At 31.7% G+C, this 279,502-nt stretch overlaps 37 protein-coding genes and 1 non-coding gene across 65 annotated transcripts in view; 20 read left to right on the top strand and 18 right to left on the bottom strand.

Annotated features, from left to right (window-relative positions):
- LOC114188648 (BTB/POZ domain-containing protein At5g47800-like) overlaps window positions 1-350 on the top strand; it is a 7,092-nt gene extending 6,742 nt beyond the window's left edge. For all 5 annotated transcript variants that reach the window (XM_028077218.1, XM_028077221.1, XM_028077217.1 and 2 more), the window contains exon 8: window positions 1-350. This exon is cut by the window's left edge and continues 408 nt beyond it. In XM_028077218.1, the coding sequence (XP_027933019.1) occupies window positions 1-120 (120 nt within the window). In that variant the 3' untranslated portion in view covers window positions 121-350.
- Window positions 351-11,504: 11,154 nt separating this feature from the next.
- LOC114189201 (calcineurin B-like protein 2) lies at window positions 11,505-16,961 on the top strand. The gene is made up of 9 exons (XM_028077915.1): window positions 11,505-11,610; window positions 13,797-13,954; window positions 14,668-14,750; window positions 14,887-14,946; window positions 15,128-15,236; window positions 15,388-15,440; window positions 15,692-15,772; window positions 16,018-16,130; window positions 16,486-16,961. The coding sequence occupies exons 2-9, from the start codon at window positions 13,828-13,830 to the stop codon at window positions 16,541-16,543; spliced, it is 684 nt and encodes a 227-aa protein (XP_027933716.1). The 5' UTR covers window positions 11,505-11,610; window positions 13,797-13,827; the 3' UTR covers window positions 16,544-16,961.
- Window positions 16,962-19,711: 2,750 nt separating this feature from the next.
- Window positions 19,712-23,279, top strand: LOC114189204 (DNA-directed RNA polymerases IV and V subunit 4-like). The gene is made up of 11 exons (XM_028077916.1): window positions 19,712-19,827; window positions 20,035-20,099; window positions 20,967-21,044; window positions 21,156-21,215; window positions 21,391-21,474; window positions 21,681-21,792; window positions 21,876-21,953; window positions 22,130-22,163; window positions 22,244-22,312; window positions 22,826-22,925; window positions 23,008-23,279. Exons 2-10 carry the CDS (start codon window positions 20,054-20,056, stop codon window positions 22,898-22,900), a joined length of 636 nt encoding a protein of 211 aa, XP_027933717.1. The 5' UTR covers window positions 19,712-19,827; window positions 20,035-20,053; the 3' UTR covers window positions 22,901-22,925; window positions 23,008-23,279.
- Window positions 23,280-25,099: 1,820 nt separating this feature from the next.
- Window positions 25,100-27,295, top strand: LOC114188818 (uncharacterized protein At4g26485-like). 2 transcript variants are annotated; one of them, XM_028077463.1, is made up of 4 exons: window positions 25,100-25,427; window positions 25,559-25,757; window positions 25,877-26,886; window positions 27,012-27,295. In XM_028077463.1, exons 1-3 carry the CDS (start codon window positions 25,202-25,204, stop codon window positions 26,172-26,174), a joined length of 723 nt encoding a protein of 240 aa, XP_027933264.1. In that variant the 5' UTR covers window positions 25,100-25,201; the 3' UTR covers window positions 26,175-26,886; window positions 27,012-27,295. The 2 variants fall into 2 exon arrangements, with proteins under 2 accessions (XP_027933264.1, XP_027933262.1); XM_028077461.1 differs by having other exon boundaries at window positions 27,005-27,295.
- A 292-nt stretch (window positions 27,296-27,587) lies between these two features.
- On the bottom strand, window positions 27,588-30,360 carry LOC114188817 (glucan endo-1,3-beta-glucosidase 5-like). The gene is made up of 2 exons (XM_028077460.1): window positions 29,802-30,360; window positions 27,588-28,936 (listed from the first exon to the last, which is right to left on the bottom strand). The coding sequence occupies exons 1-2, from the start codon at window positions 30,143-30,145 to the stop codon at window positions 27,823-27,825; spliced, it is 1,458 nt and encodes a 485-aa protein (XP_027933261.1). The 5' UTR covers window positions 30,146-30,360; the 3' UTR covers window positions 27,588-27,822.
- Window positions 30,361-41,954: 11,594 nt separating this feature from the next.
- Window positions 41,955-42,798, bottom strand: LOC114188914 (heavy metal-associated isoprenylated plant protein 47). Its single transcript, XM_028077583.1, has 3 exons — window positions 42,703-42,798; window positions 42,386-42,464; window positions 41,955-42,230 (listed from the first exon to the last, which is right to left on the bottom strand). The coding sequence occupies exons 1-3, from the start codon at window positions 42,706-42,708 to the stop codon at window positions 42,082-42,084; spliced, it is 234 nt and encodes a 77-aa protein (XP_027933384.1). The 5' UTR covers window positions 42,709-42,798; the 3' UTR covers window positions 41,955-42,081.
- Window positions 42,799-46,991: 4,193 nt separating this feature from the next.
- On the top strand, window positions 46,992-47,065 carry TRNAN-GUU. The gene has a single exon. It is a non-coding gene; the product is annotated as a tRNA-Asn (tRNA).
- Window positions 47,066-48,369: 1,304 nt separating this feature from the next.
- Window positions 48,370-53,155, top strand: LOC114187691 (probable galactinol--sucrose galactosyltransferase 2). Its single transcript, XM_028076002.1, has 14 exons — window positions 48,370-48,805; window positions 48,965-49,209; window positions 49,372-49,462; window positions 49,571-49,619; window positions 49,695-49,786; window positions 49,933-50,040; window positions 50,114-50,242; window positions 50,519-50,929; window positions 51,378-51,519; window positions 51,606-51,673; window positions 52,000-52,134; window positions 52,218-52,432; window positions 52,572-52,660; window positions 52,741-53,155. Exons 1-14 carry the CDS (start codon window positions 48,513-48,515, stop codon window positions 53,017-53,019), a joined length of 2,346 nt encoding a protein of 781 aa, XP_027931803.1. The 5' UTR covers window positions 48,370-48,512; the 3' UTR covers window positions 53,020-53,155.
- A 1,252-nt stretch (window positions 53,156-54,407) lies between these two features.
- LOC114186635 (ras-related protein RABB1c) lies at window positions 54,408-57,806 on the top strand. Its single transcript, XM_028074598.1, has 6 exons — window positions 54,408-54,714; window positions 55,225-55,364; window positions 56,164-56,246; window positions 56,692-56,896; window positions 57,200-57,268; window positions 57,494-57,806. Exons 1-6 carry the CDS (start codon window positions 54,669-54,671, stop codon window positions 57,584-57,586), a joined length of 636 nt encoding a protein of 211 aa, XP_027930399.1. The 5' UTR covers window positions 54,408-54,668; the 3' UTR covers window positions 57,587-57,806.
- Window positions 57,807-62,231: 4,425 nt separating this feature from the next.
- Window positions 62,232-73,769, top strand: LOC114188274 (enhancer of mRNA-decapping protein 4-like). Of its 3 annotated transcripts, none has more exons than XM_028076868.1 (13): window positions 62,232-62,486; window positions 62,585-63,646; window positions 64,411-64,460; window positions 64,754-64,910; window positions 65,012-65,230; window positions 65,433-65,561; window positions 66,149-67,723; window positions 68,382-68,741; window positions 69,371-69,490; window positions 71,220-71,390; window positions 72,114-72,260; window positions 72,348-72,464; window positions 73,278-73,769. In XM_028076868.1, exons 2-13 carry the CDS (start codon window positions 62,735-62,737, stop codon window positions 73,584-73,586), a joined length of 4,266 nt encoding a protein of 1,421 aa, XP_027932669.1. In that variant the 5' UTR covers window positions 62,232-62,486; window positions 62,585-62,734; the 3' UTR covers window positions 73,587-73,769. The 3 variants fall into 3 exon arrangements, with proteins under 3 accessions (XP_027932669.1, XP_027932670.1, XP_027932668.1); XM_028076869.1 differs by having other exon boundaries at window positions 62,566-63,646; window positions 72,114-72,257; XM_028076867.1 differs by having other exon boundaries at window positions 62,566-63,646.
- A 1,572-nt stretch (window positions 73,770-75,341) lies between these two features.
- LOC114186696 lies at window positions 75,342-76,821 on the top strand. Its single transcript, XM_028074670.1, has 2 exons — window positions 75,342-75,873; window positions 76,112-76,821. Exon 2 carries the CDS (start codon window positions 76,123-76,125, stop codon window positions 76,603-76,605), a length of 483 nt encoding a protein of 160 aa, XP_027930471.1. The 5' UTR covers window positions 75,342-75,873; window positions 76,112-76,122; the 3' UTR covers window positions 76,606-76,821.
- A 4,927-nt stretch (window positions 76,822-81,748) lies between these two features.
- LOC114187965 (probable galacturonosyltransferase 4) lies at window positions 81,749-86,165 on the top strand. 2 transcript variants are annotated; one of them, XM_028076417.1, is made up of 9 exons: window positions 81,749-82,228; window positions 82,325-82,359; window positions 82,461-82,505; window positions 82,602-82,683; window positions 82,808-83,064; window positions 83,744-84,000; window positions 84,178-84,535; window positions 84,816-85,391; window positions 85,655-86,165. In XM_028076417.1, the coding sequence occupies exons 1-9, from the start codon at window positions 82,126-82,128 to the stop codon at window positions 85,928-85,930; spliced, it is 1,989 nt and encodes a 662-aa protein (XP_027932218.1). In that variant the 5' UTR covers window positions 81,749-82,125; the 3' UTR covers window positions 85,931-86,165. The 2 variants fall into 2 exon arrangements, with proteins under 2 accessions (XP_027932218.1, XP_027932219.1); XM_028076418.1 differs by having other exon boundaries at window positions 81,752-82,228; window positions 83,747-84,000.
- A 2,248-nt stretch (window positions 86,166-88,413) lies between these two features.
- Window positions 88,414-92,536, bottom strand: LOC114186822 (glycine-rich protein 1-like). 4 transcript variants are annotated; one of them, XM_028074857.1, is made up of 4 exons: window positions 91,551-92,536; window positions 90,234-90,301; window positions 89,182-89,748; window positions 88,414-89,083 (listed from the first exon to the last, which is right to left on the bottom strand). In XM_028074857.1, exons 2-4 carry the CDS (start codon window positions 90,237-90,239, stop codon window positions 88,859-88,861), a joined length of 798 nt encoding a protein of 265 aa, XP_027930658.1. In that variant the 5' UTR covers window positions 90,240-90,301; window positions 91,551-92,536; the 3' UTR covers window positions 88,414-88,858. The 4 variants fall into 4 exon arrangements, with proteins under 4 accessions (XP_027930658.1, XP_027930657.1, XP_027930660.1 ...); XM_028074856.1 differs by having other exon boundaries at window positions 91,611-92,536; XM_028074859.1 differs by having other exon boundaries at window positions 92,140-92,536.
- Window positions 92,537-97,776: 5,240 nt separating this feature from the next.
- On the top strand, window positions 97,777-99,796 carry LOC114188574 (sugar transport protein 1-like). The gene is made up of 3 exons (XM_028077146.1): window positions 97,777-98,229; window positions 98,614-99,258; window positions 99,347-99,796. Exons 1-3 carry the CDS (start codon window positions 97,777-97,779, stop codon window positions 99,794-99,796), a joined length of 1,548 nt encoding a protein of 515 aa, XP_027932947.1.
- Window positions 99,797-101,604: 1,808 nt separating this feature from the next.
- Window positions 101,605-103,383, top strand: LOC114188573 (sugar transport protein 1-like). The gene is made up of 3 exons (XM_028077145.1): window positions 101,605-101,790; window positions 102,207-102,849; window positions 102,938-103,383. Exons 1-3 carry the CDS (start codon window positions 101,605-101,607, stop codon window positions 103,381-103,383), a joined length of 1,275 nt encoding a protein of 424 aa, XP_027932946.1.
- Window positions 103,384-106,213: 2,830 nt separating this feature from the next.
- On the top strand, window positions 106,214-108,514 carry LOC114187655. Of its 3 annotated transcripts, none has more exons than XM_028075962.1 (3): window positions 106,214-106,318; window positions 107,022-107,054; window positions 107,172-108,514. In XM_028075962.1, the coding sequence occupies exon 3, from the start codon at window positions 107,192-107,194 to the stop codon at window positions 108,248-108,250; it is 1,059 nt and encodes a 352-aa protein (XP_027931763.1). In that variant the 5' UTR covers window positions 106,214-106,318; window positions 107,022-107,054; window positions 107,172-107,191; the 3' UTR covers window positions 108,251-108,514. The 3 variants fall into 3 exon arrangements, with proteins under 3 accessions (XP_027931763.1, XP_027931761.1, XP_027931762.1); XM_028075960.1 differs by having other exon boundaries at window positions 106,932-107,054; XM_028075961.1 differs by having other exon boundaries at window positions 106,932-107,054; window positions 107,136-108,514.
- Window positions 108,515-109,690: 1,176 nt separating this feature from the next.
- On the bottom strand, window positions 109,691-113,981 carry LOC114188691 (uncharacterized WD repeat-containing protein C2A9.03-like). Its single transcript, XM_028077288.1, has 10 exons — window positions 113,746-113,981; window positions 112,919-113,098; window positions 112,542-112,709; window positions 112,366-112,452; window positions 111,979-112,113; window positions 111,780-111,890; window positions 111,372-111,463; window positions 111,148-111,253; window positions 110,485-110,571; window positions 109,691-110,357 (listed from the first exon to the last, which is right to left on the bottom strand). The coding sequence occupies exons 2-10, from the start codon at window positions 113,060-113,062 to the stop codon at window positions 109,947-109,949; spliced, it is 1,341 nt and encodes a 446-aa protein (XP_027933089.1). The 5' UTR covers window positions 113,063-113,098; window positions 113,746-113,981; the 3' UTR covers window positions 109,691-109,946.
- Window positions 113,982-115,072: 1,091 nt separating this feature from the next.
- On the top strand, window positions 115,073-119,799 carry LOC114186846 (uncharacterized protein At3g52155, chloroplastic). 2 transcript variants are annotated; one of them, XR_003605159.1, is made up of 6 exons: window positions 115,073-115,414; window positions 116,054-116,153; window positions 116,258-116,437; window positions 117,013-117,130; window positions 119,334-119,533; window positions 119,633-119,799. XR_003605159.1 is itself a non-coding variant. In XM_028074890.1 (5 exons), exons 1-5 carry the CDS (start codon window positions 115,177-115,179, stop codon window positions 119,394-119,396), a joined length of 699 nt encoding a protein of 232 aa, XP_027930691.1. In that variant the 5' UTR covers window positions 115,073-115,176; the 3' UTR covers window positions 119,397-119,799. The 2 variants fall into 2 exon arrangements, 1 of the variants encoding a protein (XP_027930691.1); XM_028074890.1 differs by having other exon boundaries at window positions 119,334-119,799.
- Window positions 119,800-123,453: 3,654 nt separating this feature from the next.
- Window positions 123,454-130,248, top strand: LOC114186960. Of its 3 annotated transcripts, none has more exons than XM_028075046.1 (14): window positions 123,454-123,740; window positions 124,320-124,505; window positions 124,857-124,938; window positions 125,075-125,178; window positions 125,304-125,430; window positions 125,595-125,689; window positions 125,912-126,035; window positions 127,446-127,526; window positions 128,091-128,189; window positions 128,291-128,470; window positions 128,806-128,949; window positions 129,032-129,103; window positions 129,312-129,449; window positions 129,869-130,248. In XM_028075046.1, the coding sequence occupies exons 2-14, from the start codon at window positions 124,465-124,467 to the stop codon at window positions 130,073-130,075; spliced, it is 1,494 nt and encodes a 497-aa protein (XP_027930847.1). In that variant the 5' UTR covers window positions 123,454-123,740; window positions 124,320-124,464; the 3' UTR covers window positions 130,076-130,248. The 3 variants fall into 3 exon arrangements, with proteins under 3 accessions (XP_027930847.1, XP_027930849.1, XP_027930848.1); XM_028075048.1 differs by having other exon boundaries at window positions 124,857-124,942; XM_028075047.1 differs by lacking the exon at window positions 123,454-123,740 and adding an exon at window positions 124,139-124,230.
- Window positions 130,249-133,156: 2,908 nt separating this feature from the next.
- On the bottom strand, window positions 133,157-137,308 carry LOC114188710 (myb family transcription factor PHL7). 3 transcript variants are annotated; one of them, XM_028077329.1, is made up of 8 exons: window positions 137,147-137,293; window positions 136,005-136,084; window positions 135,321-135,551; window positions 134,966-135,042; window positions 134,836-134,878; window positions 134,623-134,683; window positions 134,233-134,302; window positions 133,157-133,865 (listed from the first exon to the last, which is right to left on the bottom strand). In XM_028077329.1, the coding sequence occupies exons 3-8, from the start codon at window positions 135,538-135,540 to the stop codon at window positions 133,347-133,349; spliced, it is 990 nt and encodes a 329-aa protein (XP_027933130.1). In that variant the 5' UTR covers window positions 135,541-135,551; window positions 136,005-136,084; window positions 137,147-137,293; the 3' UTR covers window positions 133,157-133,346. The 3 variants fall into 3 exon arrangements, with proteins under 3 accessions (XP_027933130.1, XP_027933129.1, XP_027933131.1); XM_028077328.1 differs by lacking the exon at window positions 136,005-136,084 and having other exon boundaries at window positions 137,147-137,308; XM_028077330.1 differs by lacking the exon at window positions 136,005-136,084 and having other exon boundaries at window positions 134,623-134,680; window positions 137,147-137,308.
- A 5,626-nt stretch (window positions 137,309-142,934) lies between these two features.
- On the bottom strand, window positions 142,935-148,542 carry LOC114188711 (protein PHR1-LIKE 2-like). 2 transcript variants are annotated; one of them, XM_028077331.1, is made up of 6 exons: window positions 147,971-148,542; window positions 144,527-144,603; window positions 144,393-144,447; window positions 143,886-143,964; window positions 143,715-143,784; window positions 142,935-143,617 (listed from the first exon to the last, which is right to left on the bottom strand). In XM_028077331.1, the coding sequence occupies exons 1-6, from the start codon at window positions 148,167-148,169 to the stop codon at window positions 143,147-143,149; spliced, it is 951 nt and encodes a 316-aa protein (XP_027933132.1). In that variant the 5' UTR covers window positions 148,170-148,542; the 3' UTR covers window positions 142,935-143,146. The 2 variants fall into 2 exon arrangements, with proteins under 2 accessions (XP_027933132.1, XP_027933133.1); XM_028077332.1 differs by having other exon boundaries at window positions 143,886-143,955.
- Window positions 148,543-155,910: 7,368 nt separating this feature from the next.
- On the bottom strand, window positions 155,911-159,781 carry LOC114186535 (probable E3 ubiquitin-protein ligase WAVH2). Its single transcript, XM_028074470.1, has 3 exons — window positions 159,309-159,781; window positions 158,884-158,997; window positions 155,911-157,468 (listed from the first exon to the last, which is right to left on the bottom strand). Exons 1-3 carry the CDS (start codon window positions 159,465-159,467, stop codon window positions 156,053-156,055), a joined length of 1,689 nt encoding a protein of 562 aa, XP_027930271.1. The 5' UTR covers window positions 159,468-159,781; the 3' UTR covers window positions 155,911-156,052.
- A 5,093-nt stretch (window positions 159,782-164,874) lies between these two features.
- On the bottom strand, window positions 164,875-167,569 carry LOC114188878 (pentatricopeptide repeat-containing protein At4g02750-like). 2 transcript variants are annotated; one of them, XM_028077536.1, is made up of 2 exons: window positions 165,514-167,569; window positions 164,875-165,142 (listed from the first exon to the last, which is right to left on the bottom strand). In XM_028077536.1, the coding sequence occupies exon 1, from the start codon at window positions 167,542-167,544 to the stop codon at window positions 165,529-165,531; it is 2,016 nt and encodes a 671-aa protein (XP_027933337.1). In that variant the 5' UTR covers window positions 167,545-167,569; the 3' UTR covers window positions 164,875-165,142; window positions 165,514-165,528. The 2 variants fall into 2 exon arrangements, with proteins under 2 accessions (XP_027933337.1, XP_027933338.1); XM_028077537.1 differs by having other exon boundaries at window positions 165,831-167,569.
- A 6,086-nt stretch (window positions 167,570-173,655) lies between these two features.
- LOC114188572 (sugar transport protein 1-like) lies at window positions 173,656-175,655 on the bottom strand. The gene is made up of 3 exons (XM_028077144.1): window positions 175,203-175,655; window positions 174,194-174,814; window positions 173,656-174,105 (listed from the first exon to the last, which is right to left on the bottom strand). Exons 1-3 carry the CDS (start codon window positions 175,653-175,655, stop codon window positions 173,656-173,658), a joined length of 1,524 nt encoding a protein of 507 aa, XP_027932945.1.
- A 1,628-nt stretch (window positions 175,656-177,283) lies between these two features.
- Window positions 177,284-179,943, top strand: LOC114188571 (fibroin heavy chain-like). The gene is made up of 3 exons (XM_028077143.1): window positions 177,284-177,289; window positions 178,032-178,934; window positions 179,035-179,943. The coding sequence occupies exons 1-3, from the start codon at window positions 177,284-177,286 to the stop codon at window positions 179,644-179,646; spliced, it is 1,521 nt and encodes a 506-aa protein (XP_027932944.1). The 3' UTR covers window positions 179,647-179,943.
- A 4,428-nt stretch (window positions 179,944-184,371) lies between these two features.
- LOC114187089 (aspartyl protease family protein At5g10770-like) lies at window positions 184,372-186,556 on the bottom strand. Its single transcript, XM_028075218.1, has 3 exons — window positions 186,436-186,556; window positions 186,117-186,313; window positions 184,372-185,906 (listed from the first exon to the last, which is right to left on the bottom strand). Exons 2-3 carry the CDS (start codon window positions 186,220-186,222, stop codon window positions 184,600-184,602), a joined length of 1,413 nt encoding a protein of 470 aa, XP_027931019.1. The 5' UTR covers window positions 186,223-186,313; window positions 186,436-186,556; the 3' UTR covers window positions 184,372-184,599.
- Window positions 186,557-189,171: 2,615 nt separating this feature from the next.
- Window positions 189,172-191,931, bottom strand: LOC114188849 (pre-mRNA-splicing factor CWC25 homolog). The gene is made up of 4 exons (XM_028077507.1): window positions 191,615-191,931; window positions 191,384-191,519; window positions 191,140-191,307; window positions 189,172-190,230 (listed from the first exon to the last, which is right to left on the bottom strand). Exons 1-4 carry the CDS (start codon window positions 191,800-191,802, stop codon window positions 189,295-189,297), a joined length of 1,428 nt encoding a protein of 475 aa, XP_027933308.1. The 5' UTR covers window positions 191,803-191,931; the 3' UTR covers window positions 189,172-189,294.
- A 2,902-nt stretch (window positions 191,932-194,833) lies between these two features.
- Window positions 194,834-198,679, bottom strand: LOC114187504 (protein ENDOSPERM DEFECTIVE 1-like). Its single transcript, XM_028075766.1, is given in 7 exon segments — window positions 194,834-195,295; window positions 195,402-195,509; window positions 195,966-196,055; window positions 196,178-196,294; window positions 196,613-196,732; window positions 197,536-197,920; window positions 197,923-198,679. Coding segments are annotated over 7 exon segments (1,470 nt in total). The 5' UTR covers window positions 198,486-198,679; the 3' UTR covers window positions 194,834-195,208.
- Window positions 198,680-199,651: 972 nt separating this feature from the next.
- Window positions 199,652-208,139, bottom strand: LOC114188688 (sodium/hydrogen exchanger 6-like). The gene is made up of 22 exons (XM_028077284.1): window positions 207,792-208,139; window positions 207,660-207,711; window positions 207,515-207,574; window positions 207,379-207,403; window positions 207,102-207,187; window positions 205,978-206,089; window positions 204,697-204,759; window positions 204,519-204,538; window positions 204,338-204,432; window positions 204,173-204,201; window positions 204,044-204,075; window positions 203,896-203,943; window positions 203,737-203,797; window positions 203,154-203,251; window positions 202,986-203,061; window positions 202,854-202,873; window positions 202,579-202,676; window positions 202,330-202,439; window positions 201,903-202,004; window positions 200,965-201,062; window positions 200,800-200,879; window positions 199,652-200,215 (listed from the first exon to the last, which is right to left on the bottom strand). The coding sequence occupies exons 1-22, from the start codon at window positions 207,973-207,975 to the stop codon at window positions 200,163-200,165; spliced, it is 1,602 nt and encodes a 533-aa protein (XP_027933085.1). The 5' UTR covers window positions 207,976-208,139; the 3' UTR covers window positions 199,652-200,162.
- A 3,100-nt stretch (window positions 208,140-211,239) lies between these two features.
- Window positions 211,240-214,414, top strand: LOC114186873 (pentatricopeptide repeat-containing protein At5g66500, mitochondrial-like). Of its 6 annotated transcripts, XM_028074929.1 has the most exons (4): window positions 211,240-213,087; window positions 213,475-213,556; window positions 213,886-214,036; window positions 214,157-214,384. In XM_028074929.1, the coding sequence occupies exon 1, from the start codon at window positions 211,294-211,296 to the stop codon at window positions 212,923-212,925; it is 1,632 nt and encodes a 543-aa protein (XP_027930730.1). In that variant the 5' UTR covers window positions 211,240-211,293; the 3' UTR covers window positions 212,926-213,087; window positions 213,475-213,556; window positions 213,886-214,036; window positions 214,157-214,384. The 6 variants fall into 6 exon arrangements, with proteins under 6 accessions (XP_027930730.1, XP_027930725.1, XP_027930729.1 ...); XM_028074924.1 differs by having other exon boundaries at window positions 213,475-214,036; window positions 214,157-214,414; XM_028074928.1 differs by lacking the exons at window positions 213,886-214,036; window positions 214,157-214,384 and adding an exon at window positions 213,705-213,848 and having other exon boundaries at window positions 213,475-213,534.
- Window positions 214,415-216,578: 2,164 nt separating this feature from the next.
- On the top strand, window positions 216,579-228,807 carry LOC114188281 (vacuolar protein sorting-associated protein 53 A). The gene is made up of 24 exons (XM_028076884.1): window positions 216,579-216,865; window positions 216,945-217,039; window positions 217,127-217,183; window positions 217,275-217,425; window positions 217,540-217,610; window positions 218,940-219,064; window positions 219,284-219,444; window positions 219,540-219,681; window positions 220,076-220,139; window positions 220,352-220,537; window positions 220,650-220,691; window positions 221,178-221,282; window positions 221,364-221,423; window positions 221,645-221,722; window positions 222,828-222,935; window positions 223,043-223,108; window positions 223,196-223,273; window positions 223,340-223,473; window positions 223,561-223,654; window positions 223,971-224,048; window positions 224,994-225,056; window positions 225,793-225,861; window positions 226,037-226,132; window positions 228,248-228,807. Exons 1-24 carry the CDS (start codon window positions 216,817-216,819, stop codon window positions 228,536-228,538), a joined length of 2,463 nt encoding a protein of 820 aa, XP_027932685.1. The 5' UTR covers window positions 216,579-216,816; the 3' UTR covers window positions 228,539-228,807.
- A 3,213-nt stretch (window positions 228,808-232,020) lies between these two features.
- On the top strand, window positions 232,021-236,090 carry LOC114186832 (transmembrane protein 64). The gene is made up of 5 exons (XM_028074876.1): window positions 232,021-232,238; window positions 233,463-233,732; window positions 234,478-234,714; window positions 234,818-235,035; window positions 235,534-236,090. The coding sequence occupies exons 2-5, from the start codon at window positions 233,478-233,480 to the stop codon at window positions 235,760-235,762; spliced, it is 939 nt and encodes a 312-aa protein (XP_027930677.1). The 5' UTR covers window positions 232,021-232,238; window positions 233,463-233,477; the 3' UTR covers window positions 235,763-236,090.
- Window positions 236,091-236,509: 419 nt separating this feature from the next.
- Window positions 236,510-241,530, bottom strand: LOC114188785 (MLO-like protein 13). Of its 2 annotated transcripts, XM_028077424.1 has the most exons (14): window positions 241,144-241,526; window positions 240,968-241,025; window positions 240,624-240,844; window positions 240,377-240,493; window positions 240,215-240,263; window positions 240,046-240,119; window positions 239,034-239,108; window positions 238,843-238,931; window positions 238,690-238,739; window positions 238,561-238,601; window positions 237,681-237,887; window positions 237,524-237,591; window positions 237,366-237,426; window positions 236,510-237,224 (listed from the first exon to the last, which is right to left on the bottom strand). In XM_028077424.1, exons 1-14 carry the CDS (start codon window positions 241,261-241,263, stop codon window positions 237,045-237,047), a joined length of 1,410 nt encoding a protein of 469 aa, XP_027933225.1. In that variant the 5' UTR covers window positions 241,264-241,526; the 3' UTR covers window positions 236,510-237,044. The 2 variants fall into 2 exon arrangements, with proteins under 2 accessions (XP_027933225.1, XP_027933227.1); XM_028077426.1 differs by lacking the exons at window positions 236,510-237,224; window positions 237,366-237,426 and having other exon boundaries at window positions 237,520-237,591; window positions 241,144-241,530.
- Window positions 241,531-241,915: 385 nt separating this feature from the next.
- Window positions 241,916-245,510, bottom strand: LOC114188068 (endoglucanase 25-like). Its single transcript, XM_028076570.1, has 6 exons — window positions 245,009-245,510; window positions 244,589-244,902; window positions 243,754-244,212; window positions 243,059-243,194; window positions 242,787-242,959; window positions 241,916-242,675 (listed from the first exon to the last, which is right to left on the bottom strand). Exons 1-6 carry the CDS (start codon window positions 245,379-245,381, stop codon window positions 242,274-242,276), a joined length of 1,857 nt encoding a protein of 618 aa, XP_027932371.1. The 5' UTR covers window positions 245,382-245,510; the 3' UTR covers window positions 241,916-242,273.
- A 2,799-nt stretch (window positions 245,511-248,309) lies between these two features.
- Window positions 248,310-254,650, bottom strand: LOC114188066 (ferric reduction oxidase 7, chloroplastic-like). Its single transcript, XM_028076568.1, has 9 exons — window positions 254,061-254,650; window positions 253,885-253,978; window positions 253,487-253,687; window positions 251,931-252,165; window positions 250,326-250,653; window positions 249,984-250,236; window positions 249,547-249,802; window positions 249,004-249,436; window positions 248,310-248,804 (listed from the first exon to the last, which is right to left on the bottom strand). The coding sequence occupies exons 1-9, from the start codon at window positions 254,293-254,295 to the stop codon at window positions 248,635-248,637; spliced, it is 2,205 nt and encodes a 734-aa protein (XP_027932369.1). The 5' UTR covers window positions 254,296-254,650; the 3' UTR covers window positions 248,310-248,634.
- A 2,772-nt stretch (window positions 254,651-257,422) lies between these two features.
- Window positions 257,423-261,204, bottom strand: LOC114188067 (ferric reduction oxidase 7, chloroplastic-like). The gene is made up of 6 exons (XM_028076569.1): window positions 260,624-261,204; window positions 260,446-260,539; window positions 260,022-260,222; window positions 258,496-258,730; window positions 257,937-258,081; window positions 257,423-257,737 (listed from the first exon to the last, which is right to left on the bottom strand). The coding sequence occupies exons 1-6, from the start codon at window positions 260,856-260,858 to the stop codon at window positions 257,568-257,570; spliced, it is 1,080 nt and encodes a 359-aa protein (XP_027932370.1). The 5' UTR covers window positions 260,859-261,204; the 3' UTR covers window positions 257,423-257,567.
- Window positions 261,205-266,158: 4,954 nt separating this feature from the next.
- Window positions 266,159-268,530, bottom strand: LOC114186915. 2 transcript variants are annotated; one of them, XM_028074994.1, is made up of 5 exons: window positions 268,057-268,530; window positions 267,816-267,982; window positions 266,793-267,465; window positions 266,591-266,682; window positions 266,159-266,498 (listed from the first exon to the last, which is right to left on the bottom strand). In XM_028074994.1, the coding sequence occupies exons 1-5, from the start codon at window positions 268,399-268,401 to the stop codon at window positions 266,348-266,350; spliced, it is 1,428 nt and encodes a 475-aa protein (XP_027930795.1). In that variant the 5' UTR covers window positions 268,402-268,530; the 3' UTR covers window positions 266,159-266,347. The 2 variants fall into 2 exon arrangements, with proteins under 2 accessions (XP_027930795.1, XP_027930796.1); XM_028074995.1 differs by having other exon boundaries at window positions 267,816-267,976.
- A 754-nt stretch (window positions 268,531-269,284) lies between these two features.
- LOC114189103 (probable leucine-rich repeat receptor-like protein kinase At5g49770) lies at window positions 269,285-276,418 on the top strand. Its single transcript, XM_028077811.1, has 19 exons — window positions 269,285-269,475; window positions 269,705-269,822; window positions 269,915-269,986; window positions 270,275-270,349; window positions 270,453-270,524; window positions 270,735-270,896; window positions 271,004-271,078; window positions 271,391-271,462; window positions 271,549-271,620; window positions 271,724-271,792; window positions 271,894-271,968; window positions 272,095-272,166; window positions 272,295-272,432; window positions 272,559-273,049; window positions 273,132-273,299; window positions 273,390-273,526; window positions 274,870-275,089; window positions 275,255-275,490; window positions 275,708-276,418. The coding sequence occupies exons 1-19, from the start codon at window positions 269,394-269,396 to the stop codon at window positions 276,167-276,169; spliced, it is 2,868 nt and encodes a 955-aa protein (XP_027933612.1). The 5' UTR covers window positions 269,285-269,393; the 3' UTR covers window positions 276,170-276,418.
- Window positions 276,419-279,502: the final 3,084 nt, after the last annotated feature.

The following is a 279,502-nucleotide window of genomic DNA, read 5'->3' as shown; positions in this document are numbered from 1 at the left end:
AAGTTAAGGGTAGCCAAAGAAGAGAGAATGTCAAGCAGCAAGTTGGACTTAGATTCTAAGAATAACATTCAAAGGGCAAGAAGCAAGAAATCAGAACATGGCCGTCAAAAGGGAAGATAGAGATAATAGTAATTGCAATCTTTGAAATTGAAACATTCAGAGCAATCCTCATTTCCCTACATATGAACTTAGTAGCCTCTATTCTTATCATTTCTTTTTTTACAAGTGTCATAAATGTAAGCAAGGTATTGTCCTTTCTACTTTCTGTCACTGTTAAAGAGTTGTATTTATCAAAGAGGTCATTGCAACAAATGCAGTTGACTTCTCTCAGATTAATACTGTTTTCATTACATTTCAATTGCCTTATATGAAAAGGAATAAAACCACTCATAGTGTTTGTGGCACAGGAAAATGAACAACTTTAGCCTTAAAAGTGGTGTTATTAGTGGCCATAGTTATGCTTATACCAAAAAATAAAAACTGGGGTATGCTTGAATTCCATTTTAAAAAACTGTTTTTAGTTGTTAAAACTAGAAAATATAGAAACTTGTTTGATGGGTAAAATCAATTGTCTCGCTTAGTTTATCATTTTCTTTCTTCATATTTACTATGTAACATAGCATCCTTTCTATTGATAAGTTTGTGCAGCTTCTGTTTTCCAACTAATTAGATAAAATATGGCAGAATCTACAGTGTGGTATTTTGCATCCATTTTCTGTAGTAGTTTTGGATGGATGGGTTCGGAATAATATAAGTGTGAATCAAAGTCTAGACAAAGTTAAATATTATATAAGATGAAAGGTTCATGATCATATTATCTTTAAATTTTGAATTAAAAATGGTATCAAATATCTTGTAACGTAAATTCATGATAAGAAATATTCTTATTTAATAGCAATTACATACATTATCCGGTTGTTAGCTGTAAAATAATTAAATTTAAACATACTTACAACGGTTTATAAACTCATATATATATATATATATATATATATATATATATATATATATATATATATATATATATATATATATGATGGGGAAAACAACAACAAACAATATACCAGAGAATGCAGCGGATATAATTTCCCCTAACTTGCAAGAATCTATGAGGAGCAATAATCAAAGAGCAGCAATAATAAATCACCAAAAGCACAAATAAAGGCACCAAGATTTTTAACGTGGAAAACCCCTCAAATCAAGGGTAAAAACCACGAGTCGTCCAGACCAAAGAAATAGCTTCACTATGATCAACAAGAGTACAAAAGAGTCTCAATCAATAGCACAAATTAGTGCCAACACCCAACCAAATAACAAAGCAACAAAGCTTTCAAATAGAGAAGAACAAGAGAGGAAAACCTCTACAAATCACTGCTGCAGTGCGAAATTAATATCTCCCAACTCAGACCTCGTATCAAAGATCCGACCGGTCAGAATGAAGAGCAATGAGTTCCGAACCTGCTGTAAAAATTTCAGCCCGATCCAACGGTGAACGAATCCGCAGCGCCGAATTTACTGCGACAGCTCTATGAAAAACGTGAACAGAATTTTCCCTCTACCTCTCCCTCTATGTGTTAGGGCTTTCAGTGTATTCTGCCTCTATTGTTCTGCCTCTCTCTTTATTTTATAGCCTCCTCTCCACTAGGTTTAAGTGAGACATGGGCTTCTCAAATTTTGGGCCTTTTCTCCACATAGGAAGGGAGCCCAATACCCAACAAATCTCCCCCTCACAACTATGTGGAGATAACCGCCAAACCGGCGATCTCACAACAAACTTCAAACTTCCCTCTTGGCAATGCTTTAGTCATCATATCAGCACCATTATCATCTGTATGAACCTTTTCCAACTCCAACAACTTAGCATCCAAAGCATCACGTATCCAATGATACCTCACATCAATATGTTTGGATCTAGAATGAAAAGTTGGATTCTTACCAAGATGGATAGCACTTTGGCTATCAACAAACAATGAATAGTTATCTTGCCTAAAACCAAGCTCCTGCAAGAATTTCTTCAACCATAACACCTCCTTGCATGCTTCAGTAATAGCAATGAACTCTGCTTCTGTAGTAGACAACGCTACACACCTTTGTAGTCTTGATTGCCAAGCCACAGCTCCTCCTGCAAACTTTATCAAATAGCCAGAAGTGGACTTTCTGGAATCAATATCCCCAGCCATATCTGAGTCTGAGTAACCCATCAAAGTAGGTTGATCACCTCCAAAACAAAGCTTCATATCAACTGTACCATGAAGATACCTCAAAATCCATTTCACAGCATTCCAATGCTCTCTACCTGGGTTTGACAAAAATCGACTAACTGTACCAACAGCATGTGCAATATCTGGTCTTGTACACACCATCGCATACATCAAACTGCCCACCGCAGATGCATAAGGAACTCTACTCATATTGGTCTTCTCAACTTCATTTGAAGGACTCTGTTTAACACTCAGTTTAAAATGAGTAGCAAGAGGAGTACTCACAGCTTTAGCATTTTCCATCTGGAATCTCTGCAACACCTTCCTAATGTATTGCTCTTGTGATAGATAAATCTTCTTTTCTCTCCTATCACGTGAGATATGTATGCCAAGAATCCTTTTAGCAGCTCCCAAGTCTTTCATGGCAAAAGACTCGCCAAGTGTCTTCTTTAACCTGTCAATTTTGGAAATATCTTTTCCAACAATAAGCATGTCATCAACATATAATAACAGGATAATAAAGTCATCATTAGAAAAACTTTTAACAAAGACACAATGATCAGAAGTAGTCTTCTTGTAACCTTGCTCACACATAAAAGACTCAAACTTCTTATACCACTGCCTTGGGGCCTGCTTCAAACCGTATAGACTCTTCCTTAGTCTACACACATAATCTTCCTTGCCTTTAATAAGAAAACCATCAGGTTGCTTCATGTATATCTCTTCCTCCAAATTACCATGAAGGAAAGTTGTCTTCACATCCATCTGCTCAACCTCCAAATCAAGAGTAGCAGCTAAACTTAGCACAGTTCTGATGGATGACATTTTCACCACAGGTGAGAAAATCTCATTGAAATCAACACCCTTTTTCTGTCTGAAACCTTTCACCACTAATCTGGCCTTGTACCTTGGAAGCGTAGAATTTGAATCTTGTTTCACCCTGAAAATCCACCTAGTTTCCAATGCCCTTTTGCCCTTAGGCAATTTCACCAAGTCGTAAGTGTGATTATCATGCAAAGATTTCATCTCATCTTGCATTGCATCCAGCCACTGTTTCTTCTCTTCACTATCCAAAGCCTCTTCAAAACACTCAGGTTCTCCACCGTCAGTCAAGGTTATGTACTCATCACAGGAATACCTTGTAGAAGGTTGTTTTTGTCTATTAGACCTTCTGAGTTGGACTTGAGGTGATTCAGGTATATCACCAAGATCGTCATCATCATCATGTTCCTCTTGAGCATCATCAATTGGAACCTCTACTCCACTTCCAAACTGTTGATCATCAACATCACCATGTTGCTCATTGTCTTGAGCTTCCGTTTCAACATTCTCCAAATTGTGAGCGGGCAACCTCATCGGATTACCATCAGTGAGATTACTATCTTTCTCGGGTGTGGTCTTCTCCACCTTATCAATGTCTTCAATGGTCTGGTCTTCCATGAATTGTACATCACGGCTTCTAACAAGCTTCTTCTCAACAGGATCATAAAACCTGTAGCCAAATTCATCCTCACCATAGCCAATAAAGATACATTGCCTTGTCTTTTTATCTAACTTGGATCTTTCATCCTTAGGAACATGAACAAATGCCTTGCAACCAAAGACACGCAAATGATCATAGCTAACATTCTTACCAAACCAAATTTTGTCTGGCACCTCAGTATTCAAAGCAACTGCGGGACTGAGATTAATAACATGCACAGCTGCAAGCAATGCCTCTCCCCAAAAGTGCTTAGGCAACTTTGCTTCTGAAAGCATACATGTAACCCTTTCAGCCAAGGTCCTGTTCATCCTCTCCGCTAGACCATTCAACTGAGGAGTTTTAGGAGGAGTCTTCTCGTGTCTAATATCATGCTGCCTGCAATAAACATCAAAAGGTCCACGGTACTCACCACCATTATCACTACGGATGCATTTCAGCTTCTTGCCTGATTGCCTCTCAACCATAGCATGAAATTCCTTGAATTTTTCAAGTACTTGACCTTTCCGCTGAAGAGCATAGACCCATAGCTTCCTGGAACAATCATCAATAAAAGTAACAAAGTAAAGTGCACCACTAAATGACTTTACCTTTAATGGGCCACAAACATCAGAATGCACCAATTCAAGCAATTCTGACTTCCTTGAGGGTGGATGCTTCTTAAAAGATACTCTGGTTTGTTTACCAGCCATGCAATGAGAACATTTCTTCAATTCTGCATTTCTCAATCCCATAAGCACATCCTTTTTAGCTAAGCAGTTAAGCCCTTTCTCACTTATATGACCAAGCCTCCGGTGCCACAAAGATGCCTCCATATACATAGCATTCACACTGTCTTTAGCAACCAAAGCTTTAGTCCAGTACAATTTAGATTGTTTCTCCCCTCTAGCCATAACCAAGTTACCTTTAGTGAGCTTCCATTTACTAGAACCAAAGTGATTGTCATAACCACAATCATCAAGCAACTGCACAGAGATTAAATTAAAACGGACATCCGGAGCATGTTTAACTCCTTTAAGCAACAACTGCACTCCCATGTTGGTTTGCAGGCAAACATCACCAACACCAATCACTTTAGACTCACCATCATTACCCATCTTCAACACTCCAAAATCACCAGAAGTGTAAGATGTGAAGAACTCCTTCCTAGGTGTAACATGCAGTGTAGCACCACTATCAATAATCCACATGCTCTCATCAAATACAAGATTAACGGACTCAAAGTCACGAAGAAGAACAAGATCACCATCTGTAGCAGTAGTGACACGATCATCATCATCATGATCATTCTCTCTCTGTGTGCCCTTCTTGTCTTTGTTCTCCTTTTTCCACTTAAAACAGTATTTCTGAATGTGCCCAGTTTTATGACAAAAATGGCACTTTAAATTCTTGTATCTTGACTTGGACTTGCTCCTACTCTTCTCTCTACCACCTTTATGTTCCTTTTTCTGACTTCTCCCCCTAGCTTCTGTAACAAGCATCTCAGACTGAGATGAAGAACCATGTGCCTTCCTTCTCATCTCTTCATTAAGAGCACCGCTCTTTGCCATCTGAAAAGAAACAACACCATTCGAGACAGAGTTTGTAATTGAAATCCGAAATACCTCCCAAGACTCTGGTAGAGTATTAAGCAACCATAATCCCATAACTTCGTCATCAAACTTTATGCCCATTCCTGACAATTGATCTAGGAGCCCTTGAAACTCATTTAAGTGATCAGAAATAGAAGAATTCTCCCTGTACCTCAAATTCATCAAGCAATTTAACAAATACAATTTATTATTGCCCGACTTAGAAGCATACAAAGACTCAATCTTCTCCCACAAAGCTCTGGCATGTGTCTCATTAGCAATATGATTATAAACATTATCTTCAACATATTGCCGAATAAAACCACATACCTGTTGGTGCTCAAAGTCCCATTCTTCTTTAGACATAGAATCTGGCTTCTGTGTAGCAAAGACCGGAAGATGCAATTTCTTGACAAATAATAAATCTTTCATCTTGCCCTTCCACAAATGATAATTTGTACCATTCAAAGCAACAATCTTTGCATTTGCCTCCATCATTCAAGCAAGTAAATATAGCCCAACCAAGAGCTCTGATACCACTCTGATGGGGAAAACAACAACAAACAATATACCAGAGAATGCAGCGGATATAATTTCCCCTAACTTGCAAGAATCTATGAGGAGCAATAATCAAAGAGCAGCAATAATAAATCACCAAAAGCACAAATAAAGGCACCAAGATTTTTAACGTGGAAAACCCCTCAAATCAAGGGTAAAAACCACGAGTCGTCCAGACCAAAGAAATAGCTTCACTATGATCAACAAGAGTACAAAAGAGTCTCAATCAATAGCACAAATTAGTGCCAACACCCAACCAAATAACAAAGCAACAAAGCTTTCAAATAGAGAAGAACAAGAGAGGAAAACCTCTACAAATCACTGCTGCAGTGCGAAATTAATATCTCCCAACTCAGACCTCGTATCAAAGATCCGACCAGTCAGAATGAAGAGCAATGAGTTCCGAACCTGCTGTAAAAATTTCAGCCCGATCCAACGGTGAACGAATCCGCAGCGCCGAATTTACTGCGACAGCTCTATGAAAAACGTGAACAGAATTTTCCCTCTACCTCTCCCTCTATGTGTTAGGGCTTTCAGTGTATTCTGCCTCTATTGTTCTGCCTCTCTCTTTATTTTATAGCCTCCTCTCCACTAGGTTTAAGTGAGACATGGGCTTCTCAAATTTTGGGCCTTTTCTCCACATAGGAAGGGAGCCCAATACCCAACAATATATATATATATATTCAATGTGTTTTTCAAAACATGATAAGAATTAAATATAACAAAAAAAAAAATAGTTTAAGTGATTTATGTTTGTTTATGTAAAAGTCTTATATTTGTTGGATCATTTATTAACATTTTGATACACAATCACTAAGTATTAAAATAAAAACAATATTTAACACCAAAAAAAGAATATTGTAATTGAATTAAAAATATAAAATCAATAATATGAATTTTAACATTTCATCATTTGTAATAAAATTCTCTAACCACATATCTCATAAATTACCCAATCATAAATATATATCTATCAATCAAAATTCATAACTTCCGTACAACATCAGATATATGAATAAATTACAACTAAATGTGGACTAGAAGTATTAAACATGTCCATTAAAGATGAACACTTCATTTGTAATAAAATTCTCTAACCACATATATCTCATAATACCCAATCATAAATATATATCTATCAATCAAAATTCATAACTCCGTTACAACATCAAATAATAAATTACAACTAAATGTGGACTAGAAGTATTAAACACGTCCATTGAAGATGAACACTTCATTTGAATTTTGAACTTATTCACAAAATAGTTTACTAGATCACAATAGCTCCTGTACATACATACCATTTCATAGGCTTCTTACCTTTAATATCTTCATATAGCTTCACTTATTAGGTCTTTTTAAGAGAAAAAAAAAACTAAGAAAAATGTATACCCATGATCATGAATAAACTCATAAAAAAACAAAAAACATCACAAATATTTAGATAATAAAATTGTATAGTACTCCTTTAGATGTGATAAGAGTTACTTTTGATTTTAGAAGACAATGTGTTTGTTTTTATGTTGTTTAAGAAAGTCTCAAGAAACTTTTTCACTAGGCATTAAGATAACAAGTTATTTAGATGTGAAGGCTCACTTCAAGAGACTCAACTAAAAATAAGAGAGAATGAATTCAATTAAGAGAATGTAAAGAATACAAGATAAACAAAGACAATGAATTACAGAAACATAAAATGGACAAAACATAAATGACTTGAAATAAAGGATCAATCAAAGAAGAAAAAGAAAGAGGATGGAAGAGATGGGGAAGGTGACATGTTACTTAGGGGACCAAGATGAGTGATGATTGCCGCCATTTGAACCAAAGCTCAAGATAAGACTAAGGAATATCTCACTCTCAAAGAGAGACACTCACACCAAAAAAAATAACTATAATAATTTTACTTCTTCTTTAACAACCATTTACTAATGGGGAGAGTGATCTTAAACAAGCAAGAAGAGGAACCTCCTAGCAATAATACAAAGAAGAGGAACCTCCTGGCAATAATACAAAGATGAGGAACTTCCTAACAAAATCCAAAAGTATCTTCTAGAAATATAATGATTAGGAGAGGTTGGTACAAAGGAGAATATTCTTGGATCATCACAAAAATCTTGAAAAATTGCATTCTCTCACTTCCATGTGTGCATTGGTAACTAGAATAGGTTCTAAATTATACAGTGAATTGGTATCTAAATTGGTTATTATAGTAAATGGTCTCTCAATGATCACTAACATTAGCTATTAAGGTTTTAGCTAAAAAAAAAAAAATTGTCCATTAGTGACTAATTTAGATACTAATTATTTTGGTACCTAAAATCTTGGTAGATAATGTTAGTAACCAATTTAGAGACTAAATCACTATAGTGACCAATTTAGTTTAATAATTTTTAATTTATAAATTAATATATAAATTGATCACTATGATGACTAATTATTTTATGTCATGGTCACTAAATATTTTTTTTAGTGGAATTTGGTTAGTTGTTTACCGTTAAAAATTAATGTCCACACAAACTGTGTAAAATAGACAGATCATTGTATTATTATTTTTTTATAATATTTTACTTTTAAGATTTTTATACAAATAAAACGACTTAATCACTAGTTAGTTAGTCATGAAAAAAGTCAAACTGAATTATTGTAAATAGCTAACATTTTCAAAATTGAGTCCCGCAATTAATGTTATTGATTTGTATTGACTTTTTAATTACAAATTTTTGATAGATAGTATGAACTTATTTCATTGTCTTTTTTATGAAAAGCAACTTGCAAGAATAACATTTAATTATAGTTATGTTGTCGATCGCTATTTTGCCCAATTCACAAATCAAGTTTCACATAAAATACTTATAGTCTTCTCAACAACATTATCAAAAGATTTTGGCCAAAATTAAATTACAATTATGTTAGTATATCACTAACTATATTATATTAAAATATATTTAATTAATATTGTTAAATCCTAAATCGACAAGTGCTATATTAATGAAATTATAAATCAGTATTTTTACCTATTTAATAATGATCTATTTTTATTAATTGTTTACAAGGAATATAGAAGTTCTTATTTGATCAATATGAACATAAAATGACGACAGATACACCAACTCAATTCCTAACTGTAACCAACCTATCAGAACTTTTCAAATAATCTAAATATTACTAATTTCATTATAATATTTTTATGTTAGTATAAACTAAATATTTAATATATTATTAAAAGTATATTATACTTATTCAACAATGGTTATATTAATTAAATGTGAATAATTTTCTTACAAATTTAATGATGGATCTGATTTTTAAATTGCTTTCTCGATTTAATAATACTATATAGACGTTTTTTTATCAATCAGAAACACACTTAGTCAAAAGCAGAAAATTAAAATCACTTCAAATTGTAACCAACTAATCATAACTTTTTTAAATAATTAGTTTTTTTTTTTTTTTTTTGTGTGTGAACATTTGTTTTTCTTTGATGTTTATCATCTTAAACAGTTAAGAGAAAGAAAGATAACTGTTTCACAGTACATAAGTAGTTACATTAAATTAATATTTCATACATTTATATAAAATTATAATATCATTCCAATTGGACTAGATTCTAAAATATTAAGCTCTTTAAAACCATTTTCAGGGCAAAGTATATTTTTTACATTTTCATTTGTCATATATTTATTTATTATTTTTTGTATAATTTAATGTTTATTATTGAGAAATTTAAAAAATGTAAAGAAGACAATATTTTTTTAAGACATTAGTTGTTTTTATTCTCATTTAATATTTTCTGCATAGCAAACTAATAAAAAAATATGAATATAAAAGAAAGTAAGACACAAGTCGCTAATATATTTTTAATTAATCTCTTTTCTAAGAAAATAGTTCGCTGAAAATACGATTTTATTATTATTTAATAATAATTTGAAACACATTTAACAATGATAAAAATCATACTTTTTATAGTCAATAAGCTCAGAATTCTTTTTGAATAATCTAGAACAAAATTGTGTCACTCTAGCAAGTTGATGAAGCGCAACATTTAGTTGTCGACCAAAAAACCTTATCTCAAAGAAATAACTAATTTATTTATTTATAATAAAAATCATATTTGTAACGTGATTTTTGGTTGATTATATTTTTCACACTAATAATGTACAATTTTTCTTTTCAAATAAGATCATGTAGATATTATTATCGACTATGACGTGTCAATAAAACTGACATCTTCTAAAATTCATTAATCATTTATTATTTTATGAAAATTTATTAAAAATAAAATAAAATAAAAAAATATAAAACATGGAAAATTACATCAAATCATAATAAAAGTTATACTTTACAAATGATAATCAAATTATATCCATTATGAAAAATTTAAATAAATATAAAAAATCACTTATATTTTTATATGAATAAAAATTAAATTAACTAACTATTTATTAATATAATAATTTCCTTCGCGAAAAGCTTAAAAAAAATTCAAGCACTAATAATATCTTACTATTGATACATTAGTACTTATATTGTTATGTATGAATATCAGTTAAATTAGTTAATTTATCAATACAATAATTTTCTTCACAAAAAACATAAGAAACTTCGAATGTATATACATACAAAAATTCAAGCACCAACATTATCTTACTATTGAAACTCCAATAAATTTACTTGTTGATCCAAATAATCATGAAACTAAAAAAAAATATTTTACGACCAAAATCTATTAAAGTTCTTCTCCAAACATATTTTAAACCATAAATGGTCTCATAAATTCAACATAACATCTAAAAACCTAAAAAATTACTTATAAATTTTAAAAATTTTTTTTTCGATAAATTTGACAAAGTTTCCATAAATATAATTAAATAAATAATTTTTCTATTTTTTAATAAAATGAAACAATAAAGTATTTTTTTATCTAAATAGGTAGTTTGTGAAAATTTGTCAATTTCTTTTGTCAAACTATCATTTTCTTTATGTTTTCCCTAACATCCCCTAAGAATATCATTATATAACAATCTCTAGTTGGACTATCTTTATTCACATTAATTAAATCAATTAATAAGTAAAACTTACCATATCAAAACTAAAAAATTCGTACTTTTTGATTTAACGTAAATTTACCTTAAAATTATGAACTTAAAATTCATCTTATAGAAATTAATACATCTAAAATATAGAACATCATTACTGTTACCAGAAACATTTAGTATTTGTAATCATCATTACTATTATCAAATGATTACTTGGTTCAACTACCAGAAAACGAAAAAAGAAAAAAGAAAAAAAAAAAAAACTGAAACCACCGGTCAAACGGTCAAAGAGCCACATGTCACTCATTATGAAGCAGCTAAGCCATAGAGCAGTGAAGTTTCTGTCTTCCAACTTCTTTTATTTTCCCTTCTCTCAAAAACGGTATCCTAAATAGAATAAGATGGTTTATTTCCCATTTTTAATAACCCCCATATTTTCTTTCCATAAATTTTTTTTTTTCAATTTTGGAAGCTAGTTTACAAAACAATTTTGATTCTTTTATCAGGACACAAGAAAAGAAAGAAGATATTTTTTTTCAAAATTATTTTTTATGGTTCCATGGCTTTCACTATTTCTATCAGTCACCTTTTTGCTAAGGATATTGATTAATAAAAACCCATTTTCGCAATTAATAAATAACATTTCTTTGAAAAGTGAATATAAATACACACAAACAAAAAATTGTTTCTCCCGTTGAGTTTCATAGTAAAGCACACAGACAAAAAACATGTCCACTTCTTCTCTTTTCTCTGGTTTCTGAAAGGTAAACCCCACAACTCCATTTCACTCAGTTCTGCGGTGCCTCGTCTTTATCATTTGAAAGTTTTGTTTTTATTTCTTTCATTTAATTTAATCCAGAGATTTTGAAAGCTTTAACTTTGTGTGTTGTTTATTCAGCAATCAAAGAAAATGAATCTGTTTAATTTTACACTATTCGCGTCACTTATTGTTTTTAAACGCCATTTTGAAATCTCAATGGGATTCAATTCAGTGCCTCGTGTAGTGTCACGATGTTCTTGTCTTTCTTGCCTTGCTTGATGCATGTAAAAGAAAACGTGAATTTTGTGCCGTGTTGTTGAACCTGTGATTTTCCATTTATCTGGTTTTCAGAGTCACTTTTAGTTTTTTGGTCAATAACTGTGCTCACCTCTAAGTTAGTTTTTGTCCCAGTTTATCGAGAGAATGAGTTCATGTGTATGTTTATTCAAGATCATGTTTCTGCTTTCCATGGTTGTGGTTGTAGAATATTTGTTTAAAGGGGAATCGGGTGAATCTGTTTGATGGGGTCTGCAATCATTTTAAGTAAAGAAAGCAAGTATTGTTAAATATTTGTCTTTAAAGGGTGGAATATGGGACTGTTTGGTAGGTCTGGTACAAAGATATTTTCTTGGCTTGTTGAATTCTCAAGAAAGAGAATGACTAGGTGCTTTGACTAATAAATTTCTGGATGGCGAAGCCAGAAATTTGTTCTAGCTATTTACTGCATGGAAATATTACGCATGGGTGTGCACATGCTTCAATTTATCGATATACGGTATAACATATTTTCTTTCTTTTTTGTTGCTTGGATTGACTGTATGAGAAATTGCATATTAAATTCAATAATTCATGTGATAATGAAGGTAGGTGGAAGGCTTTCTTTAATAGTTGCTGAAACGGAATGTAAATCAGATAATTTATGATTGTATTGGTTTTGGCTGATATTTCAGGATTTAAGCAAACATTTACTTGTAGTTTGTCTTTAAAATATAATTGTTTTCTCTTCTTGGACTAGAAGGAAACACTTGAAGTTGTCTATCTTATATACCTTCTCTTTGTCCGGGCCTTTTGTCTTGTGTGTGAGTGAGTGGTGATGGAGTAAAGGGGAATTTTCGGAGGGAATTTTATGTGAGTGTTTAGTCTTTGATTAAAACATTTCTCTTGTTTTTGCCGATTTCATTACAGAGTTTAGTTCTATTGCTTGTCGTTTTTTATGGTTAGTGTTATGTCGAATTTAGTATAACACCATGTTTATGCTTAGCTTATCTGCAATGTTGTTTGAATATACTATTGGTAATTGTTTTCTGTGACATTTTGTACTCATAAACATAGTGAATTTTCGGTATGTTAGTGTTTAAGATGAAAATATAAAACCTTGGCCAGGAGAAGTGTATCATTTCCTCTGCTTCTGTCTCATCTGCATCAAGAAGCACTTCATGTTTGTTTTTCAACGATTATGTGTATATCAATGCCTTTCACCCATTTGGTATAATATTTTTATGAAACCTAGTATTGCAGATAGATTCCATCCTTTTCATTCCTGAAATTGTATCTAAAATATGTTTATTAAAATATAACAAATATTTTTGTTATGATGTGACTAATATGAAGTGCTACTTGAAGTTTTGTGTTGCGCCTTTTTCATTTAATAGCGAGTATTCACCTAGATTATTAAAGATTGGGATCAAGTTTATGGTAGTAAATGCAACCATAATTTGGAATTTGTATAAATACTATTAAAATAGTTAATGGTGTCCACCTTATTAATTCAATGCCATTTAAACATGCGTACTTTGAGTGTCCTCATTTTTCTGTGTATGTTGACAAATCTCTTAGGACTGTTAAATCAACTTCCAGATTTATGTTCAATTTGGTTGTCCGTTGTTTTATATTTTACTTCCCGTTTTAATTAATCAATTATTTCCCCCTATTTCTTTTTACCCCTCTTCCCATGAGCATATGGAGAATCAACCTGGATTGAGAAAATGTAGGTGATGATATGAAAATTTCACCATAAGTTTTTGTACTGTTATTCGCTTTATTTCTATAATCTTTCTGTGTCCTTGGGTTATTTTAGTTAAAAAAATTGTTTTCTTTATTAAGTACCATAGTTGGAGTTTTTCTTTCATGATACAAGCACAACTTACTGATGTTATTTTATTTTTTATTTTTTTTTGTGGGGATTTCCAGCTATGGAATGTTTTGACATCTGGAAAAGATCATGGTGCAGTGCTTTGATGGATTAAAGCAGTTATATACTGCTGTGATAAACTTTTGTGATGCTGAATATTCCCAGCAGCAGCCAAGAGGTTTACTAAATCCAGAAGTACTTGCAAGACAAACAGTGTGTATGTTATTATCACCGTAATTTTTTTCCATTTTATGATATTTTGGAACTTTAGTTCACAACGAAACAAACCAGCAATTCATCTTGCTTCAATTTCGTATATAGTATTTCCAGATTTGCAGAAATTGGATAGTTGGATTTGCTCCAATCTATTCCTATTCTATAATTAGAACCTTCAAATTGGAGAGTGAAAGACTCACTCACTCGATTAAGCTTTTTAGCACTCTCTTCTCTCTCCATGGAAGTGCATTTCACACACTATTTTCAAAAGTAGCAAAAAATTATTTCCTCTCTCCTTGGGAGGTGCCATGCACGAACTAAAATACTAGCTACAATTATTTCCTGCATCTATTTGGTCTCTTATCTCTCTTATTTTCCTTGAATCTTGTTGTGCATTTTTCTTTCTTGGCTTTTATGATCTTTTAGATGCCATTGACAAAAAATATTTGATTTGTTACATAGTTTTGGCCGTTAACACTAAATGGTGATCTTATACTATTGAGCATCAAATCAGTTCTTAGAAGTTTCTAGTATACAGTAAGATTTTAGGATGTATAATTTAAACCGAATAAAAGTGGTTATAAAGACAGTGTCCTTTTCAATGCCTTTGAAGACTCTGATGTTGGATTGAAATGGATCTGTATAATAACCTTTAGCACTCTACTAATCCTTTTATTAAGACTTAGAACTTAACTTGTTTTATTTTCAATGCAGTTAGTGTAAGTGAGATTGAAGCACTGTATGAACTATTCAAGAAGATCAGCAGTGCAGTACTTGATGATGGACTAATTACTAAGGTCGGTAATCTTGTGTCATTCTCAGTGCTTTCATAATGTTTTTGTAAGTATATTTATTTTTTCAACCTCTTGTTGGAACAATGAAATTATTTCTATCATATCCCTAAAATAACAAGTGCTCTGTTTTACATGGCAGGATGAATTTCAGTTGGCCTTATTCAAGACAACCAAGAAAGAGAGCTTATTTGCGGATAGGGTACATAAAAATTTAATTTCTTGTGGTGATCTTTAAATTTTTTTAACCTTTCGTATTCAAGGAAATGAATATAGATTATGCAAAACTAAAGAAGTAGTTAAATGCCATATACATTTGATATGATCCCTTTTTAGAAATGTATTTGCCCCATTCATGATTTTTTATTGTTTAAATTTTGTAGGTGTTTGACTTGTTTGACACAAAGCATCATGGGATACTTGATTTCAAAGAGTTTGCACTTGCTCTTTCTGTCTTTCATCCCAATGCATCAATTAATGATAAGATTGAGTGTAAGCAACTAATATTTATCAAGAGTCTAGATATCTTCTAGCCAACAACAATTATTAATGATTAGAAAGGAAAGAGTATTTTTAGAATTATAGTTATCTGTTATTGATATTCATATGCTTATTGGGGATTCCTATCTTTCCCTTTTTTCAGTTTTATTCCAATTGTATGATCTCAAACAGCAAGGATTTATTCAGAGACAGGAGGTAATTTAATTTATTCTTAAATAGAGTTTTGGTCACTCACCATGTAGGACTACTATTTTTTTTTTTTTTTGCATAAGCTCAAACTTGAAAGGTCTACCTAGAACTTAATTACAGAGGAAATTAAAATTATGTTTCAGAATCAAAGATCAAAGTTTTGTAATTTGTTTCATTGTTCCTTGGAGTTTATTTGTTCCAACATGTTTTTGGAATCACCATGTGCATGTATTAGATATGCTCATTTTTTTGTGTAGTTAAAACAAATGGTGGTGGTTACTCTAGCCGAAGCTGGCATGAATCTTGCAGATGAAGTGATTGAAAGCATTATTGACAAGGTATTTCTTTATCTGATAACATCAATATATATTTCTAATCTTATGTTCATACGTCTAGCTATATTGAAGCAGTAATAAGTTCTTTTTCTGTTATTTCTTTCGTTTCAATTTATGCTTGGCCCTTTTGTTACTGTGCAAGAAATTTATTATCTTTTACCCTCTTCTTTATAAAACATGCCAATTCATTCTTTTGCTGTTACAATCTTCTCCATTCAGCTGTCACTAACATTTCTAAAACTAATCAGACATTTGAGGAAGCTGATACAAAACATGATGGGAAGATTGACAAGGAAGAATGGCGAAACCTTGTCTTGCAGCACCCTTCCCTTCTTAAAAATATGACTCTTCAGTATCTTAAGTGAGTTTCTTCTTGTTACTAACAGAATCAAATCTTGCTACTTTATATTTGCACGCTTGCATGTTAATTTGTTAAAATAAACCATGATATTTGTGACCCAACTAATGTGTTTGCACGTATATACCTGCATCTTTCTATTTGTTAAGAAGAAGAAAACTCAATCTCTTTGGTTTGAAATGATTCAGAAATGAAGACTCTGGACTATATAATATGTAAACAAACAAGCCTGACTGATCTTTGATTTGTCTTGGTTGTCCATATTATGCATACAATGTTTGATAGTTTGGCTGAACCTTGATTCAGATTTTGTTATAAAGCTTAAGCATCTGACATCTCTGAAATTGTTTATTGGCAGAGATATTACAACTACATTTCCCAGTTTTGTATTTCACTCACAAGTTGACGATGTTTGAGGCAGCTACATTATCTGTGTCAGTTTGAAAATGCTCTTGCTTCCCTTGAGAAGGATGGAATTCTGTGAGAGATATGGTTGAAATGGAAATGCGTTGTTTTTTTTGTTTGTTTTGATTGAATTGAACTTTGGCTTCCTTTTTGGGTAGATAAGGGTTGCATATGGAATAAATGAAGTATCATTGATTTGTTGATTAGGAATGAATGCAGAAGAGGATAGAGGGTATACAATTTTTACAGGGATAGGAGCAGGTACTTTTGGATAGAAATATATTTGCCATTATGGCTTGTAGATGGTTCTGGTGAAGTGGGAAGACATCACCTAGATTAGGTACACAGTTAAGAATTTTTGCTTTAAAATACTGCAGGTTTTAGCTCCTGTGTCTTAAATGGTTAAAACCAACATTTCACTTTCTATTATCTTTTGGGTTTTTAAATAGGTATAGTAAAGAAAAATATTAGCAATATATTATTATTAAAATAATAATGATGATATAACTATAATACTGATAGGAAAAACAACAGTAATAAGAAGAAAAAGAATAAAATTATAACAATACTAATAAAAATAATAATATAATAAACAAAATAATAATAATAATAGTAATAGGAAAATAATAAGAATAACAATATAGCAACAGCAATAATATAATAATCAGGATAAAAAAATTAATAATATTAAAAATAAAAATAAGAGTTAGATAGGTTAGTTTCTTATAACTACGATTCTTAAAACTACTCACAAAGAGTCACCTCTCAACAACTATGTCCTCATCATTTGATAGGTTAGTTTCCTATAACTATGGGATAAGATTCTTTTCTCACACCGCACTCCATGTGTATGAATTTTCATCGATTTTCATTACTTAAATACTTTTTTTTAGAGTTAAATAATTAATAGAGTTAGGATAATCTTGCCAAGAATTTCTATTTAATATGCATTTTAAAATCACATTTTTCTTATAAAAAATAACTACATTTAATCACATATATAATGTCAATAACTTTTAATAGATTATGACACACGTTCTAACTCCATTAAACCTCACTCATCTCATGACTCTTGCTCTAATTTTACTCGACTTTACATGCATGTTCTCATTTTAAAATCTCAAACCCATTGATTTTTTTTTTTTGCAAAAGTCCTTTCTCTCAACAAGGACACAAGCTCTTTCAATGGTCAGTATCGGTTTGCCATCTCTAGAGGTATACTTGTTCAAAGACTAGTTTCTTCTGAACACTCTGGATTTTTATAAATTTATTTTTGCTCAACAAGGGAACTTACTTGTCCAACGATTAGGTAATAGGAACAAAAATCAAATAAACTCACCAAGGACACCCGACTTGTCCAATGACGTAACCACCTTGAGTTCTTTGATTTTTCATAAAATGTTTTCACTCAGTGAGGGTTTTACTTGTCTAGTGATCCAAATTCTTGAACCTTTTTCACAAAGTTCGCTTAATGAGTATTGACTCTCTTAGTGAGTAGATCCACTTGAACTCTCTAGATTTAGCTTTTAAATTTTTTTTCTCAAAAACTCAACAAGTATATAATTTAAAAAATCTGTGAGATATATTAGTTTGACCCATTGGATTCGATTGATATTTTTATCGATCATAATATGTTCATTTTAGTTCTAAACTGTATCAATGAGTCAATGTAATCAAACTAATACATTTATTTTCAATTTGTTAATCGTGTACAATCATTCTACTCACAATATCATACAATATTAAACAATAACCATCACATTATATAAAACATCAAACCAATAATTCAAGTATAAAATTTTTAATGTTCATTGACTTCAAAACTTTCATCTTTCAACAAAATAGAAAATAAATAGGCTTCAATAAACTTGATTCTCAAAAGATATCAAGTTTGTACACATAAAATTAATATTAATTATCTAAACATATTTTAGCAATCATAATCAAACAAGACTATTTTAAACCCATTTAAAACACATCAAAAGTCCTCGAACACATGCATGTAAAAAGTTTAAAAATTTACTCAATAGAAAAGATATAAATAAATTTACTCAAAATAAAATTTTGATCGGTTAAAATTAAATTGTAGTACTTTATGGTTAGACTTCTATAAAGCACTTTATTTAAATAGATGAATATACCCATTAAAGTCTTATTAAAATTTAGATATTTTTTAAAAGATATTTTTTATAGAATTAAATTCAATCAATTATTAACTATTGGATCCTTACAAATCATGTAGTAGATGAAATGTTATGTAATACATATCTCTTGCTTATTTTTTATATATTTAGAATGTCAAGTATCATCTAAAACAAAAGAATTCTCGACCAAAAAAGCATATTTAGAGTAAAAACATTCTCCAATAACTATGCTAAATATTTATATAAATAACAAATAACAATGTCTTTTCTCTTTCGGGTCAAAATTCAAATCTTTTTATAAAATAGCACATTCTGAACTTTGTTTTACCCAAATAACATATTATGTCAAATAATTATCCAAATAATAGTGTAACGCTTTAATAAGACAAAAATAATAATAAAACTATATATTAATTCTTCCCAATCAATAAAAAAAACTTTATAAAATAAATATATTACAAAAATCATTCTTATGCTTCAATATAAAACTAGTTTTACATTTATAATATTTTTTAAAATATTATACCATTTATACATAAAAGTATTTTTTAAACTTTTTTGTAACAGTTTAATTTAACCTAATTTTACTCTAATTAAGAATGTCAATGCTAATTAAATTTATTTAATATTTTTTTATTTCATATGATAAGGAATGGAAAATTCTAAATTAGTCTGAATAATAATCATTTTAATGAACATAGTTGGAGATAAACATATCTAAAACTAGTAATAAAATGATTTTAATATATACAATTAGTTATCAGTTTTGTTTTTATTAAGACATTTATTTTATTATTTAATATATTATTTTTTAGTATTTTACTTTTTAAGTTTTTTAATTATTTTTTTCAATTTAATTAACTATTTAGGATAAAAATATTATAATTAATAAAATAATAAAAATTATTTATTTCATAATTAATTTTTATAAATTTAAATATATTTTTCATTTAATAATTATTATTATAAATTATTTAATAATTTAAATACACATATGCCACCTGGTACTGTAAAAGCCTACATATCTTTCTATAATACATTGTGTTGTTTGAGGTTCTCATTGATCACTCTCAAAATAAATTCCCATTTACTTATTCTTCTTTCATCCTCTGTTCCCATTTCTCCTTCCCAGCATCTTTGTTCATTCTGTGGTAAGTGAAGCATAGCACACTGTTCCTCACTGACCCATGTTTACCTTCTCACTCAAATTGTTTCACATGCTACTGAAATCTTTTCTTTTTCAAAATCTGAATTCAATAACATTCTCACCTACACTTTGAACCCTCCAACAGCACTTGCTTTTGCGATCATTAGTTTGTTTGTTTTACCTGCATTGTTCTCTGTTTGAAATTTTGTAGGGTGAAGCCAGTTTTTGCGATGTCGGAGAAAGGAGGAAAGGGCGGTTCTCTATTAAGCAAAGGGGGTATGTGTTGGATTGGACATTCTATTGCTTTCTATTTTACCCTCAATTTTTTATTTGTTTTTTCTCTTTTTGTCTTCTGGGGTGTTGGGTTTTGTCTCTGTGGTTTGAATTTTCTGACTGTTGTATTGGGTCAACATGCACAAATATAGGGTCGGGTTTTGAGTCTGTTGACACCTAGGACCGCCGTTGATGCTGCTGATGCTGCTTGTTGGGAAATTATGATGTTTACTCGGTTGTCAGATGTCATAAGATGGAACTGATTTTCTGATTGAAATGCATTTGTGCCCACAATTTTTTTTTTAATTTAAAATTTAGGGGGAGGGGTGGAGTTCAAAGAGCTTACAATCATACTTACATTTACCTTATTTGGGAGATATGAGTGGGGTTCTGATATGTCAATTCTTAGATGCAAAATCTGGGTTTGATCCCACCCGTGTTGTTGATGTCTTTGATAGTTATCCTTTGATTTTGCATATGCTGTTTTGTGCCCTTATATATTAGGTTCATATATGGTTTGGAAAAAATAAGTTGTGTCTATTTTTTGTTTAATTACAGAAATGGTGTTCTGTTTCCACATTGGTTCTGTATTGAAAAAGTTGTTTAGGAATCAATGAAAACAGACAAATGAAAATAAGAAGTTGATTTCATTATTTGGCATACAAACTTTTGACAATAGCGGTCAAAATGAAAGTAAGGTGGTATTTTTATAATTAAGAAACGTAAGATACAGGATTAACACAGAAAACGTGTTTTTAAACCAAATGACCATAAATACAGGATTAGCACATGATGGGTGGTAATATTTTAAACCAGTTTGTGATTTAAGCATTTAACTGATCAATTCTTTTTCTGCTTTGTGCCTGGTAGGACTAGGATCCATGAAAGGGAAAGATGACAGTGCGACAAAATCAGTGAAAGGGAGGAGGGTTCAGTTTTCAAAAGATGGTTAACTTCATTATTATACATCATAGTACTGCTTTTCAGTGAAGTATGGAAATACTAAAGCTTCTTTGTACAATGACCTTACTGAAATTATTGGTTGATTTTCTATTATAGGTCCATATGAATCTGGAATAAGTAGTAGTTCACCCATTTCACTAAAATCTAGTGGAAAAGGTGAGAGTGTAATTCCTGAAGTTCTTATTGTATTCATCAGTTTGGTAACATAGCATTTGACCACATCTTCAACATAATCTTTAAATTGATTGCTGGTTATTCTTTTGCACTCTTAATCATGTTCCTTTTTAGTGAACTGCTGTTTTTCATTATTTTCATGTTGATTTTATTAAAGGAGGAAAGGGAGATAAGGTTGCAAATGGTGGAAAGAGCTCTCAGTCAAAAGACTCACAATCATCAGAACACAGAGTGGATCAAAGTTGGTGCTTGTCTTTATTATGTCTTTTCTGTGTTCTTTCTGTTAATTATTGTAAATCAGTATACAATTAATTTGTACTTGTATTACAGTCACCGTGTGATTTAACCATTTAGGTTAAGCGGCCATATGACCTTATTCTGTATTGCATGAGATCATACTTTTCCTCTTATTAATATCAACCGTATTATTTCTTGGTTGACATGCAGAACTTCCAGAAAATATCAAGTGTCTTATGGACTGTGAGGCTGCGGATGTTTTACAAGGAATTCAGGACCAGATGGTCATGTTATCTAGAGATTCAAGCATCAAAATGCCCACGTGAGGGAGACACAAAGTGATCATGATCATTAGAGTAGAAAATCTATTTGATTGATCTGAATCTCTTTTTTGTCCTGTTTTAGGTCATTTGACAAGGGACTGCAGTATGCCAGAAGCACTAGCAAGTACACAAATGCACAGTCTGTTAGACTTGTTCTTGAGTATCCTTAATTTTTCACTCTGGCGTTTGTCTATGCATCTATTGTTGTATGACTGCTGACTGTGTTTTCTTACTTTATAGACATGGACATATTTAACTATTTGTTGTTATGCTTTGTGTCAATCTGCTCTTTTTTCTCCACAAATGTTGATGTTCATCCCTTGACTCAAATATCAGACCTCTTGCAAACAATGGTCTCAATGACTGTGAGGTATGATATAGAACATCTTATTACAATTTCTCTTGTTCTTATGTGTTATGTAGCTTTCTTGACTTCATTACCCACTGCAGATATGTGTGATTGGTAATGTATGCCCAGAAACTGCTGATGAAGTTTTTGCTCTTCTCCCAACATTGAAGGTATGGTGGAACATTTCCTGTTCCTTTTATTAAAATCATTAATGGAAGCAGGCTAAGGTTTTTTTTCTTGGTCATGCAATAAGGTTTTTTCACTATTCATGGGTAAGTGTTTATTAAGAAAGAAGAGGTCTTCCTTGGATAAGAAACTGTTGTCGTAAAATTAGACCAACAATCTTCGAATAGGGTAGGTGTCATTTTGATATAGGGTACATTGATGATAGTTTAACTAAATACACGTAGTAAGTCATGCATGGAGTTTGGCTGTTTTCTTAGCCCATTGTTGTTAGAATGTCACTGACTGACTAATTCTGTGATTATTAATCCAAAGCTACATTGGTGACCAAGCCAAAATTGCTAGTAATACATTCTTTTTTATTAAATTTCAACCAATTATGAGTGTTCAACAGAGTGAATTAGAGAGTGTGTTGTCAGTACTTCTTATGTCGAATATTATGTCAACTATGTATGAATGAAAATGCCATCTCATGGTATGTATGCATGTATGTGTTTCAGGGTAAGAAAAACGTTGACAAGGAAGTTCTAAAAGATTCATTGATTGAGCTTGCGAAGCTTAGACAGTCAATGTAGAGCCTAATAATGAAAGAACTTATGGGTGAGTACTCTTTGTTTTATGCACTGATGCAGAAGCTTTCTTTGTATCTGGTATACTTCTCATATGCATTATGTTTTGACAGGTTTTGGTGTGTAGGAGATATGTGGCAGCACATGGAACAGTTTTCAAACTTTATTACACCTTGTGTAAAACTTCAATGAATCCATGTTTATATTGGTTTTCAGTTTCTAGCCATATTTCCTACTTGGCTGTACAGATGTCTACTGTAGGAACTGGTGTATGACAATTTGATGATTTTGCATGAACAAGACCATGGATGGATCTTGTATATGCCTATGGTTTGACAGAAAGAAGATATAGATTGATTAAGAAAGTTTCTAAGGAACAGAGACACTAACATGGGAGTCATGTGTCCGAAACTACTAAAACAATTAGCTGCATGAATTAATTTGTAGAAGTTATTTTCTATTAGTTTCTCTAAAATTGGGTTTCTACTATATGGGGATTTTTTTATATAATTTTTATGAGTCATAAACAGAAAAATAAGGTGGAAAGGAAATTAATGATAATAACTAATTCTGAAACTATTTCAACCAAATTAATACACATTAACTAGATTCGGGGCAGAGATAGTGAGAATTTCAACTTTGTTGGTTCGAACCTATAATGGTATAACCAGATAGTAGGTTTCTCTCTTTATGAAAATAATGATTTATTTTTATGTTATAGGTCTTTTCGTGAAAAGTTTAATTTAATTTGTCTTTTATTATCATTGTTTTGGCAAGAGTAAATATTTAAAATTGAACCACAAACCTTTCAAAAATATTTAATTAAGATTGATTGAGGTTAAGTTGACATTAAAGAGTTATTTTTAATATTTGAAATACACAAATTTTAAAATATATGCTATTTCAATTTTGTAATGATAAAAATTAAAAGAAACTAATAATTCATTGATTGTAAACATGTAATATATATATATATATATATATATATATATATAAATGTTTAAATAAAATTGTATATTATACTTCAATTTGAAATTTAACAATGGATATCAACATTTATTTTTAATAATAAATTTATATGTAAAATTAAAAATAAAACAACCAATATTTAGTTTACTTTTTATTTTGTTAAGAAAAAAGTTATAATTATTATTTATTTTTGGATAGGTTTTGACTTGTTTGATGATTAACTTTTTGTCTCGATCAAACTGAATAAGGGAACTATTTTTTGAGACTAGTTCCATTTTAAAAATCATGGAAACTGTATTTTTCTGTTAAACAATACTTGTCGTAGATCTTTAAGCTAATTTTTTCAAAAATAAGAGTGAGTAATCAATGTAGAATTACTTATATTACAAAAGTACAGAAGTAGTCAAAAGTTGTCGATACTTTTTCATATGTAATATGTGGTCTTTCAAGTAGATAATTTAAGCCATTTATAAAAAAATTAATTGTTGATAACTTGAATTCTTAATTTAATTATATAAACTAATAATTAATATATGTATATATATTTATATTTATATTTAAAATAGTTTTTATTATTTTTGGTAACATAAATTTTATAAAGCAATAGTTATCTATATAAGCAACTATTTATCACGTCTTCTTAAATAACTCTACTTGAGATATAGAAGGAACCTTCTTAATCAACTCCATTCTAGTTTATTTTGTAACCTTAAAATTCTATTTATAATGACGTTCATTAATTTTTATAAAACTATGATTTTCTAGTTGTTAAAATCTTTTAAATTTATGTTTTTTTTAAAATTTATATACGGTATCCTTAGATAGAATAATATTTTTAAAATTAGAAACGAAGAAAATAGACCATTTTAACCTGAACTAAAACTAAATCAAAAATAAAAACATATTTTATATTTAAAATACCATATCATGCTTGTTTAAGTTGTGAAATTTTTATCTAATTCAAACTTGAAAAGTAAGGGTTACTACACTCAATCACTACGGAATTTACTACAGTAATGAATCTTAAACCTGGAACTAAATATTAATGGCAAGATAGGTTCAATAAACAATAACAAATTAAGATAGATTTCAAATTACAATCAATTAATTTAAGTCTGACTTATGCAAAATTTATACTTATATGTTTATCTCTAATCAATATGCTAGAATTCTTTTGGAGAAATAGTTGCTGTCGGATGCATACACATAGAGACAAGGAAAAAATAAAAGGAGTGCAAGAAATTTGAGGCATAAAAAAAAAGGTGAATCATTGGTGAATGGGGTGCCAGTGAAAGTCCAGTACACGAAGGACCACTGCAATAACATTCTTGAAAGTAGATGGATACAAGAAATAATGATGATGGTAATCTTTGTACTGATGATTGTGATCAAGACTCAAAGATAAAGGATGAAGAATCAGCAAAGGCAGAGAAATGGAAAAAGCATTACTCATCAAAGCATAAGATTCTCCTTGTTGGGGAGGGTGACTTTTCTTTTTCTCTTTGTTTGGCCAGGGCTTTTGGTTCTGCTCACAACCTCGTTGCCACTTCCCTCGATTCCCACGGTCAACCCCATCAAACAAACTTTTCACTTTTCCTCTCTTTTCACCCATGGAAATGGAAAGATTCAATCTTTGACCCTTTTCCATCACACCCTTTTCATAGTCTTTTGTTTTTCTTGTTTTTGTTTTTGCAGGTGACATTGGGAAGAAGTACTGTAATGGAGTCAGCAATGTGCTGGAACTTGAAGAAAGAGGCTGCCGTGTTTTTCACGGGGTTGATGCCAAGGAAATGAATAGCCATTTTTTTCTCAAGACTCAGAAGTTCGATCGCATTGTGTATAACTTCCCTCATGTTGGCTTTATATACCCAGAGAATAGCCACTGCCAGATCCAGTTATGTTTCCTTTCTCCACAACTTTTTTGTATCTCTTACTAATGGAGACATGCAAGCATCTTGGTTTGCTTTAAGTAGAATATGTTCTTCATTTATTGAGAATGCATGGTTTCTGCAGGTTGAACAAAAAGTTGCTGAAGGGTTTTTTGGCAAATGCCAAGGCTCTATTAAAGAAGGACGGTGGGGAGATTCATGTTACACAGAAAGAGGGTGATCCATACAACAAATGGGATCTGGTGAAGAAGGCAGAAAATAAAGGGCTGGTTTTGCTGCAAGTTGAGCCATTCTTGAAGGATGAGTATGATGGTTATGACAACAAGAGAGCTGATGGAAAATCATCTGATGCATCTTTCCCGGTTGGGGAAGCTAGTACTTACAAGTTCAAGCTCCAAACATCTAACACTAATAATAACTGAAAGATTTCAAATGTATTTTGTTAGAAGATTAACTTCCATTTACATAAACTAGTACATGATGCCAATCTTGGATTTGCATCTTCTGTAAATATATGGATCAAGCCAGAGTGTTGGAGAAAAAGAACATTTGGGTTATGTGCTAAATCAACTCCAAGTAAAATTGTTGAAATTGACCCTGTATGTCTACTTTTCATTTCAAAAACTATTGATGGTTATTTCAAAATCTTCAGCGTAAGCAAAAAGAATAGAATTTTTAAATTCCATCTTATGTTTAACAAGTGAGTTGCATATACACTGAATAAGCCATGCAAAAACAAAGTTTCAATCAGTAGTGAAGGTTTTTGAGCTAACAAGTTGGTTTAAATACGGTGATAGTCAAACTTGGCGAGCATATAAAAGTTGAGGAACAGTGTGTGTAACAGACAAACAGTGCCCACATTCAAGTTAGAGATAAGCATCGATAGTTAAATATCAAGAGACAAGTTGTAGAATCTGCCGCGTTTTGCTCATAGTACCGTCCAAAGTGAACTTGCTATAAATTAGGTTTGCATATAGAATGGAATGTATCAGCTAGAAAAGATGGTGAGAAAAGCAGCTTTGATAATTGCTCTTTCATGGCTCTTACTGGTGACATTCATAGTCGTTTCTGCCACTGATGACAACACAAAGGGTCTTCCCCCAACTTCTAAGCATATCATTTATTATCCTCAAGGTAAAATCAACAAAAACTTAAGCTTTAGCACTCTTTTCTCATTACCAATTTAGTATAGAACCACCTAAGATTCAAGCAAACTAAAAGTAAGCAACTGCTGTTACACTTTTCTGTGAAGGTTGTAGGTGTTGCTGGTTCATATGGAAGCCAATGATCAGATGTGGGAACGTATGTTGTGGAGATGGATGTTGCTCTTAAACTTGGCCATCACAAGGTTGAAGCAGACCTTCTATATATGCTTCTCTTTACCACTCAGATGCATAAATAATGTAATGCAATAAATAATTATCCACGAATGCAAAAAAATTGAATATGTACTCTGCTAGATGTTTATAGTGTTTACTGGTTTGTTAGTTAATGTAATCAAAGTTTCCCTCTTCTATATGATTACTCACGAGAAAATTCAACTAATAAATCATTACAGATATCTTCATCATCCACCCATGTAATTTTCAAAAGGGTACTAATGGTCTTGCTATCCCTTCCTATGCGTTGTAGAATGATTTCGTGGGATAACTTGTTGACACTACTAGTATGCTACTTCTTTTAAACTGAAATAAAATGATGGATATGACTCCAAAATTAGAAAGCATGTAAAGGGAAAAGATAAAAGCTTATCCATCCCTAGATTGATGAATTGATGGTAGATAGATACCAAATCTAAAAAAGATTTGAATTCAGTGTTTCTGCCAGAAAAGTTATATTATGATCCATTAATAGGAATCAGCAGAAGATATATAAAATAAATATGTATAATATTCAATACAAAGTGATAGCGTTTATACCGTCTCTGATATGATACAATGACTTAATCATATGCTGGGCTACAAACCATGAATCTTTTGAATATTTCTTAGGTTAAATAGTATATCAGCTATTCTAGTTCTAACAGTCTCAGAAGAGGGGACCATCAAAAACCCACTAATGAAACCTAAGTCACATTGGAAGCATAAAAGTCCCTTGTAAAATCAGAACTAACAACAGAATCCACCATTGATATGTTGTTTGAGAGGAAGATGAATCCGTGCCTTTATCTGTAACTCCTACAAGAAAACGACAATCACCAATTGAAGGATCTAGGAAAGTAACGATACCAAGCCCATCAAAATCGCAGCTACGTGAATCTTGCATTTGCAGCTGATAGTAACTGTTAAAAGCATATGATACATTTCCCTTCTCACCAATTTCATTACATGAACCACCATAGTTAAGGGTAGTGCAGTCTGCAACACTACAGGCTAGTCTCATATGGTTTACTACATTTGTCAAATCACTGGAGGGATTCGCCACACACCATCTAGATGGAAGATACTCAACATTCCTTGCATTTTTCAATTCCTTGTTTCCAAGTAAAAGGTTTAGTGAATACTTTGCCTGTCCATCAAAAGAAAATATCCCCCAGTGTCTTTCAAAGTTTCCAGGAAGTGTGCTCTTAGCTCCTTCATCAAACAGACTGAAAAGATAAACATCCATAGGTGGAGCATTTGGTCTCAAGGGGGTCCCTTTGTTACTTGCAATGTGATTGATAAGGCCTTGATTGAAAACCTTTGCAGCAGTGGTATTTGCACCAATGGCTCCATCAGAGGGCCAACCGATTTCTCCAATAACTATAGGGATCTGACCATATCCAAGTTTAATGAGGGCTGCAACTAAAGTGTCATGGTTTCCATCAAATGCATTAGTGTAAACATTGGAACCATCTTGGACAGCATGAGTAGTTCCCTCAAAAAATGCATACTCTTGTGGGAAATCTTTATTGTCATAAAGACTAAGAAAAGGGTAGATATTAACAACAAATGGGGAACCATTTGAGTTGAGAAACTGAACAAGTTGAGTCATAATTTGGGTCAGTTCAGGCCGGAATGCCCCTTGGGAAGGAAGTGCTGAGGACTGATAAGCATCTGCATTGCAAGGGACAACCAGTTTTACATAACCACCAAGATTTGCCTTGAGTAAAGACTGTTGTATATTGAGTATTGCGGGCATGACTAAGTTCTGATATTGACCATTATAACTTGAAAGGAAAGGCTCATTTCCAACAGCAACGTACCTGTAATACAAGCTACAAATGTTGAAAAGCTACTACAAATTTATTGGCATATGGAAACAGTGGCAAAAAGAAGTGCAGTAATAAACATACACTCGGTTTTTCTTTCATCCTCTTTTCCCTCCTCTCCCGGTTTTCTCTCTGTCTATCTTCCTTTCTTATTGTATCACTAATCAGATTTGTTACTTTCTCTTTCAACTTTATTTCTTTATCCCTGTCTTCCTTCCACCTCATACATCCCAAAATGGGGGGTGTACAGTCCAAACAACAATGACAACAACAAAGTTTTATCCTACTATGTGAGGTTGACTGTTTGAATTACACAATTTATTCTACACAGTTAAAAAATAAAGCTTCAAAATTATTATTTAGCATAAGATCTCTCTGTACTACCTCCAATATTGCCTTTTTGTCACCCTCAATGGCAATAAAAAAAAAATCTTTTAACAAGAGTTTAATTTTGATGTAATTAAATTGTGAACCAATTGAGAACCACATAGAAATGACTTTCAATATATTATTAAAAAAAACCAACAATTTTGATAACACTATAAGTTTCGTACTCTATCAATATATTCTAATTAATTCTTGTTTGAATAAGACTTGCTAAAAACAATTCAATAGTGGCCAATGACCATGTATTATAAATTAAGGACTAGTCTACTAGACACTTGATATAGCCACTATCTCTTTGCAAGAAATAATAGTCAACAGAAAACATTCCTTATTAGCATTTGTTTTATCAAAATAAAATATTGGGTTATTCCCGTTTAAACAATCACCACTTGGAAGTAAATCTCAGACATTCTCAAGGCAACTAACAAACAAAAAGTTCAGATTTTGAAACAGAAAAGGATTAGATTTGCACCTGATATCAGCACCCCCTCTACCCACATAAGCAGAAACATTCTGTCTAACCCACAAATCAGCAGCAGCAGGGGAAGAACTCAAGAGGGGAAGCATCTCATTGGGGATCCCAACCATCACCTGAATGCCACTCCCCATAAGAGCCCTCAACACATCAGAGTCTGCCTCAAAAAGCTTCACTTTTGAGATCTTGTTGTTCCTCAGCAGATCAACCACAGTGGTTGGCTTCAGCCTGTGGGAAGAAATGGTGCCCCAGTTGACCCCTATGGCTGATTCCACCATTGGAACCAAAGTCCCACACAGAAGCCACAGGAAAAGGACACCACCGAGTCTTGGCTCCAACATGCCACTCAAAATGCTGATCCCAAACAGAGTGAAACACACACTTTACCTTTGGGAAGAGAAAAAGGTTGGTGTGAGTGATTGGAGTTGGAGGATGAAGAACAAGGAAGAAAAACAAGAGCAATCAATGAGTTAAGGTTGCATCACTGTTGTTGATGATGTTGGTCATTTGAGTAAAGCTCAAGATAGAGTGTAGTTAGTAATGTGCTGCTAATGCTAACAGTTCCAGTGTTATTATTAGGAGCGTTGGACGGAGTTACCATAATGCCCTCACTTTCTCTTTGTTTTTTCTTTTCATGTCGGCCGCAGATTTTGGCCCTCTAACATTTGTAGGCGGAAAGATAATTATAAAAAAATAAAATAGAGAAAAATTTATCGAGGACTAAAAGTAAAATATAAAAATTATTAAAAGCAATATGTTTGAATCTTATTTGACTACTAAAGTAACGCAAATGCAAGTAAACAACATAAATTAAAATATTAAAATTAAAGAATTTTTATTATCATGGAACAAATTACTATTGCTTACTAGAATAGTGTTAAAGGTTAGATTTGATTATTCTTGTTAGGGAAAGAAAAATCCAAAATAAGACACAATTTGTTATTTACCCGGAACATGTTTTCCCGTAAAAGTTTGTGTGTTTTGTAAGCAAAAAGCGGGGGTGTAAGTGTAATTTTATAGTAAAAAAGAGCCCCAAAGTTTTAATTAATGTTATGGTAATGGTACATGACATTGGCATCACATGAAGATGGTGCCCAGGTTCATTGCTTATTCCTCTAATTAATTCACTATAATGTCTCGTTTCTTGGTCTCAATCATATTTCTATTTTTCCTCAAAAAGAGAGTAGAAAATAGAAAATTTTATCTCATCAAACATCAACATAATGAAAAAAATTAAATAAGATAACTTTTCATTATATGTAACAGCTGAATATCAAGGATAGTATATATGTAACGTTTTTTTTATGTATTGTTTAATTGCATATCTCAGGAAAGTATTATTGAATTATAAACATTTTAAAGGTTTAATTAATAATTTAATTTTTTCTTTACGTATCCAATTTTTAGTCTTTATGTTAAGATTTGTAAAAATGGGTTGGAATCCGTGAGCTAATCCAAGTTACCACGGTTCGGATTGGGTTGAAATATTTTTATAAACGGGTTGATTTTTTATCCGGCTCATCTAAAACTCGACTCACCTGGGTTAAACCCGTGGTGAGCCGGGTTGGTGAGCCAACTCACAGATAAAAGGGTCACACAAGTGTTTTTTATTTTTTTATTTTGTTAAGTTGGGCTTTACATTTGGATCATGTTAGGTTGTTTTTTATCCAACACACAAATAATTTTTATTTTTTTTATTTTGGTTTGTATTTGGATTGTATTAAAGTTTATTTAGATTTTAATTAGAATTACAATTTAGTTTTGACTGAAAAAAAAAAGAATTGTATTTTTTTTTAATTAAGTGAACCCGTGAGCCAACTCGTTTAACCCACCAACCTATGGTGGACCGGGCCGGATTCAAATTGTTGTGGCTCGTTAAAAAGTGAGCCGAGTTGGATTGGCTCACTAATCATCAACTCCGTAGTGGGTCTAGCCGGGTCGGACTGGATTATCCGTTTTGACAGCTCTGTTTATATTTGTTGTTGAATTAATTGAATTACAATATTTATTAAATAGAATTAAAATGGTTCTTTACATTAAATTGATATTAATGTTATTTTTAAAGTGACCACATGTCCTTTAACAAATCATCAATTAAACTTATTTTAATTATTGATTTAATAAATACTCCTAATATTATTTTATTTTTTACACAATGAGATTTGTTTCAACAAGAGATCATAATTATCATTTTTTTCTTTTATCTTTTTGGTTTTAGGGAGAGTAAATTGATGAATTTGGATAGATTTCAAGGTAAAATTTATGTTACTTCTTTTAAGGGATTTGAAAGTGATAATAGAGTAAATTTAAGAGTGAAATATATAAAAGTTTATGAGAGATTTGCTGATATGATAATTTTTTTTAATAGATTAAAATATAAAATTTATATTTTACCCTGATAGTAAAAATAAGTATATTATTATTTAATAATAATAATCATTATTAATTATTATTATTTATTATTATTAATGATTATTATTATTATTAATTATAAGTATTAAATGTGAATGCATTATTTGATGAGATTATAATTAAATTATTATTTGTATTAAAACATAATTAAACTACTAAATTAACTAAACATAGGTCCTTAATTAGAATAATACACAATACTATATATTTATTACTTTGTCCATACAAAACTCTTGCATCATAGGAGTCATGGTCACAAAGTTATGTTGGGTTCTTAATAGGAATGACAGTTCAGGGTGGGTCAAGTTGGCCCACACGTCCACAGAAAAAAATGTGTGGCAATTTAGAATGTTGAATTCGCTAGTTTGCACAAGTTCGTTCCACACAAGTCCGCAGCTCGTGTAGGCTAAAGGCGGGGTGGGCGGGTTGACCCGCTAATAAAATTAAATATTCTTTTTTTTATAATTCTCACACCATTCATCACGATATTTCTGTAAGTTCTTTTTATTATTATTATTATTATTATGTATAATCATTATACATAAGATAATAATTTTAGTTCTCTTGGAATATTTTTCTTTGCATTTTTAGGTTAACAAATTTGTATCTTGTAAGGTGACATGTTACTATTGTGCTTTAGCTGTAATCTTCGTTGTTATTGTTTATTGTCTTTGATTAGTTAAACTAATTGGAATTATTTTGATAGGAAATAAATATAATATATTATGGGAAAATAAAAAAGTTTTGTTCTGCTCATCACAAAAAGATTTTATTTTTCTATCACAAATGCGAGCCAACCCGCGGGACAGGGCAGGTCAACCCGACTCGCACTTTGTGGGCCAAATCGTGGGATGGGCAAAACAGGCCGGATTGGCCTGTTATAGGTGGCATCAATTGTCCCATGGTAGGGGTCAAGTGGACCGGGTCACAATCGAATCTTGACGTTTAGGCTATTATATTCTTAAATAAAAAGGTTACGCCCTAACTAATAGTTATAGCTTTTGACCTAGTAGGAAGCGCTCGATTCTAACAATTAGTTGGTCAAATCAAACAAAAAGGTTCATGTCTATTTTATTTACAACACACAGTACAAATAGTAATTGATGTGATTTGTACATAAATAAAACATTATGATACTTGAATTTCTATTTGAATTTTCTATTTGCTTTAGTTGAATATCTTCTTTTATTCGATTTTTTGAATTGTTTATTTTACAATAGTCGATGATAGTCACAATAGAAATTTCAACGAACTTAGTCAATGAGCTATAATGAGTTATAAAGATCTATCTATAGATAAAAAATACACAAATAAGAAATATCATTTTATGTAATTTTATGTACAGTAGTGGAAATATCATTTTAGACAAGGCCATGTATCGAAAATTTTTCTGATAGTGAGTCAGGTAAGCAAGTCCGGTTAAGAAGAACGACAATATGAAAAAAAGGGTAATTGGTAGTTAGCTCGAGAGGGAAGTACTAATGTGAAGGGACTCACACTTGAGGAGGAAATTGTTGAAAATCCAAGTGTGAGTCTAAGTTCCACATTGAGTAAAAATGAGAAAGTTGAACACTAAATAAGCATGAAGACCTATAAACTCATCGTCCAAGGTTCTTGATTAAAAGTGATGTCTATCTCTTATGTGTAGGTTGAACTCATATCTCGCTGGTGTTAAATCTTTCTGATAATCATCTTTCAACCTCTACTCAATATTTTTTTAATTAATTAGATATGGTGGATAGTTTATATCCACAGTAAACATTTGATAGTGTAAATCAAAATTTAATCTTCCATCAAAATTTTCTACATTTAACATCTAATCACATCTTTAATACTCATATATAGAATCAGACAAACAAAAGTTAACAGAATATGCAAAAAGGGGAGGTTCTTTTACACATCGTTATGTGTATCCCCTTATTGCATTCACATTAATCAATCTCTTGCATAGTCCACAAGCTATAGTCATAGATAGCTCTCATTTTCACTTCTCCCAACAAAATTTTTATGGAAAAATGTTGTGTAAAAATGGTACATTACATCCATAGTTAGAGGTTTGAGGAATAATGAAGAGATGCCCTTCCTACATGTGGGGATCAAAAGGATGTTTCAGTGTACGTTTTATTATATATTCCACACCCCTTTGCAAGCTTTTTCATGAATTGTAAAAGTATAGTGTCGTTTTCTAAGACCAGGGGTAAAATATTGACACTGATATTCTCAACCAACAAAAAGAAAAGGCTGAAAAAGGATACACAAAAGAGAAAAAAGTGTTCCTATTTGGTAGCATTTCAGAGTTCTTTAATAAAAGTCAGCACAGCAAAGCAAGGTGATGGGAAATTCTTCCTTCAGATGATTCCTCATTCAGAAACATCTTATCCCCTCCGAATTTGAATTCTCTGTTGAGTTTTTTATGGTATTGTTTCTCTACTCTATCTTCATAATACACTGATTATTACTAATTTTGACATTTTAAAATATATTAAAAAGATATTTAAAATACTAACACAGAATACTTTTAATGCTCAACATAAAACAACACCGAGAATCGACTCTTATCCTCCCTCTTATCTTTATAACTTTCTTCCCACTTTCAGGGAATCCAAGCATCAATGGAGAAGGTTGGTATAGATTCTGCAAAATATACAAAACTTATTTAACACTTCATTTTGAGAAGTTTTGTTTTGTCTGCCACCAAAAAAGAGTTGAGACAAAGAGAAAGAGAAAGATAAAGCCATAGTGGCACATGCTTATCACTTCCTGGTTGCTTTTTCATCAACACTGCAATTTTTCATTCATTCAATGATCATGCACATATAATTATGGCCCCAGAATCCAATCACTGGCCACTTTGGTCAATGTATTTTCTTTCGACAATTGAAAGATGGTTGCATATAATTACAACAACCAAATCCTTAGTTTTCTCAGAGGAATCATTGGCTAGTTAGCCATCACTATAAAATTATAAAATTGTAATTTCAATTTTGCTATATTGTCCTATGGATATTCGTTATAAAATGGATTTTAAGCCTAATTTAATTTACAAAATTAATTTATAAAGTAAATTTTATACCTTACTTATATATTATAAAGGGTTAAATATGTTTTTGATCCTTCAAGTTTGAGCGAAATTTGGGTTTAGTCCCTCATCAAAACTTTTGACCAATTTAGTCATTCATTTTCCAAAATGCGTGAATTTAGTCCTTTTAACCAAATTTTGTTAAGTTTATCTGACATTTCAAGCGCATTTCATGATAGTATTTAAATTATTTATACTGTTTGACACATTTTTGCTTTAATGTTAACTTAAATACTATCATGAAATGCGCTTGAAACGTCAGATAAACTTAACAAAATTTGGTTAAAAGGACTAAATTCATGCATTTTGAAAGATGGAGGACTAAATTGGTCAAAAGTTTTGATGAGGGATTAATTCCAAATTTCGCTGAAACTTAAGGGACCAAAAACATATTTAACCCTATTATAAAATTGTCTTATCTCTAATTGATGTTAAACTTTTAACAACACTTGACAACGGATCAAAGATGTTAAATTACTGAAAACAAGTCAAATAGTATATTTATACACTCTCAATTGTGCATATGTTATGTTTATCACATAATAGAGGTCAATAAGTTTAAATATATAAGATTAAAAAAATAAAATAAAAATTCTCAAAATATTTAATAATAATTTTAACAAAATTAAAATTAAAGAGTTCATGTGTACATTTATTGTACCGTCACTTTGATAATCAAATTACACACAACCAACAAAAGTTGACGAGCTTGCATATACACTATCAAAGTTTGGCTTATGAGTTTTCAATGAAAAAGAGAAAGTGGGAGGTGAAAATAGTTCTTCCATTACTTTTGGATCCCAATAGCCTAAGCTCGTATTATTATAAATTAATGGGTTAAATATATGTTAACTATTAGTAAAATTTGGAATTAATCCTTTTTAGAAATATTGGATTAATCTAGTCTTTCATCTTTAGAAATGTGTGAATTTAATCATTTTAATTAAATTTTATTAAGTTTATTTGATGTTTCATGATTGTATTTGAGTTGTTTATACTGATTGACATATTTTTGTTAAGTCAAATACTATCATGAAACACATTTGAAACGTTAAATAACTTAACAAAATTTGGTTAAAAGGACTAAATCCACGTATTTCTAAAAATGAAAAACTGAATTGATTCAAAATTTTTAAGATGGACTAATTTTAAATTTCACTAATAATTAAGGATAAAAAACATATTTAACCTTAAATTAATTTACAAGGAATTGAAGCATAAGACCAGAAAGAGTAGTTTTAGTACATGAGTTTGATGGTTTTTCAGTGCCATGGAGATAAGATAAGCTTGAAGCTGCATAGACTGAAATTTGGAGTTTCAAACACAAAAGGAAAACTGAAAGGAGCAGTTGATGAAAAAGAAGATAACCAAATTAGTAAAAGAAGAATCTTTATATCACTGATTCGTAGTTGAGCAAATCACTTTTATTTTTTAACGTTTATACATTATTTGAAAATTTTCTCATTTTCTCTTTCTATGATGTCGTATTATCTTAAATATATTGCTTTGTAACTTTTTGCTGTTAATAAGCATCATTTACCATTTGAGATATTTAGATATTTTTCTTTTGCATTTGGGTGATCCAGTCCAAACTTTTGAAAAGTGTATCCATAGATGAATAAAAAAAGATGAGATCCTTTATATCTCTTTTTAAGATGATAAAAATCACGATGTTGTATTGAACTCATCCATGCTTTATCAGAAGATGAGGAAATGACACCACATAGTTAAACAAAACACTAATAAAAGAAAGTGGAATCTTCTCTTTTCTTCAAGATATTAATTGAATATATATAATTTTTTTAATAAAAAAATAAATTTTATTAAATATATATAACATAATATAATTATGAAAAAGAGATGTTATTTGGGTTGGATAATTCGAAGATCTAATTTAATTAATAAAATACTGGGTGGAGTTTTTTTTATAATTAAATCAAATTTGAATCAAGTTAATTGATTCAACCATGGGTTGGACGACGGTTGGTGTATGTTAAACCAACTTCTATGTTCATCTGAATAAAAATATTAAATAATAATAATAATAATAATAATGTAAACATTATTAAATTTTCTTTAAAAACGTTCTTTTAGAAAATATTATAAATAAATTTAAAATAATTTCTTATTTACTATAAATTTCATCTCTATAAAATTATAAATTATATATATATTTTCTTTTTAATCTTTTGATTAATAGTGTATCATTTTCATGATCAAATCACATTTTAAAGAAATAGGCTTAACAGTTCCAAACAAAATTTTAGTCTTCTTTATTTATAAAATTAAGCTACTTAATTTTACTTTTATGTCTTAAAATTTTAGAATTATTTATAATATATATATATATATATATATATATAATTATTAGTCTTCTTTATTTAAATAAAATATGTGACATTTTCTTATGTAAATCTTCTCTTTTAATTATTTTGTTATTGAATAATTAAAAGTGAAAAACCTGTAAAATTTTGTCAGCAAAACATGTAAAAAAATAAATATAATTTAAAAAAATTGAATCTTATTTGAAAAATAATCAAAATAAGTAAATTTAATTAAAACTAGGATAAGAATACATTATGAATTAAATAAAAAAAATAAGAATATATTAATACATGCTATTAATTTAAATATTCAAATCATTGAACAATATAATTAAAATTATCTTAATTAATACAATTATTATTTTTCTGGTTAAAAAATTGCATTAAGATGTCACCATATGATTGACATTTACTTATATGGTAAACTTTATAAACAAACACGTTTTATATATATTAAATTACAAAGTAAACATTTATGCTATAAAATCAAAATAAATCTTTAAAGATTTCTTAATTTAAACAGAATATAAATTTTAATTGAAACATTTATGATTATTAATAACAAATGTACATTATAAGTATTAAAATCATGAAGAACATGATCATTCATTAATTAACAAAACCAGGTGCACTTGAATTAAAGTAATGAATAAATTCATTTGCATTCTTTCTAAAATCTACTTATATAATTATATATCTGATTATGAAGAAAGCACATTGTGTTCTTGGTGAGTGTTTGAATATGGCAGGAAACAATATTGAAGATGTGCAAGAGTTGGGTAACAATATTGAACCATTTTCAGGGGTGTTTGATACTGAAGATATTAGAGAGAAGATTGAGTCTGATCCATTTATTCAACAAGCTGTTGATTCATTTTTGAAACATTCAGAGGCTAAGGAAAGAGAAGAAGAACATGACAAAGAATGTGCCTTTGCCAATTCCTTGTTGAAAACTCCAGAGTTCAATAATGGAGAAGAACACGACCAGGATAAACAAAAACAGGTGTAGTTTCAACTTCATGTCAACGTTGTTTATATGTCTAGGAATAATGTTCTTTGTTTTTTAAATAAATAGTTGGATTACCAAAGATACTTAATTAAGCTAGCCCTCTAATTTATTTGTTTTATTTTCACTTGTAAATTGTTGTTGATATAATGTTTAGTATTAAAATCAACATTATATAATGTTGATATAATGTTTAATATTATCATTTATACATTTGTTCTAATTTTTTAAATGATATTTTTAATTTTAAAATATGTTATTCAATTGTAATTAATTATAATTTTTTTAATAGACATGATTGATCAATTTAATCATAATTTTAACTGGCTTATTAAAAATGTCTTATGAGTGTTAAATATCATAGTTATTAGATATCATGTATAGCATCAATTATTAGTTTCTAATGTAACATGTTCTAGAACTATTCAAGTTCACTAATTAGTCTTTTAGATGTGAATTTATGGTAATAAATCATAATACTTTAAGTGCTATAGATATGCAATAACTCTATTTATTTTTATCTATAACTATAATTATTTATATAAAGAAAATACTATATATATATATATATATATATATATATATATATAAAGATTCAGTAAAACTAAAAATAATTAGTACTATATTTAAACATAAATAAATTATATAAAAATCTCAGCAATCATATGACAAATCAGTATCATTTATCTCTTTCTTTAACTCTAATATTTCTTCCGATTAAAAATTTAGCACTATCCATATGTTCTAACTATTTCTTCCCTTTATAAATCTACAATCTAATACTACACAATTTGTGAATATGCCCTATGAATAATAGCAATCAATCAACTTTTATAAATAGTTTGAAACAAGTTAAGAAAAAAATCACATATTTTTCTTTTTCCATTTTTTTTTATAATGGATCATTAATTGGTATGAAATTTCTACGGACCTTCCTGGATAACTACTGAACATTTTTAACATGAAGTTTATAGAAATAGATGACATTTACAAAAGTTTAATAGTGATCCAATATTAAGTAATAAAATGGTATACTGAATTGTGAATACTAAGATAAATTTCGATATTATTGTAAACATTTATATTTAAATTTAATCACTTTACAAGATTTATTGTTCTATAGTTTATCTGAACTCGTAAGTCAGGTGATAGACCTTGACCAATAAATTTAGAGATTAAAATAATATGTTTAAATTAAATGTAATTATAATATTTAATTATCTGATATCCCTTTGGCCCTTCTTATATGATTATCTGAGATCAGAGAAGTCAAGTCAAAGAAAAAAATCATTAGAAAGATGTGAACAGAAGACAAATAAAACCTAATCTTTGTATCCAAATCTTTTACGTTTATTCACGAATTCTGTTTCTTGTTTTGACTTCTTCTACTCGGGTTTGGAATTATTGGTCTCTTTCGATGGAATGGAAGATCTATCACTTTAATTTTATCATTTTCATTTAATATTAAGACTCACACTTAACTTTTCAGTAATATTTTTTCTTAAATATATCTCTATTTATCACTCTTACACACTATACTACACTCTTCTTGTATTATATAAGATCAATTGAAGAAAATCTTAAAACAATAAATTTAAGTCTTTGTATTATATTTTCTTCATTTTTATTTAACATGAAATTTACATTTATTTTATATTTTTTAATAGATGGTGTTATATCAAGAAAGTGTGATAATAAAGCTGACATATGGCTTTTTTAGATCATTAAATTAAAATTAATTTTTTTTTTAAGAAAGTAAATAGGACAATTTGTATAAATTAATAATCTAACTTTATTAAGTGACCGAACAGTCTCATATACCCGAAACAAGAATACTATAGGAATTATTTGAAATAGATTTTGATTCATGGAATATTATTATATTGTAAATATTTTATTTTTTATGTAGCTTGTTGTTGGTTTGAAACATAATAGTAGTTTTGGAAGTGTTTGAAATTTTTTCACGAAATGTTTGGATTTAATTGGTGGGTATTGAGCGAGTTCAGTTCATTATACATTTATTTCTCGAACGATGTGTATTATATTTTTCGAGATTTCTCTTTTAAATGTTTGAAGAGAATTAGTTGCTTAGATAGATATTTTATTATGTTATTTGAAATTGATATTTGGTATTTGAATGATCAATTTGAGCTAAAATATTTAGAACATATAAATTAGGTAGTTGTAATTGTACACTAGTGTTTGTTTTGTATAATTCCTTCAGGTTGAGATTTGTGCATAAGTGTTTGTTAGGTTGAGATTTGGTAGTAAAAGTGAATAGACTACTTTATATAACATCTTTTGTTTACCGTGTGAATTAAAATTTATTTAAAATATGTTAATCTTTTATTGGTAGGAAGAATGAAATGATATTATATGAGAATGGTTGTATAAGATGCAAACATTTATAAATATTTGTATGATATATTTACTTGGTTTATATATTATATCGTTAAATATGTTTTTATTCCTTATCGTTAAATATGTTTTTATTCCTTAACTCTTAGTAAAAATTAGAATTAATTATTTTTCAAAATTTTGATGCAATTTAGTCTCTCAACTTTAGAACTGTGTGGATTTAGTCTTTTTAATCAATTCTGGTTAAATTTATTTCACGTTTCAAATGTGTTTCATGATAACATTTGAGTTATTTATATCATCTAAAACATTTTCGCTTAAATGTTAGCTAAGAAACTATCATGAAACACGTTCAAAACGTTAAATAAACTTAACAAAATCAGCTTAAAAGGACTAAATTCACATAGTTCTAAAGTTGGGAGACTAACTTTGATCAAATAATGACTAATTTCAATTTTTACTAAGAGTTAAAAGACCAAAAACATATTTAAACATTTAAACGTATATTATATGTATTAAGTACAAACATTATTTATGTTTAATAAATGTATTTTTGATTTCACTAAAATCATGTAAGTCAAATACATTTAAAACATATGTGTGGATGAATTTATGATCCTTAGATTTATCTTGACTTATAGAACTAAATTTGCCTACTTTAGTTCATTTGACAATGGAGTTCACATGTTGATGTCTAACTAGAAAATTTACTTAAATAATAATTAAAATAATTGTATTAATGATTACTCGTAATTATCTTAATATATTAGATTTAATATTCTTTTTACTTATTATAATCTTTACCCATTTTAAAGATAAAATAGGTTAAACAGAGAGTTAAAAATTGTTGAACACCAAAATAACATGCATTCTTGGATTCGCTCAACCTATTTGTAACATTATTAATATTATTATTGAACTCCGAAAATGCTCTGTTTCTCTCTGCCTTAACAATGGAAGGTCATGCAACACGATGCTAATGCCTAATTCCTCTTAACACAAAAGCTGAACCAAAAACATTCAAGAACCAGATCAAAATGAAAAGAAACACAATAAACAAACATGGTTTTTCACTCTCTCGATCATGTTTTCATCCTTCTAATTTGCTTTGACCTCTGCCAAGCTTATGATATCGGTTTGTCCAACCTTTTTCCTCAGCAAATTCGTCAACTTGACAGCATCTACACCGTCTCCAATCACCACCAACTTCTCTTTCGATTCTCCCTCTAACCCCACAAAGTTCACACCTGCATTCACCCAATTCAAACTGAAACTATTCACAAAAGTTTTCATTTTTCCACCCAAAGCTTCCAACATCAAACCAAACCAACGCCGCATATTGTCATATGAATTATACGACAAACAACATTGTTGAAAACGAAAAAGAGAGAGGAGGACCAACCGTTTGCTGCAGCTCCAACCTTGAGTGCCTTGGTGCGGCACTTTTCGCAACTCATGTGCACCTTCATCACAATCTTTTGCTGTCAAATGAACAAGTGCTGTTAGTTGGTTTAGTCGGAGAGAACATAGAAAAAGGTTCACCGTTGAAAGCAAAAAGAAGAAAGTATAGCATGTGATTGTATTGTTGGTAATAGTCCAATTATAAGTCAAAAATCTCACATTCAATAAAATAGACGAAATTAAACACGGTATAAGAATAAAGACACATAATACTAATGTCTTAAGATTTTTGTGTAAAAGCGATGAATGTATATATACCTTCATTTTGTTAAGGTTTTGGCTTGTGGGTATGTTCTTTGTATCTTAGAAGATGGAAGGAGATGCAGTTGTGTTGAGATTATATATGTGTAGGGTTGCTTGCAAGCGAAGCTAAGTCAAAGTCAAGTAATGTTAGATGAGAATGAAGGGAGTGTACTAATAGTATAACTATTTGGTTTCCTTCAATATTTAATTATTGAATGCATGAACAAGTCTAAACCGTGTATATCCACTAGCAAGGTAGAACCTTCAAGGAGTTTGTTGTTGTTGTTTGGAAATTTCTTCTCAACTTACCCTTCCTTATAATACCAATTATTTAATTTAAGAAAGAGGAGTTAAGACAAAAGTATTGGAACTTATGTTTTTTTTTTCATATATTTTTTATTTTTATTGGACTTTATTCTTTTTAGAATTAATTACTAGGTATTATATTTAAAACTTTTTTATGACTTAGTTTTTAAAAGATGTTATAGAGAGTCGAAAGAGAAATGTATATTTAAATTATTTTTGATTCATATTCTCCTGAATCACATAAAGTAAAATAATAAAAAAATCTTTACTGGAATGGTTAAGAGTAAAGAAAGTTTTAATATATCCAATAATTTTAGATTAATTAAAAATTGAGGTTAAAAGTAATTTAAATATTCGTTTTTCATTTAACTAGTGTAAACACAGGCGCTATCGCGCCTGTGTGTATGCATTTTTTGAATTATATTAATAATTGATGATATTGTAATGTTATTAATTTAATAAACAAAATAACAAAATAAAAGTATATTTATAAAAAATAAAATAAAATGTACGGAGAAAATAAGAGAAAAATAACTGTTGATGAATAGTAAGAGAAAAAAAGAAAAAGGAGATAAGTAAATAATTTTATAAAAACTTGTAAAAGTAACCGTTAAATTTTAAAAATTTAATAAATAATTAAATTATAAAGGGTAAAGTTGGAATTATGAAATGTGGACACAAAAGAGGGAATCCCCTTTATATATAGTTATAGATAAAGGGTAAAGTTGGAATTATGAAATGTGGACACAAAAGAGGGAATCCCCTTTATATATAGTTATAGATTTACCAGTGTGTCTTTTAAAAAATAAAATTATGAAAGAATTCAACGAAGAAAATTTCCTTCAATAAAAGGATTTATTCCACTATACCCGATATTTTTATATAGATTAGCAATTAAGACTAAAAAAACAATTTAATCACATGTTCACCTTTAAAATCTGTAATATTTATAGACTCTAAAGAGAACGAAAACATTTCTTCTTCGATCTCTACAATATTTTTTAAAGATCTTAAAAGAATTTCAAACTATTAAAAAACGATATGTCGAATGTGTATCTCAACACATTGAGTTTCGAATATTTGTGGTCTTATTTTTCATCTCTCTTGTTTTTAATATAGCATTGCTAATGTTCTTGTATTTCTCTTTTTATCCTGCATAAGATCGGTTGAAAACATATTGAAGTGAACATTTTCTTATAAAACAAAATAAATTAAAATTTGGATAATAATGGAGAAATGTTTCAAAACCTTTTTGTTTTTAATTTCTTTGAAGTGAAATTGGTGTTTCCGAAATGTTAAAAAAACATAGGAGGAAGTGTGATCGGTTTGACAAAGAAGACGACGTGTCCAGAACGTACTAGATAATCATTCTTTCTTCTGTGTGAAACAAATAAATTAATAATTAGGTGCGGAAAAAAAATGCATACACAAACCTTTTAGGTACACACAAATTCCTTTATATCTCTACTCCTATCACTAACATTACTTTAACATTACCAACTTTTTTTCTTATGTAATACACTTCTTTTATAATTTAGATTCTTTACTATTTTTTTTATCTTTTATTAAATATTAAAAATATATTATACTAATATTTTAAATATTTTTTTATATATTTTAAAAGATTAAAATTAGTGATAATCGATGTATTATAAAATTATAATAAAAAATTCAAATTTCATCAAAAATAAAGTACAGAATATGTAAATATAATGTCACAATCATGTTAATGCTATTCCATTAATTATCTTGACCCAAATACTCTTTTATTATTATTGCATATAATTGAATAAATAGAGTAAATCAACGAAACCTGAAATTTATGATGACTTACAAAATAATTCATTAACAATTAAAATACTTTAACTCAGTAAATCAACCAAATCACAGACTCATCTAATATATATATTTTGGACGGTTAAAAAACTTAATATGCCAAATTCAGCCTTTAATATTTCTAATATTTACTAAAAAATAATAGAGTCAAAGGTACAACTTACATAAAGTTTAATTCAATTTTGTACTATAGTTCGAGAGACATTTTTAACTGTGTTATTGGGGTAGAATATTTATTTACTTTCTTTAATAATTAATTTCTATATAAAAAAAATTGATTACTTTTAGTTAACTATTTTTTTTCGGTAATCATTTTTAAATATTTAATTTAAATCAAAACTCCATCTAAGAAATTCAAGTTGAATTTCATTTTCATACCCAAATATGATATTGGTTTAGACACTTTTTATGTATTTCAATTAAGATGTAATAGAAATGTGAAAATGATTTGGTAGAAGCAAGATTGTTATTTCTATGTATGTATTAATATTATTATTATTAAATTTATATATTATAAAATATAACAATAATGTGATAAGAGTTTAAAAAGATATAATGTTTAACTTGAAATTTATATTCATATTTAAATTTTCAAAATATCTCTTTTAAAGATGAATCCTTTAGATACTTAAGATATTTTGAGGGATAATTTATTAAGGAGAGAAAATACCGATACGAGACCAATTTATATAGGAAATTGACATCAATATCTTTCATAAGATGTTCAAGATTGGAAAATGATATTATGACTCTCCTTTTTTTTACTCTCATCCTTCACTCCTTAACATGGTTTAGTGTGAATTATTGATTAGTGTAGTGTACCAATGTCTTTTCCTTTGAAAATATCAATAATCCACACTAGATCACGTCAATGAGTAAATGATGACAGTCAAAACATTGGAGTTAGAATATCATATTTTCCTTGAAGATTTTCATATCTATACTACATAATACCAGACTTGCACTCACACTTAAATTAAAAGAAATATATTGATATTATAAAAAATTGTTGAATTAATAATTATCGAGTAAAAACACTATTAAAATTTAAAAAATAGTAAATGAATAATAATCTATCTATAAAACTAATAGATAAGTTCTTTTTAATTGATAGGAAAATAAAGATTGACTAAGGACTTGAAGTTATTTTGAGTCGCCACAACAATTTCTCTGAAACTTCAAGTGAACAGGAAGAACACAAATGAAATGATAAAGACGTATAGATATATAGACATTAGTGTTTTTGTTTCTGTTTATGTTTTTGTTTATATTTTTATTATTTTGCTATTTCCAAATATGCCCAAATTCCCAATAGTAGGGAAATTGTTTCCATGGATCTATGTATTGGTTTATAGTAAAGTTATGGTTCTTTAGTCTTCAGAGTCTATGATTCCAATTTTTCATGCACGCTTTTTCTAATCTTTGAAATGACCTCAATTTTTAACTTTTTATTTTATTTTCAGAACACGCTTTCATAGGAGTCATCAATTCAGCGTTATCTTCTCCTTGTTTAATTTTCATCTTTTCATATTCTCATAACTTAATATGTTTCAACAAAAGTTCGAGAAGGATAACTAATTTTTGCAAATAATTTGAAATATTTTATAAAAATAATATTGTTTAGATAGAAACTAAAAATAAATAAATTAGAAGTGCAATTTGATTTCTTACTGTCAAATATATTAAATTTTATCTAAAAGATGTCACTTTCTTTCTTATTCTCTTCTGAACTATAATCTTATTGGGGTCTTTATTAATTAAAATTGAAACATTATTGGCTTAGTTGAGATTCCACTAACATAATTTCAACATCTTTTATAAATATTAAAACAAATGTTTTTTTATATACCAGCGTCAATTATATTTAACTTTTCATTGATATTATCAGAGTTATTTTATTCCTTATCTTAGGTTAAAATAAATTTTAATCCATGTTAGTTAACATTTTCTTTATCAACATTTTTTTATAACTTTTTACATGATGTCAAACAAGTTTTGTTCAACTTATATCTTATGTTAATTAAGGTTCTTTTTTTTTAGACAACATTAATTAAATTTATTTCCTAAATAACATATTTTGATGTTATTTTTTTATCACTATTAACTAAGATTTTCATATTCAATAATTACAAAATGTATGTTTTAGGAATATATATTATCAAGCTGGAATAGCTCAGTTGGTTAGAGCGTGTGGCTGTTAACCACAAGGTCGGAGGTTCGAACCCTCCTTCTAGCGTTTTATTTTTTGTGTTCATTTTCTAATTTTTTTATTCATTTTCTCATTCTTTGTGTTACGAATATTAAATTGATATTTCAAATACTACTTGTTTTTCTTTCTACTGCATTAAGATACCATTAACATAATTTTATATATAAATTATATGACAATTTTCAAAGGAATAATATTTAAGTTTTAGCCTATCAGAATCAAAGGTTATTTTTTTCCTAAATCTACTATTATTTTGTAAAGGTTAATTTTTATTCTGACATAAATTCTTCAATTTAGATTAATCATATTAAACATTTTTTTATTTTTTTTCCTCAATTTGATATTATTTTAAAAAGGTTAATTTATATTCTTACATAAATTCTTCAATGTAGATTAACCATATCTTCCAACATTTGTTTTTATAGAAACTACTTTTGCAAGCCACATATTTCATAAAACACAATTTTAAAATTTTAATAATATTTTAGGTTTTATCTTCTTAAACTGTTTTTTATTAATGATATTTTCTCCACTTTATTATGCATATCACTACACATTATACAGTAACCTCTCTTAACATTACAATTTTATTTTTCTTACATTTTTTAAAACAATAAAAGTATCATATGTATCATATTAAATAATTAAATATTAATAACAAAATAAATTTAATATACATATTTACGTAAAAATACAATCTTATATAATAGTTTATATTATATAAAATTATTTGAACCTAAATATCATAAAATATTTGAAAATAAGTTTATGAATAAAAAATAATTTAAAAATTTTATAAGGGATGATAACCATTCGAAAAAGGCATGGCTAATATGAAGAGCTTTATGAATGTGTGTCTCTGACGAAGAACAATTTGTCATAACAAAACATTATTAATGGATATCCATTTGTTGATGTTTGTGATTGATTGTTTCAGATATTTCATATATTGTGATGGAATGGAATAATTAATGAAAACATTTATTTGTAAAAAAAAAAAATCACCAAAGTAAATTAATCAAGCTATTTATGATTGAAAACATAGCAGATAATAATCTATCACAAACTTTTGCAAATTAATCAAGCTATTTGTGATCATCATCCACTGATTTTTTATTTTTTTTTTAGTTAGAGATTATAAACAAGATAAAATAATAATAATTAATAAAATAAAATAAAATTTTAAAAAAGTATTTTTAAAAATATAAATTAGATTCAAAGTAAATTTTAAATTAAAATTAAAATATATATACATCTATTTTAAAATATATAAGGAGGAAAAATTAAAATATAAAAGGAAAAAAAAAATGAACATGTGGTGGTGAGGAGGAACAGTAGCCTGATCTCAAAGTGTCTCCTATGGTGGAGGAACCGTAAACAGTTATCACGTTTCTTTAACTGTCAACGACACCACTCTTTTCCAAACCAGAATGTTTCTTTAACTGTCAACGACACCACTCTGTTCCAAACCAGAATGTTCTCTTCACTTACGAAAACTCCACAACTCATTTCTTCACCATTTTACACGTTCCTTGCACCACACCAGAGGCTCCTCTCAAAAGGGTGCTGCAGACAATGGAGACATTCCATGTTTGTGAACGCAAAAACCCTTCTCAAAGATGGCATTCTCAGTGTAGATGGCAAGGATGCACTAAGGGGTGTGCCTGAAAATGTGGTGGTCACACCATTCACTGCTTCATCTGCTTTCATTGGAGCCTCTTGCGCTCATGCAAGTTCACGCCTTGTGTTCAAGCTTGGAGTTATCCAGTAGTATTCCTTTTTCTCTTTTGATGTTTCTGACAAAATCGATGTTTATCTTAAAACTGTTCAGCTACATTGTATGAAGAATCCAATAATCTACATTATACGAAAATGCTTATAATGCGAAGAAAAAAGTAATCTCATAATTTGTTTTGAGTGATGCAGGAATGTCAGATTATTGTGCCTGTTCAGATTTAAAATTTGGTGGATGATACCTCGTGTGGGGAACTCCGGAAGGGACATTCCTGTTGAAACTCAGATGTTGCTTTTGGAAGCAAGAGAAAGAATGGATTCACAATCATCCAAGGAACAGAATTCATACATCATTTTCCTGCCAGTTCTAGATGGTGAATTTAGAAGCAGCTTGCAAGGAAATTCATCCAATGAACTTGAACTTTGCGTTGAAAGTGGTAAAGATTTCAATATATTTATATATCATCCATTTTTCCCCTTAGAAACTCTTCAATGGAAGTCATCATATTACTGAGAGTCATAATACTCTTTTTTATTATTATTAATATTGTTATTTATATTCTTTGTTTATCAAATAGAGTGCTCTATGAATTTTGTAGGAGACCCAGCAGTAGTTACATCCCAATCCCTAAATGCTGTTTTCATAAATTATGGAGACCATCCATTTGATCTAGTGAAGGAATCTATCAAGTATGTCTGCAATTGAAACATATATGAGACAACAAATTTACACCTACAAGTATCTTTGTAGCTGTGAATTTATATTTTCTGTGTGTGTGTTTCCAACACTATATGCAGGTTCTTATCAGAACACAGTGGTACCTTTTCACAGAGGGAAACCAAACAGGTTGGTCAGTTGGGACTTTAAATCTTGTAAAGCAATGAAGACAGTAAATTAAATCAAACCACTTTTTGGGTGCAGATGCCAGGCATGTTAGATTGCTTTGGTTGGTGCACTTGGGATGCTTTTTATCACAGTGTTAATCCTCAGGGAATCAGGGATGGACTCAAAAGGTTACTTCAGCTACTTTTCATCTGTTTGTTCTAACTTAAATCTAAGATAGTTGATAAACTAAATTTCTCTTACAGGCTCACACGATGAAGTTTCCTTATCTTGTTTTATTACTTCTTTGAGTTCTTTCTGTAAATCTGTATCACAGTTTATCTGAAGGAGGCACACCAGCAAAATTCTTGATAATAGATGATGGATGGCAAGACACTGTGAATGAGTTTCAAAAAGATGGGGAGCCATTTATTGAAGGATCACAGTGAGTTTCTGTTCATTATCTTTTTTCCTTGAGGAAATAGAACACTTACTAACTGATTTCTTTGAAACTGTAGATTTGGTGGCAGATTGATCAGCATCAAAGAAAATAATAAATTCCGAGCAATAGGAAATGTTGCTGAAAATGGGGCACCGATTAGTCTAAAGGATTTTGTTTCAGAAATCAAGAGCACTTTTGGTCTCAAGTCAGGTTCCTGTGCTTAGATTTTTTTCTTTTAACATTCATGAGCCTCTTTGTATACAAAGCTAAAGTGTTTTGGAGCGTTTTACAGTCCAAAAACTCTAAATACACTTCTATCAAAGTGACTTAATCTATATAATAAAACTTAATACATCCAATTACTTGCAAAATGTGAACCTAAGAAAGGTTATTACTCGGTGATATTTGGCAAAAAACCACATCAAACTAAATCAATTTTATCCTTAAAATTGACCTTCCTTTTCCTTTTGTTAAATTTCAGATATGTCTATGTATGGCATGCCCTACTGGGTTACTGGGGAGGGTTAGATCCAAATGCATCAGGAACTAAGAAGTATGATCCAAAACTTAGATACCCAGTGCAGTCACCAGGGAATTTAGCAAATGCAAGGGATTTATCTATTGATGCCATGGAGAAGTATGGTATCGGTGTCATTGATCCAGCTAAAATTTCAGAGTTTTATGATGATCTACACAGTTATCTTGTCTCTCAAAACATTGATGGAGTTAAGGTTGATGTTCAGAACATACTGGAAACAATTTCAAGTGATCTGGGAGGACGTGTTTTTCTCACTAGACATTTTCAACAGGAGCTTGAAAAGTCCATATCAACCAATTTTCAGGACAATAGCATAATCTGCTGCATGGGTCATAGCACAGACTCTTTTTACCAGTACTTACATTAAACACTGCTGTCTTCTACCAATTTATATAAACTATTTGGCATTCAGAATCTGTTTTGCATACTAAGAAATGAATTATGCATATTTGTATGCTAATGAGTTGGTAGTATTTATATTTGCACAATCTATTTATCCTTAAAAGTTGCATCTCCCTACTGCTTCTGTTGTAATTTTATCAGGAACTATCTATAGCACTTGTGTGGATCATTCTTGTGTGCATGCATTTTTTCATGTTAAGTGTTCTTCGAGTAATTGCTTAAATATTGATCATTGAAACGGATTAAAAAAGAGAAAAAGGTAGCACAGGTTCAAAAAAATTGACCTTTAGTACTTAGGGTGGGAATCCTCTAGCACACTTTTTCAGTATTATCTCAATTTCTTATACATTAATGCATTACTCCCCTAGATAATAATGTTTCTCCGTCTTGAGTTTGACAGCTCAAAACAAAGTGCAATTACGCGAGCATCTGATGACTATTATCCAAAAAACCCCACAACTCAGTCTCTACATATAGCTGCTGTAGCTTTCAACAGCATATTCCTTGGTGAAATTGTTGTACCGGACTGGGACATGTTCTATGTATGCTATGACATCCTCAATTATTTTATACAGTTTTTTAAACTTGTATCCAAAATCTGATTAAATTCTTTAACTGCATTGTCCAGAGTCTCCACGATGCAGCTGAGTTCCATGCAGCTGCTAGAGCAGTTGGAGGATGTGGAGTATATGTAAGGTAAAAAAGATGTAACATCGAAGCATAGAATCTCTCAAATGACATATAGTAGCCAAAATATAATGACACGAAATTTTGTTTCACTTTAAGTGCAAGAAATATAGAATGTGAGGATCACATAATTGTTCATCTTGCTATATTCATGGCTTGTAATACTGACTACTGATCAAATGGCTTGGATAACATGTTAAAAAAATGAGCTTGCAGCAGTTGAATCATTAATCATTTTGGTCTAGTTCACTGCAGAAGTATACTTGTTTGTTTATCTCTACTATCCATTTGCTGTAGTGTTTTAGCAGCAACTAACATGACACTGTGGCAAACAGTGACAAACCTGGTCAACATGATTTCAATGTATTGAAAAAGCTTGTACTTCCTGATGGATCAGTTCTCAGAGCCAGATACCCTGGGAGACCATCGCGTGATTGCTTATTTGTTGATCCAGTTATGGATAAAAAGAGGTATGTACTAAATTTATGCTGCAATAGAGTTTGAAACATTTAAGTTCTTTCTTATTGTCAAATTTTATGGTTTCCAATCACAGCCTTCTCAAGATTTGGAACTTGAACAAATGTGGGGGAATCATAGGCATCTTTAATTGCCAAGGAGCAGGTTCTTGGCCTGGTCTTGAAAGTGAGGCTGAGGAAGACATTATTTTTGAGCTATCTGGCAAGGTTTCTCCCTCAGACATTGAGTATTTTGAAGAGGTTTCAGGAGGTCCATGGACTCAAGATTGTGCAGTTTTTCGCTTCAATACAGGTTTGGATCATACTGTTTCCACAGTCCCAGATGCCAGCATGATATGGTTTTCCTATTGAAATTTTGTAGAGAGATCACCGACAACTATGTTTCATGTTAACCACTTAGGAATAGTTAATGAATCGGTTTGCAATTTCAGGATATCTGACACGACTATCAAAGGAAGAATCATTTGATGTCACATTAAAAGTATTGCAGTGTGAAGTATTCACAGTATCTCCTATAAAGGTAGATCATGCTCATCATTCATTCTGTTTGAAATCTACCAAAACTGATGAACTGAATCTTTTTATGTGATATATACACAGGTTTATAATCAAACAATCCAGTTTGCACCAATAGGACTAACAAACATGTATAACTCTGGTGGAGCTGTTGAAGCAGTTGAATTCAGTGATTCTTCTGCATCAAAAATACACTTAAGGGGTAGAGGAGGAGGTGAATTTGGAGCTTACTCCAACTTAAGACCAAAGTCTTGCTGTGTAAATTCTGAAGATTTGGAGTTCAAATTTAGAGAGGAAGATAAACTTTTTGCAGTAACAATTCCAGCTAAAACCACTTCATGGAACATCACCATCTACTACTGAAGCCTTTTTCTTCAGAGGGATACGAATTGCAACAATTGAACGAACATCTGAGAGTGTTATTTGTGTAACTTTTAGTATTATTCGTGTAAAGAACACTTTTTTCCCTAAATCATAAACCCTTCTGACGAAGTAAATAATTTGAGTTTCTCTAAAGTTGATATAAATCAATGTACTTCATTCGTTTTGGAGAAGATAAATAGAAAAAATGTTTCTTTAAAAGTTAAATGTAGAAATTGATTTTAGATTTTGAAGAAAGTTTAGTTTTTTTTTTCTCTCTTGTTTTCCTTTTATAGGTATTTAGTAGTTTTTGTAACAAATTTTGTTAAAAATGTTTTTATGAAGTCATTAACTTCTTGCGTGTTTAGAAAAAGTTCTCTAAAAAACTTCTAACATAGAAATTTGTAAATAAAGAACAAAATAATTTTTAGAAGTTAAAATTAACTTAAGTAAAAATAAAATTTTATAAGCATCATATGAGAAACTTTATGGAAATTAATTGATCTAGAAGTTAATTTTTATAAACTTTTAGATTTCAATGAGGTTACTGTGAAAGGATAAATAAGTTGTATCTTATCTACATAATTATTTCTGCTTGATGAAAACGATTATTTATAAGTTAAAATGATAACAAAATATAACCCATTTTCATTAATATTATAGATATATAATTATTATTTTTTCATTTATCTTCATTGTTCTGAAATTTGATATGATCTTTTTTATCATTAATATTTTTGTTTTCATTTTAAATGAATTTAATATTTGTCAAATAATAACTTTTTTATTTTACATTATTCCTTTGACTTATCTAAAATGTGAAATTTGCTGAATTAGATTCACCTATATAAAGAATATGCCACTTAACTACTTAACTGACGCTTAAAAAACCACAAAAAAAAAATGAAATTTGTGTGAAAAAATAGACATACAAACAATAAAAAGAATATGATTTTGAATTATTTAATATTTTTGTAATCGAACATTGTTTCCGAAATTTGTTCGCATGAATAAATTTAGTGATACACGTTTAAAGTAGGTAAAAAAAGTTTTTAATTATGTTTCAAACTTTAAAATAATCAGTATCTCAAGTAGGAAATTGATTCAAAATTAACAGATAATTTGTCAAAAGGAAATAAAAAATCGAAACTGTAATATTTAACCTTTATATTATAATTATAATAATATACAAGATTAAACATTAACAACATCCATAATGAAATATATTTATTCAGTAAACAATAAAAAAACAGTTATCGCATCTTTTTCTTACCTAGTTCTTTATTTCTTACTTCACGTTAACATATGGGCCTAAAAAGCCCAACAAGCCCAACAGCTTGGGCCCTAAATACGTATCGCACGCGTATAGTTCTGGTATAATCTTAAGAGAGAAGAAAGAAAGTGAGAAGAGAGAAGGAAGGTATAGCATAGAAGAAGCAATCGTATTATCTTGCACTGCATTGGATCGCATCGCTGGAACATAACACAACACAACTCTTATTTATTTAATTTGACTCTCTCTCTTATTTTCTCTCTCCGTGATTACTTCTTAATCATCATCATCATCTTCTTCTCTTCTATTCTCTTCTTTTCCTTCCTCTGTTTCCTTTCACAACAATTCTCCTTCCAGATTCCAGCCTTAACTGTTCGCAATGTCTTACGCATACCTCTTCAAATATATCATCATCGGGGACACTGGTAATCTCAATTTTCCTCTCTGATCTCGCTTCTGCGCTTAATTTCGGATCGGATTTACCTTTTTGGGGTTTTGTGACACTGTTTTGATGGATGAATTGATGCGTAATATGATAGTGGATTTCATGAAGGGATTCTGATTATTCTGGTTCTAATATTTTTATATCGTGTGGTCGCAGTTATTTTATCGCAAAATATCGTTATTATTGTATTCAATTTAGTTAACTGTTGAAAAAATTATTAAACTGTTTTTATTATGTGTGGTTGTGTTATACCTGCTTCACATGCTTTAACTACAGTGGGGCTCTGCGATGGAGCTAAGATTTTAATTTGGAAAGAGGTTTTCGTGATTTAATGTAGGTTGCGTTGTTACTTGCTCCTTTTTAACTGAAACTATGAAATATTCAATGTTCGTGTGTTCCTTTGTTTTATCTATGTATGTTGTTTACCATATATGTGTTTTAGTAGTAGTTGTTTGTGTGAAGAGAAATGACTGGGCTGTGGTTTCTGTAGGAGTTGGAAAGTCCTGTCTCTTACTTCAATTCACGGACAAGCGCTTTCAACCTGTCCATGACTTGACCATCGGTGTTGAATTTGGTGCCAGGATGATCACAATTGATAACAAGCCAATCAAGTTGCAAATATGGGATACGGTTTGTTATACACCACTTCCACATAGCTTGGCCATTTATCCAATCAGTTTAAATTTTAGAATTTGTGAAACATTTTTTGTTTTATGATCCATGTAGCCAAATTGACTTAGTAAAATGACAATTATTCTTTCATGTGTGGGAGTTGGTTGTTCACACTCCACGGTCTCTTTTCTATGGGTGCAGTTCACCCTTAGTTTGTGTGTCCACCAAAAAGAGTTATACGTGTTCGAAGATGATAATATCATACACATCCACGCCCCTGTTTGTTCCAAAGAACATTTTGCTGAGCATAGTATGGAATGGTGTGTATTTGCATACTGACCCATTGCTATTGCTGAACTTGAAAAACCTACTAAATTTAGGGGGAAAGACTTTTTTCATGAACTTATCTAATTAAGAAAAAAGTTGCTATATTCATGAGGATGAGCCTTGGCCTAACATGAAAGTTGACTTTGGTTATCAGTTGCTCATGGGTTCAAACTTGGGAACAACCTCTTTGCATATGCAAGTGGTTAAGGCCTGTGTACAATGACCCTCTCTCATATCTTTGCATAGTGAGAAGTCTTCCATGTTACTTTATGCACAAGATAATAATATTTTTTTTTGTCTAGGAGATTGAATGCTTTTTGTCTAGTGGTGACAAATTAGAATCATCTTGCCAGCTTAAAATTTGGATTTCATTTTGTTTATATTCAGCTGAGATTCATTATTCAGATTTTGCTGGTGGAAAATATTTTGCATTAGTTTTTGAGTTATATAATATGTGCTTAAGACACTGAGTTTCCTTGTAATATTACAGGCTGGTCAAGAATCATTCAGATCTATTACTAGGTCTTATTATAGAGGGGCTGCTGGTGCACTGCTTGTTTATGATATAACCAGGTATCCTCTAATTTGCACTTTTTCAATATATGTCTGAAATCCAAAATGAAATAATTGTTTCATTTGTAAAGAAATTACTTTCTTTTAGGAATCTTTAGATTTTATAAAGAAACTGTATATTATGCATCCCGTCACCTCTGATGGTTTGTAAATCATTTTAATCAAAATGATTTCTTTTCATTTCTATAAATCAAACATAAGTGAATTTTAAACATAGATATACAGAGATATGGACAAATGTCCATATATTGATGGAAAACAGCATTTTATGGGTAGTTATCTGCTTAGGAGATACATGTTTTGAGCTTATTCATTTTGATTGGGTAACAAAATATGCGTGACAATTTGGTACATCCGTGCTTTGTGGTTGTATGTAAGGATTATGCGGTTTCTTTTTATCTTAAATAGGGAAAATAAATGATGTTGATTCTGTATTTACCAATAGGAGAGAGACATTTAATCACTTGGCTAGCTGGTTGGAAGATGCAAGGCAGCATGCAAATGCAAATATGACAATTATGCTGATTGGCAACAAGTGTGATCTTGCTCATAGACGGGCAGTAAGCACAGAGGAAGGCGAGCAATTTGCAAAGGAGCATGGGTTGATATTCATGGAGGCCTCAGCAAAAACTGCTCAGAATGTTGAAGAGGTAAAAAATCATATCATACAACATTTTTGCATTTTCTTCATCTTTCCTCCCAGCCCCACTCCCAATAGAAAAGTGTGATTTTCAACATATCTAAGCTTATATGTTAACTGCATGTTTTGTAACACGTTCACTAATAATGGATCCACTTCCATCCAGCTGAAGAAATTACGGAGAGTTTGCTTCTGTGTCTTTTTTTTTTCAAATTTAACATGAAAAGGGGACGTGTATCCAAAACAAACTAGAAATATCTTGAAAAATAATCATCTAAATAGAAGTTTTAATATATAGCCCATTCTTCTGCAGGCATTCATAAAAACAGCTGCAACCATATACAAGAAGATTCAAGATGGAGTTTTTGATGTATCAAATGAGGTTAGTTTCTTTCTCTCCAGCTTTATCTCATTCTTTACCTTAGCTGTTTATCACTTTCATATACTACTAATGGAATATGAAGAACCAGTACGGTATTTAATTACTGTCTATCTTGTGTTTTTACAATCTGCGAATGCATTTATGGGAAACTATTATAAAACGAAAAAACATTCTTGGATTCATAGAACAAATACTTACGACACTGAATTTTTTATGTGGTTTCAGTCTTATGGAATTAAAGTAGGATATGGTGGAATTCCTGGACCTTCTGGAGGTAGGGACGGCCCTTCTGCTGCTGCTGGAGGCTGCTGCAGTTGAATGGAAGATATCAGAATCAATTTGCATCAATATAGTCCTTTATGTATTCTCTTCTTTTCTATATTTTGGGTTTGGATATGAAAGATTAAATGTTCTGTCCATTGATAAAATCAGATAATTGTATAATGTTTTCTTTTAATCTTGTCTTTGTTTCTTTGACTTGAACTGATTATTTGTCTATAGTTGTGTGCATAGTTAATTGATATGTTGTTTCATTCTTCTTTGGATCTGTTTTGATAAAGGGCCTATATATATATATTAATTACCACGGCTAAGACTCAAAATCTTGTATATATTGCTTCAAATGTTGGGTGTCACGTGACATTGAAGTTGAAACGGAGTGTTACCCCTTGGAGGGTTGGATATAAGTTTTATAGGAATTTCCCATTTTCATTTGAGTATACTAATGTATGAAATTTAAAATTCCAAATCCTAACATTATTTAATATTTAACGTATTTTTTATCAAGTAAATAAAAAATTATTCAAATATAAATTTTATAAAACTTTTGGTGTAATAGTTGTATAAAAATTCAAAAATAGTATTTGTCAAAATTAAATTAATGTCATGTACGATGACCAAGTGTGTCTAATTGTATTGAATATTTTGTTTTTTCCCTTTTGGCCATAAAGAACTTAACCTAGTGACTGAGAAAAGTGAAGAGTCACTAGGGGCCAATATCAAGCTGCTAAATCTGCAACCTAAATTTCAATAAACACTTTTCCTATCTCTCGACTCGAATATAAAAAAATGTATATATAATTTTACACCTTAAGGATATTACTTATTTTTAATTTTCAATAAAGTGTGTTTTTTAAGCATCTCTTGGTTTATTGAAGATGGTGTTTAAGTTTTGACAACAATTTTTTAAAAATATTCATATTAAATAGTGTTTATTTGACAATGACTCTTATATTTAAGTTCATGAAATGTGAAAATTTTCAATATTTGAATCCAAAAGGCAATAGCAAATGTAATATTTTGTATGTGCAATCCATCCTTCCATAAAGTTTAGCAATCTGTTTTTCAGTAATCCTCTTGTATTGTTATTTAATCTTTCCTTCGATTTCATCTTTCTCCATTCCATCCTCTAATATCAACAAAACACAATACTAGTCTTATACAATACACGAGATTCAGTCATGGCTTCAAATCAAATGTACAAAATGTTTCAGTGGCGGAGTGAAATTCAGATTTTCTACTTTGTGTTGTCTCTTGTTGAACGCTAAAAATATACTATTTTAATATTTTAAATATTTTTTTAATATTTTGAAAATACAATACAAGAATAACACACAAAAATTAGCATAGAATTCAAATTCGGTGAATTGATGATTAAATATACAAGAGTTCATTATTTTTGAAAAGTGTGTTTTCCTCTTTGAAAAAGTATAAAATATTTAACTTTGATCCATTTGGAATCTTGATGTAGAAAAAAACTTTTTTTCTTCTCCTACATATCTCTACCTCTACAAGCATAGTCTAATTTAAATGCCTCAATTTCTGTGAATATTTTTCATGAAAATATCACTTCAACTTGTAAAGATTTAAAATGAAATTTACTAAAAAATTCAATTTCATTTTGATGGGATTATTTTAAGGTGAGTAATTAGATTCAATGATTAAATTAATTATTTACTTTAAAATAAAAAAAATCAATAAAAATGAAGTACCTATTTATTTAGTACGAATTATGAATAAGTACTTTTTTATTTTCATATCTTTTTACTCTAATTTTTTAATGTATCGTAAAAATAACAAACTAACCATCTTAATTTTTTGAGTTTGCAGATAGAAAAAATATAAATAAAAATTGAGTCAATTGTAAAATTGAGCAACATTCAACTTTTTAAAGTTGAATTAGAAAATAGTATTGTATTATTGTTTCCATTCTGGTATCCCGATACTTGTTTGTTATTTAAATTAATAAATCATTATTATTATATAATTTAAAAGACTTATCTGTCAAGTTATTCACACACATATCACACCCACACCCACACCCACTCACACTCACCCACAAAAACAGTTGATTATGGTTAAATATTTGACTCTACTTAGTTACATATTTGGTATAAGACAATAGATTATGATTAAACACATTACTCTACTTAGCCACATACATACATATAAGACAATAGATTATGATTAAAAAGTTTTAAAAGCTTAAATTTGATTATCATATTAAAAATACATACATCGAATTATTTATAAGTTTGCACAACTCACAGAAATTGTTTCAATTTTTATTATATTCATAGTTGTTGTTTTCTTATACCTCATTTGTTTTGATTGTGAGTAGTAAGAAGAGTAAAAACATACTCATTACATAATAAAAATATAGATCAAATAAAAAATTTATACTTGTTAAATATTAAAGAGGAAAATAAAAATAATCAAACCGGCACCAACATCACTTAAATACATTTACCCATCCTCTTTCAAATCTATCTTAAAAAAAAAAAAAAACACCCTTAGAATTATTTTCTATATCTCAAATAATTAGATAACCACCAAACTAATAATGCAATCACATTTTCTTTAGAAAAATAATCAAAAGTTCGAATAATTAGTTGGAAACAATGTAGTGTTTTGGTTTTCTTTTTTCTTTTTTTTCACCCAAAGAAATGATGGATGCATGAAAACCTGTGAGGAACAAGTGTGGGTCATGGTTGATAATGCCCTAGCCGTCAATCCTTGTGCATGTAACTTTATGACAAAGACAACCTATGATAATGCTACAAGGGACTTCTGAAACTGCCATAACAATGTTTAATTTTAATGTTTCGCAATTTTTATTTTTTTGTTTTGTTTTGAGCACCATTTTCTCTCTACAACTTTTCAATGTAAGTAAAATAATATCAAACTTTTTATGTAAGTTATATACTTATGTCTTATTATTATATTTCTCATAAATTTCTGAAAAAACCTTTTTTGGAAGACCGATATGTTCATTTATCTCTTTTGTTCATAGTCTTGTTTTTTTTTTTTTCTATAACCAACGTGTTTTCACTTAAGATATATAGTCTAATTTGAGTTTGGAAGTCTTGAACTTGTAAAGTTAACGTAGAATTTGAATTTGTTACTCAGTTTTTTTTTTATGTTGTTTTTCTACTGTGTCTTCATAATATATTAATTATCATTAATTTTGACGTTTTAAAATATATTAAAAATATCAACACAGTGTGTTTTTAATGCTCAACAAATGACAACACAAAAAAAAATCAATAAAGAATCTAGACTGTGAACGTGATACTCTCAAGTCATTAATAGATAAAATAATAAATACCATAATAATTAGATAAAAACTTCGAAAATAATTTATATTTATAGTACCTAAATTGACTCTACTTTTAACAAATTTAGAATTGTGTTATGTTTTAAGATTTCATTTTATTTGATTAATCACCTTAATTCTTTATTAGTATTGTTTATTAAATGGTTGAAGTCATTTCATCCTATAATTATGAGTAATTTGAGTACAAAACTCATAAATAAGTCTTCTGAACCTAATATGTGGTAATCAATTTCTTAAAACAACGAATTTTGATCATATGTTCACCATTTTTAATTTGTTTATGAATTTTTATTATAACTTAATGCATATAGTTAATGATCCTTCAAATTCTTGCTGCATTGTTAGATTAATGAGATGTAAAATTTTTGTAATTCTAAAGAATTTGTTTAATTTCTTTTAAATTAGAAGAATAGTATCAATAGGAGTCTACGCACTAAAAATTAAGGCAACAAACAAGTCATAATTTTTCTATTTAGTCTTTTGTCTTTTGGGACATGGAGTTTGCTAAAAGTTAAGGTACACTACTTAATTTATATGGTTGAAACTGTACTATAATATATGATAATGAGACTCTTATCAGCAACTTATTAAATTAATATATGTAATGTACAAGAAGGGAAGAATATGTATTCCTTAACACCAAATTATATTTATCCAAAATTAAGAATTATTTTGGTATTAATAATGCACTATTTCATACAACTTTAATTTAAAAATAAAATTTTAGGTAAAAAATAACTGTAGAATATATATATATATATATATATATATATATATGTAAAATTTTAGTCCGTGTACAACTCTTTTTTATTTAAAAATATAACAGTCAAACCGTCACGATTTAATTATGTTCTCAACTTACTTGATTTCCGTTATGAAATAATTGATACCATATATAATAAATAAGTAAATAAAATAAAATGATGGATAATATTATTAATGAATTTAAAATTAGAGTTTATTTATACTCATTTTCAATTTAACAAGTTTTGTAGTGTTTAAGAAACCATTTTATATATATAATTTCTTAGAATAGTACTGAAATATAAATAAAAATTCTAATTGGGCATCAAGGTAAAAAAATTGTTTACTCCATTAATTGTATACTACCAAATCTTAAAGCTATATTAAAAAAAGTTTCATTATTTGAAAAATTATTAAAATGACGGGTTGATGTAATTTGTAACTCTAATTTTGAAGAACCTATAGATATGATAAAAATAAAAAAAATCAATAATGATAAACTGCATTTATTTTCAATGATTTTATGCGCAATAAACAATTCATATACTAAATTCTAGATAGCAAAAAAAAAAAAAAAAATTATTAGATTTTGGTTCCTATCATCACCATTTTTACCATCTTTGTAGTGCTCTGTGATGCTTGCCATTGCCATTGTTCCCAAATCCCCTTCCTTTGGCTGCTATTTTTTAAATTGGATGATGCAAAAACGCAAATTGTTGATTAAACCTTCTTCTCTTCACACCAATTTCCTCTAGCACTCGTCCAATTCTGGTCACACCAGAGAAGAGGAGACCAAGACAAGAAGAACACAAGAAAACCAGAAAAGAAAGAAAAATATATAGCAAAACAGAGAAACAGGTCTGTGTTGAAAACCACCATTTTCTGTTTCTCTCTCCTTTTTTTTTTTTAATTTATTTATTTTTCTGGGAATACTAAGCTGGTACGAGGAAACACAGAGAACAAAGTCCGAAGTAGCAGTGTGTGAGGAAGAAAGAGGAGGCACATAAATCAATCTCAGATCTCACAATCAGCTCCTCCCAGATCCCATCTGATTGTTTGTTCATTCAAAAGTTTGGGATTTTTGCCTTGATTTTTGGTCAAAGTTTATGGCTTCATCTGGGAATCTAAATCAACAGCAGCAGCAGCAACCTCAACAACAACAACCTCAAACAACCCATTTTGATTTCAATAAGCTTTTCAAGACACCACCAGCAGCAGCAGCATCAGCATCAGCAGCAGCACCACCAACTATCCCTAATCCTTCAAATTTGAACTCTTCTCCTTCATTCCCTTCTCCTTCTCCTTCCACACCCCCTCCTTCTTCCTACCCTACCCCTTCTTCCTCCTACCCTCCGCCGACTGGCACATACCCTTATCATCACCCTCACTTTCTCCCCTATCCAGCCCTTCACCACCAACAACAGCACCAAGAACACCCTCTTATCCTTCACCACCTCCCTCAAATGCATGCCCCTCAAAGACCCACTATTTTCCCACCCCCTTCTCCTTCTCCCTCCTCACCACACCTTCCTTCATCCCCCAATCCCACCACCGGTGCTCGCCTCATGGCCTTGCTGGGCACCCAAAACCCTCCCTCCAATCAGGAACCATCGGTTGTATACTCATCTCCTTCTGCCACATCTTCATCACCCATGGTTTCTGAGTTTTCAGTGCCACCAAACCCTTCAGGGTTGCCATCCACACAGCACTCAGGCTCTCCTGTGAATCTGGCTAGTCCTCAGTCCACTCCTACCAGGATGCTCAGCAGCAAGCTGCCCAAGGGGCGCCACTTGATTGGAGAGCATGCTGTGTATGACATTGATGTTAGGATGCCTGGGGAGGTGCAGCCTCAGCTTGAAGTCACTCCAATCACCAAGTATGCTTCTGATCCTGGCCTTGTTCTTGGACGCCAAATCGCAGTGAATAAGTCTTACATATGCTATGGACTCAAACTTGGGGCCATCCGGGTGCTTAATATCAATACTGCATTGAGATACTTGCTTCGAGGTCATACTCAGGTGAGTTTTGTTGCGGTTGCTTTCGGCCGGACTGCCAATTTGATGCTAATTTTTGTGCTTCTTTAATGATTAGTATGTTGTACTTCTGGTGTTTGTTTATTCAAATGTGGCTTCTTGGTGCGAGGACTTGATGGATTGGCTCTGTGATTCGGTTGCTTGGCCTTTTCCTGTTTGACATTAACACTGATTAAGCTTGATGTGTGTTAGTGCTTTCAGTTGGGTAATATAAACTTAGGTTTTATATGATGACGTTATATTCTTTTTGCACTGAGCACTGATTGCGTATAAACTGCCTTTGTTGTCTGTTGCCGCCTGAAAATTAATGAACGAGATTATGTTTTCACTTCACATTTGTTAGGAATGTGTACCTAAGAAAGGCAAAAGACTGTATGTTTATAATGCCAAGTTTAAATAGCTGATTGTGAGAATGGCGATATGCTGTTTAAAAACATGAACGTGAGCCTTCTTCATGTCTGAGAAAGATTGCTTTGGAGTTTTGTTTTTGACTGTGTTTTTAATTGGCTTGGATTATATACCTACAAATCCTTTTCTTCGGCCACCGTTATGATGTGCATACTCTTTGTAAACTGCTCGATTGGGTTGATAATGCTCTATACTTGCAACTTTCTACATGCGAAACATGCACTACCTCTTAAAACTTATAGTGAATTCACTGTTGTTACATGCATTTGAGATGTTTTTTTCTTTTATCAATTTTTAATCTGTACCCGTCTCCAATTTATGCATATCTCCTTTTTATGTAGCGAGTGACAGACATGGCATTCTTCGCTGAGGATCTTCACCTGTTGGCCAGGTAAATATACCTTTCTGTTTCTTGTGTTATAGTTGAGATTTGATTTACTTACCTGGTTTCCTCCATTATTGTACCATGTTTTAGTTTTTATTCGGTTCGTATCTGATTTATCTCTCATCCTTCAATTGATGAATCTTGTAATTGATTTTTTTTATTACCGCATCATCATAAAAGAAGCTTCTGGGAGCTTTCTCTTCAAGCATTTCTGAATATTGAAGTCTGATTTTCTGGTTTCATTATTTCAGTTTGAAGTTTATTGATTATTTTACCCTTGAATATACTTCTGTTCACAGTGCTAGCACTGATGGGAGAATATTTGTATGGAAAATCAATGAGGGCCCTGATGAGGATGACAAGCCTCAAATTACTGGAAAAGTTATCCTAGCACTTCAAATATTAGGAGAGAGTGAGTCTGTTCATCCAAGAGTATGCTGGCATCCCCACAAACAAGTAACAGTGACTTTTATAACTTTGGTCTTTAAGTTTATCATCTTCCAATTGGTGTTAACTCCTTTAATAAATTATCTTATCATTTGGAATTTGACATACAGGAGATTTTAATGGTTGCTATTGGAAACCGTATCCTCAAAATCGATAGTATGAAAGCTGGAAAAGGTGAAACTTTTTCTGCAGAGGAGCCTCTCAAATGTTCCATTGATAAGTTGATTGATGGGGTGCATCTTGTTGGTAAACATGATGGCAACGTAACTGAGTTGTCAATGTGCCAATGGATGAAGAGTCGATTAGCTTCAGCTTCAGCTGATGGCACGGTCTGCATTTGTCTCTCTCCTTGCCTTATTTTGTTGCTTTGTTTAGTTTTTCATCTCATTTTAAAGTTGTTTTATCAGTGAAAAGGTTGGAGTCCCAAATGAACAGTTGTCATTATTCTACGTCTTCAAGTTTGGAATTTGAAGGAATATTTACAATCATTGTTCTATTTTGAAATTCTAAATAACTTGCTTTTGTCAACAGGTGAAGATATGGGAAGAACGTAAGACAACACCACTTGCTGTTTTAAGACCACATGACGGTAAACCTGTAAATTCTGTAACATTCTTGACTGCTCCTCATCGTCCCGAGCACATTGTTCTTATCACAGCGGTATGTTCTAGTCTTAACCTTGATTGGAAATATATCTCTTGTACTTTGCAAAAATCCTTTGTAATTGAATTTACATTAAACTTTTCTGAACAAGAATAAGTATAACATGTTATTTTGATACATCAATAACTGTGTTAGGAAAAAAGAGAATATTTATTGGTATCTCTTGTCAAGTTGTTAAGCATTATATATTAATGTTCATAATAAGTTTGCCCTATAACTAAAAGTTAATAAATAAATTTTAATTGTCCAATCAATTGTAACTGAATCAGTTTGAATAGAAAACGAATAAAGTTATTTGATTGCAAATGCAATCATTTATAGTCTTCAAAATAACAATGAACTGTATAAGGAAAGCACTCTTAAAATTATGTTCAAATAGTTTGTCTAGAAAAACAAGATAATGCAATGCTCTCTGTGCTAAAGACTTCAAAAAATATTTATTTAATTGGATCCTTACCTGATCAGCTTTGTCAGCTTGTAGTGGCGTTAGTTTCCCCTCACATCTTTCAAAACTAATTTCCTTCTTTTTGTGTGTGTGTGTGTGTGTGTGTGTATACATTTAATTTTTTTTTCCTTTTCCACAGGGGCCACTAAATCAGGAAGTGAAGATATGGGTCTCTGATAATGAGGAAGGCTGGCTATTGCCTAGTGATTCTGAGTCATGGCATTGTATTCAGACTTTAGACATTAGAAGTTCGTCTGAATCCAACCCTGAGGATGCATTCTTTAATCAAGTTGTAGCATTGCCCCGTGCTGGTTTATTTCTGCTTGCAAATGCCAAGAAAAATACAATATATGCTGTGCACATAGAGTACGGATCCAATCCAACTGATACCCGCATGGATTACATTGCTGAGTTCACAGTCACAATGCCTATATTAAGTCTTACAGGAACCAGTGATAATTTACCAGATGGAGAGCATATTGTGCAGATATATTGTGTCCAAACACAAGCTATTCAACAGTATGGACTCAATTTGTCACAATGTTTGCCTCCACCCTTGGACAATGTTGAACTTGAGAAAACAGAATCCAATTTGTCACGTTCTTTTGATGCTATTGATGGATCGACTAATATGGAAACTGGAAATATGCCACAAGTTCATTCTAGCAGTTCTGAAAGTGTTCCTGTTGTGAGCCTGGCAGTAAATTTGCCTTCATCAGATATTTCAGTTCTACCACCTGAAGCTTCTATATCTTCCATATCAGAAGCAGAGACCAAGGCTAATGATGTACCTTCTCGTAATGGTTTTGAACATATTCAAAGTGCTCCACCTCCACTTCCTCAGAGTCCAAGATTGTCCCACAAGTTATCTGGTTTCAAAAGTTCATCAAATAATTTAGAGACTAGTTCTACAACTGCTGACCATAGCAGTGACCAGACAAATCTTGATTCTTCATCTGAACGGAGAATGGAGTCTGAAAAAGATATGGCAGATGTGCCTGCATCAGGTGACAATTTGAGAAAGGATGATAAAGTTGTTTCAAATGATGTTTCTGTGGTTTCTAATACCCAAGCAACATATAAACACCCAACCCATTTGGTAACTCCATCTGAGATATTCTCTAAAACTGCTTTATCTTCTGAGAATTCCCATACTTCTCAAGGTATGAATGTTCCAGATGTGGTTGCCCGTAGTGATACAGAAAACATTGAAGTAGATGTTGTTCAAGTTATAGGGGAGATGGGTTCTAATCAAGAAAGTACCGAGTCTCAAAGAGACAGAGACTCTCACACCAATGTTACTGAGAAGAAAGAGAAATTATTTTATTCTCAGGCTTCTGATCTAGGCATTCAGATGGCTAGAGAGACTTATTATGACATGGAGGCAGCTCGTCAAGCTGATCATATTAAGACCATTGATGCACCTGGTCAAAGTTGTAACTCTGTTGAAGAAGAAGTTCAAGACACAAGTAAGGATGTACCTGCAAACATCAGTGAATCAGAAACCATGGCTACTACTGTGCAATCACCTGCACCTGCTGTGAAAGGTAAAAGACAAAAAGGGAAAACTTCACATCTGTCTGGTCCATCTTCTGCTTCTCCTAGTCCTTTTAACTCAACAGATTCATCGAATGATCAAGGAGGAAATTCAGGAGCATCATCCATAGAAGCTGCCTTACCACAGTTATCTGCTATGCAGGAGATGATGGGCCAGGTCATTAATTTGCATTTGAACTATTTTTTTATTTTACTGGCTACTTAACATGTTGCATTTTTTTCCTGTACTTGTATATTTATATTACTCATGATTTTTACAGTGTTATGAGTAGCGTGATATGGATTCAGTATGCCGCATATAGAGCATTTGTAATTGTTTTCTAGATTAAATGTCTGTTGAACTTTGTGGAAGTATCTGTATGCATATAGTTTAGATACAATGTGAAACATCTTTTTTGGGGATAAAGGCAATGTGTAACATGTGAAGCTGTAGAATGGATTAGTGGAATATACATGTCCTGTTGTGAAGTCTAATGTCATTTTCCTCGTATGTATCTTGCGTGGCTTTATTCCATTCGTGTTATTCTGAAAGATTGATTAGCAATACAAACACTATATTCTCCACCGTTTTATGAATTCATGATATAATACAATCGTAGCACGAAGTTGTTTTTTATTTTGGACTGCTAGTGCTTGTAACGATGCCACTCCCCTTTGCACCCATCCAAAATAACATTTATAGGAACTATATCATTCCTAGGAAAGTATCTTTGTATGTGTTTAATATGGTTTTGTTTCTCATATATTCATGTCACTCAATGAGCTATTTTTAGGATTTTTCAGGTTCTTAATCTCCTTCATTTCATATTTTACAGTTGTTAAGCATGCATAAAGAAATGCAAAAGCAGATGAATGCAATGGTTTCTGTTCCAGTCACTAAGGAAGGCAAAAGATTAGAAGGATCCTTGGGTCGAAACATGGAGAAAGTTGTCAAGGCTCACACTGATGCTTTGTGGGCTCGATTGCAGGAAGAAAATGCAAAGCAAGAGAAGCTAGAGCGAGACCGGACACAGCAAATAACAAATTTGATCTCCAATTATGTAAACAAAGATATGGTATCTATATTGGAGAAAATCATTAAGAAGGAAATATCTTCAATTGGAACAACCATTACTCGTTCATTAAGTCAAGTTATAGAGAAAACAATATCTTCAGCTATTACAGAATCATTCCAGGTTTGTATTTGTTGTAACCTCACATTGGACTATAGATATGGCTAAAGTAGAACTAAAGTCTTGGACAATTCTCACCTCATGAGTTAGCTTTTGAGGTTGAGCTAGGCCCAACCCGAATTCAAGATAGTTTTAAAGCTTATCTTAGATATCATATTGGTCCACCTTCAACTGTCCAAAAATTCACTTAACACTTCAGCTTTCCAAGTGCAATATACAATAAATCTATCTGGCCCCGTGGATTTTCTAGTGCAATGTTCTTGGTCATACAACTTTATTAGTGCAATATGAAAAAAAAAAAATGCAATCCTACAATCTCCATATCCTACAAGTCCAATCCTTGACACGTGAGGTGTGTTTTGAGATACACATTAACCATAAATATGCCAAAGGTAGAGCTTAAAAAGACATGGTTTATGTTAGCTTAGTACTTTTCTTGTCTATTTACAACTTTTCAGACAGTGCTTTGTCAAGTTGGATGCCATGTCATATGGTGAAGTGAAATGTTTAAAGAAATCTGTGTGCCAATTTTAGTTCTTCAACTGTTATTCCCAAATCAATTTTTTTTTACTGCTAAAATGCTCATTGTTGCTTGAGTATGTTTGACCAAGGTTGTGCCATGAATTCTGCAGAAGGGGGTGGGAGACAAGGCATTGAATCAACTAGAAAAATCAGTTGGTTCAAAACTTGAAGCTACTGTGGCTAGGCAGATACAGACACAATTTCAAACCTCTGGAAAGCAAGCTCTTCAGGTAAGCAGCTTGAGGTCAACATAAAAAATATCTATTAATGTTTTTTTTACATGATTTATTTTTTTCCTGACGAGTGTGAACTTCTGTCTGCCTGTGGATCCTGTGTTATATCATTGCTGTATATATTTCATAAGTTTCCAAGCATTCTGGGAACCCACCCTTAAAAACTAGCTGTTAAGGGGGAGGAGTCACTCACTTAAATACTCCACAGAGCGTCCCATGTTACTTCATTTAGGACTTAGGTACCCATAATACCCCAGTCCTTATCATAGCACTGTCGTTGAGAGCTGCCTTCTTGGTAGCTTTCACTCTACAACACTTTGTTCAATGACACTTCACTCAACTTTTTAATTGGAATCTCCACAAGTGAGAGTTTTCCCTGGGTTGTTCTTTTTGAGACACAGATAACCAACTGTAATACTAATTGATAAATCGCTTTTGGGCAACCCATCCTTAGAAGCTAGCTATTAAAAAGAGAAAACCAAATGCTTAAGTACTCCACCGGGCCTCCCACATCACTCAATGTTTGCTAGAACCCATAACATCCAAGTCCCTATCCTGGGTTGTTGGAAACTGTTTATATTCTTAGAATTTATGTCTAGGATGGTGGAATAGAAACAATGTCTTAGATAGCGTAATGAAATTTAACTCCTGTGATTACACTAATAGTCACAATATATGAGTCTGAAGATTCTATAGGTAAAATTGGACTCAAATAAATCCTTATCAAACTTTCCAACCATTTCAGAATCAGTTCTATCTTTCACATTTTTAACTGCTTCAGAAGCTTCCTGGTATTTTTAGTTCAAGATTCTAGCGTGGCAAATGCATAGTTGTTTCTCCTTTGATGTTCTTTTCCACTTTTTAAATCCTTTTCTGTCAATTTCTAGAAACAAATTCATATCACAACCCCCTCAATAAGCTTTCCTTGAAGAGATGGTAAGACTAAATGGGACTGTTCTTCAATTTCTGACTGTTCTCAAGGGCACTTCATGTCCTTAGCTTTCTCTTGAATCTCTTTGCATCCATCTCAATTTCACAACAGTTATATCAACCAGGGCTACAACATATACATTTTTCGCATTTTTGAAATGCATTTTTCATCATAGGCACAGTGAATGGTGTAGAACCATTTGTCAGGGCTTCCTAAAACAGCCATTAGAGCGTGCATTATTGCTACATTGAGTGCTGACATAACTAACCAACAACCTAGTTCCATCAACACTTGATGTAGTTGTAATGGAGACCTCACAATTGGATCAACAGCATCATACCCCCTGATGGAAGTGAATTTTGGAAATGACGTGAGGTGGCTGTGGCTGTTAACTTGAATGATGTGCAATGTTCCTTCAAACCGCTTGCAATTTACGGGTTCTAGAATTCTATAATTCTATAATTTGCTATAGGTTTCATTTTGCTATCTTTTTAGATTGCTGGATCCTTAATTGGGTTAACCTAGATTTATTATATTATTGTTTCTAGGCTATATCCAATCATTCTTCTACACAATTTAATTATTTGAAACCCATTTCTCACAGCCTGCACTTTTTAATACTTTTGTGGACTATTCATTATCCTTGCAAATCCTATTTCACATGGTAGTACAATTCAATTTTTTTTTCATATTTTGGGTTTATTTTTATGATTGCTTTCAAAACAGTCTGGGGTTTGCTGTCCTTCTAGGTGGGTTTGGTTAATCATTTCTTATGGTTTTGTTTGTAATTTGTAGGAGGGACTTAAGACTAGTTTGGAAGCTTCAGTCGTTCCAGCATTTGAGATGTCTTGCAAGGCTATGTTTGAGCAAATTGATGTTGCTTTTCAAAATGGACTTGTGAAGCACACAGCTGCTATTCAACAGCAGTTTGATTCTACTTATTCTCCTCTAGCCATGACGTTGAGGGTATGTGTATGATGGTTATTTCGAATTTTTCCTGCCATATAATTTTTTTTCTTTTCTGTTACTTAGGATTCTATTTTTTATCTCCATTAGCAAAGATATTGTTACACCTTTGTTTTAAGCTGTGTGGCACTAGCCAAATGCAATTTAATTAGTTCTTATGATATATGGTTGAATAATCTGTTTGTTCTTTTGAGAAGTGTGCATCACATTTCTATTTGCTAAAATTCTTTCTTAAGGGGTAATTTAAAAAAATTCTGATTATTTTTTGGAAGTGTTTTTTAATTTTCTCAGTTGTTATTACAAGGAAAATATCCAGTTACTTTTTATGTCAGTGTCAGAATTGTTTAACTTAGTTTAATAGGTTAGCTTATGCATTTAATTACCTATCTGGTCTATTTGTAGGCTGATCATTAATTTTTTGTATATATCTTTGATGCAAGGGTTCCTATAAATGAATGAATTAGCTAGGAGATGAAATAATCTCTCTTAAGCACTTTTTTCATATTTCTCTCCCAAGTTAGATATACGTGTCCACAAGATGTTTGAGTCTTGTCTTATTATTGGGAATGAGAAGCTAATTAATTATGAACCAAGATTCTGTCATGCAGTGGGCGATCTTCACTACCTTGTAAAATATATTAGTGGCCTTTCCTCTCTCTCTATGCCTTAAACCTCTGGTTTGTCATGTTTGAATTCTTAGTGTGTAGTGTTATGATGACACAGGATACAATTAATTCAGCATCATCAATCACTCAAACTTTGAGTGGACAATTGGCTGATGGCCAACGTCAACTGTTAGAAATTGCAGCTAACTCCAAAGTAACAGTGGATCCCTTTGTAGCACAAATTAACAATGGCTTGCATGAGGTGGTATGTTGGTTCGTCATTCCCTTTATCTTTCTATTTTAATGAGTGTTCTTTCTATTTAATACTTTGAGATGACTTGCACTTTGACAGACTGAGGATCCTACCAAAGAACTATCAAGGTTGATAAGTGAGAGAAAATTTGAGGAAGCATTTACAGGGGCCCTTCATAGAAGTGACGTTTCATTAGTTTCTTGGTTATGTTCTCAGGTATGATGGACATATCTTTCTTCTGTTGACTTGAGTTGCTACTCAGAATTACTTTTTGTTGGAAATGGTGCTTAGAAACTAGTCAAAATGAAACAAAGTGAAAGGGAGCTTTTTCCTTTTCTCTTTTCCCTAAATTCAAGGAAATGACAACTTGCTTCTGCATATTCGGATCAAATATTAAGTGATTCTGAGGAAATATTGTTAACCTGTAGACATTTTTGAGTTTTTCCTGAGGTAAAAAAGATTGTAGATTTTTATGGGATCCCTACTAAAGTAAATAAGAACAAAATTTTAAATGGGAAATGGATTTGCAGTTTCTAAAATAATTTGGGTCCAACTTCCTCTCTAACTTAAGAGAGGATGAGCCTTGCCATGATGGAAAGATTGCTGCCTTGTGACCTGAAGCTCATGGGGTCAAATCTTGAAAATAGCTCCTCACTTGAGGGTGACTTGTTCTAAATTTCTACTTTTCCCACCCAGCATCAGTTGGGAGCCTCAAGTCAAATGTGGGTCTATGATATACATTCAAATTGAAACTATCTTTTTTTATAAAAGGCATCACTCTAGAAACTATTTTTGAATAATTTCAATTTTTCACATTCTGAAAGCACCAAACCAAACACACACTAAGCTAAAAGTAGTGAGCTCACATCTCATAAACCCATTCCGATCACTCCAAATATCCCAAAACAAAATCAAATCACACCTCTGCATATCATTACTGGTAAACACCTTTTATAGTTTGCATGATTATATCAGACAAAGTCCACTATAATGTATCTAATGAACAATTTTCTACCTTATCCTATCCAGGTTGATTTATCTGGCATTTTGGCTATGGTGCCATTGCCATTAAGCCAAGGAGTACTTCTGTCTCTTCTACAGCAGTTGTCCTGTGATATCAGTACAGACACGCCCAGAAAATTGGCATGGATGACAGATGTGGCAGCTGCTATAAATCCGGCAGATCCAAGGATTGCAGCACACGTGCGGCGAATATTAGATCAAGTGTCCCACACACTTGGCCATCATCGGAATTTACCTACTACCTCCCCTTCTGAAGCGAGCACAATCCGCCTTCTCATGCATGTCATAAACTCGGTGTTGTTGAGCTGTAAATGATATTGTTGTATTTTATTATATGTGCAGAAATGTTAAGTATCGACTTTGGTTTGTAATTGTATAGATATTTAGATAGCTTGGAGGGGATGAAATGAACCACTGTGCTTAGAGTTTTGTTACAATTGATTTGTGTGACATAGTTTCACATTTTTGTATGCTTATTATTTTACATTTTACCCTCGCCCCTTCAGGTGTCTTTATCATTTTTGGAGACATTATATCCTTCCCCATGATGTACAAGGAAAATTTTGCAACTTCAGGGTAAGGTAGAGGCTTCAGAGCATGCATAGGTTTGCTAGGATTTTTGATCTGGGTTCATTTAGGTGACCATTTTGAAAAGAAAAGTTAGACATGAAATTTTTAGTCAACAGGGGTATTTTTGGTCATTTAGAACAGCACTTTATTGAGTGATGCAGTGTTCTGTATTGGATATTTCTTTCTCCATCCATGATTTCTTCTTGCACCATAATGGGTATGTGAAAAATAGAAATGCCCTTGCTTTCTTTCATCTCCTTGTATGTTGCCATCATTAGTCCTTTTTTGTCATCTTTTAGTCGTGTCTTCTTTAAGTCTTACATTTTTCACCTTTCATGTTTTTTCTACCTAAAAGAAGTTAACATATTGTGCATTCTGATGCAAGTTCTTTTGGTTCTCAACAATAATTTGTGGATTGTGGAATTTGAAAGTGATCCAGACTTTTTTCATAAACCAAAAACTTTTATATTCACGTTGTTGCAGAAGGAAATTATGGGAATGCAAAAGGAAATTGTGTTTTGTATTCTGTAGTGAATTAGCAAAATGAGTTATCTGGCCGGCCAATGTGAAGATCGGGGCAGCTTCTTCCTCTATTTCCATATATTTAAAATTTTCAATTTTACTTTCTTTTTATTTTCAGTTTCGAATATACCATCCAAAGTCGGTTTGAAATATACAATGTGGAATGAAAAAATTATATTTCAGAATCTAAAATTGGAAATGTGACATTTCACAATTTAAGTGCAGCTTGAAATGTATGGAGATACAGGAACAAGCTGGCAGTAGGCCAAGATTATAGAACTTTTAGGGTGTTTTGGACTAAGCTTGTAATTTCATAATCAAATTAGACTAAAAATATTTGTATTTGATTCAGCTTCTAAATTTAACTTACTGTATCCAGAATTAGCTACACAGTGTAAATTTGCTTACCTTGCTCATGCTAACTACAGAATGTCTCACTGTATTTGGAACAGTGGCACGCAGAAGTTGAATCAAATAATTTTTCCATTGAAAGCAAAGCAGCTCAGATTTTTGACGCATTTTATGTGATTTTTAGTTCTTCACCACCAATCCAACCATAATGCTATAATGTTAACGTATGTCATCTGAATGAACGACAAAACCACAGAAATCACAACACAACCTGCCATAAAGTAACTACATACTGTAAACAGCTGAAGCTCATTGGTGCTAAAATACCATTTTCTAGTATTGCTTTATTGTTGTTTCTTTTTCTCTTTTATAAACATCATGGATAGAGCAAATTATTAGTGAAATAATAAGTATGACCCCAGATGGAATGTCATATTTTGGAAGTAATATTTTTTTGATATCTTATTAAAAAGGGGTAGTCAAATTAATTTAATTTTTACAAACAACTCAAAGTCACTAACTTTTCATACATATTATTGTATATGATAACATCACTTAACTTTTTGTAATAATCTTTTAAAACTTGATATGTTGTTATGTTAAACTAATTTGTCGTGTGCAACTAAACTCAGAACAAAAACTCATGTAGGGTCAAAGGATGGAACCAATCATTTGTCATGCTTGAAATCACCAAAAGAAAAAAAAATGAAAACATATTGTATTAGTTGTTAGGGTTGGAAGTTGAAAGATATTAGCACCACCCATGTTTAGTTGTGGTCCTGTTGAGAAATAACAAAGGTACTAAGATGCATAATTTTTGTATTGCTTTGATTGACTCTGTGATCTTTCCTTTTCCAAAATTAGGAAGCGCTAAATGGGGAACCATCTCGTATCTCACATGACATTGTTGGTGTCGTAGATAGGACCGCAAGTGAAGGGTGAAACAAATGCACATGCACGTGTGCATGTGTGTGATTAATATTGTGTTATGAATGCGCTATTCTATTCCATGTGTTAGAAGAAGATACTGTTCTACTTTTACCTCTGTATCAGTTTTCTCTGTAGTATTATTACCTTATCATCTTCCAAATTGAAACATGGATGCACGTACCTAAAATCCCTACCCTTTTTCCTTTGCCTCAACCCTCCAACCACTCAGGTACTCAACTACAAATCATGATTATGATCATTTCTTTACATGAAAAGTGATTTTTTTTTGTTTCTGTTTACAGCAACATTTTCTTTAACACGTGTTGTTTTCCTTTGTTTATTACAATCTTGATCGTAGTAGTACAACCTTTGGATGTGTGTTTTATAAGTTTTTTGTGTTTGATTATTAAGAATGTGTCAAAGGGTGTTGGTAATGATTTTTGGTGAATCTGTCGACCCTTGTGCAGAAAATATATAAATGGAATGGGAGAAGAATAAGAGAGCAAGAGAAGATGATGGAATCGAGATTGAATCGTGTTCTGAAAGTAACATGAGTGGAAAGAAGAGAAATGTATATGGCATGAGCTTGTCGAAGGAGAAGAAGAAGGAAATGGAAGAGGAAGATTATTTGGAGGCATGGGATTCACACTTGGCCATGGGAGTGTTTGATTTTCCTTGGCTGAAAGATGGTGTCATGTCCAAATCAGATGAATGCTTGGATTTTGAAGACAATTTCTCATCATCTCTTCAACACCAAGACACTTTCTTCAAACACAGTGTTGATTTCTCTGAGGAATGTGGCTTGTGTGTAACTCCTGAGGTACCAATGGTTCATATTGAAGATGCGGAGTTGGTGGAGGATTTGTGGCAACCATTTGAGAGTAATGGGTTGGAGTTAGAAGCAGAAGATGGAGATTCTATCTGGAACTCTCTTCTCAATTTGGATTCTTTGTATCCATAATTCAGAAAGTTCTTGGGATTGGTGCTCAAGATTTGGAATAAGAAATTCGGTAGATGTATATATATTGGATATGTTCTATTCAATGGTAGATGCAATTTCATGATTTCGTGTTCAAACTCACACTTTGATGATCTGAGAAAATGTCAGCAAACACCAAAGCTAGAGATATTATTCCTTCATGTTAATGGTTTTCAGTTACAATATCATGAATTTCTGAACTTGGGGTATAGTGTCTATTCATCAATTCTAGTCCCAGACCAATTTTTGTTACACTTTTTTTCTTTCATTGTCCAAATAAAATTACCTAGACTTGTATTTTGGTCAATTATAAAATGTTTGATTACAGTACTTGAGTTTATGTATTGTCTTTGTTTATTTATGCCTTATAAATATTGAAATTTGAACCTAGAATCTTAAAGTGATGTCTGTAATGCAGGACCAGTTAATGGTACAACATATGACATGGTCCTGAAAACACTACTGTCCAAATTAAGCATGGGAGAGAGAGAGAAAAAACTTGATATTCAGTTTAGACAAAAGGGAATTTAGTGAATAAGATATTGATTACAGAGTTAATTTTGTAGTTTTGAGGAGTTACTATATTGAAGTGTGTGCAATGTTTGACTGTTCTAGGGTGCAAAGGTTGTCTTACTTTTTTTGGAATCATCAAAAGCAATATTTGCCTCCTCTTTATGGCTTTTGATTGCACAAAAGTGTGTGCTGTAATGGGATTTTGCATCCATTCTTATTTCAAAAGGATCTTTACCATTAGATGAAGATCAGACTGTCGCATTTTATATAAGTTTGTTCAGCAAAACATCTTGAAACAAAAATAAATACTAAGATCAAATTAATTCAGTATTTTTTTAGTTGTGTATTTCAAATATATTGATTTTAATATTTAACCATTTTATCGGTGTTAGGATTTTACAGAGAGAATGAGTTTATGGATCTTTATCCTTATATAGTGCTCTATTTTCTTATTTTTAGCCAATGTGAAATTTAGACTCACACTTAAATTCCTAACCATCAAAAAGTTAAATATATTTTTAAATTCTTGATTTGGATACAAAATTGAAATTTATTTTTCTCAAACTTAAAATATAAATGGATATAAATATTTGATTTGACATTAACTTTCTTTTGTGTTAAACAATTTTTTAGACTAATATTTTACTTTGATAAAGTCAAATTATGTAAATAATTTTAACACCAGTAGAAGATATCGATTTAACACGTTAAAGAAATGACGTAATTTGATTGGAATGATTATAACTATTATCTTTTAAGTTTGATCGTCAAAATATATTAAAATTTGGATATATACAAATTTAAATTATATATAGTAAGTATAAGAACTAAAAATATATTTAATTCTTTTTAATATATTAAAAATTAATATTTTTTAAAAGGTAAATAGAGATATAACACAAAAATGGAGCATGAATTTGAACCAAGAAGTTTGAAAGAAAAATGATTGATTGTGGTGAAATGCATCCCATAATTGATGAGTTGTGTGATCTTCATTTATATGTTGCCTTAAAAATGATTGAGTGGGGCTTGCTGTAGATTTGACTTATTTCCATTTATGTGAAGAACTAACTCATCATTCTGGGTGGAACCATTGCTTAAACATTTTAAAAATGGGAATCATATATTAATGTGTGGATCACCTCTTTCTTCATCTCAGACAATATCAACTTTCTCTTCCATAACCAACAGTTAACAGTTGACTACCTCTGCATTACACTGTTTTTTGTATTTATTTCTTAGCAGAGTTTAACATTCTGTGATTTTGTTCCTCATGTAGGGAAATTTGAGGGATTGAATACTTGTTACTAGAACTGTATTTTAAATATATGATAAATAAATTAAATCATGACATAAGGTTAATTATTGATAAATCTGATGCACTAGTTTAGTTCCTTGTTTAACAAAAAATAATAAACATATCATTTGAGCAAATGAATATTTTTCTTAACAATTTTGTAATAATGAATTATTCAAGTATACAATTAATGAAAAAAAAACTACCTAAGGTCTTCTATACATTTTACATTATACATAATACATAGCAAACATGTATAACGTATATTATTTTTTTCTTTTAATTTATTTTATATATTTATCTGACTGAATTTATGTTTTTATAAAAATTCAATAAAAGTATTCATTTACTTGTTTATTTTATCTAACATTACTATAAAAATATTAGTTAAAATTAAAATATCAACATATTTTAACAAATAGATAAATTGAACAACAATACTGTTCAAGTATTATTAATAATGTTTTAGTATTTAAACAATCAAATTGTCAATAAATACAAATAAAAATAATAATAGTTATAATATAAAAATTATAAAAAATGATAAAAAATTAATAGAGAGTTATTGTTTGAGTTTACCTTTAATTCGATTCAAACTTGTTTTAAAACACTAATTTTCTAAAACATAATCCTTATAATAAGTCAGAATTTGAATATGTTCTAACATTTTTAAATGTCATGATGAATTTGAAATAACATTGACATGATCTTCAAAATAAAACAAAAAGGTAGATTTTTTTTTCTTTTTTTCTGATAGTGTACCTTTAGAAGAGTGAAAAAAGAGATTAAGAATGAGTAATTTAAAGTAGAGTCTTGTAGTAAGACATCATAAGAGTATTTAAAAAAGATGTGAAATACAAATAACATTTTATTGAAAATAGACATATAAAAAGTGTTGCATCGGTTAGGTTAAAAAAAATAGCACTATGGTTTCATAGCATGATTCTTTATGTTTGTTGAAAGGTAAAGATGTGACTTGAAGAATAAGTTTTGTGTATAATATAATATAACATGTTTTCTTATATTGTGATGATGTTACCATCATATTCAATTGCAATATTTTTCAACCACTTTAGTTGGACAATTCTCAATGGCAACAAAAGAAAAGGTTGAATTTTTAATTCGAAAAAAATAATGAGTTACTTGTGGCTACTGCAATGTTAGTAAGGACAATGAATATGTACAAATTGAAGTTGTTGGAAAATTAATATATATATATATATATATATATATATATATATATATATATATATATATAAAGACCAGAATAGTTGTTGAAAGATAAAGAAAAAGAACACAAAATTATTATATTAAATCCTTTTTCTTTTCATAGATTATATGCATCATGAATTCAAAACTCAAAATATGAAGAGAAATAAAATAAAAGAGAATCAATAATTGAAAATATTTAGTATTCTACACTGTGGTAGATTGTTGCAATCTTTCATTGTGCCGACACTTAGGGTTTTCATTATTATTTTCCAGAATATAAAGCAGTAATTTTTATTTTCATATTTTCACATTTTCACAATAATCAAAATATTCTTACGATAATGTTGAAAATCCTACGATAATTAGAGATGGATTAATTAAATAGAAACAACTTTTATAACTTAATTTTGTAAAAATACGTTAAATTTAAAATGAATACATCCACATTCTCCTTTTATAGTGTTAGTAACGTATTTCAGTTGTAGAATATATATTTAGTAAATTATACTCTCAAGCAATTTAGATGGACTTTAAATCAAATTGCATTAATGTTTTAGTCTGATCTATTCAATATAATATCCTTTTACAATATATAAATTCAATGAATTTCAATTAAATAAATTGAGTAAATTTTTATTATTCACCATTATAGGCGAAGTTCTATTACTTTTTTATAAGCTAATTATAATGAAATATGCTGGTTACATAGATAAGATTATGTTGGAAGGTTTACATAAAATAATATATTTGTATTGTTCCACAATAAATATTTGCACGATTATATGTAATGTGAGATGCTTGACCCGATTGTAAATTTAATATATTTTAACCCTTTTTTTCTGATGACACAAAATTTAATATACGTTCCTGTTTGTTTCTATTGTATCGTAGTTTTTTTTTAAGGAGTATAATTAAGTATTTTCTTAAGAATAAGCTCTTGAGAAATTAGAGCATATTCATAAACTACTTCCATATATATATATATATATATATATATATATATATATATATATTAAAATCCGTTAACCATATATTATGACCAAATATTGAAATTCGATAATTTTTTACTTGGAATTTGAAATTTGACAATTTTCATATTTTTATTTCGAAATTCGATATATTCTATTTTAGGGTTGCAAGTTGGTGGGCGGATAAAAAAAATCCAAAAGTTATTTTGAGAATTTTTGAGAAAATGTAAGAGTGCTGGAATGGAAATATCGGTGAAGAAAAAAATTCTATATAAATGGTATTGTAAGGAAGTATTTGTCATTTTTAATTTTTTTTTAAATAAGTTTGTTTCTATTGACAAAATTTTAATATTTCTAATAAAACTAAAAAAATTGACTTAAAGTTGGTATGAAAAAAATTACATATACGATAATAGAAAAACTTATTACAACTCACTTTTCTATAATTTATGAATAGCAAAAATATATCATAACTTAGTAGTGATTCCGATTTATCATAATAAAGTTTAAGTAATTTTAGCAATAAAATAAAAAAATTATAATAATTAATAAATGTTTTGATAAAAAAGAAGGAAAGAAGCGGCAGTCACGCGCGTGGACAACTAAGCATCACATGTTGTAGCACTTCACGCGTACAATAATTAGTTAATTAATTAATCAATTAATTTTACCACTGACAAATCATACAGTAGGATAAACTGGTTTTGTTTCTATAGTAATTATTTCGAAATTTTAACATTAGTTTTTAAATTATTGATGAAAAAAAAATTTGTACGGACAAAAAATAAAGACATTAACACTTCCGTGTTAATCCCTTTTTTGTAGTTATTTTAAGATACATTTGACTAAAATATTTTATTACTAAAAATAATAAAAATCGCATTTGTAAAACTGTGACAACGAAAAAGTAATTTCCATTTTTAACAAAAAAAGTCTTCTGCAATAATTTTTATTTTGTCTCCTTGACAGTATATTAATTGGAGATATTATTACATGATAGGAAATTTTATATGAATTTATAATATTTTTGCAACAATGAGTTATTAGATTACATTAAGATTGTTTGTAAGTGAAAAAGTTTCCGTTAACAAATAGTGATAGGCTACGCGAAGAAAGAAGAAAGTTGTACGCTCATTTTATTGTTCTTCTTCTTTTTCTTCTCTCTCTCTCTTCCCTTTTCTCCTCCATTGCTTTGCTTTGCTCTTCTTCTTATACTACTTCTTCTTCTTCTTCTTCTATCCTGCGTCGTTTCTCTTTCTCTCTGCATTGACACCATGCGTAGAAACAATTCAAAGAAGAATCGCAGCCTTTCAAAAACGTGTTTTTGTCTTCACTCAATATAACTGATTCCTTTCTTAACGCTCAGAGGCAATTTCCAGCATACCCGAAAGAAAGGGAAAGTGGGTTTTCTTTTCCTCTCGGAAAGTTTCCTTCTTGGCTCCTGTTTCCTCGTTTTCTTTATCTCCGTTCAAAGGGTCTTGTCGCTTTTTCTTTCCTCTTTCTGAAAAAAAAATGGTGGCAGTGAGAAACATTGTGCTGTTGTTGCTGTCCATTACTGTTGTGGCTCCGATTGTGCTCTACACTGATCGCCTTGGCACGTTTGAGCCTCCTTCGGGTGAGTTTCAATTGCTTTTCTTCCTCTGAATTCATTTGCTCTGGCCATTTGCTAATGGTTTTGCTTTCTTTGTGTTGGTTTTTATTGATTATGCAGACAAACAGGAGTTTGTTGAAGATGTTACTACCCATGTAAGTGTCGGTCTTGAAAAAGATTCTTCAGTTATTTTAGTCAGGGTCAGAGAGGTAGAGATCTTTGAGTTTCTGAATCTTCTTTAATTTTGTTGTGTCAGGCTTTCAGTGCGGCAGACTCTAGGCACTTGAATCTGCTGCCGCAGGTATTGTTAATAGTTTCCTTCTTTTTTTCTTCTCTTTGGTGTTGAATCTGTGATAATTTGTTTTTTTATTGATGAAATATCTTATTTTACAAACAGGAAACTTCAACGACCGTTAAAGAACCTGTTAGGGTTGTGTATACTGAGGAGGATTCAATTAACAGAAGGAATTTCCCTCGAGGTATTTTTCTTTTGTGGCTTCTCTGTTCTTGAGTGAGGTTTTGGGTTCTTTTCCCCTCCCTTTCTGAGGTTATGTATCTTTTTGTCATATTTAATTAATGGCATTCACTGTCATGTTGAGCTAGGCTTGCAATTGGTGAAATCGAGGGAGCATTTATCTGCCAGGGTGTTGTCTACAACTGATGAAGATCAGACTAAAAAGGAGAACCCCATTAAATTGGTTACTGGTGGAATTAGACAAGGAAATCAAGTGGGCGGGTCCTTGGAAAAAGGTGATGGTACCGGTGAAAATGTAAATGGTGAAGTTGCTATTGATGTTGATGGCAATGATGGGAAACTAGCTAGATCGACCAGTCTTTCTACTCAAGATCCTCAAATTAAGGTCGGTGATATATTATGCTTTTGTTGTTTTTATATGCTTGTGTGTGTGTGTTTTTCTTGTGTTTCTTGCTGCCGCATTCTCTCGGAAGTTGTAAATATTGATACTGTGATAGTTATGTAGGAAAACTATTCTTGGTTTCTGGTCTTACTGAAAAAGGCTTTGCATATCTATAGCTGTGGAGGGTTGTCCATCATCTGTCAAATAAAGTACTTTATACAGTCAGTTCTTATAATGCTTGAATTTTGGTAATCTAATCAAATAAGTCCAAGGACTGAATAGGTACACTGATGAAAATGGGTGATTCATTGCATTAAACAACATCCTCACTGTTGTGCCAGGGCTCACCCTCTATATATTCGTTGGTAGCTCTGACATAAATTGTTCTGAATTTCATAAAGGAGCTGGCAAATTGGTAGTTTGATAAACAAAATTCAAGTTAATTTAAATGTAGACAGGTTTATGTCTTAATGATTTAGGCATCTTTCTAGACCGGAATGAGTGCATTTGTAGCAGAGGACAATTATGTTACTAGTATAGTGAACCTTCCAAGACTCATAATTATACTCTTCCAACTATTTTTTTCAAAAGTTACATCATTCTAATTTAGGAAAAGCAACCTCAGTGCATATTGATCTTTTTTTTGTTTCACATTTGATGTGTCTATTTTCATGTTGCAAAGCAGGAACAACCAACAGAACCTTCTAGCAAAGCCAAACAGAAAGGTTCTAGATTGTCTGAAACCAATAAGCATAATGATCAAACACCATCTGATTATCGGGTAAAGCAGCTGAAAGATCAGCTTATCCAAGCTAAGGTCTTTCTTTCCCTTCCAGTTGTAAAAAGCAATCCTCATCTCACTCGGGAGCTTCGATTACGGGTAAAAGATGTTTCACGAACCCTTGGGGATGCAAGCAAAGATTCTGAATTACCTAGGAAGTAAGTTCACCCTTAAGAATGCTGTTATCTGCCTTCATGTTTCCCAGTTATGTTATAATTCAGGAGCTTGTACTTCCCCTTTAAATTTCTCATGCTACTAACATGATGAATAGCTCAGTTTCTGCTCTGAGCTACATATTTGTGCAGTCTTAATCTAAAAGTTTGTAATAATGGCAGTGCAAACGAAAGAATTAAAGCGATGGAACAGACACTGATGAAAGGAAAGCAAGCTCAAGATGACTGTGCTGCTGTTGTGAAGAAGCTTAGGGCCATGCTCCACTCGACAGAGGAGCAGCTTCACGTTCTCAAGAAACAGACCTTGTTCTTAACACAATTGACAGCAAAAACACTGCCTAAAGGTCTTCATTGTCTTCCCTTGCGTCTTACAACTGAGTATCATAACATGAATTCTTCTGAGCAAGAGTTCCCCAATCAAGAGAATTTAGAAGAACCCCAATTATACCATTATGCCATATTTTCGGACAACATATTAGCAACAGCTGTTGTTGTGAACTCAACTGTTACCAATGCTAAGGTAAATTCTTTACACTTTTAGAATGCTCTTGACTTTCTTTTTGCTTCCAAGATCATTGAGAGAAACATTGAAGAAATTTGGTCTAACTGTACAGTGGTGTGACCACTCTTTACATGTTTTGAGTAATAAGAACTTGTCTGTTTCATTTTAGGCCTGAGTTTATAAAGAATTCAAACAAAACATAAATGGACTAAAAGTTCGAATGTCATTGAAGCCAATGTTACTTGTGTTTCCTATTGTCACCAATTGTTTGTATTGATTTGTTTTAACGAATTTGCAGGACGCCTCAAAACATGTTTTCCACATTGTTACTGATAGACTCAATTACGCAGCGATGAGGATGTGGTTTTTGGTGAATCCACCAGGCAAGGCAACCATTCAAGTACAAAACATTGAAGACTTTACATGGTTGAATTCAAGTTACAGTCCTGTTCTTAAGCAGCTGGGTTCCCAATCCATGATTGATTATTACTTCAAGGCTCATCGAGCTACCTCTGATTCAAATTTGAAGTTTCGGAATCCGAAGTATTTATCTATCTTGAACCACCTCCGATTCTATTTGCCTGAGATCTTTCCAAAGCTCAACAAAGTGCTGTTTTTGGATGATGATATAGTTGTGCAGAAGGATCTGACTGATCTGTGGTCCATTGATTTGAAAGGCAACGTAAACGGTGCTGTAGAAACTTGTGGAGAAAGTTTTCACCGATTTGATCGATATCTCAACTTCTCACATCCTCTCATTGCAAAGAATTTTGATCCACATGCTTGTGGGTGGGCATATGGTATGAATATATTTGACTTAGTGGAATGGAAAAGGCAAAACATCACAGAGGTGTACCACAACTGGCAGAATCTGGTATGTATGTACACTTTGATCTACATTTCATCGAGTAACCCATGTGATTCATTGTAGCATTAATCATGTTATATTTGGAACATAGATTTTATCTACTAACTAAGTCTTCCAAAATAAATTTCAAATCTAACTCAACCTCACAAAATTGATTTGTAAGGTGAGCATTCAATTTGCATTTACATCTCTGTTCTAGTCCAAGTCTTGTGTTTCTTCCTGATTTAATTTTGAACTGATTTTTGTTTTCTAATTAAACTGAATTACAGAATCGTGATAGACAACTATGGAAGTTAGGAACGCTGCCGCCTGGTCTCATAACCTTCTGGAAACGTACGTTCCCGCTGAACCGATCTTGGCATGTCTTAGGACTTGGCTACAACCCCAACGTTGACCATAAAGATATAGAGCAGTCTGCTGTTGTACACTATAACGGGAACATGAAACCATGGCTTGAGATAAGTATCCCTAAGTTTCGAAGTTATTGGACAAAGTATGTGGACTACAATCATCTCTATTTGCGAGAATGCAACATCAATCCATAGATACGTCTTTTAGTTGCCTGACCATTAAAGTTTTCTCAGCATTAGCAAAGTTGCAGTGAGTGGACCTTTTAGGTCTACAATTCCATCTGTGTAGAGCTCCTATTTTTTAAAGCTTTACAATTCTTTCTGTATACGTCTTACCATTTTACATTCTTATTTTTTGAACTTGCAAAAACCTGCAGAGAATGCTAACTGTACTGTTATTGTAAATGAAATGAAGAGGCTAGTTCTTTCACTTCTTTTTGTTTTCTCTTGCATGCTTCCTTTTTCAAAACATCTTGTCGTGTTAGTAGTCTTCCTTTTGTTTCTAATACAACAAAATCTTGGTCAAGTGGAGTTTTTGAGTAGTTTGATTTAATAAATCGTTGTTTTTACTTATTTCTCAAACATGGCGTATCATTTTGGGCACTTAAAAACAAAAGTTGTTGGATATAATCATAAGACAAGGCTCCACCGACAATATGTTTGGTGGTGCCTCTTCACTTTTTCAGTATCAAATTTCTGAGTTTTATTTCTTTAGGTTGTAAGTAGAGTGTGGTAGCAATGTTTAAGGAATGTTGTTGCCATAGAGGGAGGAAGTAGTAGGGTAGAAGAGAAAATAAATCTATGGTGAGTGAAGTGTGTATTAATTATGAATATAAAGATGGAAGTAGGTTTGAGTGGAGAATGCATGAAAATAACGTTCATGTGCATAACAGCAAAATGTATGGTGGCAGGGCCCCATGTTCATGTCTGTCACCCAACAGGACATGCCAAGAAATGATGATAAATCAGCATCATCACAACTTGTATATTTTGTTATCACGTGGTGGTGGAACCCACTGTTTATTTTATCACTGACTGTCATCACGTGCACAAACCTATGATGAGGAGTGTTTCTCACTCTGATGGGCTTTCTTCAGAAAATGATAGTGTGAATGTGAGTCACCATAGCCCAAAACTGAACAACAAAAGTGTGTAGTATGTGGAACACTGATTAGGAAAGAAATGGACTAGATGTTGAAAGAGACTTTAGAGAAAAATATTCATGCACAGATGCAGGGTTTCTTCAGTGTGGAAATCTTGATCTGTAACATATTTTTATGATTATTGATCATAGTAGTAGTAAGGGGAAAAGAGTGTAAATTATAAAAAAAATCAACGATAGTTTTCAAAAATACATTCTTAATTATTAATCCAGAATATACAAAATTGTGACTTGATTGATAATATGATATTTTAGAGCATTTTAGAGTGTGTTACAATAATTCTTTCAAGGAGTTCAATTTAAAAATTAAATTGAAAATGTTCCGTTATCTAAATTATTTTTTTGTCACTCTTTTCAAGTTCTATCAACAAATAGACTTGGATGTAACATTTCCGAATTTTACATTCAAAATTGCATAATAGAGAGATTCTGAATTAGATTTTGCTTACACGACTACACAACTATAGGAAACAATAAATCTTACTTGTACTAATAGAAGACCTCTTCCCAAATAATTTTTTTTATTTTCTTAATTTAAAAATTCAAGTATTTTTAATTAAATTTTTAAAAACCTTATTTGGCTTTAAAAGAAGGGTTAAATATGTTTTTGGTCCCTGAAGTTTCAGTGAATTTTGGAATTAGTTCCTCATCAAAACTTTATATCAATTTAGTCCTTCATATTTCAAAATGTGTGAATTTAGTCCTTTTAACCAAATTTTATTAAGTTTATCTAACGCATTTCAAGTACATTTCATGATAATATTTAAGTTAACATTGAAGCAAAAATGTGTCAAACAGTGTAAATAATTTAAATACTATCATGAAATGCGCTTGAAACGTCAAATAAACTTAACAAAATTTGGTTAAAAGGACGAAATTCACGTATTTTAAAAGATGAAGGACTAAATTGGTCAAAAATTTTGATAAGGAACTAAATCCAAATTTCGCTGAAACTTGAGGGACCAAAAACATATTTAACCCTTAGAATATGCTAAAATATGTATGATGCTTACTTCACTTAAAAATAATAATCACATGAAAAGAAATACAGTCTTTTTCATGTTATACATATTATGATAAAAGTTATTATTACTATTATTATTATTTATTTTTGTCGATATTACTAATAGAAATAGAAAGTCACATACGTGAATATTATATTATTTTCTGATAATAAAAAATAATTAATGTAATTAATTTTTACACGATCATTACTATATTGACAAATAGTCATAAAATACAAAAAATATTATAAATAAATGGGTATAAAATAGTTACAATAACATTAATTTTATTAATTATTATAAGCATATGATAAAACATTTTGAATTTTTCATCTTATCCTAGGTATTTCTTTTTTATATGATGAAAACTAAAACATTACAAAAATAATTTATGAAATAAATATGGAAATCAGAGAAAAATTTACAATAGATTTTATTAATGTGGAAAAAAGATCAAAGTTTCACAAAGCAAATAAAAATGCAAATTATCCTGAAAATGGTAACAATAAAACTATAAGAAATCATAATAATATAAACCAGCTGAATTCGGTATTGATGGTCAAAATCCTAGTGAAAAGTAAGTCTATGAAAGATACCTATTATACACAAAATTAGCTACTATAGTATACAAATATAAAATTACAACACTCCTGATTTGCTGCACCAGATCTATGTCCTCTGAGTTCCAGAAATAACACTCTAGCCTCAGTATTATCACTGCCAATATTGAGCCATAAATAGTCAGACATATTATTCTCATAAAACTATACACTCCCATCCATAATAACCAAATACCTGGCATACCGACCAATATTGCCCCAAGTGTATATCCTAACAATGATGCAACCACAAGACAAAACAAATGTATTTTTTCTCTATTTGAACTTGTAAGAAATACAATATACTCATTAAAGGGGATGAGTATAAGGGAATAAAGATAATCAACTGTGGCTGCACTTACCATGGCTCGCCAAGTCGAAGGTTGAGCATCAAGTAGTACCCTACCTCGACGAGAGTAAGAGGTGCACTAGTAATTAGTACCCCCGCCGTTTGGAAGCATGCCATCAAACATCTCCGGAAAAAGATTCTCCCTACCTGTACTAAAAGTGCTGGTAGGGATACTCGTACGGGATTCGCTTCCAGGTCTACTACCCCACGACCAGCACCACGACCACCACGAGCCTTTCACGATAAAAGTAAAGTATTTATAAAATCATAATTAAAGAAGTAAAAAAGAATTAAGTAAAAGACCACACAAAATAAAATATTTTAATACATACCAAACTCCCAAGGGCAAAATCCATGGCATCATCATCATCCAAACCAGGAACGCCGGTGGCACCAATGAAAGTAGGAACGCCGGTGGCACCAATGAAAGTAGGAACGCCGGTGGCGACCACAGTATCCTCGGCGTCCTCGGCAACTCCAACAACGGGGGCTCCAACAACGGTGTCCGCACCGACGGGGGCTCCAACAACGGTGTCCGCACCGACGGGGGCTCCAACAACGGTGTCCTCACCGACGGATCCACCCGCAGCAACTCCAACAACAGCGGCTCCTGCGGCAGCACCTGCAGTAGCTCCTGCGGCGGCACCTGCAGCAGCTCCTGCGGCAGCACCTGCGGCAGCACCCGCGGTGGTGCCCGCGGTGGTGGCAGTGGAAGCACCCGCAGAGGCACCTGCAGAGGCACCTGCAGAGGCACCCGCGGAGGCACCCGCGGCAGCACCCGCGGCAGCACCTGCAGAGGCACCTGCAGCACCCGCGGAGGCACCAGCAGCAGCACCCGCTGAGGCACCCGCAGCAGCACCCGCAACAGCACCCGCAACAGCACCCGCAGCAGCACCCGCCTATCACGAATAAATTCAGTTGACACATTAATCAAGCAACTATAAAGCAATTTCAACTATGATGCAACAAAACAGAATGATCAAGACACAATTCTATACAACAGAATGATCAAGACACAATTCTATACAATTAGACTGCTTGAACTACTGTAGAGAAAGTAAAACTTGTCAAGCATCTATTCTTATTCAAAGTGATTTCACTATCACTAATAGGTTAATAGTCTCAAACTAACTTATAAAAGCAATTGCACGTCTTGGATGTCTTACCATCTCTACTCAAACGCTCTATTTTTTCAATTTTATTAACTGCATTACCCAAACTTTAACATATTTTCGAACATATTCATGTGCTAAAATTAAAACATACAAATTAAAATTAAGCATTTTTTTAATTTAAATCTCATTTAATTTGCTTTTTAAAACTGACAGTATTCTAATGACCCCAAAACCCAGATTTATCTTCAGCACACAGAAAAGCTACATACCTCCATGATTGATTGATTGATGAAGATTGACAGATAGGGAAGAAATTGCTAGGCGGCGCCAAATGAGACTGATATTAAAAATATGAAGGAAAATTAATCACACAGAACAAGTAAAATGCAAGGAAGAAAATGTGAAAAAAAAAGAAATCAATCACAGTAAATAAAATATTAATACGTAGAGATGATAAATTATGTAAAGCAGTTTCAACATTGATTCATACAAATATAAATTGCAGCTACGGAATTCCAACAACAATTTGAATCAACTTAAATGAGACTGCCAGATAAGAACTGCACCAGAACAAAATCAGCCTAAGCAGCAACTAAACCAGTTGATTTCCACTGGATTTATCTGAACAAAGACAGATCAATCACAGATATGGAATCATGCAGATGTGGTTCAGTCGACAAGCATCACTGGCCAGACATATACACCTCAATCAATAACATGAACATACGAAACAATGAAACCCAGATGCATTTGGACAGCAAATTGATATCAGAAAACAGCAGACAATGACAACTCAGAGAAACAAAAACTCAACAGGACCAGTGACGCGACACGATTGCAAAGATGAAGTTATCTGTTTCAATCACAAGACCTCACACCAATACTGGAATGAAAACATGGTACTGGTTAAGCAAACAGGAATCACTTGTATCAGCCTAAGCAGCAACTAAACCAGTTGATTTCCCCTGGATTTATCTGAACAAAGACAGATCAATCACAGATATGGAATCATGCAGATGTGGTTCAGTCGACAAGCATCACTGGCCAGACATATACACCTCAATCAATAACATGAAGATATTAAACATATGAAGGAAAATTAATCACACAGAACAAGTAAAATGCAGGGAAGAAAATGTGAAAAAAAAAGAAATCAATCACAGTAAATAAAATATTAATACGTAGAGATGATAAATTATGTAAAGCATATTAATAAAAAAGAAAAATATTAAGCATATGAAAGAAAATTAATCACACAGAACAAGTAAAATGCATTCTCTCCCTAAAGATTAGGTCAGATGTTGATATGAGGAAACCCTATTGGATAGAGTTTCAAAAAAGGCCTTTGGTACCTCTTAACAGTAAAATGAACTTATTAAACAACAGCAATCACAAGTTGGACAGCAAATTGATATCAGAAAACAGCAAACAATGACAACTCAGAAAAACAAAAACAGGACCAGTGACGCAACACGATGGCGAAGATTGGCGAAGATGAAGTTATCTGTTTCAATCACAAGACCTCACACCAATACTGGAATGAAAACATGGTACTGGTTAAGCAAACAGGAATCACTTATGCTTACTCTATCCGCTAAAGACGATGAGCAGACACGAGACCGACGGAGAGGGAAGAAAGCTCTTACTCTATCCGCTAAAGACGATGACGGCGTGCAGGAGGGAAGAAAATGGGCGCGCAGACACGAAAACGAAAGAGAGGATTAGGGTTGATGACGTGGAAGGAAGAAAATGTTGAGACTGGTTTTTTTTTTCAGATGGCTTGCACATTGGACCTGTTACAAAGAGTTACTGGAAAAAAAACACTTGCATCCAATTATACATTATTCATCTAATCTCATTAATTCCATAGAAAAAAACTTAATATCATACAAAATACCGTACACAATGAAGACACAAGATTCTAATTTCCATACAACGTGCATAGTATAAACAACACCATTCACTCAATTTATTCACTCAATTTATTTCAATTTATTTAATAAAGTAAGTTTAAACAAATTTTCCACAAATTTTTCACACTTGCATCCAATGTGCTAATTTCATTAATTCCATAGGAAAAAAATCCAGAAAAAAAATCCTAATATCCTACAAAGAACAATTATGATCCTACAAAGAGTTAGAGGATAAAAAACATTCTTGAGCATCAGGAACAACCATCCTTTAGTCATATGTATGGAGGAGTGCGGTATCATTCCACGAACTTACGCCAGAAGATCTTAGCGGGGGCGCGGAAGCGGATTGGGCCCCGGAAGCGGATTGGGCCATGAGAAGGTTTGGTGTTCATGCGTTTACGCAGGAATCTTGTACGCCAGGGATGCAGATCTCTTCGCACCGCACCACCACTACCTTTTGGCCTTTGAGAAGTTATTTCGCCACAATGGACGCGAGTCGACCCAGCATGTGGTGACGCGAGTCGACCCAGCATGTGGTGACGCGAGTCGACCCAGCATGTGGCGCTGTGAGTCAACCACCACCCACTTTGCGCAGATTCCCAAACCTGACACCATCTTCACTTCACTTCGCAACGCAACACAACAAAACAGAGAACATTAGGGTTTTTGAAGTTGCCTCTGGGCTGGATTTTGGGCCTAGCCCAACTGGCTTAACATACTTTCTACGTAACTGATTAGGGTCTTTTTTGTTCGCCTCCAAAATTTCTTTAAATTCTCAAAAAACTTTTTGACCATTTAAGAGAATTTACGGACATCATACTTTCAAAATTATTTATGGATGTCAACTTTCAAAAGTCAAAATATATGATTTCCGAAAACCAAAATATATCACTGGAAGTTGACTTCCGGAAGTCAAAATGTATCACCGGAAATCAAAAATATTACCGGAAGACGACTTCCGAAAATCAAAATGTATCACTGAAACTCAACTTCCGAAAGTCAAAAAATTAATTCTATTTTTAATATTTTTAATTCTTTTGTTTTCTAACTTTTAATTGTTTTTTTAGTTTATTATTTATTTTTTATGTTTTCATATTTTTTAATATATATTTTAAATATAAAAAAATTATAATATCTATATATATAATTTTATTTTTATTTAATATACTAAAAAATAAATATAAAAATAAAAATAAGTAAAATTAAAATAATATTAAAATATAAATAAAAAAAATATAAAAATAAAAACAATATTCTCCTTCATTTAATTTTATTTAATATTAAAATTGATTTTAAAATAATAAAACTTTAAATTAAAATATATATATATATATATATATATATATATATATATTCGTTTTTTTAAAATTTAAAATTTCATTATTTAAAAAATTCAAATAAAATATAAAATACTATACACATTAAATATATAAATAAAATAATTATAATAATATCAATAAAATAAATAAAATAGAAAAATAATTTAAATTAAAATAGTTAAACTTTAACTAAAAACAGAAAATATATATATATATATATATATATTTCATTTATTAAAAAAAATTAAAGATTTATTATTTTAATTTAAATTATTTTTCAATTTTATATTTTAAATTTTTATTTAGCATTTTTTTACTTATTTTGTATTTTCTAAAGTAATTTTTCTTTTAAATATATATATTTTATAATTTTTAATTTTTTTAATATGTGTTTTGAAAAATAAAATAAAATAAAAGTTAGAAAACATAAATTTTAAAAAGAATTAAAAATATTTAAAATAAAATTAATTTTTTGACTTCCGGAAAATAATTTTTTAATTTTGGAAGTCAATTTCCGGTGATACATTTTAACTTTCGGAAGTCGACTTCCGATAATATATTTTGACTTCCGGAAGTAATTTTGGAGGTGTGATGTCCGTGGATTTTCTTTGATGGTCAAAGAGTTTTTTGAGAATTTAAAGAAATTTTGGAGGTGCTGAATAAATGTTTAGAGGTGTAGGAAGAAATACCCAACTGATTATCATTTAGGTTTTTTAACATAAAAGTGTTAAATTTTTAAATTTAGTATTTAGAGATGTGAGAAATCTTTTTTATGATCTTTTGAAAACATTTCTGCACTCATCTATTATTTTGAGTTTGGAATTGTTTATCTATTTTTCTATCTTCATAAGTAAAATAAGTCCAATTAGAAAAGTTGGTGAAAAAGAGACACTACTTACATTTCAATTTATTTTTAATAAAAAAATAATATTAATAACAGTAGTTAAATAAAAAAATGGTGAATTGTTGTTACATTTAAAATAGAAATATAAAATTTTAAACATAATCAACAGTAAGTACAAATATAAAATGTATTTACTAAAAGAAATAATCTCCCTTTCATATTGCTATAAATATACAATTTATACTCATTTTTATAACTTTAATTAAAAATAATGGTATTTTAATTTTTTTAATAACATGATATACATGATAATATAAACATAATTAGAATAAGGGTTAAATATATTTTTGGTCCTTAAAGTTTGAGCGAAATTTGGATTTAGTCCCTCATCAAAACTTTTAACCAATTTAGTTCTTCATTTTTTTAAATGTGTGAATTTAGTCATTTTAACCAAACTTTGTTAAGTTTATCTGACGTTTCAAGCACATTTCATGATAGTATTTAAATTATTTATACTGTTTTGACACATTTTTGCTTCAATGTTAACTTAAATACTATCATAAAATGTGCTTTATCAGATAAATTTAACAAAATTTAGTTAAAAAGACTAAATTTACACATTTTAAAAGATAAAAGACTAAATTGATATAAAATTTTAATAAAAAACTAATTTTAAAATTTACTTGAAAGATAAAAATATATTTAATCCTTAGAATAATATATTAAAAATGGATCGAGAAGAGTGCGTCAAAATATGAAAGAATATAAAAATGGAAGTATGTTTGAGCGGAGAATGCATGAAGCATAACAGCAAAATGTGTGGTGGCTGGGCCCCATTTTCATATCTGTCACCCAACAGGACATGCAGAGAAATAATGATAAGATTTTGTTGCACGTGGTGGTGGAACCCACTGTTTATTGATGAACTGTGATGACGTGCACAAACCTATGATGATGAATCTGTTTTTCTCGTTGTGATGGGCTTTCTTCAGAAGATGCTTCCTACACTTTCAAGCATTATTTTTACACTTTCAACATTTTTTTAAATTCTCAAAAAACCTTTTAATCATTTAAGGAAATTTATAAACATCACATTCCCAAAATTATTTTCAGATGTTGATTTCTGAAAGTCAATTTCTGAAAGTCAAAATATATTATTAGAAATCGACTTCCATAAATCAAAATATTTCATCAGAAGTGGATTTTCAGAAGTCAAAATATATTAGCGTAAGTCGACTTTTGGAAGTCAAAATATATCATCAAAAGTCAATCTCAGGAAGTCAAAATATATCACCAGAAGTCGACTTTCGGAAGTCAAAATATCATCCAAAATTGACTTCCGAAAGTCAAAATGTATCACCGGAAGTCAACTTCCGGAAGTAAAAAATTATTACCAGAAGTCAAAAAACATTACCGGAAGTCGACTTCCGGAAATAAAAAAATTAATTATATTTAAAATATTTTTAATTTTTTTAAAATTTATGTTTTCTAACTTTTATTTTATTTTATTTTATTTTTTAAAATAAATATTAAAAATATTAAAAATTATAAAATATATAAATTTAAAAGAAAAATTACTTTAGGTTTTTTTTTCTGTTTTTAGTTAAAGTTTTACTATTTTAATTTAAATTATTTTTCTATTTTATTTATTTTTTTGATATTATTATAATTATTTTATTTATACATTTAATGTGTATAGTATTTTATATTTTATTTGAATTTTTATTTAATTTTATTTAAAAATTAAATATTTAAATTTAATCATATTTTTTTTAAAATCAATTATATATTTTTTATATTTTAAATTTAAATTTATTTTAATATAATTTAATAAAAATTTAATAAAAATAAAAAATGAATTAAAAAAATCATATTTAAAATAACATATATATATTTTGACTTTTGGAAGTCGATTTCCGATGATATATTTTGACTTCCGGAAGTCGACTTCTGATGATATATTTTGACTTCTGGAAATCATATATTTTAATTTCCGAAAGTCGACATCAAGAAGTAATTTTTGGGGTGTGGTGTCCGTGGGTTTCTTAAATGTTCAGAGAGTTTTTTAGGAATTTAAAAAATTTTGGAAGGTATAGAAGAAATTTTAAAGATGTAGGAAGGAAGACCCGAAAATGATAGTGTGAATGTGAGTCACTATAGCCCAAAACCGAACAATAAAAGTGTGTAGTATTTGAAACATTGACGAGGAAACAAATGGACTAAAGAGAACAGTGTTGAAAGAGACTATAGAGCCAAAATATTGGCTTTTCTTCGGTGTGGAAATCTCTATTCATTTTTTTTTTTTTGAGAAGGAGTGAGGATAAAACTTCATCTATAATTAATTTTATGATAATAAAAAACAATGAATGTAATTAATTTTTACACCATCATCACTATATTGACAAATAGTCATAAAATACAAAATAATATTATAAATAAATGGGTATAAAATAATTATAAAAACATTAATTTTATTAATTATTATAAGCATATGATAAAACATTTTGAATTTTTCATCTTACACTAGGTATTTCTTTTTTATATGATGAAAACTAAAACGTTTATTAACAAAGATAAACATATAGAGAATAAGAGAATAAAAAATGTTTATATATAGAGTTGAAAAATAAATTTCTTTATTAATGATTAGGTTTCTTCACTTCAGCGAAATTGATTAAAAAAAACATGCAAATTAAAAAGTAATTTCAATGATTAATAAATTTAAAAGTGTTGAAAAACAAATAAAAGTTTAAATTAATATTTTCATCTCACCATGATTCTCAAACACTGATATCTGTTTAGAAAACACAATTTAAAAACACCACATTATAAAACCATTTTTTTCGTTTCAGTTTTTGTATGAAATTCTCCTACATCATTATTGATATTAAATAAAATAAAATAAATAGATATAAACATATTTGAATTTTTTTTATTAAAGAATTTGTCCGAAAAATCTAACCTAAGTAGATTTCCTCAAATTCTCACGTTGTGTTTGGATTAGGAAGTAAATTTAAAAAATTAAGAGAAAGAAAAAAAAATAATGAAAAGAGGATAGAAACTGAAACTTGGATTAAGAAAAAATAGTATGAAATAAATAGGGAAATCAGAGAAAAATTTACAATAGATTTTATTAATGTGATAAATTAAAGTTTTCTAATCTATGAATTTGTAAATTTAAATTTGAGAAGATAGATTAGATCTAAAAGGGTCAAGAGAAGAAAAGGTTTGAGAAAATAGGCACATCGATCTAAAAATGTTGTAAGTTACCTTTTAAATAAAAGTTAGATAATGGACTGTCTGAGGACGAGATAGTTATTAAATTAGTTTTATATTTGACATTACGAAAATAATTTAAAGATTATAGTTTAGTTTAACATTTTCTTCACTTATCAATTGTAATTGAGGTTTGAAGGGAATCTATATCATTTTTATTCATACCTATCTATAATTTTAAATAATTAACATCATTATAAAAATTTACTTACACTTTATTAAGTTTTGTATAAATTAAATAGTATTATAAAATTATAAATATTAAAAAAATGCGAATATACATGCCCATTTCACTTGTAACAAATTGAAGATATTATAGGTCGTAAATTAAGGTAGATATACAGTTACAAATTGAAGAGATTATAGGCCATAAATTAAGATCTTATTTGTTCTGAGTGTGATACTTGTTGGTGCGTGATGTTGTTTGCACTCTCTCCGCATCAATAATTATTGTTTGAGAATGAGAGAAGCTTTTATTCCAAATGAATCTTTTGGAAGGAATTATCCACAAAAATTGACATTTACAGTTTTCATGATCTGTTTTGGAGCTGCATTAAGTGGATTAATGGCTGGTTATGTACTGGGTATGGCAGGTGGTGTGACTTTAATGGATTCTTTTCTGAAGGAATTCTACCCAGAAGTATACCAAAATCATAACATCATAAACGATCAATATTGTAAATTTGACAGTCCAATATTGACATGGTTCATATCATCTCTGTATTTGGCTGCTATGATTGGATCATTGTTAGCATCCACTTTCACTCGACTCTACGGGAGACTCGAAACCAGGTTCTTTGGGAATTTGTTCTTTCACTTTGGCATTATGGTGTGGTGTTTTCCTCAACAACAATCTTCGATGTTAATGGTTGGTTGCGTCTTATTGGGTTTTGGAATTGGATGGACCTTTCAGGTAATAATCCTATATATTTTTATATAAACTTTTATTCACTTTTTGATACATAATAATTAATGATATATTATGAGTAATAAAAACTGATTTAAGATTTTTTTTCTCATAAATATTGTTTAATCATGTTTTAAAATTAAAATAATTATTCAGACGATATTTTTTAAATTAATAAACTTAATAGAAAAGATAAGTGTTATTTGATGTAATTTTAGACTTACAATGTGCAGAGATTGCACATTTTTAAAATTTAAACTTATAAGGTAAATTAAGTGTTAAAGTAATCTTTCATTAATTAGGTTAAATGCATCATATGAAAAAGAAAAAGTCTTGATGGTTAATGTTATGTATTGTTATGTTACAAAGTTTTTTTTTTTTTTTGAATAGTCTGTGCCGATATATATATCGGAATTTGCTCCCTATAAATACAGAGGAGCTCTTAATATGCTGTTTCAATTGACAATAACTATTGGCATCTTTGTTGCAAATGTCTTCAACTACATTTTCTCTCGGATGGAGAGCGGAGAAGAATGGTTCGTTAACTTATTATATTATGCAACATTTCCTGCTGTTATGACGACCCTCAGTCTAATGTTTCCTCTAATCTTTCGTCTGGATACACCAATTTCTTTGATTGTACGAGGTTTTAATAAGAGGGCTAAGATAACACTTATTAGGATTCGAGGAACTACAAATGTAAAGGAGGAGTTTGAAGATCTTTTGGTAGCAAGTGAATCCTCAAAAGTAGTAAAACACCCTTGGGTCTCTTTATTAAAGAGACAATACAGACCCCAACTCACATTTGCCATAGTCATTCCCTTCTTCCAACAACTTACTGGTATGAATGTGATTGTATATAATGCTCCTGTTTTGTTCAAAACCATTGGTTTTGAAGCCAATGCTTCTCTCTTGTTTGCCATGATTACTGGATGCTGCAATGTAATTGCCACTCTTGTCTCCATATTCACGGTTGATAAATTTGGTAGGCGAAGTCTTTTCTTGAAAGGAGTAATACAAATGTTTATTTGTCAGGTAACCTTTTTTCTTAACACTCTTTTAATGTTATTTTAATAGTACAATGTGATAATCTATTTGTTGTTTTTGATTTGGCTTCTCTTAGATTGTGATAGCCATAGCAATTGCATGCAAATTTGGATTTGATGGAAACCCAGGAATGTTACCAAAGTGGTATGTTATTGTGGTTGTGTGTGGCATATGTGTGTACGTGACAGGAATTGCATGGTCTTGGGGTCCTCTAGGATGTTTGGTTCCAAGCGAGATTTTTCCACTTGAAGTGCGTTCAAGTGCACAAAGTATCACTGTCTCCATGAACATGATATTCACCTTTGTCGTTATACAAAATTTCACCAACATATTTTGTCACATGAAGTTGGGATTGTTCATTTTCTTTGCATGTTTCATCATTGTGATGAGCACATTCATTGACTCTCTTCTACCAGAGACTAAGGAAGTTCACATTGAAAAAATGCATGTTGTGTGGCAAAGTCATCCTTATTGGAAGAAGTTTGTTAAACAAACCGATGTTACAACTATTAGGAATGAGTATTAGGATACTATTTTTATATTTTAACTTTTTATAATATATACTATTTTTAGTAGTTTAATAAGAAATATGTATTTTCTTTTAGTTCTGGTTAGTTGCACTTAACCATGGAACTTTTAGTTGTTCGTTTGAATTGTTAGAATATATATAATATTTAGTAAAAAAATGTTACCAAAATTTAGTAACATTTTATCAAATGTTAAATATACCTTATGTTATTAGTACTTTTTTGTAACAATTATAAATATTAATAAAAATGTTTATTATGATGAGAATGAAGTTTTATGCATGGATTATTTAGGTTCAAGTTGAATAGTTGATTTTAAAAATAAATAAAGCATATAATTTGTATAAATACATTTGTGATATTATCCATGTTATAAGGAGGATAAAGATAGGATAAAAATACCATACAATACAAGGAGGATAAAGATACTTAATTTTGTTATGCTAATTCATACAAATGATATTGAAAATTTGAAAAAGGTTAGTTTTGTGTGTCCGCTTCAAGACAAACAACCACTTCTATACATAGAATATAATATATAGAATCTAATTCTAGAATTTTATTGATTTTTTAACCTTACTCTTATACAAAAAATTAGACTCAATATTTTTACTGCAATTTGCTTCAAGCATGGTAAGCCGCACTTGTTCTAAGATCATGGTAAGGAAAGAAAATCTAGTACTGTGTAATATTTTCGTTTATATCATGAATCAGATCAACGCAATAAAAATAATAATAATATACAACATTTATATTATTATATATTAGGTAAAATATATATATATATATATATATATATATTACGTACAAAACTTATAATATATAAAAAATATATATTACGTATAAATGTTGGGCTCTTGGCAAGCGTACCAAAAGTCAACTGTAGTATAATGATTTAAAGTAGGAGTGTCGAACCCACGAGGAACGAATTCAGTGAAAATTAATAATTATCTCAATCAGCATATATATGCAGAAATTTTAACTCGATGAATTATCAGCAGTTAAACTAAATTGCATAAATAAAATACAGTAAAACAGAAAATTAGTTAAAAGATCAATAAAAGAAACTGGGATTGAATTTCATCTATCTCTCTTGTCTGTAATCTGGATGAATATAATATATAACATCTGAAAATACCAATATTGATGCACACTCAAAAATCATTTATACCGATCCCTCGCGTATAAAATTCATAAGATTAGTTTTCTGAATATTGATTCCTCACATATTCAACAAACTATCCAGCATTACGGTCGAGTGTTAAAAGCAATTGATATATTGAGATCTATTCCTAGCATCACAGTATATCAAGTATCATTGTTCAAATCAGATTTTCAGAAATACTTTCCAGTCATATCTAAAAATCAAAATCAAAACATCTATTGATCAGATAGAAGTAAGCATTAAGAGCAAAACAATAATACCAATACTGAGTAAAACAGAAATGCTATATATAAATATCACCAGATTACATCCAAGTTCGAGTAGATTACATTCAATCCCAAAGGAGAAGATTAGCCACTCATGGTAGCCAACAAAATCCTATGAGCTAAGAAGAAGAAGAAGAAGAAGAAAATGAGAAACTGTGATGCTCCTGGTAGCAGCTCTGCAGCACGGACCTGTTCTTCTCCCAAAAATTCCAAACTCCTTGCAATTCTGAACCTCCAAAATATATATACAGCCCGAACTCTCGCTTGGGCTACTGAGTCTCGCTTGGGCGAGATAGAGTACTTCAGCATGAAGGAAGGGTCTCGCTTGGGCCACTCATTCTCGCTTAGGCGAGATAGAGTTCTTCACGTTGAAGGAATGTATTTGGCTGCTATGATTGGATCATTGTTGGCATCCACTTTCACTCGACTCTTCGGGAGACTCGAAACCATGTTCTTTGGAAATTTGTTCTTTCATCTGGGCATGATGTTGTGGTGTTTTCATCAAGAACAGTTAATGGTTAGTTGCGTCTTCTTGGGTTTTGGAATTGGATGGACCTTTCAGGTAATAATCCTATATATTTTTATATAAACTTTTATTCACTTTTTGATACATTATAACTAATGATATATTATGAATAATAAAAACTGATTTAAGATTTTTTTCTCATAAATATTGTTTAATAATGTTTTAAAATTAAAATAATTATTCAGACGATATTTTTTAAATTAATAAACTTAATAGAAAAGATAAGTGTTATTTGATGTATTTTTAGACTTATAATGTGCAGACATCGCATATTTTTAAAATTTAAACTTATAAGATAAATTAAGTGTTAAAGTAATCTTTTATTAATTAGGTTAAATTAAGTGTTAAAGTAATATTTTATTAATTAGGTTACATATATGAAAAAGAAAAAATCATGATTGTTAATGTTATCTATTATTATGTAACAAAGTTTTCTTTTTTTTTCTTAGTAGTCTGTGCCGATATATATATCGGAATTTGCTCCCTATAAATACAGAAGAGCTCTTAATGTGTTGTTTCAATTGGCAATAACTATTGGCATCTTTGTTGCAAATGTTCTCAACTACATTTTCTCTCGGAAGAACGGAGAAGAATGGTTCTATAACTTATTAGATTATGCACTAGTTTCTGCTGTTATAACGACCCTTAGTCTAATGTTTCCTCTAATCTTTCATCTGGATACACCAAGTTCTTTGATTGTACGAGATTTTAATAAGAGGGCTAAGATAACACTTATTAGGATTCGAGGAACTACAAATGTAAAGGAGGAGTTTGAGGATCTTGTGGTAGCAAGTGAATCCTCAAAAGTAGTAAAACACCCTTGGGTCTCTTTGTTAAAGAGACAGTATAGACCCCAACTCACATTTGCCATAGTCATTCCCTTCTTCCAACAACTTACTGGTATGAATATGATTGTATATAATGCTCCTGTTTTGTTCAAAACCATTGGTTTTGAAGCCAATGCTTCTCTCTTGTTTGCCATGATTACTGGATGCTGCAATGTAATTGCCACTTTTGTCTCCATATTCACGGTTGACAAATTTGGTAGGCGAAGTCTTTTCTTGAAAGGAGTAATACAAATGTTTATTTGTCAGGTAACCTTTTTTCTTAACACTCTTTTAATGTTATTTTAATAGTACAATGTGATAATCTATTTGTTGTTTTTGATTTGTCTTCTCTTGGATTGTGATAGCCATAGCAATTGCGTGCAAATTTGGATTTGATGGAAACCCAGGAATGTTACCAAAGTGGTATATTATTATGGTTGTGTGTGGCATATGTGTGTACGTGACAGGAATAGCATGGTCTTGGGGTCCTCTAGGATGTTTGGTTCCAAGCGAGATTTTTCCACTTGAAGTGCGTTCAAGTGCACAAAGTATCACTGTCTCCATGAACATGATATTCACCTTTGTCGTTATACAAAATTTCACCAACATATTTTGTCACATGAAGTTGGGATTGTTCATTTTCTTTGCATGTTTCATCATTGTGATGAGCACATTCATTGACTCTCTTCTACCAGAGACTAAGGAAGTTCCCATTGAAAAAATGCATGTTGTGTGGCAAAGTCATCCTTATTGGAAGAAGTTTGTTAAACAAACCGATGTCACAACCAATGGCGGATCTTGACCAAAAGTAATGTTTTCATTATCAAGACAAGAAAGAAATAGGATAAAAGAGAAATGAGAGCAAAAATAATGAATTTGTGTCTTAAAAAACAAGAAGAAAATATGAGAGTGAGAGATGATTACAATTTGTGAAAAACTAAAAAGACAATGAGAAGGAAAATAAAAATTATCTTAATAAATATTTGGTTTAATTATTCTTTTGATTCATGTTTTCATTTAAGAATGTTAAGTTAGTCATTCAATTATTGGTCTCAAGTTGGTCCTGATGTTTGAAAAATGAATACAATTTGATCTTTTACGATAAATTTCGTTAAATTGATTGAAATTGATCAATGACTTTTCCATTAAAATTAAAACTCTTAGTATAATTAACACAATCCTAGTGTTAATTTTTAGACAAAAATACGAACCAAAAGATTAATTAAATCTAAATATTTTTATTTTTTATTATATTTAATTTTATAATTTATTATCTATTAACATTAAATGTTGTGCTTTATAAAAGAATAAAAAAAATACACAATTTAATTTTCATCAATTCCTAAAATATACTACTCACAATTAAAATTTTTTTAAATATATTTATAATATATATATATATATATATATATATATATATATATATATATATATATATATATATAATTAAAATAAATTCAAAATTTTGCAGAAGCCATGCCCTCTGTGACCCTAAAAAGATCCATCACAACTATTAGGAATAAGTATTAGGATACTATTCTTATATTTTAACTTTTTATAATATATACTATTTTTAGTACTTTAATAAAAAAATATGTATTTTCTTTTAGTTCTGGATAGTTCCACTTAACCATGGAACATTTAGTTGTTGGTTTCAATTGTTAAAATATATATAATAACATTTAGTTGTTAGTTTCAATTGTTAAAATATATATAATGTTTAGTAAAAAAATGTTACTAAAATTTAGTAACATTTTATCAAATGTTAAATATACCTTATGTTATTAATACTTTTTGTAAGAATTATAAATGTTAATAGAAATATTTATACAAATTTTTTCTAATAATTTAGAACTTAAAAAAATGAATAGGCTTCTCTTAAAATTAATATCTATAAAATAGTTTTCATGAAATTATTTAATGTAAATATTATTTAAACAGCGTCATTATTTTTAGAATGACCGATCTCTTTTTAGTTAAACCTTTATAAATGTAATTCATTTATTTTCGAACCAATCAATTTATTATCTACTATTAGTTAAATCTTTATAAATGTAATTCATTTATTTTCGAACCAATCCATTTATTATCTATTATTTGATTAATTAAATTTATTTATTATCTATTATTTGATTAATTAAATTTTTATATTGAAAAGGTGAGCAGATTTGGCAATTTCTCATGGAAACTGAATCAAAATAAGGCAGGTCAATTTCTCTTATTTCTACTATCAACTTACTAAATCCAAATAGTTAATAATAGATAAGTTATGCATAAAAATAAAACACGTAATTATTAACCATAGCGCTAAATACTCTATTGAAAATCTATTGAAAAACTGATTGATCTATAATTATAATATTTCTTATTATCTCAGTTACTTTACTTATGGTCAATTTTTTATTAAACTGATTGGTTCAAAACATTTTTCACTATCGATTCTGTTTTAAGAAAGGTAGAATTAAAAATAGGATTATGGAGGCGTGCATAAAATCAGATTGAAAAAATCCAAATTCATTCTTCATTAAGGCCGAAGTATTTTTAAGTACTTTTTTTCTTATTTTTCTGTACCGTCTCCTATCATTTTTAATGAGACACGCTTACCTATAATCCTTATCAGGAAGACTTTCGATATAAGAAATGCTTATCACTTGACCAAAGGCTATAGCTGTTAATCAGGACGCAATTCTTTTTACTTAAACGATTCATTCAATTGTGACCTAGTCCACTTGGTCTCTGCCACGGGACAAATGATGTCACTTGTAACCATTTTTCCTTCAAAAATTGGCCTACTAGAAATCTCAACTTGACCCACCTGGCCTCTACCACAGAACAATTGTGCAACCCGTAACAATCTCCCCTTAACAATTATCCACCAAGAATCGAACTCGTGACCTTGGCTTTGATACCACTTATTAGGTTTATTAAAGGAGTTTCACTAGGAGATACAACACCAATGAAACCTGAGCCCAACCACATAAGATATTGACACCATTCTCAGTCTAAAACCTTTAAATGAGATTGTGTGATATAACAACATTTTCCAACCTGAAAACTGAGAATTTTTATTGGTTTAATTAACATAATCATAGACCAATTTTGATAAAAAAAATCACTCAAAAAAATTTAACGAAAATAATTAAATTGCATCAATTTTTAAAAATAGATCCAAATTAAAATTTAAACAAAAAAAATTAATTTGATATTTTTGGATAAAAACAAAGATAAAAAAAGTAATTAAACTATTTTTTTTCAGTAATAGTGTCATTAAAATTGCTTTCATGGGGCATAGTAACTGTAGCATGAGACAGTGACAAGTTAAATTAATTAGGAATTAGCAAATGATGTATGAACATGAATTAGTTTACTTTGGCCTTGAGGGTCTACAAGGGACCCATTTTCTGCTGTCCAAATTCATTTTTCTCCATTGATGGTAACATGCATTTGATAGGGTAGCAGCACAACACATTGCGTTGGCCACACTGCATGGCACTGCACAAAGACTATGGTACCATTATTTAATTAAAGTTTTAGGACCAAAATTCAAACCTAAAAAATTTCAAATCACTGGTGGGGTCCATCCATATTTGATTGTCAAATGATATATGTCTGTTGCAGCCTCTCATGCTGACCCTCTCCAAAGTCCAAACCTTGAATGAAACCAATCAATCCAAAGGGAATGCAGAATGCAGAATCAGAAGAAGAATTGCAGATGAACAACTTGTGCATCCAAACAAGTAAGTTGTTACATACGACACATTAGGACATTATTTGTTTTTGTTAATGATTATGGTCAGTGATGTTGGCAGAAAAGCTGTGCATATTGTTAATCTGTGTTTGGTATTTGTATATGGAGAGAATCATCTTTTGCGCAAAATCCGGATAGAAAATGCATCTAACATTGAGCATTGTGCAGTGAACATAAATTTATGCATACATGGCAAAGACATTGTAGATGCTATCATAGCACTTTCTAGCCCTTAAATAAAGAATGATCATGATTGATTCTGCACCTTGCTCTTATTACCACCGATTCTCAAACAGTTCCCAGATCTCAAGTTAACAAAATTGAAGGCTGGCTCCACTTGTTCGCTCTTAGCATAACCTGCCACAACATGGTTCCAACAAAATGGAACACTCTGTGGTCAGAGGCCAGTATTTAGATTTTAGGCTTTAGGGTCTGTTCATTATAAACCTAATCAAATTAGATAATAAAATATCTGGTAATAAAGATGTGCCCTAGTGTATTGCTGGATTTTGCTTTTCATAGCTGAAAAGTGAAAAGTTTTCATGTCTAAAAGTGCTGCCATGCTGGATTTCAATTTCATCTTAAAAAGTTTCTTGTTTCAGGTTCTTACCATTGCTTGTGTTATCAGAAGGGGCTAAAGGGATTCAACCTTAGAGTATCAGTTGATTCAACACTTCTGTGATATTTTGCAGGTGCAAACTTGAGGTTAGGCACCAACTATACTGGTAAGCATTTCCCATGTAATCCTCTAAACTTACATACTAGTCTAAATAAATGCCATTAAGACAACTCATATTCCATACTAGTCTTTGTTGCTTCTGTCTCCTCTTTTTTCTTGTTAGGTGTGCCTTATCTTTAAACCATGGGGTGTTTTTCTTCAAAAGTGATAGCAAGATCAATTAGTTTGCATGAAGAGAGAAAGAAGAGATCACAGAGAACAAGTAATGGTATTCCACTGTTGGAAGATCTAATCATCTCCTCTAGTGGCAGTGATCAATACCTAGCTCTTGTATGTGCAGCTAACACAGTATCCAACAAACTGCACTCTGGGAATCTTGGTTCTAACACATCCTCAAAACTTGCCATTGAGCCTGCCAGTTCTGAAACTATCAAGAAGTTGAAGCCTGTATCAGCAAGACTAGTAGAAGGAGAAAGGAAGAAAATTGAGAGAGAAAAAAAGAACAGGTCCAAAAGTTGGCACCAGTTTCCAGAGCATATTGTGCATTCATCTGGTTTTGATGATAAATATGACTCGAGTTCTAAGGGTTCTGCACGTAGTAGGAGTTTTCACACAGTGGAGGAATACGATGATATAGTTGATAAAATATGGTCTAGCAAATGTCATACAGATGAACAAAGTGAGTTCAATGATGAAGAAGATTCTTGTTCAGGAACTAATACAACTCAGCATAATGAGGAAAAGGATTGTGAAATCAAGAGGATGCAAGTACCATGCTTGATCAAAAATCATTCATTGAAAGAAAGAAAAATAGTGAAGGAGATCAACAACTTGAGTGCAGCATCAGAAAGCAGCACAGTAGCTCCAACTCCAATTCATAGAAGTAGCATCATTGAGAAGGGAAATAAGAGAAAAGCTGTGGCAAAGAGGCTAGAATCACTTAAAATCCCTTCCAGTGTTGAATATCCAGCCATTGCTAGTCTTAGAGAATGGCTTCCCAAAGGGGGAATATACTCTCCTGGATCCTATGTCACCCCAAAATTTGGTAGCTATTCTGTAATGGACATTGGTAATGAAAATGAGTCCAGTGAAGATTCTATATTTAGTCCAGAGTTGGTGTCTGCTTTTGAACAGTGCATGCAGAAACTTGAAGCAGAGGAAGAGAATATTCTGAAACAAATTGTTGAGGATGTGGATGAAGAAAGTGAAACAAGCAGCACCAAGAAAGAACACCATGCATAAAAGTTATACTGATACTTCAGGTGAATTTTGTTTATAAAGGATAAATAGCAGACATTGTTCACATCTTCAATATCTGTGTGCATGTGAATTTTCAGTTCACATTTTTTCATTCGAGAGTATTTGGGAAGAGGTGCAATTTACATAGCAGTGAATGTAAAAATGTACCTCATTTCACATATGCTGCATCCAATGCCTTCACCACCTTTGTGTATCATATCACAGTTATAAGAAAAATTCATTACCAACTAATTTGTAGTGTTTCTTTTTAATTTGAAATGTCCAAAGTCTTATAAATAATATAACCATGTCTATCTTTAGTCAATGTCATTTTTTTTATCTCTGTTTCTTTTTGTGATATTCAAATTTCTTTTTCTTATGACTAAAAAATACGTATGGTGACGCCATCAGCATTGCCACACCTCACACAGTATGTTAAAAAAATATTTACGAGACAACGGATGAAGCTACCAACATATTTTGAATAAAAACATAAAGGATAAGAAGTTTGAAAATCATAAAAGAAAATTACATGAACTAAAATTATAAATCTTCATATTCGATCACGTAGGTTTTTTTTTTTTTTTTGGCAGGTATTTTTTTTACAGTATTTCTTTTACGTAAACGTTATCCTCGTTTAAAAGTAGTACCTTGTCCAATAAACATTTAAAAAACACTAGTAAAATTATTTTGATTTACCTGCAATTATTTCAATTTACTAGAAATAAATAAAAACGCGCGCACACACTCACATTAATCAAATGAATTTTTACATGGATTACAAATCACAATATTTAACTTATTGCATAACGTTATTTAATACTATTTTTAAAGTTTAAAAAAATAAGATTTTTTAACAAATCAATCATCGTAATAAGTAATTTTTGAGACCGATATAACAATCAATCATCGTAATAATCAATCATCGTAATATGTTCAAGAAAAAATGCAAAGAACGTACCGATATAAAAAACTCCCAAAGAGCAACATAAACATCAAAATACAACAAAATAATAAAAATACAGAGTATGCGCTTAAAAAAGTAACTAAAAATTCTTCTCACTAATTTTTCTAAAAACTCCATGCTTTTACCATTTTTATGATAATCATAACAACAATAAAACTCCTTTTAAAGAGAAAAGAGCTTTAAAAAGAGGCTGAAAACTACCTAGAGCATGCTAAAAAACTTATATAGATGAAGCCTCCAATGTTGCCTTCATATTACTTTGCCCGCTTATATATCCCAAATTAATCCACACAGGGTAAAGCCCAGATGAACACCACTTGGTTTCATCATACACTCTCTCTCTTTGTTGCATTCTTCAATATAGTTGCAAGCTACATTCACTCATTCTCACCAACATCCAACCATGGAAAATGAGTGAATCTGTACTTGCATAGATGTGACCAACCAAATGCTGTAAAATATTATGTGTATAGAGATCCTCTGTACAAACTTCCTCCAATTTATTACCATCCCAAGATTGAAAAACAGACATTCCAAGTCAATGTTATTTAGCATGAAGGTGTACATCAAACAACTGTAACATCCTCAATCCATGCTCTTCTACAATGTATGATGAGGCAATCCACCAGTTTTTCTTCTTTGCCTAAGATGGTACCACCAAACTCAAATTCCTAAACACTACACAACACAACATAGAGACTGTAGGTACTTACAAGGTGTAAGGTTACAAATTTACAAGCAGTCCAGATACATGTAATTTCTGCGTCGATTCAGCTGTAGAAGGCTTCCATAGGTGCGGTCCCAAACACCGATGAAAAGTGATTCTGTGTCAGGGCTAAAGGATACACCAGAGATCTCCCCAAAAAAATCAATCTCCTGCTCCTTTTCAAACCCATGCTTTGCATCGTAAACGTGCACGAAGTCCGCCGGCTCTGCCATCGCCATGAACTGCCCATCAGATGTGAAACGTATGGAACGAATAGCTCCAAGGTTGCCCTTTAGAACAGCAACAGATTTTGACAAGTTCCGAACATCCCAAACACGACATGTTTTGTCTTGGTTCCCGGTAGCAAATATTTGCCCATTAGGATGCCATGCAGATGCAAATGAGAAATCCAAGTGTCCATGCAAAGGTGTGATAGTCTACAAAATCAACCGAAATCAAAATTAGATATTCACAACTTTTCACACTTGCATATATATATTTAAGAGAGTTCTTTGAGAAATATAGAACGGGAACCTATAACATAGACAAACAGAACATGCCAACCTTTCCTGTTTGAGAATCCACCAGTAGTGCTTCTGGGTTGTCTCCAACAATTGCAAGTAGTTTCCCATCAGGGCTTAATGAAGTATGCTGCAGACCGAAAGAAAACAAATTCTTATTACCATTTACCACTAGACACTAAATCATATTTTCCAACACTAAATCTTAAGTTTTAACACCAAGTTTAAGACATACAGAACCCACTTCAGCCCCAATTGACCAGAAAAGTGCATTCAACATTCGAGTTCACACAGAATAAATTTATTTTGCAAGCAAGCTGTACAAATTCAGGCCAAAACAAGGTTTCGAAAACTGAATTTCTACAAATTCTTCACAGAAACTAGATTTCAAGGAACAATCAGAGGATATTTGTATTATACAAATAAAATTATCAGAGCTGCTTTTTAGGGGAAAAAATGTTAAAGGTAGCTTACAATTACTAAACAGTTTGACAAAGTCCAACAGGTATAATGCTACAGTTAAAAAGCTAGAGCAGAACTTTAAAATGCCATAAAAAGGTAGAGAAAAAGGAAAAATGTATCAAGTTAGGCATATGTTCCATATCCAATTGTAATCAAGCATTGGTCAATTGTATCGAATAACAATAATAACAATGTCATTCATATCTATAATTTAAAACATGGAAAATCAAGTGGAAGTACTTACGTTTACTGGCCAAGGAAAGGAGAAATGCTTTGAAAGCTGAAACCTCTCCATATCAAAGTCTCTAACTCCAGAGTCATTGTTTGAAGCCATGAAATGAACAGCTCCGCTGATAGATTAATCAATTGTTAGTAAAAAACCCTATTTGAGGGCTGAGTACAGTTATTACTAACATCATATTAACAATTTAAGACCCCAAAAATATCAAGAAAGCAGAGAAGAAAGACCTCGGATGGTCATAAATCTCCACAGCATTTGTGATTGCATTGTCCTCATATGTAGTTCGAGTACAAAAACTAACTCCAGGCCGGTCTAAGTACTGCAGGACATTGAGATCAAGGGAAACAAATTAAAAAAAATTGAGGATGACTTCATATTATTCCCATTTTATCAAGCAGTTTCAATTAATCATATAAAAAAATAAAATCCACTCTATTACAAAAAAGCAAGGTCAATATCTATACTGTATAATAAGTTGTGCAACAGAAGCCAAAAAATTAAAAAGAAACTTTCTGAATGATATTTTCTGGGGTAGCATCACATACAGACATAGAAGAGTAGAGTGTTTAATGCATCTGGTGAATAATTATTTGCATTAAAATACTAATCATCCACAAGTAAAAAATAAAAAATACCTTGCAAATAAGTTCTCCTTGAAATCCTCCAGCAATCAACAAATTATTCCGTACTGCCAGTGTACTAATTTGTGTCTGAGTAAAGCCTTCCAAGAGGCTTCCAGGATGTTTCTATTAGCAAAACACACATTTGAATCTCAGATGCTTTGTTTCCAAGCGAAGTTTTCAAAAGAATAAAATAACCACGAAAAATTATTACCTCACAGGGAGCCACATGCCCTGATACATTCAAGACTTCAGACCTCTTAGAACTTAATGAAGACCAGTGAACAATTGAGTAATTTGAAACAAGATATACGTCATGTTTTGATGTTGACCAAACCAAATTCCTCAACTGCAAATGAAAAAAATTAGAGGTTTCACACAATATCATTGCCAACAACTGCTTAATATGAAGTTCCGCAAGAAAATAGAAAAACAGAACATATATCCCATGTAGCAAAACACAGTGTCGGTTATCACAAAAAGGTGTACAGCGAGGTACAATTCATTCCACGAAAAACAAGATGTAACATGGAGTGTAGACAACACAAATCTCATTAAATCCTCACATGAATGGAAGTAAAGAATTACAAAATCAACATACTTGGAAATGAAGTATTGTTGACTTCACAGATCTAGTGTTTTGCCAGAAATCATAATAATTTCCCCCTTTATCTGTTGCTTTGCATTCCTATAGATGAGGAGAAAAAGGCACAGGGTCAAACAATATTTTCAAAATGAAAAATAACTACTCAGACACCTCCAAACTAACATATTTACCTTCTCTGACATTTCCCCAGATTGTGGTATATTTTCATAATTCTTGTATTGCTCTAGTCTGGTTTGTCTATATTTCTCACGACTAATGGTCAACCTATCCCAAGGTATACCTTGGATATCCTTCCCCCTCCTAGCTTCTGCAGCAGTGGTATCTGTTATTCGGTCCTCCTGCATCAAAGAACCAAAAAGAGAGACGTGCAAGAAAATGAAAATATTATGTCAACGACCACATTGTACTAAGTTGTCCAATAAAACCAGAAGGCAGCAAATACATATGCAATAATACAGAGAAATATGTGTGCACAAACATATAACATTGAATAGGGTTTCACAAGTAGAATGAGCAAACAAGGTTTTGCTTATGAGTCGAAACAAACCAAAGGGTCATATTCGTAGTCGTCATCGTCATCTGAATCTGATTCACCAAATGCTCTGCCGCGAAAATACATATCATCTTCTACCTCTGCCATTTCATTATCATCTGCCGCATAGTCCATTTCATCACCATGGTATTGAGACATGTTTCCTGATGCCGTTCGGATTTTGACAACCGATATCTAGCATTGAGACAAGGTACTAAGATGAGTTGAAAAACATCAAACTCTATGACCTAGGCACCGCACAGATACTAAGCTTAAAATACAAAATCCAAACACCAAATTCTTTGTCGTATAGTAGGCACTACAGATACTATTGGTTCAATTTTACAAAAGTCAAGAACGCCACTTACAAAATATTAAGCAGCAACAAGAACTTTAAACAAACCCTAAAACCAAATACTATATTTTTCTTAAAAAATCCCATCTCGTCTCATTTAGATTCCAAACCTAAACTGACAAGCCAAGTGAAAGCAGGCAAAGCTTAAGGAGCAACATAACATTAATTTGGGCAAATTTCAATTACCCCAAGAGGAAAATAAACACATCTACATACATAACATGAAAAAAAAAATCTTTTTTTACTAGATTCAGAAATTAAAGCAATGGTTTCACATGGTCCTAGAAAACAATATACGAAAACCCAAAACAACAAATTAAACGTATCAAACCGAAGACGAACTAGCAGCAAATATATGCAAAAGCAAAAACAAAATTTAACAGAGAAAAAAGATAATTGAATTATTAAAATTAAAAGGGGTGAAGCAATTGCAATTCATAACAGGATTAATGAAAAAAGGGGCTTGAAAGGTTAAAAAAAATCGAACCTTTTCAATCTAATTTTCTGGGTTCGTAAATCGGAGGAAAAATCAGGTCCTTGTAGTTGTGAATTTGTTGGATCTTAGTGATAAGGACCCGAATCGGATCTGGGCATACAAATGGAGCAGCTTTTGCAAAATATATAGATTATAATAACTGCACCTTTGAGTCTGTGATTGATAAAATCAGATACAGGTTACTCTGTAAGATTTTCTTTCTTTTTTTCTTATATATTTATTTTTAAAATAAAATAATGCTACTGTCTCCCATATCAATATGGACATCACAACCGAGTCACCCAGGATTTCACACTCTTCTCAATTTTTAGTTAGGTTTCAATTTTAATATTTAATTTTATCTAATAATTATAAATAGTGATAAAAAAATTATATAATTAAGAATCAAGAATTGCGAAAACAAAAGTGAGTCGTCTAATTACATCTATATAGGATAAAAAGCAATAAACAATGCATAATGTAAACTTTCACTGCCCAAAATTCTAGAAAGTCCTAGATTTTTCTCTGTCAAACATCGAAAAATATTTTTGAGCATTCTCACATAGTATGGTTAGGATTCCAAATGCTAATCTTGAAATCCTATTTTCATTATGTTAGACTATAAATATTTAAGTTATTAATATTATTTTGATACCATATATGTTTCTTTAGTTTAAAAGGTTACTATACGTGTTTATAAATTTCAAAGCATGTCTTAAAAGATTTCAAAAAAAGTCAATAGTGTTCGGAAAATTTCTCAAAAGAAGTATTAATAAGGTAGTAATTAAATTGCATGTTAATCAAAGGTAGAGTTTTATATTAAATCTATATAGTATAAAAATACTTTTTCAAATTAATAACAAATAAAATATTTTGGTGTAGTGGTGTTATTATGCTTAACCAACCATTTGGTTAAAATAATTTTTTTCATGTACTTAGATAGGAAATATAGTAAGTTGTTTAAACCTATGACATGGATCTAGAATTTTCATGAAAAAACCTAATGTAACATTTGGGAGTTGTGTCACTTACACTCATCTAATTAACACATGTAGGAATCCAAGAATTGAGCAACCTCCTTTACAATTGGGTCATTCCTATTAAATAAGACAGATAAATTCATTTGAACAAAACTATAAAAATATCATTTCTTTTTTCTATTGGCTTCACAATATTCCCAAATGGGTATTTTTAAGTTATTTTCATAAAATGTAAACATAATTCTTAACAGATATATTTAAAAAATATATATAGAATAATGCACCTTTATTGTATAAAAAGTAAAAATATTAAATAAATTAAAACACTATCTATCTCTGCAAAACGTGAAAGTGGTTCATTTTGGTATGAGGGTAAAATTATACAATGTGAAATTGAGAAAATAAAGGAAAGAGGAAAGGCTACAATCCTGAAAGTGTGAGCATTTCATCAGAGAAAGAGAGCATGAATGTGGGTTTGTGTGAGATGCATTCTGTAATCTGCAGCACCGCCGTCGCACCTAACCTTTCCGGTCGCCGGAGCAAAATTGGGAACCCTAATCAATTACGCGCCAAATCCTCTCTGCTCATTCAGAAGCAGGATACCCAGCTCGCAGAACCCTTATCCGACTCCGTCTCCGTCTCACGCCGCCTCATTCTCCTCCGCCATGCTAAGAGTTCCTGGGCAAACCGCTCGCTCCGCGGTAACCAATCTCCTTCCCAACTTTCACTCTTAAACTCTCAATCTTTGCGCAATTACTGAGTGAGAACATAGCCTTCTAACAAATTGGAATGGAAATGGAGAAAAAGTGTTACTGCTTCCAAGTAGAACAACTGGTGGGTTTCTGCTTAGTGCAATTCCGTGGTCAAACTCTCGAACTTATTTACCTTACTCGTGTGAATAATGTTTGTGTTTTGGGACGTGTATGCTCCCAGATTCTTGGAGCACTTTTTTTTAAAGAAATTTGGCCTACATACTGTTTTGGGTCCATGCAAATGTTCCAATTTTTGCTTTTAGTACGTGTTTTTGTTTTTTGGGTTATGATCCTTGATTCTTTTTATGTTTTTGGTTCTTGCTTTGACTTTCTGTTTCAAATTCCATCTAATGTTTTCAGTGTCACATCGATATTCTTGTAAGGTGGGATTGCCACAAAACCTGGTGGAGTTACGTAAGCGATTTTGTGACAGAAGGAAAAAATTAAAGGTTTTAATACGGATTAAACAAAAGACATAAAGGACTTAAAGCAAACTGTGCTATATTTGCCGGGGGAAAGGGATATTTAAACCTTTATCTGAAGAATTTGAAAGGAAGATAAATGAAAAACATGTTTTTTTATTTCCAGACCATGACCGGCCTCTGAGCAAGTCTGGGAAAGAGGATGCTGTGAGAGTTTCCCGCAAGCTCCAAGAGTTGGGTTGGATTCCTGAACTTATATTGTCTAGGTTAGCAATTTTGAGGCTCTTGCTTGTGTTGTGGCATTTGAATTGAGGCTCGTTGGGATGAATCTGCTTTCTGAGTTGTGTATTGATCGATCGTCGTGTTGCAGTGATGCAGCGCGGACTAAGGAGACACTTAAGATAATGCAAGAGCAAGTGCAGGAGCTGGTGGAGGCTGAGGTTCATTTTGTTTCTAGTTTCTATTCAATTGCAGCTATGGATGGGCAAACTGCAGAGCACCTTCAAAAGGTTATTTGTAGATATTCAAAGGATGAGATACTTACTGTCATGTGAGCATCTACAAATTCTAGACTTTTTGGATGGTTTCTAAATTTTTTTGTCTTGGCATTTGAAGGTGGAGATTGATGAATGTGGCTACATTAGAAATGTCTGATTTTTTTCACTAGCACATCCTATGGATAGAAACATTGTAGTTATCATCAAAAGTTTCTTTGATGCGATATTGTAGATTAAATTTGCTATACTTTATAAATCACACGTGGATTTCAAATACAGAAAGTCAGTAGTCACATTTCACATTTTCCCTTTTCAAAACCATAATTAATTGCGTTGAACTATTTGAGTAGTGTTTTTGGACTTCTTCCACAATGAGGATTGAGATGCACATGACTCATCTGTTGGTTGAATCTGGCTGGTAATTGTGTGCAGGTGGTCATTATCTCAATCATGTACCTACCTTAAAACCTTGAACTAAACAATACAGTTCATTTTCAATTATTCTCTTAGGGCCTTTATTTATTGTTGGATAATATCTTTCAATTTTCTTTTTAAGAATCAGAGCTTGATACTTACAAACTAAGATTGATAAGTTTTGATGGATATTTGATCATTGAGTGGTATGCAGGTGCATGGGACATAATAGGGGGTGGGAAGAAGCAGCATCAATGTTTTCCGGGGCCTCTGTGGAATTAAAAACATGCAATGCTGCACTGCTTGAGACTGCTGGAAAATCTTGGGACGAGGTTTGATTTCATTACCTTGCATGACATTGCAATTAGTATATTTCCTTTCAAGACTTTACTGTCTCCCATTAAATATTAGGTGCTGTCTTTCATTGTTTACCCTTTTTTATACTTCTATGAAGATAAGTTATTATACTAAATATTCACTGGGGATCACACAAATGTTTTATGGACTTGTCTTTTGCAAACTATTAATTGCTCTGATTAACTTCTATTTATTGGAGTTTCAAATCAATGAGGTTATAAATTTAAGGTTAAACCATTTTCTGTACAACAAGTAATTAAAGCGATTGTGTACATGCATGGCTAATATTCTGTATGTTTCAGCCATTGGAAGTTTAATGAACACAATTGTTTGTATGTGGCCAAATATTGGCCATGCAGTGAGAGTTTTAAGTAGGTTTATGTGAAATCTAAGTCAATCTCATTGGGAAGCAGTTAAGTGGATTTTGAAGTATCTACCATGAGGCACCGCATTGAGGTGTATGTACTTTGGTAAAGGAGAATTGTTTGATGATGAGTTGTTAACATTGAGAAAGATCCGAGGAAGTAAGAACCCAACAGACATGATGACAAAGATAGTAACCACTGACAAACTAAAGTTGTGCTCCAGCTTAGCTGACTGTTAGACTAACAAATTAGAGAAGGTTGTTGCATTGATCAAGATGGAAGACAAATTGAAATTAGTCTTCAAGTGGGATATTGTTGGATGTGGTTATAAAACCCTAAAATTGAATAAAGTGAAATGCCTCGCTGCTATAACTAATTTCCATTCCAAAACCGGGAAAGATTTTAATGAGAGAAAAAATTTAGTAAGAGAAACTATTCATTTCTTTTTTGGGTGTAATTGTTGAGTGTTTGTAAACACTATTTTTATTTTTTCCCTTTTCCATGTAGGTGAACTCCGTTATTAATTGGGTGTTATTATCCTGCATCTATCATATTTCTTACAAATCAGATTATAGGGCATGTGCATAATTTCTCAACAATGGGTAATGAGTCATTACTAGGACCCATAATCTTTAAAGTGGACGTACCCCAAATTCCATGGAGCAGAAATTGTGGTTTCCCATTAAATGAAGAAATGACACCCTATTTATGCTTCTTTGGATTAGATTTTGTGTATATTGTAGATGTAGTAAAACTTTTCATGATCTTCACCTAACTACATAAGCTTTTGGGGAATTCTCTTCCCAGTGTCTATCTGCCACTTAACTTTGTTTCACATGTGGTTTAAGAGTAAAATAATGCGATTGTATATAATTATTGACCAATATTTATGACAGTAACGGGTAAATATGTCTCAGTGGTTTAGTGCCATGAAACTATTGAAATATTTAATGGTGATTAACTTTGCTTCAGAAGTGGTTAAGAGTAATTGAATATATATATACATATATATATATATATATATATATATATATATAAAATTACCAATCTTTACTTGTGGTACTAATGGTTAAATATGCCACACAAATGGTTAATATTTTTTTGAACTTATTGGAATATGTAATGGTAGTTAACTTTGTCTTACAAGTGGTTAAGTGTTAAAGAATGCGATTGTATACAATTATTAATTTATACTTCTGGCACTAATGGTTAATATACCTTACAAATGGTTGATAATGCTTGAAGTTATTAAAATGTCCAACGGTGGTTACTGTGCCTTAAAAATGGTTAATTGGGACGGGTGGATGCTTTAAGTGGGACATTCTTCTTTTTCCTTAGTAGAGTTATTCCTTGACAGTCACAAGTTGCTTTTACCTGGATGCAATGTTGCTGTTCATTGGAAGTGTATAGAAAGTGCCTTAAATTTTGAAGTCTGTTAGAAAGTGTCAATAACTTCAGACTCTAAACGCTTGGTATACTTGGATTTGCCTTGTTCATGGTTATCCACAAAGCTTTAGTTTTTAATGCCAGGGTAGTGGCAGGAGGTATAAGTTTGAAACTTTTGTAACATTATTGTAACCCTTCCCCCACCCAGAAAGAGCTACGGAATGGATTAGAAAATACTTTGATAGGTGTGTTTTGACCTTTTAGTTTATCTTCACAGGCATAAAAAGAGGAAGGGGGAGGGAACCTTAATTACTTGCATATCTTGCAGCATTGCAAGACATTCATTCAATTTTATTTGCTCCCAAAAGATAAAAGTATTCAGTTTTGCAGTGACAAACAGATGTGTATCTAACTTGGTATCTTACAGGCATTTGCCACCGCAGGATTTGGTGGATGGAAGCTTCAAGGCATAGTAAAGCCAAGTAGCTAGCTTCTTGTGATTTTCTTTGCTGGGTAAACTTACAAATAGATTTGCAAGAGGTTGGAAGCGTCAATACTTATTCAAGCAAACCTAAAATTCCTCAGCTAGGTAAAGACTACAGTGCTGATGAAAGTATATACTGGAGGGTATGATGCCAAAAGCTTCAGTTAGATCTGTTTAATTTAGCATCTGTAAATTGTTTACATGGTGATTCAAGATGATACATGGCTGAGGATAATGTGCAGGATCTCAATGGTTCATATATGCTGCTTGGTATGGGTCATTTGTTCATTGAAGTGAACTTATGCTGCTCAGTGGTTGTTGATTCATACACAACTACAGGTTTCCAAAGAAAAAAATAATAATGCTTCTGTAAATCATATGCTGAGAAAAGAAAAAGCATTACTTGTTACTTTTCTCCCTTTTTAGTTCTTCTCTTACATTTTGATAATAAAGACTGAAAATCTATTTTGAAATACCAAAATGCTATTGGTTAATAATGATTTATCAGCAACCTCAATTTTTATAAATTAACAACTTCTGTAAATACACTCTGCTATGTATCATTCCTTGAACAAAATTACTAGCTGAGTCATATTCATCCACATAGATAAGATTCCCACCCACTAAAGGAATGATTAATCAAAGTTCAAAACCAAACAGTAATTACCTTGTTCAATGTGTCAAATATGTTCATTAAGATTCCCCAGTAGTCATTTTGCTCAGAGGCTTCCTCAACAATCTGCATCAACTAAGTAACAAGTTACTAGTGTATGATTATGACATTGGTTTATGCTTCAAACAGATGAAAATTCCAAGAGGACCCTCTTTGAGAAAAGGAAAAACCAAACGATACCATAAAAAAATTCTACTGAATAATTCGACTGAAAAGAGCTTAATTGGATAACAATGCCATCTTTGCATCACTTCTCACCCATATCTTCCACATTTGGCTTTGCCAGTTTGTATTTTCTTGAAAAGCTTAAAATTGATCAAATTATTCTTAAAATAAACAAAGAGACCGAAACATGACTAGAAAAAGAATAGAGCCGGAACTCAATACATAGACTGTTTTTGGTAAAATTAGTCAAAAAGATAACTAAATACCTGAAAAACTAACTAAAATCTAAAAATGTTTCTCAAACTAGCTAAAATTATAAATTGTTGAATCAAATCTCAATATTAGGTAATCATATATTTGCAATTATTATAAATTTATATATTTTAAACTTTTAAATATGCATTAAATTTCACACAATATCTGTGTTAAAATTCACTCTTATTATAATTCAAAATCACTGTCATTTTAGAATAAGAAAATATTTTATTCAAATATAAAAAACAATTCAATAATTAACAAATGTAATATTTTAAAGAAAAATCATATTTTGATTCCCATAATTTGACTATCATCTTGTACTCCCTTATCTGGCTTAATGTAAAGCATTGATTAATGTACCACTATTTTTTGCTTTGAAAGAATCAATGTCGAATATTAAATCACGTCAAGGAATACAAAATGGAATTTAAATTGTGAGAGTCAAAATATTATTGTCCAACGTTAAATAGTGATAAAGAATGTAATAATAAAACAATAACCTAAAATTATAATATATATATATATATATATATATATATATATATATAAAGAGGATTGGGACATTATGATCTTTATTATTCTTTTAAAAGATAAAATAATAAATTTTATTAAAATATTTTTTAAAATTTTTGAAAGAAAGTGAAATCTATAAAAGCATTTCCTTATAAAACATAAATATAATAATCTGATCGAAATTTCATCTACCACATATGATAAGTTACAAAATTTGGATCTTACCTTTCACTGCCTTCCCATGAAAGAGATTGCATAGAAAGAATCAGACAGCCAAATCACTTTCCCTAAAGTTCCAATAATCAATAATATTCGTTTTCCATATTGTTTTTGTTATAGACCTTCTATTTTTAGTTCTTCCGCATCAAACAAAACGATACTAAGTGTTTGTTTTTAATTACTACATTTTATTTTTCTTTAATGCAAACATTTTAACTATTATTACATTGTACAAATATTACATTGTACAAATACAAGCGTTTATTATTTTCGAACATATTATTGAAATTTTAATTTATATTTATATTTTCTTAAATAACAGATAATTTGAGACAAATAAATGTTCAAAATGACAAAACCAATGGACAAAGGCAGTATCATCATTAGATTTGTAATGAGAAATAAAACAATTAAGATTGTTGTTACAATGTGGAACTCAGAAAAGTGTGCAACTTTTAACCTTTTAAAAATATTTAAAGCCTATATATTATGTAAATGGTAACTTTATATTTTTACATAATTAAAATGTATAATCAAAAATTTTCAATATGTACATTATATTCTAATTGATATTTGTAGTGAATAAAAAATTTAATATATTGTATTTATTATTCACAGTAACCAATTTAAATTGTAACACTATACTATACACAATTTTCTTAAAGAGAAAATAAATATTAATTTAAAATAGATAAAAGAATAAAAATCAGAAGGTAATGGATTAACATAGAAGTAACAGTTTAAGATAGTAGAAAAAACTGTTTAACTAACTGTAAGAAAATGTATGAATACACATTTAAAAGAAATAGATAGAATAAAGATCTTCGTCTCCAAATTGTATATTTTAATTCTTATATATATATATATATATATATATATATATATATATATACTCATATTAAGTATTAAATGGCATTGAATAACCAATTTAATTGAAAGTTAAGCTGTTTTAATTTGCAAGTTGTAAGATATAGACCAACTTCTTTAAAAGAATATAAAAATGTGTATATTTAAATTTTAATTTATCAGTATTTGTTTGTTTAGTCTTTATTTAACTTAAACTAAATATAATATTAATTGATTGGTTATTTAACCACGTCTTCTCCTATGAACCTTTCTAGATACTTAAAAGAGTAATACTACTTTATTCTTAAAAAAATACCTTTGTTAAAAAAATGTTATTACTCCCTTCAGTTTATGAGTTTTTTAAGTTTTATTTTCGTAACTTCTCAAAGGACAAAACTTTCATTATACTTTCTCTACTTTCTTTATATCTCTCAATTCTACGAAAATATATAAATTTATTTTTTTGTGTCTCTTTAAAATTTCAATAATATTCTCTTTTTATATATACTAGCGTAAATACAGACTGTTTTTATATATGTATGATATTATATTATTAGATGATAATATTGTAATATTATTAAGTTAATATATAAAATAAAATTATATTTATTAAATGTAAAATGAAATATATCAAAAAAAATACGAGAAAATAACGGTTGATAATTAAAAAAAAAGAAAAAGAAATAGACGATTTTATAAAAAACTTATAAAAATGACTTTCAATTTTCAAAAATATAATAAATAATTATATTTTAAACGATAAAATTGAAATTTTAAAATATTGATAAAAAAGAAATTTTTTTATATATTATTATAGATATATCTTCGGTTTTTATAATAGTCATCAAATAATTTATTCACGTGATAAAAAAGAAGAGATTTTATATTGACTAAAAATAAAGTAAATTTTTAATATATTTTATTAATAAATTATTTTATTTATTTTATTCTTCATCTAATTCAAAATTATATTTAAAAATATTTAAAAATAAGGTTATAATACAGAAAATACAGTAAATGTTGTTCTATATATATATATATATATATATATATATATATATATATATATATATATATATATATATATATATATATATATACAAAAAGAAGAATTATTTCTTTTCAGAACTGAGACAAATACTTTTTTTTCAGAATAGATCAAAGTGGGATAAAATAAAACGAAGGAGCAAATTTTACATGGAATTAATAGCATTTAATATTTTTATTAAGACCATTAATAACTACATTTAATAGCATTTAATATTTTAATTGAATATGCTGTTCACGTAATTAAATAATGCTATAAGTGTAGGAACTTTATTGGTTAATATAATAATATTTTGATTGAACGCAGCGAATGCATAACATGCTAAATTTGTAAAGACTTCATAAATTGATGTATAATTATGAGACAGACAAGCACAGCACGAATGAATGAACGAATAAGAAAGAGAGAAAAAGTGGAAATTTAAGGAAATTCCAGCTGGTTGCTTCAGATGTTGTGTCTGTTTTTTATCTTCTCTTTCATTTCCCACCTCCGATGATTTCTCCTACTCAGTAAAATCCGAAGGAAAAACCAAAAAACAGCAACAAAACTTTCATTTCTTGTCATTTTTGCTTACTCTTCCGATTGGCATTTGCTTCTGTTAATGGGTCATACCCTCTTCTTCTTTCTGGTAAAGTTTTCTTCTTTTTCGTTTTCTCTTTCCATTTACCCGGGCTTTGCTTCCCCATGTTGCTAAAATCAGATTCGGGGTGCATTGCATTGATATTCATGAACATGGTGAATGTGGGATCTGACAGAATTTTTGTCCCTGTGTTTCATCTCCCTGCCTACATTCATGGCTCCTTGGTTGTTTCATCAGCTTTTGCCATTTTTGTTGCAATGTTTGGGACTGTTTCGTGGGACTCACGTGTATACTGTTATTCGTGCTTTGGAATTTTATAACGTGGATAAAGTTGATGCAATGATGGTGGAAAAAAGTGGGGTTCTAAAGGAGCTTTTGTTAGGGGTAGAAATTTCGGGCTTTCTGTGTCTTTTCTGTTTTTTTTCCTAGAAGCAGCTTTTGTGAAAAAATTATGGCGTTTGATTATGGAAACGCTTTCATTTTATTTGTTTTTCCGCATGTGACTAGTTGCCTTTTGATTCAACATTTTCTTGGGAAGGTTTGGTGTATGTTTCTTGCAAGAATAGGGCATTAACAGCATTTGCTGGAAATGGTGTTCCTTGAATAACGTCTCTCATTCAAATTCAGGCTTGGATGATTTGAGAAAAAGGAGCAACTACCGGAGTTTCATCTTTCGAAAGATGGGGGTGAATTGACTTTGAGCTTCTCAGAGGCTCCCTCCTAGTTGTAATCTTATGAAGTGGAGCTTCTCTGAGGTGCATGTTGAAGTAAGATGATTGAGCAATTCATCAATTTCATCATTCGGCCCCCCAGGTATTACATTTTTCTCTTTGTAGGTGGTTTATCATTAATGTATTTGCATTGTAAATTTGACTAATTCGTAGCCTGTATTGTCAGCAAGGACTTGTGTGTTCAAGCTGGTAGATTCTTCTTTTTATTTTATTGAAACTCAATCTGCACTGTACTTTTCAACTGAATGCCCCAATCATTTTAGGCAAAGCTATCGGGACAAGTTTCACTGCATAATTAAATCGCTGATGTTTCTGAATTTTTTTCTTGTGTTCAACTACCTATGTGTCCCTGCATCCAATGCTCCACTCGTGGTTATCTTTTATGTAGTAAATTGAATTACAGATCAATGTATCTAATTTGTCAAATATACAGGGCTGAATATGATCCAGATCGGTACCTATGGGAAAAGGAATTCACCCTTGCAGGAAGAACATACCAACGGCAGGATTTGGAGGCAAGTATGGACATAGTTTTTTTAAGATTCAACTACTATTGTCCACTTTTAGAAGTTAATTTATGATTACAATTTACTGCACATTTTTTAAGACTAGATAGATTATCTTCCTTTTATTTTCTTATAAACCGTGCAGCTCAAGAATTCCAGAGGTTATACCTTGCAGTGTAGCCATTATCTACCTTCAGCTTTGCCTGAAGATATTTCTCTTCCTTGTGTTATATATTGCCATGGAAATAGGTAAGTCAACTTTTACGAATATTGCTATCAGTTCAATAACCATAAAGACATTTTTTTAACTTTTTCAAAATGACACGCTCACTCAATTCTTCTCTATTTTTATATGTACATGTACAATGATACAGTGGATGTAGGGCTGATGCCAATGAAGCTGCTGTTATTCTTCTTCCATCAAATATTACTGTTTTTACTCTTGACTTCTCGGGGTCAGGCTTATCTGATGGAGACCATGTCAGCCTTGGTTGGCATGAAGTAAGTTTACCTATGTATTTATTTCTTTAGTTAGTTTCCAAAATTACATGTTTATTCTTTCATGAAATTAACAATGCAACAAATGTATACACTTGCATCAGGTGCATGCTTATCTGTGTAATTTTCCTGCAATGTTTTCTCGAGTTTAATGTTTTCTGTGACAGAAAGATGATCTCAGGATGGCGGTGTCATATTTAAGAAGAAACAAGCAAGTATCTCGTATCGGTCTTTGGGGACGATCAATGGGTGCTGTTACTAGGTATTACTTCTTCCAATCTGCTTCTTTGATTTTTAATGCAGTAGTAATTTCTTTCTATGTACTTATATTACATGATAATTGAACATAAATCAAAAAAGGCTTTTCAGGAAAGTCTAAACTTTAGAATTCAATGCTGGGCTTTTACAGTTTGTGTAATTATAAGCCTCATATATGAGAATCTCTATTGTAATCTATTTCTAACTATGCTTTGGTGTGGTGTAGCCTTCTTTATGGAGCTGAAGACCCTTCTATTGCTGGGATGGTGTTGGATAGCGCCTTTTCAAACCTGTATGGTCTGATGCTGGAGCTCGCTGATGTCTATAAAATTCGACTTCCTAAGTTCACTGTACACGTTCTCTCTCCTTCCTTTCCTTCCATATGTGTGTGCATATGTAGTACTTTAGATTCTATCTTCTCCTTTGTGATAATAGTAATTTTGGAATTAAAATAGAAAAAGAGGATCTTCATTTGGTTACCTTGTAGCTTTTTGGAACGATATGATATGAACCTATGGATTGTAGTAGTTCATGGTATCTGCCACATGTGTGCATCGTCAATATGATTCTTTTTCTGGTTGTAAAAGATTTGGCTATTGCATTGCGACAAATCATCTCAAATGTTGTTTAGTTGTGTTTCTTGGGGAAGAAATAAGGGGCTGTAATCGTAATATTCTATTTAATTTAAGAACAATTTATCATTTATGTTTGTCAGGAACAAAGAACTGAAATAAGAAAGGAAAGAAAATTTTTATTGAATGGGATGAAAGTAACAATGAATAGGAGAAAAATCTCACTCCCAAAGTCTTCCCTTTCACACAGAGCTAGTGCTCAATTCACAACAAATGAACAATACCTTTATCAATTTCAACCTTGAGCGCAAGGTTGATTTTTAGGGGGGTGGTATTGTTTGTACTAGGAGAAAGAGGGAGTTAGTTACATATAGGATATTGATCTGTAAGTTTATGATTAGTTGATCAAATAATATATAGGAGGATGTAAGGGGGAAAGGGAGATTCAGATGTTACTTCTTATAAATAGAGCATTAGCTCTATGTTATGGGGATCCAATTCAAAAGACATTATTTTGTCTCTGACATAATTTTGATATGGTTCCAACACAATGTTAATAAGGACAAATACAATGATTTTCTAAAAACTCATACATTTATTGAATAAGTTTTTAGTATGATTAAAGAAATAAAGAACAAATCTTATATGATCACGAATATATCCTCTATTTACTTTTTGGATGTTTGATAGATGGATTGAATTCATTTTTGTATTAGGTGACAATATGTTTAGATTATTATATTTAACTAATCTTGTTTCTAGATGATTTTGAATACATAAATAATTCATAATGATCTAATATACATATTTGTGTCCCTCTGTCCTACATTGTGGAGACTACACATGTTACAGTGTCCATGTCGTGTCCGGTATCCATGCTACATATCTGCCTTCTTTTGCTGAATGATTCTCATAAATACTATTTCACTACATGCTGTCGATCTGACTTTCAGCCCACTATATCTGCTAAACTGCCATATATTCATTTCAGCGTATTATCCTAACTAAGATAATAGAATAACAGCTACAAATAAATGTATAATCCCATGTAATTTGCTTTCGGTCCATTAATTCTATTGGCACTAAAATAAATGGGCTATAAACTTGAATTGTCTTCTAGAATGTAATATTCTGAGCATTTCTGATTTTGATTAAGTCTAAGATTTTGCGGATTTGTTCCACAATTAGGTTAAAATGGCAGTACAATACATGCGGCGGGTTATTGAGAAGAAGGCAAAGTTTGATATCATGGACTTGAACTGTTTGCTGGTATGGATTCATTCTGCAATTTTTTCTTGACCTGGTCTACTTTAGAAATTGTAGAATTATTGATTTAAACTTAATCTATCATGTGTGTTTTCACCGGATTTGGATCCTCCTCTTCTATTTATTGTTAACAAGAGAGATATTGATTTAATAAATTTTAACCATTATTCCGTTTTACTACTTAGTACCATTGAAATAAAAATCAACTAAAACTGTGAAAGAAGAATTGGGAACAAGGATGCCTGATTTAGTGGGTTGTTAATTGGCTTTATGTCAACCTTAATAAATGGTTAGGATTTATTAAACAGAACATCTGTTAACAAGAAACAGGATAGCATCCCAATCCTACTTTCACCTTGAAATCTTACATGTTTGGATTCGCTCAATTAATAAGGAGAATTCACAACTTTTTTTATTCTCCAACAAATAGTTTTATCGTAAATTATGTTGCACACAAACTATTTGACACATAATTGTAGTATTATCATAACATTCATTTTTTTTTGGCTAAACAAATAGTTTAGTCACTTCCTTCCATGACTATCTTAATGCTTTAAAAGCTTACAGGTTGCACCGAAGACATTCATTCCTGTTTTATTTGGACATGGTAATGATGACCAATTCATTCAGCCTCACCATTCTGATCTCATCTCTGAATTATATGCGGTATTCCTTCAAGCCATCAGGCCTAATGCTTTTAAAAGAAATATAGTATTTTGCACTCTTTGCTACAAATGATATATATAAGTTGGTCTCCAAATTTGTAGGGAGACAAAAATATCATAAAATTTGATGGTGATCACAACTCCTCTAGACCACAGTTCTTTTATGACTCAATTTCCCTTTTCTTCTACAATGTCCTCCGCCCTCCTCACATTCCCAGAGCTCGCAAGCATGACAGATATCTTGATGTAGGGGATTTGAAGATCGGTTCTGCTGTGAATGAGGTAATTAGCACTTGAGAGAAATTGAGTCTACAAGAAATGTACATGAATTTATACTTTGTGCCAAGAATGTAATTTGTGAACTCAAATGATACATCAGCAAAATTCAGTGACAGTAACTTGTCATCGGAAGGGAAAAAGAAAAAGAAAGGAGATACAGGCTCATCTAGTCTTAAGTGCCTGCAGCCTGTAAAATTTGAGATGTCAACTCCCAATTCACCTTTTTGAAAATATAAGTAGGAAATGTTATTGTGTAGATATATATGCTCACTCAATTCAGTTTTGTTATGTGTTTTATTTGAATAACGAAAGACTAATTTTCTCTTGCTTTCATTCAGAGCTTATTATTTGGGATAATCTCTAGTTTACAGTCTGCAACTATTGATGCTGCAAGTTCATCTTCCGCTCCTCCCAGCAATTCAATTTCAAACATAGCTTCAATTAGAGAGCGTATTCCAAAAGTTGCTCCTACAGCTTCTCCTGTACGATAGTTCCTTCCATCTGTCTCTGTAATTTTGGTTAAAAATCTTTGTGCTGTTAATTCATTAATTGATCTTAATGCAGGATTCCATGATCAGAGAGCAACTAATGCATGGAAATTATGAACCTGACCATGATGAACCTGCAGATATGAAGGTGATTATGTCAAGGACCCTCTCTGAAATTAAGAAATTATTCAGGGCTTTTTTACATCTGGATCCATTATTTCCATCTAAAGAGGAATTGTTTACTTTTTCTTGGTTATAATCATTTTCTGTCCATTGCATTAGTGGTCTTAAAATGCCTTTGTAGATCTTGACTCTTTTTTATTTTGTCGTGAAATGGACTGTTAATGATTCAACAGGATGAACCAAATGACCTGACTGAAGATTATTACTCATACACCAGCTCAACTCGAGAAAGCTTCGGCAGATGTTCTTCTTTAGTATTCAGCGATGATGAATATTTTCCAGATTACAGGGATGATGATAATGGTTCTGAGGTCTGTCTCCAACACACATACATGCATGCAAATGCACATAGTATTTGATCTAATTATTAGTTGAGGATATATATTATTTGGAAGTGATGTGAGAAACTTAGGTGATAGTAACTTGTCTGCTTAAGCCCTGGTTGAATAAAATTTTGCATAGACATACAGGAAGTAGTATCAAAAAAACAGTAATGGGAAAAGAAAATAAGAACATAAAGTGAATTGAACTTCTTTCATGCTAAAATCAACTTAATGTGTTAACTGTTCCATTATCTTACTGCTCTAAAGTTGAGGTGCATAAGTTGATTTTAACTTGTAAGACAATATCAATATGCATTTTCACTTTGTGAAAAAGTTTATTGAAGCAGGGTTTATTGCAATGGTTGTAATGTGTTTCATGTGTCTGATAATATTGAATACTCTTGAAGGTATTTGCAACACCCCTTGGAAGTCTGAGAGAAATATCTGCAGACCCTAAAGAAGAGGAAAAGAGCCAGAAAAAGAAGAAGAAGAAAGCTGAAAGATCCACAAAGAAGCACAGGTCTGACAGATTTGAGAAGTGGGAGTCCCTCAGTCGAAAGCTGCGACTTTGCATTCTGAAGGGATCTGCCAATCGGAGACCAAAGCCCTCTTGACAAGTCTTGACTACTATGTGTTACATATTTAGCTAACTACATGTTTTCATAAGATCAATGTAAGACACTGCTATATTTAGGCACTTCATGAAACTCAACTTGTTTGTAGGTTAACGAGTTGATTGACTCAATTCTCATCTGGGAAATAATTCAGCATGTATTTTTGTGCGAAATGTTGGTTTCACTTTCTGACTCATCTTTCACTACTTGTTTATTTTTGCAGGAATGTTACTTGTTTGTCATTCTCACCTTATTGCTTAGTGTAGCAGTATCTACATTGGGGACTTAATGTGCTTTTTATGTGATGTTGCAGGAATATCAATTCTGCCTTAACTATATTTTTATCATAGCATGAATTTGGTCTTCCGGATTCCGTTTGTGTCATTTAGGTCTTTTAAGTTTTTCTTCTATTTACATATAGCTCTCTTAATTAGATTCTATTCAATATTTCTAATTGGCTGAACATCCATTTTTGTCTTTGAAAGATATAAACGGTGACAGGTAGATTTCTGAAAGAATTTTTGTAACATTTAAGTTTTTATAGTTTTCAATTGTTGGACACAAATTCTTCTGATAGGGTCGTAAATAGATGTCTGCTAAGTGTTAAGTTTTTTTTTTTTTTACTACTTGGCGTTTCACTCTCTTATCCAGGTCAATGCCTGCCAAGGTTTGAAAATAAACCTTTTATTTGTGCTTCTTAATTTTCTTCTAAGCAGACAAACCCTGCTGCTTCGTCTCCTCAATTTCCTCCAGTTTTCTCCCTGGCTACTCATTCATCTCTCATTCTCTATTTCAGTGTTTCTCTTCCCTATTATCTCTAAAAATTGAACATGATTTCTGCAACTTTTTTAGGTGTGCATTCACCTCCCTACACAGCTAACACTAGTAGATTCTGTGTTATTGGACTCACCCACACAACACAACCCCTTTTGCTGTCAGCTTGACCAAGTCAAAACCAACCCTTTCTTTTTCTTTCCCAATCCAAGAAACCACAGATATTTTCTCTACACATAACAAAAAGTAAACTTTTTTCGCTCACAATTCGGCTGAATTTTGGATCAAGATGGGTGCAGAGAACTATTACTAGATCCTGTAGGTGAACCGCAATGCCACGGATGAAGAACTCAAGAGGGCAAGTAAGGTTGGCCATGAAATGGCACCCAGATAGGGATGTAATGTAACTTCAATCTACAAACTAAGATTTTGATTGTGCATACTGCAATCCTTACATGAACTGCAATTCTTTATTCTATGATCAGGATTTTAACCAATAATATTCACTTTTTGTGTAAATGTACATAACCCCTAGTATTTAGAGGCCTACAATTCCTGGATATCTAAAATCTTCATTCCTTCCATGGTAAAATGAGAGGTTCTGGGATTGAGACAATTCACTAACTGCAGAGAAAAAGAGAAAGTTGAGGACACGAAGGAGAAGAAGAAAAAGAAAAAGCGTACAGAAAGATGCCTTTATTTATCAAGTTAAGCACCAAGAAATTTTAGCAACATATTCTCAAATATGAGAATATGCTAATAGTCAAAATTATGAGTAAATTTATTAAATAAAAATAAAATCTGTACTATTTTTCGATTCCTGATAAATTCCAACCAACAATATCATATTTTTTTTAAAACGTTAGAAAATATTATTAACATTGTTGTGTTAATTTGTGTCTACTCAAACCTATTGGGTTAGCACACTAAGAATTGGCTCATATAGTGCTCAGAGTGCTTATCACACATCTTCACTATTAGAGTTTAAAAATGTCAATTTAAATTTTTTAAATTATTTAACATGTCAAAAAAGTGTATTAATTCTCATTATATTTAAAATTTAATACTGTGTAAAATAAACGAATAGTTTGTTTAAAAGTGATATTCAAACAATCCTTCAAAGAAAACTTAAAATTTACAGAATTTTATGATAATTTTTGTGGCCGCAATACATGAAGTTGTACATGTAGATATAGTTCTTTAAGAATTATGATAATACATGCCCTTTTAAATTTAGTCATCGAACTTAATTACTTACTCTTATTTTGATTCTGAATTTTTTTAACAAGTCATTTTTTTTTCTTTTTCTTTATATTGTTTTTTACTCCTTTCACGTGGTTTATGGTTTATCTTAACTTTTTTTTTTATCTTTATATCAATTTCACCATTTTAAATTTAATACTTATAATATTAAGATGTGTTGAGTCTTACCTTCAAAGTTTATTGTGAAGTTTGAGTAAATACTTTACATTTTCATTGATTTGATTCATTTAATAAAATGAATGTTTGTGGTCAAATGATATGATACTATTTATTGTACTTATGAAATAACCATATTTTGTTCTGTAAACTCAAATTTGAAAATGTTATAGAAGATTTTATAGCTGTATATTGTGTGTATAACTACAAAACTACATATATTTGATCATATAATCATTAAACTAATTTTTGAATGCTTAAATGATTAACTAAATTTCATAAACCACTATCAAATTAAAAAGTATATTTTTGAAGCTTTGATCTTATGAGAATTTAAATTTTAAATGTAAAATTTAATATAAAAATGTATAATATGAAAACTAAGGTGAATCATATGATAAGATAATAATGTCTTCGTAAGTATATTATTTATAATGGAAGATTTAATTGAAAATGTAAAACTACTTTCTAATATTGTGATAAGACGTAAGTGATCAAGTTTAAACACTTCATTGAAGATGAAATATTATGATATCATAATGTTTTGAAAACAATAAAAATAAAACAGCTTTGATATCGGAGTGTGTACAGCATCAATTATCACCCATACTTCTTATTATTACCATAATGTTCTGAAGAATGCTGTGTTATCACCATAGAGTCTTATTAATATTTTCTCTTGAAATAGTACATGTGCAAGAATTACCATGCACACTGTTAGACTTAACATGCTTAAACACAGCTTAATACTGTGATTAGCACAATCAACCACAATCACAGTTCCTCTGGCCAGTCAAATGATTTGTATCACCCCACCATAATCTTTCTTAGAAATTACGATGGTTTATGAAGCAGATGATAAGAATTTTTCTATTAACCCAATTCAAATTAGTTCTCTAAAATAATTAAAGGCTGATGCTTAGTCAAGTACTGAACATTTGAACTGAAAACTAAGAACCTTGGAAATCTATGATGATCAGATCCTCTGGTCTATTAAGAAATACATATAAAACAGAAACTAAGCTTAGAAGGAAGATAGAATGAGAGTCCTAGAACACAACCTACACATTACACCAAATCACAGATTACTGCCACCAACCTTATCCAATTCCTCACCACTTCTGGTAGACATACCCATTGAAGGATCAAATTGCTCTTGCCCAAGAAAAACAGTGCTAGGATGCTGGTATGATGACATACTTGACTCCAGTATCTGAAGTGGAAGCACCATGTCTGGCTTTGAATACGATCCGTCCATGTTTAGCCGTTGCTTTTTGGTTGATCTCTCCCCTTTAGGGCTGTCAGCAGGGGAACCAACATGGCAACCAGAATCTGGAGTCAATGGTTCATGGTGTGATGAAAAAGATTCAATTGAAAGACTCTTTGCTGGGACTCGGTCTTTGGCAGCCTTTTCCGGGTCGGGGGTAGACGGGTCGGTCTTATTATCCGGTTCTTGGCACACGTCCCCCGGAACCACAGCCACAACCCCACTCTCAGGTGCCTCTGAAAGAACCCCACTGAGCCGCTGTTGTTCTTCGATTATCTTTTTCAGGTATTTACCCTGGGCTTCTATCCGTAATTGTAGCTGTCTCTGCACCTGTTTCACATTAAAATACAGAATTACTAGCTTGGCATCTTAATTACAAATAGTTAATCAGTCTGTTTATTCTGTCTTCACTTTGTTCAAAAAATTATAAAGTTAAATTTTAGAACAGAAAAAACACAAATTTTAAACTCCATTTTCATATAGTGCAGAGCCACAGATGTCTCGATGTTTCATCATGAGACATACATACAGTTTGAATGGTACAACCAAGAACTAAGTTATTATATAACTAATTTGTGTAACTGGCATAAATCCATAGAGAAATCAATACCTCTCACATGATAAAGTGAAATAAATCATAAATTACAATCAGTTAATACTGTGAAGTCACCAGTTCAGCTGAAATAGGAAAATATACCTCCAATTGTTCATGTAATCGCTTCTGCACCTCCATTTGAAGCTTTAGAGCTTCAGTAATCTGCATCCCACTGCAAACAGATAAGCCAAAAAGTAAATTATTAATCCCTTATCATACCACCAATCATCAAACAATCAACAGGTGTTGGTTAAAGTGTTACATTATCCATTAAAGTTTATAAGGCATTGAATACAGAAAAATAGCTAAAACTTTGTGTTTTTTAACACTTGCAAATTTGATCGGGATGTGAAAGTATTACTGACGGTTAAAGCCTAGAAAAATGTGCTCTAGTGACCCACATTATTTTCTTTTTTAATTATAAGCCACCACCAACTCGTAGAAGTATAAATTCCCAAACGTGAGGGGGGAATAACAAACAGCAATACTCACGATGAACCATCGAGATTGGAAAGCACATCCCCAGTTTCTTTCTTGTCAGCCTTTTTCCCTTCTATCAACAAATTTAGAAGTTATCATACCAATCAAATCTAAAGTAGAAACCAGAGTAAAATGAATACTTAATTGACTAAAGGTAACAAAGAAAAAAAGCCTTCAACGTGATTTACACAAGTAGTTTAATTTACATAAGTCAGATATACATACCATCAGATGAGGAATCCGGTAAATATTTTGCTAGTCGGTACTTCTGTAAGAAACAGGGAAGAAAATGAAAAACCAATATTTACAGAGAATAATGGACATCAAGCTAAGAGGAACTTTAAGTGCACATTACCTGTAAATGGCTTTTGACATGGTATATGGTCAAGCCTTGTACACCCATAACTCTGAGGACACCTTTGGGTGTGGCACCTAGCAAAAAGGACAGTTAAATTTAAAACATTTTTATAAGGAATGTTAAAATCAATGCATAGAAGCTCGAAATACTCCTTAGCTAACAATAGGATATCTAACCAGCATAAGTATACATATATAAAATTGACGAGAAGTTGATGCATTTTATTTTATTATCCACTACATAACCTAGCCTTCTCATTTTACAGACTAAAGTCGTGTTTTAAGTTTGAGGGGAGCAGAAAAAAACAACTTTCAGATTCCAGTTAACCAAAAATGGAGGAGGAAATACTCACGATCTGGCCCTCCAAGTTGAGCCACAGCATCAACAAAGCGCTCATGTAATTCATGTGTCCACCGTAGACGTTGTTTTGAGGTGAGATTAGAGTTGTTGCTATGACTGTTTCCTCCATTGCCAGGATCCATCGCGCTGCCACCACAATCTATGTGCTGACCATGAACTAGTGAATTACCTCCAACTAAACTTGCACTAGGAACATTCTTTGAATGATACATTTGTCATTTATCTGAGAGCAAACAAATAAAAGTGAATATAATGTAATATGGAAATTAATTCAATCATCTTCAACTTGACAGCATATTGGAAGTGGTTTGTGAAAAACACAGGGAAGAATCAGACATGCAGGCAGACACATAAATTTACTGGTTCCACAGGAAAAGAGCAACCTTTTGAATTTTCTTAGTTCATAGTGTATACATTCCTTAAAGTACTTTAAAATTAGCATGTTCTGTCCCAATTCCTAATGTGAATCAATTCAATTCATATTTGGTTCTATCGTGAATTCACATTATGTAAGTCTCCCTCAATCAACTTTTCCGATTGTCATGAGCTAAATTTACACAATGAATCTTTTAAAACTCTCAACACAAATCTTAAAAATAATCCCTGACATCCAATGGACCATTTCATCAAAGTTGAATAGAATTTTCATTTATTTTATTGCAAAGGTCTTCATTACCTAAAGCCTCTCGATTTCTTTCTTCAGGTGAGTTCCCAGGAAAAAACTCGAGCCTCATGGAAAAGGCACTGTTTCATTATCTACAACACATAAAGACAAGTGATTCTTAGCCTAAAGTCATCTAATAACAAGGTAAAATTCTGTAGTGTTTGTATTTGATGAAAGCACTCGATAGAAACACAAAACGAATGAACTTATAAGTGATTTTTAGCCTTTATAAATTTATAAACTGTATCCATCAAATATCATCTAATTCTAATACAACTAAATCATCAACTGCAGTTTTGCAGAATAAATATCGATACTGCTTCAAACGAAGAGCAGATCAGAAAAAAATAAACCATCAAAATTTAAGGTGATCCTTCTTTCCCTAACATAGGTTAAACCCACCCAGAATGTTTGAGATGAAAAGCCAAGCACCCCATCTAACAAGGCTGATTTTTGCAGATGCTAGGAAATTGAAAGAGACATCATTCTTATTTGTATAGCGCTAAAAAATTACTATCATAATTGCTGCTTGCAAAAGAATTCATTAACCAGATGCAACCTAATAAAATCACCAAATTGGGACCCAGAGCTAAAAGTTGACTTATTTTCATCACGCTAACACCTTTGAATATCAATTAGCACAAACAAAATCGATGATTAGAAACATCATACATGGAATAGAACACCCCCAGGACTCTCACCAAAGCTGAAACAATTGTAACAAACCAACCAACCAACATTTAAAAAACACAAACCTACTCCTAGTAACTGGGGTTCTGGCCCCACATGAAGAAGAACCCAACAACTCTCAAATGAAAAAACTGCAAATTTTACACCTTTCCAGACCAACTCTTTGAAATGTTCCAAGCCCAAAACTTCAAAAGTGGGGCAATACAAAAATCAAAGTAAAAAAAAATGTAAAACGCGAACTTGAAGCCAAGGCATGGATAGTAGCATCATTAAGATGAAGCTCAAACCACAGAAACTTAAAGGGTCACCAAAAATGACAAAACAAAAAACACAAATGAAAGAAAACAAAGAAGCACAATCCTCAGAGACAGATACAGAGAGAAAGAGAGAGACGGAGAGAATACAAAGCTTGACTGAAAACTGAAATCCATAGAAGGAATAAAAGGGGGGAGAGAAATACATACTCAGATCTACAAAATCCAACGCATACAAATTTTCTCCCACTCCAATTTCGGAGCTGAGGAGTGTTGTGCTCTGCGTTTTTTTCTCTCTCTTCGTTTCTCTCTCTTCAAACACAGTGATGCCCTCCAATGAAATTAATCGTTTTTTTAGGGGGTTGCTATAGTAAATTATTAATCTTCTTATTATAATTATTAATTAAAAGAATGAAAAAAAAAGGAAACAAAACAAAAACTAAGATTAATGCCACGCGTTTTCTTTCTCACTTTACGCAATACTATTGATAGGAATAGTTTAATTACGATGGAGTTTTCAAACTCTAAAATTCTAATCAAGTTTCTGTGATATAATTAAGAGTTATTAACTTTCAATTAATGATTTTAAAATCATTCAAAACCACTTTTTACATTATCCAATTATCACTTAATGATAAATATGTGGTCGTGTTACAACTTTTTATAATAATTATTTTAAAATTTATATTAATTGATAATACGAAATCATTTATACTGCTGTCTATTAAATTTTATTTAATAATATTTTACAATGAAACTCTAATTCCTGGTTTATATGTATGAGTAAGATATATGTTTCATAAAAATACGATTCAAGAGAAATAGATTGTTAAAATTCATTCCTTAATAATAATGCATTGAAATATCGGTATTTATTAATAAATAAAAGTGATCCTTTAATGGCATAAAAAAATATTACATAAACTTTTGAAACATACAATTTTTTTAATTAAATTAGTATTTGGCACTTTTAATTTAGAGATTAGTTTAACGAACCCAATATTTATTTTCAATAGTAATTTTTGTTATTTTTTTATTTGTCTAAACTAATTTTCGTATTTTGAAAATTAATAAAATTAAATTAGAGTTTTGACCGTTGAACCTGCCAAAATTCCTTCATTCTTCAATTTGTCTATTCATTTTCAGGTTTTTGTCCACCGTTGACTATATGCCATTCTCAATGCTATTACTGGTTACTAGATGAATCAGAAACTTTATTAGTTTAAAAAAATAAAAAGAATAAACAAAATTATGATATATTTGGAATTTTTTTACAGCAAAGAAAAAATAATAAGAAACGTAAGAAACTGAGCTGTTTTGGACTGCTTGATAGGAAAAAAGCAAAAGAAAAATGTTTTAAATAAGTGAAAAAAAAAAAACTTCAAATTGACATAAGTATTCTTAACAAATGAATGATAATAAAAATAAATATTAATTTACTCAATTTATAATAAAATTTTATTTTACTATTGGTCTACTAAGCCCAAATTAGAAAATATAACTGAGATTTTTTTCCTCGGTTCTTTCTTTTTACTTAAACCAGTCGAAAACTGTTGTTTAAAAGAGGTTTCTAATATATTTGTATATTATGATTGTATTACCTATTTGATCTCTCTAAACAACTGGACTTTATCTTTTAGTTTTTATATTTAAAATTACTTTACTTTACTTATATATAATTTATTTTATTTTCTTAATGTTCTTAAATTTCAATCATAACTAAAAATAACATGTATGAGATTATTTATTGAGTTATTAGTGTTTGATATAATAATAAGTTGAAATACTTATAAAATATAAGATCATTTATATGAATATAATTATGATTTTTTTCAAATTTAATTTGTTACGAAATATTTTGAGTGATTATGATTTTTAAGTTTAATTAATTTTAGATTAATTTTATTTAATATTTATGATTTTTTTAACATTTATTTATTTTTCTATTTTATTATTAGTTTTACGTTATTTTCAGAGATGGAAAAAATATCCATACCTTTAAATTTCATGGATAAAATTGTAATGAATGTTAAATGAATACCAGATGTTCGTGATAATATATATGATTATTTAATTATTTGTTTTTTATGGAACGATACGGATATGATGATATCCGATCTGCAAATTCGTTATATATTAATTATTAAATTTTATTTATTTTTTTGTAAGTTTAAGCGATCAAAATAAATTTTATTAATGAAAAAATATCAATTATAGAATAATAATTTGAAATTTAACGTCATATAATTCTAATTTTTTATTTAGACAAATTATTTTGTAAAATTTTATTTTTTTAAAATTTATATCTTTACACAACTCAAATAAAATTACTTTCGAAAATAGTAAATTTATTTGTATTAATATTTTATTAAGTAATTTTATTTGAATTGTACTTAAATCTTACTTTTTAAACACATATTACATTTAAATATTTGTTTTCAAAATAATTTTATTTGAAATAAAAAATAAAATATAGAAGTATGAGCAAATATTCATGTACTCACTGGTATAAAAAAAAATTCGCAAATACCCTACAAATATATTATGGACAATTTTTTTGGATGGAACATATAACAAATTACACTGCTTATATCCGACCAAACCGGTTTTCATTTTTAATTATATTAAAAAAATTAATTTAAAATAAAATAAGTTAACATATAACTATGTACCTACGTTAATGCCATAATTATATTATATTAATTAATGAAATAGCTAAATTATCTTAAAATGTAATGTTAAGTGGTTAAAAAAATTTGAAATAAAATATAAAAAGGTATATTCTATTAAAAACTATGTTTTAGTCTATCATTATTAACAAGTCAAACATGTTTTTCAATCACTAAAAAACCTAGTAACAGACTAAAAGTGCTTGCTCTAAAAGACAGCAACATTTGATATTATGTTTTTTTTTTTTGGTCGTTATTCTTTTAATAACACTTTTTAAGGTTTTATGAATTGTCAAAAGATAAAAAATGCTCTTCACTGAAGATGTAATTAAAGTTCAATAAAAATATCCACTCATTATAATTTTAATATTAGTTTTCAATCATGAATCTACTCAATATTGTTCTTAATTAGTGCAACTTCTTTTTATTATTTAAAAATAGGAAAATAACAATATAAATATAATAGGACCAATAATGACGTGTTAGAGCAATTTAGATGGTTCTCATTATCTTTCCTACATTACATCAATGTTTATTCAACACTTTCATTAATTATTTCAAATGTCACTAATTCGTACCAATAATTATTTCAACTCTTCTTTTTTATAAACGCTTTTATTTTTTTAGAGAGATTCATAGAAAAATTTTAATAATAAATAAAAGGGTTAAATATGTTTTTGATACCTCAAGTTTCAGTGAATTTCGGAATTAGTCTCTCTTCAAAATTTTATACCAATTTAGTCATTCATTTCTAGAAATGCGTAAATTTAGTCATTCTTACCAAATTTTGTTAAGTTTATTTGATATTTTAAACGTATTTTATAATAATATTTGAGTTAACATTGAAGCTAAAATGTGTCAAACGATGTAAGCAATTCAAATATTTTTATGAAATGCGCTTGAAATGTCATATAAACTTAATAAAATTTGGTTAAAAAGACTAAATTCACGTATTTTTAAAGATGAATGACTAAATTTGTTAAAAATTTTGAAGAGAAACAAATTCCAAATTTTACTGAAACTTGAGGGATAAAAAACATATTTAACCCTAAATAAAATTCAAGTCAAAAAGACTAAATGACTATTCTTCAGAGAAAATTTTTTATAACTATGTTTTCTTATAAGAGGTGCAATTTTATTATTTCTACCTATTATAAGACTTAAAATTATACGATTCTATGACTTTTCATTTAACTAATTCATATGAGCACTAAATTTACATCATAAAATCTCAAAAAATATGTAGAAAAATAAACACAAAATTTAGATCCAACATAAAAACTTCAAAATTCGACATGGCAAAAACAATTCACAGTTTCTTACACCATTATTGCTAGCTTGTGCCATATGTGTACATTGCAACCAACCATGCACAAACACCCTTATATGAACTTGTTCGAACATATATACATCATATATGTCCTTTCCATGCATCACCTTTTCTATGTTCTAGACTTAAACACAGACAAATTTAAATACAATGAACTGAAGCAAAAGACATTTAGGAGACATAACAACCCAAAAAAACAAAAAGAAAGGGAGGAAATAACAAGAGAAAAGTATGTGTTAATTTGGTTTAGTTGATAAAGAGAATGGAGAAAAGAAGAAACATACCTGATAAGACATGGATATTGAAAACAAAGGAATAAGGTGTCTAGGTTTGATTCGTGAGTTTTATGTATAATGTGGGTGTTTGTGTGTGGCCATCATTTTTCTTTGTTGTGTTTGGAACTTTGTTTTTTGTTTTGTTGTTTTATTGGGATGATTGGTTAGTGTGAGAAGGTTTGATCCAAGTGGGTGAGGTTGAGTAGTGAAATAATGTAATAGTTAATGGTGCTTGTTGTGAACATGACAACAACAAGTAGCATTGTAATCAGCTAAGAGCGAATCTTTCTCGTAATATTCCCTTATACTTTCTTCTATTATTAACAATAACTATGAAACAAATTTAAATATTATATCACTTACAATTTTTAAGCACGGTCAATATTTAAAGAGATTACTATTCTGTTGATTTAAATTTAATTAAAAAAAAAATTTAAGAAAGAGACCAATTAAATAGTTTCTGAACGTTTCAAATAGGAAAAGAAAAAGTTTATAAAGAAAGAATGATAAATATTGTACTTAGAATTGTTAAAATGGTTGGAATTCGCAAACCAATCTGAATCATCATTTGTTTGGACTGAGTTGAATTAACTCATTAAATTATCAATCCGTAATAGATTGAGTCGTATTAAACCGAATCGAATTGTATTACCCGTTTTGATAACTCTAATTATAATATTAGCATTTAGAAATAGCCAAATGTGAAGATTACATGGCATTAAATTCTCGAAAGTTGAAGAAAACAACTGTGTGAAACAAGACATTGAACTCTCACTCCTCAATAACTGTTCTTGTATGATGTCATTGTTGTAAACGGAATTCCACTTAGACGGTCAAAGAGAGGTGGTGTTCATTGATGATATCAACTTTGATGCTATACCTAATCATGCAAACCCAGATCAATAATAACCCTCCACGTGTCTCACAAATGTGTATTTATTTCTTCGTATCATTTTTATATTCTCTTGTCATAGTACTAATCATATAATACCAATAATGTCTTTCTTTATACTCATCAAAATTTTAATTATCTTTAAAAATCTTCATTTCTTAAGTAATTTATTTATTCAACTTAATTTTTATTTTTATAAATTCTCCATTATATGACCGGCCATCAATGTATTCAATATCCTGACAAAGAGACTGAACATAGCAGTTAGCATCTGCAGCACTGAGTCTATGAAAAAATCAAGTTTTTTTTTTTTTTTTTGTTTCTTTTAAGAAACAACCGAATTTGAAAACTTGTCATGTTCCACCTACCACTTGCATGATACAGAAAGTTCAGCAAATGCAATTTGAGCTGCAATTTTCATTTCATTTGACTGATATGCCAAGACTATGCCCCTAACGAGTGCAATATAATATATTATTCAATGCTAGAGCCACATTACAAGACACGTAAAATCATAGAATACAACAAAAAGTCACATAGGAAGCAAATACAACTAATTTAAAACATGATTGGTGAGGAAAATGTTTTGTTCAGAGAGAAGCATGGGTTTTAAGTCAAACCAATTAAAAGTTTTCTTCTCATTCATTATCTCTAATGACCCTAATATTCATGGTTTAAAACAATGGTTGACAAGGATTCTGCAATTTAAATGTGGCTTTTGGGAATTCAACGGTTCTTTGAAGAGTTCAAAGAGTTTACTAAGGACTCCACTCCTATATTTGAAGGAGAGGAGATATACCCTTTATTCAGCATGATGCAATGAGCAATAAGGAATCCATAAAAGTCATTAAAGCACACAAATTTTGTATAGTCAGAGCTAGATTTTTGCAATGTTAAAAGCCAGAGAGAAGTTTGAATTTACAAAAGGGTAAAATTGATTCCACCTATGTCTCACTACTAACTTACAAGACATGAGTTCAAGTACCCGTAAAGAAAAAGGAATGAATGAAGCTGAAAGGAAGATCATGAGAAGATGAACCATCCCTACATGCCATACCTAGTTATTCCTTGAGGATGATTACCTTGAGCCACATTGATGGCCTGAGTTCTCATCTTAGCTTCACTCCAGATCAAAGGAGCTGCCATGGAGTCCATGCCTAGCATCCTTCTTTTGCCCCCACCAGGAGATCCTTCTAGAGTCAATCCTCCAGAACTTTCATGTGAGGTTAAACAACTTTCAGTTGAACAATCAGCCCTTTGGGGTGGTAGACTAGGTGCTATTTCTTCATCTGGAACATTCACTCCAGCCACCTCAGTTGATGGCAAGGAGTAAAATCCAAGAGGATCAACCAAAGTACCTCTTGGTGTTTTGCTTCCAATTGCTTGAAACTTTTGGCTGTCAGTGTCTATAACTGTGGCACCAATAAACTGATCAGCCAGCATCTTGCAAGCTCTTTCAAGCATTGCGATGTATCTCCTCTCTGCATCCTGCCGAATCTGCAAATGCTTCTCTGCCTGCAGAGTCATACTTGCTTCAATTATTACCAATGCAGCAAAAAGTTTGTGAAGCCATATTGGAAGCATGACTTTGCACTAGGAAAATGAAATTTACCTCCACTTGCAAATGTAACTTACTCTGCACTTCCATCTGTGCTCTCAATGCCTCCTTGATTTCGTACCCCCTAGGCATAAAATTAACCACTCCTTCAATTTGGTAACTCAAATCCACTGAGACATTTGCCAGAACAAAAATTCTTATTTGTGAATTAATGAAATTTCTTACTCGTTTGTGTCGGAAGTTGGCAGCTTTGGAGAAGTGTTCTCAGTGCCAGGGCTTTCTAAAAGATATGAACCTGATATTCCTTCCATAAAAGAAGTCAGTTTGAAGCCAAACAAAAAAACTTAAGTAAATTAGTGAAGTCCTGCAAAACATTTTTCCAGTTTAGGATGTTGTTTGCTGTGAAAAAAATTATAATCAATGTTCAAATTCAAGTAGTGGTTAATATGTTAAGCATAGATTAACTTGGTTGTCCAATTTTTAAAAATTAATCCAATTGCTTGCTAAATTGAAATTGTGCATGAAAGTTCCTCATCGTTCTGCATCAACAATATAACCTAAGTAGGTGACATAAGATTATGAAATTGATTCATACTCTGTACAGATTAAAAGTCCAGGTGGACACCCTATCTGTGGAAAGGGAAAAAAGAAAGACAGCTACAGAACACATTGGACAAGCATACTCAGAAGATGGGAACAAAATTGATCCAGAGAGGGGAATGGCAATCATACCATCTTTGCATCCTTCACCAACATCTTTCCCAGATTGCTTACCAAGCCTGTATTTCTGCAATTCAGAAAGAAAGGTTTCATTTTTGGCTCATAGCTTGAACTGGGCAGAGTGTGATTAAGAGAATTAAAGAGACCTGAAGATGACTCTTCAAATGAAACAGAGTCAAACCCTTGACATTCATGGTCCGCATGATTGCTTTTGGTGTAGCTTCTGCAGATAACATCCACAACCTAGTCAGGAAATGATATTGAGGATAATCTAAGCATGAAGACTTCAAGATAAGCAATGGAAAATAGGGTTAAAATTGAATGAGTACTTTGCAAACAAGTCAAGCCAGTTCCATTTCCAAACTTCAGCAGACAATGAAGGCAAATAAATTGAACTAATATAATTTCAACTTGGACAGCTAATGAATTCATAGAAAAGTGTCTTGCTTTGTTATAATGATTAAATGTAGAGAACATAAGCATGTGGTTTGGGTTGAGATGTAATATATCACAGGCAGTCACTAACAAATATATAAACTCACTTTACTCCAACAACATGATTGACCCAATAATGAATACAACATCATGCCACAAACCCAAATTGTCACCCCCGGTTGCACTTTGTCTTTGCAGTTACAACTTAGTACCTTTATAACCAAAGCTAGAAATTTGTCAGAATCTTATAGCAGAAAATGGCACTGAATGTGTACAAATACATGCACATGATAAAAACTCACAACCTATCTTCTTGTTCAAATCCGGAAACTAATAATAGCATCATTCTGGTCCCTCTCATAACAATAAAGTAACCTATCAGGAAATGAGAAAAAATTTAACATTTGTTTGTCTCATTTTGTTTCCTAAATAGCAATCTACAACAAGAGTGTTTATTATAAATTTTCACGACTAATAGCACCTGCACCATATAATGTGAATTGGGAACCATGCTAGCACGTTTTTGAGTACTTTTAGCAATGTCATGTTGTGTCTTAATGACTTTTGTCGTGTTTATGAAACACAACCTCATTATTGGCAATATTCACGGCGGTTTCCCTAATTCCCTAAAATAATAGAAGTACTTCTTGGTTGTTGGTGGCTCGATAGAACATGTAACATGGTGGCAAACAAAAAATGCTATAGTTACATAGCATATTATTGAGATAGCCCTAAAATAATAGAAGTACTTCTTGGTTGTTGGTGGCTCGATAGAACATGTAACATGGTGGCAAACAAAAAATGCTATAGTTACATAGCATATTATTGAGATAGCCGCATCAACAAGGGAAGTGAATGCAATTAAATTTAAAAAAAAATAATAATAAATCTGCATAATTTGGGAACTGTAGTAGTTCCAATACTTGATGAAGCAGGAAGGGGAACAAATTTGATCCGAAAGGTTAATACCACCTATTTGATCCTTCAAATATAAGTGATGTCAAATAGGTCCTCAGATGATAATTTTCTGTCAAATTCGGTCTCAATCATTTTTGAACTATTGATGTAAAAAAATTCATGTAACAATCAAATTGATTTTCCAAATCTTTTGAGGACCAAAATAGGGGTTTAATAAAATAAGTAATGAAAGTGATGGAAGAGTAAAAATCAAATTATTATAAAAAAACAGATCAACATTAACTAAATTCTTTAAGAGCTTAATAAAATAGTAGTTATTACAAACATAAACAACTTGCATTTATTTGTTAATAATAACATAGATAGAAGGAAAAGGAGAACAAGAACACAGACAGCTCCATACTGTCAAGGAGATTTTTTATACATAAATTCTTTTGTGGGTGTCAATGTACCTAAACTCCTTAATCATGCATCCCTTAGGTGAAGGTGGGTTTTGGACTTTAGTAAGGTTCAAACATGAAATCGGTTCCTCAAAGAATGGGACTGTTATGTTATGCCTTCATTGCAAATTGCAGCTCTTCAAGACACTACAATGGAACATTCTACCAAAAGTATTTAGGAGCAGCAAAGAGCCATTCAGCTCTGCTCTGCCAGTGAAGCAACTGTTACAGCAGCAACTGGTAGTAAGAAAATCTCTAAATTTAGCACTATAAAATCAATTTTAAGGAGTAATACCCAGTAATTCCAAAAGTATCCCTTCAATTATTTGAAAAGTGAGTATTAACTTTTACAATAACCAAACAAACCCAACGTTCTAAAAACAAGTAACTTATAATTTGATTCATTCTCTTGATAATCCAAACATAATGAGCTGCATTGTTCTTCAACTCTTACAATTAATGTATCTGTTAATGCTACATTTAAAGTGTAAGATCAGCACCTTTCACACCACTTTTCTTTGGCAACAGAAGTTCAACAAGGTTGACAAGTATTAACAAATTATCTTTTCTTTCATTCATAGTGAAGTATGTATATGGCAGTTTAACTTGGTTCCAATATCCAAACCTCTACTAGGTAATTCAGTTTGCAGAAATAAAATTAGTATGATCTTACAATATGGTTCCGTCATGTAAGGGAAACAGGGAGGGAATACGTAATGATAATTGATAACCCCCAAACCAAAAGACAAAAATATATTGTAATGTCTTATCGTATTCAAAAGGCTCAAAAACTCAAATGTGTCAACTAAATAGCTCAATGAAACTATGGAAGTAAACACAAAATGCTAGATCTAAATATTGAAAAAGCTTCAAAGCTATGTTCGGTAGCATAGATGTTCATCAATATGCCAACTTCATTGAACTAATACTGTCTATACATATAAATAGTTTCTAACTATACTTTATGGTGTCAGAAACTCAACGAGTTGCCATTTCTTAATATGAAGCGAAAATGGAAAATAGCCAATCTTTGTATCGCACAAGTGTCACGCATTTATATTTCAGCCACCATTTACAACACAAAGGTTGTAAATAATCATTACTTGCGCTGTTTCTTTTAGGCAAAGATACTGTCTCCTGCATCATTCAACAAAGCATCTAAAAGTGCAGGTAGCTCCACCACTGCCATTCTCCTGCTTGATTAATCCAAGTCAACCCATCCTTCAACTTCTTTCAACAAATTGAACAACGATCTCTTTTAAACACACAACTCCCTCCAATAAGTTTAAACTTTGTGGTCAAACTCAGAACCCATTAATTGACAATCTCATTCAAACAAAACAGTATCATGTTAAATTAAGCAGTTAAACAAACTAACACATGGCTACCAGTAATCTGCTCACGAAAGTATTCTCCACCTACATTGTTACAACAAGTTCTACTCGCCACAGTCCACATGCATCCCAGGCAAGACCAACAAATCTAGATAAACACCATTGATAATTCCAGCTCCAATTATGACAATTTACAACCGAGGCAGGAGTATAACAATAAACAAACTCCACAACACCAAAAATTCAAAACTTTATAAATAAATAAAAAAGTCCATTTTCCCTTGCTTCCAAATGCAAAGTCTCTCATTTCATTTCAAACAAAAACCTCAACGCATCACACGCGGCCAATACAAACACTCAAACAAATCCACCCCAAATAAAAAAAAATCTTTTTTTTTTTTGCAATTTCCACAAAAAGAAAATTGAACCAACTTAGACAAAGAAAGACTAAGAAGAGACTCACTACTTGCTCCCCCAAGCTGTGTGACGGCATCAACGAAGCGTTCGTGCAAGTCCTGAGTCCAACGAAGGCGAGGTTTGGGATCAGCAGTGAGAACGAGACAAGGGTCTCCCTTGTGAGAGTGAGAGAGGTTGGAAGCAGCAGCCTGCATGTCCTCCTGCTGCACAATCCCATCATGGGGGTGTATGAGCCTCGGGTACATCCTCCTTCAATGGGGGAACCCCAGAAGCCTCAGAGAGCAAAGATAGAAGCTTTTTCAGTGAAAGAAGGGACAGAGATCCGAGACAGGGTGAGTAGCCATCTGGGTATGGATGAAACTAAGAAAGGAACGAGCTTTGAGGTTGTTTGGGTGGCGAAAGATGATGATGAGGATGATGATGAATGAGATGAAAGTGAGAAAGCAAAAGGGAAAACTGAGTCTGACGCTGGCTCGCCTTTCCGGGATCTTGTCCCTTACTGGTCTTTTGAGTGAAGAAAAGGAAAGAGAAAAGAGAGAGAGTTTTTAAGGGTTATTGTCTGTGCCTGTGGGACTCTCTATCTCTCCATGCCAATATGTCTACATCCATTATTGCTGTCTCTCTCTCTCTCTTTCTGCTCATGTCACTCTCTTATTTTACACTCATTATTGTCCTCTTTTTTCACATTTATTTTCTTTTGGAAACAACTCTTCTAGGATCGTTGGTCACAAATGTGATCATTTTCTCAAGAAAGGTTATAACTTTAATTACCTCACTCTTTCTTTTTGAGTCATAGATGAAGAAAAATAAGAGAAGAAAGGAAAAGAAATTGATATGTGTTTGATTAACATGAAATAGAGTCAAATTAGAGACATAAAATTGTTTGTCTCCAAACAAAATAAATCATTACTCACTGTTGTGTCATACAATCAATTATGGAATATGATTTAATTGATTATATTTTTATAAAAGAACAAAAAAATAATAATACGAGTAAGAGATTTTTGCATTGTGTTTTATCTGTTCATTTCCATTACTTTCTTCACACTTTTGTCGAAGAAAATATTCCCTACATCCCCAAACAACAGTTTGTTTACATTTTTTCTATTTTCCAAGTACTTTTAGTTTTAGCCTTTTTTAAGCTATGTTTCTAATAATACTTTCATACAATTAAAAAAAAATAATAGGAAAGGATATAATGTAGTTAAAAGTTAATACTGTTGGCTTATTGTTTTCTCCTTTTTCAAAGAAAGCAATAAATATAATAATTTTTATAATTAAATAGTTATGAGATTTTTACTCTTCTTTATTTGTAATATTATAATATATGTGTGTGTGTGTAAAACAACTAAATCTTAAGTAAAAAGTAAAGGTATATTTAGTATAAAAGAAGTTAAGATTTTTAATTTTTAAAATAGTAATTAATTTTTAAAATAGTAATTAAATGAAAAAGTTAACAGAAATAAGGGAGTAATATGTATTAATTAAATATTTGTTCATAATTATTCTAACATTAAAAGACTCTTGTTATCATGTAGATGACATATTATTCACAGTCCAGTATTTTTCTTTTCTTTGACTTTTTTTTATCAATTCATCACTACCAAACCCATCAATTATTTATTTATTTTTTTTCCTTCTTTTAAGTCATGGCTACCAAACAATCTGTAAGTTGTTAGAGATTAATTTTAATTAATTTAATCTGGAAGTTGTAAGATTTTTTTTGTTTTTGGCAAGACTAGTCTCGGATGAGCGTTGACAAGTTGATTTAAAATAAGAAAATTAATTTCACAAAAACTAATTATAGTTAGTGTGATTTATATTTGCATGCTTGTATTAAAAAAATAATTTATTAATAAAGTTGGGTATAATTGTTCCTATCAAGCAACAGTTATCTAAATTTTAACTTCGAAACAGTTATGAATTTGAAATCAAATCATCTACTTTGACGGAAATTTGGCGAGCAAGTTCCAAGCATTTTAAACATGGAATTAAATACGTTATTATTATTTTTTTCTAGAATCATGTTAATTGCCATAATTAGGGAAAACAAAAGTCAAATTAAACAGACTTGGTTTATAGAAGTCATCGTATAATTAAGAATTCAATAGAAAAGTCATTGTATAATTAAGAATTCAACATGTTTTTAGCACATGAAAAGTTAGTAAGTTTGGTTTTGATTCCAATAAAAAAATTATTTTTCCTCTTCAAAATTTGAAATATGTTTCTAATCTTATAAAATATGTAACTTTTGGATTTTAGTTTGTACAAAAAAATTATTCTTCTAAACTTTCAAATGGGTGTAAAATTTTTGGTTCATTCTTTTACTCGCATATGTGCTAGTGATTGTACATTTATTTCAAGAAATCTAAAAAAATTATAGTTTATGATGGTGTTTTTTTATGGTCAACCTTCACTATCATTGGTTTTATTTATTTTTTCTTTTCTAAATTAGTTTTAGTGCATTATGAAGTTAAGGGTTAGTTATGTGGTTTGGTTTGTCCATTCTACAATGTAATGTTGTGTTGTATCTTTATTCTCTTTCTATCCTTATCCTTTCACGCGTAAAACATGGAAAATATAACCACACACATGCATTTACACAAATTATATGCTTTATTTATTTTTAAAATCAACTATTCAACTTTAATATTCTTAAATACCTTTTCTTGTTAATTTCAAACACGGCTTTGACCATTTTTAACTATTTTTATACTTTAATTTAAAATGTTCCCATATAATAATATAAATTGTCAATCATATGTGTACACAACACAACAAATTAAACTAAAATAGAAAATATTATTTCCAAACTAAATACGAAAAAAATATTAAACAAGTTATCACAGAAAACTAGCAGTGAACTTGACAAGATATCACTTTATTTTCAAGTAAAATGTTAAATTTAAGTTTTATACGATAAATAAAAGAATATTTTTTTTTCATATTCATCCAATATACTTAAATCAAATTTCTTTCACAAATAAAGAAATAGTTAGGAATTCAATCACAAATAAAAAAATAGGTAGGAATTCAAGTGTGAGTCTAAGTCTAAATTTTATATTGATTAAAAATGAGATAGTAAAGCACTATATAAGAATAAAATAATAAAAACTCATAAATTTATTATCTTAAGGTTTTTGGTTGAAAGTGATTTCAATGTTTTATATGGTTGGGTTCAGGTTTCATTGATATTGTATCTTTCCAATAAAACTTCCTCTTTTATACACCTAACAGAAGAGAAATCTTGAGTTGAAACTTTTTACGAATTTTATATTTTATGTTACTAATTTTTGAGATATGAAGAAATTAAATAATTCATATTCTAATTAAAACTCGGCTAAAAGTATATAAAATTAATTTACAAATGAACTTAAATGTCTTTATGATGCTTTATTTTAAAACTCATATTTGAAAACCAAAGGTTATTGGTATCTAAATAATGAATTTTTGAAAGGCGAGTGACGAAGGACCACTTCACTTGTGTTGTGTCAAAATGGAATGTAACTCTGTCTTATTCATCATTTGACCAAATTTCATAATTTTTTTATCATACTAATTTTCAATTTTCATAATTTAGTATATAGTAGTGTGTTGTTCATGGTTGCATGAACCTACCTTTTTATTTTTATTTATTTTTTGTTTAGTCAACTCCTCCCTTATTTTTTAACTGTATCCCTTTATATATAAGGGAAAAAACATTATATATATATATATATATATATATATATATATATATATTAATGCTTATTTCATTATTCAATGGGCAAAACAAAAATAATAGGTGGCACTTCGCATGAAAAAAAGAAAACAATAATTGAACTATAGAATTAGAAGACTTTGATAGCTAGGTCAAGTATAACGGTTAAATTATTTAAGTTAGTTGGCTTAATAAGTGCTTATAATTGGTAATATATTTTTATGAAAGAAAAAAACATTTTTGATTTGAATTATCAAATTACTATCTTTATAAATACTAACCTAAATTCCAAGATATTAAAACGTATAGTTTTCACTTGTTTTTTTTTTGTTCATTTGTTAGGTGGAAAAGAAAACTTTAGAAGAAAAGGAAAAATCCACCTGGAATCCATTTTTGATTTGCTAAGGTGAATCTTTAAAAATGATGTTGATGAAAACCATTGGTTCAAACTCAAATCAATTACCTAGTTGTCATATCAATTACGTGTTAACCAAATCAATGATTTAATGATGTTTTCAAAAGTTTTTCACCCAACGAAAAAGTAACCATCTTTATGGCCTACAGATAAAATGTAATCCTAAATAACTAAAGTTTCTAAATTCTTTTACTTATAACTCACATGACTTTGAAAAAGGATTTCTGTCTTTTCATGAGGTTGAGTTCATTCTGATAATTCACAATCAAATTTCTACACATCAATACAAATACGAGAGGAATAGGAGAGAACATTAAATAATAATAATAATAATAAAGAAACTCTAATTGTTAAAAAATACTACAAGTTTTGGTTAGATGGTTTTATATACAATTGTAAGAATCAATTAACTATCTTAAAAATAAAAAGAATTTAACGGAAAATCACAATATTTTTTTTTTCTACTTAAAAGAATAATGGTTTAAACTTGGATTCTTTTACCAGTAATTTAACACTTAAATTTTCAAATTTGGTGTAATTGTTGAGTTTTTTTAATAAATTTAAATATATTAGTCATTGTGGATAATTAGTTGTTGTAGATGATGAGTCATTGTGAGTAATTAATGTACTAATCATTGAAGTTTATAGTTAATAAGTTATACCTTTATAGTTGCTTTAAGTATAACAGTAAACAAATGTGAGTTTATAAATTATATTGTTCATTGTATGAAAACAACAACAAGATATGAATCAAGTTTTTTCATAATAAAGAATTGTTGATTATAAAGTGGTATCAAAAGTTAGCTAGCTTAAATGTCTGAATGAAAAAAAAAAAAAAAGAAAAAAAAAGAGTTTGAGAACTTTGGTGTTTGAAAAAAGAAAGAAAGAGAGCTATTTTTTTTTTATCAACAATGAATATATTTATATATAGTATAACACTAGGAGTGTTTTAATCCATATACAGAAAAATAAAGATATAATTAAACAACACTACTAAACACCTTAGAAAGGTTTAGCATAACATCTTTAATAAATGTCCCCCTTTACCTTTCCAAAAGAGTATTATATAGTCTTAGAAACTACCTATGTATACTACTTGCCAAAACAAAGTAGTCACATATTATAGTTAAAGTACAACAACCAGATTTACATCAAAATCTAGATGTTTCACTTGTGAGTTTGATGTAGATCAACCTGTAAAATTTGTCCTAATCGATTATTACTTTTGCCCCTCTAATTGATGCTTATGTGATGAACCTTTAGGGGAGTATGTTATTGCTTGACTGCAATTTTTTATTATTTGTATGTTGTAATTACACCATCCTTGTTGCATCTCATATTTGTTGAATCTCTCTAGGCCATACTCATCCTAAATTTACTGCTAAAGGCAAATATAACTCTAGACTAAAAGTCCAACTAGGTTAAACTGCAAAAAAAAATATATTTACTTCCAAATTCATGTTTTCTAATACGAATTTGTGTTATATTTTATATGTGACAAATGGACCACACTTTAATTGGACAAAAAATTCAGTTAGAATAGAAAAAATTAACATTACTAATTTTATGTTTCATCTGAGTCCAAACTTTATTATTTATTATTGTATATAAATATATATTATTATTATTTGAATCAATAACTCTTATACAAAAGTTGGATTTCGTTATTTGTTCAATCTGACAGTAATTAAGGTTAAATTAAATGAATGAAATAAAAATTCAAAGAAACTAAGGATTTTCGATTTAGACAGTTTGATTTGGATATATGGTATTTTCTGTAATAAAAACTCAAAGAATATGTTAAAACCAATTATTTTCGTTTTTTCATATCTATAATTTTATAAAATAGGAAAAAAATATCATCATGTTTCAAAATATAAGACTTTCCTACGTTAAAAATATCCTTCCATCGAAACTTTTTGTTGGTAAAATAGTTTAGATGTATATCATGATTGTCGTATAAATAGATTATTTTGGAAGACTATTTCTCACCACTTGTTAAATGAAGTGAGGAATAGAATAAAATCACTTAAAATATTACAAAGCTAATATCTATTAAGATTACTCAAATTTAATTATTGAAGATGATAAAAACGTAGTAGAAGAAAAGTGATCTCATCATTAGATATGACCAACTTTGTTTCGTAGTAAACATCATCATCATGCAAGTAAATACTTCTACATTAATTACATAGCATAAAAAAAAATTAACAATTCATAAATTTTATAAATAATCCATGCATAAAACTTCATTCTCATCATCATGATACTTTTGATTTATCCTACCCAAAACCAAGCTCATCCATTTTTGTGAAGTCAACAAATCATAATAAGATTCTATTACTTGAATAATGAACCATCCATTTGGAATAAATATATGAATAGATGAATATAAACTGATGTCATGTTCTCAAGATTCAAAATAAAGGAATAATGAAGAAAATACTAAAGTAGAAAATTTATTTTGATGTTTACTTTTTCATGTTATAAAATAAATACAATATTTTTTTTATTAGGATACACTATTTTTTTCTTTTTTTCTTATGGTTTTAGTAATAAAGAGAAAACTGTTTTTTTGTTTGTCGTAATTATTTTTCTTATATGGTAAGGACATATCACTAATTTAAAATATATATATATATATATATATATATATATATATATATATATATATATATATATATATATATATATATATATATATATATATATATATATATATATATATATATATCTTGTATGACTATACAAAGTTTAAGAAAAAAAAGAAACATATATGGATTAGGTTTTACGTTTTAACCACTATTTGACAATCTGTGCTAAGATTCATGCATGTGTGCTGGATGATGCTGACTTCTAATATTTAATATTTAACTTTGCTATATAAAACAAAAATATCAGCAAAGATCCCTACGTTGTATGTTACCACTTTATTCATTTATTCTTAACTACCTATATTTTATAATATTCTTAAACAATAAAAACACGTCATATGTAGTGTAATTCAAAATACGTTAGCCCATTAATTAAATTCCGCTAATAATATAAATATAATTTAACTGATGATAAAATCAAATAACTCAACCATAAAAGAGAGAACAGATTTTTCTTCTATTTGAACCCCCACAAAATACTATGCTAGCCCATTTTGTGCATCTAATTTTCCAATGGTCCACACTCAAAACTGAAGTTCATTTTACTTTCTTCACCGCTCAAAATAACATTATTTTCACCCCCTCAAATTAAACACAACTATCACCCTTTTATAAAACTAAACCAACTCACAAATTTTGTACGTATCTTAAATAAACAATTACCTGAGTTAAGTATTAAACATAAATTCAATTTTATCATGACTTTCATTTTTTCTTTCACATGTTTATATTAACACATAAAAACAAAACTCCTTTCAAATAGATTATTACTTTTTACACATAGTAGTGTTAATTTCACCTATGCAATTATAAGATATACACTATTTCCCATCCTTAGTTAAAGTTGGTGCACTATCTGAATTTTTTTCTTCAAAATCTCACAAATAAGTTTGGAGTGTGAGATCCAATGTAACACTAGATTTGAGTGATGTAAACCTTGAACTTCACAATTGTGTTAACTAACTAGAGACTAATAGTTTATTATAAACCCTTTTAGAAATCTTATTTTAAAAATAGAATTTTGAAAAGATTTTTGCTGTATCATTTCCAAAATTCAAGACAGTATTGATCAGGCTTTTGTCATTTATACCGTATCTCTCTGCCTTTATCTTTAATTAGTTTAAATCCTTGCCTTTGAACTGATTTTTAAACCAAATCAAAAATAAACATCACACATGTGCAGTGTTTGTTCTCTTATCTTTGTTTTCTTGGTTGTGTGAAGAAATAATCTTTTGTATAATCTTTTCCAGTTCTATAAGATTACAGTTCTAGCTATAGAAATTGAAGACAGCAGCGATGGCCTAGAACAAAATAGCCTCAAGAAATGCATTGGTCTACATAAAAACAATAGTTGTAATTTCAGAGTCTATAACCATGCAAATGCTTGGCCCATCTTCTGGCCATGTAAGGGTCATGAAAATCCCAACTTTCAACACTGCTACTCCTGCCACCACCACCACCACCACCTGTGTTCATATCCCTCACAGTTTCTTCACCATCTTCTGAAGCATCACCTTTATGTTCTCCAACACCTACAACAGTTTCCCCTGTTCTTCTAACACACTCATCAATTTCACCTTCAATGTAGCTATATTCCACATATACATGAGTGCAGTCACCAAGGTCTAACAGAATCCTTCTTTCTTCTCCACCTCTTATCTCTCCAATCCTTATCACTCTGCCACTGCCAACTTCCTCACCAGCTCCACATATTCTCAGCTGAATTTCGCGCACAATGCCTCCAAGCATCTTGGCCAAGAACTCCTCAAACTCTTGTATCACAAATCCACTAGAAGTGCCAAAGCCAAATCCCACATGAAATCTATGAATTGGAGTAGATGGTAGTTCCATGCTCACAGCATGGTATGGTCTAGTAGGATTATCAGACAAGTGCAGGATGCATGATTCGGGGTTCTTGTGCACACGGTCTTCAAGTATCTTTATCCCTTTCTTCAACCCTTCAACTGGATCAGCTTGCCCCATGTAGAACAACCGGTCAATGACTTGAAGGGCCGTGCGTTTTCCATAGGATGTCATGCGTCTCAAGGGGAAGACACGAGCCGCAGCTGAGGAATATGTAACAATGGCCAACCTATCTATCTGTCTGAGGGAGAAAACCACAAGAGCCATTGCTTGTTTGAGAAGTCTTAGGTGTGGTCCATTAGGACTAGCCACCAAGACCAAGTCAGTGGCTCGTTCATGGGTGAGTTTCACAGAGAGATAGGCTCTATTTGAGGAAGGGCACATGATATAAGGTGTTTGCATTGGCATTGGTGAGGATTGTACATGTGATGAGGAGCTGCAAGTTAAAGGGTGGAGTGATAAATGGCAAGGGCATGATGCATGTTTTGTCACCTGCAAAGCTGGATGGTAACTGGTTGGTGCATTTGGTGGAATAGGCACAAGAGAGAAACTCAGCTTTGGACTGTCTGGTGTGTCATCAGGTTCAACAGGATCATCATCATCATAGCGTGCAGAGCGTAGAAGAGATCGGCGATGAACACGGAAGGTAGCAATGGAATCATCGAGGATTCTTAGAATGGGATCACTTTGGTTGGAGGAAGTGAAAGGTCCTCCTAGGTTGTTGTTTAGGTTGCGAGGGAGCTGAGTCCAATGGGCACGGCAAATGGGGCAAGTCACACTTCCATGGCGGACATTGGAAGAGATGCAGGCAAAATGGAATGCATGAGAGCACTGAGCAGTGAATATAGCTTGTCCTGGACTGCTTCCCTTGCTGTGGTAACTAAGAGGATCTAAACATATTGCACACAAATTCTGCAGACAAACAAAACGAAGCAGGTGAGTCAAAGAAGGAACAAGCATGCATCCCTGAATATTAGGATGAAATACATGAATACATTCATAGTATCGACCAAGAATGATGTTTGATACAAATTGACCAGAAAGACAGACAGTGAAATTTGATTCATGAACAAAAGAATCAAGAAAATGAATGTTATGCTGTGTTGGCTTGTTAGTTTGAAGCTTCTAGTAGCATAGATGTATATACATAACATGCATAGCTCCAATATTTTCCAAGCAACTCCCATATTTTCAAAGTGATATCACACTCTACTCATTTTGAGAAGGAATTGATTAGATTGTGATGATAGTGTAAAATATGGATTGCATTTATGAGGATATTGCTGACTTTTGTAATAATTGTTTTAGAAGTCTTGTCTTGCATGATTTCTAATCGGTGGATGTATAAAAAAGTCTTTATACTGATAATGAATAATAAGAATAGTATTGAGGAATTAATGACTTATCTGAAGAGGCATTTTTTAATGAAAAGAAAGTGGCACACAGACAGAGTTGTGATAAAACCAGACGAAGTTTGAAGAAAATACATACTATGTGTCAAATCTTATCATTCTGATGGTTTTCATGCCAACATTCATACAAAAATGCATTATTAAACAAACTATCACTTTTTACCATTGGATTAAAGTATACAGTGAAACTTTCGGTAAATTGAAAACGAGATTCCACACTCAAAGTGACAAGGGATTGTGTTCACCACAAAAGTTCATTCCCTTCATTATGAAGCTATTGGATGAAAGACATGTGTATATGATATATAATATCCAGAGAGGTTTTCACGACAATAGAAGGAAAAGTATGATCATGCATGTAGTGGCAGGTGAAACTTCCCAACGTGGGGTCAGCATTTAATGAATTGATTCTTGGCTTCACTAATGTGCCATGTGCAGGTATTCACATGCCAGTATCCTCTATTAACCACCTTCGGTGTTCTATATATATTTCTGTACCAAAATAAATACTTTAAAGCCATTCGGCCAAATCACAGCACGAGAAAAATAATAAAGCAAAAGGGTAGTTAAAAAGAAGAATTAAGCATCAATTATAAAAAAAAGCAAGAAAAGAAAAAGAAAAATGTTCCACAAGGTCAAACTTTTAGGTTCATTGGATTCCGAAGTGTTTCAAAGCAATAATAGACCGAATGCGCAGATAGAAAACGCATGAAAGAATTGAGTACCAAAATGTCTAGTAACTAGAAGTTGAAGAGTTACTTTAATCCTAAACCTATTAATCATTAAAAACATTAATAAATCTCCAACTTAACTCACCTCTGTAGAATCAACAGTGTTAATGATGATTAATTTGCTAACCTAGAAAAATGAAAAGTCTTGTGGTGGTTTAAGGAACCAAAAGTGGATTTTTATTACCTTGCCATGAAGCTCATTGTTGATGTTGGTACTGATACCAGAATCTGTTTCCTCCATTACCTCCCCTGGGGAATTTTTTGTTCTTGACGGAGACACAAATGAGGAAACTGAGGCCTGCAAACAAACAACAATAATGACATCAATAACCACGACAAATTCATAAACAATCACGATAATCAAAAAACATTATCAGAGAAAAACAAAGGGGAAATCCCAAAAATCAAGTGGGAAAGGGCATTCCCAAATCCATGATTTCACACCCCAAAACCGATGATGGATGAAGAGGGCCATCCAATTGAACACCAATTTGGCAAAATTGCAGTCCATCCCAAAATGCAGATAAAGTTTGAATCTTTCCCCAAAATGCAAACACCCAAAGAAGAAAGAAATGCAGAGTGTTGAGAAAAGGGAAAGTGGGAGATTACAGTGGCAGATAGACTACAAGACGTGTCAATGGATACTGGATCCACCAAAACCTTTCTCCTTGAGAATGAGCCACATGCATATGCTGCTGCCACAGCCACCTTCCTTGCTGCTTCTTTCAGCTTTGAAGTCCCTCTTCTTCCACCTCCTCCTTCGCCCATTCTCTCTTTTCTTTTCACTATCTCAGTTGTTTGTGTCAAAGATTACAGTGTTAGAGAGTTACCCTCTGAAGCTTTTTGGTGTTTGTGTCGCTGATGAGGCCACAAATGATGCAGAGAACAGATGAGAGAGAGAAAGAGAGAGAAAAGAAAAGAGACAAAGAGCTCTGCAAAATTCAGCAATGAGCAGCTTCTGTTGCCGTCGCTGCTGTTACTTTTGTAAGTCACTATTATTGTTGTTGTGTTCTTTCTTCATCAGCACCACACACACGCTTATATAACATAAGTACATTACATTTCACAACCGCTTCTAAGCACTGCCACCCCTACATCATTATTATATTTGGCTATGGTCACTCACATTTACCAATAAAAAAAAAACCCCCCTTTTTGTTTTTACCTTCTTACATTACAGTCTTCACTTCAAGTTCAACCCAACAAGCCACCCCAATTCCCATTTTATGCTTTGATCCATAAAGATAGGTTTTTTATTTTTTGAATTTTGCTTTACAGATTTCTGTAAGGGATAATGCTGTAGTGGTATTTTTTATTTATAGATATTAAATCTGTTGAAAATTAATTTTCACTGGAGGATCTGTCCAATTAATTATATCTATGTGAACTATTTGATATTTTTTTAAATTCAGATTACTCAAAGTTGATATTTTTTAAAGGTTTAAATCCAAATATACATAAATAAAAACAATCTGGGTATACATTTAGGTATGTGCAAATTTTAAATCAGTTGAACAGACTGAAAAAATGTTAGGCGTTGAACACCTTTTTGAATGGAGAAAAAAAATTGCATAATTTGAGTGATTTAAAATGATTTAAAATGCTAAATTTTTTTATTTGATACTTATTGAAAAAGAGTGTGAGAACCATATTTGCTATTTTAGGGAAACAAGAGTATTTTTGTCAAAGATTGTAATTAGATTGCTTTGAAAGGAAAATTCAAGTTGGGCTTGACAGTTTCTACTTGAAGTCATAGATTTAGATCCTATGGGTTACCTTTTTTCATGGGAAACATACCAAAGCAAATTTTAGTTAATTAGTCTACAATTTGTAGCATCAAACATCAATGTTACTTGCATCTAAAACGATATTTTAGTAAACAGAAAAAAGGGTGTTGAAATTGATGGAATAGCATGAAATGAGGAGGAAGGAAAAGGACCAATTTGGCCCTTTACAAAAACAATGATATTATGGGGCCATCCCACTAAAACCTAATTGACCAATACAAGTTGTTTACAGCAATAGTGAGATCCCTCCACTTGGACCACGCTTATATTTTCATCCACTTTTTTTCCAATGTTTATTGAATAAATATTCTGGTTTTGAAAATTCTATGTATGCATCAAGTTTATGCACTTTTTGAGGGAAAAAAAACACATTTTTATGGCCCTAAATCTAGAGTGTATGTAGTGAGAGCTTGTGAAACATAATGACAATTTATGGGATGAATTCAATCATGACAAGTTTCCATTAGATTTAAAGCACTTCACCCCACATTCCACACAGGGAATTGGATCCACCAGTTTATAGCACAGGGACACATTTTTTTTCTTCTTCTTTTTCCCTTTTAAACATAGTAGCAGCAGCAATGTAAATCTTTAATATTGGTACCATTTTTCAGCATGCGTTAGCTACGACTTAGAATCACTTTGGTACCAACTTGTTTCAGAAAATATAAAAAGAATGAAACTTGTGAATTGCCTCACAAGAGTCAAAACAGAGATCTGATTTGCTGGCAGGATTGAAAAGCAAAGCTATATGGAGAGGGGGGAAAATGGGGGAAATATTAAAAACAGAAAGAAAAAAATGAGAGAGAAAAAGAGAAGGGTCAAAAGGGTTCCAAGAGGTGGGGAAAATGACCGTTTTATTTGAATTTAAAAGGTTCATGGCATTGATCCATAAGAGCTTCCATAATTCCATTCTTTGGCTTTTTCTCCTTCTTGTTCTTTTTCTTTTGATGTAAATAAAGAAATGGACATTTATTTGCAATGCTAAGGTAGTCAAAGCAAGAGAGACTAATGGATTGGCTCCAAAATGCTTTTCTTGCATTGGTTGTATTCCACTTGTCTTCTTCATATACTTACATGGGCTACAATATATCTCTCCTTTTCCTTTTTCTATATTCTTCTTCTTCTTTTATAGCTCATGCATATTTATTGTTTAGCTTTTTAGCTTAGACATCTAATGGCTTCTTTGTTGGTGGAATTATTTGGATTAAGGGTACCTTAAGATACACTTTAATACAAACTTGAGATAATTTTTTAGTCTAATTTATAAATCCATATTGTAATGTTTTCTTTTGTGCTGCACTTGGTATTTGATTGGATAACGGGAAATTTTGGCTGTGAACAAAAAGTGAATTGCATATTCAAACCAGGTTGTGCATAGGGTTTTAACTAATCATAATTTAATTTGATGTACTTAGTTAAATAAAGTTTTCTTTTTTTCTTCTGGGGAAAATTGTAATTAACTAAAAGTATCCAGACTCTAAGTCATAGGATTAAGCTAGTTGTGAATTTTCTTATTTGAATAGCCAAGTGAAAAAAAAAAGGCAAAGTCAAATTTATTTGATCATATAATAAAGCATACTGTGAAAGAAAAAAAAAGAAAAAAAAGAGAAGCTAGTTTGATTTGTGCTTTTGCATGCTTGCTGTTGCTTAGTTTCTTTCCATTCCCTTTGATCAGAAAAAGGATGAGTTGTCCCATTGATGATTAAACCGCGTTAGAATAATAGGTCTTCTTTGAACTACTGCCCTAGGTGACAATCAAATGCCTCTCTCCTCCTTTTCCCTTTTTTTTCCCTTCCAAATTCTCTTTTCTTTTCTCCCAAAAAACCAGAAGAGGGTCCCAAAATATTACCTACAGATTAGGTTACTGTAGTAACCTATGTTCAGATGTGATAAATACCATAAAGTATCTATATCAGTAACAGAGAAAATAAAAACTTAAGAATCCTAAGTAAAGTAAAATATATTCCACTCCTGGAGAGATGTTTAAGTTTAGTCCATTTTACAGTAAATGAATTTGTTAGTAGTAGTGAGTAATCATGAAAAAACCTCTCAATTTAAAGGTTTTTATTTATTTTTTCTTTCTTCAACTTTTAAGGGCATGGACAGAGATACATTTGAATCCTGTGTTATCAATTTTTGGACTTCAGAAGAGAGAAGAGAACAGTATTTTGAATCATACTTACTACCTATCCTTTTTCAATTTTTGTGCAGAATCTTCATTTCAACTTTTAAAGTGATAAAGTTTATATTAGAGATTCAAAACTAACTGTGGATAATGCCGAGTGTTATAATATGAGAAAAAAAGTCACCCTATATGAAAGTAGATTAAACTATAGCAGCTTTAACATCTTAACTAAATCTATCAGGGTTTGAACATTGGATCATGATCTTCACCAAACTAGGAGGGATTTTTTGAGTTAACTAATACACTAGACAACAATTTAAGCAATCAGCTAAGAAATCAAACGTGTACAGAAATTACAAGCACAAACGTATTAGCAGAGCAAGTATGTGTCCACGTACAAATATTATCTTTTTCTTTTGTGTCCACAAGTTATGTGGAATGGTTAGGTAGTGATGACGCTCCTTCGCACATGCTTCAAGCAAGACATATAACAAGAAGACAAATGAGAAATAACAATAATTGAAATTTAATAGGTACAAGCTTGTATTGAGTTGTCGTGGTAATCAATCACTAAACTTGAATGTGCTAATTTTAATGCAGATTCAGGTTTATTCATTAAATGTGGGGTACGAGAAATGTATCAAAATTGGATATTTTGTCTTGAAAGCAAGTTGTTATAATAGAGCCAGAAAACGATGGATGCACCAAAGGAAAATAATGACAGTACTGAGAACTTAGGGAATCTCCTTTTGTGAATGACATGGGAAAGCTATTGGTGATCCTCTCTTGCCTCTCAAAAGAAGGTAAAGGGGAAAGTTGGCTTTTTTGTAAAAAGGGGTCATTTTGACTAAGAATTTGTAAAAATGGGTCCGTTGAAATTTTTTTTGCAAAATAGGGTCAAGTCGTCGTGGTGGAGGACGACATTAAAGGTGAAGTCGTCCTCTATCGTGCCGGATTCATTTTTTTTTTCAAAAAGCAAAACCGTGCTCTTAGAAGCCGGTTTCTATATATTTTGAAAGTGAAGTCGTCCTTGGACCTGACGACTTCACTTTTTGGTTTTTTTTTTTTTTTTTTTTTTTTTTTTTTTTTTTTTTACAGATTAAGCTTTATATATATATATATATATATATATATATATATATATTTAATTATATATTATTTAGTTTTTTTTTTAAATATTTGTTTACAGTAGAGAAATAAAGTGACATCTTCAATGGCGATTTTTTCGCCAGTTTCTTCTGATTTGGTCAAAATGTTCTCTACTTCTTCGTTTGATTTTATAAATTTAGTATTTTATTAAATGATACTTGATAGTTAGTAGACTAACTAAACCACAAATAAAATAAAAATTAACAAATTAAATATTCAAATATAATTATCGAAGAATTTTTTAATATTTTTTTAATTTGTATCATTTTATCTTCTTAATTTTGTAATAAGGTTTAACGATTAAGTATTTTAGAATTTTTTTAAAACTATTTTTCATATTTTTACTTAAATAAATATTTAACAAAAAGTAAATAATATATAATTAAAAATACATATATATATATATATATATATATATATAAAGCTGAAAATGTAAAAAAAAAAAAAAAAACCAAAAAGTGAAGTCGTCATGCCCAAGGACGACTTCACTTTTAAAATATATAGAAACCGGCTTTTGAGAGCACGGTTTCACCTTTTGGAGAAAAAAAAAAGAAACCGGTACGGTGGAGGACGACTTCACCTTTAATGTCGTCCTCCACGACGACTTGACCCTATTTTGCAAAAAAAAATTCAAACGACCCTTTTTTACAAATTTTTGGTCAAAGTGACCCCTTTTTACAAAAAAGCCGGGAAAGTTTCCTTGTGTTTGCAAAAACTTGCTGCTTGCTAGCCTACAAAGAACAAACGTGTCTGATTGCTTGTTCAAATAGTTCAGTTTGACCTGGTCAAAGTACAAGGGAGTTGAACTTGGATTATTGGAACATGAGCTTATTTGGAACTTAATTCGACCCTTTCAAATAATTTTTAACTTGTTTCAATAAGCTTTTATGGTCATATTGTTGTCCTAAGAAGAATTTAGTGTTGGGTTCTGACAAAAAATTTCTCCATAAAAAAGAGTTCTGGGTTTTAAATATGACTAACGAACCAGAAGAGACTTAAACTCGATAGCAAAGTTCAGAATCTCACAGAAGAAGCTAAGACTCAGGTTACAAAAAAAATCATGTCATAAGGTTTATATAATAATTAGTATTTTATTAAACTGTTTGTTGTGCAGTTTGAGCATATGTTTTAATCTTATTCCAAGATGTTGCCGTCTGTGTCCGTATCTTCTTTCTTAGTCATGAATAGTTTTTCCTTAATACATGCACCATATTTCACGGTGGTGGTTAATAGGTCAAGTCACAAGACTCACAACTCACAAGAGGCCAAGGTTTGCCATTTTCTAATGGTTTGACGCCCCTCACTTTTCATAGTCCATTAATCATAATGCAACTGGATTTCAAGGTCACTTCTGAATCTTTTCGTTCCTATCTGTACCACTGCATAAAGAAAAAGAAAGAGTTATATCCACAGCTTTTACAAATCCCATGATTAGAACAGAAGGGCAAATCATTAGCTCATTTGAATTTGATTTGGACTTTGGAACTGAACGGTTAACAACAATTTCACTTTTTACCTTTTTAGTTCACTCTATAGTTATGTTCCTATGCAATAACATAAAACACCTTAACTAACTGTTGTTTGTCAACTTTGTATTCTCACATATATTGTGGTTCTCATAAATTTCCTAACAGTCAATCATTTATATCATGCAAAATAGCGCACCAAGTTTCAAAGAACCAAGCAGTGGCATTCATAAAAACACTATAAAGTGTACATTTTTTATGTTAGATGTAACTTGGGTTAGTACTTAATTAGTGGAGAACTAGTCTACTAGCAACATGTTCTCTTGTGTAGAACCCATTTCCGTCATCAAAGGTTGAAGATTCTGTTGTAACAATCTGTAAATTTCCGCAATCTGGGGATGAGATCTTTCCCCAACAACAAATACATGATTTTTCCCTTTTATCTGTATTTGACTATATCCTGGAATTTTATTCAGATATCTCTCTTTCATTCTTTTCCTAACTTGTGCAAATTCATCCCACTGACCCTCTGCAGCATATGTATTGGCTAGTAGTACATACCCCCCTGAACTAGATGGCTCTAGCTCTAATAGTTTCTCACCAATGGAATTTGCCATTACAACATCCCCATGAAGCCTGCACGCACCAAGCAAAGCCATAAGAATAACTTCGTCTCTCTCGGAAGGAGGAATAGTGGACACTACATCCATTGCTTCATCCATAAGTCCTGCTCTACTTAGAATGTCTACAAGGCAGGAATAGTGCTCAGCCTTAGGATTTAAGTTATAAGTACCCTTCATTGAGTCAAACAGTCTTCTACCTTGGTTAACAAGACCAGCATGGCTACAAGCTGACAAGAGTCCTACAAAGGTGACCTCATCTGGCTTAATTCCTGATACTAGCATGCGTGCGAATACCTGCAAGGCATGGTGACCATGTCCATGATTTGAATAAGCTACTATCATCGCAGTCCATGACACTACATCTTTTGACTTTAGTAGCTCAAAAGAAAGCCTAGCTGAGCGAAGGTCTCCACTTTTGGAGTACAACGTAATAAGTGCATTTGTAAGCCATGTGTTGGGCTCAAACCCGAGCCGTATGACCATTGCATGAGCTTGTATGAGTTCCACCATGCCATCACAGGAAGTTAATACGCTAGTCATAGTGGTTTCATTGGGTCTAACGCAAGATCTTAACATCAAAACAAACAGACATAAGGCTTCTGTTGTATCACCATTCCTTGCGTAGCCATCGATCATTGTGTTCCAACTCCCAACTTTCTTCTCCGGCACCAGGTTAAAAATCAAGCGAGCTTCGTCCATGTGACCCTCGTCAACACATGCAGTGATCATTGCAGTCCATGCAGCCATATCTTTATGAGGCATGAGATCAAAATACTTCCTAGCAATCCCAATCATCTTGTTTTGTGCCAAACCCGAGACCATAGCCGTCCACGAAACATGATTCTTATCCGGCATCGATTCAAACAAACTTATAGCCTCATTCACTCTATTGACCCTCAAACAACCTGAGATCATGATGTTCCAAGAACGAACATTCCTTTCAGGCATTTCAAGGAAGAGCTTATAAGCCTCATTAAAGCAGTCATTGTCAAGATATGCCTTGACCATAGCTGTCCAAGCTATGATATTCTTTTCAGGCATGAGATCAAAATACTTTCGAGCATGGTGCATCAACCCATTGCGAGCAAAGCCTGAAACCACAGCAGTCCAGGACACAACGTTTCTCGCAGGCATTTGATCAAACAAGTGCAAAGCCTCGTCAATTCTTCCATAACTAAAATACCCAGAAATCAAACTAGTCCAAGAGAATGCATTCCTATGAATCATACTATCGAACGCCTTACGAGCTTCATCCAAGCGACCAACTTTAGCATACCCATCAATCATTGCGGATTCTGCAACAACGTTTTTCTGTGGCATTGCTCTGAACACGGTTTCGGCTCCAAGTAGGTCCTTGTTTTTCAAATAAACAGTAATCATCGAATTGTACGAAACATCATCTCGTTGGGGCATTTCGTCGAACAACTTCTTTGCTTCTTCGAGCTTGCCCTGGCGACCCAAGATTGTTATCCCCGCATTGAGTCTGTGGAGTGCATCATCCGTAGACCTCGGCGTTAAGCTCAAATTATTGGCCATTAAAGGGGTTCCGGGGTTTGAAATCTCAGCCCCATTGAAAATTTTCCGTAGACCATTTTTTTGGTCGCTGGAAATTGATGCTATGAAATACCTCAGTAAAGGATAACTAGGCCCACAAATTCTCCTTCCGTGTTGACAGACACACATGTTCGTCATCAGTACTGGGTTGATACAAGGATTCTTATCATTTACTATGTATTTTTAGAATTGTAAAAACTGGTATAAAAAAGTAGCTAGTTTAGAATCAAAATTGTTTTGTAATAGTAAGTTTGGTATAAACTAAAGAGATAATAAAATGAGAATGAAGAAGAAAAATTTTGAAAAAAAAAAGAGATAAATAACTATGAAATAAAATCGAGAATTTAGTTATTTTGTAAGAAAGCAGTGGAAAAGAATGTTTTGGAAGTAGTATAATTTGATTGATTTAATAAAATTAAAAATAAAAATAAGTCAATAATAAATTGAAAATAGTAGGGTGAATTCACAATTTTTTGAAATTAATCGATCTCCATTTTTTACGTAAACTACAATTTAAATTTTGACAACTTTTGTCTATTACATAAAATGTCATATTTTAATTAATTTTAAAATATAAAATATAAAAAATAAAAAATAAATAAATAGATATTTATTTAGAAGATATTATCTCATGGTAATTGTCTTTCTATTATATACACTCAGATGTGTTTTTTTTTTTTTTTCTGAGCCCTATCTATGTCATGGTAATAGATCATTTTGGTTTCTTTAAAAAAATAAATTAAAAAATATGTACTTTTAAAATTTAGATCATATTATTAAAATCAGTATTGATATACGTACATATTTTTCATTGTTTTATTTATTTTTAAAACCTATTTTTTTTTTTAGAAAACAAGTCTATCACAGCTCTACTGGTCCAATTTAAATACATTTAGATAATGGACTAAACGAGTTAGGTTAAAATTTATTCTTTTGAATTTAAGACAATTGTTTTTGTTAACTTTACTCGTTTTTACATGTCTTTCATCAAGGTAAATTTCTTTTCATGGTTTTATTCCTTATATCCTTCCTCCTCATCAAACATATCACATATCATACTACTCCATTTTTATTTTTATTTTTTAATATTATTATTATAATTATTACAACAACAAAAAATACAAAATAGCCTCATAATTAATTGAAGTACAGTAATAGAAGATTTGAACTAAACAAAATTATAAACAAATCAATTCTATCACATGTATAATCGGTTATATCGTCGAGAGCTTTTCACTCCTTTCTTTCACTTTATATATGTAAAGATATGTATCTTAAAATCCAATAAAGATTATTATTAAATAAAATATTAAGATATTGAGTTATAATTAGATGCAGCTTTTTAGAAAAATTATTTTTCCTTGATATCAAGTCTTTTTTTCTTAAATATGAATATTTGACTACAGAATGGCTAATTTTGAATTACAATTTAATTAATCTATTATACCAAATCATATTCTTATTAATAATTTTGTAAAAGAAATTACAGTTTCTCATCAAGATATATATAAAAAAATTAAAAAAAAAACTTGAAACTTGAAACTCGTAAATAAAAAAATATAAAAAAACAAAACTGGACAAAAGAAACATATTTTTAATTCTAATACAAATTCAAATCGAAAACATAATAAAAATAGTAGCAATACAATTAGAAAGAAAAAACTTATTAACCATAAATGAGATGAAAAAAATTGATACACACAAATAACATGAGATTCAAGAGATATAATATGCCAAAACCCCCTCAAAAAATGACTCCTCTTAGAAGAGAAGAAAGTAAGGAGAAACAAGATATTTCACATAGAAATAGAAAAAGAAAATAGAATCTAGATTGATTAGAAGAAAATAGATATAACTTATCATTCTTTTTTTCATAAACAAAATTATAATTTACTACCAAAATGGTTTAACTCATTAATTATTATTTAATACCAATAAAAATTAAAATACACTAATAATAATTTAATTAAATTTTATTCTCAAACATAAACTTATAATTAATTTGATATAGTTATATTAGTAATACCATATTGTTTTTAGGCTTTTTATTCTTAAATATAATTGTAAGCCCCATTTTCTGTTATACAAAAGTTTGGGCCTGACCTTATTAGAGGGCCTAGGGTCAGCCCACTTAGTACTCCCAAGACCCCTTACAGCCACTCACTCACTCTCATTATGTCTTCATCTTCTAGAAATAGCTCCCTATCTCCCTCAGAGTGCTGAAACAGGAAGCTCTGCTAGGGCGTAAGTTTCTTCCTCCTTCGAGCTAGTTAAACTCATTCTTCCTCCAAGTAAATTGACCACTAAACCTTTGTGCTTTCTTTCCCGTTTCCAATTTGGTTGCATTGGTTCTGTCTAAGGTTCATCTTCATAACCTTGTTTTCATTTTGGTGTACATGTTTTCAACTCACTAATCTGTTTATGGGGTTGTGGTGCTAATCTGTTGGGTGCCTGTTTTTGTTTGCTAGCATCTGTCTAGATAAGGGAAGCTAAGGTTTTTCATGTTTCTTTTAGTATATCTGCTTGTTTTTAGTTTTGTTTCATGTTTATATTGCTTGTTTGTTGCTGTGGTTGCCAATAAATTGTTGAAATGTTGTTCGGTTCCGAATGCCTGATTGTTGCATGCGTGAGCAGGGAAGGAACCTATTGTTTTCGTCCAAGCGAGCAACCCTCACCTAAGCGAGAATAGTAGAAAACTCTCCAAGTTTCTGGTCGAGTTGTCACTTAGGCGATGTGCCTCCACTTTTTAGCAAAAATACTCTCGCCCATGTTGAAAACGTGCAGCAAAATGAGTAACATTTGGACAAAAAACAAAGAGGGAGGGTGAATTGGGTTCTTAATAAAAAATTGTGCTTTTAAAATTTTCCCTTTTAATATCAAAGATCAATTAAAATTCTTTCCTTTATTTTAATAAACACATAAAATAAAGAGAGTAGGGAAGGGAAGAGAAAATTGCACAAAGTATTTATACTGGTTCGGATCAAAAGACCCTACGTCTAGTTGTTAATCTCTTAAAAATGACATTAACCCAATCACTAAGAAAAACCAAACTACAATCAATGATTAGAAAGATAGAAAGATTAAGGTTTAGAAAACACATCCCTTTAAATCCACAAGGGATGAACACCTCTCTTAAATCACACAAGAGATGAAGAAACAACTTCCTTGAGTCACACAAAGAATGAACACCTCCTTTGAATCACACAAAGGATGATCGACCTCTCCTAGTAATAGCAGCGGCACTCAAGATCCCACTTGATGAAAATTATCGCTCTACCCACACTAGATTTTTCAAAGCCTTCCCACAGAGAATTCTCAAGTACACAAACTTATCTAACTTCTGTCACTCTATTTATAGAAGCCTATTTAGAAATTAGGTTAAGAATATGAAAATTTAAGTCATAACTACCATAGATAATCGATTATCATAAGTGATAATCGATTATCACAAAAACTTTTATAAAAACACTTTTCTCACTATGATAATCTATTATGATGATAATCAATTATCAGTTGTGATAATCGATTATCACAGAGGTTTCTCTCAAAACTCAGTTTTAATTGAGATAATCGATTATCACTAAGAATAATAGATTATTCCAGTGAGTTTTGCAAATAAATCAAATTCTCTTGGTGCTCTACTACTTGGGTTTTGCCTTTTGACTCTTGACATACTAATTTAACTATTTTAAATAACATACACATATTACAAGACATAAATAACTAAACCCCTAAGCTTTTAATGTATCTCTTGAATCCAAGCATTCTTTTAAGTCTTCAACATTTTTTCATGCATCATCATTAAGTCTTTCATACTTTTTTTGTAAGTCATCATCATCAAAACTCCTTATTGAAGGAAGATGTCCATCTTCTTCCTTTTGTCAACAACCTAGTTGAGGAGGTCTCGTTTAAGCGAGAACTCGCTGAAACCTTGCAGTGCTCACTGTTCGAGTTCTCGCCTAGGCGAGAAGGGCTCACTTGAGCGAGAGAACCTCTTTTGCCTGAACGAGCACCTCTAGCTTGAGCGAGATTCGAGCAGGGAGAACGATAATTGCTGAAAAAGTTCCATAATTGGTTTGCTTACCTTTTTGTAGCATAATACAACTAAAATTGACGTGTTTGGTGTGAAAGGCAAGGGGGAGATAGGGAAGATGGGATTAAGGATAGTCACTCCGCTCCATAGATAGTTAACACATATTCTTGTTTCATTTTAAATTCCTTTCGGGTTGAAAACGCGTGCGTGGGACTGTGCCCATTCTTTCTCCCTCTTCTTCTGCTTACTTAACAATCGGAATAAGGAACCTTAGAATTCACTCTACCTCTCGATGAAAAAATAGGATTTGAGAGAAGTGAAGCTGCTTGATTCTTTTGGGACAATGTAGTCCTTGTGATTCTTTGTTCTTTGAGCAAATTCCTAGCTTAAACTATTTGTAATTCTTGTGTGTGGCATTGTTGTTTGCCTTAACCTTCCTTTATAGTGTATTATGGATAACTGTAACCGTTAATACTTATGTATTGTATGTCGTGTGCTCTATTTATATTATAATTATGCGTTGTTTTATTTAGTAGAATTATTCTATTTAAATCGGATGTTACAATAATTTTACAATAATTTAATAGAGGTATATTAATACTAATTTTTTTTAAGTTTTTTTTTCCTTAAACATAAATTTATAACTAATTTAATAAAGAAATATTAGTAGTAAAAAATATTTATCTGAGACCTTCCTTTTAATATAATAAATAAATTAATAATTTTTTAAATTTGATTAGTTTTATGTTAACAAAAGAAATATCATTGCTTATAATTGCATCCCTATTGAGATTCAGTGGGGTAGTCATGGGTATACCATGTGGTTTTGTAAGATGTACATGAGTAGCGTAGATGGAACGATGGAACTCAGGGGATAACAAACATATATGGGTTGTAGATACGTGGATATCCTGCTTTTCTACGTTATATATACTTGTATGTTAATATTGAAAATGGTGACATTATACATGATGTGACTATTCCATCAAAAAGTTTTCTATTAGTTCAAAATAATTAATATGTAAAATCAGAACAAATGATTGCCGAGATTCTCGTAGGAATATATACTTTGAATTTAAAAGAAAAAGTTCGAAAACATGTTTATTCTGACATAGAAAGAGAAATGCATTGGAGTACGAATGTGTATCATGCATCAGAATTTTAAATATAGTAATGTTCATATCTTACCAAACATATATGGGTTGTAGTTACGTGTTTAACTACCGTGTTTATAACCTCTTGGTTTAACTATTATATGTTTTGTACAACCTCTTGGTTTAACTATTATATGTTTTGTACGTAATATATATGTTTTTACATTTACTATATTGTTTTTGTACGTAATTATGTTTTTTACATATCATAAAATTTTATATGTAATATATATTTTTTATATATTATAAGTTTTGTACATAATATATATATTTTTACCTAATATATAATAATATAAATGTTGTATATTTAATTTATATAACTATTATTATTATTATTTTTATTGCGTTGATTTGATTCATGATATAAACGAAAATATTACAGAGTACTAGATTTTCTTTCCTTACCATGATCTTGGAACAAGTGCTGCTTACCATGCTTGAAGCAAATTGCAAAAATATTGAGTCTAATTTTCTGTATAAGAATAAGGTGAAAAAATCAATAAAATTCTAGAATTAGATTCTATATATTATATTCTATTTATAGAAGTGGTTGTTTGTCTTGAAGCGGACACAAAAGATCAACCTTTTTCAAATTTTCAATATCATTTGTACGAATTAGCATAACAAAATTAAGTATCTTTATCCTCCTTGTATTGTATGGTATCTTTATCCTATCTTTATCCTCCTTGTAAAATGGATAATATCACAAATGTATTTATACAAATTATATGCTTTATTTATTTTTAAAATCAACTATTCAACTTGAACCTAAATAATCCATGCATAAAACTTCATTCTCATCATAATAAACATTTCTATTAATATTTATAATTGATACAAAAAAGTACTAATAACATAAGGTATATTTACATTTGATAAAATGTTACTAAATTTTGGTAACATTTTTTTACTAAATATTATATATATTCTAACAATTCAAACGAACAACTAAAAGTTCCATGGTTAAGTGGAACTAACCAGAACTAAAAGAAAATACATATTTCTTAGTAAACTACTAAAAATAGTATATATTATAAAAAGTTAAAATATAAGAATAGTATCCTAATACTCATTCATAATAGTTGTGACATCGGTTTGTTTATCAAACTTCTTCCAATAAGGATGACTTTGCCACACAACATGCATTTTTTCAATGGGAACTTCCTTAGTCTCTGGTAGAAGAGAGTCAATGAATGTGCTCATCACAATGATGAAACATGCAAAGAAAATGAACAATCCGAACTTCATGTGACAAAATATGTTGGTGAAATTTTGTATAACGACAAAGGTGAATATCATGTTCATGGAGACGGTGATACTTTGTGCACTTGAACGCACTTCAAGTGGAAAAATCTCGCTTGGAACCAAACATCCTAGAGGACCCCAAGACCATGCAATTCCTGTCACGTACACACATATGCCACACACAACCACAATAACATACCACTTTGGTAACATTCCTGGGTTTCCATCAAATCCAAATTTGCATGCAATTGCTATGGCTATCACAATCTAAGAGAAGCCAAATCAAAAACAACAAATAAATTATCACATTGTACTATTAAAATAACATTAAAAGAGTGTTAAGAAAAAAGGTTACCTGACAAATAAACATTTGTATTACTCCTTTCAAGAAAAGACTTCGCCTACCAAATTTATCAACCGTGAATATGGAGACAAGAGTGGCAATTACATTGCAGCATCCAGTAATCATGGCAAACAAGAGAGAAGCATTGGCTTCAAAACCAATGGTTTTGAACAAAACAGGAGCATTATATACAATCACATTCATACCAGTAAGTTGTTGGAAGAAGGGAATGACTATGGCAAATGTGAGTTGGGGTCTGTATTGTCTCTTTAATAAAGAGACCCAAGGGTGTTTTACTACTTTTGAGGATTCACTTGCTACCAAAAGATCTTCAAACTCCTCCTTTACATCTGTAGTTCCTCGAATCCTAATAAGTGTTATCTTAGCCCTCTTATTAAAACCTCGTACAATCAAAGAAATTGGTGTATCCAGACGAAAGATTAGAGGAAACATTAGACTGAGGGTCGTCATAACAAAGTTAACGAACCATTCTTCTCCGCTCTCCATCCGAGAGAAAATGTAGTTGAAGACATTTGCAACAAAGATGCCAATAGTTATTGTCAATTGAAACAACATATTAAGAGATCCTCTGTATTTATAGGGAGCAAATTCCGATATATATATCGGCACAGACTATTCAAAAAAAAAAAAAAAAACTTTGTAACATAACAATACATAACATTAACCATCAAGACTTTTTCTTTTTCATATGATGCATTTTACCTAATTAATGAAAGATTACTTTAACACTTAATTTACCTTATAAGTTTAAATTTTAAAAATGTGCAATCTCTGCACATTGTAAGTCTAAAATTACATCAAATAACACTTATCTTTTCTATTAAGTTTATTAATTTAAAAAATATCGTCTGAATAATTATTTTAATTTTAAAACATGATTAAACAATATTTATGAGAAAAAAAAAATCTTAAATCAGTTTTTATTACTCATAATATATCATTAATTATTATGTATCAAAAAGTGAATAAAAGTTTATATAAAAATATATAGGATTATTACCTGAAAGGTCCATCCAATTCCAAAACCCAATAAGACGCAACCAACCATTAACATCGAAGATTGTTGTTGAGGAAAACACCACACCATAATGCCAAAGTGAAAGAACAAATTCCCAAAGAACCTGGTTTCGAGTCTCCCGTAGAGTCGAGTGAAAGTGGATGCTAACAATGATCCAATCATAGCAGCCAAATACAGAGATGATATGAACCATGTCAATATTGGACTGTCAAATTTACAATATTGATCGTTTATGATGTTATGATTTTGGTATACTTCTGGGTAGAATTCCTTCAGAAAAGAATCCATTAAAGTCACACCACCTGCCATACCCAGTACATAACCAGCCATTAATCCACTTAATGCAGCTCCAAAACAGATCATGAAAACTGTAAATGTCAATTTTTGTGGATAATTCCTTCCAAAAGATTCATTTGGAATAAAAGCTTCTCTCATTCTCAAACAATAATTATTGATGCGGAGAGAGTGCAAACAACATCACGCACCAACAAGTATCACACTCAGAACAAATAAGATCTTAATTTATGGCCTATAATCTCTTCAATTTGTAACTGTATCTACCTTAATTTACGACCTATAATATATCTTCAATTTGTTACAAGTGAAATGCGCATGAATATTCGCATTTTTTTAATATTTATAATTTTATAATACTATTTAATTTATACAAAACTTAATAAAGTGTAAGTAAATTTTTATAATGATGTTAATTATTTAAAATTATAGATAGGTATGAATAAAAATGATATAGATTCTCTTCAAACCTCAATTACAATTGATAAGTGAAGAAAATGTTAAACTAAACTATAATCTTTAAATTATTTTTCTAATGTCAAATATAAAACTAATTTAATAACTATCTCGTGCATTATCTAACTTTTATTTAAAAGGTAACTCACAACATTTTTAGATCGATGTGCCTATTTTCTCAAACCTTTTCTTCTCTTAACCCTTTTAGATTTAATCTATCTTCTCAAATTTAAATTTACAAATTTATAGATTAGAAAACTTTAATTTATCACATTAATAAAATCTATTGTAAATTTTTCTCTGATTTCCCTATTTATTTCATACTATTTTTTCTTAATCCAAGTTTCAGTTTCTATCCTCGTGAGGCAGAAGACGAAGTACATGAGATTCCTGCATAAACGCATGAACAACAAACCTTCTCATGACCCAATCCACTTCCGCGCCCCGCTAAGATCTTCTGGCGTACCGTTCGTGGAATGATACCGCACTCCTTCCTCCGTATGACAAGACCAAAAGGATGGTTGTTCTTGATGTTCTCAATAATGTTTTTTATCCTCAAACTCTTTTTGTTGTTGTGATTTTTGATAATGTGTCGTACTTTAATTGTACATGTGTTATATAGATCATAATTGTTCTTTGTATGGTATTAGGGTTTTTTTCCTATGAAATTAATGAAATTATCATATGCTGATGTATAATTGGATACAAGTGTGAAAAATTCTTATATTGTTAAACTTTATTACATTGGACGGTGTTGTTTATAATGTGCACTAATGGATGGAAATCAGAATCTTGTGGCTTAAAAAAGGACACAAGTATTATGTACTGTTCTTTGTATGATATTAAGGGTTTTTTTCTATAGAATTAATGAGATTATCATGTATGTTGATGTATAATTGGATGCAAGTGTGAAAAATCCTTATATTGTTAGACTTTATCACATTGAGTGAATGGTGTTGTTCATACTGTGCAGGAATTTCCTTATGATTTCTTTTATTATGCTTAAAAAATGGATTGAGTTTGTGTAGACATTTTGGATGATGTTATTGAAATATCTTTTTTTCTATATTTTTTGGTATTTCACTCATTTCATAAAGTATTTTTCCAGGTTTAACAACAACTATCTAATATTTAGGAAATCTTTTTCCTGAACTCATACGTGTTTCAGTAGGTCTTACTGTAACCGGTTTATCTAATCGTGCACCTTCTATCTCGTGTCTCGTCTTTTACGCGCCATCATCATATCATTTCCTCTCTTCCATCCGTCTCCTTTACTAGTTATTTTCTTCTCTCTCCGTCAATCTCCATCCATCATGGAGGTATGTAGCTCTAACTTTCCTAGTTTATACATGCAGAAGATAAATCTGAGTTTATTTTTTTGCCTTGATTAGGTGGATTGGGGTCATTAGGATACAGTCAGTTTCTATATCGTTCATTTGTGTGCTCTAACTTAAAATGTGCTATAACTTAAAAGACAAACTAAATGAGACTTAAAACTTAAATTTCAAAAATGCTTAATTTTAATTTGTATGCTATAATTTTAGCACACGAATATGTTCGAAAATATGTTGGATGGATTTTTTGAAAAAAGTTTAGACTTAACTTCATGCTAATTGACATTTGAAAGATTTTTTTGGTTGTTTTTGACATTTGGAATTAGAAAAGAGGCTAATTAAGTTACACGTAATTTGGACTCACTTTTAATTTGTGGACCATTATCAATTGAAAATCTGGTTGGATGAGTTTTACGAGAAAAGTTTGGGTAATGCAATGAATAACATTGGAAAATAGTAGTTGACTAGTCTTACTCCCGGTCTTGTATACAGCAGTTCAAGCCCTAAGAAAAAACGTAATTGCGTAACGAAGCGTTTATGGTATTACGGTCTATTTTCTCAAATGTAAATTATGTAAATTTTTTATGACTAAATTACTTTAAATGTTTGTCATTGGTTCAGTCTAATTGTATAGAATTGCAACTTGATCATTCTGTTTTACTGCATCATAGTTGAAATTGCTTTATAGTTGCTTGATTAATGTGTTAACTGAATTTGTTTGTGATAGGCTGCTGTTGCGGGTGCCGCCTCTGCCGCAGGTGCCGCCGCAGGTGCCGCCGCAGGTGCCGCCGCAGGTGCCGCCGCAGGTGCCGCTGCGGGTGCTGCCTCTGTCTTGGGTGTTGCCTCTGTCGCTGCCAGAGTCGCCACCGTTGGAGCTGCCGCCGGTGCTACCTCTGTCGTGGATGTTGCCTCTGCCGCGGGTGCCGCCGCAGGTGCTACTGCGGGTGCCGCCGCAGGTGCTACTGCAGGTGCTGCTGCGGGTGCCGCCACGGGTGTTGCCTCTGCCGTGAGTGTTGCCTCTGCGGCGAGTGCTGCCTCTACCATAGGTGCTGCCGCGGGTGCCGCCGCAGGTGCTGCCGCGGGTGCCGCCGCAGGTGCTGCCGCGGGTGCCGCCGCAGGTGCCACTGCGGGTGCTGCCTCTGTCACGGGTGCTGCCTCTGCCACGGATGCTCCTTCTGCAGCCACGGGTGCTGCCTCTGTCGTGCCTGTCGTGCGTGCTACGGGTGCTGCCTCTGTCACGGGTGCTGCCTCTGTCACGGGTGCTCCTTCTGCAGCCACGGGTGCTGCCTCTGTCGTGCCTGTCGTGCGTGCTACGGGTGCTGCCTCTGTCACGGGTGCTCCTTCTGCAGCCACGGGTGCTGCCACGGGTGCTGCCGCGGGTGCCACCGCGTGTGCTGCCGCGGGAGCCGCTGCGGATGCCACTATTGGAGCCGCTGTTGTTCGAGCTGTTGCGGGTGTCGCTGCCGGAGCCGCCGACATTGGAGTTGCAGTGATTTCTTCTGATGATGCCGATGATGTCGTTGACGCAGTTGACGCCGTTAACACCGTCGATATCGTTGGCGCCATCGACGCTGTCGGTGCCGTTGATGCGGATGATGTCGTTGATGCTGCCCTTGGGGGCTTCTCATTAGTATGTATTCAAACATTTTATTTTGTGTGGTTTTTTTACTTAATTTTTTTTACTTTCTTTAATTATGATTTTATAAATGCTTTACTTTTTATGGTGAAAGGCTCATGTTGCTGGTCGTGTTGCTCATGTTGCTGGTCGTGTTGCTCATGGTGTTGTTGTTCGTGGGGTCATAAATGGCACAAACATGGAAGCGAATTCCGTACGAGCACCTCCACCAACATTCTTAATACAGTTAGGGAGAATCTTCTTCAAGAAATGTGTGATGGCATGCATGCAAATGGCGGGGTTGTTAATTAGTTGTCTACTTATGACTCATCGAGGCACGATACTAATCTTCGTTAATTATCTATATGGTGTTATACTCATTCACTGTAATGAGTATATTATTAATGCAAATAGAAATGAAAAAAAAATGCATATGTTTTGTCTCATGGTTGCGTCAGTGTTAGGATACAGACTTGGTGCAACATTGGTCAGTCGGCCAGTTATGTGGTTATTATGGATGGAAGTGCATAGCCTTGTGATAATAATATTTCTGACTATTTATGGCTTAGTAGCGGTAGTGATCATGCTAAGGCTAGAATTGTTTTTCTGGAACTTAGAGGAGATAGATCTAGTGGAGCAAATTAGGAGTGTCATAGTTTTATATGTGTATACTGTGGTAGGCACCTTTGTGTGTCTAGATCGATTCCTAAAGCTGGTTGGTGCTTAGGCAAATTCAGGTAAGAGCAGCCTTTCTCTTATATAGGAATGCACTACTGCCACTTTCTTATGTGAATACCTCCTCAATCTCACTCTTTAGTTGAAGTCTCTATTTCACTTTCAAAAAGCAGTCTACACAAAATATAGAGATACTTTTTCCATTCTGCATAGGACTTTATATTCTCTATGACGTCAACCATAAGTTTGCATTCAGTTTGACCTAGGAAGTAAACTAGGTTTTGCTATTCCTTCTCGAGCTTCTATTACCTTCCATAGAGTTAGGATAGTAAAAAAATTATGACTTGCAGACAGAGACTTATTTAAGAATACTTTTGCAGTTTTTGTATATGGTGAAACATTGCAATTCATGAAGTGTATTTTGTTTCTAAGAATACTTTTGAAATGTTTATCTCTGTTTATTTTATTTTAATATCAAACAGAAGTGAAATAAAAATAATTATTACTTTTATAAGTCAATTTTGTGATAATGTATTAGATTTAAATTTATTTTTTAATACGATATTTTAATATCAATAATGATGTATAAATGGAAATCTCATGTCAAACAGAAATGAAATAAAAATAATTATTATTTTTATAAGTCAATTTTGTGATAATGTATTAGATTTAAATTTATTTTATAATATGATATAAAATTTATCTAAGATTTATTAAATTTATTATATTATATTTCAAACATGTTGACTTGTAATTTACATATTAACAATTATCTTCAACTATCAACACTTTTTTTATTTTTTTTAATATGAATTATAAATTTATTTATTATATTTTGATAGAAACTTATAACACTTGAATTAGTATGTTAATTCCGGCTTTTTTGTAAAAAGGGATCACTTTGACCAAGAATTTGTAAAAATGGGTCTGTTGAATTTTTTTTTTTAAATAGGATCAAGTCGTCATGGTGGAGGACGACATTAAAGATGAAGTCGTCCTCCACCGTGCCGGTTTCTTTTTTTTTTTTTCAAAAAGCGAAACCGTGCTCTCAGAAGCCGGTTTCTATATATTTTGAAAGTGAAGTCGTCCTTGGGTCTGACGACTTCACTTTTTGGTTTTTTTTTTTACACATTCAGCTTTATATATATATATATATATATATATATATATATATATATATTTAATTATATATTATTTAGTTTTTTTTTAAATATTTGTTTACAATAGAGAAATAAAGTGACATCCTCAATGGCGATTTTTTCACCAGTTTCTTCTGATTTGGTCAAAACGTTCTCTACTTCTTCATTTGATTTTACAAATTTAGTATTTTATTAAATGATACTTGATAGTTAGTAGACTAACTAAACCACAAATAAAATAAACATTAACAAATTAAATATTTAAATATAATTATCGAAGGATTTTTTAATATTTTTTTAATTTGTATCATTTTATCTTCTTAATTTTGTATTACGATTTAACGATTAAGTATTTTAGAATTTTTTTAAAACTATTTTTCATATTTTTACTTAAACAAATATTTAAAAAAAACTAAATAATATATAATTAAAAATATACATATATATAAAGCTGAATGTGTAAAAAAAAAAAAAAACCAAAAAGTGAAGTCGTCAGGACCAAGGACGACTTCACTTTTTAAATATAGAAACCGGCTTTTGAGAGCACGGTTTCTCTTTTTGAAAAAAAAAAAAGAAACCGGCACAGTGGAGGACGACTTCACCTTTAATGTCGTCCTCCATCACGACGACTTGACCCTATTTTGCAAAAAAAAAATTCAAACGATCCTTTTTTACAAATTCTTTGTCAAAGTGACCCCTTTTTACAAAAAAGCCGTTAATTCCACTTCCACAAGCTAAGTTCATCGTACTATAAGCAATATTTTTTGCTTTTTTTGCTTTTGTACACAATTTGCAGTTGCATAGAATACAGAAGTTCATGAGTCACTTCTTAAAACTTAATGAGTTTCACTCTATTACTTAAAAGTTAAAATGCTACTAAAACAAATTTGGTGATATTCCTTTATTTGTGCACATGTTTAGTTCTTTTAAATGTGCAAAGCAAGTAACAACATTGCTCTATAATGTACCCATTTTTCTCCAATCACCTTTCTTCTTCTGTGGTCAATAATAATACCTATGAACTTCTTAATTGCGAAATGAGGTTATCATATCACATGACTTTTGCAGTAATGTGAATTTCTTAACGTGTGAACTATCTTTGTGTATTCATTATACACTATTTTGAAAGGTAAAAAAGGAAGTGAATGATGAAAAAATTTAGATGATAAATTATTGAACTTATTGTTTCCAAATTGAGGAGATTTATTAATCTGAATCTGTTTGAATGCATGAAAAAAAAATCATCAGTTTATGTTAGAAAATAATTACTCAAATAATACTAATAATAATAAAAATATGAAATAATATAATAATAATTATTAGAACAATAATAATAATAACATGTATCTGAATCAAAGAATATTAATCAGAGATATAATACTATTAATAATAAATAATGGATAAAAAATAAATGTGGTAAGGAGTAGAAATAGTCTGGGTTGAGGCAAGCATAGTGTTATCCTTAGAAGAAAACGCCCCTATTATACAGGGCTAAAAACAACCAGTCAAATCGATCGAGTACAACAAATGATCTCTGAACCTTATGAACACCAATGTCTTAAAAATAATATAGAGAAAAAAAGAAGAACACTTCGGAGAAAACTCTAGTGTTTGTTGTTTCTGTTGTTGTATTTTTTTTCCCATGTACTTAGGTGGTATTTATAGATAGAAAAGGGAGACAAATAAGTAAATTTTAATAAAAAATATAGTCGTTAGCCATAAAAAACATTAACCCATAAATTAAAAGTCTATATAAACACGAGTAACAGTAAGTTTTTTATTTTAATTATTTATTTTTTAAATTATATTAAGATATTTCTAACCGTTCACATCAAAGTTCTCCCTGTACAGATGAAGTCATCAATAGTGTTGTGTCAAATATGTATTTGTTGCTAACATTATAACTTTGTGAAAATCATTGTAGACTCCTTCATGTATCATAGGAAGAAACTATCACAACTACATTTTATTTTTGTATCAAACTAAAGTTAACATCTCATATTACATCATTTTCAATAATAATGATAATCTATTTGATTATTTAACTTACTTTGATTACTTTTTAAAGGATTTACTCCACTTAATTGGGTTTTTTCCCTTTCCAAAATGATATTTATAATAAAAAATGTTCTCTAGTCCTATTGTTTCAACATTAATTAGGTTTTTTTGTTTTTCTTACATTCTAATGTTTTTTAGAAAGGGTGGCAATTCAGGCAAGACTAGTCCGCAAGCCAAAAAAAAATGGAGTAGACTGGGATGTTGAACTTGCTGGCCTGCACAAGCTCGCCCCACATAGGCTCGCAGTCCGCACGGAAAGGCTGGGTGGACTGGTCCATTGGCCTGTTTAAAAAATTAAATATTCTCTTTTTTCAATGCTCACACCATTCATCGTATTGTTTCTGTAAGTTCCTTTTATTATTACTATTATTATTATTATTATTATTATTATTACTATTATTATTATTATTATTATTATGTATAATCAATTGTATATAAAATAATGATTTTAGTTCTCAAATATGAAATATCTTTTTATACATTTTTAGGTTAATAAATTTGTACATGTTGTAAGATGACATGTTACTATTGTACATTAGCTATAATTTTCCTGTCATTGTTTCTTGTTCTTATCTTTGATTAATTAGACTAATTGAAATTAATTCGATAGGAAATGAATATCAATAATTATGAGAAATAAAATTTTTTATTTTCCTCATCACAAACACATGCCAACCTGCATTACTGGTAAAGAAAATAAATCCGCTTTTTGGCCCATCTCGTACTTAATGTGCAAAACAGATCGGACTAGTCCGCTTTGTCATTTTTTTTAGGGACAGAAAAGGAAAATGAGATCTCTTCTGAAAAAAAAATCTCAAGAATAAATAATTTAAAAGCTTTGGTTTATTTGGACATTCCACCTACATATATTAAAGTTTAAGAAAAAGAATTAGGATTTTTTTTAATCATATTAAGTTTTCATCTATTACTCTTTCTGTTTTTGTTTGTAATCTCACGATCTACATCTAAATCTTCATTTGGGGTTTAATGAATTTCAATTTACTTTATGAATATCTAATTCGAGTTAATTGTGGACTTTTGATTTCTTTCTTTTTTGTGTGTGGTATCTATAGACTTATTTTTCACTAAGATTTTGACCTATCAATACCGAATTCAGCCACTGGTTTATATTATTATGATTTCTTATAGTTTTGGATGGTAGGATTATTGTTACCATTTTCAGGATAATTTGCATTTTTGTTTGATTTGTGAAACTTTGATCTCTTTTCCACTTTCTAGCAGAAATTGGTGGCAACAACCAAATGAGACTATTGAAGGCACACCCTATTGATGGACATTCGGGGAACATTGTGGCACTCCCTATTGAAGGCTACAACTGCACTATTCTACCAAAACCAATACAAATGATTCAAACCAACACCTTTATTAGCTTCTCCATGGAAGATCTAAGCATATTCAAGGAGTTTGTGCAAATTCAAACCAATACAAGTTATTTTCATGATTATAAAATAAATAAGTAGAAATCAGCTTTTAATTTTTTAAGATATCTAAAACAATGTTTTACATTATATTTATTACATTACTCATATTTTTCAATCTATTGCAAAACAGTGTCAATGTTCCAAACTATGCAGCTATACATGCAGCAGAGCGAATCATAATATTCACTTTCAAAGTACAATTTCCGATCAATCCAACACAACTGCAATTTTTATGTGAGCATTTAATTTTCATTTCTCTTATTTTTTTTCACTAAGATACACAGCACATGCCTCATTAGAGTTCATTAACCTTTATTGAAGCAAATATTTGCAAACAACATCAGACAAATTGCACTGTCTCTATGATCACTTGCAGCCAGCAGCTGCAAATCCAATCTTGGAATTGGCAACATCATAAGCCACCTTAAATGTCTGTTGTTGATAATTCCCAATAATGGAAATGGGGTTTGGAGTACCAGCAAGAGCCAAACAAGTAAGACCCTTCTCAATTTCTATAAGGGAGTTATGAGCTTCAAGTGCTAAACCAGCACCCCCACGAAAAATCAACTGAATCAAAGGCACTGTTGACATTTCTTTCACACTCCCCTTGAAGCAAGTATCCAATATGGAATACCCTGGAGCCTGTGCATATTTTTTGGACATGATTGTCACAAAAGATTGTTGCAATGCATTGTAAACAGCTTCAGGTAGCCTTGTAATTACTGTGCCAGAGTCTATGATAGTAGGCACATTGTAGCTTGAGGCAGAAACTTGAATTGGCTTTCCAGCCACAGTAATAGTTGTCAAACCAAGAAAGTACAAGCTTGGAATCTTTGGATTCTTCAACAAGGGAGTGAACTTGTATGGTGAGGATGTCAATGATGAGGCTCCAATGGACAAGAAACCTGATAGGGAAGAGTTAGGTTGAGAAAAAGATGTGGGGAGGCAATAGGAGAAGGCATTGCCATATTTTTGGGACAATTGTGAAAGCATGGAGAGTTTGTCATTGGCTAGGCCTATAATACCAGCAGCCCTTCCAAACAACCCTTGATTGTCCTGGCCACAGCCATATACAAAACCTGATGAACCCTCTGAAGGGGATAAAGTTAGCAAATCTTGACTCAAATAGCCAATTGAGAAAGAACTGTCACCATAGCTTGCTTTGTACACACAAGCCCCAGTTGCATTTGAGCAACTTGGAGGATTCAGAGTGGAGGCCTTGAGAGAAGAACACTGAGGGGAAGAGCATGGAAATCTTTTGTAGGTCTTGGAAGTGGAAGGAGTGAACACAGGGTCAACTTGTTCATGACAGTAAATGAGACAAGGCTGACACTGGAGCCAGGAGAGGGAACTACCAGTGTCAACAATCATGCTAAAATACTTAGCAGGGGTCCCAAGTCCTATTTTCACATAGTAATTGCCTGAACCAATTGATAAACCTGATTTCAGTGGTGTGGTCAAAAGGTTAGGTCCCTTGAATTTATCAGAAGAGGCAGAATTTCTGACACCATCCTTGTTTGCTAGTGCTGAATGAAGAGATCTGACACGCTCCTCGTCCTTTTTGATCATGTCAGAGAATGAAAATGGTGATGTGGAAGTTTGAGAGGATTCAAGACCTTTCACATGGTACAGTTTAAGCTGCATGCCCTCTTTCTTCTGCCTTGGATCCTTATCTGAAAATTGAACTTTTGTAAGGTTAATATGAATATGTACCTGCACAAACTCATCATTTCATTATAATACTGAAAACGAAACTCAAGATTGTTTCTTTTTGTAGATACCACAGGTAAACTAAAACAAAATTCTCTATACAGAAAAGGAAACTTGACAGCAGTAACACAATCTAACTCAAGAACTGGTTAACAAGCCACTGAAATTCATGCCTTGAACTTCCACAACAGAGGATGATGCTGTGGCAAGATGTGCAGAGAAAACCAGAAACCAAAATATGGCCATCTTGTACACCTCACTTGGCAGCTTCTGCAACATTGGTTTTGTAATAGCTTTAATTCTTGCCTTAACAGATATATGGTATATTTATACTATACATCTACTTGTAGTAGCCAAACCGACACTTTTCCTACAAGAAAAATGAAGGGGGTGATGCTCTATTTCTTACAGATATGTTTTTATAATAAAAATGTTGAATGAAAAAATAAAACATTTAATGTCAAAGGAAAATGAAAGTGTTTGATATTTTACCATAGAAAGAAAGTCTGAGAAGTAATAGAAAGATGTTATACGAGGATTTGGAATCACTCAAAAATAAATAGCTGGCTGGCAGAAGTTCAAAGGAGTTTCCTTCAGTATCTGCATAGTGAATGCCTTAAATGTTCTCCAACCCAAAGAGCTCACAGCTCGTGAATTTCAATGGAGTAACTACAAACATGGTCCACTATGACCCTATGGTATTAATATTATTCTTCATGATAGACTAAAGTTGTTACAACAGTATCTTAAATACCGAGCACCTACATACCCTTTTTCAATAATAACAGTGTTAATATCATTAATCACATAACTTCAACCAACCAAAAGTGAAGAGAAGAGGAAGAAAAATAACCATGCTTGCTGAAGATAAATTTTTGATAGTGAAACTCTAACTTTACTAGCTTAATGAAATAATAAAGAAAATACCAGAGTTCAGGTTTTCTGGTGAATTCTTCGGTGTATTTTGAATATACACATGCGAAGATATTTGTTAACTTTTAACTGCATAGAATGTTACTGTGCAAATGCCTCATACCATGATGAGATATTTTAGTTACCAAAGTGTTTGTCGGCAGAAATTCATTAATGGTAAGTGTAATCATAATTAGGTGTTGATGAGAGTTCCAATGAGTGTAGGAGTTGACATGACATGATGATTTGGCCTTCATTTAAAGCCTTATTACTTGGAAAAAACTGATGAAAGAGACATGAAACTGTAATCTGTACCACATTATTAATTAAGGAGGAAACGTTGCACAGTGAAGAGTGCAGAGCCATATGATATCAGTTTATATCAGTAGCTAGTAGCTGCTTGCTACATTAAGAACAAAAGTACTCTTTTTGTTGTAAACCAGAAATCTGGGTTTTTTTTTGCCTTGATTATGTGCATTGGGGCCATTAGGGTACAGCATTGAAAGAAATTTTGTTGGATTCAAATAGGACCATTAGTTAAAATGAAAACAGTTTTGAGACTATGTTGATTGATCCAGGTATTTGATGTAGAATAGGGAAGTGTTTTTTTTGGGATAAAAAATTGAATGCATGAAAGTTAGTTGAATCAAATTAAATTTTGTAGCTCAGATCCACTTGAAAATAATTTATTTACTTTAAAAATCATAAGATAATGGATGATTTAAAGTTGTATTGAGTAGCTATTGTAAGAGATTACAATTAAAATATGACAATGATACTAATTGACATTTGAAAAAAGTTTTCTTTTGAGGTTATTGACATTTGAAATTGGAAAGACAATTTAAATGAGACTTAAATTTAAAAGATGTTTAATTTTAATTTGTGTGTTATAATTTTAGCACACGAATATGTTAAAAATATGTTGGATGGATTTTTTGAAAAAAGTTTAGATTTAATTTCATGCTAATTGACATTTGAAAGATTTGTTTGGTTGTTTTTGACATTTGGAATTAGAAAAGAGACTAATTAAGTTACACGTAATTTGGAAAATGCTCAATTTTAATTTGTGGACCATCATCAATTGAAAATCTGGTTGGATGAGTTTTACGAGAAAAGTTTGGATAGTGCAGTGAATAACATTGGAAAAAATTGTAAATTATGTAAATTTTTTATGAGTAAAATACTTTAAACGTGGATTGTGAAATCGTAATACATTTGGTGTGTAAAAAAACATTTTTCATAAATATATTAAGCTTGGATGAAATAAAATATTTACTAAGATTATATTTTATATAATGTAAAAAATGATTAATTTTAAGTTTTTAATAAGTTTATGAATTTTTAATTATCTTATATTAATTTTTAATTTTTTGTTAAGAAATATGAAATTTTATGATTAATATAAAATAATATTGACATTGTTTTATAATAATCATAAAATTTTACATTTGATAATATATGATTATAAGGAAGTGAGATCAAAATTATATCATCTAGTTAACAAAATAAATTAAATACGAAAAACTCAATTGAAAAATATAAAAATTTAAGTACTCAATAAATAGAAAAACAGTTTAATAAAGATTCGACCGAAAATATAAAAAAGTTATAAAGAATTCAAAACTTAATTAAACATAAAATATAATCTAACAGAAATGCAGAATTAAAAATAAATTATTCAAAATATTATAATGAAATTAAAGATTTAATATCATTTCTGATCTAAGTATTGGTCGGAATTATTTAATATAGTTCTTCAATTTATTTGGAGTCAATGCATATAGAAAGTAATAATATGGCAGTGTTTTTCGATGTGATTGAGTTATACAAACATGATATCAACCCTTAACATCAACCCTTCCATGTTATATGTGATTTACACATTCACATCATTTAGAGAGTGACAATGAGAAAATATAAATAACATCAACTATTCACTTTCACATGTCATTTACAACATTATAGTGTTGTTAACACCAATTTAAAGCAAATAACTCTATTAACTCCTTTTATCCAATATGCAGCCTATATGAAAAAAAAAAGTGAAATAAAAGTAGTACTAAACCTAAAATTAAATCAATAAGTTATTTGGAATGGAAGCATATTGAAAGTCTGTCTTTTAAATTTAGTTAAGTTTTTAAAGTATAAATTGAAAACTTATTTTGAACTTAATAATTGATATAATTTGTTTATATAATGTCTCGAATATATCATAATTAATGAGAATAATAATAAAATTATAGTACGCGTAACATACCTTTAAATATTTCCAATCACCAAATGAATATCTTAAATCACAGGGGAAACATTAGATACTTGGAATCATGAAAGAGTGAACTATGAATTCTTCATTGAAATTAAACAGGTTTTCACATATTATACAGCAAAGGAATCAAGAAAGAAAAGCACATGCGGGAGATGAGTAACATTGTGAAGAATTCATCGCCGAAATGCATTGCCTTCACCACCGGACCTTCCTTGAGAATAATAAGTCCGACGACGAACACTCTCAGCTATTGATGCACTTCCCCCTTCCCCTGCACCATACACACTTTTCTGAGTACTGTCCAAGAAATTCTTGCCGCCAGCGTTATTATTCTGGACTACTTCACGTGCATCAGACTCCTCCGCCTTCTTTATACGTTTCCATCTCTGCTCTTCATGCACTTCGGCAGCCAATTGCATCTGCTTAAGTTTGGCAGCTCGCTCTTCCTCTGAAAGCTTAGGAGCCACGTTTCTGCGTTTGTATCCACGTTCATGTGAAGAACCTGAATATCTATTGGAGCTTGTTTCAGAAAATCGCCCACCTCCGCTTTTAGGACCATCTATATTCGACTTATCTTCTGAACCATATCTTTCTGACTTAGACCTATTATAATTCCTGTCACCACCGTCTTCTTTGTAATCTTTGTCATTTCTTTGTCTCTGTTGGTGACTGGGTGATCTTTCTCTGTATTTTCTATCTTCATACTGATTCCTCCTTCTCTTTTCTCCATCACTTTCATACCCTGGATTTGATTGAGCGTCATGGACACTCCTTTCTGACTTGGACCTGCCATAATTTCTGTCATTAGCTCCTTCTTCGTAGTCTTTGCCCTTTCTCTGTCTCTGTTGGTGGCTGGGTGATCTTTCCCTGTATTTTTTGTCTTCGTAGTGATCCTTCCTTCTATTTTCTCTTTCACCTGAATCGTACCCTGAATCAGATTGACTCTTATTATGCTTCTTGTCAATATCTCCATTATCAGTCTTTCTTTTCCTCCCTTCAGTAGGTTCATCTTCTGAATCAGACTGTTTTCTATGCTTTGATTTACTAGAACGATGCTTCTTCCTCTTTTCCTTTTTATGTGCTTTTTCTTTGTGATCACTTCCTTCGATCTAACAACAATACCAGGCATTATTAAGACAAGCCCTAAATTAGACACAACATTAAACAAAAGGTCTTACTGAAGGTAAACCATAACAATTGTTTTCATCATCCTACCATGTCAATGCAATTTAAAGATTCTTCAAAATCTAAATGTAATCAGCTAATCACAGAAGAAGAAAAAATAAAAGGCCTACATCAGTTAGCCGAAAGCAGTGCAATTCTTAAAATTCATAGAATTATACACCATATCAAACACAAGCAAAAGTCACTACGAAAGAGCAGCAGCCTCAAGTTGCATGGCCACTTACGTAGCTGCTATGGACACAGGTTTGCACACAAGGGTGAAAGTAATCCATTATTCACAGTCCAATCAATCCATCTATATTAAATCTAATCCCAAAAATTGGGCCAGGGGGGGAGGAGGGGGTTGCATAAGGATTACATGGATTATTGTAACTAATGGATGGTTAATAAGCAATTCTTTTTCCCCTAAAACAAAGGATTATTAAATTATTGAAAATGGATCAAGTGATTCTTCTTCCTATTGCTACTGAAAGTTCATTACTATGCGATCCACACTAGGTGTGAGAGGAACTTCTAAAATTAACATACGTTTAATAGTGTTTAGCTGGATGTGAGTGGATTTTTAATTAAGATATCCTTCTAGTGTTTTGTTAGAAGTTCAGAGTACATGGCAGGGAAAACTACGAGGCCATAATCTCTCCCTGCAACTTATGCCTCCCCCTCTCCTCAGTTCCTTTGAAACAAACAGTTTCTAAAACAGGAATAGCGCATCTTAAGCATATGCATAACCGGCATTAAAGGGAAGGATAATCCACACCTGAAGTTGTTAATTCCAGGTAATGACATCTCATTTTAAACAAAACAGAAAAAAAAAAAGGAATAAAAAGACTTACCGATTTCTTTATCATGGCCATCTTAACAGGGTTGTTTTTTATCTTTGCGAGCGCCTCCTGCTCACGTTGGCGGATCATGAGCAAGGGATCAGAGTGGAGCTTCCTCCAAGCATCATTGGCAGATTGAGGCTTCTCCTCAAACAATGCCCCAGGCACACTTGCCCCCTCCTACAGCAAACAAACCCATTCAATCATAAGTAAACCACTTCACAGCAAACAAAAACCTTAGCTGTTCACAACACACCTTAGAAGCAGAGGAGCTTGGCGCATCCGTCCCATCGGATTTCGGCAACTGTTCAAGTGCCTTGAATCCTTCGGAATTGGAAGATTTCCCGACGGACAATCCCGAATCGTATAAAAATTCCAACCTCTCCTGGTGCCTGCAATCAAACAGGAACCACAAATCAGAAATAAAAAATGAAAACCCTAACGAATCGAAAATTAGGAATTGAATTGAATAGGAAAGAGAAATTACGGAACGAGGCCAGCTTTCTCCTGAAGTTGACGAAACTCGGTGCGCTCTCTCTCCTCCTGCATCTGTTTGCGAAGCTCCTCCAACTTCTTCTGCTCCGCTTCATGCTTCTGTTCAGCCTTCCACACGTTCTCTATGTTCCTCAAACTTCCTGTGTGCCATCCCTTCTTGTTCAAAAATTTCAACGCCATTTCTCTCCCTCACTGTTTCGATTGGATTTTAGAATCAAAGCACAACGTAAAACCCTAAAACGAAACGAAGAAAGGAAAACGAAAAGATGTGGATATCGTATGCGATGGTGATGTACTTTTTTCAGTGCCTACAAATTCACCAAATTATATTATGTGTAATTACAATTAAGAGAGGAGCATTAAACTCAAAATTCAAAATACGTTTAGGCCAAAAAAATCACAAAGATTAACATTGTTTAATATTGTAATACTTTTTTAATAGACTTTTACCGTTGAGAATCATGGGTATTTGAAAGAATTTTATAGATTTACACGAATTTAAAAAAATTTATGTATTTAAAAAAACAAAAATAATCATTAATACTTTATCTTTGGGAAAAATAAAATATTTATTATCTTGTTGTACAAATTAAGAGAATCAAAATGCATTTTAGTAGTGATAATGTTGATATTAGCTATGTTATCCAATATGCAAATAATATTTGATAGATGATCTGTTGTAATTGATATGAATAGATAAATGTTTATGAAGTAAGAGAAATATATATATATATATATATATATATATATATATATATATATTAATAATTAATTATCTTTGACAAAAACTAAATTTGTTAGTAGATTTCAAAATAACTACTATATTATAGTCAATGAAAAATATAATAATAAATACAACATAATGTGTTTATTAAAAGAAGGCTTAAATACATTTTTTGTCCTCATTTTCGTAGTGTTTGTTGCGGATGGTCCTCATTTTGACATAATGTTTAAAATGATCATTTTTATGGAATGTTTAAAATGGTCCTTATTTTCGCAATTCGTGTTTTATTTGGTCATTTACTGTAAGGTCGTTTAAATAATTAACGGAGCATTGTACAGGTGGTACGGTTTGTATTAGGATATGTTTAGTGTACTGTACATATGGCTAATTAACGTTAATTTTCAATTTAGGGAAATTTTGCAATTAGGGAAATTTCTTCATCTTTCTTGAGCTCAGATTTGCAGAGAAAGTAGCTAATACTTGTCATTCATCATTGGATTGCAGTTGCGCTCTTCATTTCAATTTTTTAGTTAATCATCATTAACGAGGTAAGTGGGAAATAGTGATGTTAACAATTAAAGAGTTAAATATTGATTCTTACATTATCTTATTGATATACCTCCAAAGTATCTCTACTGTACAAATACCTGATTTCTGTACAAATACCTGGTTTTTGTACAAATACCTGATTTCTGTACAAATACCTGGTTTTTGTACAAATACCTGATATCAATATTGACGCTATTAGTCATGCAGGTTCTGGTCCAATTCTAAATTTAGTGGTCGAGCCATATGCGACACAATTGTCAACAATATGAGTGAAGCTTTTAATAGTGTCATAGTGGATGCAAGAGGCAAACCTGTAATCACGATGCTCCATAAAATCAGAGTTTATGTAATGGAAAGGTGGGCCACCAAGAAAAGTCTTATGGGAAAGAACTCTCTACCCTGACGTACATCCACCACATAAGAGGATTTTACTAGGAAGACCCAAGAAAAAAAAAAAAGAAAAAAGAAGGTTGGAAGAGTGGGAGTTGAAAAAGGATAATACACAAATCAGCAAAGGAGGCCATAGAAAAAAATGTAGCATATGCCGTCAGATTGGACATAACAGGAACAATTGCCCAAATAAGTTTGTGGATGAGCAGACTGCAACACCTGTTGAGACGGCACCAAATGCCCAAACGGCTGAGAATGCACCAACTGCTGAAACTGTTGAGAATGCACCAACTGCCATTTCAGCAATTTAGGATGAAATTACAGATTAGGAAGAGGTCATGATAGCAGCTACAAACGTCTTAGTTATTTTTTGGAATTTCTTATGTAGAATTCATTATTGATGTACTGCATTTTGACTTTTCTTAAACTTCGTTCAATTTCACTTTTTCCAAACATTGATGTAGTGCATTTTGATGAGGATGAATTAATGTTATGAATTTAACTTCTTCCAGACTTAGATCAATTTAATTTTTCCCAAGCTTAGATCAATATCATTTACTTCAATGCTCAGATTAAGATGTCATTTTGAACATTTTGGGACTAATATCAACATAATCAAACTAATTCATTTCTTCATTTAACAATAGTACAAAACAAATTGGACTTTAAAAGATTACACACAATAACAATACGAATAATACAATAACAACACAAGTGAACCCTATTACTAATTGCAGTCTCTTCTCAGCAACATTCAATGACTTCTTCAAATCATTAATCTGCTTCATTTGTGTCATGATGATGATATCTTTTCATCAACACCATCATTTGAAAAAGTTGCAGCCCACATTATTGGAACTACCACTCTGTGAATCAATAAACCAAAAATTAAAACCAATCTATTATTAACACAAAAATAAAAACAGATTGTACCAAAAATTTTCTACCAATATTCGGGGTTAATCCATTTCTCGTTGAACCACCAACAATGCACGAAGTGATACAACACAGCTGCCTCCAACGATTACAACTAGGTAAAGGAAGAAGGTTGCGACCGTACAATGGAGGAACAAGATTGTTAAAACTCACCAACTGCCCAAACATTCCTTACCAAAACCCTAGCTCCCTTATTTATCCCCAAATATCTAAACCCTAATACAAATCATGTCACCTGTAAAATGATTTAAACGGCGTTACAGAAAATGACCAAATAAAACACGAATTGCGAAAATGAAGACCATTTTAAACATTCCGTAAAAAATGAGAATCATTTTAAACATTTTGTCAAAATGAGGACCATTTTAAACATTCTGTTAAAATGTTAATTTATTTTAGTTTATTATTATTATTATTATTATCCTATATAACATTTCTCTGTGAATATAAAATAATAATAGTACGCATGAATTAACATTTTTCTGGTTTTTGCTATCTAGAAGTAAGAGAAAAATAGAGGTGTATGAATAAAAAAACTATAAATTTGATTACAGAATCAATAGAAAAATGATAGAAATAAATTTAACTCAATTATTTTTCTGCAAACATGTGTATGAATGAGGTTTTAGCTGAAAAAAGGAAAGAACACCAATCTGCAAACATTTCATTCATTCAAGGACAAAGTGTCCTATTACTATTATTGACATCCAATGAGTGTGAAATGGGGAAGAGATGGATGGTGACTATGGAGGTTTACATTGATAAGAATACAATGGTTGTGGAACTTCTTGAGAGTTGAGACAACAACCCAAAACAAAACAAATTTTCCGTATGATCATGTTCCTCTCTTCCCTCTTTTCTCAACTAATGGAAAAAGAATGTGAACACATATATGAATCCGCAGGTCTTGTACTGTTGATGCTCTTTCATCCGCTATCAAACATTAGATGTGGGTAGGACTTCCACAACTAACTTTCAATTGTGTTATCAGCTGTTGGTTCTTTCTTTGTTCTTATTCTCAAGGCAAAATGAATGCAATTGTATTTGTTGACTCCTTAAGCAGCACTCCTCCACCTGAAAATTGGCTTCAAGATATGAAATAAACTGCAGGAGATAAACAGTACTCTGCAGAAACATAAGCATCACGGTAGAACTCAACCATTACTAGAGCAGGACAAACCTGTGATTTGTATGTCTTTGACAATAAATCTCCACATTCTCCAACAAGTGCTTTTTCCCCTCCGGCAATTCTGGCTAATTCTGAAATAGAAATATCTATTTCTTCTGCCTGAGTTTGACATAGTTTTATTGTCAGTGCAACATGCATTATGTGCAATTTAACTTAACTGGACATTCTCAAGTGTATTTTTCTTCAACTGAATTTTTAGAGAACCTCACCTTTTAAACCCTATGTGGTTATTAAAAGTGGTTCAAATTGGTCAGTTCGACAAACTGAATGGAAAACCAAACACTTAATTGGTCCACAACCCTATATACAGTCATTACATATGGAAATTTTACTTAGTTTTCTTAATATTTATATCAATTTATTGCTTGCTATATTACATAAATTAAATCTATATTTTATTCTTGCACATTCAACCACAATTTAACCAATAAACATTTAAGTGACCTTCACCGATTTAATTACTAGCCCAAATTTGACGACACTGATGAACCTTTTAGGCTACAACACTGAGTAAGAAAAGTAAGGAGAAGGCTCCATTCTTTCATTTTGTCTCACCTTGGGCACGAATCTTTGGATGTTGGAAATCATTGTCTCCAACATCTTCAATGCTGAATTAAGAGCATCCCTCACCTCTCTTACATCAACCTGTGGCATAATATATTTTTGTGAGTTTGACCTTGCACAATTCCCAGTGAATAAGCATATTAGAAACAAAATAAACACCATCAGATAACAAACAAGCTTGAGATGGGGATTAGTAATCATACTCTAACATTCCCACCAACTGGAAGTTGCACCGAGGCATTCACTAAAGCCTGAATTGTTTCAGTAATCGAGACTGAATATTCTTCCGTCATAGTAGACCACTCATCTAGATATGGAATCTGTAATTTAATCCAAAGAAATATTCAAATTGCTGATACTGATTATTACTGTACATATATATAATTAAAATGATTACTCATAAAGCACACTTGGAGAAGAAAGGCTCCTTGATCATTTGACTAAATATCATTGTTATGGAATTAATGGGTATCATCTACTTAATTCGACTTCAGCACACACACACATATTAATTGCATGAGTTGGTTACGTAGGAAGGTCAACAAACAATTGTTTTTTCTTCACAGACCAGAAACATTGCTCTTGGGACTTGAATGAAAATTTATAAAAGTAGCTTTCAGAAGTATTGGTAGCCTTACGTGTGCTTCAAGAATACTTGTCAAAGTCTTTGATCTCCGCAAAAATTCCAGTTCAATGCGTTTCTTGTTTACAGACTCACGCATTTCTGATATTTTCATTGCTTGGGAATATAGTACTTTCTGCAAGGAACAAGAAGAGGAAAAATAACAAATAGTTTAGTGAAATGGATCAAATTGTACAATATAGTCACATACTTTAAGCTAATAAGCTATATCTTAACCAACTGAAAATACTGAGCAGTTTATACCAAGACTCACTACTCGAAAGTAAGTTTATACTTGTCCAAAAGACCATATCAATTTTGTAAAAGTATAATTTGAAATAAAACAAGACTCAAAGTTCAGTAAATGAAGATGTGATGGACAGTTCAGACTCAGGTCAGCAAGGGAGCACTAGAAAAAACTTATTTGAACTTGTGCAAACAGTTTAAGAATATGCTTTTTGTTACTTGCAAAAAAAAAAAAAGAGAACTACAATACACTAGAAACAAACAGAGACGTATTCCTTTGTATTATTTGCTGTTCACTATAACTAAGCCATAACAACACATCACACCCAATCGCATCCAGTAGTCACAACAACCACAAACAAACTCATAGCTATGATGTAACGTACTCCGGGGGAAAAATTACTTTCACGGCACAATCAAAGCCATTTTAGCATTACCCCAAGTCCAGTTTTTGCAGTGTAACTAAAACAGTGATCCACCTTCTAACTCACAATCAATCAACCTTCCAAGTATCCTCTTCTTGTTCTATCCCTCTTCTTGTTCTATCCCTCTTCTTGTTCTATCCCTCTGGACTAAGAATCATGATCATAAAAAAACTGCCTAGCCAGATGATTGCAATTTTCTGTTGTACCATCACTACCACTGTAACATTTGTAATTTACTGACAAGTAAGAAAGTGAAAGGGTGACTAACCTGGCTTTCTACTTGCTGAGCCTTCATCGTGGTGTGCCCTTTGGCATTGGCAAATCTCCATTGCAAATAACGATTATATAACAATCTAAGGGAATGCACATCTTCCTGATGACCGGACCCTTTCTTCCCTCTCCTCACATCCACTGCTGGCTTTAAACTCTGAGGAGGAACAGGAGGCAAACTAAGTCCCCCTGACTTAGCCAACTGATTTCCATTCCCATGCTGTTTGGAGACTGAAGAAGGAGGCTGCTTCTCAGTTCCAGAAGAAGGCAAATTAACCGACCGCGACAATGGCGAAGGGTGGCGAAATTTCAAGTCCCCACTATTGCTACCCCCAATTATCTCACCCACAGACAAATTGGACTGAAGCAACATATCCCTGTCCCCAATTCAGGAAGTGACTGAACACTGCAGTTCACCCCAGAATCATCACTGGAGCAAGCAGCATTAGGCTTGGCCTGATTCAGCCCACTGGCTTGCATCAATTTCTCAGCAGCTGAAGCCATGCCATTTGCAAACCTATGATGGTGATGGTTACTATGGTGTTGTTGTGAGAGTCTATACCTTGAAGACACGTAAACCGAGGGAGTGGGAGTGCCAGGCCTAGAAACACAAGGTGTGGAATTGCCGCTGCCGATTCTGCCAGAACACGATTTTGAAGGGTGTGGCGGAACCTGTTCGTGTCCGTTGTTGTTCTCTTTGAAAAGCTTCAAGGAACGTTGTGGTTGTTTTCTCTGAGAGACGGAACATCCCATTGGAAATGGGGTTTCGGAGTTCTCGTCGGCGGCGGCGGAATCAGGATCTGTCCGCGGGCGGCGCTGCACGGCGGGGGACATGAACCGGGAGCTGACCTCTCGGACCCTCGGGCGGCGCTGGTGGGGAGGCGGAGGAGGGAGCGGAGGGGCGGTGAGATCGGGGTTGTCCTCTTGCATGATCTGAACCTGCACCATGGGAAACCCCAAATGGATGAAAATGGAGATTTAGGTGAGGGAACAGTGGTGGGTGTGAAAGAGATGAGGAGAAGTTTTGAGTGATTGGGGGAGAAGAAGGAAGGGTTTGGGTTGGAATGGAAGGAGAAGTAGCCGTTGGGGATGTGTGTTTACGTTGTAACGGTTCTAATTTCAAATATCGATAAAGAGTTTTTTTTTTTTTTTTAATGTTAGTTTTTGTTGTGTGTTGTTGTTTCGTAATGGGTAATAAATAATGCCACTTGTTTCTCGTCAAACATATTTATTTGTATTTGGGATAGGAGCCTTTCTGATTGCTGCTATGGCTAGCCTTTGGTTCATTTATAAAACAAGGTTGTTCATGTTCGTGTCAATTGGACAACCAATAAAAAAAGGAAAATTCGATGCACGGTATGAGGTATAATTGTGGTCATTTTATCTTGTAGAAGAATAAAATATAAGATTTTTTACCAATTTTTTTTTTTTAATTTACTGTTGTAGTTATTGAATAAGGTGACTTTAGAGAGATGAAACTTTTGGCTTTGACCTGGAAAGAAAAACTTATGATATAGCTTAAGAGCTGCCTTCCATCATTAGTTGAAAAACAAATAAATGTAAATCATTAGTGAATTTTATTTTACTTAACAAATTTATGATTTCCTCCCTCTAAAATTATATTTTTATTCTATCTTTTTTATACTCCATATATCAATATTCTTTTGTAGTTTTTAAGAATTAAAAAAAAAAAGCTAAAACTAAACTCTTTTTTTTTATGAAATGCAAGATGGAAATAATACTAATTTTTCAAATATTACAATAATTATATACATTTTAAGTAATAAATTATGATAAAATTTTGGGTATATTATTTATTAAAAATGAAATCAGTAAAAATGTAATAAAATTGTTTTAATAATGACTTTTTTTAAACCAATACTAGAACGTAACAATGTGACTGAATGCGTTTGGTTATTCTTTCCTTGAGTAGTTTATTTAGTTCTAGTTTGGTCTTTGTTACACCGAAATTTTTGTTCCAAAATCAATTCTGAAGTTAAATTGCTCGAGTCTGCCACTTCGCTTGAGTAAAACTTGTGCAGTAAAAACATTCAAAACATAACTACTTCATTATAAATCGTCCCTTTTAACTAAATTTAACAAAATGAAAAGCATTTAAGATTTAAAATGACACTCTACTAACAAATAAACATCTCAACGTCCTGAAAATTTACAAGTAATGTGCTTCTTCGCCAACTACTATTCACCACTCTTAAATTACCTGTAAAAGGACTCATCCGTAGTCCATGATGTATTTATTTTGTGGTATAATTTTCCATGACTGTATTCATTTTGGGATGATATAATTTCACTGTCACAATGGTGGGGTGAACACGAATTTTCTCTAAGTAAAGAAAACCTGTATAAATGCATGTGTAGTGGGTGAGATCCAAATTATAAACCTCCAACTTCATGGCAGAGGAATATGCTAGCTACATCTGCCGCGATGATGTTGTCCAAACTCCAACCTAATGAGATTTCACATTCTCAATCGTACAACTTGGAATAATGTAGGAGGTAAATTAGATCCCTGTATCGTGCCAATTCCTACGAGCTATCTATAAAATGCGTGACGGAAATTATGTACAAAATCGCATGCAGTATGTTGTCTGGAAGGAATCATGTCTAATAGCGGTTCTGCCCATGAAATCCCGATCTTGTAGAAGTAAAAGGCTCGGCTGTCAAAATCAAGAATAACAAATTGCGGGAATATAGTTAATGTCAAAACAAAATTACTTCACACCTAAAATACTCGTTACCTTAAAAAAAAAAAAAAGTCAAAGTGTAAAAATAACTCCAGGAACATGGATGAAAAATAATTATTTTAAACACTTCTAAATACAAACTATACTGAATACTCAACCTAAGGATGTACGAACACTTCTAAATGGGCTCACGCATAGCCGTATCACAACAACGAATCCTATAAAAAAGAATTTACTTTTACTTATTTTTTTTACAGTAACTTACTTTTACTTTTTAAACATATATACTGGTAGAAATTGGAATTCCTCAATAATTAAACAACGGTACAAATTCATGATCATTTTTAAACATAAAAGTTCTCCCAATTTAATATTTATTAACTTTATATGTAATATTTTTTTATTAGCAATTTTATATGTAATATCTTAGCCACGTGTTGTCCTATGATTTTCAAAACCTATCATGTACCCATGTCTAGGTCATATCCTTGCTTCCTATTCCTCCTATTTACTTCATTAATATTTCAGTGAGAATGACAATTTTCCATAAAACTTACCTTCATCATCTTCATCTCCATTTTGAGTTGTAAAGAATGGGGTCAGGTAGTTTTTATCAAATGCTGTAAAGGATGCAGCACTGCAATGAAGAAGCAGAGAGAAATTAGACTGGCAATATCATTACATACCTAGCCATATTTGCAGTTTCAGAACATATGCAATACCTCTTGTGGAATTCTTTTAGCTTCATCTTGATTTTGTTCCCTGAAGATGACTCTTCATTGTAAGGAGGAGCAATATAACCGTTGTTTCCATCAAAATTCTTGCAAAAAAAAAACCAAAATACATTATTTGAAAGAGAATCAATTAAATAAGTAGATTCATTCAGTTAAATATTATCCATTGTCAGAGTCATTTTGGGACTGTCAGAATTCAGTGATCTAATTTTGTAATAAAACAAACAATTTGATATTAAAAAATCATTACAGGACATGGAGACTTAAAATTAAAATCACACACAATAAGAACTTTGCAAGTGACATGAAGCATGATTTGCCCAGCCATCAGTTTAGCATGGGATAATTAAACCAAACACTTGCTACTTGGTTGGGCATGCTTGGCAAGTAGAATTCCATCAGCCAGGGAGATCTTTACCCTCTACTTCATAGGCTAGGAGTTTCTTTTTAGTCTCTCTCCACAATCGAGTGGTCAATAACTTCTATTTTGGACGCAAGTCATTCATAAATAATCATAATTTCAATGCATGCTTCCACTTCTTTCTGTACCAAATGTAGCATATTATTTCTACCAAAAGAAAGTTGTCCTCCCAAAAGGGAAAGTTAATTTTATACATAGCTATAAACTAGATCCACCCAAATCTTAATAGTAAAGCAGAATTCCCTTCCTGCATGTTTCTGCTAATTAAGAAAGCAAAAGACCCTCTCATCCTACATAACTTCACTAAATGACTAAACCAAAATGATATATGCATGACTGACTGTTAAGTCATAAAGCCCAGCTACTATCTAGTCTTTCATCTTCCTAATAGTGATGTGTGATGCTTCCAAATGCAAACTTCAGGGTAAAAGACGTAAGAAACTCCATAAAAGTAGAATACACCAAAAACAATGTCTTAAATGGTATTATTTGTTGTAAAACTTACTGTGATAGTACCAATTGAAGAAGACAAAGGGCTATCATCATCACCACCTACAACATCTAGAGCTTCCAGCATGGTACCCGTCGAACCACCAATTAGCAATACCTGAAAAAATAATGTTTGGTGTTGAAATTACTGCTCAGGGATGGGAATTAAAAAAGCTGGGGATAAAAGTTACCTAGCTACTAATAACCCGAATATGAAAATTAAATGAATAGGACCAACCTTTAACAACACGTCACTGATCTTATATTACTCATCCACCTCAAATTCTTATCTTCCCTACACTCAGTTTTTGCCCTTATAGGCACTGTGTATGCAAATAATATTTATAATGTACACGATGTACAACATGGTCAAGTACCTTACACTACCGCCATATTTATTTTTTACAGTAATTAGTTTAGTGGATGGACAAGAGTGTGCCTACCGTCAAGACAACTATAGCAGTAGTTGCAGTAAAGATGGTCTGTCCATGTCCTTCTGGAAGATCATGAACGGATTGCAGAGCAAGCGCAAAAGCCATTGCTCCTCGAAGTCCTATTCACATGCACAAGGTAAACAACTTAGGCATGACATTTTAGAATATGCCAGAGGCAGGAAGCGGTTCATTTCATAGACAGAATTAATCAACCTTTCACAGTAAATTACATGATTTATGTGTTATTCAATTTCTTACCACTGTACCAAAGCGCCCTCTGATGTTTTGGAGGTATCTTTCGATGACTGGGTCTAACCAGATTGACCAAATAAGCACAAGAAAAGACATTTGCAGCCCTGCACGTAGCAACCCAAGAATATAATTTACAACTTCTAAGAGAAATGCAAAAGTATAAATATGCTTAAAATGCATACAAATCATTGCTGTAGAGAAACTATCAAAAATGCCAGAAATGAGCATGTGTCACAGTAATCAAAAACATAAAATGATATCAATCAGTATAAATTAAATACCTTGCAATTCCGATAAATATCTGAAGTGGTTATTATATGGGTTAAGGAAGAAGCACCGACAAAAGAATAAAACCCTAAGGTGATATAACTAACATATCACTACACTTCCAATTTGTGGGCCAAAAAGGATACAATGGAGAAGAATATAAATCCAACATGTGACCAGCTATGTTGCTCCATAGCAATATCAAAGCCCATGTATATAAATCTGTACAACATAAGACAAAAGGTGTGCACATATCATTCAGAGGAAATGTCTAAACACCACAGGGTAAGAAACACAAATGAAATTCTCCTTACACAAATGTTTCAGCTAAAGATGATATCAACTCGAAAAAGGCTGAAGCAAATCTTTGAGAACTTTGTGACAAATTGGAATACGTATAATGCTTCATGACCTAAAACAAAAACACAAGAATACTCATAAAGATGTATTAAATGGACATGAAACACAGAATGTGTGTGTGGTGTGTGGATCAAATTACACCATGTAAGTTATGTCAAATGTTACACTGTTCAATATCTTGCGCTTGGATCATATTTTTTTTAAAAGTCATTGTTAGATTGAAAGTTTCTATCACATAGATCATATATACAAAACTTCATATTAATCTAAAATTGCTTGATGCATCTTTTATATAGATTAAGATTGAAGTGATTTTCAAAATATACTAAAATATTAATAATTTAATTGTCTTGTTATTGTGGTTCAATGTAACAAAATTACACATAATAATCACAATGATATTAAATTATAATTTAAAGCTTGGATTGACAAAATTCACATTATATATAAAATTATTAACGGTGTAATATTTGGTGTAACTTACACCAGTGTAATTTAATCCCTCCTCGAATGTGTGTGTAAATAATATGCACTTACTATTCCAGTGAACAGTATTGAAACAATACCAGAGAGACCAAGGCCTTCAGCAAGCATGTACCTAAAAATGAAAATATTTTTGTATTGACTTACATCATGAGTGAAAGTTGAGAAAATTGTATGAAAAGTATGAACAAATGATCCAAGAAGACATCTTACGAGAAATATGGGAAAAGGACAAATAGACAGCTTTCCAAGTTTTGAAGGCTGGATGGAACCATAAAATTCTTCTAATCAGTTTATTCCAAACATGATGTAATCATCAAACAACAAATCTTCCCGTTGAAAACTAATATAAAATACTTACTTGTCAATATCTAATCCTGCATACTTAAATAGGTTCTGGTAGTCAAGGTTTCACAATATATTTTTACTTTTAAATCTGAAAAAATTTGTACTACAAATATATAGGACAATAATGGATTTCAAAGGATATCAAAGCAGATATAAATCCAACACCGACACCTGCAAAATCACCAAATGAATCACAACTAAGGATTAGCATCTATGATGCAAAGTTAACAAAATAAAACTAGCCCTTTGTGAGGTCCCCCTACTCCCCTGAACCACAACCAAAACAGAACATTTTATAAAGACCAACCTGCTGACATTGACCCTACAAAAGTCTCCAAAAACCGAACAACCACCATGAATAAATTTTGTCCAGATGGATGAGCTTTAACAGATGACATGGTCCTGCAAAGTACGTGCTTAAGTTAAAAGTGAACCTTAATGATATTGGTACTTCAGATAAAAGCCATATACTTCAGAAGTTCAAATACCTGTACAAAGAAATTGCCATCTGCCCATAACACAAGAGGGAGGGTTACCACAAAAAGAAATAACAAATAATTCGTTACAAAAATAATGAAAAAGATCAGCGGATTAGCATTATCTATCTTTAACAACATCTGCACTGCAGCAAAAAAAAATGTATATTCTCTAGCAACAGGAACTTACTGCATCATTCAAAACGGATTCCCCAAAAACCAAGGCATATAGATTGACATCAGTGCCCAGCTCCTGCAAATAACAAAGGTGAAGTTCCAAGTTAGAAATTATATATATCATATGATATAGATTTATTGTGCATACAGTCAGAATTATTACGAAGGAAAACAGAAGATGACCTAAGAAAATAGGAGAGCCCAATGTTTAGTGGTCAATAGCAAGCTCTAACAGGAAAGTGGAGTGGGCCTAGGCCACTATGGGCCTCAAATAGCGGCCGAAGTAGCAAGCTTTTACAAGATATATATAGCAGCACTACCATGATAAAGGTTTAAAGGCATTACCCCTAGAACTATCAAAGGTGGATGACAGAACAGCGAAATTCCGCCATATAAAGATACCATTGCAGCAGCCTATGGCACTGCTGAAACAGACCTCCCTTCACAAATTGCCTGCGGCAGTTGGCAAAGAATTCACCACACCCATTCCACCATGGTGCTGCCATTTAACAGCATTGCCTCAAACATCATTGTTTGGGGTGGTTTCTAGGAGGTAAAACATTCCACAATTTACCACTGTTTTGACCTTAATTTCTGCCAATTTTTTACTGGCCCTAGATTGATGGTGATTTTGTGAGTGTAAACTTTAATAATGGTTTATCCTGAATTTCTTTTATTTGGTGGTTTTGATTATTACATATAAGTGTAGTATAAATTATTTAGTTCGTCTTATAATATATACATATATACATATATACATATATATATATATATATATATATATAATGGAGGTCATCCCACTCTTGCTTTTACGAACCCCAATCTCAGGGTGATAACTATGGTACAAATCCCTAATGTGATTCATAAATTGGCCACTTCATCCAGTTTTTGATGAGTTGATGGTGTAGAATATTATAGATTTGTAAAGTTTTAAATTTTCCTCACTTAGGCTTCATGTTATTTTCCTGCTACATACTATTGATGAAAATATGCTATATACTGATATCTTTTGTGATTCATAATTTATCTGTCATTATACCAAATGTTATGATAATCTAAACCAATATTTGAACTTTTGTGAAAAATGTAGAAAAATGGGCAAAAAAAGCAGACATAGGAGGGAAAGCTAATCAACCCAGGTTATTGACGTTCTGCTGCCTTTTGTATTGGACATGCATACTGGATTAAATTAAAGAGCCTTATGGATCACAAACTAGGATATATCGAAACATGCTAATGGACTAACAGACTACAGGTATAAACGGACGAATTACAAAATAAAGAGGAAAATCACCTGGAATATGGACAAAACAGTTACAGGATCGGTAGCTGATATAAGAGCACCAAACATCAGGCACTCTACGAGAGGTAGCCTATACATTAGAAAGAGCAAACCACCAAGATAACTGCAGCGTAGAGGAAAAATAATTAGCAATTAACTGAAAAAATTCCTCATACAATACAATCAATAGCACACGATGGCTGCACTATAGTAGAATAGTGGAATGGAGAGGAGGTGCCCTCAGCCGCTGTGAGATTCAAATAGTAGAGTGATTTTCAACGGCGGCCATTGTGGCCCCGATACTGGAAAAAATGGATTTTTCTGCGGGATAGCAGAACTACCATGATACAGCCTTCAAAAAACCCATTGTTACCCTTGAACACCATTTGTGGGGGGTTTACAGGTACAATATTGCTCAAAAAAGTAACCTTTGTTTTTACCTCTGTTCCTAAACATTTTAAAAGACTTCTTTTTCATGTGTTATTTTTTCTTCTCCTTCCCAGCTCACATTAGGATAATTATTATTATCTAATTTGCTATATTCATTTTCCATTATTTTCACTACCATGTTTCATTTTTTGACATCACTATCATATTTTTATTGGTTCAACAGTGATGGTAATTGTGTTTTAACTTGTGAGCTATTCTTTATCATGAATTTCTTTAATTTTTGGCATTTTGTTTTGATTATGAGTATTTATAAGTAGAATACGATATTTAATATGCATTCTAACTAAGGTTTAAAACCTGCAATTGCAATTTCAGCCTCAAGGGCAAAATTCTTAGGATTAGTGCTACCACAATTATGACTGCATTGACCGCATTTGTCAACAATATACCACAATATCAAGGATTGCAGCGAAAACACTACCACTAACATGACCACAATTTAAAACCTTCATAACATTTAAATGGTGGTCATCCTGCTTCCCTTTATCTCTCTATAGCATTTTCAAAGTTAGTTGATAAAGACCACTATCCAAGATTCAAGATTGATAAAGGTATGCCTGGATGAGTTTCACCATAAAAAGTTCTAAGAAAAAAAAAACCAAGAGAACTTATATAAAAGAACTTCTACAGATTAACCTAATAAGAACGCGTACCAGTTACACTAAAAGAGAGGTAAAAAAACTTACACCAAGATACCCGTAACAATTGAAGCTATAAAGGTGCCGAATATAGCAAATGTGACTATTGCTCCAAAATTCGAGAAAAAGGGTTTCTGCAAATGAATAACCATTAACACCAAGTCAAAAGGCTTGTCTTTAGAGATCAGAAGACCCGTTTGGGTACAGGCTAAAAGAGTTTCTGAGAGCTTCTCTACTGAACATATAGAGCGATTCTTTTTCAGTAAACAAATTCTCAAAAGATGTTCTAGCTTTGTAGACAAAAGACCACAGTGGAGGAACTCACAGGTGCGAGACTGAACCCGGACTGAGTACGAGGAGTCAAGAAAAACACGACATAGGGTAGCCACAATACATGAATAAAACAAATAACTAAAATTTCGAGGGAAAAAAAAACAATAACGGTATCTATCAGAGGATATAATATGATAGGAGGTAGCAGGAACAGGAAGAAAAACTCCTCGTGAAAATTGAACCACGCCCTGTACAAATTCCACATTCCAAATGTCAGCTCCAGAAAATAAACTCAAAGAACCAATAACGGAGTTTATTATTGGTGAAAATAACCTGATACTAGTCTCGGTGTTCGAAATGTTTGCTAGAATGCCAACAATTAACCCTGGAGAGTAAAAGTTGTTAGGTTAAAAAAAGGGGACAAAGAAAAAAAAAAAAAGGTTGAAGAAAGGGAAGGGAAGGTACCTATGAGAAGAGAAGCACTGGCTTCGGGGATGATGTAAACCTTCTTGCGACGGAGAACGTGGCCGAGGACGAAAGACAGGACGAGCATCATGATCTGCAGAAGGATTCCGACGCCGGCCGCTTGCTGCTCCTTGCCGGGAGCCTTGCGAGCGTCGGCCGGAGAAATTTCAATCTCCGAAGCCATTGTCCTTGCCGGAAGCAATTAACCGATTGCTTCCGATTGCGTTTGGATCGCTGAATTCTTGGCGAATCAGAACAGAACGCGGTTCTCTCAACAACTCTGTTCTGATCAGATTCTCTCTTCCAATTTCTTTTCTCCACTCTTCTTACCTCTTGGACTCCGCCTCCGCACGAAACCAATAAATAATAGTAAAAAAAAAATGTACACACAATTTAACTATAATATTTTTTTATGGTGCTGTTCAATAAGAAAATTGTAAATAAAACTCTAAATATAAATTATTCACCCTTACGATAATTTTTTAAAAATTGTTAATGAGTATAAATTTATTAATATCATAATATTTTTTATAACTAAATTTGTTTTACATTAGTTTTTGGCTTGTCAACCTTTTTTTCACCATTACTAATTAACCGTCCAACAATTTCTCCTCACACATATTAACGATTTCACCTTCTAAAAACACTATATAATATATAATATATATTTCAATCTAACACTGTTTCTAATGAAAATAGTAATAAAATAATATTACGTGAAATAGTTTTTATTTAATTAATTAATAATGCAAAGATATTTGTAATTAGTTATGCATATTAAACATTCTGTCCTATTATAAAACACAGGCGAGTCAATGTTTCGTTTTTGTCTGTCCCATTTCGCGTGCTGAGTCACGTAACCATAAAAAGTGCACTCTTGACTTTTCCTCACAGTACTAGTGACAAAATAAAAGTGTTTCTACTTTCTATCTTAAGAACTTTATTTAAGATAAGAAGTGTTTTTTTCTTCTTTTTGCGTGAGGTTGATTGTTTAATTGGCACGTAATATGATTGTGGAAGTTTTGTTCTGTTAATTAATAAGACGTGTTTTAAGTTTAGAAATTGTCATTCTAAAAGTAAATAAATTTAATATATATTATTGTTATAAAACCAAATATTTTAAGTTTACATTTTCAATATATATACTATGTATATAGATTAAATTTATTTTATAAAAAAAATTAGCCAAAATTAAATACAAAGTGATGTTCAAAATTGAATATTGTATTTGATTGTATTCATCAAATTTTACAATTTTGACTGAGAAAAATGAAACTTCATAATGAATATCTAAATCAACTATATATATAACTAAGAAAAGAAAATAAAGTACACTAAAAAACTTAAATTGCTCATACTTATTATTTGGACACTTGATCATTTGATTGGTTTTTTCATCATTTACTCACCTATGTGTTGTATAAAATACTTAAGTTACCTATGTTTATTCTACATACACGTGTCATCTTAATTGTTTTTCTGACATTTTAGATGTATTTCATTGTTTCTTTGTTTGTACCTGTGCGAGAAAAAAAATATTGTAATTGTTCATAGTACTTCTTTGTTTCGGGTCATAAGCTGTTGGAACCAAATTGACATGATGAGGCTATGGATTAGTTTGGAATTGATGATTGAAATTCTGGCGTTGAAGAAATTGTATAACCTGAACTCTGTTTGATTTAATTTGATGTTGTTTATGGTTTGAATGCATTGAGCATCGCGTTGGTATTTTGTATTTTGTTTGAACATGAATTTGGATGGATGCAGTTTATGAGTTTATGGGCTTCTGCAGGATTGATGCATTTTGGCTTTGATGGTATAAGAGAAGGACACCGGTATTTTTACACTATTATGTTTTTTACTATTAGATGCTATTCTTTATAACTATTTAGAATTATCAAAATGGATTGGAACCCGCGAGTCAATCCGATTTATCATAGATTCAGGTTGGGTTGAATTTTTTTTACAAATGGGTTGTATTTTTTTTATTTTTGTATTTAGATTGTATTAAAGTTTATTTAGAGTTTAATTAAAATTATAATTTAGTTTTGATTGAAAAAAAAATTGTATTTTTTTAATTAAGTCAACCCGTGAGTCAACCCGTTTAATTCGCCAACTCGTGGTGGGCCAGACCAGGTTCAAAATTTTTTGGCTCGCTAAAAAGTGAACCGGGTTGGGTTGGTTCACTAAATCATCTATTCGTGGTGGGTTAAGCCAGGTCAGACCGGATTATCCGTTTTGACAGTTCTATAACTATTTACTTTTTTTTTTAAAGTATAAAAGTTAACTTTTGTTAAAATTATTTTATCCCTATATAAGTTATCAAATGATCATCAAACGGTGTTAAACAACTTTTTTTTTATAAGAGAATGGGTTTGTTGTGGTAATATATATATATATATATATATATATATATATATATATATATATATATATACATATATATATATATATATATATATTTTGGATCATGCTTGCACCAGCATCATGGTTTGAATATGATATAGTCAAATATGGATCACATCCTTTTTACATATGCTTACTCCAAGACATGTCTCAAAATGGCAAGGCATTCATATAATAAATTGATACAGGGGTGTGTGACTTTGTGATTAAAATTTATACTTATTGTTATTGTTTGATATCAGGATTGATGCTTGTATGGAGCGATGGATAGCATTTTGGGGAGTTCCTTGTGCTTGCTCTTTCTTCCACAAATACGCAGTTTATGTTTTTCTAGTGGACTTTATATTACTTTTTATATTTATATTTTTTTTATATCCACAATTTCATACAAACACCGATCACAATTTTTTTTTAAGTTATTTAATTTTCACGTTAAATCTCGGATTTATTTAATAATTAATTTTTTTTTCATTCAAATTTAAATAAAATTTGATTATCACATTAAGTCTTCTTGACTTACTTGGTAATTAAATCTCTCTTAAATCAAATTTAATTATCATGATAATAATTAAATCTTTCATGTTTTAATAAAATTTGATTATTTAATTAAATTTTGGACTTGATAATTAAATTTTTAACTTTTTTAACTAAAATCTAAAATTTGATTTATTTTGTTAAGTCTCATATTAATTTCATAATTAAATCTTTTATTTTAAATAAAATTTGATTATTATATTAAATCTCGGATTTATTTGACATTAAATCTTTTGCTTTTGAATAAAATTTGATTATCACCTGGACGAGTAGAGTGCTACTATTTTTCTGACACGTAATCTACTCTCAAATTTAAACTGGTTTGGCAAATAATTTATTTATAGATTTTTCATAGTTTTTCTTTTATAAGTCTAAAATTTAGTTTTTTTTTTTTTAAATTGATTTTGGTCGATGTCTCGTCACAATTTCGCGACTGTGACAATATTGACAATAAAAAATAATTATGGGTTTGGTAGAGTTAGTTATAACGAAATTTCATGGTTTAGTAGTTGAAGTAGACATGGATTCGAGTGTCCTGTGGTAATCATAGTAGAAGCAGTGGATGAAGATGATCCAAAACCACAGTCACAAAATGTGTTCTACACTCAATCTTCGCCACGTGTCGAACATCATCGAAATCATCAACCATTCTTTGCACCACCAAACGTTCACAACCAACTTTTCTTCATCATCTCTCACTCAAGACATTTCCCAAACCAATTCCCTAATCGCCACGCATGTTCGTCGAGGCGATCCTGTATCCGCATGGATCCTCTTCCACTCTCTACGTCGAGCGCGTGCCGACGTTGACGCCTACACCTTCACCTCCGTCTTGCGCGCTTGTACTCTCTTGCATATGTCTAAACTTGGGACACAAGTGCATGCCCAAATGGTCAAAACAGGCGCGGATTCCGGAACCGTTGCGAAAACCTCGCTGGTAGATATGTACTCCAAGTGTGGGTCTTTGGATGAAGCAGTGAAGGTGTTTGACGAAATGGGTCAGCGAGACGTTATCGCTTGGAACGCTTTGCTTTCTTGTTTTTTGCGGTGCGATCTTCCTGTTGAGGCTGTTGGAGTTCTTAGGGCAATGAGGAGGGCGAATGTTGAGCTTAGTGAGTTTACTTTGTGTTCCGCGTTGAAGTCTTGTGCTTCTTTGAAGGCGTTGGAGCTTGGAAGGCAGGTTCATGGTTTGGTGGTGTGTATGGGGCGTGATATGGTTGTATTAAGCACTGCTCTTATTGATTTTTATTCCAGTGTCGGGTGTGTTGATGATGCTTTGAAGGTTTTTTGCAGTTTGAAGGGTTGGAAGGATGATATGATGTATAACTCGTTGGTTTCTGGGTGTGTTAGGAATAGGAGGTATGTCGAGGCATTTAGAGCTATGGGCTTGGTGAGGCCCAATGCTGTTGCTCTTACCAGTGCTCTGGTGGGGTGCTCTGAGAATTTGGATTTGTGGGCAGGGAAGCAGATGCACTGTGTTGCAGTTCGACAGGGTTTTACTCGTGAGACTCAGTTGTGTAATGCCCTGTTGGATATGTATGCAAAATGTGGAAAGGTTTCGCTTGCTCAATCGTTGTTTGATGGAATTTGTGAGAAGGATGTGATTTCATGGACTTGTATGATTGATGCGTATGGAAGAAATGGGCGGGGGCGTGAAGCTGTTTTGCTGTTTCAGGAGATGAGGAAAGAAGAGAGGAAGGTGTTGCCGAATTCTGTGACTTTTTTGTCAGTTTTATCGGCATGTGGTCACTCTGGACTGGTGGAGGAAGGCAAAAAATGTTTCAAATTGTTGAGGGAAAAGTATGGTCTTGAACCAGATCCAGAGCACTATGCTTGCTACATAGATATCTTAGGTCGAGCGGGTAATATAGAAGGAGTATGGTCTGTGTATCACAATATGGTTGAGGAGGGTACTAAGCCTACTGCAGGAATTTGGGTAGCATTGTTGAATGCCAGCAGTCTTAATCAGGATGTTGAAAGAGGTGAATTGGCTGCGAAGCATCTCTTGCAGTTGGAACCCAATAAATCTAGCTATATTGTTCTTGTATCAAACTTCTATGCAGCCATTGGCAGATGGGATCGTGTTGATGAATTGAGAAGCATCATGAGAACAAAAGGATTGGTGAAGGAAGCTGGAAATAGTTGGATCAATGTTCTAGGCTTGAACCAACATGCTAGGACGCTATCTGTTTGATTGTTCAGCAATACGGAAGTGAAGCTTTACTGCTATTGGGAGATTTCTGCTGTACTTGCCAATATAAAAGCATAAATAGCTACATTTGATCCGGCAGTGCGTTTCTATTTACCCTCATTCTTTTAGATCATTGGTTAGCATTGGATGTCCACAGATCAACCAGTAAGTTACTTTTTCCTATTCCTCCAAAACAGTTCATCTATCTATTCCTTTCACCTGTAAGAAGTGGTTCATATGATTTGATTCACGATCGATTCATCATTAGTGACAGGTTATGAAATGAATGGTACACTTGTGATTGTGTCTGACATGTAGAGAGGAATGCACCCTAGTGTATTGTAGAATGTATATAGTCAATAGTCAATCTTTTAAAAGTACTGAGTTGTTTGCCCAAGATCAATTATGGCTATTGCTTTTACTGCGTCGCTTTATTACTTGTATAGTTTCAGTTATGTAATTATTGTTGTTTGTTTATTATTTATACATTTCTTAACTTTTGGTGTTCATAATCGCAAACTTACAGTTAATATGTAGCCTTGAACTGTGCAGAGGCTATGGTGGAAACTTACAAAGGCAATCGGTACCAGTCAGAACCTACAAAGGCAATAGGTACCCGTCAGAACTTACAAAGGTTAGTTGGTCTTGGAACACGACCTGAATCAAAATAGAAACTTACTACCCATATGTTTCTTAATATTTGGCATGGAGCTTGCAAGTTCTCCTTCTCAATCTAATGCATTCACACCATGTTTATGAGAAACTTCCATTTGTATTCGCAGGTCTTGCAGTTATTCGGCTGGCAGTTAGCCAATCTCATGATATATTTCATTTGTATCACTGCTTCATTTCATTTTAGTTGCAACTCGGAAGAGGGGTCGATCTAAAATGAGATATTCTCGTGGGTTTTTGTTTTTTGAATATCTGTGAACATGACCAGTCATCTTTATGGTGTCTACGCAGCACGCAGATCTGTGACTGGGATGTGGTTATATCAAGTTGTGTAAAGCTTGCAAGAAATAACATCATTTGTGTGAGCATAAAGAACTGCTTATTCAAGTGCATCTTCTGTAAAATACTACCACAAACTATGACAACCCTTCGTTTAAATATGGTAACTATGCACATGTGCTCAAAATTTTATGCATTTTTAATTCATCCTTTGAGTGCAATATGCTTCATTTTAATACTCGATGTTTCTTCTATACTGTGATACCTTTTTCTTTATTTTTAGTAAACAATAAGGACAGTTTGATGCATTATTGCAAGTTTAGTAGGCAACGGAAGGAAGCACATACAGAATAGATACCAAAGACGTCGCAGGATTGTGTTTTGCTTTCACTTTATACCCTTTCTTTGTTTATTTTCACATATATTTGTATTTAGTGCTGAAGATGCTTTCTGTTTTTAGAAGAAAATACATGCTGTGTACTAATGGTGTAAATCTGTTTTGTGTTCTCATTCAATCTCAAAAGTTTTATGAATTTTTTTCGATAACTATCTTTAAGATATGCCAACCGTGAATTTCTGATTGATTAGTGTAAAAACAATTATTAAGCTCTAAACATAGAGTGGTGGCAAAATGCTTTATAACAATCATTAAACTCTAAACATGAGATTAAAGAGTGAGAGAGGATGGTCCTCCCTAGTATTTTTAACTTTATTTTTGTATACATAAAGATAACGAAATCAACTTTCTGATAACAAAACGAAAGAGTTTTCATTTGATTTTAAAATTTCCTAACAATATATAAAATTATAATTTTTATGTATAATTTTACAAAATAATGAAAAATAGGTGACTCAATTAAGCGTATTTTAAGAAAAAGATAATAAATATATTTATTCGACAAAGATGGATAACAATTTTTCTAAAAATAGTCTTATAAATAGAGACAGAGGAAGTATATATATACTATTTTACAATTCCTATTCATTGGGTAATTAGTTTTAACATTGAAATTATGACTGTTGTTTTATTTCAATAAATTAAAAAGAAAATGAATGAAATGAACTAGAACAAATATTCATTTACTTTTGAAAATTTTTTAAATATTAGAAAACATTCGATGGTCTTGATTTATTTAGAAATTGGAAATAATTTTAAAATATATTAGCACGAATACAAAAATATTGTAATATACTAAAGTATTGGGTTTTTTCATATGAAATATACTGTTATATTATTATTATTGATAATACTAATAATAATGGTTGCTTTAACAATACGAGATTATTGGTGACTGAAACCTTTAACTTGTATTTTCTTGTTATATTTTTTTTTTCTTCAATAAGAATATAATACTTTATGAATGTCTATAGCAGTGAGCATTAATAATATATTTCAATAATTCAAACAATCGCATCATAATGAGAGTTAAAAATTTGGCATACTACATTCATTACATATTCAATGTTAAGATGAGTCACCCTGGGATAATTTATCTCTCTTTGGATTTCTGATGATCTTAATGTTACCTTCTTTAATGGTACAAGTTAATCCTTGGATTAATTGGTGTTCGTATTGACTTTTCTAAAATATTGTAACATATCAAAATAACCCTTCAACTTAAATAATTTGTCAATAAAATATTACATTCTCTCATCATTTTATGAACAATAATTTTATAATTAAAATAATATATCTAAATTAATTGTAATTTTAATGTTTAATCTTGATATAAAGTTATTATAGTTAACTTTTTACTATTATAAGATAAACAAAGTACTATATACGAAAAAAATTTTAAAAAATGTTTATACCAATGAAAAGCAATATTATATACAAAATATACCAAACCAAATACATATAAAGGAAAATTATATAAGTGATAATATGAAAAAAAAAATCCAAACTAATACATTAAGAAATGTGTAACTTCGTGTCAAATTAGTTAAATAAAGAAATGTTTAGAGCTTATGAAAAAAAATTGATAAATGTTTGTTTTACCTTCTTTTTCAGATACACTAGAACATCCTAGAATAGACACTTTAGTTGTGTGGCTTGCAATATAACCATGTCAAAATGAAAAAAGAAATAGTAAAAGTTAACAAATTTATCTGTTAAGGTCCTTAATAAATTATTAACAACGAACATCATTAGTTTTATTATGATCAAAGGATTTTAATAAGTTTTGACATTAAATTGTATTAATCTATATTTTATTTGATTAATGTTGATTTTAACTCTTTATTTAATCTAGGATTAATTAATTTTAAAGCTAATGGCAAAATTAAGTATTTTTAATTAAATTTTTGTAAAAAATATTTAGACTATTAATTATTATTTTTTTATATTTTTTGTAGTGTTAACATTTTTCGTTAACTAATATGATTAGAGTAAAATATCATTAGTATATAATAATGAATGATTTTATAAAAAAAAAATGTGATTTGTAGGTGATAATGTAGAAATTGTGAAAATAAATAAAAATTAAAGACATCCATTAAATTAATTTGATCAACCATGTTTAAAGACAACAAAATCTACAATAAAAAATATGAAATTGCAAAAAATATAAGCAACAATTTAAAGTACTAGCATATATATTCTTTTAAAAAAATATATATTAATTCACAGTTAACTAAATTAAATAAATAACAAATTGTTGATGTAGATTTTAAGTAATAACATTTTAGTTATTTTTTTGTTGTTCTTATGAAAATTTCAGTAGGAGTCCTCGGAGTTTGATGTATTAGAGAGCAGTGTCCAGAGGTTGAAGAAGAAGACGAAAAGTAGCAGTATCACCAGCGTCGTAGCAGACACTTCTGAATCGGATCCACCAGAACTCGAAGAGCATCAATGGCGTCGAACACGCGTATCTAGAGATCCGAACGTTACCATCGCCATCATCGTTCATGCATTTCTGATTGAGCTCATTCTCGCCCTCACCAATGGACAAGTCAAGTGCTCTGGAGTACATCAACCAGATGTTCCCCAACGGTACGCCACAAATCCAAATCTCACTTGCAACGCTTTTATTCCAACGTTTCGCTTACCAAATCCGCGTTTCGCTATGCAGAGGCGTCTCTCTCCGGCGTGGAGCCGCTGATGCAGAAAATCCAGAACGAGATTCGCACCGTAGATGCTGGAATTCTCACCGCCGTTCGGCAACAGGTGTTAAAATCTCTTCAATTAACGTCGCCTGATTTGGATTTGTTCCGTCGTTTTCGCTCTCTCATGCCTCCGATTCTCTGATTTCAGAGCAATTCAGGAACTAAGGCGAAGGAAGATCTCGCCGCCGCCACACGTGCCGTCGAGGTATGCGTGCGTGCGAAGTAGTTTAGTTTCCTGCTTCGACCTTTGTGTTGCGACGCGTGCGTTTTATCAGTGCCTTGCTTTGTGAATGCAGGAGCTTATGTATAAGATCCGAGAGATAAAAACTAAAGCTGTGCAGAGTGAGACAATGGTTCAAGAAATATGCCGTGACATTAAGAAACTGGATTTCGCGAAGAAGCATATAACTACCACAATTACTGCACTGCATCGTCTTACAATGCTAGGTAAATCTTGCTTTTACGCCTCTGTTCTATAGGCTGTTGCATGCTTTATAAATTTTTTGACTCGTAGACGCTTTTTTATCTTTTACTTCAACAAACTTACCTATTATATGGCAGTCTCTGCCGTTGAACAGCTTCAAGTGATGGCTTCAAAGCGTCAGTATAAAGAGGCAGCTGCACAACTGGAGGTATCCAATATAATTATTGCACGGTTTACTGCCGTGTATCGCATGGTCCGCATTTGTGTGATTAACTGTTGATATTTCTGATTATTGTGTTAGTTTAGGATGTATTTGCATTGGAGCTTGTTACTACGGTTTGCTTATTAGTTGTTTAGCAGTTTGAGGCTTTCAGTTGCCTTTGCAAAGCGTTATGGTTTTAACTTTTGAGCTTTGTCATTGATTTTAAACATTAATATTTGATTGTTTTGCTTTTGTATATCTTTTCTTGTTCTACATCTAGTGGTAAACAAGGGAAATTAATTCACTAAAGAATTTGTAAAGGATCATTGATTGAGTCAAATGACATATTTCATTTTGTATTGAACAGGAAAATGTAGTTATTGTGATGTATAAGAGGACATCTCCGTCATTGTAGATATTGAGAGAGTTTTTATGAAAAGTAAAGTGATTTAATATGGTGTCTTCCCCGCAAAGGTGTCTCCTTGTAACATATATTCCACATTTAATTCACCTTAGTCAAATGATAAAGAGTGGACGAAGTATAGAAATTTTATCATAGGAAGGTTCTATCATTGCTCATCTCTATAGATTTTCTAAGGATGTATAACAAATAGGCTTCTGCTTAATTTGGGGGAGAAGGGGAGGGGTTACAAATAGGCTGTTGGATGTTCCAGCTCTAGTAAAGAAACCTCATTAGATTTACCAGTTGTTTTTCTAATATCAATCCCCTTGATATTGATTTTTGCTTCTGGGTGTACACCACATTTTGCTTTGAATTTGTATCTGCAGGTGGTGGGATATGGCCTGGTTGTTTGTCATTGTTATTGACTGCGAGATATGATTAAACATGATTCTGAAATAAGAAACTTCTATGTTAAGTTGAGAATTTTATATTAAGTTTCACTACAAACTTACTTTTGAGACACCAAGTTCCTAAACATAAATCACTTCACTTCAGATTCAATTTTACCTGGAATAATTTTTTCAAAATTAAAACCATCTACTATCAAATACAGATATGGTTGAACTTATTTTGAATAAATAATTGTTTATTTTTTCCAGCTTCCTGAAAGTGCTTAAGCTATTATTTCTTAATTTATCCAGAAAGTGGCGCTTAAACCTGATGATAAGTGCAATGATTTGCCCAAATATTATACTTTGGAAGTCTTCTTTGGTTTATTTGGTCTGCACTATCTGATCATGGTTTATGGTCCTTCTTTTTGATATATTTGATGATGAAAGTTATGCTTATTGTTTTAATTAACTAATCTGTAAACTCAACTTCTTGCTTTTGTTTATTTATCAATTTGTTCATACTGTCATCTTGTATTTCAGGCAGTGAACCAGTTATGTAGTCATTTTGAGGCCTATAGGGATATCCCAAAGATCATGGAACTAAGGGAGAAGTTTAAGAATATCAAGCAAATACTCAAGTCACATGTGTTTTCTGATTTTTCTAGGTATATTATTCTTACTGATTTCTATCTTCTGCTCTTTTGGAAATCTCAATGGGCACTATAATATGAATTGGATATACAATGTTCATTTAGATTGCTCATGTATTATTTTTTCCTAATATTTCTTTTATGACTTGCTATTAACCTCACTTGTTGTGGAAGCTGTTTGATCCAAAGAGGCTATGTGTAACTGGCTTCCTCAATTTTCTGTTTTTGTCTCAGCTTAGGTACCGGAAAGGAGTCAGAAGAAACTAATTTGCTACAGCAGTTGTCTGATGCCTGCCTGGTTGTTGATGCATTAGAGCCTTCTGTAAGGGAAGAATTGGTAAATAATTTCTGCAATAGGGAGCTTACTTCGTACGAACAAATTTTTGAAGGAGCTGGTATGTTTGATTTGTCTGCTACATTAATTGTATAAATTTATTCATAGGGTTATTGTCAAATTTCTATATTTGGTTATCTTTTTCCACATTTATAGAGCTTGCAAAGTTGGACAAAACCGAACGTAGATATGCATGGATTAAGCGCCGAATGAGATCAAATGAAGAAATTTGGAAAATCTTTCCAGCTTCATGGCATGTTTCATATCGGCTCTGTATCCTATTTTGCAAGAAGACGAGGTATGTTATTTACTTGTTTATGCAAACCATCTTAGTATAAGTTATATAACACTGGATTCACGCCTTACCCATTAAAGAAATCATGGCCATAGTAAAACAGGTTTACCCCTTGTTTGTTGCGAAATGACATTTTAATTTATTGAATATGAATAAATTTATTGCGGCAGTTTGGGAGTGTTACTTGAACTTCATTTTCCTTCCGTCTGACATTGAATTTCCAATCATTTACAAAAACTTTTTTGGATGTTTTGTTGTATATTTTATGTTATGGTTTTGCAAAAAGTTGTGATGGAATTAAGCATTTTACAGAATATTGTCATTTCAAATGTAATAAATTTAGTTCTGGTTATTGTATAGAAAAACATTATTGTGTTTATGATACTTGTTTTTACAGAAAACTACTCGAGGACATTCTTGCTAATCTAAAGGAAAAGCCAGATGTTGGAACCTTGTTATTGGTAAGCCATTGAACAATACAATACCGATGATGCTGTTTTGTATCCATTTCCCATTCCCAGGACCTTTAATTACAATATAACTGTCAACGGATGTTCTTATGTTATTTCGCAGAGGCTGGTTACAATGTACAAAAGCTGTCAATTTTGTATTTCAGATGAAAACACTTACATTTTTGTGTTATTTCGGTGTTTCATCTGTCAATTTCTTGCAGGCTTTACAAAGAACTTTAGAGTTTGAGGATGAATTGGCTGAGAAATTTGGGGGAGGCACTCAAAACAGAGAAATTGCAAATGAGATCGAAGAAATCGGTAGGGGGACTAATTCTAGTAATAGTGCCTTGGATATCCGGAAGAAGTATGAAAAAAAGCTTGCTGCTCATCAAGGAGGTGACACTGAAGTATGTTATATAAATTTCTGAAGTTAACAGTGCTTATTTATAAGTTATTTTCTTCTCCTTTCAAAATTGTAGTTATCAAATGATTGTCATGTTTTAATTTTTGTATAAACAGGAGAAAGATGGAACTAAAGATTTGGCAGTGCCTGGAGCTGGGGTACGGTCTCATTTGACTATTTTCCAATTTATATAATTGATTTTATAGATTAAGTACATATGTTTACAATTGTGGTCTGAGATATGCTGTCATGATGATGTAAATTCTTGAGGAATTAACCTTTTTGGTTTGTCTTTCAGTGATTTTTTTTTTCTTGCCTTTCTTGGTCATTGTTTTCTGCTGCGTGGCTCTTTATGCTAATTCCTAGTTAAGTTTGTGACACAACATACTTAGTACTTTCTTACACCCCCAAAAAAGGATGTATTATACCTTAGGACATTGCTTTTAGTTTAAAAGATCTCGAGTCAAGGTTATTTTCTTTTACTTTTTCTCCATATAGAAACCCAGGAATTTTGTGGATTATATTTTCTTGATTTCACAAATACTGTTGGTTGTAGTTGTGGCTTTATTGGAGGTTTTCTCATTTTATTCTATTGGACTGTTTTGCCAAGACAAACCTGACAGACATTTATGTTGTTTGGACAGTTCAATTTCCGTGGAATTATTTCATCTTGCTTTGAGCCTCACTTAACAGTATATGTAGAATTGGAAGAGAAGACGCTAATGGAAAGTCTGGAGAAACTAGTTCAGGTAATTTGTGTATCACCTTTTAGAGGTGTTCTGTGATTTACTTATTTTTTTAATCTTGATTAAACGTTTCATCCACTATAGGAAGAGACATGGGATATTGAGGAGGGAAGTCAGAGTAATGTTTTATCCAGTAGCATGCAGGTGAGTCCCTCGATCTCTTAGCAGGTTACGTTAGAGCAGTGTAATTTGCCTCTTTATTATTTCATGTCTTGTCAGCTGTTAGATGTTCTTATAGCTGGTATCTGATTAACTGTTGTGAAAGACTAGTGTGGCTAAATAGCTTAAATATTTTTTTGCCCCTTTCACAATTAGTTTTTGATATGCTTTTTATTTGCTTTATTTCTCTGTGTCGTGCTACATAGTTGTTTCTTATTATCAAGAGAAGCTTGAAGAGATGCAGTGCTTTAACAAAGAACCAGACACTATTCAATCTGTTGAAGGTAAAGTTTTATAATTTTTTAGTTTGATGTTTCTATTTTATATAAGAAGTGATAATGCGTAAGCTTTTAACTCATTTTCTGCCGTTTTATTTTCCTTGTTATGATAGTTGTTTAGCCATTGAAATCAAAATATAGTGACATACTATTGTTTGTGTCCAAATTTTGGACTATTGCTCGTAATGTCCATTGAAATACAAATATATATGTCAACCTATTTACTTGTATCAAATGGACTTCACTAGTAAAGATTAAAAAAACACTTGCTTAAATAAAGTTGAAGGGTTCCATTCCATCTATTTGCTGATTAGTGGTTGTGCCGACTCAAGTATGACAATTTCTTGAACTCTGTTAAAGACGGGATTCATTGAATTGAGAACACTAGTAAAAAAAAGCAGAATAATAGGCACTGTTTCAGTGAGTCTTGTAATATCATTAGTACTTGCAATGTTGTTATTATTTTAATTCCCCTTCTCTTAATGAAGCTTAATAATGTAGTGTTTTCCTCACATTTCAGTTTGATTAGAAGTTATTATCTTTTATTGTTAATGTGTTAGTCAAGAGTCCACTCTGGATGTTCAAAGTGTTTCTTTGTTTGATAAAGAGCATAATTGTCCTGATGAGACTGGTTTCTTTGCTTATTTATTGTTTTGTTTTTTGTTTAGTGTTTAAGATAATATATTATTTTCCTCCTACATATTTTATATCTTCTAATTATATTTCTTTCCTTTCAAAAATAAAAAGAGAGAAGACAAAGAGTGAGTTTTCTGATCCGGGAGTGTCATGGCTTATATCAGGTTAAACAGCATGTTCATTTGCAAAACTGTTTGATATAATTAAGTGATGACACAAAATATTTGCCCCACATCTTATTCAATAGTTGCCCGTTTTAGCTTATGTTAGTATTAAGTGTAGTTGAATGTGGTAGAAAAAATAGTAAGAAGGATGTATCATCTTTGGCTGTAGTGTTTTAAGTTTTGGAGTATTAAAAATAGTATTTTTTTTAACTTTGTGGCTGAAAGTAAACTGATTTTTAATTGCAGTGCATACTGGAATGTAATGGGTCTAGCTTCATGCAGTTTATGACTTTATTCCCTTTCAATCTTAGGTTTTCCAAAGAGTTCTCAAAGCGTATGCTACGAAGCTCTTTGCTAGACTCCCAAAGGGGGGAACTGGAATTGTTGCAGCAGCCACAGGCATGGATGGACAAATAAAGGTATTTTCAAAGCAACTGGTTATTCATCATAGTGAGAAGTTGCATATTAATGCTGTGAAACAGCTTTCATTATGTGTGTGTTTTAATTCTCTGGAAATTTTGAACAGACATCTGATAAGGACGAAAGAGTGATTTGTTACATTGTGAATTCAGCAGAATATTGCCACAAAACGGTTGGTTTCTTTGACCATTTTCATCCATTTCATAATGAGTAAATTCCTGAAGCCTGATTTACTGACATTTATATTTGTACTTGATAGGCTGGTGAACTGGCTGAAAGCGTGTCTAAAATAATTGACCCTCAATATGCAGAAGGGGTCGATATGTCTGAAGTGCAGGTATTAATACCTTCTCTTAGTGTGTTTTTTTTTCTACAGCTCTCATTCTAACAGAGATATATACAGGATGAGTTCTCAGCCGTTATAACAAAATCATTGGTGACCTTGGTGCATGGTCTGGAAACTAAATTCGACATTGAAATGGCTGCAATGACCCGTGTGCCTTGGGGTACCCTTGAGAGTGTTGGTGATCAATCAGAGTAAGTTGAATTCCTTAATAAAATTCAACAAATGATTATATATCTTGTGACAAAGTTCATTAGTTTAACTGTACTATTGTCATGCAGGTATGTTAATGCCATAAATTCAATCTTAACCACTAGCATTCCTGCACTTGGAAGTCTTCTTTCACCCATCTACTTTCAGTTCTTCCTGGACAAGGTGATTCTCTATAACATGGATTAAATACATGCAACTTTGGTTTTTTAATGTGAAGGCTAAGGACAGTTTCTCTTCTAGCATAATACTTACAGTTTTATAATTAATCAAGTATACATTATTTATTTTAATATAATTTTTTCTTTTGAATTTTCCGTTCTGTTATTTCATATTCATCTTCAATTGTTTCTGAAATATCTTCTGAAGTTTATTCTTGATAATATCTACTGATAGTTTGTTAGTTTAAGCATCCCTAGTAATCACATGGTGTGCAGTTAGTTGAACTTTTTTTAGTCTAATATTTTATTTTAATCCGCAGCTTGCTTCATCTCTTGGTCCACGCTTTTATTCCAACATTTTCAAGTGCAAACAAATATCAGAAACTGGAGCTCAACAGGTACTGACTATTTTTTTAATTCCTTCAGTTACATGAGTGGTAAAGTCAAAGCATAGTGTTTGACAGGTTCTTATTTGCGAACTGGTTTATGTTTTATGGATAAAGAAATTTATTAGAATGGAAGTACTATGCAGTGGACAAGGTATCTTGCAAAACCGTAAATTAAAATTAAAGAAAGGAACGAAGGACCTCTTATTAATACACTAATCAGATCCCTTTAAAATGTCTAACATAGAAGATGGTTATTAATTTGTATGATGTCTTTGACTTTCTCTTTTGAATGTTTTTAAATTGAACTTTCTTCACTCTTACTCTTAAATGGTAATTTAATGAATTAAGGCATTTCTCTTGTCTATGCCTGAAAAAGGTTTAGACTTTAGAGTCCATAATGTTCGCCACCACCATATCTTTTGGCAGGTAAAGTGTATAAACCAGAGTGTTCCTCTTTGTAAGGTACACCACAAACAAATGAACAAAAAGAGTACTTCATTTGGCTGGGTGCTCCCCTGATCCTAGCTAGATTGTTCTGTTTGGGTGGAGTGCTCCATTGACTCAAATTTTCATATATTCTCTGGATAAAGGACATACAATTATGCTAATGACTTAATTACATAATGCACCAAGGTATTTATCACCCAAATATAATAAATCATAAATGAAAAAAATCCAAGATAAATCATATTTAGGTATACGGTTCCTTAAACTAGATTTCTTATCAAAGATAAAATCCATAAAAATAAGAAATATATTAATATCTTAAATGACAATTCATATATTAAAATAACGCAATAATTCTTTTCTATTTTGTATCATGACTACAATTAAATATTTGATGTAGTAAGAAGAATCCTTTGCTTCTTTTTGTAATGATAATAATATATGCTTCCAAGGAGCTCTTGCAACCCAATTTATGATGTTAATAAACTAATGAACTGATTTCTGCAGATGCTATTGGATACCCAAGCTGTTAAGACGATTCTTCTTGAAGTTCCTTCCCTTGGTAGACAGGTGATATTAATTTGTATTCAATAGTTTCTACTGCTTAAATATAACTTCGTATGATGTTTGTACTACAAGAAATATCACCATCATGATAACCTATGCTGTTCTGTTGTCCAATTGTCCCCCTCTCCCTTGTTTATATTAATTTGACAACTCCATTTTCAAGTTTTTCTTTTCCGGGAATTTTCACTTTAGAAAATGCCTCTTACAAGAAACTTAAAATATATTTCCAGATCCAGTTTTGGGATGGACGATATTTATTGATAATAAAATTTCAGAGATAAAATACACATAAACCTGGACTAGAAATTGATATTTTAGAATCAAACCGAAGTGAATAGAAATTGATATTTCAGATTTTTTTGGTTATCCATCTCTCTGAGAGTTCAGTCCGTGCTTAAAGAGTCTACCTTCCTGTTGGTAGTAATGGTTAAATATCAATCAATACACGGTTTGTGCTCTAATTTGCATTACAGTTCATTAAAATGAGAGGTGCTAGGATAGTGAGATAAGATTTGCATTACTGTTCATTACTGATGTGACTATCTTGACCAACCAGCTGTTTTATGACGCATATGAGCTGTATTGCACTGCATTGACAAAACTGTCTTCAAGCAGTCTAGAATCCATTGTCAAATTAGTAGTGAAAATGACGTTGTGTTTGCATCTCTAATTATAGATTTGTTGCATGGTTGTCACTGGTTTATCTCCTTAGACTAACTGTTTTCTTTTTTTGTGATAGACATCAGGTGCTGCTAGCTATTCCAAGTTTGTGAGCCGCGAGATGAGCAAAGCTGAGGCCCTTTTGAAGGTTTGTTGAGCATTTATTAGTAAAATGTTATTATGTAAAATTTATTTTGTGTTTGGGTTATAGCTTATTTGGTGTTAAATACATCCGAAGGAGTTTATGAATAGAAAAATACTTCAACCTAAAACCCAACCTGAAAATTCCTTCTGACAAATTTGTATGAATGTCCGTTTTTCAGGTTATACTTTCTCCAGTTGATTCTGTAGCAGATACTTATCGTGCATTGCTACCTGAGGGTACACCCATGGAATTCCAACGCATCCTGGAGCTTAAGGTTATAATTAGCTTGTTCTATCAAAATCTCTGGTTGATTGATTGCTGGTTTTTGCATTATTTCTTTGTTCTGGACCTCTGATTATTGAGATGAGTCTGCCAAGGCTGCTCTTATAGAATATAGGAAATAAATTTATGGTTAAGTTCACGACTGAATAAAATTAATTCTAGCTGAACAGTCATAAGCAAATGTCACCCTCTTAGGATAGCACCAATGTTACATGGCAAATTTGAGAAGCTAATAAAGAAGCACTTAGAAGACTCAATTGGTGAAAATTAGTAGTTTATCAAATCTGTCACTGTAGCAGATCAAGGATCTGCAATTCAATGGACAATTAAATATAAGGAAAGTAATACTATTTTTCAAACTTGAGGAGCTTACATAGAAACACTTAGAAGAATTAATTTGTGAAAATTAGTAATTTAGCAAATCCGTCACTGTAGCCGATCAAGGATCGATAATTCAATAACGCATAACGTCTTAGGAAAGTAATGATATATTCCAAACTTGAGGAGCATTAGAAGAATCCTTTTGTGGAAATTAGTAATTTTGGTTAATCTGTCACTAGAAGATCAAGATCACTAATTCAACAGTCATCTTTTCTAAATTAAAATGTTATAACAAGTAATCTGATAGGAACCCTGCTATGTCGTCATAGAAAAAGTGGTAGTAATCCTAATTACACGGGTAGAATCATAAAAGGAATAATGAAAAGATACAAAAGTTCATCGATGGTTTGCTAGTCTCTCTTCCCATATCTTACCAAATTCATGCCCACTTTTCTCTGTCTATCTTATAGCTTAAATCCTCACTATTTCCTTCCCTTTCTATTCCCTCGCCATGTTTGCTGTTCTGTTTATTTTATTCCTGAGTACACTTCAGTAATTTTGGGTCCTCTAAGATAATCTACTCAGTGTTATCAAATGGCTGCGCAAGATAACGGTATGGTGGCGGTTTCTCCTGTCATCGCCTTCCACTATTTTGAAGGTTATGGCATCTTACGCCATTTCTGCCGTGTCTCCCGCCATGGACGTGGTGCTGTGGCGGTTCACGGCTCCTATGGCGGAATATCGGCTTTTTCCTTTATTTTTCATTTTTCAAAATCTTATGGGCTTGGTCCATTTTTAAATACGAGTCCTTGCTTAAGAACGTGAATCTTCTTCACGGTAGAGCCCTATTTTATGAACGTGAATCTTCACAGAGAGAGAACCCTAAGCCTGGAAAGCATTAGAGAATGAGCCTTCTTGGTCGTGGAGTCTCCTTTGAGTCATCTATGGCAAAAACTTACCCTGGCGACATAAGCTCCGACGACCTAGACCTTGAAACCAACTTTTTTCCCCTATCTTGTCCTTTTTGTTTGTTTCTTTTCCGTTTCTTTCTTCCTCATCTGTTTTTCTGTTATTTTCTCTTCTCCCTTTTCAAATGTTCCTCCTCGTCTAGTTGCTGCTCTGTTTTTATAGTTCTGTGTTTCTTTCACAAATTTTCAGAACCAATTAGTTGTTTTTTCTTACCTTTTCTTTTAAAACATTGTTCCCAATTATTTTCCACTTATAGATAACGTCCAGCACCCAAAACCTAAGCAATGTATCCTCAAATTACTTAATGAAATACTAGTGTTTTTTAATCATGTTTAAGACTTTGTGATGTCATTCATGAGAATTTTATAAATATTATGAAATTAGTTTGTCATTATGCTATTTTTAATATATGTCATTTTTGTTGTGTTTTTTTTAGGGTGTAAATTTGTCTGTCATGCCATTTTCGATACTTCTATTTACGGATTTTTTGCTCAACATCATAACCGGTTATGCACTATTGATAACATTGCTATTTACAAACCTTGTCACAAGTGTTATTACCCTAGTACATAGATTATATGAAGGTACTGATATAATTGCTGAAGAATCGAGACTGATGAGGAGCATGCAATGCATAAATCCAACTGAAAATATGTAAAAAATAAACCAATATTTCAATTAAACTATATTAGTTAATATTCAGCAATGGTTCATGCTTTGCTTATGAATTCTATCACGTGAGGCAAATCATTTGGTTTGTCAGATGCAACCGAATACATGATTTGTAATGTTTGGATGATTTGATTTGTGTTTTCAGGGTCTGAAAAAAGCTGATCAACAAAGCATTCTTGATGACTTCAACAAACTTGGGCCTGGAATTAAGCAAACTCAGGTTGCACCTACAGTTGTGCCAGCAGCTCCTCCAGTAGCTCCTGTGGTACCTAGCCCCTCTGCGGTTGGACTCATCGCGTCGAGAGAGGATGTTCTAACTAGGGCTGCTGCACTTGGACGAGGAGCTGCCACCACTGGGTTCAAGCGGTTCCTAGCTCTAACTGAAGCTGCCAAAGACAGGAAAGATGGTCCTTTCAGAAAGCTCTTTAATCCATAATTAAGAGAGTGTTACAACCCCTATTTTTTGGCCGGTGCCCTTAAGCCTTTTTAGTGTTTTTTTTTTCTTCTCTTTCATTCTTTATGTAAGTTTAATATCATGTTTATCTGATTTCACTCGAACAACTGAAAGCTGATAATAAAGAGATCTAGCTACAAATTTGCATCATTCTTTCTGTAGCTCATAAATGATTCTTCTTGTCTGTTGCTTGTTACTGCCCCGATTCACACTATCATGGGCTGTTAAAATTGTCATGTCTGTTTGCTCCATTCTGAAACTGTTGAATTTTGTGTGATTGATCTTGAGATTAATTCTAGAGCCTAGTGGACGATGTTGGGCTAAGAGGACAATGGAATACAACTGTCAGTAAATGAAGTTACGGAATGTTCTTCGACTGACACGTTGTGAAGCTTAAATATTAAAAAAACCAAAAAGTGGCTAGTTAATTGAATTAAAAAAATATTTGATAAAACTATCCGATTAACTAAATAATTTTTGTAAACTGACATGAAAAATGTTGATCTATTATGCATATGTATGTGATAATCTGAATTTTAATAAAATATAAATTAAATGTATTATTAGAGCTTATTAGAAGAACTAAAAGTAACAAATAACTAAATATGACTGTATGTAGTATCGACAATGAGATATTAATTATGTAAACTATTGTTTTTAGAAATTAACTGAGACATTAGGAAAAAATCACAACTTTCAATTTAAGTCATACACTACTTCTATAAACTTATCAAATCAAAGTAGATTTTAAACAATCAATATAATCGAACACATCAAATAATTTATTTTCAATCAGATAAACTAATAAACTAATTAATCACCTAAAAAAAGCCTATAAATTAATTACTTCTCTTACGAAATAAATACTTAATAGTTCTTCTATAACTTTGTAGCAAAAACAGATGCTAAAAATGAATGATACCAAGCAATGGAAAATCAGAATCTCTTTTTTAATGAATTCTAAAGTTAAGATTTATAACTAATAACAGGAAACTATTTTTTATTTTTAAAAAATGAAATCTATAAAATACTGCATTATATATTTCATATTTCCATCTAATGTCACTTTAAATTTAAAGATTAACTCATAATGTACTCTGTTGTTAACCTATTATTTCATCATTAATCTTTGCACTAAGTCTCTTGTTTTTTAATTGTATTTTTGACTACTTTAATTATTATCATCATTGTGAGAATGTTCGATCTTAACATACTCATTTTGATTTTGATCCAATAAATATTTATTATAAAACGACGAGTTTCATTCAATATTTGTCATGGATTGTGTCAAGATGATTTTGTTTTACGTATCTATAGACACATAAAGTATTTAATGAATTTGTAGTAAAATATGATAATAAAATTTGAAAAACAAGAACTTGAGTTGATAAAATTTGTAAATAGTAATGGTTAAAGTAATAAAATATAGCATCGAATAAATTTTAATTTAGGTTTAAGCGCAATATTACTGGATCAATAGCATAAATCTGGAGAGCTGGCAGCAAATTAATCTGCAACTGCAGATAAGAAAATAAGAGAAAGGGAAAAGTCAAAAGTCAAAAGTCAATCCCTTCTGACATAACATAACCTATTAACCTTCTAGATGTGGAAGATCAAGACTGAATCTAAATTGTTTTGTTCTCTTGTTTCATTGCTTTTGATTTTTTGTTGAATTAAAATCCTACATACAAATACGTCACAACTGCGCACGCGCTTTGTTGTTTTTCAGATCTATCATCTATGCTCACCTTACCTACAAACAACGGAACTCACCCAACAGTTTAGCGCGTGACCACGTTGACCGTTTGATGATGGCTCCAAATATTTTAAGCACATAATATTTAAAGTCTATGTTTTACAAAGACATCAAATTTTCATCTTAACTATTCACGTGTGAGGTATTTGATACTTTAATTAACTACTTTAAATCTATTTCAAATTAACTTATTTTTTTATTTTTTTATTTACAAGTTAAAAATGATTTTCACAAGTTTGTAATTTTTTAGTCTACAATTTTTTTATTATTTTCTATTTAAATACATTTTTGTCATTATTTTTTTTACCTATTATTGCATATAATATATATATATATATATATATATATATATATAATAAAATTTGTAAAAAATTCAACATAATAATAACACTTTAAATTAAGATTTTTTTTGAGAATACATAAATATTTTAATTTTATTAATATTTATTTGATCTACGAATTCAAATAAATCATATATTATTTTTAGCAAAGAAATAAAAACTCTAAAAAAGTATTTATAATTTAATTATTTTTAAAATATAAAATTTTAATTACATAATAATAATTTTTTTTTCTAAAAAACACAAATTTATTTTTTATGTCATTTTATATTTATTAACTAATTTTACTGAATTTATATACTTTAATAATCTAATTTAGCAATTAAAAATATATAAGTTAACAATTCATTAAATAACAACTAATTTTTCTGTTACAAACTAGTATATCACTTACTAACTATTTTATAGATTCTATTTTTTAATTTATTTTAAAATTCAAATCCAACGCTCTATTTAAAATAAAAGTTACTTTAGTTATTACCCACTTCCTTTGTTTTTATCAACCAAAATATTGAAAGTGACCTAATAACTAATAAATAAACAACTTCTTAGAATTTTGGTCCCGAGAAAGCTACAAATACAGCGAATCAATAGGTATCTACGTTTTTTTAGTTGAGAGTTGACAAATAAATTAAGTGTATGTTTGGGAATAATTAAAAAAAAAACTTATTTATATAAATCTGACAAAAAAGTAATCATTATTAATAATATCTTGATCCATACCTAAAATAAGTAAGTTTTATCTTCTACTAGAAACAAAAGAACAAAAAAAATACAAAAACTTGATCAACCAATTTTAAAATCATTTATCTAAAGTATAACTAAAGTATCAACAGCATAAGATTTTTCATATAATCAATAATCAATTTTAGAATTTAATTAAACATATGATAATCTAAAATTCTCTTATCTTTTCTTAATTATTATATACAATCAGTTAGTTAATAATGTAAAATACATTGCATAAAAAATGGCATGAAATTAAATTGTTTAAAATTTCATCAGACAATTTTTTTCATTATTTTAATATTATAACAAATATATGTAACTTCATTTTAGTTTAACTTTTATATACTTATATAGTTTAGATTTTGCATACTAACAATTTTAAAAAATATTATTGGTATACTTTTAAACTAATTACTATATATTTACGATAATTGATTTTTTGTATTTAAAAAAAGTGTATATATATATATTTTTTTTCTCTCTCTCTCTCATGTTGAGTGCATATTCCTTCACTTGTTTTCTTTGGATGTTTTGTTCTCACTTTTGCATTCAATTGAACTACTTTTTTTATTTGCTTTTTTTTTTTTGCCAAAGCCACCAAAATAATAATAAAATAAAGTTAGAAATATAAATATAAGAAGACGAAGGTGCCTTGTTTGAAGTTTGAAAATGAAACATCGGTGAATTCCAAACTTCTCTTTTTCTTGGCTTACGCGTTGAACTTCCGCCGTCCCCGGTGGTCGCTGACTCCCTCCGACGGCCAAGCTCTGCCGAGGTTAATTTAGGAACCTGTGGCTTACCCTCAGCTTGTTACTACAACACTCTCTGATTCCTTTTCTCTTTCTTCTTCTTGCTGGTGAGTTTCACAGTTCCCAATGGTATTTTTTTTTTTTAGTTTTTATCTTATATGAAATTCTTAGCGGAAAAAAAAAAGCAAAGAATAAAATTGGTGCTTTCATTTATTGCGGATATTGAAGAGGGAGGCGCCTTGAAGTTTTAAATTTTTGCAATTTAATGAAGTGAATAAGTTAATTGGAGTTATGTTATGGTGGTTTGATGCTTAAAGGGAGTAGCTTAGTTAGTTTACTGAAACCTATCTCTAGATTGGGAAAATTTGGCTTCAACACCTTGAAGTGGTTAGGGAGGTGGGTGCAATTGGTTATTGCTAATTTGGTTATTGAAAGTCTTCTTCAGGAGAAAAAAATTGTTTTTGAGTTTTCATTTCAAATAAAAAGGGGCCCAGCTTGGGTGTTGAAATACTTAGGGCTCTTCTTTTCTTTTGGGTGGCTCTTAGAATCGAAGGTAATTGAATCAATGCTTAGGGCTCTTGTTGGTTGTGAGAGCATCTATGTAAAACAAAGAGAGTTGGAGAAAGAAGAATAATGTTTTTAGGGCTGTTTGCAGTCGTTGATATTTTCTAACCAGTCCCCTATATTCAGACGCTTTTTTCAGCTAGCATGCATGGATTAATGTTTTCTTAGGATATTATTTAGCTTCTGACTAGTATCACAACTTGCTTTTTTTGGGTTAAATTCTGTGGCCCCTGCCTCTATATGCTATGCAGTATCTTACGCCCTAATAGTGTCAGATTTTTAACTGGATATAAATAGTGACGCAGCTTTGCGATCTCTACTTAATTTTTGGCTGATTTAGTATTGTGCAATTTTTCTGCACATAGTATGAAAGGAAATTTAATAATACAAGTAACTCGTTTAGCTTGCTTACTTTGCTTTGCTTCTGTTTGCCTTGTCATATCTACAAACAGGAACATACCCTACTATTTCTTGAAATTGACACTTCCAACTCTTTTCAAAGTCATACATAATTCTTCACCTGCATACAAGTAGAAGTCATGTTAATTACCTTTTTAAGCATCCTTGTTTTAATTTTTTGCTATTATCTCTCTATTCTCTGCTTTCATACAATGTGATTGTTAATGGCAGTGATCCGGGTAGATAATTTCTGGTCTTGGTTTATAAATAGATTTTGCTTATGCCATATGATTGTTCTTACTTGATTTAAGTATTTAGGGTATTCACTTAATCTCAGCTTCATCCTTCTGTTGTGCTTTTGTTTCTAGTCATCAGGCATCACAATGATGACACCAGAATCATCAAAGGAGTTGGAAAAACATGCAATCTCAAGTCATCCTACGAGGGGGAATAGTGAATATGTTAGACTTGCCATATCTGATGAACCGAGGGCTGTCGAAAATGAAATACTACGGCCTGTGGCAGTATCGAGAATTAAATCTTTCAGGTGGTGGATGAAAGCCTTTTTCTGGTGCTTTGTCATTGTTGTACTTACTCTAGTTATAGTGAAATGGGGAGTGCCATTTACTTTCGAAAAGGTACTTCCTCCCGCTTTAAGATTGTTCTGGTAACCAGAATTTTTTTTCTTGATATGCGTTCTCTGGGGATGTGGGTTTTGCAATTCCTATTCAGAAATTAATCTATAACATGTTTGACTCTCATGAAGTTTTTTTATATTGATAATTATGTCATGCTGTGCACTTTCGGGCCCCTATTTTTCTCTACCAAAATGTTTTATATGACAAGGATATTTGAAGATTGGCATTTTCCTTGGCATCCCACATGGATGTATTTGGTTACTGTTGTCATTTAGATTAATAGAACTACAAGTTTTTGTGCTCTTTCCTTCTTCACAAATGTTATATGGCATCAGTGTGCCGTTTACTATGTTTTTATCCAGCAAGATGAGAAACTATTAGAGGAGATCAATCAATATAGTAGCTCATGCTGTGAATGCTAATGTGACAAAATTTATATTACTAGAAAGAACAAAGCAGCTTTCTGCACTTGCTGTGTTAGGAAATTCTGCTTCCTCATCCCTCCGTTTGTTTCTTTAAACCTAGTTTGCAGTCGTTTTATAGACCTTATGAGTATCATATCATAAATGTCTTGTGGTTATAAACTTGGAAGTGGTTTGGGAATTGCATCCATATTGATATTTTTGGTATTGCCTATGAACAAGCTTAGACTCAATATTTTAATTCTTGTGGAATAACTTGTACTCTACATGGTTGCTGTTAATTCATATTTTGAACCCAGGTCTTACTAAATTTTCTATTGTAGATAATTTACCCAATCATGGAGTGGGAAGCGACCACTTTTGGCCGTCCAGTTCTTGCCCTTGTACTTGTTGCTTCTCTGGCTTTATTCCCAGTATTTTTTATCCCTTCTGGCCCTTCCATGTGGTTAGCTGGGATGATTTTTGGTTATGGCCTTGGCTTTGTCATAATAATGGTTGGAACAACCATTGGGATGGTCCTCCCTTACTTAATTGGACTAGTTTTCCGTGATCGCATTCATGTAAGTCATTTTGTTTCTCAAGTGACCACAAGTCTAGATTCATGTTTTTTCAGATTTTTGTTCTTACTTTTCTGTTTATACTCTTTATTTATAAATGGTTCAGCAATGGTTAAAGAAATGGCCCAAGAATGCCGCAATGATTAGACTTGCTGGGGAAGGGAATTGGTTCCATCAATTTCAAGTAGTTGCTTTGTTCAGAGTTTCACCTTTTCCGTACACCATTTTCAATTATGCTATAGTTGTGACCAATATGAGGTTTTGGCCGTACTTATGTGGATCAATAGCAGGAATGGTGCCAGAAGCTTTCATTTACATCTACAGGTTTGTGCTTTCTTATTTCGCCTTTGTGCTATGTTTGGAGCTCAATAATTTTCTAAGAGGGGCAGAGTAATTTTTTAGAATACTTACAAAGTGTTTCTTAAATGAAGGCCCCCTCCACCTGTGTTCCTAGATGGTAATGGTTGGAAAAAGAGCTACGATTTCCCTATTTAGATAACTTTTTCCTCAAACAATTATTATAGATGAAGACAAGAAGAAAGAAAAAGAAGGAGTTTGTCTCATAAGTTAAGATTAGTTAAAATAAATTTTCCTTGTTTAAAAAGTGAGATATTTGCATGTCTTGGCAATCCGTCGAAGGGCAAAAGATGGTCAAAGTAAAACTTTGTGAATTTTGTTTGAAAACAGACATGTATGACTTTGTGAATAAAATATTAGCTCATTGATCCAGATATGACTGAATCCATAACTTGTTTTCTTTATCAATGCTAATTAATAAATCTCTGTTTTCCTCATTTGTTAATGGTGGTCAATTTTGAGCAGTGGTCGATTACTGAAGACTTTGGCAGACGCACAGTACGGGAAGCACCAATTGACAACTGTAGAAATTGTGTACAACATAATTTCTTTCATTGTTGCTGTTGTTACCACCATTGCTTTCACTGTTTATGCAAAAAGGGCCCTTAATGAACTCAAGATTGCAGAGGCCAATGAGGAAGCTGCCTCTGTATCAGGGAGTGGTACTCTTGAGATTGAGAAGGGTTCCCATTGAAATAAAATTGCCCGCGATATTAGTGTATATTGATGTATCTAAATTTGGTTTAGGACTACATGCACCATAGTGCTTTTTACCCTCCCTCTTAGGCCTTTTATTCATTGTTGAAATGAGCATGTAGGATAGAAAAGTCTGCAAATGCACCAATCGGGTAGAAATAATAAATTGGAAAGAAAGCTCTACTAACATTTTTTTATTATATAAAAAAATGTGCAATTAATGACATGATTAACGACATGATTTAGTGTAAATTAAACCAAAGAGTGTGTATCTTTAACTTCTGAAATAATATCCTTCTCAGCAGGGATGTGCTAGTTTGGGTGAAGTATTATGGTATTGTCTTCATACTTTTGTTATAAAAAGGTACCCTTTAGACTGCTTCAGGATTGTAGTTTTATATCCATATTTTGTGCGTACCTAATATTAATATTTGATCTTAAAATAAGATAAAACTGTTCATATTTATGGGGAAAAAAGTATGTTTTGAGGAACGTGTAATATAGTGTTTCATTGGGGGGCTTTTTTTATAGCATAAATTTTTAAAAAATTATGCGAATGAAACATAGAGCGAACGTTTATTTATTTTATTTTTTGCGGTTAATTTAAATTTTAATTGCCATAAAATATTTTTATCTTTTTGTTTCATTTTAATTTATCTAAGCAACAAATAGAAACTCTTTTTTGTAAGATGTGAAAAAAAAATGAATTAGATGGTCTAAGATGATTTTGCTGGAGAGAATAAAATGAGAAGTTGCATAAATAATTTACTTCTAATTAAAATGAAATGTGATGTTCAAGAATGCAGTTGAACTGCTGCTGTCTCCCCTTTACAATCATCATGTATTCATGCTAACAACAAATAAAAACCAAATCATAGTATACTTTACAATTAAATCATCATTAAAACCAATTAGTAATGTTGTATTGACACTTCAAATAATCCAACAATCAAGATGAATTCATGCTAGTGGATAACTGATGAAGAGTACACATATTGAGTAAAAAATACCAGGTTTCTGAAATTGTAAGACACTGTCACATTAGTTCTTGAATTGAAGCCAAAAATAAAGTTTTGGAAATGTACATCAATAGTGATATCAATCCAAAAAGTTCAGAAAATCGTGTCAACAAAGTCAATAGTTGTAGGAATTAAAATGGTGGTACATTTTCAAATTTAAAGATTTGTTTCACATTTCAGAAACTTGTCAGTTTTTTTAATTTATAAGATACTAATATGACAGTGTCAAACACTTTCAGGAATAAAGTGAGTGTTTATTCATTAACTGTTGGATGCATTAGGTTTCTCCAAGGGAACAAGTTCAATTGCAGATGTTGCATCTTCCACCATGATTATTGCTTGTTCATCAGTTTGTGTTGATTCTTTGATCATGTAGTTGGAATGCGGTGTATTAAGGGAGTCACTTGAAAGCAACTTCTGAGGCTTGATTTTGCTACCCATCTGCTCTCATTGTGAGGAGATTAAAATCAAGAAGAAAAACACGATTGTATCAGTTTTGATTTGTTCAAACCTTATATTCTACTTTCAAACTAGTTTTTATGAATCCAATGGAGGAAATATGACCTTAGATTATTCAATTACCTGAGTCACTATAGTGTACAAAGGCAAGGTGCTATAACTGCAAAGCACTTGAACAATTACACTGCATCACACATCAGTGAGATTAGAACATAGCACATAAATATAGCAAAAGTATTCAAGTTATGGTTTTCCATTTTCACATTGGAAGAGTACATTACCCCATTATAAGTCTTGGGATAACGTAGGTTATTTTCTCCATAATGCATGAATCAAATCCATATGTGCACTGCATAGGGAATAGTTAAGAGACAGATAAATTATTGTAGTAAAAATGAGTGAGATTTGAAAAGGAAAGCTTATGGATGAAACTCTCACCCAAATCCAGAAGAAAAATGCAATCTCAAAAGAGTTTTGAAACAAAATGAAGTGAAGTAAGTGGAGGACTAGGGGAGGGCTTGTAAACCAGAAATATTCATCTGATGGCTTCACTGATTTGTCATCATCTCCTCCCAACATGTCCATTGAATCCTGATACAAACGAGCGATTATGTGCTCCAACTTTGCCCCCACCAGAAGTAGAAGCTGTTTCATAAGCAAGCTTAGCATAATTCTCATCCATACCAACATCTCATTCTTAATTGATAATGTTAAAACAAATCACCAATTTGATTTCCAAAGCATCACCCTCTCTTCTAAGTACTCTCTGAAGTATTGAATATCCATCAGTTTAGTCTCTAAGTTGATGTATTATACTTCTTTTGTTCTTATTATGGGGTTTTTCCTTACTCATAGGGTCCTTACAGTGACTGTTATTAACTTGATAAATTTATACACATTGTAGGGATTGAATTGAACCTAAGATTTCTTAAGGAAATAATTTAAGTGTGAGTCTCAATCTCACATTGGATAAAAGTAACAAAATTAAACACCATTTAAAAAAGAAAAAAAGACACATAAATCTATTTTCTCGAAGTTTTGGGTTAAAAGTTATGTCAATTCCTTATGTGAGGTAAATTCGAGTTACATATATAATATTTCCCCGATGAACCCCATCTGATAAAAAAGTCATCATATTCTCTCCTAAATAGAATGTCTTCACTATGAGTATAAGATACATAACCACTACACTAAATGTGTTTTACTGATATTTTTACTTAAAGATTCCTTTAGGAGAGAGGGTAATACTTGAAAGATGAAATGGATGGTTTGTTTATAATGTCAACAAAAACATGGTAAGAGAATGTAAGTCACTTACTATCAATGGTAAAAAGGCTAACCAGAAATAAGTGTGCCATCCTGCATAGTAAACTCATAAGCAGGTAGATATAAAACTATATAAGTGTTTACTTTCTACGGAATAAGAGGATCTTAATTAAGCATTTACCTTCAATGTTCAACAGCAAAAACAGCACAACAAAGACCCACAGGTACCAGCTACAATAGTAGGTAAAAAAAATCATGAATAGTTGGCTCATTACAAGGCAATTTTTCTGGCAATGAACTGACATAGATGAGAAGAACTTGTTTGAACTCTTACCTGATACCAACAACTCTTTTGAAGTCTACTTCAAGTGTCCTCAGCATGTAATTATGAAAATTATAGTTGGGATTATTTGAGTAGTGTTTCTGAAAAATGTTACAAGTATCATCATTTGTTTGATGTGCATATGATGAAATAGTTATAATCTTCCAAATGATTAACAATATATAGCATGACTAGATCTTAACCTTGACAAATCCATACCGAAGTGCATAGTAGTCATACATTGTAACAGAGCCATGAAATTGCTTGAAGAATGATATCTGCCCAAACAAACACAAAACTGTATATCCTTAGAGTTTAACCAGCCAAGTGACTTTAATTAAATGAAGCATTTGAAGAAAATATTCTCCTCAAAACCCTGTTACATAAATTTTGAATTTTGACGCATTATTCAATTTAATAAACAGTGTTACTCTCATAGTTTTCTTATTTATTCTAAAAACCTTATCTGCCTAACCTATTCCTATATAGTAAAATAGAATAGTTACTATTGACCATAAAGACATATGTTATTACATATAGTTTTTCTTTTATAGTTACTGGTTTCTTAACTATTAAACAGCGTCCATATTTTTTTTTATATTTTTAAACCTTATCCAAATATAACAAAAGATGAGTTGTGTAAAACAATTTTACACTTTGCCTAACAAAAACAATTTACACTCTCATCCAATCACTAACTTATAACAACTTCCATATGATATATCTATTGATTTTTACAATAATTATCAACAATGTTTTACCAGTGGGAAATGGAGAGAAAAATCCCTATGCATCCTACTTTTACTACTCTCCAATATTGTAGGTTTTTGAACTAAGAAGAGATGAATGATTTGAAGCACTTTAAGTGTAATGAAAAAGGTTACTGCTCTCTCCTTCATTAAAATTCATTCCTTTCACAAACAGACTCCAAAAGTGATAACCGTGATTTCTATTTGATTATAAGTGTATAAAACTGACAATTCATAATCATTAAATTCATACAATAATCATGGAATACATGGAGAATTTCCTAATTAGTGTAACATTCTCACTTTCATGCAAATTGGTTGAGTTTTATAATAAACATATCAGAGTATTCTTATCAAAATCTAGAAGTGCTACTTCTATACGAACTGGTAGAAGTTTACAATTCCAATTTTCTTCATCCTAAAGGTTAAAGTTAGAAGAAGATTGAAAAAGGTTCTGAAGACTTACCAGCCAACTAATAACAGCTGCTTTTCTCCAATATCCTCGATTTTTTTCTTTGAAGAACTCATGTTTATCTATTGCTGCATTTGAGCTAGGAAGTTAGAATCTGAAGAGACAAAAAATTTCATTTTCTTGTATGATCATCTGAATTTAAGATTCAGAGTATAATTTGAACCTGCACTGTGATCTCCATAATGATTCTCCCATACCTTCCATTCTTGCATCTACACCATGTAAATATTAAACCTTAATATGCTGCAAATCATGGGTGGACTATTACTTTTACTAAGAATATATCAACTTCAAGGAATATAATATCATCAACTTATTATATTACCTTTGCACCAGCAAGAAGCATTGTTGTGACACAGAATATTGCGTGTACAACGGCCAATACAAAGATAAAAATGTGAAGCTGATGCAAAGATTCCAATGATAACAGTGGAACCTTACCCTGCATAGGAAAAAAAAGGCATGGATTATAAATATGAATCAAATAGTTTGTTTATATAAGAAAATGTTATTTTGTGATCTTTCCAGCTTTACAGAATTCCAATTTTTTTGTCAGTGACATTGGTAACAACCTTATGCGTACAATGATCTGAACCAGAACCAGTAGACAAAAGCCTCCTTCTGTTTATTATAGCATCATAGTATATCTGATGATGCCCTGAACCTTGTGAAGACTTATGAGGCCTTTTGCATGGAAGCATTTGGGTTGCAAGGTTTGGTGAGATGCAAATGTCGCTTATTAAACCTTGAAAGACGGTTAATAGAAGGGAAATGAACCCTAAAAGCATCAATTCTGGTGAAACAAAAAAACACAGGCTACACACTGATCAGGCTAAAGAATGACATGTTACATTGGACATTTATAGAAGTATCATAAATTATACATAGTGGATGAAGTTGAAACTGAAGAAACTACCTTCTTCCAATTTTGTTAAGACTTCATACAATGCTTTCTGACCTTTTTTCTTTAGGTACTGTAACATTGAACCGAACAAACAACTCATCATGAACGAAAGGAATTAAGACATACTACAAAGAAAATCATTACGTAACAAGAATAATACAACTGTGAATTGAGAGATGTGAGTTTACATTTCCGAGTTTGTGAAGGGCACGCTCAACACAAAGAGAGATGAAAACAATTATGGAGCAAACAACCGCAACAATCCATGTTGGTGTATATTCCAGAGAGTGGTTAAGTTCTTCTGTCATGTTTGCACTTTTGTTAACAAAACAACTCTTTCTGTTCAATATATATTTTGGCTTGAAAGTGATGGTGGTCAAGGTAATGATATTCTACATGGTGCAGAATTGATGCAAGCCACAGCAAGCAAGGAATGTTTCCCAACTTATCAAGGTATCAAGACAAATAAATGAAGTTGGCATGCATAAAAGGTGGAACCAGATTCAAAGTGCTGGTCACGGAGTAGCGTGCAAGATTTGCTAATAAAGATAGCTGTTCACAACCTTGCAAATTCACATTACGACGACAAAAAAGAATCGAAAGTACATTTTGAAGTGTAACGTTGATTTTTGTGTTTTACGGAGAAAGTGCAGCACCGTGGAGCATAAAAAAAATGTACTGTTGTCAAAATCATACGATTGAATAGTGTGCCACTTGTTTCTCTTTTTCGTGTCGTTGTCTCTTGATAGTGTTCGAAGTACACATACAAAAGGCAAGGTTATTTAAGAGGATGGTTTCTAGCAGTTAAAATTATGATTGTGCATGGCTAGATCCACTAGTAGAGCCTTTTAGAACAGCTTAAATGGCTACCTCACAAAATAGAAAGAAGAAAAAAGAACCCAGCCTTAATGAGAAAAAAATAAAAGACTAAACGAAAATAGATAGCATGGAAGACAAATATTGAGAAAAACTGTGAATGCATTAGATGAAACTGTCAAACAATTACAAGCTGTTCAGTTTATGTTTAAAGAATACAAGATTTGATTTGATTTAGATACATATATACTATGTGTATCACAAAAATTTAAAGAGACACACTCTCAAGTACCCACTCTATCAATTCTTAATCTTGGATCAATCATTGGCTCCAGGCAGCTAGCTATATATTCATTAGGCCAAGCTCCACTACACTTCCATTTCTCCAAGCTTTTCTCTGCAAAATTACCTTGATCTTCCAGTTGATACAAATTGAAGGTTACACGTCACTCAAATCATCAGGGGTACTTGCTGGAAAGAAATAACCAATGGCAGGGTGAACTTATGGTTTCCAAGGTGCTGGAGGTGGCGGTGGCGTGGGAAACATAGGGGGAACAGCAGAGAAAATGGTATTTTTGTCAATTGATGTGCTCTTGTCGCCTGACAATGCCACTAGTGCCGCAACTAAACCAGCATTTCCGGCAAGAGTTGGCTCTGTGTAATTGTAGTTTGAACGAACATCATGGAAGCCATCATGCTTGTCAGGACCAGCGACCATGGCACCAACAATTGTATTTGGGTTTGGCTTGGAAGAATCCCTCCATTTCCATCCACCTTTACAGCTATATTTGACCTTGTTCTTTGGAATAGATGCACCTCTATGGTGGACATGTTTTGGATAGTGATCACCAAAACCTACAATATAGCTCATTTTCCTCGGATTTTTCCCAAGAATGTAATCAATCTGCAAAACCGCGCACAAAGGAAAAGAAAAATTAACCCTGGCACCTCATAGTGATAACAATAATATGAGGGATTTGGATCCCATACATATCTGGAAGGAAATACCACATACCTGGGTCTTGGCAAAGTTACGGAGCACATCTGTTGAAAAGAAATTAGGTCCACAATACCATCCAGGTGTATCAGCAGCATCAAGATAATCACTATATAGGGCAGCCAAAAAGGCAGCATTGACAACATATTGCAGAGGCTGAGGCCTACCATGGTTTAATTGAATCAAGCCACCTGAGTGCAAAAAATACCAACATTTACATCACAGAATGGTAATCAGAAAGTCATGATTCTGATGTGACTGGTGGAAAGGTTTGAAGTAAGAATTGTTACCTTTGGTTCTATTAAAGCTTGTGAAAACTGGAAGATAGGAGCACATGATTATGCTTGTCTGATTGTGAAAGGTCCTCAAAATTTCTTCATATGGATAGCCAGGACTCAAGAACAACCTCAAACGACTCAGAAGAACCTGAATAATGAAAGATCAAATCAATCAAATGAATTTTCACTAAAATTGCCAAAACCTGCAAGGTGTGGCACAAAGATCACGTGCAAGGGAACATATCGGGAAGGCCAGGAAAGACAGCATATTTGAGAACAAAATTAATGCTAACAAGAAGATCTGAACGCAGACAAGCATTGGCAGAACTCATGACACTTACAAAGGTAAATAATCCAAGATTAGTAGCAATAATACCAGATATATAAGAGATGTATTTCCGATTTAGGAATTACTAGCCAGACATCTAGTTTAGAACTCGACTTCTTTGCTACTAAAGGACAAAGTATTTAAAACCACACAGCATCCACCATAAACACTACAACTTTAAGACAACTATTATCAAACTAAGATGTTTTCTTGAAAAATGAAAAAGTGAAGAAAAAAACTTAGAAATTCATCATCATGACTTTAACTTCTAGCTATTGTTTGTTCATGTTAATCCAGCTTCCAAATGACAAACCAAGATAACTAGAGCATAATATAGATATACACACAAAGACGTAATAAAGAATCCCTACAAAATTACCTGAGCACCAGCAAGTTTGTTATCCCAGCTGAGGACCCCATAATCAGGGCCTCCCCAGAAGGCACCAGCATGCTTGGCCAGGCCAGGAGCAGTAGCAAGCTTAAGGTATGACGAATTTCCAGTTGCAAAGTACATCCATGCACCTCCCCAAACATATTCATCCCAGTAACTGGTTGAGTTATAAAATATTGCAGCTTCCGAACTCCCAGCACTGTATCTACCTCTCTGATCCCTCGAAAACTTGAAGAGCGTGGTTGCACCATGCACCAGTTTCTTGGAATAGGCCTTATTGTCCTTGAAAACAATGGAAGCAGAAGCCAAGGCAGCAGCCATCTCAGCGGCAAGATCTGAACAACTCTGGCATTCAATCACAGGGCGTTCATAGTCCATGTCCTCCGGACGCATCCAGCAATAGTGATCGTTGGGAGCACTCCCACCAGAAGTATCTCCTGACCCAACCTGTTAAACAAGCCCAAAAAACAATAATTGGCACACATCCTATTCCATACTCCACACCCCACAACAGAATTCTAGTCCATCAACCTAACTTTTCTTCTCAAACCACTCAAAATTGCAACTGCATCATCCCCATTTATCCACAACTCCCCAAATACCAAAAATCGCTAGATGCAACAAACGTGTGACTTCGAGCACAATTTAAATCCTCGATCCATTCTAAAGTATGGATCGACCATATTTGCACACAATTTCCCACAACATCAAGGATCAACCACTAGAACGAAACTTATGAAGCAAATGACTTGACGTGAGAAATGAAGAATGAAGAATGAAGAATGAAGCAAAAAGAAAAAGAAAAAGGGGTGTGGTTGGATACCTGAGCAGCAAGTGAGGTGATGGTGTCAGCAGTACTATTGAAACTCTTGAGAAAATAATCAGCACCCCACTTAATGATCTCCTTAACATGATCAAGCTCCCCAGCAGCCTCATACTTTGCACTATACTCAATCACACTCCAACTCAACATAGAAATGGAAAACGCAGCAGGAAAGTTAAACTTGATAGCATCCCCGGCATCGTAGAACCCACCCACCAGATCCTTAATCGCAGAAGAAGTAGCAGAAGACTTCCCATCTTGCATACCCGAGTTCCCCCTCCAAGACACATTGTTATGCTTCGGCAACTTCCCCGCTGCAACACCAACAAACACAAGCAGTTCAGACAAGTTAGTTACGTGTACTAAACAAACAATGATGCCACGAACACGATTGCTCCATCAGGGATCTCAGTTGCTTACATCTCTGGGCGTTGAAGAACATCAGGGCCTTGTGAAGGGCGAGCGTGTAGTTGTCGGGAGGCGGGTGTTTGTGGTGGTGGCGAGGGACCGTGTTCACGATAAGCGCGATGAATCCGGCGAGGAATGCGGCGAAGAGAACCGTGCCCACGGTCCATACGAAGATCTTGCGGCTGACGATGATGCAGCCGAGATCCACGTACTTCTTCTTCTTCTGTTCGCCGGGTCCCAGGAGCCAACTCTGCTGCGTCTCGTCTAAGGGCCGCGACAGCGCCGCCCTGTCCAAGTCCTGCAGGTTCCGGCTCCGCTCCTCCTCCGTGGCGGAGTCCGTCGCATTGATCTCCAACGGCCCACCCCACGGATCTCTACCGTACATTCTCGCTCTTTCTGTTTTTTCACTCCAACGATGCCACCGACACAACACACAACACAACACTGTTTCTTCGAATCACCGAACTCAGAGGTTTCGCTGCTTAGTATTAGTAGGACTGCGTGTGTTGTGCTGGTGCTTGCTGTCCTTTTTCGTTCCTTTTTTTTATATATATCTTTTTTTTATCTTCTTATTTATTTTTCGGACTATTTTGTTTAATAATTATTTAACACGTTGAAAAACCTAAACTTAATCGCTGGTATTTGATTATTTTATTTTGAATTGGTGGAAATGGAAATTTTTAGTTGAAAAGATTGCGTGTCTGGTAGTGACGGTGCTTGGCTTTTTCTTATGATAGTTATAGTAATGATAATTATTATTCGTCATTAATTAATTATGCGTTGGGGTTTTGCTTTCATTTTTCTAATTTGTTTTAGTTTTTTTTAATTACTACATGAAAGATTTTGGTTTGGGAAATTGTATTAATTAGGTTTGAGACACTGACGTGTCTACCGCCGACGCTGACAGACTGTCCGCAAATCCAACGCACCTCGCTCACACAAGTCATTCACCACAATAATAACAAAAAAAGGTTAAAAATAAAATTTAAATAAATTTGATTGAAAAAAAAAATTACAGTAGAAATCCTCAGAAGTGTTTACTTTGTAGCTACTCTTTTGATATGACTTTTTTTTTATGGATAATAAAATTGATAGGGTTGCTGAGATGAAGGGAATGTGTCACGTGCATTGATACCTAGCCAATCCAATTAGGGCAATATAAAAACATCATGTGTTGTGTTCGTTCTGATGCCAATTACGATCCCTATAAAGAACAAAGTACTAATTTGTGATTAACATGTTAGTTATGGAATTTAAAACTAAATAAAAAAAATGATGGTTGGTGAACGTGGCATTTCTTTATGTGTGGTGGTGTAGTGTTCAACCAAGAGAAGAGGTTTTGTTTGCCGACACATGCTGTTTCACCATCTCTCGCTTTCTCTTCCGTCGGTTTTACATTTTTTTAGGGTTAAATTCGTTCTTTTTCCTTAACTTTAATAAATTTTAAAATTAGTTTATTTTAAACTTTAAATCAATTTAATCTTTAATCTTTCAAAATATGTAAATTTAATATTTAAATCAAATTTTGGTAAGTTTAATTGATGTTTTGTACGCATCTAACAATTGTATTTGAGTTGTTTATACTGTTTAACATATTTTTATTTTGATGTTAAGTCAAATATTATTATAAAACGCGTTTGAAATGTTAAATAAATTTAACAAAATTTAATTAAAATGAATAAATCCACGTATTTTAAGATATGAAAGATTAAATTGATCTAAAGTTTCAAAATTGACTAATTCTAAAATTGACTAATTCCAAAATTCACTAAAAATTAAGATCAAAAATATATTTAACCATTTTTTTAATTAGTTTTACTTTTATCGATGACTAATTTTAATTAGGTGTTAAATAAAGTTAAACATAGATGAAATATCAATGAAGTCATTTGTTAATTATACTTTCTGTACAAGAAAACTGGGGTATAAAAAAGTTAGTTTTGTATTGTATGGTATTGTACGTATACATGCTTTATTTATACACATACATAGGGTAGTTGGTTTTGTATTTTAATCCCTTTCTTTATTGTTGAGGTGGGCCAAACATGAAGGAAACTATTAATGTTTGGTCTGCTAATATTCTCTTGGTGTTGCTTTACGTAATTCCTTTACCATTTCTTTTTATTGTGTTATAGGTGTGGTGTCACAACTTTACCATTAGCTAATTTTTACTCACAAATTTAAGTAACTATTTTTAACATTTTTTTTTTTTAGATTTAATTTTTGTATACATAGGATTGGGATATGAAACTTTATCCAAAAAATGTGAGGAGGGTAATGTTGGTTCTTTTAAGCTCTTTGTGTAATATTTAAGATAGACCTAAATTATTAGATATCTCGGAATAACTTCAATAATATCTAAATGTAAAAGTGACAAAAAAAGAAGTCATAATTAAATTCTAGATAAAGTGTTTATTCTAACTTTGACCTCTGAATCTACACAAGCCTTTTAATTGTTTAGTATTTAACTTTTCTACGTGTTTGAACTATAAAAATATTTAACTTTTCTAGATAAATAAACGCGTTTTTTTTCTTCTTTTATTTGATTTTTCTGTAGATCCAATTCATGCATGTAATGTTAAGAAAAAATGAGAAAAATGAAAGCGAGGTGTTTGACGAAAGTGTGGAGAACTTAGTGTGACGTAATAGTTGGAGAGAGCAAAGCCAAATGTGTAGAAAGTAGAAACTCCATACCTAAAAAGCACCCAAAACTTGTCTTCAAAGCAATAATGAAGCAAACTGAAGAATACGACCATGCAACTACACATCAATTCATACATTACTTCACATTTTCATTATCTCATACAATTTTTTTAACTAAACTTTTAATATAATCCTATCACATATATAACGATATAACTTTTCTTTATGAGAGATACCTTTATTAATTTAACAACATACACCACTTGAATTAATCAATGATTAGTATGAAGATAAGTCTGTGGTTAACTTTTACAATCTGGTTTATATTGCACAACTTGCATAAACTAAGTTTATATAAAAAATCTGGTTACTAATTACTTTATCACAACCATTAACAAACTCTGAAGGAAAAGTGATGAATAACCAGTCATTAATGATGAAGCATCATCTTCTATCAAAACAATAACGTGCTATCTTTTATTAAGTGCAACCAATGAAACTTGCAGAGATGCTTTCATGATTTTATTACCTACAATAATTCATATTTCGTTGTTGTTTTATCAATAAAAAAACACTAATAAATCAAAGGTTCGGTACGCCTAACCTGTTGATATGTATTTTATCACAGAATGATAGTTAGGTGAGATTAAATACAGTACCAAAAGCCACCTACAACTGAAAATTACTTTAAAATAGTATTTGCTTCGGATTTAAGGTATGCTCTGATCCAGTAATTAATTTACACTTCTAGTAGATGAGACTGAAAGAAGCCACAGAAAACTGAAGATTAACATTATATCATCCCTGAAACTGCATATCAAACATGTCCAGTGATAATTCTACAACCCTTCTAAGTGCTATAATCCTCAGAAGGATTCCAATTTTAGGAGGGAATATATATATATATATATATATATATATATATATATATATATATATATATATATATATATGTATGTATATATGTGTGTGTCTTCCATCTTCCTTTTGGGGAGCTAGAGATCAAAGCTATGGCTGTGGAAATGGAAGATGGAGTCATGGCGTTGTCTTGTCATGCTGTGTGACCTGATTTCTTCAGCAACACTTGTCTGAAGTGTTGAAGGGCCACAAACTATGACACCCACATCAACAAGGCCCCACTTCTTTGAACTTGATTCATAGATTTCTGCAATGCATATGTATCCAGATTAGTAACTATAGGTAGTAAATATTTGGTTAGATTTAGAATTTCACTTCACTAAAATACAATGATGTTTAATTGAATGTTTTATTATGCAGATTGTCCGGATGAAACTTTAACTTAGATCATACAATACAACAACACATCTTAGTTTTGTTGAAAAATTATGTTCATAAAGACATACCTTTGAAGTCTGGCCTGGAACCATAGGAAACAACAGTTGACTTTTCAACACTGTCTTCACTTTGATCCTTGGGAGCCAAAGAGCCATTTTGGTGAATCTTATCATCAACATTTTCATTATTGGACTTATCTTTCAAATAACTTTGCTTTTCCCAATTGTGCCACAATACAACCACTGAACCTCCAAAGATAACAACACTTGCAACCATGCATATCACATATAGTAGTCCCTTGTACCACCATATCTCTATGTGAAATGGGGTTATGTAGTAAACATACAACAAAGTCAGCAATATCACAAAGCCAACTGTAGATGAGATAACATAAAGTCCAGACCAGAAATTGTCCCCTGTGCCAACCAGAACAGACATGCCATAATCACTAGCCATAGGGCAGAATGAAGATTTTATTGGTTTGTGAGTGTACCCCTCTTCCTGCAGATAATAGAAATCAAATACAGTTTAGTGAAGAAAAAAAATGGGTAAATGATAACAAAGCAGCATCAGAAGAAAGTACAAATTTGTATGAAGAAATGTAGACTCACCAATGGAGGATCTGATTCTCTAGTGACATAAATACGAATATCAATGTTTACTTTATCTGAAAAGGATGGACAAATTGTTTCCATGTTAATGGTTGAGAGAAGTGGAAGCTCATTTGAATTTTTCACTGCCCAAACTAGTAAAATATTTCTCGGTTGACAGGGTTTCCCCTCCCTAACACGGTGGAGAATGTCACTCAGTATAGCAATGAAGGGTGAAAGTCCAATACCACCAGCCACTAATATAAGATTTTCGTACCTAAGAACAAAATGGTAGTCATTTCATTAGCTGAAGAAGCGAAGAACAAAAACATATGTTAGTCTAAAATCTTATTTGGTCTGAAACTCCATGAATAGTAAGGAACAAGGACTAAATCATGGTTTCCATCATTTATTATGTGAGCAGAACAAAAAGATTGGCATGTAATGTAGCCACTCACATTAAATGGTATGGTACTTCGTGCCCATATGGTCCCTCCACTGAAGTTGTTATGACTGATAAATCTTTTTGTGCATCAGTATCAGTAATCTTTTGTCTCAGCTTCTCCGTCCATTTGCCAAGAACCTTTATAAGAACAGCAAGGTGATGCTTTCCATCCAAAGGGCTAGAAGAAACACTGAATGGATGCCACTGCAGCCATGATAGTTCCCGGACTTGAACGAAAATGAAACTTAGAGCATTGTACCTCAAATCTACAACATTTTGAAAAGGTTTATTGTCAGTGAACAGGTTATGGTACAAAATTATGTGCACAGAAATACTATGGTAAGTATGTAATTACTTTGAGGTTTTGAAATAACCAATTCCACAGTGCCACATGGAAGGCATCTTGAAGAGATTATATTGACTTTCCTTCGTGATTGGCAGAACCTCAGAAACCGATCAAGCAGAAAGAGAAATATTCCACCAGCAGTCATAGTGAAAATAAAGTCACCAACATGCAAGGCCAAAAAGACAACAAAGACTACGTATAATTGATGTGTGTAGAAGAACAACTCAAAGTTCCATGTTCGCACGCCAGGAAGAGAGGTCACCCACATTAACAAACCAGCTAGAAGGCTAATAACTCCTGGGAGATTGGCTACACCAATATCTTTCCATTGTACTAACTGCAAAGGGGATCAGATTATGCATAGAAATAGTTAGCATGATTATGCCAATGTATTCAAGATAAAGCTTGAACTAGTAAAGTAAAATTAGATTTTAATGTTTATAAACCATAATTTCTCTAAAGATCATGCATAAAGAAATAAAGGATGTCACTTCACCACTAATCAACAACTACCAAACCTAAGAGGAAATTAGGATAGCATTATAGACATTTTGGTAAGGCATAAGCAAAATAAAAGAACAAGACAAAAGGAGTGCAATGGCTTGTGTTATGATATACTTCTGCACCTATAGTTGAGAAACCTAAATGCAAACAGCTATGAAGGTCAATATTTAGTTTATTTTCCTTCTTAGTTTACATGGAAGAATTATTCTTTTCTAAGGGACAAAAACCATTAAAGTTGGATGAATTGTGAATCAAGATAAGATCTCTTTGGAAAAATGTAGCGCTGCTCATGCGGCCGCTGTGATCCTTCATTCACCATCATTCAATCCTTCTTTCTCCAACTAGCAAAATCCATTGAAGTTTCCATCTCCCACCATTGCGAAAAAATAACCTTTGTCTGCATTTTTCTTGCCATGACCACCATCCATAGTTGGACTTTTCACCCGTTGGCCATCAAAAATTCCTTTTCACATGGTGAGTTGTACAAAGAAAGTACATGGATCAACTACCCAGTTTAATAGTCTCCGGTGACTCATGTCTTGTCTGTAGCACGAAGAAACTAGAAGCGATCTCCTTGTGCTTGGTTCAACCGTTTCAACTCAATTTTTGGTATGATTTGATATCTCAGTAATTAGGGAAATATTTACAATTGATAATTAGAGATATTCTCATCAGTATGTTTTCCTATATTATACTTTGAGTGATTATAAATTAAGAATTTACATGCGTGATTAAAAACACAATTTACAAAATACACGTTATTAGTTTGGAAGGTTCCCTTTTGATAAATAAGTAAATAGAAGATTATCAATTCAGCACAAAATCATCCATTGATAGCCAATATTATTTTTCAAGAATGCATCATTACTGCTTGTTTTTCTTTTCTTTAAAAGCAATTGGGCCTTGTTCAAAGTATTCAATGTTTCGTTTACATCAGTTCATTAAAATCAGATTCATTCAGCAATCAAGACCTGTATCATTATACCAAATATACAATAAACGAATAAAACACAAAGGGAGTTCAAAAATAGCACTTTTGTTTGTCCTGTAAACTCAAATTCAGTGAGTATAAACTATCTTCAGAAAAGAAATCCATTAAAGAGGACTCACTTTTTGTACAAGGAGGCCTTCCATTGCCCAAGCAATGACATAGAGAAGTCCATGGATAGTAAACATCACCATTGTGAGGTGTCCCAGCCATACATGATATCTTGTGGCATGTTCAAAAGGGATATCTATATAGCGGAGAAGAACAGATCCCCTTGAAACCGGGACAAATAGGAATGCCAAACACATTAATCCAATCGCGCCGGTTCGAAGTCCCATAATTTTGATCATGAATATGCTGAAAAGAATCAAGGGAAACAGCTTTGTCATGTTCATCGTTCTTAAATCTACATGAACATTGTAAAATTTCTAAGCCAAAAGTTCTTAAAAAGGATTCCATTTTAAGCATGACCAGGAGACAATATATGGATTCCATGTCAAGACACGTAATTTAGATTGACATTTCATCACTCCAATTATACATGTGTTGGGACATAAAAGTTTCATATCGCTATAGTAATCTACACAGTACCAAACTTGGCTGAGATATTCTTGTATACCTTCTAAAACCTCAATAGATTCTCTGGGGTTTATTGGACCAGGGATTTTAATTACATTCCCCCTTTTTATTAGTTTCATGGTAGACTTTTTTTTTAAGAACCAATTAAACGCTGATTGAGAAATATGTATTGAAGAATCCCAAAATAAATCTTGAAAGATAAGTATAAGAAAAAAAAGAGAGCATAAATTCTCTGATGTTTTTTTTTTTATGTTGTCCTCGGTTAAGCATGAAAAATACATTGATGTTGATATACTATTTTTTTTTTAACATATTGTAAGATATCAAAATAAGTATTCATCAGTGTATATTGAAGGCACAGCAGAAAGATAACAAAAATAATCCACCAGAGAATGCCAATTCGTAAAGAATTAGTACTCCAACAACAAAGGGGAAAACTAGGAAGTCTTCAACAAAGAAAATAATTTCGTTTTCAGAACTACTAGCAATATACACCGTCAGTCTTTCTAATACACTCTTTAAAATTTATTTAAAACTACCAAAACCAAGGATGATTAAGTATGAAGTGAAACCCATAAATTTTAATGATTTCAAATCAATTTCAGTCCAGGAAACGGATACGGACACAACACGGACACATATATGAAGATACAGATAAATTGAAAATATATAGGACACGGAATGCGGCGTGTATATACATGTTAACTTTGAAATTGTCAACTAACACAAAAAAGAATCTAATCTATCTATCTAATATCCAACATGCGAAAAGTAGTGATAATATAAGATTTATTCCTTATTTTAATTGTCAAAATTATATGAAAGATAAAAAAATATATTTCAAATTGAACATAGTGTATCCTACAAGTATCGTACGAGTGTCAGTGTTTGATACGTATCCTATCAAACACGGGACACATCATTTATGAGGCATAGTGTGTGATACGTATCCTATCAAACACGGGACACATCATTTATGAGGCGTGTCAGAGCATCATTCAGCTAATGAGAATGTGCTACTAGCATCTATCATCTCATTAAAAACTCAGTCTGCAGAACCCAAATACAGAAGATAAATGAAGGCACAAGACTGTTATACCTCTTCTCTCTAAAGGAGGACAGATCAGATTCAGATATCATTCCAAGGGCCTGCACACTATAAGCATAAGTAGCCCAGAAAACATACAGCAAAAACAGGACAATCCCAACGAATTCTGTGGCAGAAACAACCCCAAATGGTCCTCTGATAAGCACAGGAAATGTCCATAGGCGGAACCTAGGAAGTTTGGAACTCTTCTTTCTGCAATAACAAACAAAGTACAACATATACTCTAAATCAAGGTTTCAAAAGTAACTGCAACTGCAATTGTGATCTCATTGTGCCACAATTTTTCAAAATAGCAAGGATGTGACAAAAACCGTGACCGCATTTAGAATCATGCTATGGTGATGAAGAAATTCATCAGAAAGATAGAAACGTTTCAGGAAATCACATACCCTTGAAGCTGATCCTCCCCAGTAAGATTTAGGTGCGCAATGGCAAGAAATGCAATTATGAGTAATGGGGCAGTGAACACCAAAAAGATGCTTCCTGGAAAACAAAACACATTGTTAGCTTTGAACTCACGCCACACAAAAGGTGAAAAAAAAAAAAAAAAAAAAGATAAACTAACCTGTGATTCCAAAAGGAGTGTTACGGCTGAGCTCATACCATTTTGAAAACAAGGTATTCACAGGCTTTGCAGGTTGAAAAAAAATAAAAGCTGTCCACAAAACAAAGATGACGGAGATAAAAAACTTGAGAGTCCATTTAGTAGCTGACACAAGAGAAGATGATAGTGTCTTGCTTGCAGTTTCATCGCCACGAGGAGAAAGCAAAGGACTGTAATCAAAATTGTTTTTCTCCATGGACACAAATTCTTCCTCCCCGAAAAGGGTATTCCACACAATTCACTAATGCAATTAGTTGCAGCTTCTTGAGGCCCAGTGCCACATAAAAATACCAGCTTGAAGTGGAAATGAAGACAAAAACTTTTTGTGTGGAACCCAAAATATTTATTTACTGAGCAACTTAGAGCCACCCAAATGAATTTTTCAAGAGTTTGAGATAGACCATATGTGGTGGAGTAGAAATGTAGATTTCACACATTACCAGTACAATTATGGTTTGAAGAGAGGAACAAGAATGGGACATCATATTTCAGGTCATCAGCATCAACATTAACATCGACACACTTGTTCTTTTCTTGTATTCTCTCTGGGGTCATGCATGTAGAGCCTTAGAAGAAATGGCTTAAAACTACAATTTTCTCTTTTCTGAATTCTATTGTCTTTAACTTTCTGTTATTTCTATTTTAAAATTGTTTAATTATTTTTTTCAGTCTATATATTCTCTAGTTTTTTGAGTCTAATTATGTATTTTAAAAGTTTGTTTTGATTAAACTCTTTGAATTGATTAAGAATATTTTATTAGAATTGATATTAAGAATAAGCAAATTACACCAACAAAATAAATTATTAATTTATTTTAAAATATTAAACAAAAAATTAAATTACATTAATTTTACAAAAATCAAAATCATTACAAAACTAAAAAAAATAAAAGACTAATTTGACTTTTTAAAGAAAAACATATACCAGAAGAATCATTAAACTTTTAAAATATTACTATTTTATTTATTTTGTGTTCATATGTTTAATTTTATCAGGATTATTATATAAAATTGTGTAGAAAGAAACTGAGGAAGAAGTTCATAAAGTGTTTGTGTTTTTGTTTTCTTATGAGTATAATGTAATATTGTTATTTTTATCAAATTTTCGATATGAATTAATTTGTTTCCACTCTTTTTATTTAGGTAGAGACAATATGATCCACGCACTTTCAAGGTCTGGAACATTCCTGATAATAACATCTTATGCAGGGGATTAAGATGTATTATTATTAAAATAGTTTATTGAAAATAATATATAATTTTTTAAATTGCTTGTGAAATGAATAGATAATATTTATATATCTAATGTTAAAATAACTTTTGAACAAAAGAGTAGTAAAATATTTTTACAGAATGAAAAACCAAAACCCTTTTTTATTGTGTAGTGGTCAGAAGAAACCCCTTTGTCTCAAATAGACAGACACATAAATGTTTCGCCTTGTTTTTCTCGCCCAGAATTACAATGAATTAAAAATAAAAATAAAAAATAAATAGGAAATTGGATTTTTTTTATATATATTTGTGTAAGGCTACAAATAAATAAGAAATAGAGACATAATGTGAAATAGACAGATAAATAAGTGGGAGCATGTGATCCACTTGTTGCTTTGAGTACCCAATATTGCCACGTGTTTTCTTCTCTATCTCTTATATTTCATTCCTCATGCAAATGCCACAATTTTGCAAAAGGACAATGAGTCATACAAGTATTTCAATTTAATTTGGTTTTGAAGAAATAATTATTAATTTATATTACTTTAGTTGGAGATAAAAAAAAATTGTAAACATCTCATATAACTAAAGTTTTATTTAGAAAAGTTTAGTTCAAAACACTATAATAGTGCATACTTTTAGTTTAAAGTTATTATAATCTTGTATGTAACGATAAAATTAACTATTTAAACTCACCACTTCCATTATTGTTAGTAATTTAATAAACTCACCGCTTCACCGCTAAATGTACAAAGAATATTAACTATATTCTAAATTAAGAATTATTATGACGAATTTTAAAAATATATACCACACGTGTTGCATATATCAAAGCTGAAAACATCACTAGCATTATAAAATAATATATTTTTTGTAAAGGAGAACTCGAATATTTTTACTAAATTATATATACAATTCAAGTTATCTATCTTAAATTGTTATTGATTATATATAAATAAATATATATATATATATATATAAATTGTTATTGATTATATATACTGTATATTTTCTTTTAGAAACTAATTTTATGAAGTTATTTAATTTTAAATTTATTTATAATAAATTTAAAGTATAAGTATTTTCTGTAAAATAAATCCATACAACATTAGTTTTGTTCTTTTATGATGAAAATTTTGGAGTTTTTCTTTAGTGTGTAATGTATTTTGGATTTGGTTGATAACACTTGAGTGAATGACAGGAGAATTATGATATCCTGTTCAATCTTTTCTCCAAATAGTCCACAAGAGTTAACTAATATTTATTTTATTATTTAATTTTTTGTTTGCGTGGATAAAAATTTATAAACGAAAGTTGTATAAAATTTTTAATATTTAGAATTGTGTAATAAAAATGAATAAGATTAAGTTAGTTTTAAAATTTATTTTAAATATTTAAAAATAAAATAAAAAACTAAAGGATCAAAACTATAGATGTCAACGGGGTATAATAATAGCTCTCACGTACCTTACTCGCGTGATAAATATTCACTCGTACCCGTACGGATATCCATAGGTACCACTGATATTTATAAAAAGAAAAAATTTAATATTTAACGATAAATTTTAACTATAAATTAATCAAAATACAATGCATCAAATCTATAAATTTTAAACAAAGTACAAATAACTCATTTAATTAGTGTTGAATGATAGTCTACAAATAAATAGGGATGTTTTAAAACCAATTGATAAAAAATAATTCATTCAAAATAAATGTGTCAATATTTTAATTATTTTTTTATTTTTTTTTTAATTTAACTTAGAATATATATAGGGTATGAATATCCACGGACACGAATACTATGATACTCGTACCCGCCTCGTTAACATGCGGGTATAACACGTACCCGTTATCCATGAGTATCTATTTTCAATGTCAATTTTCTGTCTATCGGCTACAAATTTTATCCACAAATACCCATAAGTATGGATTTTTTTTGATATCCTATCTAAACCATACATCTTATATTATATATAAATTAAAATTTAATTTAATTATTTAAGTATAAAGGAATTGGGAAAAATAATTGACAAAAAGAATTTACAATAAAATTTAAAATACAAATAAATTAGGAAAATTATAAGAAAACTGAAATTTGGAATTAGTCGTGGCAGGAAAAAAAAAAGGTAATATATATGCGTAAGCTATTCGTAACACAGGTTAAACATTTTTCTGTTTGTTTTTTATTTCTAAAAAATGGATTTATATTATACTTAAATAGCTAATGTTGTCTTCCATCTTCCTTTTGGGGAGCTAGAGATCAAAGCCATGGTTGTGGAAATGGAAGATGGAATCATGGCGTTGTCTTGTCATGCTGTGTGACCTGATTTCTTCAGCAACACTTGTCCGAAGTGTTGAAGGGCCGCAAACTATGACACCCACATCAACAAGGCCCCACTTCTTGGAACTTGATTCATAGATTTCTGCAATGCATATGTATCCAGATTAGTAACTATAGGTAGTAAATATTTGGTTAGATTTAGAGTTTCACTTCACTAAAATACAATGATGTTTAATTGAATGTTTTATTACGCAGATTGTCCGGATGAAACTTTAACCTAGATCATACAATACAACAACACATATTAGTTTTGTTGAAAAATTATGTTCATAAAGACATACCTTTGAAGTCTGGCCTGGAACCATAGGTAACAACAGTTGACTTTTCAACACTGTCTTCACTTTGATCCTTGGGAGCCAAAGAGCCATTTTGGTGAATCTTATCATCAACATTTTCATTATTGGACTGATCTTTCAAATAACTTTGCTTTTCCCAATTGTGCCACAATACAATTTACAAAATACACGTTATAAGTTTGGAAGGTTCCCTTTTGATAAATAAGTAAAAAATGAAATCACAAAAGTAAATAGAAGATTATCAATTCAGCACAAAATCATCCATTGATAGCCAATATTATTTTTCAAGAATGCATCATTACTGCTTGTTTTTCTTTTCTTTAAAAGCAATTGGGCCTTGTTCAAAGTATTCAATGCTTCGTTTACATCAGTTCATTAAAATCAGATTCATTCAGCAATCAAGACCTGTATCATTATACCAAATATACAATAAACGAATAAAACACAAAGGGAGTTCAAAAATAGCACTTTTGTTTGTCCTGTAAATTCAAATTCAGTGAGTATAAACTATCTTCAGAAAAGAAATCCATTAAAGAGGACTCACTTTTTGTACAAGGAGGCCTTCCATTGCCCAAGCAATGACATAGAGAAGTCCATGGATAGTAAACATCACCATCGTGAGGTGTCCCAGCCATACATGATATCTTGTGGCATGTCCAAAAGGGATATCTATATAGCGGAGAAGAACAGATCCCCTTGAAACCGGGACAAATAGGAATGCCAAACACATTAATCCAATCGCGCCGGTTCGAAGTCCCATAATTTTTATCATGAATATGCTGAAAAGAATCAAGGGAAACAGCTTTGTCATGTTCATCGTTCTTAAATCTACATGAACATTGTAAAATTTCTAAGCCAAAAGTTCTTAAAAAGGATTCCATTTTAAGCATGACCAGGAGACAATATATGGATTCCATGTCAAGACGCGTAATTTAGATTGACATTTCATCACTCCAATTGTACATTTGTTGGGACACAAAAGTTTCATATCGCTATAGTAATCTACACAGTACCAAACTTGGCTGAGATATTCTTGTATACCTTCTAAAACCTCAATAGATTCTCTGGGGTTTATTGGACCAGGGATTTTAATTACATTTCCCCCTTTTTATTAGTTTCATGGTAGACTTTTTTTTCGAGAACCAATTAAACGCTGATTGAGAAATATGTATTGAAGAATCCCAAAATAAATCTTGAAAGATAAGTATAAGAAAAAAAAGAGCATAAATTCTCTGTTGGGTTTTTTTGTGTATTATCCTTTGTTAAGCATAAAAATTATATTGATGTTGATATACTAAATTTTTTTTTAACATATTTTAAAATATCAAACTAAGTGTCTATCAGTGTATCTTGAAAGCACAGCAGAAAGATAACAAAAATAATCCACCAAACAATCCCAATTCGTAAAGAATTAGTACTCCAACAACAACAAAGGGGAAAACTAGGAAGTCTTCAACAAAGAAAATAATTTCGTTTTCAGATTTCAGAAGTACTAGCAATATACACTCTGAGTCTTTCTAATACACTCTTTAAAATTTATTTAAAACTACCAAAACCAAGGAAGTATGAAGCGAAACCCACAAATTTTCAAATTTTAATGATTTCAAATCAATTTCAGTCTGAATACGGATACGGAAACGGGTACAGATACAACACGGATACGAAGATACGGCTAATTGAAAAAATATAGGACACGGGACACAACATATATATATACATGTTAAGTTTGAAACTATCAACTAACACATTGTCAACTAACACAAAAATGAATTTAATCTATCTATCTAATGTCCAACATGCGAAAAGTAATGATAATATAAGATTTGTTCCTTATTTTAATTGTCAAAATCATATGAAAGATAAAAAGGTATATTTCAAATTAGACATAGGGTATCCTACAAGTATCATACGAGTATCGGTGTCCGATGAACACGAGACACGCCATCTATGAGGCGTGTCGGAGCATCATTCAGCTAATGAGAATGTGCTACTAGCATCTATCATCTCATTAAAAACTCAGTCTGCAGAACCCAAATACAGAAGATAAATGAAGGCACAAGACTGTTATACCTCTTCTCTCTAAAGGAGGACAGATCAGATTCAGAGATCATTCCAAGGGCCTGCACACTATAAGCATAAGTAGCCCAGAAAACATACAGCAAAAACAGGACAATCCCAACGAATTCTGTGGCAGAAACAACCCCAAATGGTCCTCTGATAAGCACAGGAAATGTCCATAGGCGGAACCTAGGAAGTTTGGAACTCTTCTTTCTGCAATAACAAACAAAGTACAACATATACTCTAAATCAAGATTTCAAAATTGCAACTTCTGTCACATCATCAAAAGTAACTGCAACTGCGATTGTGATCTCATTGTGCCACAATTTTTCAAAATAGCAAGGATGTGACAAAAACCGTGACCGCATTTAGAATCATGCTATGGTGATGAAGAAATTCATCACAAAGATAGAAACGTTTCAGGAAACCACATACCCTTGAAGTTGATCCTCCCCAGTAAGATTTAGGTGCGCAATGGCAAGAAATGCAATTATGAGTAATGGGGCAGTGAACACCAAAAAGATGCTTCCTGGAAAACAAAACACATTGTTAGCTTTGAACTCCCGCCACACAAAAGGTGAAAAAAGAAAAGAAAAAGAAAAGATAAACTAACCTGTGATTCCAAAAGGAGTATTACGGCTGAGCTCATACCATTTTGAAAACAAGTTATGCACAGGCTTTGCAGGTTGAAAAAAAATAAAAGCTGTCCACAAAACAAAGATGACGGAGATAAAAAACTTGAGAGTCCATTTAGTAGCTGACACAAGAGAAGATGATAGTGTCTTGCTTGCAGTTTCATCGCCACGAGGAGAAAGCAAAGGACTGTAATCAAAATTGTTTTTCTCCATGGACACAAATTCTTCCTCCCCGAAAAGGGTATTCCACACAATTCACTAATGCAATTAGTTGCAGCTTCTTGAGGCCCAGTGCCACATAAAAATACCAGCTTGAAGTGGAAATGAAGACAAAAACTTTTTGTGTGGAACCCAAAATATTTATTTCGGAAACGATATTTCAACAAAATAATCTGACAACATTTTGACAATACACGTATGGGGTTGGTTTGTTTGAAAATTTGGCAAAGTGAATTGGAGAGAGAAAGAGAGAAAGAGAGAAAGGAAAAAGGAAGAAAGGGAGAAGTGAAACAGAGAGAGAAAGCAAGTGCATGTCGCCGGAGTAACTGGATTTAGAGACCCACGTATATGAAGTTTTCGTCGGCAAGAATTTCGTTCTCACAATAGCCAAAATAAATAACTGTATGAAAAGTGGGGAGTTACTCATACGTATGTGGAAAGTTACGTCGGACTTTATGATTATTGATTGCAGATTTTGATAAACTTTATTTAATTTTCCTATTTCGATCTTTCATTCACTCACTCACAAAGTTTTTTCCATCATTAAAAATGCATGCACTAAAGGAGCTAGTTTGTCTAACTGCACGATAAGCTAAAAACACAACTCAAACAAAAGTGGGGAGTAAGTCATACGTATGTGGGGAGTTACGTCAAACTTTGTTTTCAAACATTGCAGATTTTAATATAGTTAATTTAAATTTCGTGTTTGGATCATTCATCATTCATTCACTGACAAACAAAGTCCTTTCCATCATCCAATCCCCATTCAATGAATTGGGTAGTAGTCTAACCTCACAATAGCCAAAATAAACAACTGTATGAAAAGTGGGGAGTTACTCATACGTATGTGGGGAGTTGCGTCGGACTTTATGATTATTGGTTGCAGATTTTGATAAACTTTATTTAAATTTCCTATTTTGATCATTCATCATCCATTCACTCACTCATAAAGTCATACGAATGTGGGGAGTAACGTCAAACTTTGTCATTATAGGTTGCAGATCAAATAAAGTTGCTGGTTGTCTTCAGTGGGGAATGACAAATGCATTTGTGGGGAGTCACGCATGAATATGTGGGGACTGATGTTGGTTATTACGTTTTGAGGGTTCATATTTCTTTAATAGTTAATTTGAAATCGCATTTTGGTTCACTTTAATAACTCACTTGAAATAATTTTCCATCATCAAATATGCATTGACTTAAGTGGTTGCTTTGTTCATTGCCAATTGGAAAAATAATCAGAACAACCACAAACTAGGGAGTCAACCACTTATTTGTGGGAAGCAGTGATGCAAATTTCTAATTGCACTTCCACTTGGTTACAAAATTTAAATATCATAATAGACATTATCATAACAGATAATGTCCTACATACAATTTCAATAAGAGATATTGTTCTTTGCCGTCGACGACGGAAGGTGGCCGCAGTTTCCGCAAACCCACTCCTAACTCTGAATGCAACGGTCTGGATGAATGACAGTGTATGAAAATAGTGTGAGTAACCTTCGGTGTGGACGGCGAAATGGTTGCCGGCGAGAACTTCATGTTCGTGGGTCTCTGAATCCGGTTACTCCGACGCCAGGCACTTGCTTTTGCTTTCTCTCTCTCTGTTTCACTTCTCCCTTTCTTCCTTTTTTTTCCTTTCTCTCTTTCTCTCTCCAATTAACTTTTCCGGTTTAGATTTTAAAGAAATCAATCATGTACGTGTATTATCAAAATCTTGTCAAATTATTTTGTTGCAATATCATTTCCGACATGAAATAGACAGAGAAATAAGTGGGAGCATATGATCCACTTGTTGCTTTGAGTACCGAATATTGCCACGTGTTTTCTTCTCTATCTCTTATATTTCATTCCTCATGCAAATGCCATAATTTTGCAAAAGGACAATGAGTCGTACAAGTATTTCAATTTAATTTGGTTTTGAAGAAATAATTATCAATTTATATTACTTTAGTTGGAGACAAAAAAAAAGTTGTAAATATCTCATATAACTAAATTTTTATTTAGAAAAGTTTAGTTCAAAACACTATAATTGTGCATACTTTTAGTTTAAAGTTATTAGAATCTTGTATGTAATGATAAAAATAACTATTTAAACTCACCACTTCCATTATTTTTAGTGATTTAATAAACTCACCGCTTCACTGCTAAATGTACAAAGAATATTAACTATATTCTAAATTAAGAATTATTATGATGAATTTTAAAAATATATACCATTACACGTGTTGCATATATCAAAGCTGAAAACATCACTAGCATTATAAAATAATATATTTTCTGTAAAGGAGAACTCGAATATTTTTACTAAATTATATATACAATTCAAGTTATCTATCTTAAATTGTTACTGATTATATATATATATATATATATATATATATATATATATATATATATATATATACTGTATATTTTCTTTTAGAAACTAATTTTATGAAGTTATTTAATTTTAAATTTTTTTATAATAAATTTAAAGTATAAGTATTTTCTATAAAATAATTCCATACAACATTAGTTTTGTTCTTTTATGATGAAAATTTTGGAGTTTTTCTTTAGTGTGTAATGTATTTTGAATTTGGTTGTGAATGACGGGAGAATTATGATATCCTATTCAATCTTTTCCCCAAATAGTTCACAAGAGTTAACTAATATTTATTTTATTATTTCATTTTTTTTTTGCGTGGATAAAATTTATAAATGAAAGTTGTATAATTTTTTTAATATTTAGAATTATGTAATAAAAATGAATAAGATCAAGTTAGTTTAAAAATTTATTCTAAATATTTAAAAATAAGGATCAAAATTAGGGATGTCAATAGACGGGTAGGATACGTATAGTAATTTCTCCGTATCCTACCCGCGGGATAAATATTTGTCTCGTACCTGTACTCATATCCGTGTGGATACATGCGAGATAAATATTTGTCCCATATGTGTACTCATATCCGTGAGGGTACACGCATATTTTTTTAAAATTCATGGATATCCACATGTACCCGCGATATTTAGAAACAGAAAAATTTAATATTTAACAACAAATTTTAACTATAAATAAAAATATAATGCATGATATTTATAAATTTCAAACAAAGTACAAATAGTTCATTTAAATAGTGTTGAATGACAGTTGACAAATAAATTTAGATTTTTTTAAAATCAATTGATAAAAAATAATTCATTCAAAATAAATGTGTTAATATTTGAATATTTTTTTTTATTTTTTTTAATTTAAATTAAAATATAGAGGGTATGGATATTCACGGGTACAGATATTATGATACTCGTACCCGCCTCGTTAACATGCGAGTATAAAAAATATCCGTACCCGTTGTTCGTGGATATCCATTTTCAATATTTATTTTTTATCCGTTGCGGGTTTTATCTGCAGATAATAAGTATGATTTTTTTTTTTGACATTTTTAATAAAACTATACATCTTATATTATATGGAAATTAAAATTTAATTTAATTATTTAGGTATAAAGGAATTGAGAAAAACAATTCACAAAAAGACTTTAAAATAGAATTTAAAATATAAATAAATTAGGAAAATTATTAGAAAACTGAAATTTGAAATTAGTCGTGGCAGGAAAAAAAAAAGGTAATATATATGCGTAAGCTATTCGTAACACAGGTTAAACCATACTGTTAAACATTTTTTTGTTTGTTTTCTATTTCTAAAAATTGGATTTATATTATACTTAAATAGCTAATATCGCTTTATGCTGTCGTTTTCCGTAATTAATTTTAAGTTAAATAGGATTTTCATTGTAGAAAAATTTTTCAATTATGTTTTACTATTTTAGATACTCTCAGTTTAATCTTAGATATCTAAATAACAACTAATATAGACATTTATGTATGTGGATCTAACCATATTATAATAACCAGTGTAAATATAAGTGTTACGTACGTATTTTTTAAATATTTATGATATTAAATAATAATATAATAATATTATTAAATGAATATATAAAATAAATTTATATTTATTAAAAATAAAATGAAATAGTAAAAAAGAAAATAATAATAAAAAATAAAAAGAAATAACTATTGTAATACTTTTATATAAAACATGTAAAAATTAAATAATTATATTGTAAATAATAAATTAGAAATAAGGAAACGTGGAAACAAATCAAGAAATCTTCTCTCTGTATATATGTGTATATTTATAGTCAGTACACGTTAATTAATATTGGGGTCTGGTTAAAAACAATAATAAACATCGAATCTTATAAAAATTTATAGTTAATTAATTGTGATATTAAATAAATTTGGATAATGTTAACTGGTTTCTTTAAGATACTAACTAAAAAATAATTAATATGTATTGATGTCATTATTTTTATGTTAAAAGTTGGAATAATTAATTTCATCAATTAAAATAATATATATTTATAAAGTCAAAAATATACTTTGAAAATTTGTAAACAATAATTTTATGATAAAAAAAAATATTTTGTAATTTCTAAGGTTTTTACTAAAAAATATAAAAAAATACATCTTAAACTTATTGCTAGTTTTATGTATTTGTATTTAAGAATTTTAAATATTTAAATGTTATATATTTTTCTAATACAAGAGATTTTATTAAATTAAGAGGAATGTTACAAAATGTTATAAAAAGTCAAATAAAGGAATCTTAATGAAATATTAAATTAATATTTTATTTTTTTAAAACTTTTTAAATGTTAACACTAATTTTGTTTGTTTTTCTATTTATTTAAATTTTTCATGTCTAATTATATTTTAATTTTTAGCAACATTAAAATATAATTATTTTTTAATTTTGATTGGTGAATATTAAATAAAATATTAAACACGACTCTATAATTATGAACATTTTTGTGTTTTAAATAAAATAAAACTACATTAATAATTATTAAGTCAGATTTCATTTAATATAACAATTAATTATAAACTTTTGTAAAATTTAATACATACTAATTATCAAGATTCAATAAATTTTAATCTCAATAATCAATGTTGTTTTACAAGAAAAAAATGTCTAAAAATATTATATAACTGTTATTTATATTTTTTATGCATGCAATTTTGTTTTAAAACAAATTAAATGATAAATATGTGTACAGTTAAAAGTAACTAAACAAAAAAATTTAATGTCATGAAATTCAATGTTATTAATGTCAGAATTTATTTAATGTCATGTTCCAAGTCTTCAAAAAGACCTTTGTTACTTCATGTCCCTTTTCATGTCATCAAACAAAAGCCAATCTAGTAAAGTGAAGCAATAATCTATGGAAGTTAACTCACAAGATAAGAAGTTAACAGTAAAAGAGAAATTTCAGTCTCTTCAAAAACACAAAGTATTTACAAACTTGAAGCAATAAATTACTTCTACATCAGACCCCAAAACTTTGTTGAGATAGATATACCACCAACTAGCTCAACAACAAAACGAAAACTGCTTACAAAAAAGTAAAGATAAAAGAGTGAATTTTTGGAGTAGGACTTCAGCATTGGCATTTCCGTGATGGTCTCTTCCTCTTGTTTGTTGCATTCACAGTGCTTCTCATATTACTGGCAGTTATACGTTTATAAACAGAAGAATGCATTTCATTCATCTTCCCAAACCTTGTTTCATAGAAGTCCCATATCTCAGACCTGGTTAAAAGAACTTGAGTAAGGAATCTCACACCTAAAAATAACACCAGAGAACAAAAAGGAAGTTGCAGACTGAGGCATATTAATTTTACCAGAATGCCAGGAACTGATAAGGCTCATACTTTCCATAAATCTCCTCAAGATCACTCTCAATTGTCTTAGAGGTTGTATTTTTTGAATGAACCTGCATTAACACATCTCATACACATCAAGGGCATTTGTAATAGACAAAATGAAAAGGAAACCTGAGATGAGTATACACATAATGAAACAGAAAAAGCAAGTAGATAGCACCTGCTTTAAGTGTCTAATAGTTTCAGAATCCCATGGAATGACATGATAATATCCCAAACACATGAGTACATTGGCGCGAGTAAATGGACCAAACCCCTTAATTTGTTTGAGCTGTTCACCAAGCTGCTTATAGCAGGACAAGCTTGCATCTTTCGACAGCTCTTCAAGCTCTTCTAATTGAATTTTTCCTTCAACAATGGCCTGCGCAAGTTCTAATATATAACGTGCTCTGTACCCAAGTCTGCATCGCTCTGCCAGAAAACTCTCACTAAGGTTTGCGAGCTCAATTGGGGAAGGAAAATTTCCAGTACGGTCAAAGTACTCTCCTTCATTGGGGAACTGATAACATGAATCATCTGAACCATGCATCTCCGAATCCCCATTATCTGGTGGAAGTGAGGTTGTGTCGGAACTTAAATCAAACACGTGGTTGTCAATTTGCAGATTTCCATCCACTTCCAATTCCAATTCCAACTCTAATTTCTTCTTAAGAAGCGTGCCCTTTGGTTGTGCCTTCTTTATCCGGTTTTCTTTAGAAGCTGGTGTCTTTGGAACGAACCCCTCAGCTTCAACTTTTGGATTGCTCGACCCTACAACAGCACAGGGCAACACATTTTGCAGTTCAAATTGAAGCTCACAGAGTGCCTGAGCCATGTTCAATGTCCTTGGCCACCTGAAAGATTTTGTTTATGCACTCAACCCCATCACAACAATTGACAAAAATAACATTTTCCAAGCCAATGAAGTGAGGAACAGAACAAATAAAGGGTCAAATAGGTGACACAATTTAATCTCTGAAACAACAAAAATTCTAACCTAATCCAATGCATACAAAAGTGCAACAACTAAGTTGAATTCCATTCTGCTAACTGGTATTTGACATTGAATTGTACATCAAAATGTAACTATCTATTACACTCTTTACACATTCCGTGGTAAATGATAATTTTTGTTCTATAAAACTATTGCCACCAATTTACACATCTAACGACAAAAATATTTATTTACCCAGACACGACTCACTGGCAGTTGCAGAGGAGTATGCACTTAACCATGTCCTCGAACAACGTGGGAGACCTAAACACCCTTCCACCGAAGCTTCTATTTGGATGATCAATGTGCACGCTTCTGAACTCCCTCACGGCCTTTTCCTCCGCTTGGGACAGCCGCAGCATTCTGGAAATCTGAGCCTACAACGGCAACGGAAGAAGCGAATTAAGAACGAATAGCGCGAAAAGAAACGACTTTTTACAGAGTTGAGTACCGTGATGTGACGCTGTTGTTGGGGAGAGATGGAATGGACGGAATGAACCCTAACGGCGAGCGATTGAGAGCGCTGGGAAATGGAAACGAGGAGGGAAGAAGAAGAAGAAGAAGGAGAAGAAGGGTTGTGGAGAAGGAGTGGACGAGTTAGGGTTTTGGAGAGAGGGTCCCAGTGGTTGGGTGCCATCATGAAGAAGCCGTGACTGCAGACTGCTTGCTCCAACTGGAATGGCTCTGTTTCGGAGGGAAGCTCCATGTGGAATTCGAACCATGCGGTTCCTTCTGGGTGGCAACCCTGGTTTTGTGAGTCCTCCATTAGAATGATCTTATTTTCTTCTCCGATCATACCAAACCAACCATTAAACTGGTTTTTCTCTTAGGTTAATGTGTGAGTGAGTGTAGTGCAACTGTGCGAAGTGGAAGGTGTTGTTCCATGAGAGTTGGAACGTGAGTGAAATTGTTTTTCAATTTTAAAGTATAAAATATGGTTATATTTGTAAGATTAGTTTTTAACACCAGGGGCAACATGAAGAACCAGTCAAAAGTTTTTTTTGTTAATTTTTTATGTAACTTTCTTATTGTTTCTTTTTAAATTTAGTTTAGTTGCTTTATCTCCACGTTAACAAAAGTTGAAGTTAATGTTGTCGTTTATTTTAGTATAGTTTTTGTTTGTGTCGTAGTCTTCTGATGAGGGAAAGGGCAAGTCAACTATGTGGCACGTAGATATCTTCTGTACATGTTGTAGCCAGATAATGACATGTAAGATTGTCTGCAGGATTTAGGCAGTGAGAGAGTTAAGTTGGCGAGGAAGCATTCAAAACCTGATAAAGTCAACTTTTTTCATTGGTGGACAATCACAACTATTTTATTATGCCTTATTGCCACAGTTCAAAACCTTTCTGCTTCATCGAAGATTTCGTGTAGATGGTAAAAAAAAAATTATTCATGATACACAGCTAGCCGGTTTCTTTCTTGGTAAATTAGCGTGATTTTAATATGGTGTGTTTGTTGACTTAGTATGTTGTTAATCCTTCTGGTCATTTGTTCAAGTGATGCAGGAATGTGCATCATTGTTTTTACTAGTGGCTGTTTTAAATTGTATCACCATGTACCAGTTCTTTTCTACATGTTTATCCTTTTAATTTTTTACTAAATGAGACCAACACTGGGTAAAAGGAAGAACTATAAGGTTGTTGACTTTTTCTCCATAGATGTCGTAAAGTGGTGGGTTGCTTCACCTGATTGGCACTGAATGCTTCAACAAAGGATCTTTTTATTCAGCATTAGAAAGTTGTATGAGTAGCCAATTTTTGTTTTGTGTCATCCTTTAAGTGGATCATGGGTGAAAGAGCTTTAGTATTCCTACTACTATTTTTCACTCATTCGTTGATTGTACTAGCGAATACAGCAAATTCGGATTGTAAGTTCAGTTGTAATCAAATACTTTTTTCATCATCCAAATGGCATTTTTGGTCTACATATATTCATATCAGAAATATTCAAACTGTTTCTCAGTTGCAAAATGAAATCTGAATACTTGATGAGAATCAAATTTTGAAAATAGGCCTCAAGCTTTCACTCTTACCTTCTGTAAAGTTTTTGTATGAGGATTCAGTATGAATTTCATTGCTTTTTAATTTCTGACGCAGACACTGCTCTGCTGACTCTAATGAGTGAATGGGAGAACACTCCACCTAATTGGGTGGGTTCAAATCCTTGCGGTGGTTGGGATGGCATTGAGTGTACAAATTCACGCATTACCTCCATGTACTTTATCTTTCAAAGTTTAGTTTCATTTGAAATTGCTACCTTCTCCAGAAGTTTCTTCTTTGATATTAACTTTGTTGCTACCATTTCAGATCATTAGCAAGCATGGCTTTGTCTGGTCAGCTTACTTCAGATATTGGATTACTCTCTGAACTCGTGATCTTGTAAGTTTTCTTCTTATTTGTTGTATCACATTATATTCAAGTCACATACAAATGGATTTGAAATGTGATCAGCTTCAACCCTATTACTTGATTAGTATTGACATGAACAAATATCTTAACTTGTCTTTTGAACGTGTGGAATATAAGCCAAAATATTGTTGATGGCTGAGCATCCTGAAAATTAATCTTTTTGGATGCTATTTAAGCATTGCATGAAGTCTTCATTTCATTTTCTGTTACAACTTCCCTGATTTGTGACTTTGTTCTTCGTTGATTTTTTCTTTGCAGGGATCTGTCTTACAATAAGAATTTAACTGGACCACTTCCCGATAACATTGGAAACTTGAGAAAGCTGAGAAACTTGTAAGTCAGTATGAATGTTGTTAAGAACTTAAGATCAGAACTCAAATATGATTTAGCTTGACCGAACAACTCTAACAGTGCTCTTTATTATTTTATTTTCCAGACTTCTTATTAACTGTGGTTTCACTGGTCCTATCCCAGCTACAATTGGAAATCTAGAACGGCTTGTCTTCCTGTAAGGGTTGTTTGATTTAGTTTAGAAGATATGCATAAAAGCCTCTTTATTTAGCTTAACCAAGAAACCTACTAATCAGGATAGCATTTGGAGTCCTTTACTTCCCATATGTACTAGGTTTTGAGTATCATACATCTATTTGTTTTTGCTGTCCCTTATTCTTAATGCTACAGATATCTTTTAACATAAAAAAGTTTATTTCAATTGCAGATCTTTAAATTCCAATGGATTCACTGGTCCAATTCCAGCTGCCATTGGAAATCTCTCAAATGTGTATTGGCTAGACTTAGCTGAAAACCAGCTTGAAGGGCCCATCCCCATATCCAATGGAACTACTCCTGGTCTTGACATGATGTACAACACAAAGCATTTGTATGTGAAATACCTTTTTGCAAAAGTTGGCATTATTTTTTCTCTTTACAATATACTTTGCTTTATGTCTACCAAAATCCCTCTGATATATTTCATTTTTTTTGTAGTCATTTTGGGGTGAATAAGCTTTCAGGAAACATACCTGCTCAACTTTTTAGCTCAAAAATGTCTCTCATTCATGTGTAAGATCCACCCCAATATTTTCTGGAATTTGTTTTGCATGGCTGTAAAGCTCAGTAACAACAAAAGGCACATGCCATATCCCCAATCGAATTTTACCTTGAGGCCACATTATATTAGGGCCTTATTGGTTTTTCTTGTTAGAAACTCTATTAGTCCATATTGGAAAAAAATTTACTTTGGGAAATTAATCTCTATATAGTTTCATGCATCTGAATTTTTGTCAACTTGGTTACGAGGAGTTTTAGTAAACAAACACTTAATTTTTCTATAAATGAAAATGATGAATTTAATGTATACAATGTTTTTGGCAGGCTTTTTGAAACCAACCGATTTACTGGAAGCATTCCATCTACACTTGGCCTTGTCAAGTCTCTGGAGGTGGTGTGAGTATCCATATCTCATACTTTAAAATAGTAAATAGAATTTGTTTTCTTTTGTCTTGAAATAGTGAAATATTTTGTGGCTGCAGCCGTTTTGATAACAACTTTTTAAGTGGATCTTTGCCTGAGAACATCAACAATCTTACAAGTGTTAGGGAACTGTAAGTTGAAAAATTTATGATAAATTTTCTTTTGGTGTGTGTTAATATCAATTATGATAAATTTTAACTACATTGAAGGAGATTTTTATTTCGTGTCTGTCAGGTTCCTGTCCAACAATCGCCTGTCTGGTTCCCTCCCAAACCTTACCGGAATGAATTCCCTCAGTTACCTGTAACTCATTTATCTAAGATAAATTTATTTTCTATATAACATTTGTAATTCAAAATGAATGCAAATTGTGTATCATTGACTAACTTGGTAAATTAAATTAGAGATGTGAGCAATAACAGTTTTGATCCATCAAACATTCCATCGTGGTTGTCGACTCTTCCAGCTTTGACGACAATGTATGTCTTTCAACTTTCATCCATCAGTTTTACCTTTCTCTACGGTTTCATTTATCAGCTTTCCCTTCCTCTCACAGGTTTCAACTTTCAACACCTTAATTCTCATACTTTTCTTTTGTATGGCAGAATGATGGAGGGTACAAAACTTCAAGGAACTATTCCTGTTTCTTTGTTCAACCTGCAACAGTTGCAGACAGTGTGAGTAACAAACTGTATTCTTTTGCAATTTTTTGTTCCTCAAAGTTTGAATATGGTACTTCCAATAGTTATTCCTGTTCATCTTTTTTAGAATGAAATATAAGTTAAATTCTTAACGTGATCCACAGGGTGATGAAAAACAACCAGCTAAATGGCACTTTAGATATTGGCTCATCCATCAGCGACCAACTGGACCTCCTCGATTTGCAGTTTAATTATATTGAAGAGTTTAAACCACAAATCGACGTTTCTAAAGTGAACATAATGTATGCCATGATTGTTTGATTATTTTATTTTAATAACTCGGATGAAAATTTTCTTTGTAAAGTTTCAATATTTTTCTTCTTGTCTTTGTTTACAAGGTTTATTTTGAAATACTTCTATATGTGCAGACTTTTGAATAATCCAATTTGCCAAGAGACGGGAGTTCCACAGAGTTATTGTTCCATAACAACATCTAACAACAACTCATATTCAACGCCACCACAAAACTGTGTACCTGTTCCCTGCAGCTTAGATCAGACATTAAGCCCCAAATGCAAATGTGCATACCCATATACAGGAACCTTAAATCTCAGAGCTCCTTCCTTCTCAGATTTGGGAAACGAGACTGTCTATGTAACCCTGCAGTTAAGTCTGATGCAGTCTTTTCAACTTAATGATATACCTGTTGATTCAGTTTCTTTAAGCAATCCAAGGAAGAACACGTATCAGTACCTTGAATTGACTTTAAAAGTATTTCCATCTGGCCAAGATCGTTTCAATCGAACTGGAATCTCCAGTGTAGGCTTTATTCTCAGCAACCAAACATACAAGCCTCCTTCAATGTTTGGACCATATTATTTTACTTCTGATGACTATGAAAACTTTATGAATGAAACAGGTAAATCCAATTCTATATGGTTATGAAATTAAGTATAGTATTTGCTCTATTTTAAGACTACCTTTTTTTTCTTGCCCTTTAGTACTACAAGGTCCTGGGACAACATCTAGTAAATCTTCAAATACTGGCATCATAGCTGGAGCTGCAGCTGGTGGTGCTGCCCTGTTGGTTTTAGTACTTGTTCTATTTGTGTATGCTCTCCACAGGAAGAATAAGCCAGTAAAAGCAACTGGGAAAAACAATCCTTTTGGTATAATAACTGTATGCTTAGATCCTTCTTCATAGCTATCTATCATTGAGGAGTTGGGTTTATTTAAATGTTTGATTTCATAAAATGCAGAACAATGGGATCCGGATGAGAGCAGTAGTAGCTTCCCACAGTTGAAAGGAGCAAGGCGCTTCAGTTTTGAAGAGATACAGAACTGCACCAAAAACTTCTCACAAGTCAATAATATAGGATCTGGCGGTTATGGGAAGGTATTGAATGCCTCTTATTTACTTCATTTCTCTATAGTAGTTAAGCAATGGTCAAATATACCAATATGAAAAAAGTCGTAAGGGACAAAGAAATTCAGAATTGAGGAGTCTCAAATATTAGGGTAGAGTACAATAATGTTAATGTTAGGAGTACATAAGATATACATACAAGATCGGAAAACTAATTTTGGAAATATAACAATAACACTAAATGTAATCAGATCCCTATGATTCAAGATATAATCAAATCCCTATTATTCAGGGATATACTTAGATTCCCACGATTCAGGATATTTATGTTATACAGTTTAATGATAATCTGTTAAATATGGAATAATAAAATATGATTATTGACACTCTCTCTCAGGATGGTGAATTTTCGTTCCAAGCTTAGAAACAATCCTTTCAAAGTTCTTAAGAGGAGACCTATGGAATGCAGATTTGACGAATTCTAATTTTTTCTTTGATAAAATGCAGATTGATTTCAATGTGTTTGGTTCTATCATATTGCATCAGATTATGGGTTATGTTAATAGGGGATTTATTATCATGATAAAGTCTCATTGGTTCATCCCACTTTATTCTTAAGCCTTCCAAGATGATTTTCAGTCATTGTAGTTCACAGATCCCTTTTGCCATTGCCCTTAACTCTGCTTCAACACTAGATCTTGCTATCACATTTTTGATTTTTACTCTTCCATGTTACAAGATTCCCACCAAGGGAAGTACAATATCTAGTAGTTGATGTCCTATTCACAATTGACCCAATATAATCAACGTTTGTATATACTTCAAGATTTACATTCCCATGCCTAGAGTCCCTTTCAGATATTGCACAATTCTTAGTGCAACTAGTAAGTGAATCTCCTCTGGTTGGTGCATGAACTGGCTGACTAAGCTCACTGCAAATGCAACATGAGATCTAGTGTGAGACAAATATATGAGTTTGCTAACTAATATCTTGTATATTTCCTAGTCAACAGCAGTATCTTCTTCTGCATTTCCCAACTTCAGATTTGGACCAATTGGTGTACTTTGCAGGCTTACATGCTAACTTACCAATTTCCATAAGAAAGTTAGTAGTGCATTTCTGTTGAGATATAAAAATACCCGTTTCGGGATGGGATACTTTAATTCCAAAAAAATCTTCAATTTTCCCAAGGTCTTGATTTCAACTCCTTGGCTAGGTGTTGACTCAATAGCTGTTACTTCATCATCACCTGTCACTACAATATCATCCACATATACCACTAACATTGTTACTCCCCCTATGCAAGTTTGTGACTATAAAACCAAACCTTTTAATATTCATCTAGGAAGTTTCTTAAAGAATTAGTTGACAGGTTTATCGGGGAACTCTTCCCAACGGTCAACTAATTGCAGTCAAGCGAGCTCAGAAGGAATCTATGCAGGGAGGGTTGGAGTTTAAAACCGAGATTGAACTTCTATCAAGGGTCCACCATAAAAATCTTGTTAGCCTTATTGGTTTCTGCTTCGAGCAAGGAGAACAAATGCTGATTTATGAGTACGTTGCAAATGGTACTTTGAAGGACACCCTTTCAGGTATATATTTATCCACAATTCAACCTCATTAAAGCATGTGTAGCTTATGCTAATTTATCTTAAATGATAATCTTTTTCTTTCAATACTGTTTTGTTTTGAAAGAGCTTCAAAAACATTATCTGCTTTCAATATACTAAAACAAACTGCTTTTATGGTCTGTGTAGGGAAATCTGGAATCAGATTAGACTGGATTAGAAGGCTGAAAATAGCCCTTGGTGCTGCCAGGGGTCTGGACTATCTGCATGAACTTGCCAATCCTCCAATCATACATAGGGACATCAAATCCACTAACATCTTACTGGATGAACGCTTGAATGCAAAAGTATCTGATTTTGGTCTCTCCAAACCTTTAGGTGATGGTGCAAAAGGTTATATCACCACACAAGTCAAAGGAACAATGGTTGGTACATCCTCATCTAACATTTAACATGTCACACCAGTATTCAATGTGGTTCATACGAGACATAAGTCAGCGTAGCTGAGATGTTAAAGTTCATAATGATGTTTAACATGATCTTATTTGGATACGAGACAGAAAAATTCTCCTATATATGTCTGCACTAACATCTTATATTGTAGAGTTTAAGAATTGACAATGGAATTTTGGTTTGATGCAGGGCTACTTGGACCCAGAGTATTATATGACTCAACAGTTGACTGAGAAAAGTGATGTTTACAGCTTCGGAGTACTAATGTTGGAGCTGATAACTGCAAGAAGGCCAATAGAGCGAGGGAAGTACATTGTAAAAGTGGTGAAGGGTGCTATAGACAAGACAAAAGGCTTCTGTGGTCTTGAGGAAGTTCTTGATCCTACAATTGAATTGGGGACAGCACTGAATGGTTTTGAGAAGTTTGTGGATCTCGCCTTGCAGTGTGTTGAAGAGTCAAGTTCTGACAGGCCCTCAATGAATTATGTGGTGAAAGAAATTGAGAACATGGTGCAGTTGGCTGGTTCAAGCCCCATTTTATCAGTATCAGGGTCCACTTCATCTAGTTACAACAATCCAACCAAGGGAAGTTCCCTCCATCCTTACGACAATGAATACTTTGATTCAAGTGTGATTCTTCCACGTCCATAAATTGTGCCTATGATGGAGAAATTATTAGATAGTCCTGTACTATATGTCTCAATCAACCTTTATGTATCATATGATTATATTTTTTAATTTATGAGCTATGTAATGTTTTCTCAGCATGTAAGTATCTTCAAATGTAACTTGTGCAAATAATGTAAGAAACAAGAGAAAAAATGGAGTACATGTTAATAATGTAGTATGCTGTTTGCTGAAGACTGAACACGAATGTTGAAGCTGAAGTTTGAGGAAAAACCCTTGTTTAGATTGTTGTTTACTTTTAGTTTCTTATTCATGCTCGGATTGTGTAACATGTACTTCTTTTGAACATGTTATAAATAAAGGAAAATTATATCATTATTTTCGTTTTTTTACTCTCATTCTTTACTTTTTGATGTGATTTAGTGTTGATTATTGAATTTTTTTTTAAAAATTAATGGTATATTAATCAATGACCTACACTAAATCATATCAACAAGTAAAATATGAGAATAAAAAATAAAAATCGTATAAAAAAAAAAGATGTATTAGATGATACAGTCTAAACGTAACTTACGCGTGCAATACGATGCGTATCAAATTATGCAAAAGGAAATCAGACCAAAGTGCTTAATAAATAACTAGCTTTCATTTTTATTATTTAATAATTTTTTCCTTTAAACCCTACCCTTAACAAATAAAATTGTTTGAGTCCGTGAATAAGTATTATTTATACTTATTTAAGTCTAAGTGTTTGAAATAATTTTATATTTTTTATCCCTTAATATAATTTTGTTATAATGGCGAATAAAATAAAATAAATATTAATTATTATTCAAAGTACACAATCATGTCACACATAAAACCACTTGATAGATATGTGAACAAGAGAAATTATTGTAATATAAAACTACATAATAGTTCTTCCATAAAATAAATTACACATAATTTTTCAAATAACAATAAATTTTAATGTTACATTTGTGTGATGAATAATATTTTGGTAGTATTTTTCATATCAATAAAGAATTATGAAAGAAACGTGTTAATTAAGAGAATTAAGTGATGACACGAGTGGAGTGTACCATATTCAAGAATTAATTCTGATTGAATACGAGTGGTTTTACATAGAAGACCAACTCGTGCTGTTACAACTTAAAGTGACTTGAAACTAATTAAAACAAAAATTTAAACAACTAAATTATGACAATTTTTTTATGAATAATATTTTTTAATTGATTTTTTTTTAAAAAAAATATTTATAAGATATTATTTTAAATTATAAAAAAAATTGTCAAAATTTAAGTATTAAAATATTATTTTTCAATCTAAAAGCAAAAACCATTAATTGATTAACACTTCCAACCCTCTAATTTTAGACTTTTGAAAACGTTATTTTCTTGTCTTAATTACAAACAACAAAACATTGTTATCATAGGGGTGATGAATACAATAATAATTCTCATCTTATTATGACCATACTTTTTTACACTTCCAAAATTTCTATCAAATGGACTTGGTCACGGCCAATTCCTATTTGTCAACATGGTCACTAATTTATAATGCTGCACAAACTATCATGATGACTAAAAGAAAAAAATAAATAAATATATATATATACTTTAATTATGTTAGAAATTCGACTGAATAAAAGTTACATAAAAGACAATAAAAAAATTAATTTTTTAAGGTTTTGAATTAAAAATAATATTATTGTCGAATCTTCTCACTGTCTTTTCTAAGAAAAACTTTACAGACTATTAAAAATGACTTAATTATTATATAATTACATAATGTTAACAGTTCATTTGTTTTATTTTCTATAATAATACAGTTACAACTTTCTTTGAAATGATGAATCGCATTACATATGTTAAAGAGGGTATCAATTAAAGCAAAATTTACTTGCCGTATTTTAGCACTTTTACACATTTTTTTTAACCAAAAAAAGTTTTATATCTGAAACTGATGATATAAAAATGGAGCATATTTTATAGTGAAACTCTACTTGAAATCAGTATTAGAATACCTAATCTATAATTCCCCAATTTCTTTTTAGGGCTAAAAGGGTCAGAACAATAGGCTTAACTTTAGGGTTCAACCTTTGATTGTTTCTTTCTTTTTGAAACAAAAATTGTCCTCATCTTATTTTTTTAATATATCACAATTATATGGTTTTGAAATTTTGAAGACGACTTGGACTTTATGGTCTCCCACTCTAAATATATATAAATCAAAATTAGATTGCAGATTTATCTGTAACCAATGAAATAAAAATTACAATCAGTTTCCAAAACACCACACACATAATGGATAAGCTTGTTTAAAGAGGCTCAAACATTTTTAATTTAGTTTCTATATAAGAACTAAACTAAAAGTACACAAATAAAAATAAAAATAAATTGCAAATATATATATAAAAGTAATTTGAACTTTTCTTTACATAAATTTCAGTTATTGAGTTTTGCTTTCGGTATTCAATAAATTTATCTCTTAAATTAGATACGTGATAAATTAGTTATTTAGTAAGTCCCAAGATAATTTTAAATCCCTGAAGTATTTTTAGATTTTTTTTATCCCTTTATATCAAAACGACATATATTTTTCATCATATGATAATTGTATAATACAAATAATCGAAAAGATTGAATATTAATGTTGGTCAGACTCATTGTTTGACATGTGAAACAATCTAACAAACACATAAAACAAGAATTTAAATAAAATAATTAATTTATTTGGTACCCGATCTGAAAAAAAAAAAGTTTATCAAGTTTAAAAAGCAAGTAAAAGTCTACATTATAATAAATTCTCTTACACCAAACATAAAATTAATCAAATTACACCTTAAGAGCTTTCTATAAATTGTTAAACTTGGTATTCTTTTTAATTACAACATGCATACAAAATTTTATACAATTTTTCAAATTATTAAAATTTAATTACATCACATAATTTTGATATATACTATCATATTTTAAAATATGTAAATATAACTAATTTAACAACATAATTTCACACACACATATACATATACATATATATATATATATATATATATATATATATATATATATATATATATATATATATATATAATTTTGCATTATTTTTTCAAATTAATTACAGTGTGGTTACATCAGCGAATTTAACTGTCTTAAATCTTCCATACTTTTCTATATAAGAATTTTTGTACCTTAAGTCAGTTAGAAATTACTATACAGGAATTAAATTACACAAATAAATTATATAAACTATTACGTTATGGCTTTATGTAAAACAAAATGTGACTTTTTCTTCACTAATTTAATCAATGAATTATAATTATATATTATCTGAATCTTTCTATCAAATTTTCAA

This window comes from Vigna unguiculata, chromosome 6 (genome assembly GCF_004118075.2).
Source record: "Vigna unguiculata cultivar IT97K-499-35 chromosome 6, ASM411807v1, whole genome shotgun sequence".
Lineage (NCBI taxonomy): Eukaryota > Viridiplantae > Streptophyta > Magnoliopsida > Fabales > Fabaceae > Vigna > Vigna unguiculata.
Note: the sequence above shows the minus strand (reverse complement) of the source record. Positions and strands in the feature narration are given on the sequence as shown.

Excerpts from the sequence above, each read along its gene's own strand:
- LOC114188710 (XM_028077328.1), bottom strand. The coding sequence starts at position 135,540 with ATGTATCATTCAAAGAATGTTCCTAGTGCAAGTTTAGTTGGAGGTAAT. Across the intron at positions 134,303-134,622 it reads TCCAATCTCGATGGTTCATC|TGGGATGCAGATTACTGAAG; the intron begins GTGAGTATTGCT and ends ATCTGTTTGCAG. Across the intron at positions 133,866-134,232 it reads GATTACATGAACAATTGGAG|GTGCAGAGACAGCTACAATT; the intron begins GTATATTTTCCT and ends AATGTGAAACAG.
- LOC114186635 (XM_028074598.1), top strand. The coding sequence starts at position 54,669 with ATGTCTTACGCATACCTCTTCAAATATATCATCATCGGGGACACTG. Across the intron at positions 54,715-55,224 it reads TATCATCATCGGGGACACTG|GAGTTGGAAAGTCCTGTCTC; the intron begins GTAATCTCAATT and ends TGGTTTCTGTAG. Across the intron at positions 57,269-57,493 it reads TTTTTGATGTATCAAATGAG|TCTTATGGAATTAAAGTAGG; the intron begins GTTAGTTTCTTT and ends ATGTGGTTTCAG.
- LOC114188574 (XM_028077146.1), top strand. The coding sequence starts at position 97,777 with ATGAGAGAAGCTTTTATTCCAAATGAATCTTTTGGAAGGAATTATCCA. Across the intron at positions 98,230-98,613 it reads GAATTGGATGGACCTTTCAG|TCTGTGCCGATATATATATC; the intron begins GTAATAATCCTA and ends TTTTTTGAATAG. Across the intron at positions 99,259-99,346 it reads TACAAATGTTTATTTGTCAG|ATTGTGATAGCCATAGCAAT; the intron begins GTAACCTTTTTT and ends GGCTTCTCTTAG.
- LOC114186535 (XM_028074470.1), bottom strand. The coding sequence starts at position 159,467 with ATGGGCGAAGGAGGAGGTGGAAGAAGAGGGACTTCAAAGCTGAAAGAA. Across the intron at positions 158,998-159,308 it reads CTTGTAGTCTATCTGCCACT|GCCTCAGTTTCCTCATTTGT; the intron begins GTAATCTCCCAC and ends GTTTGTTTGCAG. Across the intron at positions 157,469-158,883 it reads ACAATGAGCTTCATGGCAAG|AATTTGTGTGCAATATGTTT; the intron begins GTAATAAAAATC and ends GTTTGTCTGCAG.
- LOC114187089 (XM_028075218.1), bottom strand. The coding sequence starts at position 186,222 with ATGTTGCAGAAGCTGCCAAGTGAGGTGTACAAGATGGCCATATTTTGG. Across the intron at positions 185,907-186,116 it reads CTCTGTTGTGGAAGTTCAAG|ATAAGGATCCAAGGCAGAAG; the intron begins GCATGAATTTCA and ends TTCAATTTTCAG.
- LOC114188691 (XM_028077288.1), bottom strand. The coding sequence starts at position 113,062 with ATGTCTCAATACCATGGTGATGAAATGGACTATGCGGCAGATGATAAT. Across the intron at positions 112,710-112,918 it reads ACTACGAATATGACCCTTTG|GAGGACCGAATAACAGATAC; the intron begins GTTTGTTTCGAC and ends TCTTTGATGCAG. Across the intron at positions 111,891-111,978 it reads GGCATGTGGCTCCCTGTGAG|AAACATCCTGGAAGCCTCTT; the intron begins GTAATAATTTTT and ends TTTTGCTAATAG.
- LOC114188068 (XM_028076570.1), bottom strand. The coding sequence starts at position 245,381 with ATGTACGGTAGAGATCCGTGGGGTGGGCCGTTGGAGATCAATGCGACG. Across the intron at positions 244,903-245,008 it reads GTTCTTCAACGCCCAGAGAT|CGGGGAAGTTGCCGAAGCAT; the intron begins GTAAGCAACTGA and ends TTGGTGTTGCAG. Across the intron at positions 244,213-244,588 it reads TCACCTCACTTGCTGCTCAG|GTTGGGTCAGGAGATACTTC; the intron begins GTATCCAACCAC and ends CTTGTTTAACAG.
- LOC114186915 (XM_028074994.1), bottom strand. The coding sequence starts at position 268,401 with ATGATCGGAGAAGAAAATAAGATCATTCTAATGGAGGACTCACAAAAC. Across the intron at positions 267,983-268,056 it reads AACAACAGCGTCACATCACG|GCTCAGATTTCCAGAATGCT; the intron begins GTACTCAACTCT and ends TTGCCGTTGTAG. Across the intron at positions 266,499-266,590 it reads TATCAGTTCCTGGCATTCTG|GTCTGAGATATGGGACTTCT; the intron begins GTAAAATTAATA and ends TCTTTTAACCAG.
- LOC114186822 (XM_028074857.1), bottom strand. Across the intron at positions 89,084-89,181 it reads ATTTTGCCCTTGGGAGTTTG|GCTCGTGGTGGTCGTGGTGC; the intron begins GTATGTATTAAA and ends TTATCGTGAAAG.
- LOC114189201 (XM_028077915.1), top strand. The coding sequence starts at position 13,828 with ATGGTGCAGTGCTTTGATGGATTAAAGCAGTTATATACTGCTGTGATA. Across the intron at positions 14,947-15,127 it reads AGAGCTTATTTGCGGATAGG|GTGTTTGACTTGTTTGACAC; the intron begins GTACATAAAAAT and ends TAAATTTTGTAG. Across the intron at positions 15,773-16,017 it reads TTGAAAGCATTATTGACAAG|ACATTTGAGGAAGCTGATAC; the intron begins GTATTTCTTTAT and ends AAAACTAATCAG.
- LOC114186846 (XM_028074890.1), top strand. The coding sequence starts at position 115,177 with ATGAATGTGGGTTTGTGTGAGATGCATTCTGTAATCTGCAGCACCGCC. Across the intron at positions 116,438-117,012 it reads GATGAGATACTTACTGTCAT|GTGCATGGGACATAATAGGG; the intron begins GTGAGCATCTAC and ends AGTGGTATGCAG. Across the intron at positions 117,131-119,333 it reads CTGGAAAATCTTGGGACGAG|GCATTTGCCACCGCAGGATT; the intron begins GTTTGATTTCAT and ends GGTATCTTACAG.
- LOC114188878 (XM_028077536.1), bottom strand. The coding sequence starts at position 167,544 with ATGACGAACATGTGTGTCTGTCAACACGGAAGGAGAATTTGTGGGCCT.
- LOC114187965 (XM_028076417.1), top strand. The coding sequence starts at position 82,126 with ATGGTGGCAGTGAGAAACATTGTGCTGTTGTTGCTGTCCATTACTGTT. Across the intron at positions 82,229-82,324 it reads CACGTTTGAGCCTCCTTCGG|ACAAACAGGAGTTTGTTGAA; the intron begins GTGAGTTTCAAT and ends TTGATTATGCAG. Across the intron at positions 84,001-84,177 it reads GATTCTGAATTACCTAGGAA|TGCAAACGAAAGAATTAAAG; the intron begins GTAAGTTCACCC and ends TAATAATGGCAG.
- LOC114188817 (XM_028077460.1), bottom strand. The coding sequence starts at position 30,145 with ATGTTGGAGCCAAGACTCGGTGGTGTCCTTTTCCTGTGGCTTCTGTGT. Across the intron at positions 28,937-29,801 it reads AGAGGGGGTGCTGATATCAG|GTACGTTGCTGTTGGAAATG; the intron begins GTGCAAATCTAA and ends CTTGTATTACAG.
- LOC114186832 (XM_028074876.1), top strand. The coding sequence starts at position 233,478 with ATGATGACACCAGAATCATCAAAGGAGTTGGAAAAACATGCAATCTCA. Across the intron at positions 234,715-234,817 it reads TTTTCCGTGATCGCATTCAT|CAATGGTTAAAGAAATGGCC; the intron begins GTAAGTCATTTT and ends TAAATGGTTCAG. Across the intron at positions 235,036-235,533 it reads GCTTTCATTTACATCTACAG|TGGTCGATTACTGAAGACTT; the intron begins GTTTGTGCTTTC and ends AATTTTGAGCAG.
- LOC114189103 (XM_028077811.1), top strand. The coding sequence starts at position 269,394 with ATGGGTGAAAGAGCTTTAGTATTCCTACTACTATTTTTCACTCATTCG. Across the intron at positions 269,476-269,704 it reads GAATACAGCAAATTCGGATT|ACACTGCTCTGCTGACTCTA; the intron begins GTAAGTTCAGTT and ends TTTCTGACGCAG. Across the intron at positions 270,525-270,734 it reads CTAGAACGGCTTGTCTTCCT|ATCTTTAAATTCCAATGGAT; the intron begins GTAAGGGTTGTT and ends TTTCAATTGCAG.
- LOC114188571 (XM_028077143.1), top strand. Across the intron at positions 178,935-179,034 it reads CCCTTGGGGGCTTCTCATTA|GCTCATGTTGCTGGTCGTGT; the intron begins GTATGTATTCAA and ends TTATGGTGAAAG.
- LOC114188818 (XM_028077463.1), top strand. The coding sequence starts at position 25,202 with ATGGATACAAGAAATAATGATGATGGTAATCTTTGTACTGATGATTGT. Across the intron at positions 25,428-25,558 it reads CACTTCCCTCGATTCCCACG|GTGACATTGGGAAGAAGTAC; the intron begins GTCAACCCCATC and ends TTGTTTTTGCAG. Across the intron at positions 25,758-25,876 it reads AATAGCCACTGCCAGATCCA|GTTGAACAAAAAGTTGCTGA; the intron begins GTTATGTTTCCT and ends TGGTTTCTGCAG.
- LOC114187655 (XM_028075962.1), top strand. The coding sequence starts at position 107,192 with ATGGGGTGTTTTTCTTCAAAAGTGATAGCAAGATCAATTAGTTTGCAT.
- LOC114188274 (XM_028076868.1), top strand. The coding sequence starts at position 62,735 with ATGGCTTCATCTGGGAATCTAAATCAACAGCAGCAGCAGCAACCTCAA. Across the intron at positions 63,647-64,410 it reads TGCTTCGAGGTCATACTCAG|CGAGTGACAGACATGGCATT; the intron begins GTGAGTTTTGTT and ends CTTTTTATGTAG. Across the intron at positions 68,742-69,370 it reads CTATTACAGAATCATTCCAG|AAGGGGGTGGGAGACAAGGC; the intron begins GTTTGTATTTGT and ends TGAATTCTGCAG.
- LOC114187691 (XM_028076002.1), top strand. The coding sequence starts at position 48,513 with ATGTTCTCTTCACTTACGAAAACTCCACAACTCATTTCTTCACCATTT. Across the intron at positions 49,463-49,570 it reads CTAGTGAAGGAATCTATCAA|GTTCTTATCAGAACACAGTG; the intron begins GTATGTCTGCAA and ends CACTATATGCAG. Across the intron at positions 50,930-51,377 it reads AGCACAGACTCTTTTTACCA|CTCAAAACAAAGTGCAATTA; the intron begins GTACTTACATTA and ends TGAGTTTGACAG.
- LOC114188785 (XM_028077424.1), bottom strand. The coding sequence starts at position 241,263 with ATGACAGAAGAACTTAACCACTCTCTGGAATATACACCAACATGGATT. Across the intron at positions 240,120-240,214 it reads TTATGGAGATCACAGTGCAG|CAATAGATAAACATGAGTTC; the intron begins GTTCAAATTATA and ends GCTCAAATGCAG. Across the intron at positions 237,592-237,680 it reads CATTTTTCTTCTGGATTTGG|TGCACATATGGATTTGATTC; the intron begins GTGAGAGTTTCA and ends TTCCCTATGCAG.
- LOC114188849 (XM_028077507.1), bottom strand. The coding sequence starts at position 191,802 with ATGGCGTTGAAATTTTTGAACAAGAAGGGATGGCACACAGGAAGTTTG. Across the intron at positions 191,520-191,614 it reads GAGAAAGCTGGCCTCGTTCC|GCACCAGGAGAGGTTGGAAT; the intron begins GTAATTTCTCTT and ends GTTTGATTGCAG. Across the intron at positions 190,231-191,139 it reads TGGCCATGATAAAGAAATCG|ATCGAAGGAAGTGATCACAA; the intron begins GTAAGTCTTTTT and ends TATTGTTGTTAG.
- LOC114186960 (XM_028075046.1), top strand. The coding sequence starts at position 124,465 with ATGATTGAGCAATTCATCAATTTCATCATTCGGCCCCCCAG. Across the intron at positions 124,939-125,074 it reads ACCAACGGCAGGATTTGGAG|CTCAAGAATTCCAGAGGTTA; the intron begins GCAAGTATGGAC and ends TAAACCGTGCAG. Across the intron at positions 128,190-128,290 it reads TCATCTCTGAATTATATGCG|GGAGACAAAAATATCATAAA; the intron begins GTATTCCTTCAA and ends CCAAATTTGTAG.
- LOC114188572 (XM_028077144.1), bottom strand. The coding sequence starts at position 175,655 with ATGAGAGAAGCTTTTATTCCAAATGAATCTTTTGGAAGGAATTATCCA. Across the intron at positions 174,815-175,202 it reads GAATTGGATGGACCTTTCAG|TCTGTGCCGATATATATATC; the intron begins GTAATAATCCTA and ends TTTTTTGAATAG. Across the intron at positions 174,106-174,193 it reads TACAAATGTTTATTTGTCAG|ATTGTGATAGCCATAGCAAT; the intron begins GTAACCTTTTTT and ends GGCTTCTCTTAG.
- LOC114188573 (XM_028077145.1), top strand. The coding sequence starts at position 101,605 with ATGTATTTGGCTGCTATGATTGGATCATTGTTGGCATCCACTTTCACT. Across the intron at positions 101,791-102,206 it reads GAATTGGATGGACCTTTCAG|TCTGTGCCGATATATATATC; the intron begins GTAATAATCCTA and ends TTTTCTTAGTAG. Across the intron at positions 102,850-102,937 it reads ACAAATGTTTATTTGTCAGG|TTGTGATAGCCATAGCAATT; the intron begins TAACCTTTTTTC and ends TCTTCTCTTGGA.
- LOC114188066 (XM_028076568.1), bottom strand. The coding sequence starts at position 254,295 with ATGGAGAAAAACAATTTTGATTACAGTCCTTTGCTTTCTCCTCGTGGC. Across the intron at positions 253,979-254,060 it reads CACTCCTTTTGGAATCACAG|GAAGCATCTTTTTGGTGTTC; the intron begins GTTAGTTTATCT and ends TTTGTTTTCCAG. Across the intron at positions 252,166-253,486 it reads TCCTCCTTTAGAGAGAAGAG|CATATTCATGATCAAAATTA; the intron begins GTATAACAGTCT and ends GATTCTTTTCAG.
- LOC114186696 (XM_028074670.1), top strand. The coding sequence starts at position 76,123 with ATGGAATGGGAGAAGAATAAGAGAGCAAGAGAAGATGATGGAATCGAG.
- LOC114188711 (XM_028077331.1), bottom strand. The coding sequence starts at position 148,169 with ATGTACCCGAGGCTCATACACCCCCATGATGGGATTGTGCAGCAGGAG. Across the intron at positions 144,448-144,526 it reads ATTTGAAGAGTCATCTTCAG|AAATACAGGCTTGGTAAGCA; the intron begins GTCTCTTTAATT and ends TCTGAATTGCAG. Across the intron at positions 143,618-143,714 it reads AGTTACATTTGCAAGTGGAG|GCAGAGAAGCATTTGCAGAT; the intron begins GTAAATTTCATT and ends ATGACTCTGCAG.
- LOC114188914 (XM_028077583.1), bottom strand. Across the intron at positions 42,231-42,385 it reads GGTTGGAGCTGCAGCAAACG|GTGTGAACTTTGTGGGGTTA; the intron begins GTTGGTCCTCCT and ends GGGTGAATGCAG.
- LOC114189204 (XM_028077916.1), top strand. The coding sequence starts at position 20,054 with ATGTCGGAGAAAGGAGGAAAGGGCGGTTCTCTATTAAGCAAAGGGG. Across the intron at positions 21,475-21,680 it reads AGAACACAGAGTGGATCAAA|AACTTCCAGAAAATATCAAG; the intron begins GTTGGTGCTTGT and ends GTTGACATGCAG. Across the intron at positions 22,313-22,825 it reads CTCTTCTCCCAACATTGAAG|GGTAAGAAAAACGTTGACAA; the intron begins GTATGGTGGAAC and ends TATGTGTTTCAG.
- LOC114188281 (XM_028076884.1), top strand. The coding sequence starts at position 216,817 with ATGGACAAGTCAAGTGCTCTGGAGTACATCAACCAGATGTTCCCCAAC. Across the intron at positions 219,065-219,283 it reads GTGTTTTCTGATTTTTCTAG|CTTAGGTACCGGAAAGGAGT; the intron begins GTATATTATTCT and ends TTTTTGTCTCAG. Across the intron at positions 219,682-220,075 it reads CTATTTTGCAAGAAGACGAG|AAAACTACTCGAGGACATTC; the intron begins GTATGTTATTTA and ends TTGTTTTTACAG.
- LOC114186873 (XM_028074924.1), top strand. The coding sequence starts at position 211,294 with ATGAAGATGATCCAAAACCACAGTCACAAAATGTGTTCTACACTCAAT.
- LOC114188688 (XM_028077284.1), bottom strand. The coding sequence starts at position 207,975 with ATGGCTTCGGAGATTGAAATTTCTCCGGCCGACGCTCGCAAGGCTCCC. Across the intron at positions 202,874-202,985 it reads GATTTATATTCTTCTCCATT|ATATTTATCGGAATTGCAAG; the intron begins GTATCCTTTTTG and ends TAACCACTTCAG. Across the intron at positions 201,063-201,902 it reads CTTCAATTGGTACTATCACA|AATTTTGATGGAAACAACGG; the intron begins GTAAGTTTTACA and ends TTTTTTTGCAAG.
- LOC114188067 (XM_028076569.1), bottom strand. The coding sequence starts at position 260,858 with ATGGAGAAAAACAATTTTGATTACAGTCCTTTGCTTTCTCCTCGTGGC. Across the intron at positions 260,540-260,623 it reads TACTCCTTTTGGAATCACAG|GAAGCATCTTTTTGGTGTTC; the intron begins GTTAGTTTATCT and ends TTTGTTTTCCAG. Across the intron at positions 260,223-260,445 it reads GGGGAGGATCAACTTCAAGG|AAAGAAGAGTTCCAAACTTC; the intron begins GTATGTGGTTTC and ends TTGTTATTGCAG.